The sequence below is a fragment of the Melanotaenia boesemani genome, chromosome 3 (assembly GCF_017639745.1).
Source record: "Melanotaenia boesemani isolate fMelBoe1 chromosome 3, fMelBoe1.pri, whole genome shotgun sequence".
NCBI lineage: Eukaryota > Metazoa > Chordata > Actinopteri > Atheriniformes > Melanotaeniidae > Melanotaenia > Melanotaenia boesemani.
The window spans coordinates 38,911,128-39,197,532 of record NC_055684.1 but is presented as its reverse complement, the minus strand read 5'-3'; the positions used below and the strand labels follow the sequence as shown (position 1 = coordinate 39,197,532).

General features: G+C 41.3%; 13 protein-coding genes and 1 pseudogene across 22 annotated transcripts; 4 read left to right on the top strand and 10 right to left on the bottom strand.

Moving 5' to 3' along the window:
• Positions 1–30,631: 30,631 nt before the first annotated feature.
• LOC121635507 lies at positions 30,632–32,523 on the top strand. Its single transcript, XM_041978713.1, has 3 exons — positions 30,632–30,853; positions 31,015–31,297; positions 31,416–32,523. The coding sequence occupies exons 1-3, from the start codon at positions 30,723–30,725 to the stop codon at positions 31,680–31,682; spliced, it is 681 nt and encodes a 226-aa protein (XP_041834647.1). The 5' UTR covers positions 30,632–30,722; the 3' UTR covers positions 31,683–32,523.
• A 70,645-nt stretch (positions 32,524–103,168) lies between these two features.
• On the bottom strand, positions 103,169–134,731 carry mst1rb (macrophage stimulating 1 receptor b). The gene is made up of 21 exons (XM_041981594.1): positions 134,551–134,731; positions 128,858–130,164; positions 120,301–120,477; positions 120,097–120,219; positions 119,676–119,846; positions 119,416–119,576; positions 117,643–117,778; positions 116,507–116,643; positions 116,025–116,204; positions 115,546–115,645; positions 115,198–115,416; positions 114,956–115,102; positions 109,586–109,739; positions 109,342–109,431; positions 109,030–109,251; positions 108,868–108,933; positions 108,592–108,773; positions 108,380–108,489; positions 108,100–108,265; positions 107,857–107,993; positions 103,169–105,363 (listed from the first exon to the last, which is right to left on the bottom strand). Exons 2-21 carry the CDS (start codon positions 130,061–130,063, stop codon positions 105,132–105,134), a joined length of 4,116 nt encoding a protein of 1,371 aa, XP_041837528.1. The 5' UTR covers positions 130,064–130,164; positions 134,551–134,731; the 3' UTR covers positions 103,169–105,131.
• Positions 134,732–139,923: 5,192 nt separating this feature from the next.
• Positions 139,924–148,960, bottom strand: mon1a (MON1 secretory trafficking family member A). Its single transcript, XM_041981287.1, has 6 exons — positions 148,826–148,960; positions 148,216–148,367; positions 144,833–145,213; positions 143,984–144,749; positions 143,740–143,887; positions 139,924–140,786 (listed from the first exon to the last, which is right to left on the bottom strand). Exons 2-6 carry the CDS (start codon positions 148,340–148,342, stop codon positions 140,646–140,648), a joined length of 1,563 nt encoding a protein of 520 aa, XP_041837221.1. The 5' UTR covers positions 148,343–148,367; positions 148,826–148,960; the 3' UTR covers positions 139,924–140,645.
• A 615-nt stretch (positions 148,961–149,575) lies between these two features.
• LOC121637360 (TRAF-interacting protein) lies at positions 149,576–157,619 on the top strand. Its single transcript, XM_041981475.1, has 16 exons — positions 149,576–149,748; positions 149,932–150,050; positions 150,164–150,221; positions 150,322–150,405; positions 150,538–150,577; positions 150,663–150,790; positions 150,886–150,980; positions 151,110–151,223; positions 155,626–155,713; positions 155,809–155,898; positions 155,976–156,064; positions 156,148–156,303; positions 156,469–156,514; positions 156,599–156,703; positions 156,786–156,836; positions 157,347–157,619. The coding sequence occupies exons 2-16, from the start codon at positions 149,953–149,955 to the stop codon at positions 157,452–157,454; spliced, it is 1,350 nt and encodes a 449-aa protein (XP_041837409.1). The 5' UTR covers positions 149,576–149,748; positions 149,932–149,952; the 3' UTR covers positions 157,455–157,619.
• Positions 157,620–157,652: 33 nt separating this feature from the next.
• On the bottom strand, positions 157,653–174,802 carry grm6b (glutamate receptor, metabotropic 6b). The gene is made up of 11 exons (XM_041981477.1): positions 174,502–174,802; positions 171,836–172,426; positions 168,092–168,308; positions 167,018–167,153; positions 166,741–166,895; positions 166,289–166,429; positions 165,960–166,160; positions 165,200–165,339; positions 163,279–163,902; positions 162,892–163,203; positions 157,653–159,249 (listed from the first exon to the last, which is right to left on the bottom strand). Exons 1-11 carry the CDS (start codon positions 174,514–174,516, stop codon positions 159,010–159,012), a joined length of 2,772 nt encoding a protein of 923 aa, XP_041837411.1. The 5' UTR covers positions 174,517–174,802; the 3' UTR covers positions 157,653–159,009.
• A 568-nt stretch (positions 174,803–175,370) lies between these two features.
• Positions 175,371–182,173, bottom strand: comtb (catechol-O-methyltransferase b). Of its 3 annotated transcripts, none has more exons than XM_041981137.1 (6): positions 182,025–182,173; positions 180,763–180,999; positions 176,271–176,388; positions 175,999–176,192; positions 175,788–175,919; positions 175,371–175,694 (listed from the first exon to the last, which is right to left on the bottom strand). In XM_041981137.1, the coding sequence occupies exons 2-6, from the start codon at positions 180,934–180,936 to the stop codon at positions 175,515–175,517; spliced, it is 798 nt and encodes a 265-aa protein (XP_041837071.1). In that variant the 5' UTR covers positions 180,937–180,999; positions 182,025–182,173; the 3' UTR covers positions 175,371–175,514. The 3 variants fall into 3 exon arrangements, with proteins under 3 accessions (XP_041837071.1, XP_041837073.1, XP_041837072.1); XM_041981139.1 differs by having other exon boundaries at positions 180,778–180,999; XM_041981138.1 differs by having other exon boundaries at positions 180,828–180,999.
• Positions 182,174–182,285: 112 nt separating this feature from the next.
• Positions 182,286–188,688, bottom strand: LOC121637496 (SRSF protein kinase 2-like). 2 transcript variants are annotated; one of them, XM_041981692.1, is made up of 15 exons: positions 188,533–188,688; positions 187,384–188,116; positions 187,200–187,308; positions 187,023–187,110; positions 186,813–186,900; positions 186,532–186,638; positions 186,282–186,444; positions 186,114–186,139; positions 185,960–186,016; positions 185,089–185,434; positions 184,830–184,927; positions 183,418–183,525; positions 183,241–183,310; positions 183,072–183,164; positions 182,286–182,987 (listed from the first exon to the last, which is right to left on the bottom strand). In XM_041981692.1, the coding sequence occupies exons 2-15, from the start codon at positions 187,607–187,609 to the stop codon at positions 182,767–182,769; spliced, it is 1,800 nt and encodes a 599-aa protein (XP_041837626.1). In that variant the 5' UTR covers positions 187,610–188,116; positions 188,533–188,688; the 3' UTR covers positions 182,286–182,766. The 2 variants fall into 2 exon arrangements, with proteins under 2 accessions (XP_041837626.1, XP_041837625.1); XM_041981691.1 differs by having other exon boundaries at positions 187,384–187,672.
• A 5,557-nt stretch (positions 188,689–194,245) lies between these two features.
• LOC121636201 lies at positions 194,246–207,122 on the top strand (annotated as a pseudogene).
• A 3,052-nt stretch (positions 207,123–210,174) lies between these two features.
• ccdc120b (coiled-coil domain containing 120b) lies at positions 210,175–225,494 on the bottom strand. 3 transcript variants are annotated; one of them, XM_041979472.1, is made up of 12 exons: positions 225,213–225,494; positions 219,210–219,359; positions 219,023–219,122; positions 218,621–218,751; positions 218,054–218,155; positions 217,837–217,957; positions 217,519–217,578; positions 217,167–217,320; positions 216,921–217,022; positions 215,583–216,620; positions 211,435–211,540; positions 210,175–211,362 (listed from the first exon to the last, which is right to left on the bottom strand). In XM_041979472.1, exons 3-11 carry the CDS (start codon positions 219,069–219,071, stop codon positions 211,444–211,446), a joined length of 1,854 nt encoding a protein of 617 aa, XP_041835406.1. In that variant the 5' UTR covers positions 219,072–219,122; positions 219,210–219,359; positions 225,213–225,494; the 3' UTR covers positions 210,175–211,362; positions 211,435–211,443. The 3 variants fall into 3 exon arrangements, with proteins under 3 accessions (XP_041835406.1, XP_041835407.1, XP_041835405.1); XM_041979473.1 differs by lacking the exon at positions 225,213–225,494 and adding an exon at positions 221,651–222,213 and having other exon boundaries at positions 210,175–211,339; positions 211,412–211,540; XM_041979471.1 differs by lacking the exon at positions 210,175–211,362 and having other exon boundaries at positions 211,400–211,540.
• Positions 225,495–226,899: 1,405 nt separating this feature from the next.
• Positions 226,900–245,245, bottom strand: LOC121636198. 4 transcript variants are annotated; one of them, XM_041979468.1, is made up of 17 exons: positions 245,167–245,245; positions 244,016–244,298; positions 243,732–243,985; positions 243,391–243,531; positions 242,938–243,079; positions 242,565–242,851; positions 242,348–242,430; positions 242,218–242,261; positions 240,419–240,559; positions 240,249–240,329; positions 240,140–240,160; positions 239,949–240,038; positions 235,035–235,196; positions 234,767–234,943; positions 234,456–234,530; positions 228,849–228,953; positions 226,900–228,764 (listed from the first exon to the last, which is right to left on the bottom strand). In XM_041979468.1, the coding sequence occupies exons 2-17, from the start codon at positions 244,100–244,102 to the stop codon at positions 228,291–228,293; spliced, it is 2,364 nt and encodes a 787-aa protein (XP_041835402.1). In that variant the 5' UTR covers positions 244,103–244,298; positions 245,167–245,245; the 3' UTR covers positions 226,900–228,290. The 4 variants fall into 4 exon arrangements, with proteins under 4 accessions (XP_041835402.1, XP_041835403.1, XP_041835404.1 ...); XM_041979469.1 differs by having other exon boundaries at positions 245,182–245,202; XM_041979470.1 differs by lacking the exon at positions 245,167–245,245 and adding an exon at positions 244,743–244,931 and having other exon boundaries at positions 242,218–242,258.
• A 328-nt stretch (positions 245,246–245,573) lies between these two features.
• On the bottom strand, positions 245,574–250,379 carry cxxc1b (CXXC finger protein 1b). The gene is made up of 14 exons (XM_041979475.1): positions 250,215–250,379; positions 249,629–249,744; positions 249,452–249,552; positions 249,219–249,355; positions 248,896–249,051; positions 248,582–248,725; positions 248,392–248,499; positions 248,103–248,278; positions 247,715–247,922; positions 247,510–247,620; positions 247,360–247,409; positions 247,180–247,276; positions 246,881–247,033; positions 245,574–246,784 (listed from the first exon to the last, which is right to left on the bottom strand). The coding sequence occupies exons 1-14, from the start codon at positions 250,215–250,217 to the stop codon at positions 246,638–246,640; spliced, it is 1,707 nt and encodes a 568-aa protein (XP_041835409.1). The 5' UTR covers positions 250,218–250,379; the 3' UTR covers positions 245,574–246,637.
• A 313-nt stretch (positions 250,380–250,692) lies between these two features.
• On the top strand, positions 250,693–253,312 carry LOC121636656 (myoD family inhibitor domain-containing protein 2-like). Its single transcript, XM_041980361.1, has 5 exons — positions 250,693–250,757; positions 251,492–251,646; positions 251,716–251,817; positions 251,902–252,114; positions 252,190–253,312. The coding sequence occupies exons 2-5, from the start codon at positions 251,526–251,528 to the stop codon at positions 252,486–252,488; spliced, it is 735 nt and encodes a 244-aa protein (XP_041836295.1). The 5' UTR covers positions 250,693–250,757; positions 251,492–251,525; the 3' UTR covers positions 252,489–253,312.
• On the bottom strand, positions 252,511–262,608 carry tfe3b (transcription factor binding to IGHM enhancer 3b). Of its 2 annotated transcripts, none has more exons than XM_041980359.1 (9): positions 262,447–262,608; positions 260,432–260,654; positions 259,368–259,592; positions 258,846–258,941; positions 258,035–258,146; positions 257,864–257,920; positions 257,578–257,653; positions 257,284–257,449; positions 252,511–254,615 (listed from the first exon to the last, which is right to left on the bottom strand). In XM_041980359.1, exons 2-9 carry the CDS (start codon positions 260,621–260,623, stop codon positions 254,157–254,159), a joined length of 1,383 nt encoding a protein of 460 aa, XP_041836293.1. In that variant the 5' UTR covers positions 260,624–260,654; positions 262,447–262,608; the 3' UTR covers positions 252,511–254,156. The 2 variants fall into 2 exon arrangements, with proteins under 2 accessions (XP_041836293.1, XP_041836294.1); XM_041980360.1 differs by having other exon boundaries at positions 257,284–257,431.
• A 314-nt stretch (positions 262,609–262,922) lies between these two features.
• Positions 262,923–274,849, bottom strand: gnl3l (guanine nucleotide binding protein-like 3 (nucleolar)-like). Its single transcript, XM_041981016.1, has 15 exons — positions 274,753–274,849; positions 274,627–274,670; positions 270,431–270,541; positions 270,212–270,328; positions 270,043–270,126; positions 269,829–269,964; positions 269,649–269,752; positions 269,385–269,529; positions 268,916–269,003; positions 267,979–268,156; positions 267,751–267,893; positions 267,544–267,680; positions 263,441–263,604; positions 263,174–263,345; positions 262,923–263,033 (listed from the first exon to the last, which is right to left on the bottom strand). The coding sequence occupies exons 1-15, from the start codon at positions 274,763–274,765 to the stop codon at positions 262,981–262,983; spliced, it is 1,689 nt and encodes a 562-aa protein (XP_041836950.1). The 5' UTR covers positions 274,766–274,849; the 3' UTR covers positions 262,923–262,980.
• Between the last annotated feature and the right edge of the window lie 11,556 nt (positions 274,850–286,405).

Here is a 286,405-nt window from a genome sequence, read left to right as displayed (position 1 = left end):
TAAACCGGCAGCAGAGTTCAGTTGGTGTTTTGGTGAGTTAGACAGCATGGAGGATGCAGCTGCATTTGTCTCAAACCCGTTCCTGCCTGTTAATATAAAGGAGGTAGCAGCCAGGTTCCAGCAGGTATTTGCTTTGCCATGTGGAACTGACATGGAGACAGATGATTTGCAGAATGATGTGGAGCTAAAAGCCGGATTAACAGGGACTTTTGGGAACTTGTCAGCAGAGAAGTTTTCTCCCCTCAGCGCATGTGCATTAAAAGTGAGAGCCTACTTTGGATCCACTCACTTCTATGAAATGCCATTTTCACAGATGAAAATAATCTAATCAAAGTCCAGGAGCTGACCTTCTGACAGAAACCTCCCAGATTGCCTCAGATCAGCTTTAGTTATGAGACAGACTACAAGGCCCTTACAGTGTTTGGTCATAACATCACACAGATTTAAGTAACAAGACTGCATCTGTTTTGCCTTGTGATGGATCAGCCACGATGCATGAAACACAGAACTGCACTGACCTGAAAGTTCAAACATAACATTAAATGGGCCGTGGGCATTTTGTGTGATCAGATGGGAAACAACTCACATGTTTCTGTTTTCTGTGACTGATAATAAGAGTTCAGGATATAAGTTGTGATGTGAAATTATAGACCAAACTGTGATGGCTGTACTATAACAGTGCTACAGTATGTTCTTGGTCACTATTTGAAAGCTGGACTAAAGTGTTTGATGTATATTAGTTAGAATTAGCCTGAATAAAAAGCCTGAACCTGTAAGCATGAGCTGGACATTCTGTTTCTCTCAACACTTCAGTAGGGTCAATCTTTTCTGTCACCCATGCTGCGGTAAGAGATCATGGGCTTAAAAAGGCTGGTGATCACTGGAATAGAAGAAGATTCAGATCACTTGGCTGCAAATCCTCACTCGAACAAACACTGAGGGCATGAAAAAAGAGGCTGCGATTCTTTATTGTGTTCCTGCAGAGGGACGAGGAATTGAATTTTTAAGGGAACCTGCATCTTTCATTTTGCCAGTATTCGTCTAACAATACCCACTCACAATGGATTTTCTATCTGTAAGAGCACATCTTCCAATAGAAATCAGGCATGTTGAGGTGAAGTGTCGCCGCTGCATCATTAAGCCTTTATTAGCCTGTTAATCCCCAGCACAAATGAACTTGGACTTTGCATTAAGAAGATTTACATCCCACACAGCTGGATGATGTTATAAATAGGGCAAACATCTGGTATTTAATATGACGGTAGAAAAAGTTGTAAATGCACTCCCACTGCAGATCTTCCCTTTATCGTCTGGTGGATACACTGTGAAGAGATAAAGCCCGTTCTTATTAGATTTAAGAGAAACCTGCCTCACCAGCTTCTCAGAGCTTGTTCAATCCTGCTGAACTCCAGTGTGTTTACCTGTCAGCAAACTGTAAACTGAAGCTGAAAACTCCCTCTAGCCAAAGCTCTCAGTGAGATTTCTGTATTCCTCTTGAATACAGAAAGCCTCGAGGGCAGAATCTGGCACAGATAAAGAATCTGAAGTTAAAAAACTGCAAACCAGAAGCATAATGTGTTCAGCAAGCTTATGCAGAGACTTTGCAGCAAAATACATTTTAGGAAATGGTAATGTGTCAAGGTTTTCAGGCTTTCCCTCTGAAATCAGTGTATTTTAGAGAAGCTGGGGAAAGCTGTCATAGAAAGGCACAATTGCAGGTGCTGCAGACCCTTTAAACAATCCAAAATCAAAAAGTTTATCAAGTTTATCACCATGGGAACCAAAGTAAACATCTGTTTTCTTGCTTTTATTATTATAAACTTTTCAGCTTTTTTTATTGTTTTATTTTGTTTTAACCCCTTAATGCCTAAATTTATTTATAATTATCTGAAAAATAAATGAATGAATCTGGAATCACATAAAAGAAAAAAAAAAGAACTGGTATACCATAAAATGAAATGTTAAAAAAATTGATCAAAATAAATAAATGACAGAAAAATACATGAGTAAAAGTAAATAAATGAAACTGAATAATTAGATGAAAAGAAAGTAAATGGAAAAAAAAAAACTAAAGCAGTTATTAGTGTAATTTCATGTTTTGTTTTGTTTTTTTACCCTGTTAAAAATAATAGACAAAAAATGCATGGGTTGCATGTCTACCTTGGATAAAGCAAGAAGGTCGCCTTGGCTGTGGGGAGGTTTGAATGGCTGTTCATCTCCAGCTCGGGCCCTCTACCAGCGTCCTGCGAGCTTCAGGGTCCTACGGAGTATCTTAGCTGATGGAGTGAAGTTAGCATCTTTAACCAGTAGGTATGGATCATGTCCGGGCCAGGTCCTGACCATAGCTCTTAACACATGGCTAAAAATGCTAAAGAACTAACTAATGTTTTTATATACTGATATAATAACAAATGCAGGTTTTTAGCATTTTTTCTATTTTTCTTGTCATTAGGATGGAAACTATGGGTACAGCATATAAAAGCTAAATAGCTAGCTAGGTAATAACTGGTTGTAACTAGATTAGTTAGCTTACTACTGAGGCAAAGATTTTTGTGTTTGTGGAATAGTGAGTCTTAACTTTAATCGAGGTGATTTTTCTCTACTCTGGGCCACTTTTTTCAAAAAATTTTTTTCCTTCAAAAACAACTTTAACAAATGTCTAGCTAATTGAAGCAGTGGCGAACTTAGCCATTTGAGGGCTCCGGGCAAACAGTAATTTGGGGGCCCCTGCATCATATCAAAAAATAAGAGGGACAATGCCAACTGTGGGGGTCAAACCCCCAGTAAAACAAAAAAATATAGGTCCAAACAAATGCACCTTGGCAAATGGATTCCCATTAAAGAAAAAAGAAAAGGTTATTTTATTTTACAATTGCATTTTTAAAAGACCACAGTGGATAAAAAAAAAATTAAAGCTGACAATTCCCAAAATAAACCTTTGCAGGGGTTCCGATACAGGCTGCAGCCCTGTAAACGAAATGTTAATACATTCAAAACAAGAATACAAAATAAGCAAATCAAAATAACGATCAACAAAACCAAAGAAACCAAATAATATAAGCAAAAACCTGGGCTGCATCCACAGTGTTCAATCAGTGTAATTTACCCCTCACCTAGGGTATAAGAATAAATTGTCAGTCACAAGTTTATTCCTCCACCTGCAGATGCACTGGAGGAGCGGGCGGGAATCCAAAAGACAAAAGAGCAGCCTTCTCCACGCACAGCAGTGTAGGGCATGCTACTTCCAGTGTCTAAAGAAAGAAAACACACCAATCAGCATGCAGAATTATAGTAGTCTTACCAATACAGCCCCAAAATGGGGAGGGAGAGAGGAGAATAGACCAGGAATACTGCAAAAGATCCTGATGAGCTGCCCTGGCACCAAACTCAGTCCCGACCCAGAGTACACCGCAAAGGTGAAACCGCTCGTCATGCGGCTTTCCACACAGCTGCAACAACTGACACACCACAACACTGCAGAGAACCAACCAAGGACCGCCACATCCCCAGCAGAAAAGGAAAGATTATGGCACTTATGAATGCAGGGTAAAGCTGACACTCTGGCATGCTAGCCACCCGAACCGTCAGTGTACGGCACATACTAAAGGGACAAACACCTGCCTAGATATAACGGTGCTCTACTCCGCCCGCAATTACTGCCATACTACACCTTGCGCTTATCAGTAGGGAGAGAGGAGCTAAGGGAAAGCGTACTCTACCACACTTATATGTACATGCTATGGATTATGCAACTCTCATATTGTCTTAAAGCATGGATGCATGCAAATTAGGGCTGCCAAAATTATTAAAATTTTTATTCTGATTAATCACAGCCTACAAATTAATCACGATTAATCACAATTGAAATTGGTCATGATTAATCATCATTTGCGACTATGCCTAATATTTGCACTTTTTTTTATTTTTTTTATAATGGACAGTTTTTTTATTGAATTTTAGTTTAGGCAAGACAAAATGATCAAATTTACAATACTGTGATGTATGTTACACACAACAATCCCCACACCAACCACCCTCCAGTTTCCAACATATGCATACCTTATGTGACAGAATGCCAACTGGTAAAGGAAGACGAAACACAATCATATTGATGAGTTTATCTAATAGTCCATAAGTCACTTTCTCATAAGAGGCGAATTTGACCATCGTCGTCAACCACTCCTCGTACGGAGGTGGATGCTTTTGCCCCCAGTGTCTTAATAGAATCCGTTTAGCAGTGGTAAGAGTCAAAACTATCCTTCTTTTTTCATGGGGGGAAAAGTGAGAGTTCGGATGTTCTGTGGTCAAGCCAAGACACTTTGGGGGAAATATTAAATCGTCTCTCCAGAAATCTAAAAATGACCTCCATAATGTTTTTCCACCAGTCCTGAAGTGCTGGACAGCTCCACAGAATATGTAGAATTGAGGCACCCTGACCATTACATCTCCAGCAAGTGTCCATGGGTATCAAATTTCACTTGTTTAGTTGTTGTGGTGTTCGGTGCCATCTGTGAACTATCTTTAACTGAATAAACCTGCTGCCTATTTCTTTGTACATGGTATTAATATTATAAAGACATGATTCCCAGTCATCTGAAGATATGTCCTCCGCCAGGTCTTCAGCTCATTATCTTTTAGCTTTAGAAAGAGGATCAGCTAATTGCTCTTGCAGTAAGTGGTGAATCTTGGATGTAATACCTTTATTAGATGATGATCTAGAAAGCAGTACTTCCACAGGACTACCCATAGGGCAACTGAGGGTGCTTCCTAGCCATTTAGATAAAGAACTGCGCATTTGGACATATCTCCAGAATTGGTTACGTGGTAGATTATATTTACTAACAATCTGATCAAAGCTCAGAAATTGTTTGGTCTCGCGATCAAATAAGTGACATATATAAAGAATGCTGGTTTTACACCACTGTGCCCAATCAACTGGTGTCCCATCAATTACACCACATTGATTTTGCAGTTGCAATTATGGGATGATTAAGTTTGTGGCTGGGAACGAAACTTCAGCCAAGGAGAGATTCCGTTATTTACCTCTGTCTCTATTTGAAACCAAAAGGGTTTGTCTGGGGCACTAGGCAGCCATGCTCTTAGCTGTTTCACAGTCATTGCCCAGTGATACCAGTTGAAGTTAGGCAGGGAAAACTCCCCTCTCTTTACACACATTTGAAGCTTTCTAAGACTAAGGCAGTGTGGTGAATTTCCCCAAAGAAAATGTCGAATTAAAGCATCCAGTTCCTTAAAGTAAGAATCTTGAATGGGTAATGGGATATTAGATATCAGATAATAATGGTAGTTGGAAACAACTATAATATTATTAGATTACAGTTCTCGATATGATGCAATGTGTATGTGTTTATATGTATGTATATATGTACATATGGGTGTATATGTGTATGTATATGTGTGTATATATGAGTATGACTGACAGCTAATTATGCACTTTTAGGGTCCTTTTATTTATTTATTTATTTTTTGTATTGTGTATATAATGTATCTTTCATTTAACTGTTTTTATTTAATTCTTGTTTTATCTCTTTTTGAGCTGCTGTAACAGTGAACTTTCCCCACTGTGGGATCAATAAAGATTATCTTATCTTATCTTATATGTGCGTGTATGTGTATGTTTGTGTGTAGGTATATGTATATATATATATATATATATATATATATATATATGTGTGTGTGTGTGTGTGATTTGTCTGATTAAACATAAACATAAAAACCTTAAACCATTCACCTACCGAACCAGGGCACACGGCGCGAATCAGCAGGGACAAACACGCACGCGAGCCTACCGCTGTGGCGTTCTGGCTCTCTTTATACCAGCAATCAATCACTGAACCGGTGTGTGCGTGGGTCGCTAACCCGGAAGTGCACAGCTTGCTACTTCCAGTTACAACATGATGCTCATAATTACTGAGCAGACCTTGAATGCATCATAAAACAATTCCATGCAGCCACTGAGGGAATGCTAATGCTGCTTTAGCTCTGACTTTGTGCCGTTGTTGCAGGTTAGTTCAGTTTAACAGTAGACATTTGGATTCAGCATCTCTTTCTCCAGTTTTCAGTCCTCACCCGCGCCGTTAAATCTTCTATCTTCGTGTTTCAGTCGCACTGACTGAGAGACAGTGTGTGAACATAGTCCACTGTAGTTAGCCTCCAAACTAGTAACATAACATTCAGTTAGCTACAGTAGGAATCGTTGCTCTACAATGACCTGGCGACTTGTCCAGAGTGTACCCCGCCTCTCATCCAATGACAGTTAAAGGCAGATTTATACTCGCGCAGCGTCTGCGTGCGGTAGGTCACGGTTCCATCCTCTGCGGCCCATCAAAGCTTAGTGGTCACAGACGATGAGTGAATGACCAAGAAGTCGTTTTAGCCCTCTATAGTTTTACGCTCACCATTCTTGGAGAAGAAATGTCTAATATTCTGGGCCCCTGCTTTGCTGCTCCTACACCTGGCTTCCCCCCCAAATCTTTTGTGGTTTCCAGATTTGTGCTTTTTGGGAGGCATCATCTTACCCCCTAAACTGCGAGAATTTGCTCGTGCTCACACTTATTCCCATGAGGAAAAACGAACCCTGGATCAATCCACTTTTGTGAGGAGAGGTGGGTATTGAATTGCAAAATAAATGACCTTGTCATTGCGCTGCTGCTTCGTTAGCCTTCTTCTTCTTTTTGCTAAGTTGTCGGTAATAAAGACACAACACTGGTTTCTCCTTAGAATTAATACCTTTTTATGTTTTAATGATTCATGTCAGTGTTAAATGGTGGCACTAAGAGATATTATTCTAAAAATGAAACAGACTGAAAATTTAAAAAGGAAAAGCTAAAATCCAAATAAAAAAATCTGAAAGAACTTCAGAAATTCTGGAAAACTGTTGCTCAACCATTTTAAGAGATTGTTAGAAAGCATGTCTTCTTGGAAGCAAAATATAAAAAACTGGGACGTGGCCCAAGCCTTGTAATCAGCGCTGCAGTAAATATGATCACCTTTTGATGCTCAGACTGGGGCAAAAGACCAAATTCTTCCTTTTCTCTGGGCTTTTCATGTAATTTCTGCTTGTTCACATGAGCAACCCTGATGTAACAGAAGCATAATAATAATGCAGGTACTTGTTCCAGCATCTTTACATCCGCTCCATCCCTCCCTCTGTGTCTCTGCTCAGGTCTTTATTTCTGACACAAGCTGCACCCAACAGCCTCACACGTCAACTCGCCTGGCCTTGTGACTCCCTGCTATGATCTATATTAAGCTACAAAACAAATACAGCTTTTAAAGATCCACCATTGTTTTGCTGCTATTATGGCTCAGTTGAGTTCTTGTGTCTTTCAGGTCACAAAAAAAATATTTATCCCTCCGGCCGTCCAGCTGCTCAGAGACTTGTGTTGGTGGGAAAGTTGGCTACAGTCTCCAAACATATTCTTGGTTACATCATACCCTGTATGTTTATTCTGTTGACTCACCATTTGCCTGGCATTGCTCAACTTTGGAGAACATTTTTATTTTTTCTTCTACACTAGGATTGCAGTAGCAAATGGAAAATCAGAGCATGGACAGTGTGGGATGCTGTGTTTCTGTAATCGCTGTGTTTTAAAACTGTGTTAATGGAATAAATGCCAGCCCACACTTCAAAACATGCTTTAGTCGTGCATAAACATAAATCACCTGCGATGGAGACCAACCCATAAATGAGCATCTCGCCTCCTGTATCCTCCTCTCAGAAATAATAGGCTTAAAGCTGCTAGAGTGTGAACTGAAACCATTTATAATGAGCCAAAATATGTGACTCCAGAATTTAAGTAAAAAAAAAAGCCTCCTGCCTTCTTAATACCCTAAACTAATGAGCAAATTGTTTTTAAAAGAAGGTGCCAGACTTGTTGGCAGATGATAAGGATTTAAGTGTTTGTTTCCCTCCTGCAACAAACTTCCAGATCAAAAGGGAAAATATGGAGATTTGTTTGCTGGTAAAATAAATGAATATATCATGAAATATTAGACATAATATGAATATTAATGAGGCAGGTAGAGGCTGTATTCAATCTGACAAAAACAACAACAGAGAATATATCTGAGTCATAGGCTGCTGCAGTAACCTGGAGTATATGACTCAGATATATAATCATCCACTCTGCTTTGACCTCCCAATATAAGGTGTCATTTTAGGATTTTTTTTAATATAATGTTTTATTCTACTTGTCAAGCTGAAGGTAAACTGACCAGAGTTCAGACATTTCAGAATTGCCCCCTAAACAAAGTCTATAAAGACACAAATGGCAGCCACACAGGGTGCGTCCTCGGGGATGAGCATCCCAGTCCTCAACCGCTAAGGACGTTTCTGTGGTGGGAATTGGGAACAGAAATGCCAAAATACAGATCCCATCCAGACTCCTATTTTTGATAGAACTAGACCCCCCGCTACCTGCGTGAGCTCTAATGTGTGTCAGCCGTTAAATGTTAATGGATTTGAGTCATTTAAATCTCCATCAATATTCTGCTGGAACAAAAGCTGCAACTTTCTTATTGTCGTATTTCATATTGTTCATTTGTTAATTTTGAGTCTTAGTTTGGCTGCTCTCGTTTGTTTTTTGGATTGTTTTGCTTGTGTAGCTGGTAGTTTCTTCTTGCCCATTTTCTTTTCTTTTTACTGCTTTGCTTTTGTGGTGCATCTGATTATGTTTATAACATCTCTTTCCCATTTGCAATTTGCAAAGGAGATTTAGGAAGAAAGGCATCAAAGCAACAGGCATCTACTAAAATGAAATAAAATAAAAACAAAACTCAATTTAAATAAAGAAAAACTAAATTATCGAGCAGATCGACAGGCGGATCGGTGCAGCGTCTGCAGTGATACGGACTCTGCATCGGTCTGTCGTGGTGAAGAAGGAGCTGAGCCAAAAGGCAAAGCTCTCCATTTACCGGTCGATCTACGTTCCTACCCTCACCTATGGCCACGAGCTGTGGGTGACCGAAACGACGAGATCGCGAATACAAGGAGCCGATATGAGTTTTCGTCACAGGGTGGCCAAGTCATCCGGGAGGGACACAGAGTAGAGCCGCTGCTCCTCCACATCGAGAGGAGCCAGATGAGGTGGCTCTGGCATTTGGTCAGGATGCCTCCTGGACGCCTCCCTGGTGAGGTGTTCTGGGCACGTCCCACCAGGGGGAGACCTCGGGGAAGATCCAGGACACACTGAATGGACTACATCTCTTGCTGGGAACGCCTCGGGATCCCCCCGGATGAGCTGGTGAATGTGGCCGGGGAGAGGGAAGTCTGGGTTTCCCTGCTTAGGCAGGATGGATAGATGAATGAAAACTAAATTAAAATTAAAAGTAAAGTAAAATAAAATAAAAATAAAAACTCAAATCAACAGAAAAATTAAAAAAATAAATTAAATACAAACACTAAATAAATAAAACAAAGTCTAACAAAATAAAATCAAATAACTTATTAGATTAAATTGAATCAAACAGAACAAAACTAAAATTAATATAAAATTAAATTAAGTTAAATGAAACTAAATGAGTTCATCAAATCATTTACATATGAGAGGCAAAGCAGCATCCATTGTATGCTACTATATTGTATACTGTTAACACCTCATAATGGACAAAAACGCCTAAAAAAATATATGATGCATCCTCATTCAGGGCTACTTCAATAAGGCCCCTGGATCCTCGACGCTCTGCTCCAGGAGCCTTTAATGAATTTGGACAATTTTAGGGGCTAAAAGATCTGATCCTAGAATCTCTCCTTGTGAAGCCAAAAACATATAGCATCACAAAATCCTGTTCATCAGGACCCTTACTCCAGTTGTTGAGTCTCTTCTTTATTTGTGATCACTCCATAACATTTTCCTGGTTTTGTAAAATATTTCTGAGCTTCTTTTTCGTTATTTGGCATCTTTCTGTTGTTCTTCGGTGTTTGTGGTAACTGGAGACTTTTTATGATGTATTTGTTTTGTTTTGTTTTTACTTTGGGTTTAATTAACAAGTTGAGTTAACTGCAGGCGGAGCAGTTTCCCTGACCTCCTCTGTGGCCGGTTGGCCCGTTCAGCTGCAGGGATGCAGTCAAATCTTAGTGAAGCAAGTGCAGGGGATCACATTTGTTGGTCTCTTTAGGCAAAAAGCATGTTAAACTGCAGTAAAACATGACCACAGGGACTGACAAAAAGACAGAATAATCTCTACAACAACACAGTGGGTATTGTGGGATGCTCTCATGAACAGAGAGGCGAGAACAATCCACACAGCAGGGAGATGAGATTTATAGTAATATTGTGTGGAAGCTGCCTCTCGAGCTAATGCTGCTAACTGCACCCCACACAGTGTCTGCATTACAAGCAGCTGGTAGGTGGTGAGATGTAGTTGACGTTGGCTTGTGGGCAGATTGTCTGTAAGTTTTTTTTCAAGGAGATGAGAGGCTCTCCATTGACTGAGAAGATGGACTGCCTTCATACTGCCAGAAGTCACATGTGAACATCTGCTGTGAGAGAATAGAAAACATTTTTTTTACCCCTCGTTCCTTCCTTACACTACACCCAGACTCTCAACACTTTCAGCTGGTTGCCATAGTTATGGGAAGCAGTGGAAAAACACAGCTAAATGATTAAATTATTAATAAATGAGCACACAACAAGTCTCTAGCGTGCAGCTTGCCTGCTCACATGCACAGCAGACATGCTAATAACATCCTTCCTTAAAAACACAGACAATAGATGGTGGATCACAGGATGCATAAATATATTGTTGCTGTTTTGGCTGCAGTCCACTTATTTCATTAGTATATCATTATATTTTTGGCCACATGGATTTGCTGTAATCATGGAAATTTAAGAACTGTCCCTCATCTTGAAAGTTCTGGCAACATTTTCAGCTCCCTTAATCCCAAATCCACAATACAACAATCGACCTGGTCTTCTTCAGGGTGTCTAGCATTGAAGGTTTCTGTTTCAAACTGATTACCATGGCTCACTGGGAGCTCTGTGTGCCGCCACAAAAGAAAGTTATCTGCAGAATAAGGCAGTGAATACCTGCAAAGCTGAAGGTGATCATCAGAAATGCATTCCTGTGTTTTTACAAACTATCCATTCATTCACCCATTGATTTTCTATACCCGTTTTATCCGGTTCAAGGCCCCAGAGGGGAGCTGGAGCCTAGCTGCCTTTGGTTGAAAGGTGGGGCACAACCTGGAGAGGTGACTAGTCCATCACAGAGTACACACAGAAGCAAACCAGACAAACTCACTACAATCAATCTAGATTAAACCAGTGCTCTTTTTCCACAGACAAATCTGTGAAAGTGCCAAAGGCAAACATAAAGCAAGCGATTATGAATCATTTTCACAAGAAGATATGACGAAGCATATCTTCTCCTGGGCTCCACCAGTACAACAGTGAGTAATGAAGAAGCTTGTTTGTCTCAAAACATTCGTATCTGACAGTATGAAGCCCCTCCAAAGACGTCTCCTCCTGAACACAGAGTCTGTATATTACCTCCGAAATAAACGACTCAACACTCAAGAGGCCTTATTTCGAAAGCAGACGTATGTACAAAAACCAGCATACGCCAATCAAAGGGATTTATAAAAACCAGACTTGGTGGGAGAATGTTGCTTCCTCCACGGAAACTCTGACCCTGCTGTAAGCACAAAATCTGGAGAAACAGGAAACTGCGACACCAACGGCTCAGAATAAAACCAAAGAAATGATGAAAAATCAAATATTACCTTTCACACCATGTTATTTATTAAAGCTGTTTGCAAAAATTAATATAGAGGCTTGTTTGATATTGAAACGCCTGGTGGTGCATGTGCGCAAACACAAATAACAAACCTAAAAAACAAAAAATCAAGATTTCCTGTCATGATTCATCTAACTGGGCTCAGATTTCCCAGCTGTCCCCGAACGCATTCCCCTTTCACCTGCTCCACCTGCGCTGCGCTCTTTAAATACCTGTGTGTGACAACTTCTCTCTGCCAGATCGTCTTGGTTCGTCCCTGCACGTATCCAGCCTTTTCCCGCCTGCCTGCCGTCGACCTTGTATTTCTGGACCTGGATATTCGTCTCTGCCCGCTCCCTGACTGGTAACTCTGCCTTGTTTATTGACTGGATTTCCTGGATTACTGACCTCCGGATTGCTCTCAGGATTTGGATTCTTTATCACGGACTTGGCTTTTCTGCCCCGAGGGAGAAACACGAAAGCGCCCTCCGCTGCCTTCCACCACTCGGACTCCCTGATCTCCGCCAGTGACATCATCACTAACCTCTTCTCTATTCAGCAGTTGTCATCCCCACTCCAACGGGATCCTGCCAGGTTTCTCTGGTCCTGTGCCCGGTGCTCACTCACCACCTTATGCTGGACGCACAACGACACCTGAGGAGCTGACCAAGAGTGACTGGATTTCATGTCTTATCTTATTCACATTGTTCAACAAAGCTCCTTTACCTATCCCTGGTTTTCTGATATTTATTGAGTCCAATCTCCGGGTCTGTGACATTTCCAACAAAATCAGAAATGTATATTAAAAATTTGCTACAAGAGTATGTTCTGCCATTGTGAAACAAAACGTAGGTGTTATGAACTCCATTCACGCAGCTAAATAATAAGGCGAACAGTGTGCTGCCAAAATGTACCAGTCCTATATGAATAATTACAATTAAATTCTCATGCTCGTCAGTTAGGCTACAATCAGGGTATTTTCCCACTTGTAGCTATTCAGAAAATGAACTGATGGTTGGATTAAAAAAAAGGGATGCACCTAAATGCGTAAAGATGCACAATGACTTATGTGGCACTGCTGGAGGATGTGGTGTCATGGCCCATGCTCATTCCCACTCCCTGCTTCCTGCTGACCATATTTGGATCACCAATCATCACCGCTATTAGGACGGCGCAGCTGGAGGATATCAAGTCATCATTCTCATCCCCATATAAACCTCACCCGGACCTCCAGTCATCGCTGGATTATACTACTCATCGTGGTAACCAGTCGTGCACATGATCTTAATCGTATTGTATCTGAACCAACCTAACTTGTACCCTCTCTCTTCCAAGAACCATACCTGAACCTCGTCCACACCAAGGGGAATCCTGTCTGCCCGCTCCAGCCCGTCCTTCCAGCGAACCCTGCATACTGCACTGCACATTTCTAATAAAGTGTCTTTTGATCATTCTCCAAGCGCTCCTCTCCTTGGATCCATACACCCAATCCGTGACATGTGGTGCTTGGAAGACTCAGCAGTGAGAAAATTTTCAGAAACCAGCAAGACTTACTGGCTCACAATGACAAATGGCTAATGAGCCGGTTCTGACTGCCCTGTGCTGTGCTCTCGAACCTCTGCGATGCTCTCAGACCACTGCGATGTGATGTTCTGGAACTTCTGTGATGCTCTGGGACCTCTGTGATGTGATGCTCTCAGACCACTGCGATGCTCTTGGACCTCTGTAATGCGATGCTCTCGGACCACTGTGATGTGATGTTCTGGAACCTCTGCGATGCTCTGGGACCTCTGTGATGTGATGCTCTGGGACCTCTGCGGTGCTCTCGGATTTCTGTGATGGATGATGCTCTCGGACCTCTGTGATGCTCTGGGATCTCTGCAATGTTCTCGGACCTCTGTAATAGATGATGCTCTCAAACCTCTGTGATGGTCTTGGACCTCTTTGATGCTTTGGGCCTGGTGTTACAGAGATGCACGAGGAGCCATGCTAGTCCCTCTGCAGGTATTGATAACACTGGGCTTTCTGGAAACCGGCACCATCCAGAGGGAACTAGCTGACAGGTTGGGGATATTACAGTCAACCTTCAGCCAGAGGTGTTGGAGGGCATCATTGTTTTGTCGTCACAGTACATTAACTTTATTTAGACAGTGAATGAACAGTCAAAAAAACCATACAGTTTGCAGCAATGTCAGGTTTCCCCAATGTAATCACTGCTATTGATGCACTCATGTTGAGATAAGGACACCAAGTCAGAATGACCTGGCTTTCATCAACCAAAAGTTTTTTTCTTCTTTAAACATCCAAATCATATGTAATGGAAACATGCTGCTTACTAGTGTAGTCACTTGTCACTTGTCGGCCTGGCAGACAAGGCTGCAGCTGTGCAGGATGGCTGGCTTCTGGGTAAGGATTATTAATATAAAAATTGTGCTTTTACACACTTCTGCAGACCCTAACCCATTCTTCAACACTGCAAGTGACAGTGGATATCCCCTCAAATGGTGGCTGCTTACTCCATTCCCAAGCCCACTGAGCACAGTAGAATGGAACTACAATGTGCGCCACAGCCAGACATGCTGTGGTGGAGTGGCCCATCAAGCCGCTGAAGGCCAAGTGGCGATGCCACAAGAGGAAACTTATGTTACACGCCTGCAAAAGTGTGCAAGATAGTAAGGGGCATGTGCTGTGCAATGTAACATGGCACTAAAGGAGAACATGCCACTACCACCAGAGCCTGCTGTTGTTCATGACGTTGAACCCCATCTCCTCCTGTTGAGCCAAATGTTGCTACAGTACGACAGCATCAGGAAGTAATGCAGCACTTATGAAAACACACAAGAGGTAGGTAGATCATTTTCTTATCTATGTATACACAAGTTTTTTTTAGTGTCGTGCATATGTCGGTCAGGGATGCCTTCTCCCCCTCCTTTGCAAATCCTTGGCCACCTCGTTAATGGCACCGATCGTGTCCCTCTGCACTTGCACGACTTCCTCTGTGAGGACGCAGCTGCTGCGGTGCTGGGTGGAGTCTCTGGCCTCACCCTCTCCAACCACATCCACAGCACCACCCACCCAGCTGCAACCCCCAGGAACTAGAAAGAAATTAAGTTTAGTGATAATCTCAACTGTGTACATGTTTATTTTATAAATTAAAACAAAGAAATAAATTACCTGAAAGTCTCCAAAAAAAACCAGGAGAAACTCCTCCATACATCCATCTCCAGTAGGCTGGATTACTGTACTGGACTTTTAACAGGAAATCCTCAAAAGCACATGAAACATCTGCAGCTCATCCAGATGCTGCTGCTGGAGTTTTAACCAGGACTAAGACATCTGAACACATCACACCGGTTTTGACATCTTTGCACTGATTTCCAGTCAGTCACAGAATAGATTTTAAACCCTTCTGATGGTTTACATCCCAGAACGGTTTAACCCCAAAATACATCCATGTCCAGAGAATATGAACCTAGCAGAGCTTTCTGATCCAAAGACTCTGGTCAACTAGTCCAGACCAGAGTCCAGACTAAACATGGAGAAGCAGCATTAAGCTGTTTTGCTGCAAACAACAAACTGCCAGTGAAGATTAAACTTTCACCAAATGTAGACATTTTTAAATCCAGGTTAAAAACATTTCTTTTCTCATGCATCTACATGAATTCTGCACGTTAACATTTCATTTATCTTGCTTTCAACATTTTTATGATAATTACCATTTTTATGGTAATTTATGATTTTATTGTGATTCTTGCTATTTGTTGCTTTTACTATTTCTTAATATCTGTAATGCTTTTAATGTTTTATGTAAAGCACTTTGAATTGTCCTGTACATGAAATGTGCTGTACAAATAAACTACCACTTCGTTTTTATTTCTGGAACAGTCCCGCCATCTGATGCAACGGTGTTGACAACATCTGCCACCTGCTGCCACTAATCTGCTTTCTGACCCTGGTAATGCCCACTCTGTGCACACCAAACAAAACCCTTTTACGTTTTTCAACGTAGTCCATCAAAATATCTACCTCGAAATCCAAAAAAATCACACAATTTTCTTCTTTTCCCCTCCTGAGCCATCATAGAAATGATATGATAAATATTTATTATAGGCGTTCAACTGACCTTTTACAGCCACTGTGTGGGCGGAGCAAGGAACTCCCTCACATGCACCAACTTTCGAGTTGATTCTGATTTATAAACGGAAACAAGCGTGGGACGTGTGTGCGCACTCGTTTATAAACCTGGAAGTTTTTGTGCGCCACATTTCATGTTTTCCCTGCGTACGCCATCTTTAATCTGCTTTGCTACGCTCAGGTTTAGACATGAGGGCCCTGAACAGCAGAGTTGTTTAAAGCAGCATTCCTAGCCTCATATAGAGTTTCCCAGTCAAAAAAACACTAAGGTAGAATACTTATTACTTCCCTCTGCCGTTAACATGCCGTTCTGATAACTATGATGCTGGACAGGACAAGTTAGAAAAGATATGCATGGTCCCGAGGAAAAACATGCATGTTATTGGACCGCTGGAGGAAGCCAGAGTACCTGGAGAGAACCTACCTCAGGGGGAAGACATGAACTCCACACAGAAAGGGCCCCCAGTTGAGCTTTAAACCAGGAATGTTGTTGTTCTGAGACCAAAGTGTTAACCACCAAATTACCGTGCAGCTTATTTACTGTCCATTACCTTATTTATATGCTGCTGCAGATGCAATCGTCTCATAAATAAATGTTTTCATGCCGAGGTTGATCATTTATTTGGAACAACCATTCCAGTTCCTTTTAGAGCCTTCAGGACATTTCTAAGTTCCCTCTCCCACACCTGTAATGAAGGGCTCTAAAGCTTCTCCCAAGCATCAATTTTCTGTGATTATTTTCTCGGTTCACAAGAGGCTCTCAGATCAGCCTATATAACAAAGTGGCTACTCCAGAACAGCAGGAGATGAGTGTCTTTTTTGGCCCACACACAAAAAAAAGCAGAGACGATGACAGCGGTAATGATGATGACCATGAGGATGAAGAAAGCCTGGGATCAATAGATTCCCAAACAATAAATCTGAATTTATTATGAGCTGCCTGGGAAGCAGCTGATGTCAGCAGGGTCAAATGGAAAGAGCTGTTTTAGGGGGGAGTGAGCAAGTAGGTGGGTTGTGCCTTTGCTTGTAGGCAGACCAGTGGAGTGGAGGCAGAGATTGTGGTGGTAATGTTTGTTCTGGTGGGGCCAGGGTTGGTGTGAAGACTCTTGTGTTGGTTTAATGACTCCACTGCATGATTACTCAGGTTAGTCCACGCAATTACATAAAACCTCCTCCCTTGTCTGAAAGCTTAATTTAATCATCCTGTTACTTTGAAGTCCAGCCAGTTACACAGTGAAAATGATATTTTATGTTTTTATTATTATTTAAAAGGGTTGTGTAAAATGCTTATGCTAGCTCAGCGTGTGTATGCAAGAATAATTTAACCCCTAACTGCATTGATCAGAGTGTGTAGTCCAGCGTTGAGAGCGTCAAGCTAACATGTTTACGTGCATTATTACAAGTCTAAGTTAAGTTTATTCTAAATTTCATTTAAAGAAGGTTTAGTGGTTTGCAAATATGATAAACCAATATATTAATTACTCTAACACACAGAGAAGAGATATTTTTCAACTCATCTTTCAATGTTTTTAAATAAATGTTTTCAATGTGATCGTAGCGACATGACTCAGGATGACAGGAAAATGAAGCTGGAGGAGCATAGATAACCAGAGGTTCACCAATCTTCAACAGAACTAAAGCAATTTAACTCTTTAAGTGCCAGAGTTCATGCACACATATGAACCACATTTGTGAATCATCTGTGATACACATATAAAACACATCTGAAAAACATGTGAAACACATGTGAATGAAATGTTATTGACATGTGCATGAACATGTGGTCCATATGTGCTTCATATGTTCTTCAGATGTGGATCACATAAAAACGTTCCTAAACCACGTTTGCAAGTGTGGATCACGTGTTTGCACATGTGGTTTACATGTGCATGTACATATGTAGCACACATGTTTTTTCTGTAAGGGAAGTCCTGTCAACCATCCAGTGCTTTTTTCTTCATGCTTTCAAACATCAGTTACAAGCAAACCAGCACATCCTTGTGACCTGACGTTGCTTCTGCACCTCTCAGCTTGATTATTAAGAAGATTCCAGCAGATACTTTGATTTGCCATAAACACACACAATTTTGTTCAACAGCAAAAACTGTGATTTGTTTCTCTTTAAAGGCAACATAACTTATGATCTGCAGTTAGGGCTGTTAATGGGGTTTTTAACAGCTGCAACCTGGTTTAGAAGCATTGCTGACATATTTCCTGAGTAATGCTTCTTCCTATCAGTGAGGAGTAAAAACAGAAAAAAGCTGTTTTAGCTGTAGATCTGTACAGCTCAGTGCTTTGTCTTACAGATTCATCTCTGTTATGTTTCTCTGTGGCTTTCACAGACCAGTTCCTTCACATTCGTATTCTTTGCATTTCTGCAGATATAACATTTTTCTATGATGTGATTTATTAAAGAAAGAAAAATGGAACATGTCTTGGAAAACTGTCATTAAAATGCTGTAGAACTTTCTGAGCTAATACAACTGATTATAATCAAGCGTAGTATCCCTCCATGTGATTCTTACAGTTGTTTGAAAAATGAGAACATATCGGAATATTTTGTCATCCTCTGTGACTCGCAAAGGTCCTGAAGCTGAAATCTGATTAATTAAAGACTTCTGGGGCACAAGAGTTAGCAATTAGTGTTTCCTCAACTACTGTATGTCCCCAGGGAGGTGCCAGGAAGACCCTTCCCTCCCCACCCCCACTTACCCATTAATGTTTAAAATGTCCCAATTGAGCTGAATTATTCAGTGAATCAGTCGTCCTCTATGAAAAAGGTTCCTCCTCATGGCTTTGGTCCCCAGGCCAAACGTGCAGCTGCATCAGCTTTGGTTCAGGCTGCAGTCGCTGCATCATATGGCAAACCTGGGGAAAAAACTCTCAGGAATTGTATAAAATTCCCTATGCCAGAAAGTAGCTTTTCATTATACAGTAAATTGCTGGGAAACAGAAATACATGTATTTTGCTTGGTTCGTATTCAGGTATGAAGCATATTTACCTTTCCTTTAAAATACATGAACTTATTGTCTACATACCTGGTTTCCTGGCAAAAGAGCTGGTATCTTAGGCCAAACTACTGGATTTACTATCAAGCTGCTTGACATGTTAATGCAGGGGTGCCCCAGTCTGGTCCTCCAGATCTACTGTAAGTGGCGTGTTGGGTGTTAGAGTTAGTTGTGGAGTGCTGTGGTTAATTGTGGAATGTTGTGGTTAATTGTGGAATGTTGTGGTTAATTGTGGAGTGTTGTGGTTAATTATGGAGTGTTGTGGTTAATTATGGGTGTTGTGGTTAATTATGGAATGTTGTGGTTAATCGTGGAATGTTGTGGTTAATTGTGGAATGTTGTGGTTAATTGTGGAGTGTTGTGTTTAATCTTTAAATGTTGTGGTTAATTGTGGAATGTTGTGGTTAATTGTGGAGTGTTGTGGGCAAATATGGAGTGTTGTGGTTAATTGTGGAGTGTTGTGGTTAATTGTGGAATGTTGTGGTAAATTGTGGAGTGTTGTGGTTAATTATGCAGTGTTGTGGTTAATTGTGGAGTGTTGTGGTTAATTATGCAGTGTTGTGGTTAATTGTGGAGTGCTGTGGTTAATCGTGGAATGTTGTGGTTAATTGTGGAATGTTGTGGTTAATTGTGGAGTGTTGTGGTTAATCGTGGAATGTTGTGGTTAATTGTGGAGTGTTGTGGTTAATCGTGGAATGTTGTGGTTAATTGTGGAGTGTTGTGGTTAATCGTGGAATGTTGTGGTTAATTGTGGAATGTTGTGGTTAATTGTGGAGTGTTGTGGTTAATCGTGGAATGTTGTGGTTAATTGTGGAGTGTTGTGGTTAATTGTGGAGTGCTGTGGTTAAATATGGAGTGTTGTGGTTAATTGTGGAGTGTTGTGGTTATTTGTGGAATGTTGTGGTTAATTATGGAGTGTTGTGGTTAAATATGGAGTGTTGTGGTTAATCGTGGAGTGTTGTGCTTAATTGTGGAATGTTGTGGTTAATTATGGAGTGTTGTGGTTAAATATGGAGTGTTGTGGTTAATTGTGGAGTGTTGTGGTTAATCGTGGAATGTTGTGGTTAATTGTGGAGTGTTGTGGTTAATCGTGGAATGTTGTGGTTAATTGTGGAGTGTTGTGGTTAATCGTGGAATGTTGTGGTTAATTGTGGAATGTTGTGGTTAATTGTGGAGTGTTGTGGTTAATCGTGGAATGTTGTGGTTAATTGTGGAGTGTTGTGGTTAATTGTGGAGTGCTGTGGTTAAATATGGAGTGTTGTGGTTAATTGTGGAGTGTTGTGGTTATTTGTGGAATGTTGTGGTTAATTATGGAGTGTTGTGGTTAAATATGGAGTGTTGTGGTTAATCGTGGAGTGTTGTGCTTAATTGTGGAATGTTGTGGTTAATTATGGAGTGTTGTGGTTAAATATGGAGTGTTGTGGTTAATTGTGGAGTGTTGTGGTTAATTGTGGAATGTTGTGGTAAATTATGGAATGTTGTGGTTAATTGTGGAATGTTGTGGTTAATTATGGAGTGTTGTGGTTAATTATGGGTGTTGTGGTTAATTATGGAATGTTGTGGTTAATCGTGGAATGTTGTGGTTAATTGTGGAGTGTTGTGGTTAATCGTGGAGTGTTGTGGTTAATCGTGGAATGTTGTGGTTAATTGTGGAATGTTGTGGTTAATTGTGGAGTGTTGTGGTTAATCTTTGAATGTTGTGGTTAATTGTGGAGTGTTGTGGTTAATTGTGGAGTGCTGTGGTTATTTGTGGAATGTTGTGGTTAATTATGGAGTGTTGTGGTTAATCGTGGAATGTTGTGGTTAATTGTGGAGTGTTGTGGTTAATCGTGGAGTGTTGTGGTTAATCGTGGAATGTTGTGGTTAATTGTGGAATGTTGTGGTTAATTGTGGAGTGTTGTGGTTAATCTTTGAATGTTGTGGTTAATTGTGGAGTGTTGTGGTTAATTGTGGAGTGCTGTGGTTATTTGTGGAATGTTGTGGTTAATTGTGGAGTGTTGTGGTTAATCTTTGAATGTTGTGGTTAAATATGGAGTGTTGTGGTTAATTGTGGAGTGTTGTGGTTATTTGTGGAATGTTGTGGTTAATTATGGAGTGTTGTGGTTAAATATGGAGTGTTGTGGTTAATCGTGGAGTGTTGTGGTTAATTGTGGAATGTTGTGGTTAATTATGGAGTGTTGTGGTTAAATATGGAGTGTTGTGGTTAATCGTGGAGTGTTGTGGTTAATTGTGGAATGTTGTGGTTAATTGTGGAATGTTGTGGTTAATTGTGGAGTGTTGTGGTTAATCGTGGAATGTTGTGGTTAATTGTGGAATGTTGTGGTTAATTGTGGAGTGTTGTGGTTAATCGTGGAATGTTGTGGTTAATTGTGGAATGTTGTGGTTAATTGTGGAGTGTTGTGGTTAATCTTTGAATGTTGTGGTTAATTGTGGAGTGTTGTGGTTAATTGTGGAGTGCTGTGGTTAAATATGGAGTGTTGTGGTTAATTGTGGAGTGTTGTGGTTAATTGTGGAATGTTGTGGTAAATTGTGGAGTGTTGTGGTTAATCGTGGAGTGTTGTGGTTATTTGTGGAATGTTGTGGTTAATTATGGAGTGTTGTGGTTAAATATGGAGTGTTGTGGTTAATCGTGGAGTGTTGTGGTTAATTGTGGAATGTTGTGGTTAATTGTGGAGTGTTGTGGTTAATCGTGGAATGTTGTGGTTGATTGTGGAGTGTTGTGGTTAATTTTGCGGTGTTGTGGTTAATTGTGGAATGTTGTGGTAAATTGTGGAGTGTTGTGGTTAATCGTGGAGTGTTGTGGTTAATCGTGGAATGTTGTGGTTAATTATGGAGTGTTGTGGTTAAATATGGAGTGTTGTGGTTAATCGTGGAGTGTTGTGGTTAATTGTGGAATGTTGTGGTTAATTGTGGAGTGTTGTGGTTAAATATGGAGTGTTGTGGTTAATCGTGGAGTGTTGTGGTTAATTGTGGAGTGTTGTGGTTAATTGTGGAATGTTGTGGTTAATTGTGGAGTGTTGTGTTTAATCTTTGAATGTTGTGGTTAATTGTGGAATGTTGTGGTAAATTGTGGAATGTTGTGGTTAATTATGGAGTGTTGTGGTTAAATATGGAGTGTTGTGGTTAATCGTGGAATGTTGTGGTTAATTGTGGAATGTTGTGGTTAATTGTGGAGTGTTGTGTTTAATCTTTGAATGTTGTGGTTAATTGTGGAATGTTGTGGTAAATTGTGGAGTGTTGTGGTTAATCGTGGAGTGTTGTGGTTAATTGTGGAATGTTGTGGTTAATTATGGAGTGTTGTGGTTAAATATGGAGTGTTGTGGTTAATCGTGGAATGTTGTGGTTAATTGTGGAATGTTGTCGTTAATTGTGGAGTGTTGTGTTTAATCTTTGAATGTTGTGGTTAATTGTGGAATGTTGTGGTAAATTGTGGAGTGTTGTGGTTAGTTGTGGAGTGCTGTGGTTAATTGTGGAATGTTGTGGTTAATTGTGGAATGTTGTGGTTAATTGTGGAGTGTTGTGGTTAATTATGGAGTGTTGTGGTTAATTATGGGTGTTGTGGTTAATTATGGAATGTTGTGGTTAATCGTGGAATGTTGTGGTTAATTGTGGAATGTTGTGGTTAATTGTGGAGTGTTGTGTTTAATCTTTAAATGTTGTGGTTAATTGTGGAATGTTGTGGTTAATTGTGGAGTGTTGTGGGCAAATATGGAGTGTTGTGGTTAATTGTGGAGTGTTGTGGTTAATTGTGGAATGTTGTGGTAAATTGTGGAGTGTTGTGGTTAATTATGCAGTGTTGTGGTTAATTGTGGAGTGTTGTGGTTAATTATGCAGTGTTGTGGTTAATTGTGGAGTGCTGTGGTTAATCGTGGAATGTTGTGGTTAATTGTGGAATGTTGTGGTTAATTGTGGAGTGTTGTGGTTAATCGTGGAATGTTGTGGTTAATTGTGGAGTGTTGTGGTTAATCGTGGAATGTTGTGGTTAATTGTGGAATGTTGTGGTTAATTGTGGAGTGTTGTGGTTAATCGTGGAATGTTGTGGTTAATTGTGGAGTGTTGTGGTTAATTGTGGAGTGCTGTGGTTAAATATGGAGTGTTGTGGTTAATTGTGGAGTGTTGTGGTTATTTGTGGAATGTTGTGGTTAATTATGGAGTGTTGTGGTTAAATATGGAGTGTTGTGGTTAATCGTGGAGTGTTGTGGTTAATTGTGGAATGTTGTGGTTAATTATGGAGTGTTGTGGTTAAATATGGAGTGTTGTGGTTAATTGTGGAGTGTTGTGGTTAATTGTGGAATGTTGTGGTAAATTATGGAATGTTGTGGTTAATTGTGGAATGTTGTGGTTAATTATGGAGTGTTGTGGTTAATTATGGGTGTTGTGGTTAATTATGGAATGTTGTGGTTAATCGTGGAATGTTGTGGTTAATTGTGGAGTGTTGTGGTTAATCGTGGAGTGTTGTGGTTAATCGTGGAATGTTGTGGTTAATTGTGGAATGTTGTGGTTAATTGTGGAGTGTTGTGGTTAATCTTTGAATGTTGTGGTTAATTGTGGAGTGTTGTGGTTAATTGTGGAGTGCTGTGGTTATTTGTGGAATGTTGTGGTTAATTATGGAGTGTTGTGGTTAATCGTGGAATGTTGTGGTTAATTGTGGAGTGTTGTGGTTAATCGTGGAGTGTTGTGGTTAATCGTGGAATGTTGTGGTTAATTGTGGAATGTTGTGGTTAATTGTGGAGTGTTGTGGTTAATCTTTGAATGTTGTGGTTAATTGTGGAGTGTTGTGGTTAATTGTGGAGTGCTGTGGTTATTTGTGGAATGTTGTGGTTAATTGTGGAGTGTTGTGGTTAATCTTTGAATGTTGTGGTTAAATATGGAGTGTTGTGGTTAATTGTGGAGTGTTGTGGTTATTTGTGGAATGTTGTGGTTAATTATGGAGTGTTGTGGTTAAATATGGAGTGTTGTGGTTAATCGTGGAGTGTTGTGGTTAATTGTGGAATGTTGTGGTTAATTATGGAGTGTTGTGGTTAAATATGGAGTGTTGTGGTTAATCGTGGAGTGTTGTGGTTAATTGTGGAATGTTGTGGTTAATTGTGGAATGTTGTGGTTAATTGTGGAGTGTTGTGGTTAATCGTGGAATGTTGTGGTTAATTGTGGAATGTTGTGGTTAATTGTGGAGTGTTGTGGTTAATCGTGGAATGTTGTGGTTAATTGTGGAATGTTGTGGTTAATTGTGGAGTGTTGTGGTTAATCTTTGAATGTTGTGGTTAATTGTGGAGTGTTGTGGTTAATTGTGGAGTGCTGTGGTTAAATATGGAGTGTTGTGGTTAATTGTGGAGTGTTGTGGTTAATTGTGGAATGTTGTGGTAAATTGTGGAGTGTTGTGGTTAATCGTGGAGTGTTGTGGTTATTTGTGGAATGTTGTGGTTAATTATGGAGTGTTGTGGTTAAATATGGAGTGTTGTGGTTAATCGTGGAGTGTTGTGGTTAATTGTGGAATGTTGTGGTTAATTGTGGAGTGTTGTGGTTAATCGTGGAATGTTGTGGTTGATTGTGGAGTGTTGTGGTTAATTTTGCGGTGTTGTGGTTAATTGTGGAATGTTGTGGTAAATTGTGGAGTGTTGTGGTTAATCGTGGAGTGTTGTGGTTAATCGTGGAATGTTGTGGTTAATTATGGAGTGTTGTGGTTAAATATGGAGTGTTGTGGTTAATCGTGGAGTGTTGTGGTTAATTGTGGAATGTTGTGGTTAATTGTGGAGTGTTGTGGTTAAATATGGAGTGTTGTGGTTAATCGTGGAGTGTTGTGGTTAATTGTGGAGTGTTGTGGTTAATTGTGGAATGTTGTGGTTAATTGTGGAGTGTTGTGTTTAATCTTTGAATGTTGTGGTTAATTGTGGAATGTTGTGGTAAATTGTGGAATGTTGTGGTTAATTATGGAGTGTTGTGGTTAAATATGGAGTGTTGTGGTTAATCGTGGAATGTTGTGGTTAATTGTGGAATGTTGTGGTTAATTGTGGAGTGTTGTGTTTAATCTTTGAATGTTGTGGTTAATTGTGGAATGTTGTGGTAAATTGTGGAGTGTTGTGGTTAATTGTGGAGTGTTGTGGTTAATTGTGGAATGTTGTGGTTAATTATGGAGTGTTGTGGTTAAATATGGAGTGTTGTGGTTAATCGTGGAATGTTGTGGTTAATTGTGGAATGTTGTCGTTAATTGTGGAGTGTTGTGTTTAATCTTTGAATGTTGTGGTTAATTGTGGAATGTTGTGGTAAATTGTGGAGTGTTGTGGTTAATCGTGGAGTGTTGTGGTTAATTGTGGAATGTTGTGGTTAATTATGGAGTGTTGTGGTTAAATATGGAGTGTTGTGGTTAATCGTGGAGTGTTGTGGTTAATTGTGGAATGTTGTGGTTAATTGTAGAGTGTTGTGGTTAAATATGGAGTGTTGTGGTTAATTGTGGAGTGTTGTGGTTAATCGTGGAATGTTGTGGTTAATTGTGGAGTGTTGTGGTTAATTTTGCGGTGTTGTGGTTAATTGTGGAGTGTTGTGGTTAATTGTGGAGTGTTGTGGTTAATTGTGGAGTGTTGTGCTTAAATATGGAGTGTTGTGGTTAATTGTGGAGTGTTGTGGTTAATTGTGGAATGTTGTGGTAAATTGTGGAGTATTGTGGTTAATCGTGGAGTGTTGTGGTTAATTGTGGAATGTTGTGGTTAATTATGGAGTGTTGTGGTTAAATATGGAATGTTGTGGTTAATTGTGGAGTGTTGTGGTAAATTATGGAGTGTTGTGGTTAATTATGGAGTGTTGTGGTTAATTATGGGTGTTGTGGTTAATTATGGAGTCTTGTGGTTAATTGTGGAATGTTGTGGTTAATTATGGAATGTTGTGGTTAATTATGGAATGTTGTGGTTAATTATGGGTGTTGTGGTTAATTATGGAGTCTTGTGGTTAATTGTGGAATGTTGTGGTTAATTTTGGAATGTTGTGGTTAATTGTGGAGTTTCGTGGTAAATTGTGGGTGATGTGGTTAATTGTGAGTGTTGTGGTTAATTGTGGAATGTTGTGGTTAATTGTGGAATGTTGTGGTTAATTGTGGGTGTTGTGGTTAATTGTGGAGTGTTGTGGTAAATTGTGGGTGTTGTGGTTAATTGTGGAGTGTTGTGGTAAATTGTGGGTGTTGTGGTTAATTGTGGAGTGCTGTGGTTAAATATGGAGTGTTGTGGTTAATTGTGGAGTGTTGTGGTTAATTGTGGGTGTTGTGGTTAATTGTGGAGTGTTGTGGTAAATTGTGGGTGTTGTGGTTAATTGTGGAGTGTTGTGGTAAATTGTGGGTGTTGTGGTTAATTGTGGAGTGCTGTGGTTAAATATGGAGTGTTGTGGTTAATTGTGGAATGTTGTGGTTAATTGTGGAATGTTGTGGTTAATTATGGAATGTTGTGGTTAATTGTGGAGTGTTGTGGTTAATTGTGGAGTGTTGTGGTTAATTGTGGGTGTTGTGGTTAATTGTGGAATGTTGTGGTTAATTATGGAATGTTGTGGTTAATTGTGGAATGTTGTGGTTAATTGTGGAGTGTTGTGGTTAATTATGGAGTGTTGTGGTTAATTATGGGTGTTGTGGTTAATTATGGAATGTTGTGGTTAATCGTGGAATGTTGTGGTTAATTGTGGAGTGTTGTGGTTAATCGTGGAGTGTTGTGGTTAATCGTGGATTGTTGTGGTTAATTGTGGAATGTTGTGGTTAATTGTGGAGTGTTGTGGTTAATCTTTGAATGTTGTGGTTAATTGTGGAGTGTTGTGGTTAATTGTGGAGTGCTGTGGTTAAATATGGAGTGTTGTGGTTAATTGTGGAGTGTTGTGGTTATTTGTGGAATGTTGTGGTTAATTATGGAGTGTTGTGGTTAAATATGGAGTGTTGTGGTTAATCGTGGAGTGTTGTCGTTAATTGTGGAATGTTGTGGTTAATTGTGGAGTGTTGTGGTTAATTATGGAGTGTTGTGGTTAATCGTGGAGTGTTGTGGTTAATTGTGGAATGTTGTGGTTAATCGTGGAGTGTTGTGGTTAATCGTGGAATGTTGTGGTTAATTATGGAGTGTTGTGGTTAAATATGGAGTGTTGTGGTTAATCGTGGAGTGTTGTGGTCAATTCTGGAGTGTTGTGGTTAAATATGGAGTGTTGTGGTTAATTGTGGAGTGTTGTGGTTAATCGTGGAGTGTTGTGGTTAATTGTGGAATGTTGTGGTTAATTGTGGAGTGTTGTGTTTAATCTTTGAATGTTGTGGTTAATTGTGGAATGTTGTGGTAAATTGTGGAGTGTTGTGGTTAATCCTGGAGTGTTGTGGTTAATTGTGGAATGTTGTGGTTAATTATGGAGTGTTGTGGTTAAATATGGAGTGTTGTGGTTAATCGTGGAGTGTTGTGGTTAATTGTGGAATGTTGTGGTTAATTGTAGAGTGTTGTGGTTAAATATGGAGTGTTGTGGTTAATTGTGGAGTGTTGTGGTTAATCGTGGAATGTTGTGGTTAATTGTGGAGTGTTGTGGTTAATTTTGAGGTGTTGTGGTTAATTGTGGAGTGTTGTGGTTAATTGTGGAGTATTGTGGTTAATTGTGGAGTGTTGTGCTTAAATATGGAGTGTTGTGGTTAATTGTGGAGTGTTGTGGTTAATTGTGGAATGTTGTGGTAAATTGTGGAGTGTTGTGGTTAATCGTGGAGTGTTGTGGTTAATTGTGGAATGTTGTGGTTAATTATGGAGTGTTGTGGTTAATTGTGGAGTGTTGTGGTTAAATATGGAGTGTTGTGGTTAATTGTGGAGTGTTGTGGTTAATCGTGGAATGTTGTGGTTAATTGTGGAATGTTGTGGTTAATTGTGGAATGTTGTGGTTAATTGTGGAGTGTTGTGGTTAAATATGGAGTGTTGTGGTTAATTGTGGAGTGTTGTGGTTAATCGTGGAATGTTGTGGTTAATTGTGGAATGTTGTGGTTAATTGTGGAGTGTTGTGTTTAATCTTTAAATGTTGTGGTTAATTGTGGAATGTTGTGGTTAATTGTGGAGTGTTGTGGGCAAATATGGAGTGTTGTGGTTAATTGTGGAGTGTTGTGGTTAATTGTGGAATGTTGTGGTAAATTGTGGAGTGTTGTGGTTAATCGTGGAGTGTTGTGGTTAATTGTGAAATGTTGTGGTTAATTATGGAGTGTTGCGGTTAATTGTGGAGTCTTGTGGTTAATTGTGGGGTGTTGTGGTTAATTATAGAATGTTGTGGTTAATTATGGAATGTTGTGGTTAATTGTGGAGTGTTGTGGTTAATTGTGGAGTGTTGTGGTTAATTGTGGGTGTTGTGGTTAATTGTGGAATGTTGTGGTTAATTGTGGAATGTTGTGGTGAATTATGGAATGTTGTGGTTAATTGTGGAATGTTGTGGTTATTTGTGGGTGTTGTGGTTAATTATGGAATGTTGTGGTTAATTGTGGAGTGTTGTGGTAAATTATGGAGTGTTGTGGTTAATTATGCAGTGTTGTGGTTAATTGTTGGTGTTGTGGTTAATTGTGGAGTGCTGTGGTAAATTGTGGGTGTTGTGGTTAATTATGGAGTGTTGCGGTTAATTGTGGAATGTTGTGGTTAATTATGGAATGTTGTGGTTAATTGTGGAGTGTTGTGGTAAATTATGGAGTGTTGTGGTTAATTATGGAGTGTTGAGGTTAATTATGGGTGTTGTGGTTAATTATGGAGTCTTGTGGTTAATTGTGGAATGTTGTGGTTAATTATGGAATGTTGTGGTTAATTATGGAATGTTTTGGTTAATTATGGGTGTTGTGGTTAATTATGGAGTCTTCTGGTTAATTGTGGAATGTTGTGGTTAATTTTGGAATGTTGTGGTTAATTGTGGAGTTTCGTGGTAAATTGTGGGTGATGTGGTTAATTGTGAGTGTTGTGGTTAATTGTGGAATGTTGTGGTTAATTGTGGAATGTTGTGGTTAATTGTGGGTGTTGTGGTTAATTGTGGAGTGTTGTGGTAAATTGTGGGTGTTGTGGTTAATTGTGGAGTGTTGTGGTAAATTGTGGGTGTTGTGGTTAATTGTGGAGTGCTGTGGTTAAATATGGAGTGTTGTGGTTAATTGTGGAGTGTTGTGGTTAATTGTGGGTGTTGTGGTTAATTGTGGAGTGTTGTGGTAAATTGTGGGTGTTGTGGTTAATTGTGGAGTGTTGTGGTAAATTGTGGGTGTTGTGGTTAATTGTGGAGTGCTGTGGTTAAATATGGAGTGTTGTGGTTAATTGTGGAATGTTGTGGTTAATTGTGGAATGTTGTGGTTAATTGTGGAATGTTGTGGTTAATTGTGGAGTGTTGTGGTTAATTGTGGAGTGTTGTGGTTAATTGTGGGTGTTAGTGGTTAATTGTGGAATGTTGTGGTTAATTATGGAATGTTGTGGTTAATTGTGGAATGTTGTGGTAAATTGTGGAGTGTTGTGGTTAATTATGGAGTGTTGTGGTTAATTATGGAGTGTTGTGGCTAATTATGGGTGTTGTGGTTAATTATGGAATGTTGTGGTTAATCGTGGAATGTTGTGGTTAATTGTGGAGTGTTGTGGTTAATCGTGGAGTGTTGTGGTTAATCGTGGATTGTTGTGGTTAATTGTGGAATGTTGTGGTTAATTGTGGAGTGTTGTGGTTAATCTTTGAATGTTGTGGTTAATTGTGGAGTGTTGTGGTTAATTGTGGAGTGCTGTGGTTAAATATGGAGTGTTGTGGTTAATTGTGGAGTGTTGTGGTTATTTGTGGAATGTTGTGGTTAATTATGGAGTGTTGTGGTTAAATATGGAGTGTTGTGGTTAATCGTGGAGTGTTGTCGTTAATTGTGGAATGTTGTGGTTAATTGTGGAGTGTTGTGGTTAATTATGGAGTGTTGTGGTTAATCGTGGAGTGTTGTGGTTAATTGTGGAATGTTGTGGTTAATTGTGGAGTATTGTGGTTAAATATGGAGTGTTGTGGTTAATTGTGGAGTGTTGTGGTTAATCTTGGAATGTTGTGGTTAATTGTGGAATGTTGTGGTTAATTGTGGAGTGTTGTGTTTAATCTTTGAATGTTGTGGTTAATTTTGGAATGTTGTGGTTACAGTTTTTCTCTATTGCCAAAACACAAAACCCAGTACTCTAAACCAAATGACCAGTTGCCTAAACACATTTAGTAAAACTCCCCCCCTTTTGCCACAACCACAAACACAATTCACCTGTAGACACTGTTCACAAAACCCATCCCCTTTTTCTCAAAACTTCAAAACAAAAATTGCCGTGCTAAAACACATTTTGCATATAACTCTGCTCCAATATGCATTGTGAAGCTCATGTGATGCAAAATGCTACCCACAATCAGCAAAACTTGAACACAATGAACATACCTGGTGCCAATCAGTAAACACAACGACTCATAATTGAAAACACCTATTGCAAATGATGTGACCACACCTATATAAGTCAGTGCAGTTTGCTGAAAGTTCAAAAACAAAAATGGATGATGAAGACAGAAGAAGAGGAGTTTGTGTCAGAGGAGGGAGAGGAGTTTGTGTCAGAGGAGGCAGAGGAGCGGGCCGAGGAGGCAGAGGAGCAGGTCAAGGAGGCAGAGGAGCGGGCCGAGGAGGGAGAGGAGCGGGTCAAGGAGGGAGAGGAGCGGGCCGAGGAGGGAGAGGAGCGGGCCGAGGAGGGAGAGGAGCGGGCCGAGGAGGGAGAGGAGCGGGTCGAGGAGGGAGAGGAGCGGGCCGAGGAGTGGGCCAAGGAGGGCGAGAAGCAGTCCAAAGAGGAGCAGGCCAAGGAGCGAGAGGAGAAGGAGGGCAAGCAAGACAACGCATTTTCATTACAGATGAAATGAGAGCAACAGTCATTGACCACGTCATTGTCCACGGCATGACAATGACCGAAGCGGGACAACGAGTCCAACCAAACCTCAGCAGATTCTCAGTGGGCACCATTATTCGGGCCTTCAGAGAACACAACAGGTACTGTATGTAGTAGTTTTTTTAGTCACTACACTAGATATTCACAGTATACAGTAGTATAGTGGAGTGCACCTACATACAGACAAGTGCAATCATGGTTACAGTAAAAGTGTGTACTGCAAGGACCATTTCTGACCAAATGACTATGTTTGTTTCTCTAGAGTTGAAAGATTGCCATTTGCAGGTGGGAGGGCTTCCAGATTCACACCAGCCCAAGAGGTCCTCATTGTGGATATGGTTCGGGAGAACAATGTGATCAGACTACGGGAGATACGGGAGAGGATCATTGGTGACAATTTGAACTTTCCGACCATTGACAATGTCAGCCTGACAACCATAGACAGAGTCCTCAAGCGCCAGAGAGTAAGAATGAAGCAGGCCTATAGGGTACCCTTTGAGCGCAACTCTGGAAGAATAAAACACCTCCGTCACCAGTATGTGCAAGTAAGTACAGTACAATCCATGGCCTACAGTACTTTACATACAATACTATACTGTCGTACTGTAATGTGCTCTATTGACTGTCTTTCTGAACACCTGAAAACGCTATTTGTTTCCACAGAGGATGTTCCAGTTGGAGTCCATGGCCAGACCCCATGAATTTATATTTGTGGATGAGGCTGGCTTCAACCTCACAAAAAGGAGGAGGAGAGGCCGTAACATCATAGGACAGAGAGCTATCGTTGATGTGCCCGGCCAACGTGGAGGAAACATCACTCTCTGCGCTGCCATGAGTTCTAGAGGGCTTCTCCACCGGCATGCTGAACTTGGTGCCTACAACACTGAGCGTCTCCTCACCTTCCTAGGAGAGCTCAGATGTTTTGCATGACAATGACCACCTGAATGCTCGGCCAGCAGATCACCACGACCAGCAGATTCCTGGGCCAGCTGATCTTCCCATATACGTCATCCTCTGGGACAATGTTAGCTTCCATCGCAGCATCCAGGTCAGAGAGTGGTTTAACATCAATCAGCAATTCATTAATGTGTGTCTGCCACCCTACTCTCCGTTCCTAAACCCAATAGAGGAGTTCTTCTCAGCATGGCGGTGGAAGGTCTATGACCGCCAACCTTACACTAGAGAGAACCTTCTCAGGGCTATGGACCTGGCCTGTGATGTGGCTGTGGAGGCGTTCCAAGGCTGGGTGCGGCATGCCAGGGCATTCTTCCCACGTTGTTTGGCTATGGACAATATTGCCTGTGACGTTGATGAGGTCCTGTGGCCCGACCCAGCCCGACGACGTGATGCCTCTCCATGATTTCGGTGTCAACATACAACATACTGTCAATTTTCAACGTACTGTAATAAAAGAAATCGCACCCTGAACATTGTGTTCTCAATTGTTACTGTACAGTATCTATTGTGTGTAATGGATCCTCCATGGAGTTTAGTACTCATTTTTGCATTGAGTTGTGATATTACTGCATTTTCTGCATTATGTAACTATTCCCATGAAATGCACAAATCTATAGAAAATGCCCAAAACATATTTGAGAATAAATAAGGGTTGCTCAAATGCATCCTGGCAGTTGTGAAACTGTAAAAAGAACAGTCTCACACTGTGAAAATTGTGCTTTCAATTTTTTTGGTAATGTGGTTAATGATGCTCAGTAGTGTTTACATTTTTGCAGGCCTTGAGTGGTATTTTGGTGTCAGAGTTTGCTTTTGAGCATATGAGCAACTGTTTTGGTGTGATGGGTTTGCTTTTGAGCATATGAGCAACTGTTTTGGTGTGATGGGTTTGCTTTTGAGCATATGAGCAACTGTTTTGGTGTGATGGGTTGGTTTTGAAAAGAAACTGAGGTTTAGTGTACGTAGCTTTAGAAAAGTGTTTTGTGTTTAGAGTTTTGTGAAAAGTGAGGGCAGTATCGTGAAATGTGTTTAAGCAATAGAGAAAAACTGTAATTGTGGAGTTTTGTGGTAAATTGTGGGCGATGTGGTTAATTGTGAGTGTTGTGGTTAATTGTGGAATGTTGTGGTTAATTGTGGAATGTTGTGGTTAATTGTGGTTGTTGTGGTTAATTGTGTAGTGTTGTGGTAAATTGTGGGTGTTGTGGTTAATTATGGAGTGTTGCGGTTAATTGTGGGTGTTGTGGTTAATCGTGGAATGTTGTGGTTAATTGTGGAGTGTTGTGGTTAATCGTGGAGTGTTGTGGTTAATCGTGGAATGTTGTGGTTAATTGTGGAATGTTGTGGTTAATTGTGGAGTGTTGTGGTTAATCTTTGAATGTTGTGGTTAATTGTGGAGTGCTGTGGTTAAATATGGAGTGTTGTGGTTAATTGTGGAGTGTTGTGGTTAATTGTGGAATGTTGTCGTAAATTGTGGAGTGTTGTGGTTAGTCGTGGAGTGTTGTGGTTATTTGTGGAATGTTGTGGTTAATTATGGAGTGTTGTGGTTAAATATGGAGTGTTGTGGTTAATCGTGGAGTGTTGTGGTTAATTGTGGAATGTTGTGGTTAATTGTAGAGTGTTGTGGTTAAATATGGAGTGTTGTGGTTAATTGTGGAGTGTTGTGGTTAATCGTGGAATGTTGTGGTTAATTGTGGAGTGTTGTGGTTAATTTTGCGGTGTTGTGGTTAATTGTGGAATGTTGTGGTAAATTGTGGAGTGTTGTGGTTAATCGTGGAGTGTTGTGGTTAATCGTGGAATGTTGTGGTTAATTATGGAGTGTTGTGGTTAAATATGGAGTGTTGTGGTTAATCGTGGAGTGTTGTGGTCAATTGTGGAATGTTGTGGTTAATTGTGGAGTGTTGTGGTTAAATATGTAGTGTTGTGGTTAATTGTGGAGTGTTGTGGTTAATTGTGGAGTGTTGTGGTTAATCGTGGAGTGTTGTGGTTAATTGTGGAATGTTGTGGTTAATTGTGGAGTGTTGTGTTTAATCTTTGAATGTTGTGGTTAATTGTGGAATGTTGTGGTAAATTGTGGAGTGTTGTGGTTAATCCTGGAGTGTTGTGGTTAATTGTGGAATGTTGTGGTTAATTATGGAGTGTTGTGGTTAAATAAGGAGTGTTGTGGTTAATCGTGGAGTGTTGTGGTTAATTGTGGAATGTTGTGGTTAATTGTAGAGTGTTGTGGTTAAATATGGAGTGTTGTGGTTAATTGTGGAGTGTTGTGGTTAATCGTGGAATGTTGTGGTTAATTTTGCGGTGTTGTGGTTAATTGTGGAGTGTTGTGGTTAATTGTGGAGTGTTGTGGTTAATTGTGGAGTGTTGTGCTTAAATATGGAGTGTTGTGGTTATTTGTGGAGTGTTGTGGTTAAATATGGAGTGTTGTGGTTAATTGTGGAGTGTTGTGGTTAATTGTGGAATGTTGTGGTTAATTGTGGAATGTTGTGGTTAATTGTGGAATGTTGTGGTTAATTGTGGAATGTTGTGGTTAATTGTGGAGTGTTGTGGTTAAATATGGAGTGTTGTGGTTAATTGTGGAGTGTTGTGGTTAATCGTGGAATGTTGTGGTTAATTATGGGTGTTGTGGTTAATTATGGAGTCTTGTGGTTAATTGTGGAATGTTGTGGTTAATTATGGAATGTTTTGGTTAATTATGGAATGTTGTGGTTAATTATGGGTGTTGTGGTTAATTATGGAGTCTTGTGGTTAATTGTGGAATGTTGTGGTTAATTTTGGAATGTTGTGGTTAATTGTGGAGTTTCGTGGTAAATTGTGGGTGATGTGGTTAATTGTGAGTGTTGTGGTTAATTGTGGAATGTTGTGGTTAATTGTGGAATGTTGTGGTTAATTGTGGGTGTTGTGGTTAATTGTGGAGTGTTGTGGTAAATTGTGGGTGTTGTGGTTAATTGTGGAGTGTTGTGGTAAATTGTGGGTGTTGTGGTTAATTGTGGAGTGCTGTGGTTAAATATGGAGTGTTGTGGTTAATTGTGGAGTGTTGTGGTTAATTGTGGGTGTTGTGGTTAATTGTGGAGTGTTGTGGTAAATTGTGGGTGTTGTGGTTAATTGTGGAGTGTTGTGGTAAATTGTGGGTGTTGTGGTTAATTGTGGAGTGCTGTGGTTAAATATGGAGTGTTGTGGTTAATTGTGGAATGTTGTGGTTAATTGTGGAATGTTGTGGTTAATTATGGAATGTTGTGGTTAATTGTGGAGTGTTGTGGTTAATTGTGGAGTGTTGTGGTTAATTGTGGGTGTTGTGGTTAATTGTGGAATGTTGTGGTTAATTATGGAATGTTGTGGTTAATTGTGGAATGTTGTGGTAAATTGTGGAGTGTTGTGGTTAATTATGGAGTGTTGTGGTTAATTATGGAGTGTTGTGGTTAATTATGGGTGTTGTGGTTAATTATGGAATGTTGTGGTTAATCGTGGAATGTTGTGGTTAATTGTGGAGTGTTGTGGTTAATCGTGGAGTGTTGTGGTTAATCGTGGATTGTTGTGGTTAATTGTGGAATGTTGTGGTTAATTGTGGAGTGTTGTGGTTGATCTTTGAATGTTGTGGTTAATTGTGGAGTGTTGTGGTTAATTGTGGAGTGCTGTGGTTAAATATGGAGTGTTGTGGTTAATTGTGGAGTGTTGTGGTTATTTGTGGAATGTTGTGGTTAATTATGGAGTGTTGTGGTTAAATATGGAGTGTTGTGGTTAATCGTGGAGTGTTGTCGTTAATTGTGGAATGTTGTGGTTAATTGTGGAGTGTTGTGGTTAATTATGGAGTGTTGTGGTTAATCGTGGAGTGTTGTGGTTAATTGTGGAATGTTGTGGTTAATCGTGGAGTGTTGTGGTTAATCGTGGAATGTTGTGGTTAATTATGGAGTGTTGTGGTTAAATATGGAGTGTTGTGGTTAATCGTGGAGTGTTGTGGTCAATTGTGGAATGTTGTGGTTAATTGTGGAGTGTTGTGGTTAAATATGGAGTGTTTTGGTTAATTGTGGAGTGTTGTGGTTAATCGTGGAGTGTTGTGGTTAATTGTGGAATGTTGTGGTTAATTGTGGAGTGTTGTGTTTAATCTTTGAATGTTGTGGTTAATTGTGGAATGTTGTGGTAAATTGTGGAGTGTTGTGGTTAATCCTGGAGTGTTGTGGTTAATTGTGGAATGTTGTGGTTAATTATGGAGTGTTGTGGTTAAATATGGAGTGTTGTGGTTAATCGTGGAGTGTTGTGGTTAATTGTGGAATGTTGTGGTTAATTGTAGAGTGTTGTGGTTAAATATGGAGTGTTGTGGTTAATTGTGGAGTGTTGTGGTTAATCGTGGAATGTTGTGGTTAATTGTGGAGTGTTGTGGTTAATTTTGCGGTGTTGTGGTTAATTGTGGAGTGTTGTGGTTAATTGTGGAGTGTTGTGGTTAATTGTGGAGTGTTGTGCTTAAATATGGAGTGTTGTGGTTAATTGTGGAGTGTTGTGGTTAATTGTGGAGTGTTGTGGTTAAATATGGAGTGTTGTGGTTAATTGTGGAGTGTTGTGGTTAATCGTGGAATGTTGTGATTAATTGTGGAATGTTGTGGTTAATTGTGGAATGTTGTGGTTAATTGTGGAGTGTTGTGGTTAAATATGGAGTGTTGTGGTTAATTGTGGAGTGTTGTGGTTAATCGTGGAATGTTGTGGTTAATTGTGGAATGTTGTGGTTAATTGTGGAGTGTTGTGGTTAATTATGGAGTGTTGTGGTTAATCCTGGAGTGTTGTGGTTAATTGTGGAATGTTGTGGTTAATTATGGAGTGTTGTGGTTAAATAAGGAGTGTTGTGGTTAATCGTGGAGTGTTGTGGTTAATTGTGGAATGTTGTGGTTAATTGTAGAGTGTTGTGGTTAAATATGGAGTGTTGTGGTTAAATATGGAGTGTTGTGGTTAATTGTGGAGTGTTGTGGTTAATCGTGGAATGTTGTGGTTAATTTTGCGGTGTTGTGGTTAATTGTGGAGTGTTGTGGTTAATTGTGGAGTGTTGTGGTTAATTGTGGAGTGTTGTGCTTAAATATGGAGTGTTGTGGTTAATTGTGGAATGTTGTGGTAAATTGTGGAGTGTTGTGGTTAATTGTGGAGTGTTGTGGTTAATTGTGGAATGTTGTGGTTAATTATGGGGTGTTGTGGTTATTTGTGGAGTGTTGTGGTTAAATATGGAGTGTTGTGGTTAATTGTGGAGTGTTGTGGTTAATTGTGGAATGTTGTGGTTAATTGTGGAATGTTGTGGTTAATTGTGGAATGTTGTGGTTAATTGTGGAATGTTGTGGTTAATTGTGGAGTGTTGTGGTTAAATATGGAGTGTTGTGGTTAATTGTGGAGTGTTGTGGTTAATCGTGGAATGTTGTGGTTAATTATGGGTGTTGTGGTTAATTATGGAGTCTTGTGGTTAATTGTGGAATGTTGTGGTTAATTATGGAATGTTTTGGTTAATTATGGAATGTTGTGGTTAATTATGGGTGTTGTGGTTAATTATGGAGTCTTGTGGTTAATTGTGGAATGTTGTGGTTAATTTTGGAATGTTGTGGTTAATTGTGGAGTTTCGTGGTAAATTGTGGGTGATGTGGTTAATTGTGAGTGTTGTGGTTAATTGTGGAATGTTGTGGTTAATTGTGGAATGTTGTGGTTAATTGTGGGTGTTGTGGTTAATTGTGGAGTGTTGTGGTAAATTGTGGGTGTTGTGGTTAATTGTGGAGTGTTGTGGTAAATTGTGGGTGTTGTGGTTAATTGTGGAGTGCTGTGGTTAAATATGGAGTGTTGTGGTTAATTGTGGAGTGTTGTGGTTAATTGTGGGTGTTGTGGTTAATTGTGGAGTGTTGTGGTAAATTGTGGGTGTTGTGGTTAATTGTGGAGTGTTGTGGTAAATTGTGGGTGTTGTGGTTAATTGTGGAGTGTTGTGGTTAATTGTGGGTGTTGTGGTTAATTGTGGAGTGTTGTGGTAAATTGTGGGTGTTGTGGTTAATTGTGGAATGTTGTGGTTAATTGTGGGTGTTGTGGTTAATTGTGGAGTGCTGTGGTTAAATATGGAGTGTTGTGGTTAATTGTGGAATGTTGTGGTTAATTGTGGAGTGTTGTGGTTAATTGTGGGTGTTGTGGTTAATTGTGGAATGTTGTGGTTAATTATGGAATGTTGTGGTTAATTGTGGAATGTTGTGGTTAATTGTGGGTGTTGTGGTTAATTGTCATGGCTGTGTGTGTGTGTGAGTTTGCAGGTTGGGTTGAGCAGGTTGCCATGGGGACGGAGGGCGGAGGCTGGAGCCTCAATTGACACCACCTGCAGCTCATCAGCGGGCTCGTTAGCCGGGAGAAGAGCTGGCTATTTAGAGTCATGCAGGAGCTCCAGTCTTCGCCAGATTGTCATTCAATGAAGCGTGATAATCAGGCCTCTACCTATGATCTTTCCGTGCTTTGCTCCTGGATTATTGACCTTGTCATTTTTTCTACAGACTAAGACCTTGATCCCCTCAGTTAACCTCAGCACCCAGGATTTTGGACTACTCCTCACACCAAGCTACCTGCCTGCCTGCTCGCCCTGCCTGCAACCAAGCTCACAACACCATCCACAGATAACATCTCCTGGTTCAACCCTCCACAGTCAGTCTCACGCAGAAACAGTAAGCCGCTGTCAATGCTGACACAACCCAGCACCTTTCCCTGCAATAACCCTCTGCCCTTTCCACAGAAGAGTTGCCCGGACCTGGATCAAGCTACCAACACTTATCATTAATAAACATTGTCGCACCTTTCTCCCGGCTGTCTAAGTGTTCTGCTTTTGGGTCCGCTTCCTGGTACCGCGGCTGCAGGCCGTGTCAGTACAATCTGGCCAAAAACCATGGACCCAGCAGACTCTTTTCGAACGGCCCTAACAGACCAAGGGAAACTCCTCGCCGAGCACGAGAGAGCCCTGCACTTAATAGGAGAACAACAGAGTCATTGTAACCATCGCCTGGATGCAGTTTTCGAACAGATACGAAGTATTCACAGTCTATTATCTGTTTCATCCACAGCACCCACCGGACCTCCTCCCACAGCCGCCGTGCCCAGCCCTCCAGCTACTCCAGATCCCGTTTTCCGTGACGCCGCTTTCCCTACTCCTGAGCCGTTCTCCGGGGACATAAGCAGTTGTGGAGGTTTTGTATTGCAGTGCAAATTAGCCATTTCTCGCTCTCCCCGCTCCTTCCCCTCAGACTCCGCCAAGATTTCATTCATCATAGCCCTCCTCCGTGGGAAAGCGCTCGCATGGGCTCTGGCATATTTTCAGTCTCATCAGCTCGATTCAACCCTTTTTTCTTCGTTTCTAGACCTCAGCAGTACTTTTGATCACCCCTTAAGAGGAGCCGATGCAGTGAAACGACTGCTGAATATAAGACAGGGAAGTCGACCCGCAGCGGAATTCATCATAGACTTCCGGGTTCTGGCCGCAGAGACGGGTTGGCCGTCGGAGGTATTAAAGGGAATCCTGCTTAACTCCCTCAACGATCAACTCAAGGATCAGCTGGCTCTGAGGGAAGAAGCCGCCACTTTCGAGGAACTCGTCACCTCAGTGATCAAGGTGGATTCCAGGCTAGCCGAGAGGCGTAGAGAACGCGGAATCCGGAATTCCCAGCTCAGCGAACGAACGGCCGCCAGGCTGGAGATGCCGTCGGGCGGTGCTAGCTCCAACTTTCCGCCTCTACTCGAACCAACCGGAGAGGAGGAGCCAATGCAGGTGGGACGAACTGGTCTAACGGCAAAAGAACGCCAGCACCGCACCCGTAATCATCTGTGTTATTACTGTGGGTCAGCAACACACCTAGTTTCAGGCTGCCAGCTGCGGCCAAAAGACGGTGCCCGCCAGTAGGGGCAGGAGTACTGGTGGGCGGAGCTCAACAGCCGAATCCTCCACGTTGTGTGTTTACTGCAGTTCTCTCCATAGACGGTACAGATCATCAGTTACAAGCTTTAGTCGATTCTGGAGCCGAACAGAACCTGATGGATCCAGATACGGCACATTGTCTCGGTCTTTCCCCCGTCGCTCTGACAAACCCCATCTCAGTGACTGCTTTGGATGGTAGGATTCTCACTACCATCACCCATACTACTGGTCCTCTCTCATTACAAGTTTCCGGTAATCACACAGAGACCGTCAGATTCCTTCTGTTTCCTGTTGCTAACAGTCCTCTCATTCTGGGATATCCCTGGCTAGCATTGCACAACCCTCACATCAACTGGAGCCAGAACCGCGTAGAGAGTTGGAGTCTTTTTTGTCTGTCAAACTGCCTCAGATCCGCACGTCCCCCCACTAATTCTCCGGCCCATCCTCCTGAAAGTCCAGTGGATTTATCAGCCATCCATCCAGTCTACCACGACTTAGGTTCAGTTTTTAGTAAGGATAAAGCTATGTCCTTACCACCACACCGACCGTACGACTGCGCCATAGACCTGGTCCCTGGAGCCACATTTCCGAGCAGCAGGTTATATAATCTGTCCAAACCCGAACGTGAGGTGATGGAGAATTATATTCATGAGTCACTGGATGCAGGCCTCATCAGACCTTCATCTTCTCCCCTCGGTGCAGGGTTTTTCTTCGTCCAGAAAAAGGACAAAACCCTGCGGCCGTGTATTGATTATCAAGGACTGAATCACATAACCATCAAAAACAAATATCCATTACCTCTGATATCATCTGTTTTTGAACCCATCCAGGGGGCCAGGATTTTCACCAAGTTGGATCTACGAAATGCCTACCACTTAGTCCGGATATGAGAGGGAGACGAATGGAAAACAGCCTTCAATACTCCCCTCGGTCACTTTGAGTATCGGGTTATGCCTTTTGGGCTCACAAACGCTCCAGCCGTCTTCCAGGCCCTAATTAATGATGTCTTACGTGACTACCTGCATCACTTTGTTTTCGTGTACCTGGATGACATACTCATTTTCTCTCGATCCCTCACAGAGCACCAACAGCACGTGCGTCTGGTCCTGCAACGACTGTTGGAGAACCGCCTGTACGTCAAGGCTGAAAAGTGCGACTTCCACGTTTCCTCAATCTCCTTCTTAGGATACATCTTCCAGGGCGGGCAGGTGAAGACGGACCCCTCCAAAGTCAGGACAGTGGCTGAATGGCCCACACCAACCAGCAGGAAGGAACTGTAACGCTTTCTTGGGTTCGCAAATTTTTACCGACGTTTCATTAGGAACTACAGCATGGTGGCGGCTCCTCTCACAAGGTTGACCTCAGTTAAGCTCCCCTTCATCTGGACCCCGGAGGCAGGACAGGCCTTCAGCACCCTCAAAGACCGCTTCATCTCGGCTCCCATTCTGGTTCAACCAGACCCTGACCGACAGTTCGTCCTTGAGGTAGACGCCTCCGATTCCGGGGTGGGGGCGGTGTTGTCCCAGCGCTCAGGTAAGGGGGATAAATTACACCCTTGTGCTTTTTTTTTCTAGACGATTATCCTCTTCTGAGCAGAACTATGATGTGGGCGACAGGGAGCTGTTGGCTGTCAAGCTAGCCTTGGAGGAGTGGCGGCACTGGCTGGAGGGAGCTCAACATCCTTTTTTGGTTTGGACAGATCACAGAAACCTGGCGTATTTACGGAGCGCCAAGAGGTTGAATGCCCGTCAAGCACGCTGGTCACTGTTTTTCAACCGTTTTAACTTCTCCATTTCCTACCGCCCAGGATCCCAGAACACTAAGCCCGACGCCTTGTCCAGAATCCACGCCACGAATAGGGACTCCACTGAACCAGCACGCATTCTTCCTCCGTCAGTGGTCATTGGAGGGGTCACATGGCAGATTGAGGACAAGATACGCCAAGGCCTACGCATGGACCCGGACCCCGGGAACGGTCCTCCCAACCGCCAATATGTGCCCACATCCGCTCGTTCTGCCGTTCTGCACTGGGTACATACCGCCAAGTTTGCTTGTCATCCAGGCGTTCAAAGAACAATAAATCTGGTCAAAAGGCATTTCTGGTGGTCATCCTTGGCAGGGGACGCCAGGGATTACGTCTCAGCCTGTACAGTCTGCGCTCGGAGTAAATCCTCCAACCAACCACCATCAGGATTGCTCCAGCCACTGGAAGTCCCAGGACGCCCTTGGTCGCATATTTCACTTGATTTCGTCACTGGCTTGCCGCCATCCCAAGGTAAAACCACCATACTCACCATAGTGGACCGGTTTTCTAAAGCTGCACATTTCATTCCCCTAGACAAGCTGCCTACATCCACTGAAACTGCGGACCTTCTGGTGAACCACGTCTTCCGTCTCCATGGCATCCCCGCCGAAATCGTGTCCGACAGGGGTCCTCAGTTTGTGTCCAGAGTTTGGAAGACGTTCTGCACTGCCCTTGGGGCCAAAGTGTCATTAAGCTCTGGTCATCACCCCCAGTCTAATGGACAAACGGAACGGCTGAATCAGGAGCTGGAGGCCGCCCTGCGGTGTGTCGCGTCCGACAATCCCTCCACCTGGAGCCGTTATGTGGGCTGGGTGGAATACGCCCACAACTCCCTGTCGTCATCGGCCACTGGTTGTTCCCCATTCGAGGCATCCTTGGGCTACCAACCTCCTTTGTTCCCCACGGAGGAGCGGGAACTGGACGTGCCGTCCGTGCAGCATCACCTGCAACGGGCGCAGCGGGTCTGGACGCGGACTAGGGCGATCCTGCTGCGCACGGCGGAGCACACCAAACGCCATGCTGATCGTCGACCGGCTCCCGTCTACTCGCCTGGTCAGAAGGTGTGGCTGTCTGCCAGGGATGTCCCTCTGAAGGATGTGCCTCCTAAGCTAGCTCCTCGCTTCATTGGCCCCTACACTATCGACTCCCTGGTGGGTGCTTCTGCGGTCCGGCTCCGGCTCCCCTCTTCGCTGCGTGTCCACCCCACATTCCATGTGTCCCAGGTGAAGCCCGTCCTGTCCAGTCCTTTGTGCCCTCCGGCCAGGCCCCCTCCGCCCGCCCGGGTCGTGGGTGGCGCTCCGGCCTTCTCGGTCCGCCGCATTCTGGATGTTCGCCGCCGCGGCCGGGGGTTCCACTATCTGGTGGATTGGGTTGGTTATGGTCCGGAGGAGCGGTCTTGGGTTCCCCGGCGGTTCATCCTGGACCCTGCCTTGGTGGCTGCTTTCCGCCGCTCCCGGCGGCGTGCTGCTGTTGGGCCGCCTGGGGGCGTCCCTTGAGGGGGGGGTACTGTCATGGCTGTGTGTGTGTGTGAGTTTGCAGGTTGGGTTGAGCAGGTTGCCATGGGGACGGAGGGCGGAGGCTGGAGCCTCAATTGACACCACCTGCAGCTCATCAGCGGGCTCGTTAGCCGGGAGAAGAGCTGGCTATTTAGAGTCATGCAGGAGCTTCAGTCTTCGCCAGATTGTCATTCAATGAAGCGTGGTAATCAGGCCTCTACCTATGATCTTTCCGTGCTTTGCTCCTGGATTATTGACCTTGTCATTTTTTCTACAGACTAAGACCTTGATCCCCTCAGTTAACCTCAGCACCCAGGATTTTGGACTACTCCTCACACCAAGCTACCTGCCTGCCTGCTCGCCCTGCCTGCAACCAAGCTCACAACACCATCCACAGATAACATCTCCTGGTTCACCCCTCCACAGTCAGTCTCACGCAGAAACAGTAAGCCGCTGTCAATGCTGACACAACCCAGCACCTTTCCCTGCAATAACCCTCTGCCCTTTCCACAGAAGAGTTGCCCGGACCTGGATCAAGCTACCAACACTTATCATTAATAAACATTGTCGCACCTTTCTCCCGGCTGTCTAAGTGTTCTGCTTTTGGGTCCGCTTCCTGGTACCGCGGCTGCAGGCCGTGTCATTAATTGTGGAATGTTGTGGTTAATTATGGAATGTTGTGGTTAATTGTGGAATGTTGTGGTAAATTGTGGAGTTTCGTGGTAAATTGTGGGTGATGTGGTTAATTGTGAGTGTTGTGGTTAATTGTGGAGTGTTGTGGTTAATTGTGGAGTGTTGTGGTTAATTGTGGAGTGTTGTGGTTAATTGTGGAGTGTTGTGGTTAATTGTGGAGTGTTGTGGTTAATTGTGGAGTGTTGTGGTTAATTGTGGAGTGTTGTGGTTAATTGTGGAGTGTTGTGGTTAATTGTGGAGTGTTGTGGTTAATTGTGGAGTGTTGTGGTTAATTGTGGAGTGTTGTGGTTAATTGTGGAGTGTTGTGGTTAATTGTGGAGTGTTGTGGTTAAATGTGGAGTGTTGTGGTTAAATGTGGAGTGTTGTGGTTAAATGTGGAGTGTTGTGGTTAATTGTGGGTGTTGTGGTTAAATATGGAGTGTTGTGGTTAAATATGGAGTGTTGTGGTTAATTGTGGAGTGTTGTGGTTAATTGTGGGTGTTGTGGTTAAATATGGAGTGTTGTGGTTAATTGTTGGTGTTGTGGTTAATTGTGATGTCTTGCAGTTATTTGTGGGGTGTTGTGGTTTTTATATTCAGATAGTTGGACCTACTTAATGCCATTTACACACATGGACTGCTAAGTACTAAAGGTGTCATGTGTGTCCTGTTGTGTATTTTTGTCTCTGCTTGTGATCTGAGGCTGGAAGAGATGAAGCCTTCACTAAAATGAAAACAATAAAAAAATACTTGCACTCTAACGTGTCTAAGGAGAGGCTCAATGGTTTGGCAATGCATTCTATAGAGTGCCAGCGTGCCAAGAAACTAGGGCTGTGTATTGTCACTAATTTCCTGAAATGATTCAGTTCAATTCACAGCCTACTTCAATATGAGTCTGATTAAATCTGATTTGATATCGATTCATTTATGGCTAATTATGTAACAGCACCTATTTTTCTTAAATATTAAAGATGCTCTCAGATAACTTTATTTATAAAACACGGAGTGCATTTATTGACAATCTGTGAGTAATCAGATTACTGTAATCTGATCTGACACGTCTACATGCATTTCTGAAACACCAGAACACTCCACTGTTTCCCAGATTCCCAGCCAGAAACGCTGTGATGGAAACTTTCAGGACTTCTCAAATGTCCTGATGAAGTTTCATCCAGTGGAGTCGCTCTAAATGTTCCTAAAGTTCACATCTCAGATACGTGTGAATGCTAATAAAACCTACAAAGAATGCTGGATCCATTTAAAGCCGGAATACGACTCAGAAATTCCTTCAATGACATAGATTAAGTTTGATCAGCGGTTCATGTTGCTATGACGACTGTGATGCTATCGGCATAACACAGAGCAGGAGAAATCCTCCATCTGCTCCTCCCTGGAGCGAGATGATTCCATCTCCACCTGCTGAGAGAATCTAGAAAACTCTCATCTTTCTGTCTCATTTCCAGGTGGTTGACATGTTTTCCGACACGTGCACTCTGTCCTCTAACGGAAACCTTTGCGTGTGCGCACGTGCCTATGTGTGTGCTGACTGCTGTGGATACAGAGAGCAGTTATGACATGTCGTTATGGAAACCAGATAAATAGCATCAGGATGTTTCCTGTTTTATAAAAGGATGAAGTGGAAACCGGCTCTAGAGGAAATGTGATTTGTAACGACCATGTCGGATTTATTTTAAAGTATATATGTGCGTGGTGACATCACTTCCTGTTGTGGAACTGGCGGCACACATTAGCATCAGCTGCTAATATGAGAGCCCACAGTCTTAGCGTTAGCTGCTAATGCGAGCGGTAATACACCGCAAAAGACTTTATAGATTAATGTAATCCACACTGGTGAACGTAAACATCTGAATGTGACATCATCTCAGTAAGAGAAGCTGATTGGACGGAGGCGACAAAGGAAACCAGTTGTCTGTATATATGCTAAGATCTCGCCGCGCCTCTGTAAGTCACGCGAGAGTAGGGTCACGTTACCAAAATGACATTTTAAAAAATCGTTTTCTAAGTTTAATGAATTGTTACAAGAAACTGGACTTGAAGGAAATCACAGATTATTATGGCACAAGGAATGTTCAGCACATGGCATTTGGAATTTAAATCTAAACATGTCACAACATCAGCAGCTTAATATGCAACGGTAATTATTCATTTATTTCCTGATATATGAAGAGTGTATTTGGCACCAGCAGCTTATGTGTAGTTTGTTCATGAACCATTATTGTCAATGTCAAGACAATGGAGAGGAGAGGAAAGGAGAGGAAAAGGAGAGGAGAGGAGAGGAACAGGAGAGGAGAGGAGAGGAAAAGGAGAGGAAGAGGAGAGGAGAGGAAAAGGAGAGGAACAGGAGAGGAGAGGAGAGGAGAGGAACAGGAGAGGAGGAGAGGAGAGGAGAGGAGAGGAGAGAAGAGGAACAGGAGAGGAGAGGAGAGGAGAGGAAGAGCAAGGGAAAAGGAGAGATCCAGCTGGGGGGGCGCATCTAATATTATCTGGTCCTGGGCAAGACTATCATCTGGCCTGCCTGTAGGACTCCATGAGTAATGTTTAAACTGCTTGACCTAAAGTCACCTATCTGCACAATCTATAAATCAATAACAATCAATAACAATCAATAAACACAATCAATAAATACCAATATAAAGCAACTCCACTTATACCATATTGTTCCTTTTTTTTAGTAGGACGTTGTATTAAAAGCTTTTTTAAGTCAATGAACACTGCATCCTTCCTTCTATCAATAGAACAGCTCATTTCTTCTACCAGGTCTATACATACCGTTGCTGCTTACCTGCCTGTTTTAAAACCGACTGTCCATGAAACTGTCCATGAAACTGTCTAATCTGTCCACAAAGACTTGTTCAAGTAATTTGGAAAACTGGGAAAGCGGAGATATAGCTGGTGAACTGGCGTTTATCTCTTAAGGAATAACTGTTGTAATTTTCAAGTAAGTTTTCCCAGTTTGGACGACGAATTGATGAGATACTTTAATGGTTCAACAATACCATCAGTGACTGCTTTTACCTCATCTGTTTGCTCTGCTAGTTTAGGTCCTACATTAACAACACAAGGACTGAACCTGTCAACCACTCATTCATCTCATCCATCTTACCTTCATCTATAAAATGATCAGGATAACTAGTTGCTGAGCAATTTCTAATTATTCTAGTTAATATATTCTATATTTTATTGATATTTTTATTTTTTGTTGTAAAACTTTATCATAATAATCCGTTTTGCAAATCCTCATAATGCTCGTCAATTTATTTTTATAACTTTTGTATCTAATCTCTGCCTCCACTGTTCCCGCTTCCAATGTTCTGCATTGCATGTTTTTTTCTTTTTTTCTTACAAGCATTTAATGGTAAATGGACTTGTACTTACATAGCATTACAAGCATTTAACAGTCCTTTTTTTTACCCACGGCCTGTCTTGAGTCCGTTGGATTGAACATTCTTTTATTCAATAGTGATTTAAATATTTTTAGAAAAGAATCACAAACTATGTCAATGTCCTCATCTTCATAAACAGTTTTCCAAGTCTGTGTTAAGAATTCTCCTCTAAATGCGTTCAAGGACTCCACATCCTCACTCACCTCTCATTTGTCCTTTCTCACAGTCAAACAAAGTAAAAACAGGGAGATGCTCACTAATATCATTTAGCAGAAGCCCGCTTACTAGGTCTGTCTCTGTATTTTTAGTAAAAATCTGTCAGTGTGAACCTATGTGGTGTTGTTCTGCTCGTGGATAGAGGCTCATACGGTACCTGGATGCAACAAACTCATCAGTCATTGCGTGCTTGTTGGGATTCAATAAGTCTATGTTATAATCTCACATGAAGGTGATCTTCTGATGAGAATTTGCAAACATTTCTTCCATGATGTTTTTAAAAGTGTCAATATATATGCACAGCTATTATATATCTCCTATTTTCCGTGTAGATTTCTATAGTAAAACACTCCGATACACAATCAAAGTTGTCAAATTTTTCACTACCTTATATTTAATATTTTTATCTATGTAAAAAAAATCACACCACCTCCTTTTTCATTCTATTGTTATTGTTCATTTCATAACCATTTAGCTGAAAATCCATCCTCTTCTCTGGGCTGAGCCAAGTTTCTGAAAAAGCTATCACATTGAATGGTTTGGTGAACTGATTTAGATATTCATTAATCTACTAATCTAGATCAGGGGTGCCCAAGTCCGGTCCTCGAGATCTACGTTTAGATGCAACCTTCTCCGACATATAATGGCTCATTACCAGGCCTCTGCATAGCTGAATAACGTGGACAAGGGGATTCAGACATTGGATGCAGGTGTGTTGGAGAAGGAGTGCATCTAAAGGTAGCAGGACAGTAGATCTTGAGGACTGGACTTGGGCACCTCTGATCTAGATTATTGTATGCTGAGAGGGAATTCATGTCCCTGATGTGAGCAACCAGGGCCACGCCATGTTATTTGTGTAGACTGACAATAAAGTAAGAGATAAAGCACACCCCTGTGTTTAAAATGATGTTTTGGATTTAAAACCATTTAAAACCTGAAGGCGATTTGAGCTGGGCTGATCTCTGATCCTAGCAGGTGGATTCAGTTTAAGCTTCAGTTTTCTTTTCATTTTCTAATTTATTCTCAACATGTCGGAGAAAATACATTTCATGACTCAGTGGAGCTTATGTAACATTTCAGAAGAAATGCAATTTTGCCTGCAGTTCAGATCGTACCAGAGATGTTCACAAGTCCTTCTTTGCAAGCCAAAGTCGAGTCTCAAGTCACTTTCAGTTGTAATGAGTAATCTGCTATGCAATTATACAAGATGGATTATAGTATCCAAGGAATTTCAAATCCGTGCTCACCCTTTACCAGCACTTAGTAACAGCGCTGATCTGTAGCTTAAACTGACTGATGCTCTGTCATCTGGATGATTTATTTGCTTTAGTGAATTTCAAAAATCTGTGGATGAACATGGAAATTTATTAGTAAATTGTTTTCATTGGTTGCACGTGCGCTGCAGGCTCGCCTGTGTGAGGTTACGTCCATGTTGGGGAAATGACAGCAGACAGCAGATATCTGCATTGCACACAATATACGGTGTATCTCATCCTTATCCATTATTCACAACCTTCCTTCCTCTCCCAGAAGCCACGAGAATGGACTATTTTGATCTGTTTTAAGAAAGAAAAAAGCCACCGGACTCGGCTGCATGTCCTTAACTCGAGACGTTTGTAGCACATTTTTAAAAAAATCTGTAGCAGTGTGCAAATAAAGCCTGGGTTATCTATACTGAACTGAATGCTGGCATTGCTTCTGGCATCCTACATATTCGCATTGTGAAAACAGCAGTTGCCTTGACAACAAGCACACCACAATAAGGGCATCTTAGGAGACAAACAAACCGTGCTGTGCCGTGGAGGCTGAAGCTGTGTGATAGATTTATGTAATCAGGAATGTTTACTGTACAGCCGCGATCTTGAAAATCTCCATAGCAACACTTTGGTTGTTCTGTTTTACCAGTTAGCTTATAGGCATTTCACTGAACAGAACAGCAGGAATTCCCTGAAGACTTTCCACAGTTCAGCAAGTGAAAGAACAGATTGAGAGGACTGACCGGAACGTAGTGACAAACTTTCCTCTACAGTGTCACAGTGCATCAGCATCCTGCTCATGCATGCCTGGGGCAAGCTCGATGGGGTAAATGGATGAGTCTGTTCACTTGAGCCGGCAGGGACAACTGTTAGCTTTATTTAGCAAAAGGCTTAGATTGAAGCTGTTAACCAGAATATTGACACTTTTGAAGTGGACAGTCACATTACACTCACTGGCCACTTTATTAGGTACCTCTTGATGGTACTGGGTTGGACCCCCTTTTTAATCCTGGTGTGATAGATGAAGCAGGTGGTGGAAACCTTCCTCAGAGGTTTTCTCCATATTGACATGAAGCATCACACAGTTGCTGCAGGTTTGTCGGCTGCATCCATGATGAGAATCTCCCGTTCCACCACATCCCAAAGCTGCTCTACTGGACTGAGATCTGGTGGCTGTGGAGGCCGTTGGAGTCCAGTGAACTCATCGTCATGTTCTAGAAAGCAGGTGGAGATGATCTGAGCTTTGTGACATGGTGCATTATCCTGCTGGAAGTAGCATCAGAAGATGCTCCACTGTGGTCATAAAGGGATGGACATGGTCAGCAACAATACTCAGGTAGGCTGTTGTGGTTAAATGATGGTTCATTTACAGAAGCTGTTCACCATGCATGGAGGGTTCCAACCCAAATCCAGTGTCCAGAGGCTCCACACTAAGCACAAAAAGGGAGGCCTCGGACTAGTGAGCATCACGGCCACTATCCAAGATGAAACATCCAAGCTCCATGAACACATCAGGAATATGGTCCAAAAGGATGAAGCGCTGAGTGAATGCAATGGAACCTGGAGGAGAATGAAATGGAGGGACCATCATGGGAGGAAAAAACCCCTGCATGAGATTTATCACTGACAGATAGCAGATAGCTACACCACACAGGATCCCAGGTCTACTGCACCAGGCGGGATCCAAGGTCTACCGCACCAGGCACAATGCTGAAGGGGCGGGGTGGCCATGGCCAACCCAGCTAAACCCTGGCCACGTTATTGGCCACCCTAAGTACCTTGTCACAGCCATCACTACTTTTGTCCTTGTTCTTGTTTTCATGCAGAACCATTCCTGCGCTGCGACAGCGCTTTAGCTCTGAACACATCATCATGTGTTCATGCCAGTTGTTCAAACCTAATCGGATTTCGGTATCGGATAGGATCAAATCTTGAATGGGTTGTTCAAAAGGGAAAGCCAGATTCCAAAATCGGCTTAGATTACTAATCCAATCCTGGTTGTTATCTGAATAAAGCCCTCAGTTTAGGTTGTTCAAAACTTCTGAGTAGGATCCGGATAACTTTGATCCAAAAAAACAGGATAATCCTGAGCCTAACAGAGGGTAGGATTACAAGGCGGATTTCAGGAAGAAACTGCGGTACAACCTAACAACTGATCAAATAATAGAACTTTGTATTCGGTGCGTATGCTTATATTTCTATGTTGCACCTGACTTATTTAACCATCCCCACCAATGGAAATATAAGGAAAAAGGAACATGAGACCCTGGAGAAATACCAAGGACTCAAGGAAGAGCTGGAGAAAGCCTGGACGGTGAAGGCAACAGTAGTACCAGTGGTCATAGGAGCACCGTGCCCCCCACACTGGAGAAATGGCTCAACAAGAACCATCAAATATTTCCATCCAGAAGAGAGCAGTCCTAGGAACAGCTGAGATACTGGAGGGCCCTCAAGCTCCCAGGACTCTGGTAGAGGACCCGAGCTGGAGTTGAACAGCCACCCAGCCTACCCAGGGGAGATGGGAGGGTGGGTGAGGGGAAATAGCCCAGAAATTTCCAGTCTATGAAATGGAATGAGTCCAGTAAGTCAGTACTTCTGTGTATTGGCTGGTTTGCAAAGTTTATTTTGGCGTACTCGCTAATGCAACCAAACTTTATTCATCTTTACGTCCCATTTCAGTAAAGCAATTTTTAGTTCTACATACTGTTTTCTCGGGTAAGTGGAATGTCTACAGGAAACTTACTGCAGTGTTTTTCCACTGGAAATGTGAAGCAACTGAAAATCCAACACTATCCCTCTGTGTTGCTGCAGTCTCTGGAAGAATAAAAATCAGCATTATATACACTGATGTGGCCATGTTTCAGTTTTATTTTTCCCCCACTGTAATATATTCTTACCAACAGTGTCCTACAAAATCAAATTCAACACACCGTTACCCTTAAACATCACATTTATAGCTGGAACACAAACCATCTAGTCCACACAGTAAATGTAGGTCCAGTTACTTTAAGATATGGGAGTGAATATGAAAGTGACTGTTTGCAATAAAATCTCAGTTTTAACTGGTTGAGTTTGAGAACAAAAACTGATCACAAGCCGGCTGGGTATGTGCATCATGTTTATTACCTAAACTGAAAGTCTTCATCTGTCCAAGCTGCTGAAAATAACGTCTTTGTTGGTAATTTTGTGGCATTTGCTGTGAAATGTGATGGAAAAGGTATAATTTAACAAACAATATTATTCTCTGTTTTCTTTACCAACAGTTGCACATTATGAGGTTTTCTCTGTTTCATTCATGAGTCCCTTTTGCAGACTGTGCATTGCCAACAGCAAGAAAGGAATGAATGTAGCTCAGATAAACAAACACTAAAGAGACTAAATGGTCACCTGAGCAGCTGAAATTACAGTAACAACAGAAAAGCTTTTTGCATTTGGCTCTGCCAAGCAGCGAGCATCTACAAGACCACATTTCCTCTGCTCCATGAATATTTATAGTAAGCAATAAATCTGGAAACACACACAGACTGCAAGCTGCACTGCAAGCAACAGACTGGTTCTGCAAATAGAACTAAGATTTGGACGGCATGTTTTCACTTCTTCAGCATTGTCTTTTATTAATAGTATAATTATGATTAGACTGAATGTAGAGACATGAAAAAGTTTTTTTTATGTTTTCCTTTTTTATTTCAATGAAAGATTAACTTAGATGTTAGATAATAATAAACCAAAACAGTCATTCAAAAGAAAATTCATCCTGTCTAGTATCACTCTAAAAAACATTTTAAAATAATTTTCTGGTCTGTAAAGAAGCTGAATTTAAGAAAATAGTATGGTGCAAAAGTCTTTAGTCGCCTCTCATTTCTTTACATTTTGCTTCCAAGGACCCAGATCTTTTAACGTGGTTTGGACCAGTTCTCCACCGATTCTGTGGACATGTGAAATTTAACTATTTCATTCATTTAACTGAAAAAAGCAAAGATCCAATTATAATTATTTTCTGTGGATTTTCTGTCTCTTCCAGCAACCTGGAAAAAAAGATATAAAATTTCTTTAGTCCATGTACGAAAAGTTTAACTCGAGTTCATTTCTGTATTGTAGGATATGTGTATTCTATATCTAGTCTAAATCCACTGGTTTTATAGAATCTAAATGACTGCTGATGTTTGTCATATATCAATGAAATTACAATAATTTAGGTTTAGGGAAAAATTCATTAAACACTCGACATACAGGAGTTTAAAATGACAGAATTAGTCGACTATTTTTCATACGAAGACTTCCAGGCCTAGATTTTGAAATTAATAAAAACATAAAAGAAAACCACTGACACATGACCACTATGAATCATATAACATTAAAATACACATTTAAATCAATACAAATAGCAAAATACACATCAATAGTGTGAACATGTAAAATTCACTGATCTGGTTCATTTTCTGGTTCAGAGCAATAAACAACCAACTTCCTGGAAATATTCAGGAATGTTTTTTAGCAGAGAAAAGGATTATAATTTGATCGAGGGATTAAATTTTAATGTTTGTACCACATTAAAATCTTCCTGTCTCCATATGTGGCCGGTGAGCCTGGAACTGACCATCTGTGGAGCTCAAGCGACGTCCAATGAAAAACGAGTTCAAAAACATGGTTTTCAGCAGGTAAGTGGTCTGTATTTATATAACGCTTTACTTTACCTGGAATGATACCCAACACACTTTACATCATACATCACATTCACCCATTCACACACACATTCTCACACTGATGGCGGAAGCTGCCATGCAAGGCGCCCAACCACAGACACCTCCACATGAGCAGCCCAAGGATCGAACCGGCAACCCTCAGGCTACAAGACGACCGCTCTACCCACTGAACCACACCACCCCCAGAAGTAGAATCTGACACAGGTGCTTTCACCCTCTATTATTTGTTTATTTACATTATTCACTTATTTATTTGTTTTCTATTTGTCTTTATTTTCAAACATGTAAATACTGATGGGAATGGATGTATAAGTATGAGTACTTGAATACTTTTTCCTGCTCCTTTTTGGATGCTGTAGACTAAACTATTGCTTCTCTTGTTTTTTTGAACATGCTGCTTTTCTCATTTGTAAAATGCTATCAGCCAAACGCCTGAGATGTGTCAGCGGAGCATGCAGGGTGTCCTTGAAAGATTTTTCTAAACCAGAGAAAAGAAGAAGCATCAGGCTTCTGAACTATTCTGAACTATCTATAAAGTATATAAAGTGATGTCCTGAAGAAACAGGGAGACAAATCCATTAAAGACTTGACACAGAACCTCAGAGATGCATCTGGACCTTCAGTTGATCCATCTGCTGTTCACTGAGGCCTCATCAGAAATGGTTTCCATGGAAACGTGGCTGACAAGAAGCCGTTCTTAAGGAAGGGAAACGAGTAGAAAAGGCTGAGGTATGTCACTTGACACAAGAACTGGACTGAAGATCACTGGAAACAGGTCTTATTGAATCATGAATCCTGCTCAGAACCTAAACCACAACATTACTGAAGCATTGCAGGATCATCCTGGAAGAGAAAGAAACGAAAGGCAAAAACAGAAGAACTTTGGAAAGTCCTTCTAGGATCGTGGAAAAATGAAGACTAGTAACAGGAGGACTAGAACGCTTCTTTAAGAGAGTTTAAACTCTGCCAAAGAAAAGAGGTCCTCACACTAAATGCTGACTTCCAAGCTAATTAGAATGAAACAAACTGTTTAGCCTTTTACTCTGTATTTCCATCCATGCTTCCACATGTTTCAGTAATAGTAACAACAATAATCTCTGCACCTATTTCCTCTTTTCTTGGCAATATGTAAACAAAAAGAGGGGTGTCAACAGACTAAATTATCAAATTAAAATTAAAATTTTATTTATAAAGCCCTTTTCATACAAAAAGCCGCACAAACTGCTTCACATGGAAACAGTTTTGGCACATTCAAAACACACACAAGTATGTCCAGATAGCAAAAGATATTTTCCCCAAATGTGTCAGCTGTCTGAGATATGACCTAACACACACCTGATCATAATCCCCTCCACATCCCTCCTCCACCACCATCTCCCACATGTCTGGTGGGCGAAACCTCGCCGTCAAACTAAAAGCCTGGTACCAGAAGTCCTCAGGGTCCATGAGGGCTTATAATTTAAAAGCAGGTCAGATAAATATCACCCTAACTGATGATCAGTACTTCATCATTCTGACTCTATTATTCTAGAAAGGAAGGAGAGATTGAAAAGAAAAGACAGAGATCAACGACAGCATTATACAGACTATGTGTTCCAGAAGAGCCCTCAGGTTGCTGAAAGGCCCAAAAGTCCAAAGTTGTTCAGGAACTTTCCTCCACAGATTATTTCTGCAGTGACAGGAGACAGCTGACCCCCTCCCACAGTCGGATCTGTCACTCCATGCTGGATATGACAAACCTCGAGAAGAACTCCCCAGAGTTTTCAGCAGAGAGCATTTCGATTGAATTCATCTTAAAGAAATAACAAATGAAAATAGAAATACCATTTCACGATGAGAATCATTTGCTTTTTTTCTGACAGCTTCCATAAATGAAGTCTCTTTTACATTTGTACTTAATGAAGCAGATTTCCAAGCGTTAATCAGCACTAAGCAGCCACATGTTCAGTCATCTAAGCAGAATATAGAACACTTCACTGTGGTGCAGTGGCCCTGCACACTTGTGCAAAGATAAGTACGATTCAGAGTGCTGTAATAACACCAGCTGAAAACATCAGCTATGAACAGGCAATGGAACAAGGCATCAGAAAGAGCTTGCAAACACAAGCCTTTCTAACCAAGAAGCTTTCAGACATTTATAGAAATGCTGCACAGATGAAGCTCCAGTTTTCCAGCCTGGTGCTTGATTTATTCCTGTAAGCCTAATTATGCAAGTCAAACTCAGTTTCTCTGTTAGAATCCCTGAGAGATGAGCAGCATGTCTCCAAGGTAAAACATGCACGATAATTTAGAGACTGCTTTTCTCTCCGGTCCAGGAGTATCTTCAGTTCTTCTCTGTTTCCATTTGTTAAGAAACTTTCCATAATTTTCATGGAAAAATGAAAAGACTAAACTGTTTGTTTTTCTGTTTTGTTTTGGGGTACGCTGTGTATGAAAATGTTTAAGCAGCACAACAAACTGAACAAAGTCAGTATTTTATGTTTGTGTACTGCTCTGGAAACAAGTGTCACAGAACACAAAAAGTCAAATCAAGTGTAAAAACTTTGCTGGACCAAGTAACCACATGATAACGTGCTTCCACACAGAGCCTTAACACGGCCACAGAGTTCGCACAGCTGAGAAGATGCAGAGAACAATACAGACAGCTTTTTGAAGGCAATCCCTGTTTTCAAGATCTTTGATTCTCCGTCGCCGGAAGCAGAATCCTCAGACCTCAGAGAAGAAAACAGCTGCTGTACTGCAGCAGAATGACAGGTACACACATTTTCAGAGATGCAGCTGACTCATGGCCAACAAAGTTCATCTTCTCAGAGATAATCACAAAACTTAGGTTGAAAATTTACAAAAAAAAGCACACACAGTGACTTCCCTCTGCTTCAGTATGACCGCTGCCTCATGAATTATGTCTGCGTTAAAGCCGAGTTGTCATGCACTTCTGCTGCCACATCCCGGAGCTGATAAGCCTCTGTGGAAGTACGGCTGTATTACATGCCGGTCCTTCTCCCCAAATGCTGAGACTGAGGCGCTTATGTGACGGATCCAAGATGGTCAAATGAATTAAGTAGGTAGGTGCAGACAACCCTGTGAAGTCTAGTTTTACTTTCTTTGTTTCTTGGGCAGAGTGTGAGCGAGTTGAACTTCCACTGTTCCACGTAAAATAAGAACTGTTGAATTTACAATCTTCCAAAGCATCTTTGAATTAACAAGAGCAGCTCGTAGTAACTGAAGAGGAAGAACAGTGCTAATCACTTGAGCAAGCTGCAGACCGGGTGGCCATGGAACGCATGGCGACGGGACTTACTGCAGCGCTGTTGTTTTAAGCTGCCTTGGTTGTTTGTAGGTGCAACTCATAAACTAGGGAGGAAATGTGCAACTGTCTGAATTAGATGTGTTGCTGAGAAGGAGACTAATGCATAGTTAATGAAAGAGTAACCACTTGAGTGAGAAGCAAGCCTATTACCACACTATTTCATCACTTCCTCATACTTTAGCTTCTCAGAAAGCCTGACCAGTGCTCAAATCTGCAGAAAATGTTGAAGCTCAAGCTACAGACTTTTATTATCTAAAGACAGATTAAACAAAATGTACTGTAACAACAAAGAAAAGGAAAAAGAAATCTTCTAAGAAATTCTCTAGCAGATAAACTTTTTTCCATCACGTCTTATGACCCACAAAGCATGGAGTGGCTTTCTGCTTATTGTCCCTTTTCTTCTTATTCTTCTGTGTTTATGTCTTTATTGACTTCAACTTGTGCATGTAGGTGTTGCCTAATGAGAACACACAGGTGTGCAAACCGCATAAAAAAAGAAAAAGCGTTGATCCGTTAAAACTTCTGTCTCCTCCTTCCATCCTGCTCTTTGTCTGGCTGAGCCTAAGCACACGGACAAGCTTCACTGACATAACTGGGACTTCAACTTCAAAATCCAATGACGTGGCGTGTCACTGAAAGCTGCACACTGCGATTTTAATGAAGGTTTAACAGACGGTTATGGAGCAGAAGAACTGCTGACTAAGTGTTACTCTGGCGTCGCTGTCCTGGTACTTCTTGCTCATTGCAGCTAAGCTCTACTTGTCCCATATCAAATGTGATTTCCATCTCTCGGGTTCTAAATGCCCACTTTTTATCAAAGCTACATGATTTTGTTTTTAAGAAAAGGTAAGATAAGTTGGTAAATTGATAAAATGTAAGGCAACTGAGGTAAGTTATTAATCAAAGTACATATTTAGAGCAACTAATTATTTACAAGCACCATCATGATAGCAAACATTTCACACCTTCACAACATGGAGATTAAAGAACAGGGTTTGTGCATTTAGAGGCTTCTTCAGCTGCATTGTTGCAGGGACTGGTACAAGTCATTCCCACAACAATAACCTTATATAATAACCTTTATTAATCAATATTTCATGTACACTGCCTGGCCAAACAACAAGGTCACCCACTCTAACATCTGGTTGGACCTCCTTTATCTCTGATTCCAGCAGCTTCTCTGTGGCATCGTCTCTAGAAGCTTCTGCAATGTCACCACATTTATTTCCATCCAGTGTTGCATCAATTTTTCTCCAAGATCTTGTATTGATGATGGAGAGTCCGACCACTGCACAAAGCCTGCTCCAGCACATCCCAGAGATCCTCCATGGGGTTCAAGTCTGGACTCTGTGGTGGCCAATCCATGTGTGAACATAATGGCTCCAGTTCCCTGAACCACTCTTTCACAATCTGAGCCCCATGAATTCTGGAACTTTGCCATCAGGGAAGATGGAATAACCTGCTTATTCAGTATATTCATGTATCAGCTGACTTCATTCTTTGACACATAATGTTGCTGAAACTAGACCTGAACCTAGACCTTCTCCCATGGCTCCAGAGTCCAGTCTTTATGCTCCCTAGCAACCTGAAGCCTTTTTCTCCGGTTAGCTTCACTGGTTAGTGGTTTTCTTCTGACTCAACAGCTGTTCAGTCCCTTGAGTTCCTTCACATTGTTCACGTTGAAATGTTCTAACTTTCACTATTAAACATGGTCCTGAGTTCTACTGCTGTTTTCCTTCCATCTGGTTCCACCAAACATTTAAGTAATAACCGATCGCCATCATTCAGGATGTTTTTCTGACCACATTTCTTCCTGGAAAACGATGGTTCCCACCATCCTTCCCGTTTTTATTAATGCGTTGGACACTTCTGAACCCAGTTTCTTAGTTTCTGCTTCTTCTGAGATGTTTTCACTCCTTGATGCCAACGATCTGACCCTTCTGGAACAGACCAACATCTTCTCCACGACCACGGATGTGTTTTTCCTCATGGTTGTTTAAGACACAAGAAGCTGCTCGTTGCATCAGTTGGGGTTAAATAACTAGTTGCAGCTTGAATATCATCACCATGCAGGAATGATCCGATAGGAGGCTCCAACCTGTTAGCTTAGTTAAATCCAGGTGGTGTTTTTGTTTGTTTGTTTGTTTGTTTGTTTGTTTTGGGGGGGGTTGTCAGGCAGTGTATAATGACATTTTTTTTATTTATATTATTATTAACTTATTATTCATTGCAATTTCCTTTTGAGAAATAAAAAATAATAATTTAATAATTACAGGTGTAGGTAAACCAACTAAGAAAGCAGCTATTGTCTATTAGCTTAGATCTGGTACAAAAGACAGATTTTTTGAGCAATTGTTCCCATCTGCTCCTGATGATTGACAGGAGGTTTTTTAGTGGGAGGTAAGAGACGAGAATGTGTGAAGGAAGGTGTCAGTGGAGCTGGAACATTGAGTCCAAGGGAACAAACAGAGGCGACACAGCACCCGAAAGAAAAGGCAGCTGGAGTGTGTCTGTCCTGCTGTGCAGTCATATCGGTGATGTTCACCACCGTTTACTGTGACACCAGCTGGTGTCGTCTGCAGGTTTAAGTTCAGCTGACTCAGACTGCAAGATGAAGTGTTTAGTTCTCATGGTCTATATGTGAAGGATCATTGTTCATTAAAGGTGTATAAAGAAATGTATATTATAAAACATTGGAGAATCTGCCATATTCATCTGTGCAGTTGCCTTGAGTCGTAGCTTCAGACTCACAAACACTATAAAGCCCCTGACAGCTGATGTTAAAGGTTACTTTTTTCATCCTGTCAAGTTTCATTGTATGGACAGGCAGGAAGATGTGGGCTGGAATTTATGTCATTTACATTTTGGCTTCAATATGACAGTAAAATGCACCACAATGCAGAGCTTAGATGTCTCCATCATTCAACAGCAAATGTTCAAATGAAATGGTTCTTCAGCTACTTGTTGTTACACAAGCCTCTTTATGACCCATTTATTTGAATCGTGTGTTGCAGCAGGGAAACATCTAAAACCTGCACAATAATGCCCGTTAAGGTCCAGAAGTTGGCAATCCCTGGCCTGAGATTACGGCAGCATAACTAAGGGAATGGCTAAGGGTCACCCAAGTCAGCCCTAACTATAAGCTTTAAAAGATCAGGTTTGACGTCTTTTCTTAAAGGTAAAGTGTTTGTCTGCTCCCTGAACCCAAACCGGGACTGGTTCCATCAGGAGCCTGATAACTGAAGGCTCTGCCTCCGGATGGAAGTATGTGCTGTTAAAATGACGTTCTGTTTGCACAAGTTTTTCTTTCTCATAAATGCTAACCAGCATTAGAAGAAGAATTTCAAGTTTTAGATTCTAAAACATGTGAAATTCTTTTTTGTAAACTCTTTTTTGCTTTAGTGCTTCTAAAGTTTAGAACTGTAGATTTTGCTATATGCTAGCAGACTATAACAGTTCATGGTGTTAGGGCTGCGCGATCCAGTAGCAAGTAAATCCAGGGCAAGTATCGCTAGTACTGATACTTTTTGCTTGTAATTTCAGTCATTTAATGTTTTTGCCTTTAATTATTGATCATTATTACTGAACTATGGAGCTACAACCACAATCACAGTACAAAGATTTTTTTTAAATAATTGATTAACAAACTGAAAGGCAGAACTAAGAAATTTAAGCTTTTTTGTTTGTATAAACTAACAATGTATCAAAAACAATAAAATACCTCTGTTATGCCCTTTAATCAAACATAATTGTTTTTTTTTATTTAAGTAAAAACAGCTAAACAAAAGTCAAGTCTACTATTAATTGGATCTCATTCACATTCTTTGTTATCCCCCAAAAGCCCTCTGCAATTAAATGATTCAAACTATTAAACTATCTCACCACGCTGGTGTCAAATGATACTGATACTAGACTTGGTATCGACAGTATTGATATTTGTATTGATCCGCCCAGCTCTTCATGTTATAGTTGTCAACAACACGTCATCAAACCAGGGAGATACTGCAACAACTATTTCACATGTTTTTAGAGAAAAGCTGTTCAACAGGTACAACAGACAAAATATAGAAGCCTGACTGTTTGGAGGAAGCCACAGCTATTTTTATGGTGCATCTTCAGCTGGCAGGGGTTTGTTTTGCTGTCCTCCCCCACTGTCTCTTCCAAGTTGTAATTATTATACTCACTGCCATTGCAGAGACTGAGGAGGTTTTCATTTTGGCGATGAGTACTAATTTCAAGGGGAGAAAGTCTTCTATAACTCATCTTGTGTGTAGACAGATTGTAAGCGACTTTTTTAAACACTGTTGTGGGCATTAAACACAGCCTCTAAGTGCCAGTTTCTGAGATATTTACTTGTCTTTAAGCTTGGATGATGCAGCAGGCTGTTGTGAGGTCAGAGGATAAAGCAGTTTTGTGAACGGACATGATTCATGTTAATAAGATTATGTCAATATTTTTCATGTACAACCAAAAAGGCTGGAATGCTGCTTGAGATGAAAATAAAGTCAGAAAGCAATGATTTACAAATATAAACACAATATTTTAAAATTAGTATGATGTACTGGTATTATACGGGAGTAATTCATGCTGCTTAACAGATCCAGAATGTAACATCCTAAATAAGCAAGATGCTGTCTGGATGTGAGTTATGCTGCTCTAAAACCTGTATATACTTTTCATATATAAGATAAGATAAAATAAGATAAGATAAGATAAGATCAGATCAGATAAGATAAGATAAGATAAGATCAGATCAGATAAGATAAGATAAGATAAGATAAGATAAGATAAGATAAGATAAGATAAGATAAGATAAGATCAGATAAGATCAGATCAGATCAGATCAGATCAGATCAGATAAGATCAGATCAGATCAGATAAAATAAGATAAGATAAGATAAGATAAGATAAGATAAGATAAGATAAGATAAGATCAGATCAGATCAGATCAGATAAGATAAGATAAGATCAGATCAGATCAGATCAGATCAGATCAGATAAGATCAGATCAGATCAGATCAGATAAAATAAGATAAGATAAGATAAGATAAGATAAGATAAGATAAGATAAGATAAGATAGCCTTTGTTGTCATTGCATTGTGGAGGCACAACAAAATTGAGGGTGCTCACATGGAGCCACTGTGCACCAAAAAATAAAAAAATGGATATTTGCTTAAATTAGAGATAAAAGATCAATATTACAATTTAATATAAATAGAAAATAAATATAATTAAAAACTAGGATGCATGAGTTAAAATTTAAAGGTGCTGAAAACTGGAGGACATGGGCTGTGGTTAACTGTCCTTCAGGGCTTGTTTAAGTGGGTTGGGCGGTGATGGGGAGTTATAGCAGACTGACTGTGAGTGCATGGGTGTTGGCAGTTTGTGTTGCCCAGGGGAAACAGCTGTTCGTCAGCCTGCTGGTGCGAGACTTGATTGACCTGTGGCGCCTTCCAGAGGGCAACAGATCAAACAGGGGCTGGTCAGGGTGAGTGGGGTCTCCTGTGATGGCCTTGATTTTCCTGAGACAGCAGGATGTGGACGTGTGTTCCAGGGTGGGCAGAGGGCAGCCGATGATCTTTTGGGCGGTGTTTATGGTCATCGCACCGTGTTCCTGTCCTCAGCTGTGGCGTCTGTGTACCACACATTCTCACTGAGGAGTGATAGAAGCCAGCAGCAGTTTCTTGTCCAGATTGTTCTTCCTGAGGATCTGCAGGAAGTGTAGCCGCTGCTGAGCCTTCTTCACCAGGGTGCTGATGTTAAAAATCCAGGAGTGGTCAGCTGAGAAGTAGGTGCCCAGAAACTTGAAGGTGGAGAGGGTTTGAACCCGTTCTCCATTTATGAGGAGGGGAGTGTGGGCCCGTCTGTGCTTTCTGAAGTCCATGATGAGCTTTTGTCTTTTGGGCATTCAGCCTCAGGTTGTTGTCTGAGCACCAGAGTGACAGCTTCTCTACTGTATGCTGTCTCTTCCCCATCGTGGATGAGTCCAACCACGGTGGTGCCGTCTGTACATCTTATAATACAGTTGGTTGTGTGGGTCGAAGAGCAGTCGTGAGTGTACAGGGAGTACAGTGGAGGGCTCAGAACACAGCCTTGGGGGAAACCAGTACTAAGTGTGAGTATGGAGGAGTGGTAGGGGCCGAGTCTAACAGACGCTGGGCAAATAGAAAAAAAAGTGTTTAATCAAGATGCAGGTGTGCAGGGGGATCTGTAGCTGAAGCAGTTTATTGTAGAGATTGTCCGGAATGATTGTGTTAAATGCTGAGCTGTAGTTCACAAAAAGCATCCTCACATAGCTCCAAATGGTATCCCTACCAGGGCCAGCTGGTAGGGGTCGAAAGAGGGAGGGAGGCAGTCTCTGATGTGCTGGAAGACTGACAGCTCCAAGCACTTCATGACACGGATGTCAGAGCGATGGGTCTGTAATCACTGAGGCTGTGTATGGCGGGTGTTTTGGGAAAAGGGACGATGACAGAGGCCTTCAGGCAAGTGGGAACGGTGGCATGAGTCAGAGAGAGGTTGAAAAGCTTGGTGAGATGCTGGTGTGCACATGTTTTAATCACACTCCGGGGATACTGTCAGGACAAGCAGCCGTTCTGGGTTTCATTGCTCTCGGGTTCTTCCTTACCTCATGCTCCTGGAGGGAAAGAGGTGGAATGCTGGAATAAAGTGAAGGCAGTGACTGCAGGTGTGTGATGCTGGTCTCAAACTGGACAAGGAAGCTGTTTAGCTCCTCTGCCTGGGCACTGCTGCTGTTAGAGGACGTGTGGGTTGGGGTGGCCTTTGTAGTTGGCAGTAGATGGCAGCGGAGGCCTGTGTGGCTGTTTCCTTAGCTTGGTCAGCAGGCCCGCTCGACATCCACATTTCTACTCCCTTTCCCTTTGTAGTGTCTAATTATTAGTAGTATGTAGGTAGTATAATTATACTTGGATGTACTCAGCAAATTTAGGTATAAAGGTCTGTTTCTCTAAGTTCATGAGGACACAGCAAACTCTGCGACCTTTAGAGCAGGCCATACCACATAAACCTGGTAAACTTGTTAGCTTAGGAATGTTCTTTGTCTGTGACCAAATATAAGGAGGGGGTTTTCTACAACTGGCTTCAGAGCTGCAGATCTGTTTAAGATGTCACTTTTTGTAATTAAACCTTCTTTTTTATGACACATCAAGTTGGCATCTGGAAACCTTTTTACCTCGAAGTACTTTTTGTCACTTTACCTGCTTTAAGTAATTCACATAAAAATTGCATCACGATCCAGAGAAGAAGGTCACAACACAATGGAGCCACCTCATAGCAGAGAGGGGATTTATGGCTCTTTGACGGGAGCCAGATCTTGAGGAGCCGTTCCTTTCAAAGAGCCATTCAAAAGACTGGCTCGTTCTCACAATATCTTACAAAATTTCACAATATATAAGAATGACAAACAATCAAAATATGTACCTATATAAAATCTACAGGATTAAATAATTATAGGAAAAATATAGATAAAAAAGGATAAACCTGAGCAGTCTGTGCAAATTCCAGTAAATGTTTTGGATAGAACTCACAGTATTTGTTTCCTAAAAACTCTCTGTCCATAGAAGCTTCACATGAACGCAGCGTGTTGGACGTCAGACCTCTATGACGTCACACGTGTTATTTATTTTATTTTCATTTTACTCAACTGTGCTACTTCTTATTTACTTATTTGTTCATTTATTTATTCATTCAGTCTTTAGCTGGAAAGGGGGTGGGGGTGTGGATTGGGCTTGGTGTGTGTGTGTGTATGTGTGTGTGTGTGTGTGTGTGTGTGTGTGTGTGTGTGTGTGTGTGTGTGTGTGTGTGTGTGTGTGTGTGTGTGTGTGTGACGGTGTGAAAGATTTCATTGAGTGTTTTTAATCATGTAAAGAACTTTGTGTTGCATATGGCATGAAAGGCACTTTATAAATAAAGTTTTATTTGATTTGGTTTGATGAAGGCAGTGTCAAAAATTTGCTTCCTGCTTTGCTGCCGTGCGGACGCTTCCTGCTCTGCTCTCCTTTCTGCTTGCATTTTTCTTCTTTTTTTCTTCTTTTTTCTTATCTTTACCGGCAAGAAATTTAGGAACAAGGACTCCTGGTCACTTATAAATCACTGGAACGAATATATTTTTTGATAAATTTAGTTGATTTCCATCGGAGAACTAGTAGAACGATGTCTCCTAACCCTGCAGTATCAGTGAGCAACTTTCTTTGAGGATAACACAGCTGGAGAAGAGGATTGAAACACTGCAAGACATTCGTGTGAATGAAGAATTTATTGACTCTGTAGTAGCTTCTGTACATGCTACTGAGTTGTCAAATGGATTGAGTCACATCTTCATACGCGAAGGCATGTCGAATGTGGAGCCTCCCGCTACAGCCCTGGCTGATACACTTCCCTGGATGTGTTCAAATGACATTGGAATAGCTGAGGAAAATCCCAAACCGGACCATCAGACGGATCTCTCCTTCTGGAACACTGTTGGTGCCAGACCAAAGTCATCAACCCCGGCAAGAACCTGGTCTGACGTTGTTCGTCGCAGAGGTAAATCCAGCAGGAAATTTAAAGCTCCAGCACTCACTCCACCACCTGAAGTCTCACTGCATAATAAATATGATGTGTTGAGTCATATTAAAATGAATGATGATGAATGTAATGCAAGGATTTATCAAAATTCAAGAAATAGCCCTAAAACTCAGCCCAGGGCTAACCAGACCAGGAGGAGAGGCCAAAATCCCACAAACAGGAGGACTAGAGAAGCTATCGGCACCTCCACACAAAAACAAATAGACACAATTCTGATTGGGGACTCTATAACACAGCATGTCAGGATGGCAAAGACGGAAAATCTAACACTTTTTGATACATCAGTCAGGGAACTGACAGAGATGTTGCCGACCATTCTGTCTTCACATCCAGATGGTATGAAGATTATTGTCCACACAGGGTCTTTTGATATTCTGAGGAGGAAAATTGGCTCTGAGATCCTTAAAAAAGACTTTTCTCTGCTGTTGGAGAGACTGTGTCAGTTGGGAGCACCATGTTTACATTTCAGGACCCATTCCTACAGCGGGTAAAGGAATTGAACTTTTCAGTAGACTTCTTGGCCTGAACACATGGTTATCAAACGCATGTATCACCCATGGGATAAAGTTCATTGATAACTTCAATATCTTTTGGAACTGTAAGGAGCGATTCAGACCTGATGGTGTGCATCCAAATCTAACTGGATGCAGATTACTTGGTGCACACTTGCGTCATGCTGTTGGGACGGCAAACCCAAACATGAGTGTACAGATAAGAGCGAAGGACACAGCAGAGAAGCGATCAACTCCCAGCTCTCCCCCCTCACCAGACCCTCTTCTCCACATCACCCAAGGTCTTAAAAGGATGTCTCTATCCAGGTCTGAACCCCAGCGACCACCATCTACCAAGAAATACAGGGCTCCCCCCCCTCCCCCTCCTCATCCTCCTATTAGATCATCTGTCCTGACAGAGCAGGACACGGGAGGAGGTTCCCAGAGCAGCAGAATTCACAACAAAGATAACATGCCATGATGCGTTCAGGGTCCTTGCTGTAGTTTTGCTACTACTGACAGCTGTTCTGAGATCAAGCCTGGACCCAGTAGGATTCCTGTGTTAGTTAGTAAAATAAGGAATCGAACACGGTCAGCTTGTGGGGTGAATCGATCTAATCTGTTAACTGTACCTTGTATAACTCAGAATACAACAGAGACCAGTGTAAACTTCATAAAGCTAGCTGTACTAAATGTTAGATCTCTGTCCAACAATCACTGTTAGTTAATGACTTCATCATTTCTCACAGTTTAGATTTTCTTTTTCTGACAGAAACATGGTTAACAGAAGACACAAGTGCTACAGTTCTTAATGAAACAGCACCCCCTCATTTTAGTTTCATGAATAAATGTCGAAACGGGAGGAAAGGGGGAGGAGAAGCTGCCTTATTTAAAGATTCATTCCAGTGTAAAGAAATTTCATTTGCTGATTTTACTTCTTTTGAATATCTTAGTTTTATTTTAAGGGGCATTCCTAAAATCCTATTTCTAATCATCTACAGACGTCCAGGACACTGTGTAAATTTTATTGATGAATTTTCTGAATTATTGTCGGTTATCTCTACTGATTTTAACCATTTCATCTTAACTGGGGATTTTAACATTCACATAGATAACATGACGGATGGTAATGTCAAGTAATTTTGTTCCATATTGGACATGTTTGGTTTGTGGCAACATGTTAAACAACTGACCCACATTCGAGGTCACATTCTGGATCTGGTTATTTCAAAGGGTGTTGATATTTCTTCTGTTGCGGTCACTGACTCGGCCTTGTCTGACCATTTTTGTATTTTGTTTGATTTACTGATCACTCAGAATGTCCAACCAACCTGCTTCTCCGTTAGGAAGAGGTACATTAATGAAAGAACAAGTGCTAAGTTTGTGGAGGCCATAGCGATGTTACCAACAACCAGTGCAGAGTCAGTTGATAGACTCCTGGATCATTTCAATCTGAAAATCTTGAATGTAATGGATGCTGTTGCACCGATAAGAATCAAGAGCAACTTGAGCAAACAGAAAACACCATGGAGAAACACCACTGTGGTTACCAGCCTAAAAAGAGAATGCAGAAAAACTGAGCGGAAATGGCGGAAAAATAAACTTCAAATTTACTATGAGCTGTACAAACAAAGCCTGCGTAACTATAACAATGAGTTGTGCAAGGCCAGAGAGCTGCATTTATCTGAAATGATTAACAGGAATGTCAACAATTCTCGCACTCTGTTTGCTATGATTGAAAAACTTACAAATCCTCCTAAACAGATAAGCCCAGAGCTCCTTTCCACTGAGAAATGCAACCCATTTGCAAACTTTTTTAGCCAAAAAATTAAAACAATTAGGCAAAATATTAATTCCACACAGTCAAACAAGAAAATTAGTCTGTGTCTAAAACCCGGAAATAATTCTGATGTCATGTCACAATTTAAAATGGTGAATTTAAAAGTCCTACAAGAAACAGTTTGGCATTTGAAATCAACAACATGCACTCTGGACATGATACCATCCGACTTTTTAAAAACAGTTTTTACCTCAGTAGAAAGTGATCTCCTACTGATAGTTAACAGCTCGCTGGCATCAGGCATTTTTCCCAAGTCACTAAAGATAGCTGCTATTAAGCCACTCCTAAAGAAAAGGACTCTAGACGCCTCTATAATGAACAACTATAGACCGTCTCTAACCTCTTTTATTTCCAAGATTATTGAAAAAGTTGTATTTCACCAGCTTCATGACTTTTTAAATGAAAGTGGAAATCTTGATAAATTTCAGTCCGGCTTCCGACCTCATCACAGCACTGAAACAGCTCTGGTCAAAGTGTTAAATGACATTAGGTTGAATACCGATTCTGGTCAAGTATCAGTCCTGGTTCTGTTGGATCTCAGTGCTGCGTTTGATACTGTAGATCACAGAATCCTGTTGCACAGGCTGGAAAACTGGGTTGGACTTTCTGGAGCGGTCCTTAACTGGTTCAGGTCCTATTTAGAAGGCCGGAGTTATTTTGTTACGATCGGCAGCTATGAATCCGAGCGAGTGGCCATGACTTGTGGAGTCCCCCAGGGGTCAGTCCTTGGACCTCTTCTGTTCAACTTGTATATGCTCCCTTTGGGTAAAATATTACAAAACTACAGCATTCATCTCCAGTAGACTGGATTACTGTAATGGTCTTTTAACAGGACTTCCTAAAAAGAGCATTAAACATCTGCAGCTCATCCAGAACGCTGCTGCTAGAGTTTTAACCAGGACTAAGAGATCTGAACATATCACACCAGTTTTAAAATCTTTACACTGGCTTCCAGTCAGTCACAGAATAGATTTTAAAACCCTTCTGATCATTTACAAATCCCAGAATGGTTTAGGCCCAGAATACATCTGTGATATGTTCAGAGAATATAAACCTAGCAGAGCTCTTAGATCCAAAGACTCTGGTCAACTAGTCCAGGCCAGAGTCCAGACTAAACATGGAGAAGCAGCATTTAGCTGTTATGCTGCAAACAAATGGAACAAACTGCCAGTGGAGATTAAACTTTCCCCAAATGTAGACATTTTTAAATCCAGGTTAAAAACTTTTCTTTTCTCATGCGCCTATGCATGAAATCTGCACGGTAACTTTTTTTTTTAACTTATCTTGCTTTTAATCATTTTAATGTAATTTATTATTTTATTGTGATTATGTGTTGATTATGTGTTGATGCCTTTTACTATTCTAAATATCTGTAATGTCTTTGTTTTATGTAAAGCACTTTGAATTGTCCTGTACATGAAATGTGCTATACAAATAAACTGCCTTGCCTTGCCTATATAAAAAGAACGGCTCACAGCTGTGAATCAGTTCCCATCATTTAGTTAAAAGAGTCGTTTAAAAGACTCGATTTGTTCATGAATGTCACATCTCTAATTGCAACTACACCTTCACCGCCTCCACCTCCTGCTGTGCCCAACCACAATCCACGTAGCGCTCGGCAGTCTTGCTATCTCTGGTGGGATGTTGAGAGTCTGTGAAAAGGCGCTTGTAATTTCCATTTTTGCTTGGAATCCAGTTCCTATCACTTCCTGATGGTTGTAGATGGGATTTCTGTGGCATGGATGTGTCAGAAAAAGACAGAAAAGACATAAAAACCACACAAAGGTGCAAAGTAGTGAGGAGCTACAAGTCACTGCTTGTACACACGCCATTAAGTAAAAAATAAATAAATAAAAAGATGTGCAAGTTACCAGGTCCATAGGCTTTAATACACCCTCACACCAGCCTGATCCAGTCCTGGCACAGAACAGTTTTCCACTTTGTCCCACTCCATTTTAAATGAGGTTTGGCCCAGAGAGGAAGGCAGCATTTCAGGACAAGCTTGTAAAGCTTGTAGTTATGGCTAGCTTGTGTGACTTTTAACCAGCCCCTTAGAGATGGAACTATAGATTTTGGCCATGATGCACTGAGCACTTCCCTACACTTTTACTCTGTTCTCTATCTATAAATGAATACATGGAGAATACTCTCATGTTGTTTCTTCATAACAAGGCAAGGCAAGGCAAGGCAGTTTATTTGTATAGCACATTTCATGTACAGGACAATTCAAAGTGCTTTACATAAAACAAAGACATTACAGATATTTAGAATAGTAAAAGGCATCAACACATAATCAACACATAATCACAATAAAATAATAAATTACATTAAAATGATTAAAAGCAAGATAAGTTAAAAAAAAAAAGTTACCGTGCAGATTTCATGCATAGGCGCATGAGAAAAGAAAAGTTTTTAACCTGGATTTAAAAATGTCTACATTTGGGGAAAGTTTAATCTCCACTGGCAGTTTGTTCCATTTGTTTGCAGCATAACAGCTAAATGCTGCTTCTCCATGTTTAGTCTGGACTCTGGCCTGGACTAGTTGACCAGAGTCTTTGGATCTAAGAGCTCTGCTAGGTTTATATTCTCTGAACATATCACAGATGTATTCTGGGCCTAAACCATTCTGGGATTTGTAAATGATCAGAAGGGTTTTAAAATCTATTCTGTGACTGACTGGAAGCCAGTGTAAAGATTTTAAAACTGGTGTGATATGTTCAGATCTCTTAGTCCTGGTTAAAACTCTAGCAGCAGCGTTCTGGATGAGCTGCAGATGTTTAATGCTCTTTTTAGGAAGTCCTGTTAAAAGACCATTACAGTAATCCAGTCTACTGGAGATGAATGCATGGATGAGTTTCTCTTGGTCTTTCTGGGAGACTAAACTTTTAATTCTGTTGATGTTTCTGAGCTGGTAAAAAGCTTCTTAGTGACAGCTTTGATATGGCTGCTGAAAGTCAGATCTGAGTCTATCAACACTCCCAGGTTACGAACTTGGTTGGTAATTTTAAGAGCCCGAGTCTCCAGGTGTTTGCCAATGCTGACCCTCTTCTCTTTGCTACCAAACAGAATAATCTCAGTTTTGTCTTCATTTAATTGTAGGAAATTCTCCTTCATCCAGGTGTTTATTTGCTCCAGACACTGACACATTAAGTCTATTGGACTGCAGTCATCTGGTGACAGAGACACATAAAGTTGTGTATCATCTGCATAACTTTGATAACTAATGCTATAGTTTTGTAATATTTTACCCAAAGGGAGCATATACAAGTTGAACAGAAGAGGTCCAAGGACTGACCCCTGGGGGACTCCACAAGTCATGGCCACTCGCTCGGATTCATAGCTGCCGATCGTAACAAAATAACTCCGGCCTTCTAAATAGGACCTGAACCAGTTAAGGACCGCTCCAGAAAGTCCAACCCAGTTTTCCAGCCTGTGCAACAGGATTCTGTGATCTACAGTATCAAACGCAGCACTGAGATCCAACAGAACCAGGACTGATACTTGACCAGAATCGGTATTCAACCTAATGTCATTTAACACTTTGACCAGAGCTGTTTCAGTGCTGTGATGAGGTCGGAAGCCGGACTGAAATTTATCAAGATTTCCACTTTCATTTAAAAAGTCATGAAGCTGGTGAAATACAACTTTTTCAATAATCTTGGAAATAAAAGAGAGGTTAGAGACAGGTCTATAGTTGTTCATTATAGAGGCGTCTAGAGTCCTTTTCTTTAGGAGTGGCTTAATAGCAGCTATCTTTAGTGACTTGGGAAAAATGCCTGATGCCAGTGAGCTGTTAACTATCAGTAGGAGATCACTTTCTACTGAGGTAAAAACTGTTTTTAAAAAGTCGGATGGTATCATGTCCAGAGTGCATGTTGTTGATTTCAAATGCCAAACTGTTTCTTGTAGGACTTTTAAATTCACCATTTTAAATTGTGACATGACATCAGAATTATTTCCGGGTTTTAGACACAGACTAATTTTCTTGTTTGACTGTGTGGAATTAATATTTTGCCTAATTGTTTTAATTTTTTGGCTAAAAAAGTTTGCAAATGGGTTGCATTTCTCAGTGGAAAGGAGCTCTGGGCTTATCTGTTTAGGAGGATTTGTAAGTTTTTCAATCATAGCAAACAGAGTGCGAGAATTGTTGACATTCCTGTTAATCATTTCAGATAAATGCAGCTCTCTGGCCTTGCACAACTCATTGTTATAGTTACGCAGGCTTTGTTTGTACAGCTCATAGTAAATTTGAAGTTTATTTTTCCGCCATTTCCGCTCAGTTTTTCTGCATTCTCTTTTTAGGCTGGTAACCACAGTGGTGTTTCTCCATGGTGTTTTCTGTTTGCTCAAGTTGCTCTTGATTCTTATCGGTGCAACAGCATCCATTACATTCAAGATTTTCAGATTGAAATGATCCAGGAGTCTATCAACTGACTCTGCACTGGTTGTTGGTAACATCGCTATGGCCTCCACAAACTTAGCACTTGTTCTTTCATTAATGTACCTCTTCCTAACGGAGAAGCAGGTTGGTTGGACATTCTGAGTGATCAGTAAATCAAACAAAATACAAAAATGGTCAGACAAGGCCGAGTCAGTGACCGCAACAGAAGAAATATCAACACCCTTTGAAATAACCAGATCCAGAATGTGACCTCGAATGTGGGTCGGTTGTTTAACATGTTGCCACAAACCAAACATGTCCAATATGGAACAAAATTCCTTGACATTACCATCCGTCATGTTATCTATGTGAATGTTAAAATCCCCAGTTAAGATGAAATGGTTAAAATCAGTAGAGATAACCGACAATAATTCAGAAAATTCATCAATAAAATTTACACAGTGTCCTGGACGTCTGTAGATGATTAGAAATAGGATTTTAGGAATGCCCCTTAAAATAAAACTAAGATATTCAAAAGAAGTAAAATCACCAAATGACATTTCTTTACACTGGAATGAATCTTTAAATAAGGCAGCTTCTCCTCCCCCTTTCCTCCAGTTTCGACATTTATTCATGAAACTAAAATGAGGGGGTGCTGTTTCATTAAGAACTGTAGCACTTGTGTCTTCTGTTAACCATGTTTCTGTCAGAAAAAGAAAATCTAAACTGTGAGAAATGATGAAGTCATTAACTAACAGTGACTTGTTGGACAGAGATCTAACATTTAGTACAGCTAGCTTTATGAAGTTTACACTGGTCTCTGTTGTATTCTGAGTTATACAAGGTACAGTTAACAGATTAGATCGATTCACCCCACAAGCTGACCGTGTTCGATTCCTTATTTTACTAACTAACACAGGAATCCTACTGGGTCCAGGCTTGATCTCAGAACAGCTGTCAGTAGTAGCAAAACTACAGCAAGGACCCTGAACGCATCATGGCATGTTATCTTTGTTGTGAATTCTGCTGCTCTGGGAACCTCCTCCCATGCCCTGCTCGGTCAGGACAGATGATCTAATAGGAGGATGAGGAGGGGGAGGGGGGGGAGCCCTGTATTTCTTGGTAGATGGTGGTCGCTGGGGTTCAGACCTGGATAGAGACATCCTTTTAAGACCTTGGGTGATGTGGAGAAGAGGGTCTGGTGAGGGGGGAGAGCTGGGAGTTGATCGCTTCTCTGCTGTGTCCTTCGCTCTTATCTGTACACTCATGTTTGGGTTTGCCGTCCCAACAGCATGACGCAAGTGTGCACCAAGTAATCTGCATCCAGTTAGATTTGGATGCACACCATCAGGTCTGAATCGCTCCTTACAGTTCCAAAAGATATTGAAGTTATCAATGAACTTTATCCCATGGGTGATACATGCGTTTGATAACCATGTGTTCAGGCCAAGACGCCTACTGAAAAGTTCAATTCCTTTACCCGCTGTAGGAATGGGTCCTGAAATGTAAACATGGTGCTCCCAACTGACACAGTCTCTCCAACAGCAGAGAAAAGTCTTTTTTCAGGATCTCAGAGCCAATTTTCCTCCTCAGAATATCAAAAGACCCTGTGTGGACAATAATCTTCATACCATCTGGATGTGAAGACAGAATGGTCGGCAACACAGTAAAGCAACAACAGAGTGAGTTCAGTGTGAGGCTTCGTCAAGTCCAGTGCAAGACAGAAAGGTAGTAGAGCTCATTCCTGTCAGCAGCCATCACCCTCTGGAAGACATTTATTCTTCCATTTGATTATTATTGTTTTTAGTTACCAAAGAAAATTGCAGCTTCCCTCATTTCATTCGTTTAATTTAATTCATTTCACCGGACAGTTTGTTTTAATCATATTTTTTTATTTTCCTTCTCAGCAGGTCTCCCTGTCTTAGAGTTATGGTGCTTGTTGAACCTGTTTTCTGGTCCTCCTCGCCCCGAACCAGCCGAGGCCGATGGCCGTCCTGAGACTGGTTCTGCTGGAGGTTTGCCTTCCTGTTAAAGGGAGGTTTTCCTCAGCTGTCAGTCCTGCCTCGTGCATACTCAGGATATAATGGAAGAGAAGATCTGTTGATTCTAGCCAGGCATATGAGGCTGAGTTATTATAAAATGGACTAATGTGGACCAATAATGTGGATGGTAATAAACTGGATAAAACTGGACTGCATCTCTAAAAGTGCACTGGGAATACTTTTTGATGACCTGCATGATAGAACTTTGAACTAAAGCTCTAATATTTCAACTATGCAGTGATTTCCATGGTAGAATCATGTGTGCTTATAATGCCCTTATTTAGTTTCAGCTTGTACCACGTGATGTCTCCAGATTCTCTGAATCTTCTGACTATATTATGTATTGTAAATAGTACTTTATTTTACATTTTGGAAGATTATTCTGAAGTAGCTAAAGGACTTATAGGAAGTCAGTTTTTTTTCAGATTGCTGAACATCTGACAGACTCTACCTCACGTAGGTGCTCTTTTAATACCACATCTTGTCAGTGACCTGTTGCCAGTTAACCCAATGACCAGCAACATGTTCCTTCAGTTTTTACTTTACACTTACTTTTCCAGCCATTTCTCGCCCCCATCCCAGCTTTTCTGCTATAAAACGGTTAACTGATACTTTCATTTCATGAAATAGTTTCAGCATTTCTGCTTTTATTTATGCTCTATTGAGGATACCATGTTTGCTTATGAGATTTGTTTGTCATTTCATTCTATTCTATTTTTTAAGAATTCTGGTTGTAAATGCTGAAGTTTTCTTTAACTGGAGGTTGTGAGAGAGCAAGCACGCTGGGCCTTTAGAAAGGACATCATCTTTATCTCCCTGCTGTCGCTGCCCCTCTTCATCCATCAGGTGTTGCCATGACTCCCACTGGCTGGCACTTATGCTTGAAAGACACTCTTTTTAATTGCACTCTGTTTTGTGAGTATCTTCTCTCCCAGATGACTTGTTGGAAAACTACCAGTGACAGAGCTACAGGCGAATGTGTTTAAAGCAATACTTAATGTGTCTAAGTATCTGTTGATGCAAACAGTGAAGCAGATTACACACTGATTTGACTCTTTTAGTCCTTAATGTGTAGGTAAAAATAACTGAAGCAGTAAGTTGTTTCTTTCGTGCTCCTATCACTAATAATTGTGGTAGTGTCCTTTTAATGCCACAAGTACACCATGTTGAGGGTGATAGACAATGATTTTTTCCAAGTATAGGGGATTACTTAAAAAAGTAAGAATGGAAACTTATAAATAACTTAAATATGATAATTTTGCATTTTTGTGAAATAACAATAAGTTAACAGACAAGGGCCAAAATTTATCGTCAGATATGCTCCAGTTTCTCTGGTGCAGCATCACAACAGCAGTTTGCATCATGGCAGTATCATTAAGCAGATGATGAGGGAGTGATGTTTGCTCTGCATCTTGCTCCTGGTTGTGGAAAATGGCCTCATATTCGCTGGCTGAAATGCAACTGTGCACAGTAATTATCAGTCAGAATGACTCACTAGATGGTTTCCAGCATCATTACAGATACATTGCCATGCTTAACAGTTGGCAACAGACATTGTGGGCTGGTGAAATCACCCCAAGTGTCAGCTTTCTGGATCTGGGAACATGCACAAATACATGCACAGATAAATAACTGACATTCAAGGTAATGATGGTCCTGCAATGACATATCTCGTTCTACTACAGGGTTAGGGTAATTTGGTGTCACTTAAACACTCTAAATAAGCACCATCTCATAAACACATAATGTGTTGAGCAGCTTTGAAACAGCAGAAGCAAGAATTCTAATGTCAGGATACCTTCACAGCAGGTATTTCTTTCTAAATGCATTTCCTTCTTCTGACTTATATGAAAATGTCTTGATGCGGGAAGACCAACCTTGCCAGAGAAAATACAATGCTCTGTTTTTGTGCTATGTGATCAATGTGGATGTCAAACTTTCAGCATTTTACTAAAAGCATCAGTGCAGTCTCCACTGCCTTGTACAGAACTAACTACAAAACACTTTCAGCTCTGGGAGAAGAGGTGGAGGTGATGGAGTACTACAGAATTAGATAGCAGGAGTTTCACATAGAAAATACAACTATAAATAGGCTGTCAACAAAAATGGACATAATTTTTACATACATATTTTTTATTAGAAGAAGAAGAAGAAAAAGCTTAGTTTGCATAACAGTGGTGCAGTTTTCTTTGTAGTCGTCTGTTTCATACCAGCAATTAGTATCTTTTTCCATGCAACACTGAGTGAACCCGTCGAAGTAGGCTGCTGGAGCTTCGCAGGGCTTTCATTGCACCGGGTTCTGGAAGTCTTAGAAATCAATGGGCAGCAGAGACGATTGGCCACCAAGAACCACTTAGTAGCAACTGAAAAGGCTCAGGAATAAAAGGGGAGACCAGTAGCGCAGTTAGCTACCTGGACAGAGGTTGGGGACTGATCTCCCCCCAGTCGGGTCACCTGGAAGAGGGTGTCTGAAGACAAGACCCGAAACAGCTGATGAGGCCAGGTCCTTTACTGATGATGTGTCCAGGTCGCACCGTGAGGCGTCTGAAATGACATAAAAGCTTATAGATCTAGATGTACCCACAATTTCTTTTCATTTTACTGTCTCTACCTACTGTAAACAAACAAACAAACTGCAACTATAATGATATTCAAAATATTAATAATAAATCAATATATTACCAACTAAATTAATTAAATACATGAACATATCATTTGACTAATATATTGGTAAACAATCATTTTTACAGCCTTGTTGGACCACTACAGCTAATTTCTAACATGATTATTGTTTTGGACAAAACAAATTTATGAAAGTTGCAAACATGAGAGTTAGCGAGTGCTAGAAGCTCAGACCGCTCTTAGACTCAGAAATACACAACTGATGACTTCAGCTCAATGCGACTGTGGTATTTAGAGTAAAAAACTGACAGAAGCCTGATTCCACATGAAGATCTAATGTCTGTGCTGAGATGCTCACTGTCATCATCAACATGAATATTAAAACCACCATAAGTGTGCTTTTCCCAACATGAGTCGGGAGTACATGTAGTATCCGATACAAGGGTTACATTATGCTTCAATTTGTGGGCAAAAGAATAACTCCTGCAAAGTGAGTTTAAGTCAAGCGCAGCTCTGAAACATGGCCAAGTCCACTGGACTGACGTTACAACAGCTCCACCAAAACAACAGCTAAAATTCAGCTTGGTTAAAAGGAAATGCAACGGACTGCGCCAATTACGTTTCTCAGTAATCATCCTGTTAGGAAACAATTTTAAGTATGTAGAATAAAATAGAATAGAATACAAAAGAAAAGAATAGAATAGAATACAAAAGAAAAGAATAGAATACAAAAGAAAAGAATAGAATAGAATACAAAAGAAAAGAAAATAATAGAATAGAATAGAATAGAATACAAAAGAAAAGAATAGAATACAAAAGAATAGAATACAAAAGAAAAGAATAGAATAGAATAGAATAGAATAAAATAGAATAGAATAGAATAGAATAGAATAGAATACAAAAGAAAAGAATAGAATACAAAAGAATAGAATAGAATACAAAAAAAAAGAATAGAATACAAAAGAAAAGAATAGAATAGAATACAAAAGAAAAGAAAAGAATAGAATAGAATAAAATAGAATAGAATAGAATAAAATACAAAAGAAAAGAATAGAATAGAATACAAAAGAAAAGAATAGAATAGAATACAAAAGAAAAGAATAGAATAGAATAGAATACAAAAGAATAGAATAAAATAGAATAGAATAGAATACAAAAGAAAAGAATAGAATAGAATACAAAAGAAAAGAATAGAATAGAATACAAAAGAATAGAATAAAATAGAATAGAATAGAATAAAATACAAAAGAAAAGAATAGAATACAAAAGAAAAGAATAGAATAGAATAGAATAGAATACAAAAGAAAAGAATAGAATAGAATACAAAAGAAAAGAAAAGAAAAGAAAAGAATAGAATAGAATAGAATACAAAAGAAAAGAATAGAATACAAAAGAATAGAATAGAATACAAAAGAAAAGAATAGAATAGAATAGAATAGAATAGAATAAAATAGAATAGAATAGAATAGAATAGAATAGAATAGAATACAAAAGAAAAGAATAGAATACAAAAGAATAGAATAGAATACAAAAGAAAAGAATAGAATACAAAAGAATAGAATAGAATACAAAAGAAAAGAATAGAATAGAATAGAATAAAATAAAATAGAATAGAATAGAATAGAATAGAATAGAATAAAATACAAAAGAAAAGAATAGAATAGAATACAAAAGAAAAGAATAGAATAGAATAGAATACAAAAGAATAGAATAAAATAGAATAGAATACAATACAAAAGAATAGAATAGAATACAAAAGAAAAGAATAGAATAGAATACAAAAGAATAGAATAAAATAGAATAGAATAGAATAAAATACAAAAGAAAAGAATAGAATACAAAAGAAAAGAAAAGAATAGAATAGAATAGAATACAAAACAAAAGAATAGAATACAAAAGAAAAGAATAGAATAGAATAGAATAGAATACAAAAGAAAAGAATAGAATAGAATAGAATACGAAAGAAAAGAATAGAATACAAAAGAAAAGAATAGAATAGAATACAAAAGAAAAGTATAGAATAGAATAAAATAGAATACAATACAAAAGAAAAGAATAGAATACAAAAGAAAAGAATAGAATAGAATAGAATAGAATAGAATAGAATACAATACAAAAGAATAGAATAGAATAGAATAGAATAGAATAGAATACAAAAGAATAGAATAGAATACAAAAGAAAAGAATAGAATAGAATGGAATAGAATAGAATACAAAAGAAAAGAATAGAATAGAATAGAATAGAATAGAATAGAATAGAATAGAATAGAACTTTGTCATTGCAACAGAAAGTGCAACGAAATTACTTTATTTTCAGTGTTATTATGTATTATTATGTAACTGCTTTCTTCTCAGTGGTAATCCTGTAATTGTTGTTTAAAAGAAGCATAACCCACAAACTGATCAAAACATTTTTAACTTGAGATCATGGATTTCATCATGTTTTGCACTTACCATGAGTCCAGATCTTGAAAGGAATCCAGAGATCCTGGATCATTGTCTATTCGCTGTAAAGAATTTATCAGAACCACTAACTAACACAAAAATACATGAGATCTGTTTAATGCCAATGTGGGAAGTGTAATTGAGTTGAATTTGATCCTACTGGAAACACTTCCTTGCTCAAGAAATCAACCAAACATCATTTGAGATGGAAGTCAGAAGCTGAATAAGAAAGCACAGATTAAGACTTGAGACAGAAATCCAAATAACATGAAGGTCCTGTTCGCATAAAGCGGGAATGAGAAGGCCCGTTGTGATTGTGTTTCCTTATGTAATTGTCACCCAGAGCTGCCACTCCACAGATGGTCCAGGAGAGGTAGGCAGTTGTACCAGCACATCTATTTCCACAGAGCAGCAGTAAGAGCTCTTATCCCTCTCTGCAAGCCCACACTCTGACAGCAGGCTGAGGCACTTGACGAGCAGCAGTAAGGCCAGATAGCATGATTAAAAATGGATGCTGATGCGAGAGATAGAGAGTGTCAGCATCAAGCTGCCATAACACACCCATATAAAAATTCAGTCAGTCTCTGGATGAAGCGCTCATTGGCTGGTTATTGATTATGGTGAGTGAGCAGAGTGTGTTAAGAAACAAGCCAGTAGCTGGGCATTTGCATGGCTGATGCATTCTTTACGAGGCTCCCATCTTGTGGATCAACTTGTCAGTTCAGCAGAAAAAAGGACACATGCTGTACCTGATGAAAGGCAACTTGTTGAGATGCAATGAAATATTGAATACCTGTGGACCTGTACACAGTATATGGCAGCATGAATTGGAAATAGTCCCTCATGAAATGTTTCTAAGTGTAAGGTTTGAGAGGACAGTTTTAGTTTCCTTGCACTGGAAATGCAGCTAGCTGGCTTTGCCTTGATGTGCACGCAGCTAAAACGCTCGTTTCCTTCGTTTTTCTGGAAAGACAGGAAATGTGACCCGATGCTGACTCAGATTATTATTAGATGTAATAACTGCATATATGCAGCAAACTTTCATCACAACAAAGTCAAACATGACTCTGCTGCATAAATGCTGTAACTGTACTGATTGATTTACCACTACAGTCCAATGACACTGTGTACTAAGTTAACTTACACTACCAGTCAAAAGTTTAGACACACTTTTCCATTAAATCTAATGGTGAAAGTGTGTCCAAACTTTTGACTCGTAGTGTAAGTTTCTGGCCTTCAAAGCAAAACAGCAAAAATTGAACATAATGTCACTGCGCGAGTGACCAAGACCAAGAAAGAGGACCACATCAGTCCAGCTCTGAGGTCTTTACACTGGCTGCCGGTCCGTCAGAGGATAGACTTTAAAGTTCTGCTGCTGGTCTAGAAAGATCTGAATGGTTTAAGACCAACATACATCAGAGACCTCTTGACCCAGTATGAACCTACCAGAACCCTCAGGTCATCTGGATCCAGTTTCTTACCAGTTCCAGAATCAGAACCAGACATGGAGAAGCTGCATTCAGCTTCTATGCTCCACATGTCTGGAACAAACTCCCAGAAAGCCTCAGATCAGCTGAAACACTCAGTTTATTTAGATCCAGGTTAAAGACCCACCTGTTCTCTGCTGCATGGACTAGTTTTTATTTAGAGACCAGATCTAGATCTGGTTCTGTTAAGCTGGAATTTTTAAACTTGATCATGTTTTAATTCTGTTTGTTTCTAATGTTCTTTTTTTTCCTTTCTTTTTTGTTTTTAATGTTAAGGTAAGGCAAGTTTATTTGTATGGTGCATTTCATGTACAAGACAATTCAGAACAGCCGGTTAGACAAAGTGTTTTACATAAAACATTAAAAGAGTTACGGTGGGGTGCAGGAACAAGTGCATTAAAAACAAACTTTAAAAGAAATTAAATAAAAACAGAAAGAAAAAAGATTAAATAAAACAGATACAGTCCAGAAATAAAGATCCAGTGTGGGGAATTAACAGCTGTTCTGATGAAAGGCAGCAAATAGAAAAGTTTTAACCCTGATGTAAAACTGCTGCTCATCCAGGTTTTTAGGACTGACTGGAGAAACGTGAGTCCTGGTGTTCATGTCTCTGAGTGGACACAGGGACACATGTCCTCCCCCTGGCATGGAAGCACTGACTGACTGCCTGGTTTTCTGGATGTAGTCAGTAAAGAAAGAAGTAAACTCCTTCCAGGCCTGGTTGGATAGAAGTTCTGGGTTGACCCAGGAGGATCAGTTAGCCTGTCAACAGTAACGAACAAGGCTCGAGCTTTATTGCTGTTCTTAGCAATGATGTCAGAAAGAAAGATGGTCTGAATTTCTCAGCTCTAGATTAGAAATCCTCAGTCTCTCTTTATAGATCTCATAGTGAAACTGCAGCTTTGTTTTTCGCCACCTGCATTCAGCTTTTCCACATTCTGGTTTTTCAGCTCTTACCAGCGTGGCATTTTTCCATGGAGCTCTCTTTTTGGCAGCGATCACTTCCACTATGGTGGGAGCAAAGACATCAATGATCCTGTAATTTTACTATTGAAATGATCCACCAGCTCATCAGCTGAAGGCCAGGGGAAGGGGGTGACGGAGAGAAAGCTGGTAGAAACATTTCAGTGGTATTTTCACCAATGTACAATTTGGGCTTTTTTGGACAAAACAACCACTTCTCCACCTTTCTGATGTGATCTAGCTTCACCCACAGAGCTGAAGTTTGGAGGGGTCACTTCTATAAGAACAAGCCAATCATTTTCTCTGTCTAATCAGCTTTCTGGTAAAAACTAGCCATTAACTTTGTAATAAAGTCAATAAATGTAATAAAATGTAATTAATTAAAAATGTTTTTCCAGCCAAAGATCTGACATTTAGCAAAGCTAGCTTCAGTGTGCTAAAACATTACCTGTCCAAGTGTTGTTCTGGGCAGGCTGAGGCAGATGAGGAAAGAACACAAGACGTGATAAATTTATAGAATTTATTGGGTGAATCTTGCTTTTCTGAACATTTATCAGTCGTTTTTGTTGCTTATTTAAACAGGGATAAAGGAAACTACTTGCGTGTCGGGCCCGGCTTATCCTGGAGAACCATGAGTACCCACATAGCTGCAGCCTGGACCAGCACAGATCCATCAGACGCTGGGCTGTTATCAGGCTGGAGACAGACGAGGAGTTTGGTTCCATCCTGGAGGGAGGGGAGGTGGACGCTGGGGCTGGGACGACTGGGTCAGAGCTTGCTGGGGAACTGATGGGGGAGGATGAAATGGGATGTTTTGGGGTGAAAAGATGGGACTGGAGCATGAGGTCAGTTTGGTCGCCATAGTGACCAACTCCTTCATCTGGGAGGTGAAGTCCAGGAGGGGTGGGGAGGATGGGGAGAGGGAGGGTGACCTGGATGGAGTATGATGAGATGAAGGGGGTGGGTCCTCGCTGGGAGCTTTGGGGATTTCTTCAGGAGGGGGCTGAGGTGGTTTTTCTCCAGGTTTCCTCTAGACTCTGTCTCATCACGTTGTTTTGGTCTCTCTTTTCTGTTTTCCTTATCCGAAGGAACAGAGTCTGTTTTAGAAAATAAAACCGGTTGGTGGCGAACAGCCTCACTCCTGACCTGTTCAGCCAGAATCCATCTGCCTTAAAAAAGTACCTGTGGTCCCAGAAGAAGCTGAAATTGTCTATAAACGAACTGGATGTGTGGTACATGCAGCCGACAGCCATGTATTCAGAATAAACAGACGGCTGGATCTTTCCTCTCCTCCTCTGATCGGAGGGAGAGGCCACTGATAAATATCCGGGCATCCAGACAGCTGATCGTATCCAGCAGTTCAATAAAATCCCGTTTCAGCTCCTCAGATTGTTGCTTCACAGCATCGTTCCTCCCTACATGCAGGATAAGGTATAACGATAAAGTATACTTTTTATTTTCTGATGTTCCTGTAAAGCACTTTGAATCATCCTGTCACTGAATTGTGAAATACAAATAAACTTGCTTTGCCACTGTTTCAGAAAGATTTTTAAGGTCGAAAGTTACGTAATGCATCTTTAAGTTTAAACACCAAAGTAAAGGCAGAAACTCCAAGACTGCATAAATTTATGTTCGCTCCATTGTTACTTGTGATAAACAAGCTGTTTCCAGCCCTAGGAATCCTTGAGCCAGGTTTTCTTCTTCTTTCTACTTTTTTCTTCTTGGTCACCGGCTGTTACCTAGTGACCAGGTTTTCTAACTGTGTGACGTTGTCCAGCATCATGATGTGCAGAGTGGTTGCAGAACCGGGTTCTAACTACTGGCGCTGAGCCACAGCTCACAAAACACACAAGAGAAAACACAACTATATTTAATATTTTTGGGGGAAGGTTGGAACCCCAGATGTTGCCTGTGATTGGACAGATAAGTCAGCTGTAAAAGTTTAGATCATTTTCTCTGTCTGGTGTGTACTGCTGTCAAGAGTCTCCTCAAACCAAATGTAGCCTACTTGAAATTTAATCAATATACTTCAAAATTATTAAATAAATGATTAAACAAAAATGATTAAATTAGCAATATGTGAAATACAGAAAGGGAGAATAAGTTTTCAAGAGTTTGTTTCTGTTGTCCACATGTGAACTATTTTACAAATAATTTATTTATTTTAATGTTTTTAAGATGAGCATTTAAAATCTTGACTTGAATGTGTCAAACAGAAAAAAAATTAGAACAAGTATTTCAAATCTTTACGAGGGATTTTCTGACTAAATTAATCTTGACCAAACATACATTCATCGGACTGTGGTAGATATTTATTCTTCAGCCAGTCAGTGTTTGCAAAAGTCATTAACAAGAGGTGGAATTCATCTGAGCTCTAACTGACCTGAAAGCTTCACCCACCACCTGGATTAAATTGAATTTTCTGAGAAAACTGAGCACTTTTAAAAATAAAGGATGGAAACTGTAGGTGAAGATTTCTAAAAGCGAACTTCCATCACCAGGAATGACAGATGAGCCGAATATGTGCTGTCTCGCTTGCTATTGTGTCCCAGTGTTATCACCCTGTACACCCCTAATCACAAATTAGCGTAACAGATGTCATGAAAAGGCAAGTTTATCATTCATTTTGCAACACAGTTGAAAAATACAATGCGTAACTGAAAGAATAGGACTCACACAAAGGCGACCATAATTGAGCCGCGCCTCCGGTTACTGGTACCAGCCGATTGTCCCACTGGACGCTATTCTGGGTGACTCATTTCTATACAAAGGCCATCCCAGCTGAATAAGGTAGAGAAAAAATACTGGTGGGGTGATGAATGCCAGAATCTTGTGGAATATTTCGGGGTGTTGTGCAGACTGAAACTCTGCAGAAGAGAAGCAAAGATGTCATGCAAACAATACTGATGGAGGTTTATTTTTGAGGAAGGAAAAGTATTATATTGTATAGTTGAGACAAAAGAGCATTCAGTGGTTGAAATAATGAAAAGAATAGGCTTTAAGCACTTTTACGGGTTAAACTTTCATGACCTGGAAAATTGATGTAATGAGGTACACAGTGAGAACAGTGGAGGACATGTGGAATTATAGATTTAAATCCTCTAAAAGTTTATGAGTTCATTACCATGTGAGTCTGAACCTATTATTCATGTATTCTGCTTTTTTTTGTATTCACAGTGCCGCTTCAAGGATAAGACATTCAAGTAAGATGAAAGATTGCAGAGCCAAATTTCAGGTCAACATTGAACTGCTCATCGAGCAGCAGCTGATGTCGACCTTCCAGAAGACGACAGTACTTTCATTTTAACTCAGGACAAGAACTTACAGCAAACGCTGTAGCCGTGACCACAGTTCAATGTACTTCACCTGGCCTGTGCTGAGTAGAAGCTACTTCTGCCTTTAGATAACTCTAAATAATTGAAATGTTGGACTCAGCGAGATGCTAGGAACCCACCAAAGGGATGTTCAGTCCACTCAGACAGGATGGACTTACAGCTTCCAAGTGCTACAAACTTCCAGTTGGGTCCAGATTCTGGGGCTATGAGTTCCTCCATCTATATATGAATACACAAATAACTGTTTTCCTTTCCATGGACAGCTGTAAAGCCTTTTTAAATATTACATGAAGCATCTAATGGACAGAGGGAGACACTTCTCGGGCTCAGAATCAATACATGTTTTGTTTAGGGCATTTAATTATTTATGTAATATACAATTTCCAGTAACAACCTGTTCAATTTTCAGTCTTGCAGTAAGTTTATAGAGTTCAGATTTACATACATTTTTACATATAGCCTTTCATTTAGCATTTTTATATACAACATTAGGCCTATGTGTGGTTAAAAAAAGAAAAAGATGGTGCTGGTCTGGCTGAAGCCACCGGATCCTACCGGTCTCTGGTTGATCAGATTTCTAACAGAACTTTTAGTGAATTCTTCCCCCGTCCAGACCCGCCTATAGTCCCACATGCATGTATGTTTTGGTTGTGTTTACTCACGATGTTGTGCACTGAATCCACAGTGCACTTTGCTTTATAGTCTGCTTCCTGTATTTTGTCCACTTGTAGTGGACCGAGTCCATTTCTTTGATCCAAAACAGAGTTTGTGAAGTGTTCACAGTCCAGGAGAGGTCAGACCAGATCACCTCCAGCAGCCTTTGCTACAGGCCAAACGGAGTGCGGTTTGTAAGGTGGATTCGGAGGCGCCTTCCAAATGGGACAACGCTTGGTTCCACTGTGATGTTTGTAGCCGACAAACCTCCACTTAGAAGTGCGTAGACCCTGAATTGGGACACAGCTTACATGTCATAGTTGTTGAGGGTCCTACAGGTTTTAAATGTTTCACTGCTTCAACAAGCTTGATTCAAATTAATTTGACAAGCTGTTTTTTAAATCAGGTGTGTTGGAGCAGGAAAACATCCAAAACCTGCAGGACAATGATCTTTGAGGACTGAAAGTGGGCAACCCTGCCCAAGTAGACCCTGCGAGATTTTACATCTCCAATATAAAGTGGTATCTTAAATTAGTGGCAGAACTGTCCTGGTCAGCGTGGCTGTAACGATCATTTCCTTCATCCAGGAGGACCTCTGACTTCTTAAATGCACAGTTCACACTTGCATGATTTAATGCACTGAACACCCTCACGCAGAGGTGTAAATGCACCTAAAGGATTCTCTTCTTTAGTTCCCAGTTTATAATTTACTTCTGTCTTAGGACATCCAAGGCTCCTGCTGCAGCTTGATAAAGATTAATGATAGCAGGAAGTCATTAGTTCGATCCACCGTTTTCAGTCTGAACATAGCTTCAAGTCTCTGACCCAATGCCTTGGATTTAGGAAGCAGAGGGTGATTCATTCTTATTTTTAATTATTGCTTTGGAATGAAAAAAAAGAAAAGGAGATGCTCTGAAATTTGCTAAGTTAGCATGTTACAAGAAGTATAACATGTTTTAAAGCATTGTAATTTAATAAGAACATGGACATTTTTATATGCAAGGTCCCAGATACAAACATTGGCAGGACAGTATATATAGGCCTCATATTTGACCTCCTGGGTAAAATAATTCAGGCATGATAGTATGAAATCAATAGCTTTTACCATCACTTCAAGCTCTGCTGCCAGACAAGCAGAAATCACTTCTGCCGTTAACACAGGGAGAAACATCTTTTCTAATTAAATGAGAAGAAAGGAAACTTGTGAGAATCATCGATGGCTTGCATGAAGTTGGGGACTATACTTCTCAGGGGAGTCAAGTTTTTTTTTTTTCATCAACACATCCATTTCCATTCTCCTCATCTGCAGCGTCATTCAGCTCAGCATGGTGTCACCGCTCGGAGATAGAGGCAACATAACAAGTTCAAGACTCTTGCATAGTGTTGCTCGGTTACACAAACAAAATAAAAACTACCAGCTGGAGAAGTTTGGTTTAATGCAGGTTATCCATGCTTTTATTATATCGCGCTGGGATAACTGTAACGCCCCGTACATCGACATTGGCCTTTCAGATCTCAGCCATCTGCAGCTTGTCCAGAGTGCAGCAGCTCGTCTCCTCGCAAGGACAAAGAAACACGAGCACATAACTTCACTGGCTTCTGGTTAGATACAGGATTGGTTTTCAGATTCTTTCATTTGTTTAAAGTCTCTGAATGGACTGGCCCCAGAATATTTATCAGACCTTGTTAAAGGAGTCATCACCTGGAAATTGCACTTTTTCAAGTTAAAACAGGTATTGGTGTTGGACTGAAGTGTTAACTTCCCTGAAAGCCTTTCTTTTGAAGTTTTTCCATCTGGGCTCAGCAGAACCGCCAACAAGGGTAAAGTCTCGCAAACGCGTGATTTTAATTTGCTATCAGAGGCTATTTGAATAAGCCAGCCCCTCCTTCACACCTTAAATCACCTGCTCAGCCTGCCCCTGTAGCAGCGGACCAAACTACCAGGGACAAATGGATTAAATTCATTTTTGGTAATATTTGGCAATCCTGCTGTTGGAAAGAGGGGCAATTCCAACTTTGAGTGTCTCACCATCAATGCAGTTGGTAAGTGTCTGAGACTCAAGCCAATGCTAATGCTAATGCTAATGCTAATGCTAATGCTACGGGAGGAGCCTAAAAGTCTAACCCCCTGCAATGTACAAATGAGCCCCATGTTTTCTTTTTTATAAGTGGGTTGACGTTCTCTGCCACATATATTTTTGTAAATGACTTATTTCTTATTTTTCATGCCTGCTACCACACAGCACTACAGTATCCATGACTGGTGGTTTGTCATGATGGATGTGGGGTCACAGTTGTAGCTTTGCTAGTCTCCCTACCACGACATGGCAGTTGTTATGTGATCATTTAATCTAACAAGGTGACCATCATGTAGTCTGATACTGGCAAATATAAAAAGTGACGTTTTACTACCTCTTCATTTCCTATACCGTCAGATTTTATAAGCAAACCAGAACATAAGCTTTTAATTTCTCTGGCATTTTCACGTAATGTATATAAAGTCAGAGTGACTAAAGAGTCCCGAAGGATGTAATCTCTACGGCCAGATTTGACTGGTAACTGGGCAGAAATGAGCCTCCTGGAAGAGGCTAAAACTGGTGAACTGGCAGTATTACAGAGGCTGTAGTGTAGAGGCGGTATCTTCACTCTCAGGTTCAGAGTCTGGTTCAAACATAAACGGCTGAATTCTGTCAGCTGCTGCTCGGTCAGGTTTGCGCGGCATCACTAAAGCTGGATTTATACTCGCGTGGCGTCTGTTTATGGCGTAGCTGACACTGGTGAGTTTGCTCTCCACTCGAGCGTAAAGCGCACCGCGTCATTTTGGTGTTGTGTTGCAGTTTCTACTCCTAATCTGAAGGTGGCAGCAGGGTTGGTATCAGTCGGTAAACTCACCAGGTGGGAGTTCTGGATGATTCATTTCAGTTCGGTAGGTGTTTCCAGTTTTAAAACAACAATGGCATCCAGTACGGTTCAGTATCTTTATTAGCTTGTGGAAGAAAATGAAGAAATAATTCGAACAACCTCTCATCAACTTGATCCACTGGTTATTGTTTTTAAAAACGGTGGTTACCACACAAATTCAGCAAGAAGATCCAGATATCCGGCAACACATGATCCCAAACTGACCAATCACAAGGGAGTTCCTCTGCGTAGCCGTCTGCGTAAAGTATAAATCCACTTTAAGCTGTTGATGTTTTGGAGTCTGACGCACTGTGCATGCACTGGGCCAGCCCCCCTTCCGACTCTGGCCTCCCTGCAGCCAATCAGCTCCACCTTATTAACATTATTTAAATTAGTCAAAAGCTTGCATGAACTCTGACGAGACAAAGTTGTGGTATGAACAAAGGGTCAGAACAAGCTCTATGTTTGATTTTTTGTTTGTTTGCATGTTTGTTTTTGTTTAATAAGTTTTTATTTAAAGACACTTAGAGGATAGTGGATACATGAAAAGACCAGGTGATCACACCTTTAAGCCCTGCAGAGCCCTTAGGCCAGCTGACCAGATGGTCCTGGATGTTCCTGGATCCCTCATGAAAACCAGAGGAGATCGAACCTTTGGAACACATTGCCCCTCTCTGTGCGGCCTGCGAATAGCCTCTTTATTTTTAAAAGGTGTCCTAAGACCCACTCATTCACCCTGGCCTTTGGCTGAGCGGAGTCACCACCCCTACCTCTTTTATCTGTTTTTATTTCACTGTTTTTTTCTTTTTATTTTCTTGGTTTTGCTTTTGTTTCTTATTGTCGATGACATAAAGATAACACTGACAAAGCTGATATGTTTACTATGACATATATTTTTTTTTATTTTACATTTAATAAATGTAAATAAATTTTTGTTTAATTTACTCAATATATTTTATTACGGTCAGTATATTTTATTGTATTATTTCTTACAAGTATTGCTGCTCTGGAGTTGTAATTATATTGCCCTTGCAAAAAAAAAATAATACAAGTGTACAAATGTGAATTTTCTTTAAAGGGCAAGCAGCATTGATATCGATGAAAAAGTTCCATGAATTGATGGTATTGACAGGAAACATTTTGGTATCCCTATTTTCCCATTTTTGGCTGGAGAAATGTCTCTATGAAACACCCGTCTGTACCTTTACATACCTCCGACTGGAACTGCAAGTCAGAATTGTTTCAAACTTGTCTTTATGTTTTCTATTAGTCTTGGAAGTTAGAACTTTGAGCTCAAATATCAATAAGTTGAAGGATTTGCTTATTTTTGTGTTCACTGAACAGGCTAACCATTGATAATTAAAGCGAACGCAAACACATTTGTCTTGCACTAGCGGAAACCAACAGATGTTGACTGAGAGCATGGACGATGCTCTGATTTAATAAAACACTGCAGCTAGCACAGTATTAATGCACAGGGCAGCCATGCTGGATTTTACGGTCACGGCTAATAAAGTTTCTCCAACTTCAGGCTGGAGATGAATCCACTTGCTTTTTGCAGGTGAGAACTCAACATGAGAATAAAGATGAAGTGGTTTCCAAAGATTTTTTCCATACAGTGTGTGATTCCAACTTCTCAGAGTTGGAAGGACAGGTAGTCGATGAAACAAACAAAAAAAAAAAAAAACTCAATGATCCGCTGGAGAGCAGCACAAACAGGAGAATAGCTGACAGGCTAGGAGGCATGGTTTTCAGAACATACAGGATTGCACCTTTAATAATCTTGACAAGCTTCCCGGGGGTTAGCATGAAAACACTCGTAGTGCCTGGTTGTTTGGTGCTGAGAGTTTTAAGTTATAAAATAAAAAAAAAATAAAAAAACTTTACAACATCTTAGACAAAGAGTAGTTTAAAGGAAAACTGTGCTTTAGTTAAACTTGGAATAAACTTTGCAGTAGCCAAGAATGTCACGGTCGGAGACCGTCGCACGGAAGGAGAACCCAAATGCAGAACACTCGGAGTCGAGGGAGGAAAAGAAAAGTGTTTATAATTAATGTGAGAAGCTTGGTCCAGGTCCAGGAAGCTCTTCCCATGAGAGGACAGAGGGTTAGTGTGGATCTAATGAGAGGTGTAGGAAATGACAGCAAACCAGCGGCTTACTAGGATTCAGTGGTGGTATGACGGTGGAGGGGTAAAGCCAGGGAAGTATCTCCAGTTGCGGTGAGAGAGTTAGGTGGCTTGCAGGGCGAGCAGGCAGGCACAAACTTTAGGTAGTGAGCTGGTGGAAAGAGAAGTCCTGCTAGTCAGTTCCAATGTGTGAATAACAAGGTGTTGAGGAGTAGAGAAACAAGGTCAAGTTTAAATGCAAAGCAGTATGAGAAAAATCACCAAGACTGGCCTGATTACCACACAGTAATGAGACAATCTGGAGAAGACTGGAGCTCCGGCTTGTCCCTAAATAGCAGGGAGTTGAGCAGGATAACAAGCCGGATGATGAGCTGCAGGTGGTGTCAATTGAAGCTCCAGACTCCGCCCCGAGTCCCCATGGCAACCTGCTCCACCCTACCTGCAAACTCAGACACACAGAGCACAACCATGACACAGAAAATCTTTATTTTACTTTATCACCAGTGGCATTTTTAATGGAAAATGGAATCAGGATAACTTACGATGTAAGTACAACCAAAAATACATATTTAATCATTTGGGAAGATTCCAAAGTATATAAAACACTTATTACACCTTAATTAAAAATCTTTTATATATATATATATATATATATATATATATATATATATATATATATATGTATATATTTTAGCCACGTATTTAGAGGCATTGTGGAAGGTCCAGAGAGCCACTTGCAGCTCCAGAGTCTGTTTGTCAAAACTCATACAGATGGACAGGACATTGTGTTTTTGAGTGGGAAACTGCTCCCAAAAGACAATGAGAAACTTTTTATTTATTATAATTTTGTTTAATAAATGAGGTTTTAATTTATGCCAGACAGCAAAGGTAAGACATGTTTTCTGATTTTTACAAGCGTGCAGCATAAATCGGGTCTTCTTCTGCCTCTGGTTCGGTGAATCTTGGTCATATTAAGATGAAACTTCCAGCTGTGGAATCTGTGAGATGTGAGCTTTCAGTAGAGGAGCCGTTTGTTCGTGTTCATGGGGAAACATCATCTGTGTTTACATGTTTTTCAGACTTTGTGTAGCTGGTCTTTTAATTATTGTTGTCTTAACTGTGTTTGTTGGTGATAGAAATGGTTTTACTGAGCTGGTAGCTGAGATTCTGGACTTTCTGTGGATACCACACATGTTTATAGTTACATCTACAGACCTGACGCTACACCCGGAAACCAGATGTTAACCCTTAACTCCCGGTAGCGGAGGCTGCAGGTGCAGAGGTGAAGCTAAACAGTCAAGCTAAGAATGAAAGTTTAGAGAATTTATATCCAGAAATGTGGATAATGAAGCAGTGAAGGTGCATGGATGGAAGTTATTGTGCATATTGTGAATATTTCTCTCTCCTCACCATCTAGAAGCTGTGAGATTCTCATCCTGCTTTCTGTCTGTTCACCTGATGCTGATATTCATCACATATTGTTCCTTCTGTGTTTAGAAGGAAGCAGCTTCACAGCTTTAAATCCATCCTGCTGACTTTTTACCTTTTAGTTAGTAAATCCTGAACATTTCATCCTTCTTTCTCATAAATATGTGGTTTTATATATGAAGAAATATTTTAACTGTTGCTGTTTAAAGAGAAAACTGCTGCTAAACCTGTTTATGTGTTTAGTGCAGGGGTCTGCAGCCTTTCCAATCTAAAGAGCCATTTTTCCCTCAGCCAGCTAAATAAAACTCCTTTAGAGACGCAGATGTTACCAGACTTTTCAAAAAGGAAACTTAATATATATTTTTAATGAAGATCCACTATAGCATATTTGTTATTCTTGAAGAAAATTTTATTCCATTTTTAGGTTTTAAAATAAAAAAAAACATAAAATCTTTATTTAAAAAAAGAGGATAGACAGACTTTCTTCTAAAGGATGTAGATATTTGTGGAAAATGATGTAAAAGAAAAAAAGTAAATGGTTTTCAACCTAATGGCAAGAAAAATGGATTTAAAAAAAATATTTTAGCCACATATTTAAAGGCATTGTAAAGTCCAGAGAACCACTAGCAGCTCCAGATCTGCAGGTTGGAGACCCCTGATGTAGTGTTTGTAAACCAAAATTTACTGCATTTTCTTTATATAGCTGTAGGCCTTTTTTTAAAGGAAAGAGACGTTTTGTGCTGATCACCTCATCAATGGCCTTCAGCCTTATGAAAGTTTTCGTAGCTCTGGGAGTTCTAGTGTTAACCAACATTTAATGAGTGCTAGTAAATGTTTAGTAAGATATTTATATTAAAATAATTTGGGAGGGGGGGGACACTCTGAGCAACAATGTGTTCAGGGACATGCCAGTTAGCATCATTACAGAAAATTTCTCTCTTTTTACCCTTCCAGAAATATCAAATGAAACATTTTCTGACTGAAATTGAAACAGTTTCTTTCACCAAAAACAGATCTACTGTAATGTTTGCAGTCTAGTGAATAAATATATTTAACTTCTTTCATCTTAAGAGAATTTTCCAATATTGGAATTTTACTAATTTTACAATAAAAAAAGGACCTTAAAACTGTAAATAATGGTCTTCAGGCCATCTTCATGCCAGCTTTCAATCATGCATCAAATATTTATGGAGGAGGGGCTTCATTGGGCCCTAAATTCCTTGTGGAACTCCTGATTCCTAGAACACATTAAGCTTTATTGCCTGCAAATGCCCAATGTCCCTAAAAGTATTCCCATTAGCTCATTACTTGCCATTACTTTCTCCTCCTTGGCTTCATTCATTCCGTAGGATTTTGCATAGGACTTCCTTCTATGCCAGATCATGTTGGAAGAGAATCCAGTTCCCAGTTCCACTTGTGAGTCTACCATTATCACAAACCCATAGAAATAATTAGCATATCTATTTAAAAACAAAGCTTGCTCACATGGCCGGCTGCACAGATTTCTATTTCCTCTTTCAGGACTTGACATTCAAGCAGGAGTTATTTATGCTCTCTCTGATCAGGCTGCAATCTTGCACAATGGCACACAGGATGAAGACATGACTCATGCAATCCTGTTTCCAAAGAAAAGTTGGAACACACTCAAGTGTAAATAAAAAACAGAGATGTGGGGTGTGCACATAGATTCAAGACTATGACACAAATACAACATGATTATAAGAATAACCTTTCTAAATGTGAAATGGATCTGAGAATTTCATCATCTACAGTCCGTCGGCTCCTCTGGGTCCGAACTCATTGAAGATGAACTAAAACAAATTTGGAAAACTATTGGATGGTTTGACAAATGAAAATGTGACATTCTGTTTAGAAAAAACATGGCTGCTGTGTCCTTTCAGAGTTTTTGTGGTCGGACAGACGGTTTCATCGTCTCTGAACTCTGAACTCAGCCCTGCCCACTAGTGGAGGAATGACTTGACAACCATGGTAACGTAAAAGACGCATGGAAGTGTGACAACGGCGACATATGACAACGTTTGAAACCAATATCCCTGTTTCTGTATGTAAAGGAGCATAAATGGGCCTTCAGAGTAGACTCATCTGGAAAAGCCAGCATCCATTTCAAAGAGAGTATCATACCACATGGTGCATGTTACGCCCGGCTTGACAGCGCTAACCGCCACAGTGCAGGGCCACAGGACCCAAGTTGACGCACTCTTCTTATTATCAGTGTATGTAATAAAAATAGAGCCTCATAAAGTCCCAAACAAGTTAGTTAGATGAACATGAGTTAGAACTTTTAAGAAAAACATTCTTCAAGCACTGATATATTAATGGTTAACTTTTTATAAACATATTTTCTCAGAATCAGCATTTGATTAGCCGTCAATTTGATACATAATTTGAATAATCATAATCTCTTATTACTGGCATTATACGCAGCACACCAGTTCTTGGAGGCATTGTGCACACATGCTCCTTTATTATCAATCAGCACCAACAGTCTCATTTTATGGTTGATAAAATTTTCTTTTTAAGTTATCAGAAGAAACTGGAGTCCAACTATGAATGCTAACATGTAAAATAAACATCAAAAAGGCTTTTTTTGTGTGGAAACTAATGGTGAATTCATTTCAGAGGGAAAGATATGAGGCTTGAGATGGTCACAAGCAGCAGCTATTTAACAGGTTCTTTGCTTTTTATAGCTCAGATAATATAGAGGGAACAAGTGAGGATCATGACTATCTTGATTTTTCTTACTGTGGATCATGTGGGCTCTGCCCTGCAAAATGGGGAATCTCTCTCTCTGACACACACACACACACACACACACACACACACACACATTTAGACTATCTAAGCTGGGCTCATCAATGCAGGGACCAACTTTTGTTCTGGTAACATGAAAAAAGAAGAAACTTTATGTGTATTTCCCTCTGGTTTTATTTGATTGGGGTTTTGTGAGTTGCCTGTTGTGTCGGTTTTAAGCATGGGGAGCTGCTTCTGCATGTTGGAGAGACATGTGTTTGGTTTATTTGTGAGTCTGACAGATGGTTTCACTATGATGGTTGTTTTATTCAGAACATTTAATTGATGCAGTCTTTTGCTCCTGCCAAATGTCTGAATGCAAAACAAAAAGAGGGAGGAAGTAAATGCCAGTGTTCCTGTATGTGCTTAATATTGTATGTAGCATCTTGTGGGTTTAATGGCTGGGTTGCAGGGATGGGACGGAAGACCTGGATCAGTCATGTTGCAATGCTGCTGTGAAAATAATGAACACACCACACATAATGACTCCTGCATCTATTCTCCAGAAAGGAACAGGGCAAAGGGTACTTTTAATGTAATACTGGCCTCTAGTGGAGAACTGTAAAAAGCACAACATGAGCTAAGAACAGCAATACAAGGCATTCAGAAGGTAAATAAAATGTGCAAATGAGTTTGTCTAAATTCTCAAATTTACTTGAATTTCACAACATGACAGGAAATCTATGAACAAATAAATATTTAAATACACCATCTTAAAGATGTTTAGTCAGAAATATGAGCAACAGGCTTTCAGAGCATTGTGGTCAACAGAAGTTTGCTCCATATACAGAACAGTCAATACACTGAATGGTGAAAAGCAGATGTTATGAGTGAGATGCCATCAACAAATGTACATGTGCTTCACTGCTCTTGTAGTAAGGCAGGGCTGCGGTCCTCAAGGGCCACAGTTCTGCAGGATTTTCATGTTTTCCTGTCAGTCACTGTGCAGAACTTCATTGCCTGTTGGATCCATCTAACTTGAGTCAGGTGTGTTGGAGCAGGGAAATCTGTAGGACAGCGGCCCTTGAGGACTGACTTTAGGTATGTGCCACTTTATCTGGAAGAATTTACATTTCCTTTGTTCTGTAATACATAGTCTAAGAAGTGGGCAAGTAAATTATCAAGACATTTAAAGATTTATTCACTGTAGAGTGTGTGAACCTATAGTTGCATATTTAGCTCTAGCCTGTTTTGGTTAATCTCCACATAGTAAGCCTACATTTAGCTAACTAACTAACTAAACTGCAGGCTGATTTGACAAGCCAGTGTAATATTAAATATCACAAAACAGATTGTTTCTGTAAATGTTTTTCTCTCTCTGTCCCCTCATTCCAGCTGCTTTACAATGGCCACTTTCCTCCCTACAGAAGTGCTAGCTCTAAGGGAATTGTTGGGTCTTTTAATATAAAGTAGCTTGGGATTACTTTTAGTTGAGTACAAACATTAAAATAAAACTAAACTAATATTGAACTGATTTAACTGGTTTAATTAACTGGATTAAAACAAGTCTAGCTAACTAGCTAGTACTATCCATCCATCCATTGGCTATAGATAAATTTGGTCAAACACCAGAAAGAGAACATCTACTGTCACTGAGGTGGCATTTAGAGCAGAAGAGATGACAATCTCTATTTTCGTTAAAATGTCAAAGAAATCTGGAGGGACTTGTACAGTTCTTGACTGATCAAACAGCAGTGGAAAAGTTCACTTCTTGAAGGTTGCTGCTGTGTGACACTAAAGGTCCATTTATGCTCCACGCAGAAGACGGATACGCGGACGGACAGTTTCAGCCGTCTTCAGTGTCGGTTACTTGCGTAATTTGGTCTGTTTTCAGGGAGTTTAGCTATCAGTTACCTGATGCAGAACACAGGGAAATACCAGTGGAAATCGCGGGGGCAGTGCTGAGCAGACTAGCTGGCATGCAACCAGCAAAAGATAGAAACTAGAGAAGAAGAAGAGGATCAGGAAGGGAACAAAAAGCAGAAGAATGAAGACAAGCACAAGTATAGAAATTGCACAAGCTTTGGAAGACAGACTATATGCAAATGTCTAGGGCATGTTGGGTGGTTGGAAAAACTTTATAGCGATGCATTACCGCTGCTAAACGGTGTCTGAAACTAACATTGGCTCCCAGGAATAAACTCTAAACTTAAGTTAGCACTGCCCGCTAGTGGAAGAATTGACTTAACAACCATGGCAATGTTAAACACGCATAGAAGTATGAAGACGGTGAAGCATGACAACATTTGAAATGGACGCCGCTATTTATGTATGTAAGCGAGCGTAAATGGATTTAAGGGGGTGGTGGCCCTGAAGTGTCACAACAATATAAAAGCCCCAACCAAGTAGCACTGTTAACCACAACATGAATACAAAAGCTGTAACAGGAGTTCTGACACTTTTTTTTCCTGTCTGAATTTACACGCACAAAGCAACAGCGAAAGTTACGCCACAAAAAGTAAAGTTACCGGGTCCACTCCTTTACCCTCAGCCAGGCGATGATCCAGCAAGAGGTAATGACAAGAAGCGGATGAAGAGTTTGCTGTTTAAATGAAGAGGAAAGCGTTTGCCGTTGGAAAGAGACTTTACTAAAACAAAAGAGGCATGGATTTTCACGGCAAAATTGATCATAGAAATAGTAAAAAGTTCATTATAAAGCCATAATTTTGTACACATTTCTTTCAGGTTGTAGTCTGCAAAGTGAAACAGTGTCCATTGGTGGTCTCTTAACAAATAAGCACAATTACTTGGACCGGAACAGAACTTCGCCGCCTAGATGATGTACAGTCACACTTCAAATTTAGCCACAACACGACACAATTAGCCACAACACTTCATATTTAGCCACAACACAACACAATTAGCCACAACACTTTATATTTAGCCACAACACGACAAAGATCTATCTATCTATCTATCTATCTATCTATCTATCTATCTATCTATCTATCTATCTAACTATCTAACTATCTATCTATCTATCTATCTATCTATCTATCTATCTCCTCCACCCAACAGCCTGCAAAAGTGACTGTTTGGATCAACACATGCTGGCATCGGTTGCTGTTGGTGAGTTAGTTAAGTTTGATATGTAACCTATGTTCTTGTCCATAAGAACAAATAGTAGAGCAATATGGACATCTGAGTGGCTTCAACTGTGCTCCACATGAGGGGGTTCTTTTCATGGCAGGGGTGCCTCTTTCAGCACAACACTTGGCGATAAATGGTGTGGACCCATTACTTATAACAGGCAATAACTCTTTATTTACACATCACAGTTAACATTTATAATATCACATTTTTACTCGCTTCTTGACCTTTTTTTTCAAAGAAATCTCGCTTTCCTCTATTACATACGGTGCAAGTTCCTTAAAAAAGAAAAAAGTCATAACTTCCACTGCAGCTTTTATGTTTTGTTGTGGCTAATTGTGTCGTGTTGTGGCTAAATATGAAGTGTTGTAGCTAATTGTGTCGTGTTGTGGCTAATTGTGTCGTGTTGTGGCTAAATATGAAGTGTTGTGGCTAATTGTGTTGTGTTGTGGCTAATTGTGTCGTGTTGTGGCTAAATATGAAGTGTTGTGGCTAATTGTGTCGTGTTGTGGCTAAATATAAAGTGGTGTGGCTAATTGTGGAGTGTTGTGGCTAAATATGAAGTGTTGTGGCTAATTGTGTCGTGTTGTGGCTAAATAAAAAGTGGTGTGGCTAATTGTGTCGTGTTGTGGCTAAATATAAAGTGGTGTGGCTGATTGTGGAGTGTTGTGGCTAATTGTGTTGTGTTGTGGCTAAATATGAAGTGGTGTGGCTAATTGTGTCGTGTTGTGGCTAAATATAAAGTGGTGCTGCTAATTGTGTCGTGTTGTGGCTAAATATAAAGTGTTGTGGCTAATTGTGTTGTGTTGTGGCTAATTGTGTTGTGTTGTGGCTAAATGTGAAGTGTTGCTGCAAATTGTGTCGTGTTGTGGCTAAATATAAAGTGGTGCTGCTAATTGTGTCGTGTTGTGGCTAAATATAAAGTGTTGTGGCTAATTGTGTTGTGTTGTGGCTAATTGTGTTGTGTTGTGGCTAAATATAAAGTGTTGTGGCTAATTGTGTCGTGTTGTGGCTAAATATAAAGTGGTGCTGCTAATTGTGTCGTGTTGTGGCTAAATATAAAGTGTTGTGGCTAATTGTGTTGTGTTGTGGCTAATTGTGTTGTGTTGTGGCTAAATGTGAAGTGTTGCTGCAAATTGTGTCGTGTTGTGGCTAAATATAAAGTGTTGTGGCTAATTGTGTTGTGTTGTGGCTAATTGTGTTGTGTTGTGGCTAAATATGAAGTGTTGTGGCTAATTGTGTCGTGTTGTGGCTAAATATGAAGTGTTGTGGCTAATTGTGTCGTGTTGTGGCTAAATATGAAATGTTTTGGCTAATTGTGTCGTGTTGTGGCTAAATATGAAGTGTTGTGGCTAATTGTGTCGTGTTGTGGCTAAATATGAAGTGTTGTGGCTAATTGTGTCGTGTTGTGGCTAAATATAAAGTGTTGTGGCTAATTGTGTTGTGTTGTGGCTAAATTTGAAGTGTTGTGGCTAATTGTGTCGTGTTGTGGCTAAATATGAAGTGTTTTGGCTAATTGTGTCGTGTTGTGGCTAAATATAAAGTGTTGTGGCTAATTGTGTTGTGTTGTGGCTAAATTTGAAGTGTTACTGCTAATTGTGTCGTGTTGTGGCTAAATATGAAGTGTTGTGGCTAATTGTGTCGTGTTGTGGCTAAATATAAAGTGTTGTGGCTAATTGTGTTGTGTTGTGGCTAAATATGAAGTGTTGTGGCTAATTGTGTCGTGTTGTGGCTAAATATGAAGTGTTTTGACTAATTGTGTTGTGTTGTGGCTAATTGTGTCGTGTTGTGGCTAAATATAAAGTGTTGTGGCTAATTGTGTTGTGTTGTGGCTAATTGTGTTGTGTTGTGGCTAAATGTGAAGTGTTGCTGCAAATTGTGTCGTGTTGTGGCTAAATATAAAGTGTTGCTGCTAATTGTGTCGTGTTGTGGCTAAATATAAAGTGTTGCTGCTAATTGTGTCGTGTTGTTGCTAAATATAAAGTGTTGCTGCTAATTGTGTCGTGTTGTGGCTAAATGTGAAGTGTTGTGGCTAAATATGAAGTGTTGCTGCAAATTGTGTCATGTTGTGGCTAAATATGAAGTGTTGTTGCAAATTGTGTCGTGTTGTGGCTAAATATGAAGTGTTGCTGCAAATTGTGTCGTGTTGTGGCTAAATATGAAGTGTTCCTGCAAATTGTGTCGTGTTGTGGCTAAATATAAAGTGTTGCTGCAAATTGTGTCGTGTTGTGGCTAAATATGAAGTGTTCCTGCAAATTGTGTTGTGTTGTGGCTAAATATGAAGTGTTGCTGCAAATTGTGTCATGTTGTGGCTAAATATGAAGTGTTGTGGCTAACTGTGTCGTGTTGTGGCTAAATATGAAGTGTTGCTGCTAATTGTGTCGTGTTGTGGCTAAATATGAAGTGTTGCTGCAAATTGTGTTGTATTGTGGCTAAATATGAAGTGTTGCTGCAAATTGTGTCATGTTGTGGCTAAATATGAAGTGTTGTGGCTAATTTTGTCGTGTTGTGGCTAAATATGAAGTGTTGTGGCTAAATATAAAGTGTTGTGGCTAACTGTGTCGTGTTGTGGCTAAATATGAAGTGTTGTGGCTAACTGTGTCGTGTTGTGGCTAAATATGAAGTGTTGTGGCTAAATATGAAGTGTTGTGGCTAACTGTGTCGTGTTGTGGCTAAATATGAAGTGTTGTGGCTAACTGTGTCGTGTTGTGGCTAAATATGAAGCGTTGTGGCTAAATATGAAGTGTTGTGGCTAACTGTGTCGTGTTGTGGCTAAATATGAAGTGTTGTGGCTAACTGTGTCGTGTTGTGGCTAAGTATGAAGTGTTGTGGCTAATTTTGTCGTGTTGTGGCTAAATATGAAGTGTTGTGGCTAAATATAAAGTGTTGTGGCTAATTGTGTCGTGTTGTGGCTAAATATAAAGTGTTGTGGCTAATTGTGTGTGTTGTGGCTAAATATAAAGTGGTGTGGCTAATTGTGTTGTGTTGTGGCTAAATATGAAGTGTTGTGGCTAATTGTGTTGTGTTGTGGCTAAATATGAAGTGTTGTGGCTAATTGTGTCGTGTTGTGGCTAATTGTGTTGTGTTGTGGCTAAATATGAAGTGTTGTGGCTAATTGTGTCGTGTTGTGGCTAAATATAAAGTGGTGTGGCTAATTGTGGAGTGTTGTGGCTAAATATGAAGTGTTGTGGCTAATTGTGTCGTGTTGTGGCTAAATATAAAGTGGTGTGGCTAATTGTGTTGTGTTGTGGCTAAATATAAAGTGGTGTGGCTGATTGTGGAGTGTTGTGGCTAATTGTGTCGTGTTGTGGCTAAATATGAAGTGGTGTGGCTAATTGTGTCGTGTTGTGGCTAAATATAAAGTGGTGCTGCTAATTGTGTCGTGTTGTGGCTAAATGTGAAGTGTTGCTGCAAATTGTGTCGTGTTGTGGCTAAATATAAAGTGTTGTGGCTAATTGTGTTGTGTTGTGGCTAATTGTGTTGTGTTGTGGCTAAATATGAAGTGTTGTGGCTAATTGTGTCGTGTTGTGGCTAAATATGAAGTGTTGTGGCTAATTGTGTCGTGTTGTGGCTAAATATGAAGTGTTGTGGCTAATTGTGTCGTGTTGTGGCTAAATATAAAGTGTTGTGGCTAATTGTGTTGTGTTGTGGCTAAATTTGAAGTGTTACTGCTAATTGTGTCGTGTTGTTACTAAATATGAAGTGTTGTGGCTAATTGTGTCGTGTTGTGGCTAAATTTGAAGTGTTGTGGCTAATTGTGTCGTGTTGTGGCTAAATATGAAGTGTTGTGGCTAATTGTGTCGTGTTGTGGCTAAATATGAAGTGTTGTGGCTAATTGTGTCGTGTTGTGGCTAAATATGAAGTTTTGTGGCTAATTGTGTCGTGTTGTGGCTAAATATAAAGTGTTGTGGCTAATTGTGTTGTGTTGTGGCTAATTGTGTCGTGTTGTGGCTAAATATAAAGTGTTGTGACTAATTGTGTCGTGTTGTGGCTAAATATGAAGTGTTGTGGCTAATTGTGTCGTGTTGTGGCTAAATATAAAGTGTTGTGGCTAATTGTGTTGTGTTGTGGCTAAATTTGAAGTGTTACTGCTAATTGTGTCGTGTTGTGGCTAAATATGAAGTGTTGTGGCTAATTGTGTCGTGTTGTGGCTAAATATAAAGTGTTGTGGCTAATTGTGTTGTGTTGTGGCTAAATATGAAGTGTTGTGGCTAATTGTGTCGTGTTGTGGCTAAATATGAAGTGTTTTGACTAATTGTGTTGTGTTGTGGCTAATTGTGTCGTGTTGTGGCTAAATATAAAGTGTTGTGGCTAATTGTGTTGTGTTGTGGCTAATTGTGTCGTGTTGTTGCTAAATATAAAGTGTTGTGGCTAATTGTGTCGTGTTGTGGCTAAATATAAAGTGTTGTGGCTAATTGTGTCGTGTTGTGGCTAAATATAAAGTGTTGTGGCTAATTGTGTTGTGTTGTGGCTAAATATGAAGTGTTGTGGCTAATTGTGTTGTGTTGTGGCTAATTGTGTTGTGTTGTGGCTAAATATGAAGTGTTGTGGCTAATTGTGAAGTGTTGTTGCTAAATATAAAGTGTTGTGGCTAAATATGAAGTGTTGTGGCTAATTGTGTTGTGTTGTGGCTAAATATAAAGTGTTGTGGCTAATTGTGTTGTGTTGTGGCTAAATATGAAGTGTTGTGGCTAATTGTGTCGTGTTGTGGCTAAATATAAAGTGTTGTGGCTAATTGTGTCGTGTTGTGGCTAAATATGAAGTGTTGTGGCTAATTGTGTCGTGTTGTGGCTAAATATGAAGTGTTGTGGCTAATTGTGTTGTGTTGTGGCTCAATATGAAGTGTTGTGGCTAATTGTGTTGTGTTGTGGCTAAATATGAAGTGTTGTGGCTAATTGTGAAGTGTTGTGGCTAATTGTGTCGTGTTGTGGCTAATTGTGTCGTGTTGTGGCTAAATATAAAGTGTTGTGGCTAATTGTGTTGTGTTGTGGCTCAATATGAAGTGTTGTGGCTAATTGTGTTGTGTTGTGGCTAAATATGAAGTGTTGTGGCTAATTGTGAAGTGTTGTGGCTAATTGTGTCGTGTTGTGGCTAATTGTGTCGTGTTGTGGCTAAATATGAAGTGTTGTGGCTAATTGTGTTGTGTTGTGTTGTGGCTAAATATGAAGTGTTGTGGCTAAATATAAAGTGTTGTGGCTAATTGTGTTGTGTTGTGGCTAAATATGAAGTGTTGTGGCTAATTGTGAAGTGTTGTGGCTAATTGTGTTGTGTTGTGGCTAAATATGAAGTATTGCGGCTAATTCTGTCGTGTTGTGGCTAAATATAAAGTGTTGTGGCTAATTGTGAAGTGTTGTGGCTAAATATAAAGTGTTGTGTCTAACTGTAGAGTGTTGTGGCTAATTGTGAAGTGTTGTGGCTAATTGTGTTGTGTTGTGGCTAATTGTGAAGTGTTGTGGCTAATTGTGTTGTGTTGTGGCTAAATATGAAGTGTTGGGGCTAATTGTGTTGTGTTGTGGCTAATTGTGTTGTGGCTAATTGTGAAGTGTTGTGGCTAATTGTGGAGTGTTGTGCTTTTTGTATTCATCTTGTGGCTTTTGTATTGTTGTGACAATTCAGGGTAAAAGGGGGTGGTGCTTGATGCTGTCCGGGCAGAATGCCGTTAAAACATGATAGAGGAAACACAGGGTTTTAATCCCAACAACTGCACGATAAATTTTGGTGAAAAGTTTTTAATCCGGCACTGAAATTCTTCATATCCATGTTGCAGATGACACAACAGGTAACTTTTGTGATGCTAGTTAATGCTAACAGACCTAGGACATCCTTGTAAAAGAGATTTTTAATCTCAATGGATCATTTCCTGGTTAAATAAAGATTATAAAAAAAAAGGGCAAGATGCTGCTCTGTTGATGAGAGTCAGAGTACATTCAGACTGCACGTCTTCATGCTCAGCTCTGATTTCTTTTATGTTTTTCTTTTTTTTCTTCTTCTTCTTCTTCTTTCTTTCTTTCTTTCTTTTTTCTTTTTTTTGCCAGTAACTGGACCAAATATCTAATCTGGGAGATAATGCAAAATGTATAGTTATTTGCTATTTTCAGGGCAACTTTGTGACCAGAAAATAAAAATAATTCAGTAACACAAACAGATCACATACTCGGTGTCCTGCAGCCTAAACTAGTTATAACTAAACTATGTTAAATATCTGACTAAATAGAAAATTAACAGCTTATACAAAAGTTCTAAACTATTTCTTTACCGACATTTGATAACTTGTTATAACCAGATTAGTGTTTCATACTCCAGTAAGGACAGTTGGTTATTAAAATCCGTTTCTGTAGATGAATCATATTAATGCTCTGATATCTAATGTTAAAAGAGAATAAGTTTGAGATCTCCAGATAAGATGCCCTCATCAGTAACTGTGGACCACTGTCTAATGTTGACAGTCCAGATGTCCCTGCTGCTGTCCATGTTGCCAGGTGGTAGCAGATATGAGGTAATCAGCACTCGCCACCGCAGTACTAGCTGCTAGATTTATACCTGCGTATTCCAATGCAGGGTGTTGGAGACTATCCCAGCTAGCTAGTACTAGAAAAGTGATTCCATGTTATTTTCTGTTAGCAGTAAAAAACAAAATCAAATGTCTATTAAATAAGTTGCTTTTCACACGGATTAATATTGGGGGTGAAATGCTGAATATAGAGCAGGTATCAGCAAATCCTGATGTTTTTTAAATGTTTCAACACACCTGATTCAGATTAAAAGGTTATTAACAGACTTGACAACAAGGTGTTGGAGAACCATTTCATTTGATTTAGGTGTGTTGGAGCAGGGAAACATCTGATCCCCACGATAGATAGATAAATAAGTGGACATTATGTCACTTCTGGTTTGTCAAATATAGTTTTGAAACCTCATGTTTGGTATTTTGGCTGTTGCCATGTTGGCTTTTTAGACTGTACTTAGAGAAGAAGTGTGTGGTGGATTTGACTGAGATGTCAAATAAACTATGCAACTAACTAAGTATTAAAACATAATCTGCTTAATACTGTATTACTGAGAATGTTTATTAAGGTAATAAGTATTATGTCTTGGTGACACCTGACTGATGGGCAGTACATGTACAATAACATTAAAGCATCTTGCTACAGAAGGAGTGGTGTACTAAAGAAAAACCTAGACTATGCAAGTGTCTAAAAATTATGCAAAATTCCTCCAAGGCAATATTTTGTAAGCATTAACAGCTTCTGAGGTTAATTTCTTATGTTTTTTAAGAACAATTTAAGATATTTTTATGTTGTGCAGGTAAACCACCTTTTTGGATAAACTTTATTTCATCCTTAATGTACTCATGTAGCAGGAAATAACTTTGTGTTTTTTATCCTTTGAGGTAAAAGAACCAGGTGTTTGCATTGTACACACTCTTTAAAACCAGTTTAAAGTCAGTAGATTAAGAGGAGAGCATCAGGAGGAGACTGAGCCTGAGTCTTCAGCATCTGTTGAGTCATACTCATCAGCAGACTCTGTGAGAGCGGGGTAGGGCCGTGGCTGGTCCAGGTTGACGTAAGTGACATTCAGACTGATGTAGTGTTCTCCCTCAAGGTCTGAAAGGATGGTGGAGACAGCCATCACCAGTGTAGCAAAGCTGGGCCTCAGGTCTGGATCCGGGTCCCAACACTGCAGCATGATGCGATACCTGGAAAAACAAGCAGAGTCTGGATAAATGAAGATGGAATGGCCATCATAGTCCACTGCATTACGTCTTCTCAATACCCCCCAAATCATAATCCTGATGCCCAACAAAACATATTTACAGCCATCTGAACTATGAGTTGATAGGAACTATTACATTTTAAATCATTTTGTTTACCATAAAATAACTACAACTCAAAATAAACATACAGAAACAGGGCAATTTTTTTTTAAATTTAAATTAAAACTTGATGACATTTTGTCATTTTTATGTAAGAGATTTTAAAAATTTTAGGAAAATGACATAGTAAAGTTTACTAAAGTGATTCAACTTTAAGATCCTGGCATTATTGCCCCTTTAGCAGATTATTGGCAAAAACTGAATGTAATAAAAAAGATAATTAAACCTTTACAATAATATTTGCACAATAAACTTTATCAAGGACCGATCATGATTAGTGAGACGGATTAACCTGTTTTATCTGTTCTTGGCGTGACGGATGACAAACTCTCAGATCCTCTACTTGTTAACCAGCCCTGTATTTACTTTTCACTGCAGTTAAAGCAGAAAGCGACAGCTCAGAGAGGTGAGTGACGTGTTGCGTGGCCTCAGCAGTGAGCTGAGGACACTTGTGAGAGACGGAGGACCAGAGGTTTTCATGGTTAGCCTGCTGAAATCAGTCTTTGAATGTCCTGTCGCCTGAAAAGTCCAACAGTTTCTCTTCTGCCTGACCTGTGAGAAGATTTGCCGTCACTTACTGAAGTGGACAGATTTGAGGAAATACTCATCTCCACCCGCAGATCTGCGCGTGGAACTGTGCAGTACCTGCTTGCCGTGCAGATAAGTTAAAGGTTTGTGTGAATTCTTTTCATCATATCACTTTTTAATTGGTCCAAAGCTGATATAAGGGGAGGATGCTGGTTAGATATCTTTGTTTAATTTCCGCACTGGTCAATGTGTAATTATTCACTTATTCAGAGATAAGCCAAAGCTTTGTTTTCCGCAGACCCCAAGCTTTGGCTTGCGGACCACCAAGGGTCCAGGGACCCCACTTTGAGAATAACGGCCTTATGTTATTGACTAACATTAAAGCAATCTACAGTAACAACCACATTTATTTCCATCAGTTTCTAATTATTTCAGTCTTGATGAGCTTCAACTTCCATCCATCCATTATCTTGACCGCTTGTTCCATTACGGGTCGCGGGTGAGCTGGAGCCTATCCCAGCATTTTAACAGGTACACCTGGACAGGTCACCAGTCTGTCGCAGGGCCAACACAGATAGACAAACAACCATTCACACACACACTCTCTCCTAGGGAGAATTTAGAATAACTAATTAACCTATCCTATCATGCATGTCTTTGGACGGTGGGAGGAAGCCAGAGAACCCGGAGAGAACCCACGCATAGACGGGGAGAACATGCAGACTCCACACAGAAAGGCCACGCCCCCCCAGGTTTAAACCTCCCCAGCCAAGATTCGAACCGGCGACCTTCTTGCTGTGAGGCTGCGGTGTTTAATTTCCACAACGTATCTAATCTATTTACATATTCTTCAGCATATGCAAGGAAACGGCACAAAACAGAGGACATGATGCACGACCCACTCCACAGCTGTTTGCTGTCAACAGAAAATTTCAGTCCCAAACTTACCCCACCCTCCAAGACAGGTGATGTGCACACCATGGAACACGCACCCAAAGGGACACACCCATCAGCCAAGTGTTAATCAAGTGTGCACATAATAGCAAACACATTAACATAAAATGGCTCCACCACAGCTTGGCGCTGATCCACACTAACTGCATCCGCTTCGGGAAAAGCTTTATTTACAGCATTTTCCCCTCAGACCAGCTGGATTGGAGGCCTGATCCAGGATTAGGAGCGCTAGAGACCTCAGGAAGTTTCCGGACAAGAAAAAGTTTTACACATAACCTCTGCAAAAACTGTTGTTTCCCTTCACATGTAGAGCCTAAATACAACCACAGTTACATGAATGCTGGTTAGAGTATTTACACTAACCTACTGATTATTCCCATTGACTGGTTTGATCCCGACATGTCAGTGGTATCAATCCTGTCATTAACCTTCATGAAAGTAAATATAATAGTATGTCTCAAAAGAAAAGTGGACACATTTTTTTCTTTACTGTCCTAAAATGTGCTGCAGCGTGACTCTCATTCATGAGCTTTCAATCCACATTGGCTGCACTGGGTGTGGGTTGGTGTGTAAAAGAAGCAGGACTCTCCAAAGTGCCCTGCAGGCATATACATTAACTCCTAAACTACACAGAATAACCATGTTGGCTACAGGTAGTGGACAATTTACAAGTTTCACTCTACTGACTCACCATTGGTACATCTTGTTACCGTTTGGACTTTGTGCCATGATATTTTGCCTTGCAGCTGTAGTAGTGTTTTTAAAGTATAACAATAACTTCTTAGTGTTAATTAACAATGGTGGTAATATAAAAGTATAATTTCTGCAACTTACAATGGGTCAGGGCAGTACTGTGGCTGGGGAAGCCTCCTGCCCTTCATTAAATAATGTGTTATGTCATAAGGGTCCACTTCTGGGTAGGGACTTGCTCCTCTGGTCAGCATCTCCCACATCAGTACACCGAAGGACCACTGTGTCAGGAGAAGCAAATGTTTAACAGCTACACATCTGCAATTAATTGGGTAGCTTTAAATTGTCAGTATTCTGTGGTAAGCTGTGGTTTATTTTCATACACACCACATCTGATTTGGAGGTAAATTTCTGGGTTTGCAGGCTCTCGATGGCCATCCACTTCACAGGCAGTTTGGCTTTCCTGTGATCCTGAACGCTGTAATATTCCTTATCAAAAACATCTCTGGCCATGCCAAAATCTGCCACTTTCACAGTATACGACTCATCCAGCCTACAAACAGGAAAACAGTCAGATATCAGTCACATTCCATGAAATCTGTCCCTAAATTCAGATCTAATGGCAGCGAATGAGTTGCACATTTCTCTGCATTTACTGGCAGCTCACATGCAGTTACGCGCAGCAAGATCTCTGTGCACAAACTTTTTATGAGCCAAATATTCCATCCCCTTGGCAACCTGCAGTCCAAAACCGATGAGGTCCTTAACCGTGGGGTTCTACAAAAAATCCAACAAACATATGACTAAATAGGTGCCTGATTTATCAGGTAGTTAGCAGATGCTTGTCCCTAAATGAAATGTTTATTGTGGAAATCACACCCTCTTCTCGCAGCGTATGAAGTGCCGCAGGTCTCCATGTTTCATATATGGCAGCACCACTAGAGGAAGCCCTTCCTGTGGCAGGAAGATGCCCAGCAGAGAGAGCACGTTGCTGTGGTGGAAACCCTTCATTATGATGCCTTCCTTCAGAAACTGCTCCACCTCCTCAACATCTGTTATTCCTGATGACACACACATAAACATGATGTCAAATGGAGGAGAGACTTTCCAGTGCTAAGTCATAAAAACACACTCAGGAAGCAGACTTTACTTAACTATTTAAAGACTTGACAGCACAGTGGATTTCTGTGAAGTAGCCATGATAGACTGTTCCAAAATGGCCTGCAGTAAAAAAAAAACAAAACAAAAAAACAACGATATACAAGCTGAGGTCTCACAGCAAGCTTTTAAGCATCAGACACACATGTGGGTTCCTACCCTTTCCTATGATGCGATGGTGCTGCACTACTAGCATCTCAGCAGGGATAAGAACATCTTTCACTTCTTCCAGCAGCTCTGGCCTAAAGTTGCAGATGGAGATCTTTTCTGTTGGCATGAGGGGAGTCCATGAGTCTGTTGGATCCAAGTTGCCTGCAGCATAAGCCAGGCTGGGAAACACCACCGCTCCCACTAAGGGGGTGGGAGGATTCATGGATATCACTAAGTTCAGAAGGAGAGAGAGTTTAAGAGGGGTTCCCAATCTCAGCACATCTATGAAAGGATGTTATCTGAGCTGAACCAGACAGTCACCTCTTCTGTAGTCTCCGATGGGTGACATCCCAGCAACGTTTGCACCAGAGCGGGTAGCTCTGTGGGACAAACTCGCCTCCACCATTAAAGCTGAAAAACATTTCACAACTTCTAATTTAATCATCAACTCCAAAAAAAACAACAACATCCGGAAGGAAACTTGAGATGTTCTAGTTGAAAGACTTGTGTGATTTCAGTTGTGTAAACAGGCTTGATCAAGGTCCACACAAGAAGGGGTGCTCACCTTTCTTCTTCATTCTCAAATGTTTCATTACAACAAAAGCCAGCACTGCCCCGGCCACTAGAGCCGCCAGGATCCCCAGAGCGATTCCCATCATGTAGTGGTTGCTGACCCTCACCACTGTGCCAACGTTGTGAACCTGCCCGTTGATGGAAATCTGAAGTAAACAGAGCAGTTAAAGTATTATTTATAAACTTCCATTCTTCTAAATATGTGGCCACTGTTTCTCTACAATTATACCAGGATGGGCCCGCCCCTCAGCGAGCCCCAACTCCCCCAATAAGTTCCCCATAATTTATTTTGATCTGGTTTTCTAGACCAAGTCACCTTTCCTCAAGAACTGGTTTATCCAGTTCCTTTATTAAAAAACTAAACATCTGATGTTATTGATCTGGTTTACATGACATCATGTCAAAGCTGCTCTGTGTCCACAGCAGAGTTCCACACTGAGCCAAACACACACATGCACACACACACAGATGATCTGACAATGGACAGAGAAACACGCCAAAAACACGTCAACCAGCTGGAAATCAGACACATGGTTTTTAAACTCTACTAGAAAGGTGAAGATGGAAACAGTCGCTCTCCAGCGAGGAGCAGACCCAGAATTTACCCTGAGAACATAATGTCCATCACAGAGACATCATGTCCATCACGGAGACATCATGTCCATCACCAAGTCGTCATGTCCATCACAGAGACATCATATCCATCACAGAGACGTACGGTCCATCACGGAGACATCATGTCCATCACCAAGTCGTCATGTCCATCACAGAGACATCATGTCCATCACAGAGACGTACGGTCCATCAAGGAGACATTGTGTCTATCACGGAGACATCATGTCTATCACTTAGACAGCATGTCCATCATGGAGACATTATGTCCATCACGGAGACAGCATGTCCATCACCAAGTCGTCATGTCCATCACAGAGACAGCATGTCCATCACCAAGTCTTCATGTCCATCACAGAGACATCATGTCCATCACAGAGACGTATGGTCCATCACAGAGACATCATGTCCATCACAGAGACGTACGGTCCATCACTGAGACATCATGTCCATCACAGAGACGTATGGTCCATCACGGAGACATTATGTCCATCACAGAGACATCATGTCCATAAACAAGTCATCATGTCCATCACGGAGAAGTCAGGTCCATCACCAAGTCATCCTGTCCATCACAGAGATGTACAGTTCATCACGGAGACACATGTCCTTCACTAAGTTGGCGTGTCCATCACGGAGACATCATGTCCATCACAGAGACGTCATGTCCATCAAGGAGACAGCAAGTCCATCATGGAGACATCATGTCCATCACGGAGACAGCTTGTCCATCACAGAGACGTACGGTCCATCAAGGAGACATTGTGTCTATCACGGAGACATCATGTCTATCACTTAGACAGCATGTCCATCATGGAGACATTATGTCCATCACGGAGACAGCATGTCCATCACCAAGTCGTCATGTCCATCACAGGGACAGCATGTCCATCACCAAGTCGTCATGTCCATCACAGAGACAGCATGTCCATCATGGAGACATTATGTCCATCATGGAGACATTATGTCCATCACGGAGACAGCATGTCCATCACCAAGTCGTCATGTCCATCACAGGGACAGCATGTCCATCACCAAGTCGTCATGTCCATCACAGAGACAGCATGTCCATCATGGAGACATTATGTCCATCATGGAGACATCATGTCCATCACGGAGACAGCATGTCCATCACGGAGACAGCAAGTCCATCATGGAGACATCATGTCCATCACAGAGACGTCATGTCCATCAAGGAGACAGCAAGTCCATCATGGAGACATCATGTCCATCACAGAGACAGCATGTCCACCACCAAGTCGTCATGTCCATCACAGAGACAGCATGTCCATCACAGAGACATCATGTCACAGAGACGTAAGGTCCATCATGGAGACATCATGTCCATCACAGAGATGTCATGTCCATCAAGGAGACGTCAGGTCCATCACGGAGACGTCATGTCCATCACAGAGATGTCATGTCCATCACGGAGACATTATGTCCATCAAGGAGACGTATGGTCCATCACGGAGACATTATGTCCATCACAGAGACATCATGTCCATAAACAAGTCATCATGTCCATCACGGAGACGTCATGTCCATCACAGAGATGTCATGTCCATCACAGAGACATTATGTCCATCACAGAGACATCATGTCCATCACCAAGTCATCCTGTCCATCACAGAGATGTACAGTTCATCACGGAGACACATGTCCATCACTAAGTTGGCGTGTCCATCACCAAGTCGTCATGTCCATCACAGAGACAGCATGTCCATCATGGAGACATTATGTCCATCACGGAGACATCATGTACATCACGGAGACAGCATGTCCAACACGGAAATGTCATGTCCATCACGGAGACAGCATGTCCATCACGGAGACGTCAGGTCCATCAAGGAGACATCATGTCCATCAAGGAGACATCATGTCCATCACGGAGACATCATGTCCATCACGTAGACAGCATGTCTATCACGGAGACATCATGTCCATCACGGAGACGTCAGGTCCATCACGGAGACAGCAAGTCCATCATGGAGACATCATGTCCATCACAGAGACATACGGGCCATCAAGGAGACATCGTGTCTATCACGGAGACATCGTGTCTATCACTTAGACAGCATGTCCATCATGGAGACATTATGTCCATCACAGAGACAGCATGTCCATCACCAAGTCGTCATGTCCATCACAGAGACAGCATGTCTATCACAGAGACATCATGTCACAGAGACGTAAGGTCCATCACGGAGACAGCATGTCCATCACGGAGTCGTCGTGTCCATCATGGAGACATCATGTCCATCACAGAGATGTCATGTCCATCAAGGAGACAGCGAGTCCATCATGGAGACATCATGTCCATCACGGAGACAGCATGTCCATCACGGAGACGTCATGTCCATCACGGAGACACCATGTCCATCACAAAGACATCATGTCAATCACGGAGACAGCATGACCATCACGGAGACATCATGTCCATCACGGAGACAGCATGTCCATCACGGAGACATCATGTACATCACGTAGACAGCATGTCCATCACGGAGACATCATGTCCATCACGTAGACAGCATGTCTATCACGGAGACATCATGTCCATCACGGAGACGTCAGGTCCATCACGGAGACAGCAAGTCCATCATGGAGACATCATGTCCATCACAGAGACGTCATGTCCATCATGGAGACATCATGTCCATCACGGAGACAGCTTGTCCATCACAGAGACATACGGTCCATCAAGGAGACATCGTGTCTATCACGGAGACATCATGTCTATCACTTAGACAGTATGTCCATCATGGAGACATTATGTCCATCACAGAGACAGCATGTCCATCACCAAGTCGTCATGTCCATCACAGAGACAGCATGTCCATCACCAAGTCGTCATGTCCATCACAGAGACAGCATGTCCATCACAGAGACATCATGTCACAGAGACGTAAGGTCCATCATGGAGACATCATGTCCACCACAGAGATGTCATGTCCATCAAGGAGACGTCAGGTCCATCACGGAGACGTCATGTCCATCACGGAGACATCATGTCCATCACGTAGACAGCATGTCCAACACGGAAATGTCATGTCCATCACGGAGACAGCATGTCCATCACGGAGACGTCAGGTCCATCAAGGAGACATCATGTCCATCAAGGAGACATCATGTCCATCACGGAGACATCATGTCCATCACGGAAACGTCAGGTCCACCACAGACACGTCGTGCCCATTGCGGAGACATCATGTCCATCATGGAGAAGTCTGGTCTATCACAAGGACGTCTGGTCCATCACAGAGACGTCATGTCCATTATGGACCACTCAAAGAAACAATCTTATCAGGTCCAGATCTTGGACTCACCCAGATCTTGGACAGATCTGGATCTGAGATCTGAACTTTAAGAAGATTTAGAGAGACTCTGCTCAATGAAACATCAGGACATTTAGAAGCTTTTTTCTGTCCTGAGGGGTTTGTCTGATGAAAAACTGGCCATGATGAGGTCTGGAAGTCCAGCGTGACTTCAGGACGTGATGTTTGGGTTGTTTACTCGTACAGAGCTGATTGACAGCTTGCTGAGATGTGAGCCTGTGTGGAAGTTACACTTACTGATGCTACAGCTAACACTCGTCCCAAGTTCAAACCAACCAATGAGCCAGTTTACATGAAAGGAAACAGCACTGCCACGAAGCAGTTCTACAAGTTTCTGACCTGAACGTCTTTTATTTTTTTATTGTTGGTTTTTTGTTTTGTTTTTTGTAATGTTTTAATTATTGTATTGCATTACTGTCTGTATTTTATTCATTTTAGTTTTATTTTTATTTGTAAAATACTTTGGGAAACATAAGTTGTTGGAAATATGCTATAATAATATGTTAAGACCTGCTATTGTTCAGAATTGCTGCTTTAAAGTGAACAATTTTAAATAGAAAATAACAAAATGATCATATTTTTATTTTATAAAAATAAATATTTGGCTGTCTGAAATGAAACAACAACAAACAGAACAGAGTCACTTTGTTTTGGGACTAAAAGTAAGTCATTCAATCAGTTTTGGCTTTGCAGGATGCAATTACATCATAAAATCTGCTTAGAATAGAACTTATATATATGTGTGTGTGTGTGTGTGTGTGTGTGTGTGTGTGTGTGTGTGTGTGTGTGTGTGTGTGTGTGTGTATAATCCATCTCTCCACTGCATTGTTCACCCTCTGATCAAAAAAAAGAAAAAAGAATTCAAATTAAATGTGCTTTATAAATGAAGCGGTATCATACTGCTTCGTTTATAGCTGGGCTAGCCTAGTTTAGCATGTAGAACAGAAACAATGAAGGTTTGCTGTTCTGGCCACAGATAAGAGGATCTGCATAAAACCATCACTAAACCTTTTTAAACCATATATCAAGTTCATTTAATCAACACAGAAATGAAAATTAGCTTAGCTCTGGCTTAGCCAGGGCATTATCTTCCACTCTTTGTGCTAAGCTTAGCTTAGTTTGTCAAGTTAAATTAAAACTACTTTATTAATCCCCAAAGAGAAATTATCACTTACATTTAATGTTTAATAAGTATGATAAAGTTACATCATTTTTTCTTGCTAAAGGTAAGAAAATATTTCTTACAGTAAACTTACAGTAAATGAAAATAAAATTGAACAATTAGTTTCCAATTTCATGCTGCAGGCTTCGCGACAGTTTAACTACTGTTTCCAGTGAACAGGAAAGGTTAGCAAACACTTTCCAGACATGAAAGACAGCACCCAGTCATTTAAACACCCAGAAACACCAACCTTCACTGGCAGCCCCTCACTGGGAATGGTCATGTTTTTGGGGATCCTGCAGGTTATCTCATTATCCAGGACTTTAGCATCACAATCAACACCGGCCACCGTCATAATTATGGTCATACAGGAGCTCACCAGGTTCAGTTTTTGATGCTTGAAAAGAAAGGTTCAAATCAAGATTTGAAACATTTAAAAGAAATTATTTATGCTTCTTTCAAATCCACATCAATTATAATTATATAACTTACATGTAGTGACACTTCATCAAAACCAGGGTACAAATTTAGCACATGACCCTCTGTTTCAAAAGGTATAGGCTCGCCATAGGGGTGGTAGGAGAACTTTTTATTCCACAGGCCCAGTGCACCGTCCATGTCAAAAGACAGCTCTCCTTCCTCAGTCTCATCCCTGTGGAACACAGGCGTGATGCACACCATCCTCTTCGGCAGCGACTTGCCTACACAGTCCTGCAAGGAAACAGCACCATGCAGGAACGAGCATTTAGGCACAGTACACCATCCAGAGGGGAAATAAATGCACATGTAGAAAAATTTACATTTGAATAAATCTACTATGATGTATGATGAGCACAGTACCCTGGTCACAGGTTTCAGGTGGTTCTCATTGGGTTTAAAGTGGATGATGGTGCGGTACACAGAATCCAGGTTCTCCCCTTCAATCACAATCTTTGAGCCTCTACATTCAGACACAAAAGAAAGAAAGAGTCGTTTGATTAATCACGGCCCACTTCACCAGTAAGCCGCCATCAGCATAAATCAAGATAACATGGCGACATAAAAAGCCAAAAAACAAAATAACACCTGATTTTCTAAGAAGGTGCAGGTGTGAGGGGGATAGAGGGATTATTTACAGATTAAGAAACAAGAGTTATAATGAGGTGGTAAAGAAAAGCACTGATAAATAAAAGAGATTGAATTGAGAGAATGTGTTAGTCAAACACTGGCTGATCTTACCCAGTCATCCCTGAGGAGGCCGTCTTCTGACGTATTTGGAAATGATTTGCTGTTAATCAAGGTAAAAACTGTGGAATTCACCTGTATGGGCTGATGGTTACCTGTCAAAGCTGCAGTCGGGCAGCACGGCTGAAATCTTTGGGTTTTCTTTGTAATAAAAAACCTTTGTGGTGCGAACGGGAGACTTGTCGATGAAAACACTCAGCGGGACGTCCCTCACCTCTGAGATGGGCTGTGACAGACAGATGATGGATGAAACGTTCCCGCTGGGCTTTGTGACCCTGCAGAAAGAGGGAGGGGTGAATTAAATGACCTGCCGTAGCAAATAAAGGCTTTATGCCTTTTAATTTACTGGATTTTGTATCTTCTGTATGATGTACAGTGGAGAATAGTTCAGAGCTGAGTCAGTCCTCCGCCTCCTGACCCAGTTTCCAAAACAGCAATTCAAACAAGTGTGAACATGTTTGCTCGTGAATTCGTAGCCATAAAACTGTGGAAACAGAACCTGATGAAAACAGGAGGCCAACAACACGATTTTAGATAAACAGGAATGTGGAAACAGAAAGAAAGAGGATCCCATCACCTTTTTATAGGGCAGGGAACATCGTTAAGAGTGACTTTTCTGGTCTTCCCAGCATCCAGATGAGGCCCAGTCACTGTGATGAGAGTACCCCCAACGCGAGGCCCGTAGTTGGGCTGGATTTCTGTGATGTTGGGTATCTACAACAAGAGTCGATCTCAGCATTTAGCAAAAGAGTGAAAAACATCACATGAAAAATTTATTCTAATGGTGGATTTTTTTTGTTTTATAACTTAATATTTAGCTTTTATTTTACAATTAATATTGATTTAAAATGTTATATTTCAGCCTGGAGGTGGTTGCCCCAGGGGGCCGCGATCCAGGCTGGCTGCGCTGATGGGGGGGCTACTGGCCCTGGGGGGTGCGGCAACTCCGCTGCATCTGGGTGGGTGTGGGGATTGGGGGGTGGACGGGTGGACGGGTGGATGGAGGAGGGAGGGTGGGGAGAGGATGTGTTAGTTGGGAGGGAGGAGGAAAGGGGGAGGGCTTGTTACAACAACAACCAAAATTGTTGCTGTAACACATGTAATACGTGTTTGTTTGTTTTTGTTTGTTTTTTGTTGTTGTTTCATTTATTTATTTATTTATTTATTTATTTTAGGAACTCCTGATGATATTCTGCTTAGTTTAGTGTAGCAGCTGGTTGTCTGGTGTAAGGTTGGATTGAAGCTCGTTGCTTCTATCTGCTGGATTTTTGTCTCTACTTCCTTATTCTACTTTCATCTTTAATTCTGTTCACTATTCTCCATTTTTCTGTCCTCTCCAGTCATGTCCAACAAGATTATGTAAATTCCATAAATCAAAATAAATAAGATAAAAAAATGATTACATATCTATCTATCTTAGATAGATAGATAGATAGATAGATAGATAGATAGATAGATAGATAGATAGATAGATAGATAGATAGATAGATAGATAGATAGATAGATAGATAGATAGATAGATAGATTCCTATTTATGAAAGATGTCTAAATTTAAAAAACATTACTGGTCAGTACTACTAATTAACTACTACTTAATTTTAGCATTTCTCTTAAGGGTTTAATAAAAGTGTTTTTATTATGAATACTAATAAGAGGAAACAATCCTATTTTCAGGTCATGGTGCTTAACAAGCATGATTTTTTAAAAGACTACCACAAACGTGAACCCTGGCATTTCTGCTTTCCCGTGGATGAAGTAGCGGCCCTCTGCTTTGCCTTCATACACTTCCACTGTGATGTTGACTGGTTTGGACAGCTCCGTGGCCCCAGAGCGAATCTTACACACTAAGCTGAAGAAAAAATAAAAATGAAAACACATTAGCATGTATGCAGCTAACGCAGGTCCAGAAATATCAGCCGCAAATGAATTTCATACTAATTTACAGAGCTGAAAAACAACAGAGAGCAAAACTCCATTTGTTTTAGTCTTTTATCTTTATCATTACTTTACTTTACTTGTTTATTTGACAGGGACAAAGCGTATTAAAAAAAGAAACACTTCTAAATATGCCAGTTTTCATCTGTTGTCCCTGGCCAGGTCCTACAAAGGCTCCCTGGAATCACAGAAACAATTATCCATCAGTCTAAAGATATTAATCAGTAAACTAAAATTTATCAAAATGTGGTAAAAACACAGACAACAAGTGATAACATTGTTAAAATATACACACCTTAGAGACAAAAAACACAAACTCACAGAGCAAAACAGCAACATAGCAAACAAACAAAAATCACAAACATCCATCGATCTAAAAATATTCATCAATAAACTAAACCTGATCAAAAGGTGATAAAGCAAGACTGATAATAAGAAACTACAAACCACTGAGACGGAGCCACAAAATCACAGAGCAAAACAACCTCACAAAATCAAATAAAATAAAATAAAACAAAATAAAATAAAATAAAATAAAATAAAATAAAATAAAATAAAATAAAATAAAATAAAACAAAACAAAATAAAATAAAATAAAACAAAATAAAAAAATAAAATAAAAACAAAATAATATAAAATAAAATAAAATAAAACAAAATAAAATAAAATAAAATAAAATAAAATAAAATAAAACAAAATAAAATAAAAAAATAAAATAAAATAAAACAAAATAAAAAAATAAAATAAAAACAAAATAAAATAAAATAAAATAAAATAAAACAAAATAAAAAAATAAAATAAAATAAAACAAAACAAAATAAAAAAATAAAATAAAAATAAAATAAAATAAAATAAAACAAAATAAAATAAAATAAAATAAAACAAAATAAAATAAAATAAAATAAAATAAAACAAAATAAAATAAAATAAAATCAAAATAAAATAAAATTTAATTAAATTTAATTAAATTTAATTCAGTTTAATTCAATTTAATTTAAAAAATCATACATTGCTTTTGAAATGTGACGTCAAGCTTTTTTTATTGTTAGTTTTTGTTTTTTTTTTGTTCCATTTTGTAATTAGCAAACATTAGCATGCTAACATGCTAACCGTGTTGACATGGTTAAAATACGTGTTACACATCAGCTTGTTGACATGATCCCTGATAATAATGTCAAAGAACAGCAGTAATTTGTCAGAGTTGTGAATTTTTTAGCAGAATGTTTTCTGCCAGTAACTCTGCTTTTGATTGGCTGCTGTCCACGAACGATCATGCATGTGGAAGTGACACTGCGGTGTAATTCCAGCCCTCAGTGCTTTAGATATTAAACGAATGCTTATAGTTTTGGTGTTTTGCAAAGATTTTTTTATCTCTTCAGAAAGTTGCATAAATGATGCCAAATCTGCAGCAAATATATTCTTTCTTGTTTTCTTACTTTCTCTGGATATTTGCGGAAAGAAATTATGTTTTTGTCTTATTTTTAAAGCAAATGGCAGATTTTCCACAGAATGTAGCACGAGCAGAGGCAGCAGATCCAGACGTTTACTCACTGCGTGTGGTTGCTTTTAAGTGGAATCACAGTGCAGGGGGTCTGTCCTACTCGAACCTGGTGGGTTTTAGAGGTGATAGGTGGTCTTAAGGGTGACTGGAACTCCCATCCACACAGCGTTAGCTCTGTTTGACCATCAGGGGGCGCAGTCCGTGGAGAGAACTGCATCAGTATAACAGAATAAATACCCTCACCTACACTCAGTGAATGTTTTATAAGTTAAAAGGCCATTTGTTTCCCGGATGAAAGATTATTCCTCACCCCTGTGATCCCAGGTGGGCAGGATTCGTTTCTCCAGCGACTTTGACACTCACTCTGCCATGAACACACCCCGGAGCACCAGCCACAGCCCATGAATTTCGGGGCCATCAGGCATATGGCGCAGGTCATGAAGTGCTGGCAGCCTGGCCCTCTCTGAGGCACCTGGATCATCTAAACAGTGAAATTATGACTTTTTTTCTCTCACAAAATCACATCCAAATGCAATTTTGCTCCATGATGGTGTAAATGAGACAGGGGAGAGACTGGAACCCACTGCAGGCATGTTTTTATGATTTGAGCTGACTGACATGTCAGTAAACAGCAGGAGGAAAGTTCAGCCATCAAGCGACGATCATATCACCTGAACATGCTTACAGATGATTATAGCTGAAAATACACTGTTACAGGAACGTAACTTTACCTTGTCTCCAACTACAAAAAGCAGATACTCTGATGAGTAGACAGCAGCAATAGAGGACACCCTCTGATTCTCTGCCAGGGAGTAATTGGCAAAGATAACCGGGCTGGATCTGGTCAATACAAGCTGCCAACACACACACAACACAGCTGTAGAAGTGATAATAATCATACAGAAAGAACAGTTCTGATGGAAAAGGCAGCAAACCTGAAGCAGACGTCCGGTGGAGGTTCCAATGTGGGCAACAGTCTTGCTCTCTATGGTTGTGACCAGGAGAGAGGTGAGCAGGACGTCTGTCATCTGCCTGTTGAAGAGGTCCACTCTGTAGTAAGGTTTGGACACCATGGTCGGATGATCCCGACACGTGGCGTTGTTCTCCATGCTCTAGTGGCAAGGCCACAGGCAGAAAGGGAGCAGTGAAGGAAAGTCAGAAAGAAAACGCAGTTACCATCCAAACTTTCTTTTATGTTTTTAAGAGGAAAAGCATCTGCTTTCAGAGGACTGTAAATGAACTTAAAGGTGTGAATGACTCAGCATGGAACAAATCCAACTTCTTGTCGACTAAGCAAAAAAACGGCATCTGCTGCTTAATGTAGCGGGATGATGGTAGTAAGTTTTGTGTTTATGGTCAGATGGGCTTCAGACTATAAAAACGCGGATTAACCATTACTAATAAACAATCCATGTTCTAAAACAATACTGTTAATATTAAAGCAGATTTATCGCCAATCCTCACTTTCCTTCCTGCAGCTTGAAGGCCAAACAATAAGCTCTTCTGTCGTTCCCAAGGTTTTTATTTCCACTTTAAAAGTTATTACTTTACAGCTCAGAGTTCCTTTTATAGATCATAAAAACATCATTTTAATTTAGGAAATTTACAGATGCATCAGGACAGAGCCAACAGTTTTCCTGTGATGGATGAGAGGAGGGAAGCAGGTCACCACGACGACGATGAGGAAAGACCAGATACACAAAGGGAATCTGTTTCATCCTTTAAGAGGCTAAATGACTATATGACGCATTACTGACAGGGTTGTTGCCTTGTATGTAGACACACAGCAGGGTGGATCGCTGTTTCATCTTCTTGCAAATATATAACCAGGAGATACAGGAAGTTTTACGACGTCAATAAATGGAAAAATCTGATACACTTTCACAGACCCGACCAAGTCCTGCTTTTCTTCAAGATGGGAACAGAGCCTGTTGGTCTACTGAGGTTATGAGGTAACAAATCGTTATAATATGAAAATGAACCATATTATAATCATCTATAATAATAGCAGCAGGTGTAAAACTGTCATTTCTAGGAAGATTTTTTTATTTTATTTGCTTTATTTGTTTCTACTTCTGTAGCCATGTCAAACGAGAGGCGTTGGGAAGATGAGTGTTTATTTCTTCTTTTTCTGTCAGAACCAATTTCCTTCCAGCTCTTGGTTGGCAAACTGGAATTAAATAAATTTCTAACACTGCTGAATGCAATATATTTCTTTTTGCACTACACTTACCCAATATTTCCTTTAGGATCAATAAACTATTTATTTTAATCAATCTAACCATGAAAATGTAGCCAAAAAAGAGGCCAACTTAAAACCAAAGAACATATCCCGCCACTCTAAATATAAACAGACATACAGTCCTGTGCAAAAGTTTTAGGCAGGTGTGAAAAAATGCTGTAAACTATGAATGCTTTCAAAAATATAAATCATGCTTATTTATTGTTATAGAAAATTCTAAATCACATCAATATTTTATGTTACGTCCTTTCGCTTTCAAACCAGCATCAATTCTTACAGGTACACTTGCAAAACATGTAGTCAGTGGTCAGTCAAGACAAGCTGCATCAGTCGATGAAAAACACATCAAGCTTATTTCCCTCTAAATCAGATGTCCAGCAGTGCCATCAGCTCAGAACTGGTAGAACCAGTCAACATTTCCTTAAAAAAAAAGGTCCGCATGGCGGAGGTTATGAATTAACGGTCAATAAATTTTATATGTGAACATTTTAAATTCAGACTTTACAAACTACAGTAGAATATCGCAGCTACAAATGCAAACTTAGCCCTGTTAATTCTCAGAAGTGCTCAAACTAGCAACTTTTTACATTTAGAACACAGAGAACAGGAAGTCTCGCCACAGGCCGTCCGTTGCCAATGTCAGCAAACTAAAATGAAAATCTTAGGAGAAACATGCATGGGATCATGGGTATAGAGAGTCATTCTGGTTGTTTTCCCATGAGACAAGATACTATAAACTACCACATTTTAAGACATATGACCTGAAAAGGGTGGAATACAATCACACTGAGAGGGAACGGGGAGCGAACGAGGCTGTTTTCTTACAGAAACCAGTTTCCTGTCTATCCTGGGATGTTCATTCAACAGATGAACAAGTAACTCACATTTGGCTTCCGGTATTCCCATTCCAAAAGTTCCTCCTGAATAAAGATGAGCCTGTAGTTAAGTTTTTTTCTATATTTATTTTCCATCCCAAACAACAATTTATGTCCCAGTCTTCCTAAATTCCTCTCTCATCTGGGAACCAAATAACCAAAATTTTAAAATTTCCCAAGAAGTTTACTTTGTAAAGTAAAAGTTAGGCCAGATATGAGTTGCTGAAACACTTCAGCATGATGAAGAGCTCACCTTTAGGAACATTGTGCCCAGTGGGCATTCAAGATTCAAGATCTTTATTGTCATTATGCAGCATAACAAAATTTTGAAGATACTCTCAGCTTAGTACACATAGTTGAGTAAAAAATGAAGACATAAAAGACATAAGAACACTTATACAATTCCTAAACAATTCACAACAGACAGTAGCAGGCGAGGCAGGTACACCTGGACAGGTGGCCAGTCCATCGCAAGAATCTTCATTCATTGACATTTTATACTGAATTTATATTCTTTACATCAATGGTTCCCAACTATTTTCCTCAAAGACTCCTTCATGCATCTACCAAAGAGCCATGGAGCCCCCTGCCCTGCCCCATGCTGAGCTTTATTTTTTGGCCGAGTCCTGTAAAAAGCAAATAAAACCAAAGTAAAGGTTGTTCTCAACAAATTATCTTCAGACATGTTTCATTAATGAAGCCTTGCAGGAAAAATCCAGGTTCCCAGGATAGACATGAACTAGTCACTACTGTAGCTCCAGCAGCTCCCCGACCTCCTAGACCACAGGACCTGGACCAGAACCACCCTCACTGACTCACAGGACCTGGACCAGAACCACCTTCACTGACTCACAGGACCTGGACTAGAACCACCTTCACTGACCCACAGGACCTGCACCAGAACCACCTTCACTGACCCACAGGACCTGCACCAGAACCACCTTCACTGACTCACAGGACCTGGACTAGAACCACCCTCACTGACTCACAGGACCTGCACCAGAACCACCTTCACTGACCCACAGGACCTGCACCAGAACCACCCTCACTGACCCACAGGACCTGGACCAGAACCACCCTCACTGACTCACAGGACCTAGACCAGAACCACCTTCACTGACTCACAGGACCTGGACCAGAACCACCCTCACTGACCCACAGGACCTGCACCAGAACCACCCTCACTGACTCACAGGACCTGGACCAGAACCACCTTCACTGACTCACAGGACCTGGACCAGAACCACCCTCACTGACCCACAGGACCTGGACCAGAACCACCCTCACTGACCCACACGACCTGCACCAGAACCACCTTCACTGACTCACAGGACCTGGACCAGAACCACCCTCACTGACTCACAGGACCTGCACCAGAACCACCTTCACTGACCCACAGGACCTGCACCAGAACCACCTTCACTGACTCACAGGACCTGGACCAGAACCACCCTCACTGACCCACAGGACCTGCACCAGAACCACCCTCACTGACTCACAGGACCTGGACCAGAACCACCCTCACTGACCCACAGGACCTGCACCAGAACCACCCTCACTGACCCACAGGACCTGCACCAGAACCACCCTCACTGACTCACAGGACCTGGACCAGAACCACCTTCACTGACCCACAGGACCTGCACCAGAACCACCCTCACTGACTCACAGGACCTGGACCAGAACCACCCTCACTGACCCACAGGACCTGCACCAGAACCACCCTCACTGACTCACAGGACCTGGACCAGAACCACCCTCACTGACCCACAGGACCTGCACCAGAACCACCCTCACTGACTCACAGGACCTGGACCAGAACCACCCTCACTGACCCACAGGACCTGCACCAGAACCACCTTCACTGACTCACAGGACCTGGACCAGAACCACCCTCACTGACCCACAGGACCTGGACCAGAACCACCCTCACTGACCCACAGGACCTGGACCAGAACCACCTTCACTGACCCACAGGACCTGGACCTGAACTGAATGGTTAACTAGGTTTGGCCTAATAAGTTTATTTTCTATCATAATTTTTTAATAATGTATATTTTAGAATATTATATAACATATTTTAATGACCCCCATTAATTCACTTTGGGGTTTTGGATGAAATGTCCAAATGATTAAAAAAAATTATAAGTCTTGGGTATTTGGGGACCCTCTTGGGGCATCAGGAACCCCAGGTTGGGAACCACTGCGCTACATAAAACAACAACTTTTTTGCTGTCTTGTATTTGGCCAAAGACTTTGGCATTCATTCCATGTTCAGTCTGGTGAAGATAAATGTGTCTTTCTGTTCAGTGTTTGTCCCTTTATAGAGCAATAACACAACAAATATATATAAACACATACAAACACAGAAAAAAGATCAACAGAAACCTGTCTTCATGCAGAACTGATGTGAGCTTGCAGCTCCCTGCTTTGCATCTTGTGCCCTGAGCTTCGTCTAATTAAGGTGTTAAACTGTGGAGAAAGTCTGGGGATTGAACCCTCTCACCGGGAAAAGTTTGAGACTATATGAGGAGGCAGAGTCGCGCTAAAGATGTGATGTTCATGAACGAATCGATTCTTTTGAACGCCTCTTTTAAATAAACTGAATGATGAGAACTGAGATGTTCTTCTTTTATCTACAAATTGTTCACGCTGCCTTCATGTGACACGTGTGGCATCATGTGTGTGATGTCCACCATGCTCACGTGATGCATCTATGGGTAGAAAGTACTGATCAAAAAACAAAATGTTTAGTAAAACGTGCTCTGATATCACTCAGGGTTATTCTATTCTGATTTATATTTTCTTGTATTTTGTTTTTAATCTTGGATAGTAGATATTTACATATTTTTTATTATTAATTATTCTTATATGTATATTGTGATTTTTTTTTTTTTTTTTTTTTTTTTGCTTTACTTAACTGTTAATGATGCAGCCATCATGTCTAGCGCTACTGTACAAGCCTGTGGGGGCAGTCTATGATCTGGAGTTGCTGCAGTTGGTCAGGTCCAGGTTCAGGTCTAGGTTCAGCAACATAATGTGTCCAAAGAATGAAGTCAGCTGATACCTGAATATCCTGAATGAGAAGGTTATTCCATCTTCCCTGACAGCACAGTGCCAGGATTCATGGGGCTCAGATTGTGAAAGAGTGTTTCAGGGAACAGGAGACATCATGTTCACACATGGACTGGCCACCACAGAGTCCAGACCTGAACCCCATGGAGGACCTCTGGGATGTGCTGGAGCAGGCTTTGTGCAGTGGTCGGACTCTCCATCATCAATACAAGATCTTGGAGAAAAATTGATGCAACACTGGATGGAAATAAATGTGGTGACATTGCAGAAGCTTCTAGAGACGATGCCACAGAGAAGCTGCTGGAATCAGAGATAAAGGAGGTTCAACCAGATGTTAGAGTGGATGACCTTGTTTATTCGTGGCATTTTTTTTTTTTTCTTTTTTTTTGGGGGGGGGGGGGGGGGGGGGGGGGGCAGGGATTGTATTTAAGGCTGAGATAGAGCAAAATCCCAGACATTTTTTTAGCTCTCAGAAAGAGAACACGTCCAGGTAAAAGAGGGCGCCTGGTCCCTGATAATGAAAATATTAATGAAAGTTTAGAAAATGGCACATTTCGGCATCTCATCAGCAGCTCATCTTCTCATAAAACTGCCTCCAGAATGACACAATTTAACACATTTTGGCCAAAGTCGTCCTCCTAAAACTTAAATTTATCAGCTTCTGAATAAAACTAGAAATGTGAAATATTAACTATCTGAAGGGTTTTTTATTTGAAAGTTATTGACTTATCTTATTTTCATCAAAAGATGTAAAGGTGAATAAGGGTAAAAGCAAACATGGCTCCAGTCCTGATGTGCATGTGGCGTGATAATGATTTTTTATTTTTGAGCTGTTGCAGGTCCTAACTGCTGTGTTTGGCTTATTTGGAGCACCTGGAGCCTGAGGGCCTTAAGATATAAAAGCTGCAGCATTCCACGAGGCTCTCTCTGCTCTTTCCTCAGGGCAAGGTTTCCTTTTGGTTTGCTTTGCTTTAGCTGAGCTGACAACACTTGAACTCACCATGTCCACTCTTATCTTTACAATAATGGTCTGACCATCCACACTCTATAAAATGTTTGGTTTCATATTATTTTAGTTTAAAAAATTCATTTAATTTGGCTTTTGGTGTTTGTTCCAGTTGTTTGTTAACCCATGAACCGGGTTGTGACAACAGGGAGATACACAAATATGCAGCCTTCATTTTAACGGGTTAAAGTGACAGTTTGAATTTCTAGGAAATAGGCTTTTTCTTTTATTTCCAAGTTTCCTTTCAAGAAGACTAAGCAATGGCACACATTCCACATTCTTTGTTAAACCTGTTCGCACAGGTTTCAGAGCATTCACATGAATGGAGTCTCAGCCTTCAGTCTGGAAATTAATTTACCCATTGTCATGGTCCCTGAAAGAAAAAAGGCTCAAAATAAAGAAAACATATAATATGAGACCATTACCAAGCAGAAACTTTGAAAAGAACCTTAATAAATAATGATAAGGGAGAAGTGTGTCCTGGCCAAAAAACAAAAAACTGGAGCAGACTGGCTGTAGGATCTGGGCTGCAAAGGCTAATCTAAGAAACCAAAACCAAAGAAACAGGACTGCCGGCGACTCTTAACTCAACTCATAAGCAGCTAAACAAAGTGAAGTTGCAGCAGTGCCGTACTGGCATTAATACGCTGCAGCTGTCCCAGCAATGCTTCAGCATGGAGCAACATGCCGACAGAGGCGCATGTTAACCCCCATGAAAATTTTAAAAGTTGCTTTTTATTTACAAAAACATGAAAGCATGAAAGGTAGTTATTGTGCTGCTTCAGTTCCCTTCTGATGCAGTCTCTTGTTAAGCTCGGTATCAAAGACTAAGTTTATACTGATGAAAGTTATGTTTTCTAAACATGAAAACCACCCAACTTTATCCAGCAGTTAGAAGATACCTCTAGACTCACCTCAGGTGTAGTTAAAAACGTATGAAAAACGTGTGTAAAACTTTTGTTTAATCAATATTTCCTAGTTAATGTCAAGCCAAAAACACAGAGAGCTTGAGTGTAATCATGTGACATGTCAGAGGAGACGCCCAACAGGAGGCTAATCGGGGTTATGTCTTGAAAGCATTTAAACAAGCTACAAGCTGCACAACTGGCAGACAACCAAGTACCAGTTTCCTTTTATACGCCTACATTTAAATACAGTCCTACATTTGGCTAGATATTAGTTCATATTAGCAGGTGAAGGATTACATTTAGCAAGAATAAAAAGAAAAAAATCCATCATGAAACATAAAGTTTCCTTTACCCCAGAAAAATATTAACCCTTTACGTGCTGGAGTTTTTAAAAGAAAATGTTATGTAATTTTAAATCATGCAGTACATGAGAAAATAGAATGAATATGCACCAGAGTTTATAATGGAAATAAAACCATCAAGTTCATCTAAGGTTGGCAGCCCAGTGTTATATATACATACACACACGTGTATGTACACACAGATATACAGAGAAAAATGCAAAGTAGAAAATAAGTGTAATTTTCCATCTTCACATCACACAATAAAATGCTGACAGATTTATAATGAAGTTTACTAAGTCGTGCAGCCAGAGCTTTGATTGTTGATTGATTTAATGTGCATTGTTAAAATAGTTTAATATTTCTGTGTTTTCTCCTGCATCATCAGCCTGGCTTCATCTTTATCAAACTGAAAAACAAACAACACTGTAATCACTTCTAGGTCCTTATCTGTTAATTTGCTATAATTACTTCATCCTGTTCGGGAACCAGGGCTTAGCTGGAGTCACCCCAGACGTCATAAAGCAGCATAAAACATTATATTATTATGAAACGTTCCATTAAAGGCCTGTCCTAGTTATTTATTAAAAATATCCACCCATCCATCATCTTGACCGCTTGTTCCATTACGGGTCGCGGGTGAGCTGGAGCCTATCCCAGCATTTTAACAGGTGAGAGGCAGGTACACCTGGACAGGTCACCAGTCTGTCGCAGGGCCAACACAGATAGACAAACAACCATTCACACACACACTCTCTCCTAGGGAGAATTTAGAATAACCAGTTAACCTATCATGCATGTCTTTGGACGGTGGGAGGAAGCCGGAGAACCCGGAGGGAACCCAGGCATACACGGGGAGAACATGCAAACTCCACACAGAAAGGCCACGCCCCCCAGGTTCAAACCTCCCCCAGCCAAGATTCAGCTGTGAGGCTGCGGTGCTAACCACCACACCACCATGCAGCCCTAAAATTAAAAATATCTAAGGATAAATCCTATGACTACTACGAAATACTGAAACCCTTTTTTGGACTGATGGGCTCACCTCATGTGGACAGCTTTCACAGGGCTGAAAATGGCAAAGCCCCCTGGAGAGCTGCTCTGGTCCAGATTCGCAGCAGTCATCCACCCCATCAGTAATTGCTTTATTCACATTGTCCATGGGGAAGGCGCACAGGGCCGAGTCCTTCTCTGTGACTCCGTTGTCATTGGTGACAGCGAACACCCCATACAGGATGTCAGCCTCCTCCTCTGCCCCCAGCTCCTCTGCCAGCTCCCTGCCTGCCTTCCCAAAATAGGCTGCCTGGACTACATTGTACACAACATCCTTATAGGGCTCACTGAGTATGTTCCTCCTCCTACGTTTCGGCTCAAAGCGACACTCCAAGATCAACTCGCGATACCTCTTCATCTCCCATTCACTTCGTGGAAGACGTCCCAGACGAGTCTGAAATGGGGAGGAGTCCAGATCTGGGCTCTCTCTTTGTACTGAAAGGAAGTAGACATACTCCTGATTGTAAAAACTGTAGACATAATCAATGTGATATGTCCTCCTCAGGTTGGGCAGTACAGTCAGGCCTCGCACATCGCTGTAGAAACCGTCCTCAGTGGCCAGAGGTCTTCGAACTGATATCGATTTCCTTCCGTAACGCTGGGTCACACTGTCATTGACAGAAGCTGCAACAAAGAAGTATACAGTCTGACCCTCCTCCACCATGGAGACTTTAGTACCCAGAGGGCTAGCCACACAGTCTGGACAGTAAGCAGCAGAGTTGGAGTCCTTTCTAAACAAACACTTAGAATAAGAAGGCGGCTCCCCATTAGAGTACAGCTGGTGGAAGTAGCATACACCATACTGAGAACTTCCACAAGAATACAAATACATGAAGAAAGTATCGAACAGCAAGACTTGATTGTTTGTGTTCTCTGGAAAGTTGTAATCCTTATCGATGTCACACAGATCACATATCTGACACTCTGGACTTCCAGCTGGCCCAGTGCGGAGCTCCCAGGCCTTCTCCAAACTCCTGTTGACAGCTTCGATCACATTCTGAGAAGCCACATACACTTCCTGGTACAACGAGTTATTTACTATGTTCTGGATGGGTCCCTGTGCTTGGAAGAAGGGCATGGTGTACACAACAGAAAAGTTGACGGGGCTGGGGGGCAGTGAGGGACAATTGGCCAGGGCAAAGGCTAGCAGAGGCTGGAGCCAAATGCATGTCCCCCACTGTGTGGTCCAGTAGACCATCTCCACTCCAGGGTGCAAAGGAAAGCAGCAGCACAGGCGATGAGGGTTACCTGCAGGTCTGAAGTTGCAACAAAAACATCCTGAACACCTGCCGATGATACCTGTGTAAAAGGGACGAAGTCAAATAAATAATTAGATCATTCATGAGTTATCATCTGCATTAGAAATGTTATTTAAATTTCATTTTGGACAAAGACAATGTTGTAAAATATGCTTACATACACAGCTGAATCAATCAAACTTAATTTTTAAAGCACTTTTTCAAACAAATTACATTAAAAACAGCATCTTAACCCATCAAGTCCCCCAGACCACAAACCAACGAGTCGCACATACACACATACATGACATATACCTGCGAATACATATAACAACACACACATAGATGATATGTACCTACACACACATACAACCTAATATGTGCAGACATTGTCTTGGTACATTTTCATGTGATCTAGATGTGAAGAACACATGAAACACATGTAGATCACAGTTTTGGGGACCTTTTGTGAACTACATGTTCATCCACATGTGAAGCACGTGTGGTCCACATAAGAATAAGAAACCTTTATCAGTCCCTCAGTGGGGAAACTGCTTTGTTGCAACAGTACAGGTGCAGTAAGCAGAAGCACACAGGTGATATCAAACAAGAACACACAAACACACGTAAGTAATAACATGTCAAGTATCTGGTCTGTAGGGTGAGTATGTACAGGATATAGACATAGACATGTACACAAACATGTACATAAACATGTAAAGACAGTTTCACGTGTTCAGTGTAAAGCCTGACAGCAGCAGGAGGAGAGACCTGTGGTGTCTCTCCTTCACACAGAGAGGACGGATCAGTCTGTCCCTGAAGCTGCTCTCCAGACCAGACAGGGGTCCTGCAGGGGTGGGACTCATGGTCCAGCATGGGGGTCACCTACCTCATGCACTGAGTCCAGAGACCAGCCCAGGACAGAGCTGGACGTCCTGATGACTTAGTCCAGCTTCTTCCTCTCCCTCTCTGCGATGCTGCTGCTCCAGCAGACCACACCGTACAGGATGGCTGATCCACCACAGAGTCAGAGAAGGTCCTCAGGAGTCCCCCTTTCCTCCAAAAGACTGCCTCTGTCTCCTCAGAAGATAGACCTGCTCTGACCCTTCCTGTACAGCATGTCTATGTTGTGAGTCCAGTCTAGTTTATTGTTTGGTGAACACCCAGGTATCTATAAGAGTCCTCTCTCTCAGTGTCCGTTCCCTGGATGTTCAGCGGTGAGGGGACAGCAGACCGGTGTCTGTGAAAGTCCACCACCATCTCCTTGGTTTTCCCTGCATTGATCAGGAGGTGGTTTTGCTGACACCAGTCAACAAAGTTCTGTGTCAGTCCTCTGTAGTCCACATAGTCGTCCTCAGGGATCAGTCCGACAATCGCAGAGTCATCTGAGAGGTTCTGCAGAACACAGCTGTCCATGTTGTGTCTGAAGTCTGGAGCGTAGAGGGTGAAGAGAAACGGGTCCAAACACCGTCCCCTGGGGGACACCTACGCTGCAGGTCAGCAGGTCATAGTGCAAAATTCACTCTGCCAGATAAAGATCTACCCCAGCCCTCTCCAGTTTGGCTTTCAGGAGCACCGGCTGGATGGTGCTGAAGGCAATGGAGAAATCCACATGGTTTTTGTGTGCTTCACATGTGGTCCTCGTGTGAAGAACATGTGAAGCACATGTGTTTTTCTGTAAGGCCTGCAACTGGTCTTGCAGTAGTACAACAAAGCTATTTAACTGGACTACTGTGAGTTGGTGACTTGATTTGTTGACTCTGCTACTTTAGGTAGCAAAATGCCACATTTGAGCTCAGCTTGCTGGCGTCGTGCTTTTTTGAGTTGGCCGATGACACCAGAAACAAAAACTACTAGCAAGCGATTTAGCTAGCACAAAACTAGCACCGAGTCCAGCAGTGAACTAGACAGGGTTGCAGCTCTGTACATTTCGTTCAAGTGCTGCACAAATTAGATGCACACAATCTCATGTGGTTATTCTGCTGTTATCAGCTCCATCGTCTATTGCTGCAATGTCAAAGCTAGCGAAACGAGCTATTTAGCATACACAAAGACCAGCTTTAATCTAACTGAATGTGTATGTGCAGGAGCCATTCAACTTCTGGTCTCATTGTCTTTGTGTCTTAGTCCGACTTTGACTCTGACTTTTGATGGTTTAATTCAATAATTTAAAGAATTTCTGACCTAATGTAAAGATATTCACTAACATGTATTTGCTCATTCACAGCTAGATGACAGCATATCTGTTTATGAAGCCTGAGCCAGGAGAGTTTGGCAATAAGACTTGAAACAGAATGGAAAAACCAGCTGCCTAGCTTGGGCTTTTCCCAATTTAAGAAAATCTACCCTTCAGCTCCTGAGCCAATAACTTTTAAGAACCCGTGCCATCACTGTGAGGATCCCAGGAAGCTAGCATAAAATCCAAGAAGCTGCTGCTTCAGGCCAAAAAATACACCTGGGATTTAACCCTGTGTTAAACTACAGGATATATTTATACTACAGTTTCTGTACAGATAACAAAAAAAGCAACTTAATTTTGAATTTTCAGAAAATGGTACTTGTCTTTAGCCAAGTTTAATGTTTCAGTCGGCTACTTCTCTTTTAATATTGAGCTAAACCATCATATGAACAGACAGCAGTCAGTCCCAAGAGCATCCTCTTTAATGATATTCTGGACTGATTCCAAATCAATCTGAGGAAAACATCAACATCATGGTCGAGACTGATGATAAAAGCATGTGTCATAATAAAGATAAACATTTCCTTCTGATGACTCACCACAAAACACCCAGAAAGAAGCTTTTGTGTAGTCAATCCGGCAGCTGCAGTAGATCGTAGATGTGGATAAAAGCGTTTCTTCCTGTGACTACCTGCACAGGCCATTAATATCTGTCTGGTCATGCTTGTTCTGGTTATCCAAAAGAAGAGGTCTTGAATTGAGTAGTGTTCCTTTATCCATGAGAACTGCTAACAATAAGTTAATTACCACTGGCTCAACTTGTACCAAATTTAGTGAGTCAAAATGTTTCCATGGCTCATCCTAATCCATCTTTGTGCAAAAACCAAAAGAAAAAAGGAGAAAAAAAAACTGAAGCCTTCTCTTCCTCCTGAACAGACATCGTTGGGCGGATCATTAACTAGACACATTACAGTAAGGCTGCGTTCAAGAACCCCGGCCTCTGCTTTGCATTCCTGTCACAACCACTACGTGCCTTTCAGGGGGAAAAAATGTGCACGGACTGATGGGCATAAGACAACATGTACCCTGTTTCACACTTTCCTGCTCATGTCAAACAATTTAACCAGCTCTGATTATTTGGCTTTAAAGTTGTGAAGTTTCATTCAGAGCAAACGTAGCATATTTCAGAAAAACTTACAGGAACATCATTTGGAAAATCTTAAGTAAAAAAATCTGACATTTCCACATTAATTATTCATAGGATGCCACTGATGTGCTGTTACATTTTAACATTTTCAGCTCCATGTGAAACTGAGGTTAAGGTCTGAGGACATGAGTGTACATAGTAATGGCACTGATTGACTTTCTTCATCTTCATGGTTAATAAAGCAAATGGTTGAAAAAAAAAGTTTCCATTCATTGTTCAGGCTAGCAAGTAGATTTTAGCTAAAGGTTGCATCAGTTTATTTCCTCTCTCAACAGATTCCCTAATAACACCAACCTGTGGTACGCAAGATCTTAATATACCACAGTTTTATTAGATCAGTGTCTTGCTCAGTAGTACGTCAGTGGGAGTAAATTAGAGTAGAAGAAGGGTAGAAGGAAGCACATTTATCAATACAGAGATTTCCAGAGGAATTTGCAAAGAGAAGCTGTTGTGCAACAGTCAATATGCAAAACATATTGTACCCAGAGGAGACATTGATTTGGTGGTAGGAAACCAGTACAGCAACACAAGTAATGAAAAACATTACATGTGCATTTACTTTATTCGTGAGGATCTTAATTGTAGTATATTTCATTTTATTGTTCTAAACAATTTGGGATTAATCCAGGTGGTTGGGACAACATGGTTAGACACAACTTCCATTCAATCACCCCCCTTCAAGATGTTCAGAAGCTCTGTGCATGTCTGTTTTTCTCCTTCATTTTCACGCTGCTCTTATATAAGTGCAGTGAAACCGAGCCAACACAAACTGGCTATGGTACACCAATAAGATGCATGCAAGTGAACAAACCTGAAAGGCTGGCCAGGAACAACACTTTCCTTTGGGAGCTTAAAATCAGGCAATGATGTGTATTAAACATGTTGCATAGTTCACCTTACGTGAACTATGCAACATGGAAAAGAAAGTCTACACGTTAAAACCTTTTGTACAGTTTAAACACCATAACTTGTAAAGGTTCAGTCATTTCTCCTATCTACTTTTTACTGTACTGACACTTCCAGGTAAATAATGGCTGCGTGTTTGCCGTATTAAAACTTACCTGTGCAGGCTGGTTTCTGTCTTACAAGTTGTAGTTTCTCCCCTGTCTGACATAAACAGCACAAGGATGATTACTGCGATGGATCTGACGCGTGTTTAGTTTGACGGTGATACGGTGACGTTATTATCATCTGCTAAACGCTGAAGCCTGGAAATCCTCCTGTGAAGTGAAGGTTTGGATGTGAATCAGCTCTGTGCGCGTCCGCTGCGCTCCTGGTCGCTCCTCCCCGCCCACCAACCATGAAGCCAACCTCCATCCTTCTTATAAACACACGTAGAAAGTCTCTTCATTTTGGTTTGTTTTCTTTCTAGCAGCACCTCTCAAGCTGTGTTTTAGAGCAGCGTTTCCCAAAGTGGGGGCCCCGACCCCTACGGGGTCCCAAGATAATTTTAGGGGGTCGCCAGATCGCTGAAAAAAGATAAAGAACTAAAGAGAGAAAGAAAATGCACTGACATCATCAGTTGTCACAGAGTTGAGGGAGGAATTACCATTTTGCTGCCTTTTGCATCACTTTAGCAGTGACTCGCCTCTTTTAAATCTCCGTCTTATTCAGAATTTCTACAGAGCCCGCTAAGGGACACAGGTAAGTTTCTTTTTCTTTTGCGGTACCTCACAATTCACTTTATTTGTATAGCACTAATTCACAACATCATCCCAGGTCACTTTACATTCAATTTGAGCCAGTCGATTGTCATCCAATCAGTATTTGTGCCAATTCATAAGAAATAATAGTCTAGTTAAGGAAACCAACAGATTGTGTCAAAACTAAACTTGTATTCAGTCCCTGATCCTGAGCTGCACAGGGTGGCAGTGGAAAGGAAAAAAGTCCCTTTTCACAGGAAGTGAAAGTCTCCCGCAGAACCCAGCTTAGGGAGGGCGGCCATCTGCCTCGACCAGTTAGGGTGGAGAGGAAGGAAAGAAAGGCCAACAGACACTGCAACTTGGCCTGCTGAGAGAGGAGAAATACATTAATGATGCCACTACTGCCATACGTTCATTCATGGAAGATAATAAGCAGAGAGATGAAAAAGGGGAGGAAGTGCTCAGTGCATCATGGGACATCCCATCAGCAGTCTAAAGGCCAATTTATGCTCCCTCACAAACGAAAAAAGGGACGTCCGTTTCAAACTTTATTATGCGTCGCCGTCCTCATACTTCCATGTGTCTGTTACGTTGCCATGGTTGTTAAGTCAGTTCCTCCACTAGTGGGCAGTGCTGAGTTCAGAGTTCAGTCCCACGTTCTGACATTGTTTCAGGCTCCGTTTGCTACGGTGGCCAGGAAGTCCAAACAACATTACATCCAGTGAAACCATGTTTACATACAAAAAGTACAATGCTGAAGCACTTTTACCCAAACAACTTTACATTCAGAAAAAACAGCTGAAGAAAATGTCTTTTACAATCCTTGATGCACTTTTTACAAAGTTCAGAATACACTGCTGAAACACTTTTACCAACAACAAAGCAGCTTTCCACTGACGCATTTCTTTGTGTTTCCACATGCAAGAACTGGGATGGGTAATCTAATATCTGCCATGACCTGTCCAGCTGTTTTGGGACCCTTACATCGGAGTACCAATCTAACCAATCTGACCCAAAATGCTGAGCTTGACCCACTGCGATCCATTGATTGGTTGAAAAAAGTCACTTCCCATGCGACGGGCCAGGCTGCCTTCTTCCTTCGGGCAGGGGAGGTTTCATTCATTGGTAAGACATCTAGCCCATAATGTGTTTTAAATATGAAATATATATATATATGTTTGTAGACACGTGGGCTGGCTGGGTGCTGTGAGCCGGATTTTGCTCCAGCGTTTCTGGATGCTCTGCTGTCTTGTCCAGGTCCTTTTTTTTAAGCACCCCCTGCTTATTGGAGACATCTTCTCTGTTGGGTTCTACCTCGTCTGGACCAAGCACCTGGCTGGGCTCCTGTCAAGTCATCTGGACTACAACCTGTTTTTATGGACTTGCACGGTTTGGTTTGGTTGTGTTGGACTTTTTTTTGTTAGCATGTTTCTTTTGTTAACAGGTTGTTTAGTTTTTAATGACATGCAGGACACCCGGCCTATGGTGACCAGAGGGGACTATTAGTGGCTCTTTTATGTTTCCATTTTAAGTCATGTATAAACTGGAGTTTTTAGGCAATCCAGTCTGTTGTCCTTGTGCATAAGAGCCCGTGGTTCCTTTTTGTTTTATATATATTTACTGGGGTACCCTGCCTCTCTCCTACTAATTACTGGGTTCGGATCAAGCGGCAACCTCCGGCGGTAAAATGTGAAGTCTATGCAGAAGTGCAAAAAAACTGCAGTTCCCCCCTCATCCACTAGGGGCTCCAAAACAGAGCAAATCCCCATAGACTCCCATGTTAAAAAGACCAACTTCACAGCAGAAATAAACATGTTTAAATCCTGGTACAAAAATCCATTTTAGGATTAATTGGTCAAGTTTACCTTCATGACAACTGTGAGGGGGGTGAATTTTTTTCTAACTCATCCGTGTGGATGTTATTTAATCTTAAATTCGGCATAATTAGGGGTGTGTCCCTTTGATTGACAGGTATCCACTATCTAAGTCAAAATTTTGAGGCTTTTTATTCAATTTTAAAAAGTATCACACAGTTATTTCAAACCATTAAAAAAAATAAGATTCTTTCTGAACTAGTGGACTGTGGACCTGTGGAGCCACTGTGTAAAGTGTAGATTACTGACCCGCTTCTACGTTCAAACACAGCAGGAGACACAGTCAGCACAGCAGGATCCGGTCAGCAAAATGAGGGTGAGCATGACAGCACTCTCCTTCTCAATAAAAAAGTTTAAAAATCTTTCACACAGTACAACAGATGGAGTCAGAGGAGACGAATCATACGGATTTAAAAGAATTAAAAAGAATTCGAGGCTTACTGATATTCATAGACACTAAGTTCGAAATAAACTGGGTCTTTGGAATTTTTTACAGCAGCCTGATATTCAGTTAAAGCATTTTTAACATCTCCAAAGACACATGAAGCCTGTCCTTCTTCCATTTCCTCTCAGCACTCTGAGTAATGCGCCTGAGCGCACGGGTGTGTTCATTGAGCTGAGTCTAAAACAAATACATGCCTACACAGGTATGCAAATGAGTCTGGAGTTAAAAGAGTGTTTGCAGAGTTTAAGGAGCTGTTGTACTTCACTGACAGAAAACCTACAACAAATGAGCTGACAGCACCCAGATAGCAAAAAAAAAAAAAGTTTAGCCCAAATATTGTCCAAATGTGCATTTTTGTTTGGCCCAAATGTGGCCTTGACTTAACAGCGTTGACTAAATGTGAGTTAAGCTGCCAGAACTCAGTCACGTGGCCCTCAAGGAAACTTCAATAAGCAAGGCTTCCTGTATTAGGACCACATCTGGCCCACAAAATACTGACTGACTGAGCCACAGGTGCGAAAAGAAGCTTGGATACAGCCCAAACATGTATGTTATCTGGGTGGAAACTAAGGTTTGGACTATCAATGTCCAAAAAGAGTGTTGCAAACGATGTTGGCTGTTACCAGTCAGCAGTGTCTAAAATTTAGAATCGGTACAAACAAAATGGGAAGTTGTCACTGAGAAACATACAGGTCCACCAAGGCAGAAAATCCAGTTCAACGTGACTTATCTCCTTAATGTCCTGCTCTACTGTTTATTTGTTTTTAGTGACTATAATTAATTTTATAAAATAATTTGTGGGAAAAAGAACCTGTCTTTGACACTTGGTTTGAGTGTTTTCTGTTCAAGTTTTGACCATTTTGTTGTTATATTATCAATGGCCATCTAATTTTTGTTAAACACAATTATTATTATTGTCCAAAGGAAAGGGGAAAACGCAAAGAAATATTTTCTTTTGCTTTTTCTTAGTGGGAATTAGAAAAAAAGAAATGAGCAACATTGAGCCGGGAGTCAATGGTTGTGACCAAACTGTGAGAAATAATCTGAAGGAAATGAGATCACATCCAGAAAAGTCCTCACAAAATGTAAAAAAACTAAAGAAATGAGCTCATAGACTGTAGGTGATTCAGTAAAAACAATGTTCAGTTATAAATCATAAATCAGTTTTTATCAAGGAAACGATGCTGGAATGTTGGTTGGTGCATGTCCAGCATAAACTAACTGTTGGGCTGATTTCAGAAAACAGGCTGCCAGTATCTCTACAGCTAGATATGAACATTTTGGCCATTTTTCTCATCCCAGCAATTGAAACAGTTCAGATCTTGTTTCTTGTTGTTTGTTAATTATTTCACCCTGATGTGTTCTTGGGTAATGAAGCTGCAGATTGTGAACAAGTTCAAATATCTTAAATATGAGTTATTTTAGATCCAATATGGTCTAATAATAAACATATCAAGGTTATAGAAACTGTTAAATGTAATATTTATATCTTCAAACATGTTAGAACATCCTTGACTGAAGGTCCCTCCATGATACTTTTCCACAGACTACTGAAAAACAAGTTGGTCCTTTACAAGTTCAACAATATAAAAACCTCTAGAAAGCTCTAAAAATGCCAGATAAGAAACCTCAGTCTCATCATCAAATGGTTTAAGTAGAATTTATCTCCACCAGCACTGAGCCAGCATGTTAAACAAAGAACTGCTGGTAGTTACACGACTCGGGAGCAGAAAATACATCTTTAGGAAAATTACTGTCAGGGACAGCTTGTTATGGAAAAGTTTACCACCTCCAGCCAGAGAAAGTTCCAGTCTGTCTGGATTTAAGAGAAACCTGAAAACCTTTCTTAGGTCCAGTCAGGTGTAATCTGTACCTGTATCAGCAACAACAGAATTTGTACTTTAGATTTTTTATTTATCGACTGGTGTGATGCATTTTATAATGCTGAACGTGCAATAATAGGGATGAAATGTACATTATTCCCTCCGCCAAGGCAGCGCTCGTGTATCCGGCTGTGTTGTCTGTCTGTCAGCAACATAACTCAAAGTTATAGTCGGATGTTGAGGAAATTTTCAGGAAATCTCAATAAATGCAATAAAGAACAAGTGACTACAATTTGGGGGCGATCTGGGGGACAACAGATGGAAATTAGCCAATGACTAAAATCTGACTTTCAGTAATGTGTACTGTCCTGATTTTTATAAATAAAAAGTTAAATATTTATTTTCTCTTACTTGATCTGAGAAAAATCTGCAGAAAATGTCTGTTTTATCAATTATTCTATGAAGTTAAATGGTTATGTTTATATGTTTCATTTAATTACATTAATTACATTAAAAACGTTTAATAAAACCTCCCGGGACTGTTGGTCCTATACATTTTGCCAGGCTTGCAGTTCGCTGGCTGTTTATGATGCTGGTGTGTCCTGTGCACATCTTCATGGTTACAACTAAAGGATGACACAGAAACTGGTCGCTTCACTACTCCTTTATTTCACTGCAGTAACTCTGCCGCTGTGCTGCTGCAGTCAGTCATCTCACAGCTTTTCACTAGAACTGCTGGAGGAGGCAGGATCAGTGGAGGCAGGCGAGGCAACAAGTTCTCATGAAACACAGTGGACCTCCATGATTACACGTTTCACTCCATGGTTAATGAAGAAGAAAACAAACAGCCGTAAGAGAGCAGGGATTACATTTGGATTCATTTACAGTTAGAATAACACGCTGACACGAGCAACTGACGACAGCTTCCAGTTGCCTTCACGGAGTGGCTTTTCATAAAGAGGTAAAGTGGAAATGTTTCTTGGAATCATAAAAACACAACAGGAATGTGGTGAACATGTTTTGCCAGCATATTTTACAGCAGAATTAATTCCAGTTTCTCAAATCTGATTTTATTTTACATTTCTAAGAACGGAGAGCATCGTGTTAAAATACCGCACAGCTGGTTTATAACAGTAAGAGACATGACAGCTGTCACAGTAAAACTGCTTTTTGTGACATTGATGGTGCTGCTTCCATCTTTAACTATTTAAATTAAAATGATAAAAATCTATCCAGCTAAAATACTGCATTAGTTCACCTTCACTACACAGCTTGTTAAATCAGATCCCAGAATGAAGAAATGCATAGCTCTGACAATCACTGGTCTAGTCTGAGATGGTTGCTGTGATCCAAGCAGTCAGCAGCGACGGCTCAGTATGTGAGAGGACTCAGGATGAAAAGGCGATCTTCCTCCTTCCTGATCCACTTCAGCAGTTTGTTGACAGCAGAGACAGCCGAGGCCTTGGTCGCCAGCGGGCTGAAGCAGAGGTAGAGCTCGAAGCCGCTTGTCACCTGTGAAAGCAGAGCAGGAAGGAGGCGTGAACGGACCACGTGAACGGACCACGTGAAGCAGGTTCGCCCACTTTCAGCACATAGACTGGATCAGGTCTGACCGATAAACACATGATGCTCAGTTCTCCAAACACAGCTGCACCTGTAAACGGCAGAAGTCTCAGTGATGCAGTGTCCTCTTCCCAGCATCACTCATCTAACATTAATGCTTTTTATGCTGCAACACGGGCGAGTTGTTTGGCCAGCAGTCACAACCTGGGAACACACCGAGTGTTTTTAAAAGACTGTAAAGTATTTCAGGAGAATACAGTTTAATCCTGTATTTAAAGGAGCTTCAAGCAACAAAATCAAAGCCCACTGACAGAAAAATGTAATCTATCATTAAAAACTGTGTTTCTTTTGGTATGTAATCACGTCACTAGAAAAACTTGTGCTTTTATTCTCTCAGAATGAGCCACGTATCTTTACTTGCTGTGAGTCCACATACATGGCAGCTGTCAGATGTGCGGCACCATTTTTATTACGGTGTCTCTGAATGTACAAACAGCTCTGAATTTAAAGTGAGAATCCTGAGATTTAAAACTGCAGGTGCTACAGCATCGTTTGGGACAAGCAACGCCTTAAGCTCCATTTATGTTCTATGTTTATGGAGCCTTTCATCTGTCTTAAGAGTACCAAAATGGTGCTAGAGCACCGTTTGGGACAGTGTTTCTCAATCACGGACCACACGAATCACTGCCCTGCATGCTTTAGAGGTTTCCATACTTTAACACACCCGACTGAAATGAATGGCTCATTAGCAGGCTTGCAAAGAACTTGACAAGGACTTATATTAATCTGCATCAGGTGTGCTGGAGCTGGAAAGAACTAAAACATGCAAGACAGACCAGGTCTAAGACACACTCCTAAGCTAAAGACGAATACAGAGCCTTTCATCCAGTCTTCTGCATCCGTTACTTACGGATGCATAGCCTGACGTACCAAATGGAGCAGTACCGCCAAAAACCATGGGAGCAGTGATGTGCTGTATGCCTGATGCTCAGCCAGCAAGGAAACGAACAAATAAGAAGAAGCTGTGAAGTATTTAATGGCTGCACAGACCACCATCTACTGCGCTGCCTCTTTGTGTCTGAGAATGTGCATCATCATGATCTCCTCCACTGTCGATGTTTCCTGTTGTCTCAAACTGAGGTCGGAACTAGGAAGTGAACTCTGCACTGCCCCCTGGTGGATGTACTGCCATACAACAACCAACCTCTGGAACAGACTTACCCATTTATGTACAAAAAGAGAATGTAAATGAGCCTTTAAAAGTACAATAGAAGAGGACAGTACACATGTACACAATGCTGAAGTAGTTACCTGTAGTGCAGTCAACACTCACCAGAGGTCACTGGGTCCACTCACATGAAAACATCTTTTTGTCTGGAAGAATTTTGGCCACTGATGGCCACCGTCACAACTGTGCTAGGTATTTGAAGTTGCTGCTATTTCCATCTTTACCACTAGATGTCAGTGTTTCTCACACTGTTCGTAAGAGTACCTTCAGAAATCTAAGCTTACAAGTGAATGAAACATTTTTGGTGTCTGGATGCATTTACAGACTTGATTCACATTTATTATTTCGGCATTAACTGCAAATTTGAAGTTTTGTATAATGTTGAGAAACGTTCACTGAAAACTAGTAACCAACAGCTAGATGTTAGTGTTTACGAGCATTTTCTGAAAGAACAATTACAAGTATATATTCTGAAAACAAACTACTATTCCTACCCGACTTATAATTGATATTTTCTATGAAAACATTGACAAAGAAATATTATAATTTCCCTTTTATTTTGGTCTAAAAAAAAAAAAACTTCTTAAAAAGAAGTTAATTATTTTGACTCTGTTTGTCCAGGATCTGTGCAGGATTGCTCACCAGGAAACAACTATGAATACAGCTTTTAGAATCATTTTACGTGTTCACACCCCTTGAACTTTTCCATATTTTGTCACTTTACAGCCACAAGCATAAAAATTTTATTGAAATTTTATGTGAGGAACCAACACAAAGTGGCATACAATTGTGAAGTACAAAGAAAATTCTACATAATTAAAATTGTTTTACAAATAAAAAAAAGTGCGGTGTGCAGTATTCAGCCTCCCTGAGTCCAGACTTTGTGGAACCAGCCTTTGCTTTTGGGTTTGACCAGCTTTGCACATCTGGAGATTGAAATTTTTTCCCATTCCTCTTTGCAAAACAGCTCAAGCTCAGTCAGGTTAGATGGAGGGCGTCTGTAAACAGCAGCTTTCAGATTTTGCCACAATGTTTTTATTAAGTTTAGGTCTGGACTCATTACACACAGGTAGACGTCTTTTATTTGTAAAAAAGTTTAAAACTATGTAGAATTTTCTTTGTACTTCAAAACTGTGTGCCACTTTGTGTTGGTCTTTCACATAAATTTTAACTAAATATATTTGTGTTTGTGGTTTTAATGTGACAAAATGTAAAGGTTCAAGGTATGAATATTTTGCAAATGTTCAAACAGGTTTAAGTTATATTTGGTTATTTGGGATGCAATGTGTAAAGCAAGTCAGACATATTTCCATCCAGTCTGGTCCAACATGTGCTGCTAAGCTATAAGACACTCCAATTAAAGCCGTTTTGCAGACTGCATCATGCAGACGCAGATGCATGCATCCAGTCGCATCCTGCCCTTTTCCATGTGGCCCACACACTCTACCGTTATGGTTACGCTGGCACTGAAAAACACTTTTGAATCCCCTTTTAAATCTGAGAGATTCTGCAATTTTTTTTCTTCTAATTTTAAACCAGACCTGGAAAACACTAAGGTCAAAAATCTCTGTTTTTTCATGTTTAGCTGAGTAACCGTATCTACGCAGCACGTCACATTTTGTGTCATGAAGTTTTTAAGAACCAGATCTTCTCATTTAACTAGAAACAGCTTACCCAAGCCAGCAGGTTTTCAGTTTCACTGCAGCGGTAGAATGAGCGGAGAGGTCTAGTTGGATGGTGTAAACAGCTGTGAAGGTCCTGGTACAGTCCCATCAGTCGCTCCTGTTCCTCATCAGACTGGTACACCGATGGAAACTCTGGACTAAAGGGAGGAATTTTGCAAACAAGGATTTAAACTCATAAAAAGAAATGTGACTTGACCCGCTTAAATTGCTTGAGTTTAAAACCATTCGCTCACCTGGTGTACAACCCCGAGCTCTTTGATTTGTAGAGGAAGTGCCTGAGCTCTGGGATGCCAACCTGTGCCACTGAGTAGTTGGGACATTTAGGCGCCTCCTTCAGGGCCTGGTAGGCACTGCGCTTACTCAACCTCTCCATGAAACGCTGCTTGCAGTCAGACATGTTAAAAAAGTCCTCTCTGTCGGTTGAGACCAGGATGAGGCAGAGCTCGGATGCAGGCTCCAGGTAAGAAATGTGAGCGTGGAAAAATCCAGCAGTGTTGAACTTTGGCAGACAGATCGGCGTCCAGCCCTCACCCTCTCGGAAGGACGAGGACGAGCCAACGAGGTTGAAGACCAGGTGCAAGTCTATGTGGTGCAGGAACTGGTCCTTTTTCCTGACCAGAGTGACCAGGCGGTCACCGGCCAGCAGGATGGAGAACACCAGGTTTTTGGCTTTGGCGGCCTGCAGGCTGGACGAGACGACGTCGCGGGCCGAGCTGGCCAGAGGCAGGCAGGTGACGGCACTGAGCAGCAGGCCGGGGTCTCGCTCCAGGCGGTGCAGCAGGTTGTCTGTGAGGTACTCGGAACCAGCTAGCAAGCGGCGCAGGTCGTAGTTCTGCTTGTGCTTAAAGATGTGGTTGAGCTGGGTGAGGGTGAGCAGACTGACAATCTGGTAGTAGATGTACTGCAGCTCCCTCAGGAGCTCTTTGTCTGATTGACAGGTCCGAGACACGCCCACAAGGACCAGAGGACTCTTGGTGAGAAAAACCACTTTACAGCCATCTGAAGCAGACAGGTTATCAGAGGTTTTACTAATTAACATATTAAATAATCACAAACATAAACATAATAACGTAGATGCTGACCTGCATGGATGGAGCGGATAATGTTCTTCTCAGCCTCCACAAAAGATACCAGGGCCATCATCACCCCCATGGTGCTAGACAGAGCCTCCTCAGTGCCATACCGGGTATAGATGGGCTTTCCAGCCTCGCTCAACACAAACACATGTTTTCTATGGCTGCGCCACGCCTCGCTACATATGTCTTCCTCTTTAGTCCTACTCTCTGATGAAAACTCATTGCTTTGCTGCTTCTCTGTGGTTTTCTCCCCAACAAGCACCTTATACTCCTCTTCGTTATCTCCTCCTGATTTCTCCAAGTCAGCCTGAGTCTCTCCTGCAGCCTCCGCAGTCAGATCTTCAAAGGACTGTGCATGAACAAACATAGCACTTTTCTGACCAGCACCTGCAGTCATTTTGGGAAAAATGTGGCAAGTCAGTTTCATTTGCAGCCCCACAACAATGCAGAGAAATTTGGAGAGTCTTCAGTTTGGAAGGGCAAATCCAAACCACAGTACACAATGTCTTGTGTCAGAGGTGGATACGAATACAACAAAAAATTGTTAGTGCCTAAAGAAATGTTAAAGGGCAGTTTAACAATGCCGCAAACAGTTAAATAACAGGTAAAATAAATAAATTAAATTACATATATAAAATGTACACATGGTGCAGTCATTTAGTATATATTCATACAATAAGCATGTGATTTCATTAGGTGTTGTCAGTCCAGGGCAGAGACTCCAGTCAGTTACTGGTAAACTACAGCCAGTGGTTGTAAGGAGTGATGGATGTGACAACTCAGGGACTGAAGGTGTTTTTTCGCCGTCTGTATCTTCTCCCAAAGCATGGAGCAGAGGACAAAGGGTGTGTGTGGTCTACAGAGATACTTTATTTCTCAGGTTGCTCTGAATAAATATCTTTGAGTGAAGGAAGTTAATCCTTCTGGTTCATTCTGCGCAGCTGGAGAACCCCAGAGTGAAGCAAAGAGAGTCAAGTCTCTGTTGGGCCCTCCTCACCTGGCATGAGAGCAAATGAGAGCAAATGCTGCCTGGCATCACACAATGTTAGGATTAGCTAGTAAATAAAATAAACTCTCATACAGCACTTGTACTGCCTGGAATTTTCCCAACATGTTCCCGAGGCCCAACATGCGACGATGTTAACGCTTCCAGCATTTAATCTGGACTTTCTGCAGACTTTAACTCAAGATGCAACCAGTTATTAACTGGAAAACGGCCACGTGAGGCCATGAGGGAATACAGGAATGGATCCTCCTGAGAATTTTTGGTGAGAAATCGTGTGTGCGCTTTACAACTGAACTTTCATACTCTTTAATGCTTGTCTGCATCAGATTTCAGACCATTTTATTAATCCCTTTGGGAGATTCCCTCAGGGAAATTGAAGGTACACCCAGCACAGTTATACTATCAAGAAAATAAAAGAATGGTGTGAAAATGTTTAAAATATATATTACAAACAAATAGAACAAATCTACAAATAGTATAAATAAAAATAAAATATAACTAAAAGGACTAATTAACAAGTATATATACATACACATACATAAACATGTATACATGCATATACATCTACATACACATACAATATGCATGCATACACGCGTGTATCTAACTGTGTTGCTTTCCACTCACTTGTGGCTACTGCAGACAAGATATCTGTCAAAAGTAATACTGCTTTCCCCAGCATACCTCAATCATGCCTTGCTTCTAGTGTGTCTACCCAGGAATCAACCCAGAGTATTTTCAGCTGTGAGAACACATCTCATGCCTAAAATCTCCTGCTGTGAGATACAGTTCATGCTCCATCCTGGCAGAATTTCTCTTTTTTTTTGGGGGGGGGGGGGGGGGGGGGGGGGTATTTTTCAGAGAATATGAACGATGGTACAAAAGCCTTTCCTTTCTTTTAACTATGGTTAGTGATTGGGTGAAGCCATTTTAATCAAACAATATCGGATGACAGCAGTCTTGTTTGCTGTCATCCAAATGACACTAACCAAATGACCAGGATCAAAAGTTTACATACCCTTGTTCATAATACACACATGGCCTCCTTTAACATTAAAAACAGCTTGAAGTGTTTTCTGGTAGTTGAGGATGAGGTTTTTTTCTTCACATTGTAAACCTGTCCAGTCTTCTCTGCCAAAAGCCCCCAGTTCCTGTAAATTATTGGGCTGTCTTGCATGAGCAGCACATTTGAGACGTTCCTAAAGCGTCTTATAGCCAGAAGACAGAGAGGGCCTCTCCAAAACCTTCCTGTTTTTCTGCTTTAGCTAACAACAGGTCAACCTTGTGTTTTGCATCATTGTCACATTAGAACATCCAAGTTCGCCTCATGTGCAGCTTCCGGGCTGATGACAGCAAATTTTCCTCTTATGATTTCTGATAACATGCTGCATTCATCAGTTTTGACCAAGTTCCGTGTCTTTGTAGCTCACACATCCCCCAAACATCAGTGACCCACCTCTGTGCTTTACAGAAGGAACAGGGAACTTTTCATCACCAGCCTTGTTGACTCCTCTCCAGACGCATCAGTCCAGGTAACTTTGTGACAGAAGGTTTGAGGCTCGTCCCTCTGCTGTTTGGCATATTGTAAGCCGGCTGCTTTGTGGCACTGACATAGCAATGTCTTTATTCTGATGACTCGACCACACAGTCCATTATTTGAGTGCCTCCTTATCATGCATCTTCAAACAACCACAGTACTGTTTTTCAGAGTGCTATAGTTATTTGTGGGGTTTCACTGCACCCTGAACGATTTTTCTGGCTTGTTTTCCCAAATTTTTCATTTCTTAATTAGAGTCTGAACCGTGCTGAGTGGCGTTCTCAATTCCTTGAATATCTTTTATATCCTTTTCCTGTTTTATAAAGTTTACCCAACCTTTCCCACAGATCATTTTATAGATGTTTTGCCTTCCCCATGGCTCAGTATCCAGCAACGTCAGCTCAGCATTGGATGAAACATGCAGGAGTCTGTCAGGAGCCGACAAACTTATGCAAGCAAAAACAGGTGAGGATGGTCAGCTTTAAATTCATGTGTACCAGCTTATTTGTACCATATCAGGTCAAAACGTCCAGGATATGTGAACTTTTAATCTGGGTCATTTCTGTTGTCATTATGATTTCTAAATAACAAATAATAATAAGATTCAACAAATGGTCAAAAGAAATGATAATAAATCATACATTTTGCCTGCAATAAAAGCCCTAACCAAGGCCTCTGCACATTCTGTAAAAATGGAAAATGTTCAGCTATTTTTTAAAAACATACACTCAGTGTACATACTATATTATGCTGTTTCTCAGCCATGCAGTGCTCAGTAATCCTCATCAAAATGCCGCACAAACTCAGCTGGTTTAGCGTGGACTTGGTGCTAAAACGCAGGCTCACCTGGTTCAGTTCCCTCCACCAGACCTGGTGTCGGGCTGTCAGCTCTCTCTGAGCGGAGGCGATCTGCAGGAGCAAGTGTCCCATTTTCCCCGGACACAGTCGCCCTGTGGGCTTCTCCATCCATCATGGCTACTTATGGCACTGACACACACCTGGAAGGATAAACACGGTTGATAGGCTGGACCAAAGGTCGGGTGCTCGTGACTGAGGCTAGAACAGCTGATAAGCTGTTAATGGTGTACAAATTTAATTAAACTGCTACGTTGGTAAGAATGTTATGGTCTGATGTTAAGACTTCTTATTTCTAAAGGGATATCAGAGCTAAAGTAATAAAAAAATGTCTTATGTAAAACTAAACTAGATAAGAAGAAAAATTGGTCTTGTGAGAGTATTCACTTATCTTTTATTCAAGCAAATGCTCTTTTTCTTGTTTGCCACCCGTCAATCTCAGAGAAGCGTACGATTAGCTAAAGCTGAACTTCAAAGGCTACTTTGATTTCTAACTTGAGCAAATAATTAACTACATCTAAAGCTAGCTACATCTGGCTGCATTGGCTTCTCTTAGTCGAAAAACTCTCGTGACAAGCTAAACTGTTTCCAAAACTGTTACCTTTCATTTCCACATTTGTCTGCATTTGATAAGCGTACTCCACAACTCGTTTGTGACAGCTGCTGCAGCTAGCTTAACCAAACAGATGTTCTTCTTCTTCTTCTGCTGCTGCTTCTTCTTCTTCTTCTTCTTCTTCTGACTTGCCTTGCTAGATGGCGGAAGTAGGGGGATAGTGGGATATGAAGTTTTTCCCCAGAAGAAAATGATTAAAAAAAAGTATTTTAAAAAAAATCTTTTAGAAAAATGTAGTAAGTCCACAGTCTGGTAACTCAATATTAAAGTTTTATCATGGTATTTAGAAACTGTAATATCTTTGAATATTCCTGGTGCATTCACTGAACTTCCTCAAATTCATTCATCAAATTAGTATGCGCATTTAATGTAATGATCATAGAGACGGCACGTCTCAGTTTCTAGATAGTAAACATTTTTAGACTTGATAAATATTAATGTACTTTTTGTTAAACACAATGTAAATATATTTTAGACGTTTATGGAGTAGAACATAGATGAAAGAAGAAAACTAAAAAGAACTAAAGAATGGTATCAATTATGACATTGAGATTTGACCACTGCCAAACATCTCCCTCGAATAACTTCCCCGAGGGAATAGTTTATTCGTTTTTACTCTGATAGTTTAACCAAATTAATTAAAATTCCACACGAGTTAATGAAAGAAAAAGAAGGGGGTCCCATTAAAGTGGGATGTAGGATGAACAGTGGCCTTGAACGCACCATGTAGGGGCGGGACTTGCATTTGAACGTCCAGCGCGGAAACAACACATAGCATCGTGTTTGTATTAGCAAGTCAATCTCTCGCTAACTGCTTCACATTAACGAGGTTATAATAAAACGTTGCAGATGAGATTAGGGATGCTTAATGATATTACAAAGGACGGGCACTGACTTAACGTCCTCGTTTAGTAAGTATGGACATTGATGATTTTGCTAACAGCTAGCTTAAGATCGTTTCTGCTAGGAGAGTAGCTGTTTTAGCTATTCATTGTTATGAAACAAATTACAGCATGTAGTGTTGGAAACATGTAATGTTGATACGAGAACAGACATTTAAAGCTACGTTTTTACTTTCCCCCATTTAATAACAGGGTTAGCCTTGTGACAGAAAGATGCCTATCCGAGCGTTTTGCACAATTTGCTCGGATTTCTTTGATCACGCCAGAGATGTTGCTGCCATTCACTGCGGACACACTTTTCACTACGAATGGTAACTTAACATAGTAAATAATATCTTAAACAATAATTTATCTAGTGTTTATAACACCGTTTCCTGTATGATTGTTTTTTCTGTCTTTCTTCTTGCTCCCCCTCGTAATTCAGTCTTCTTCAGTGGTTCCAGACAGCCCCCACAAAAACCTGCCCACAGTGTAGGAAACAGGTAGTCTGACTTTCACCTTCCAAACAACAACCCACCGAGACTGAGTCACCTTTTTAAACAGGAAGTATTAAAGCTGAGTGACCTTTCCTCTTGTGTGTAGGTCAGCACCAGGCACATTATCAACAAGCTCTTCTTTGATGTTGAGGGAGAAAAGCCAGCTGCAGTCGACCCAGAGAGCTTGCAGGTACCAAACCCGCACAACCAAACCAGAGTTTGAGAGACATGCCATTTTAGTAATCATATATAAAGCATCAGATTTGGTATTTGTTTTTTGTTTTTTTCTTCTTCTTCTTCTTCTTCTTCTTCTTTCCCTCAGAATGAGCTCAATCGAATGAAAGTACTTATGAGCACCAAAGGTAATAAACTAAATCACATGGTTTTGTTGATGTGAAGATAATGAATCGACTGTGCCAGTTGATCATCTGTCCTATCAACTTGTAGAGCGAGACTGGCGGGACAAACAGAAGACGATGGATAGTTTGAAGGACACTGTGGACAAGCAGAGGAGAGAGCTGGATAGTGCGCGAAAAGAAGTGCTGGATAAGGAGATGTTATGTTCTGCTTACAGGGTAAGCTTTCTCCTCATTGTTGTTTTAACCTGTAATCTCTACAGACTCCAATTGTAGCTTTTATTACACTGACAAAATTATCTGACTTCTCACAGAAACAGATGACATATTTCGAGACACAACAGAATGAAATTCAGGCTGCAAAAGAGGAGGTTCGGAGACTGAAGACCAAAATGAAAACTTTTGAAAGGTATCGGCCGGCAAATGAGGAGGCCTGTACTGGAGGCTAAATTTACACTTTTCAGTAGATCTGTTTTTTATGCTAATAAAACGTCATTGACATACTGTGCTATGATTTATGCTCCTGTTTGTCTCCCAGCCTGGACGTGTTGTTACAGGGCCAGCGAACCGAGGTGGAGTCCATGATCACGGATATGGGAGTCAGCCACGCAGCGGTCGAGCAGCTCTCCATCTACTGCATCTCTCTAAAAAAGTAAGAGCTCACTGGTCATGTTAGATCACATCCGTTCTTATCTGCTTTCACGGTTTTAGATTCACTAGTATCATATGCATGTAGGGTTGCAAAGGGGAGGAAAATTTCCAGGAACTTTCCATGGGAAGTTAAGTTTGGGAATTATGGAAATATTTGAATTTGGAAACTTTTCACTGGAATTATGGGAGTTATTGAGATTTCATGGGAATTAACTTGAATTTGGGGGCAATTTCAACAAACTATCATATCTAAACATAAATATCAAGATTTTATTTTGTCATAAGTAGACATCCATGCAAAATAAAACAATTAAAAACGTGGCACTTCAACAGATTTACTGCAGAGTAGAACTTCAAAACTTTCATTCTTGTACTGAACAATCGATTCTGTTATTGAACAACAAAAACATGAATGTTGAGTAAAGTATTACTCATCCGAATGGCCACCAGTTTTTCCACTCTCACGTTTGTGAGCCTGTTGCGAACCTTTGTGTGTGTGTGTTACCGAACAGTGACCGGTTGCACTCAGAGGCAGCTGATGATGGTGGGATTTGGAGGATGATGGAGGCTACAGCTGCAAGGGCCTCAGATCCACAAAGTCCCTTCCACCAGGTGGATGCAGATATGTGCTGGCATGACTGACAGATTCCATCCCCTTCCCAAAGGCCATGCTTGGTTCGGTACTTTGCCAAACTGCCCAGAACTTTGCCTCAATAGCATAGATATTCAAGTGTGCTTGCTATAAATCAGGTTTTTTAGCCAAGATTATGCAACAATATATTTTCCTCAACTATATTTAAGTTCTCTGTTAAATGAATAAACCTTAAATTTAGTAAATTTCCCTTTAATTCCCATGAAAAGTTTCCAACTTTGAACATTCCTGGAATTTTGCAACTTTATATGCATGGTGAAATGGATATGTGACGTGCAGCTCAGCTTTGCCTGATGTTTGTAGCGCAGAGACGGCTTGTGATAAGACTGCTGCTGTCAGGAGTTTGGCTGATACTGGGAGCAGTATCAGCTGATAGCCATCACTGGTTACAGGGTCTTTGCATTTTTATTTGCTTAAGTGGTGAAATGACGGTAGCCCAGTTGCTGTGGTTCATTGTATGGCCCCTTCTATGAGACCCAAAACCTTAACGTGTTGCAACAACTAGCAGTGATATCAGGTGTTGGACTTGGCCTAACGATCAGTTACTGTTAATGATTTTGATCTCTGATTTTTGTTAAATTTTTTCTGCATTCGTCTTCTATGGCACCAGAATGGAAGCTGTAATCCTTGGTGGCAGTGAACTCTTTCAGCAGGATAACACACCTGCCACACTTAAAAACGTTTCAAGAATATTTTAAGGTGCACAACGGCTTGCTTGAGGTATTGTCTTGGCTTCAGACTTTCCAGATCTCATTTCTGTCAAACATCTGTGAGATGTCCGATCCAGGAAGGCCCCACCTCACAATTTAAAGGACGTTGAGTTGCTATGGGGACTTTGCTGAAAATTTGGTGACAGATAACTCAGCGTATGTTTAATGGAGTCCATGTTTTGATGGGTCTGGTCTGTTTTGCAGCAAAAAGGGGATTTAAGTCAATATTAGGCAGGTGGTCAAAACCTCATGGCTGCTCTCAACATACCTTCCTGAACATGCTGCCAAAATTGACACAGCTGCTTAACATCTTCTTAATGAGAGCCTCCTGTACAGGGTCTAGCACAGAGACTTGAAATGACTGTAAGACTGCTGTGAACGGTGCAGTCAGAGCTCTGGGAGTGGTTTGTATAGACCCTGTCCAAAGTGTGCTAGCACAAAGTAGTCCAAAGTCGGTCCTCGAGGGCCACTGTCCTGCAGGTTTTCAATGTTTCCTGCTTCAACACACCTGACTCAAATTAAATGGATCCAACAGCCTATTAGGTTTTGCACAATGACTCATTCATTTGAGTCAGGTGGTTTTTAGAGCAGGGACACATCGAAAACCTGCAGGATTGTGGCCTGGAGCTGGACACCCCTGGTCTAAGATCCATGCAGTCCACTCCAGAAGATGTTTGCAGCGACCAGGAAGCGGCAATGCTAACATTTAGCATAGCAACATGACTAGCAGGAAGCAGCAGAGCTAACATGTAGCATAGCAACATGACTAGCAGGAAGCAGCAGTGCTAACATGTAGCATAGCAACATGATTAGCAGGAAGCAGCAGTGCTAACATGTAGCATAGCAACATGACTAGCAGGAAGCAGCAGAGCTAACATGTAGCATAGCAACATGACTAGCAGGAAGCAGCAGTGCTAACATGTAGCATAGCAACATGACTAGCAGGAAGCAGCAGTGCTAACATGTAGCATAGCAACATGACTAGCAGGAAGCAGCAGAGCTAACATGTAGCATAGCAACATGACTAGCAGGAAGCAGCAGAGCTAACATGTAGCATAGCAACATGACTAGCAGGAAGCAGCAACGCTAACATGTAGCATAGCAACATGACTAGCAGGAAGCAGCAGTGTTAACATGTAGCATAGCAACATGACTAGCAGGAAGCAGCAGAGCTAACATGTAGCATAGCAACATGACTAGCAGGAAGCAGCAGAGCTAACATGTAGCATAGCAACATGACTAGCAGGAAGCAGCAGAGCTAACATGTAGCATAGCAACATGACTAGCAGGAAGCAGCAGAGCTAACATGTAGCATAGCAACATGACTAGCAGGAAGCAGCAGAGCTAACATGTAGCATAGCAACATGACTAGCAGGAAGCAGCAGTGCTAACATGTAGCATAGCAACATGACTAGCAGGAAGCAGCAGAGCTAACATGTAGCATAGCAACATGACTAGCAGGAAGCAGCAGTGCTAACATGTAGCATAGCAACATGACTAGCAGGAAGCAGCAGAGCTAACATGTAGCATAGCAACATGACTAGCAGGAAGCAGCAGTGCTAACATGTAGCATAGCAACATGACTAGCAGGAAGCAGCAGAGCTAACATGTAGCATAGCAACATGACTAGCAGGAAGCAGCAACGCTAACATGTAGCATAGCAACATGACTAGCAGGAAGCAGCAGAGCTAACATGTAGCATAGCAACATGACTAGCAGGAAGCAGCAACGCTAACATGTAGCATAGCAACATGACTAGCAGGAAGCAGCAACGCTAACATGTAGCATAGCAACATGACTAGCAGGAAGCAGCAGAGCTAACATGTAGCATAGCAACATGACTAGCAGGAAGCAGCAACGCTAACATGTAGCATAGCAACATGACTAGCAGGAAGCAGCAACGCTAACATGTAGCATAGCAACATGACTAGCAGGAAGCAGCAACGCTAACATGTAGCATAGCAACATGTCGGGGAGAAACTCAGCTAAAATACTCCACCAAGCATCGGCATCCAAACCAAACAGTTCAAACCCCAGCAGCTATATGGGAATGTAAGAAAACCACGAGAACAGCTTCCACTTTAGAGCTTCTGCTAATTTCTCCACACAAACGAGTCACATGAAAGCAGAGACTCTGCTGGTTACAAAGACGTCTGTCTCATCACTGTGGGACAGAAACTCTGGAGCTAGCAGCCAGAATCAGAAACCAGGTCTTACTGTTGCTGTTTGTGGTGAAAAGTTTGATTCCAGCTCTAAACTCTAATGTGTCTCCTATGACTCTGCCTTTGTTTGAAATGAACCATGAAGGTCCTGCTGGTTTCCATGGAGATGAAGGAGGTTTATAGTGAAGGTTTCACTCTTCCTATTATAGACTATCTTGGGCTTCACTTCTTTCTGGACCCTCATGGTGGTTCTCAGGTGAATGTGGGGAAATCCATGGATCCTCCTGACTTTGACTATTGATAGAGGCATCCATCATAATCATCGGCCGATGGCCTTCTGAGATATTTACCTGCGTAACACCTCTATTAAACACCTGGAAACCTGATCAGGTTTACTTTTACCTTCTACTGTAGCACAGTTCCTCATCAGATATTACTTTACTTCTTCCAAGATGAGCTGGGCTGCTTTTCTCTGGTTTCCACTGAAAATAATGTTATTTTCTTTTAGGAGGAGATCATTTACATTTTCTACTGTGTTCCAGGTGAATTTAATCTGACACAGTAACACATCTCTTGATTCTGAAACATCTGTAGTAATCTCACCTGTCTCAGCTTTCTGTAGAGACCAGGATTCTACCCGCAACCCTTGTAGTTGAGGAGATGTACAGCATTTGTTTTGGATATGTCATTCATACAGGAGGCAGAAAATAGGCCTCATCAAAAAGAGGTGAAGATGCTAGATGCCTAGAATGGTGCTCAGATATGTTGCAGAGTAAAACACGTAGAAACCTGCACAATGATGTTAAATATTTTTCTTTATTTTGTTTTTCCTCCCAGAGTTTTGTCATCACATATTTTTTGCTCCTTGTCTTTTTGCAGAGAGTATGATAATCTAAAAGGGAGCCTCAAGTCTTCAAATGACATGTGTGAGAAGCTGAAAAGGGAAGTGCTCTCCTCAAACAACAAGGTAGCCTGGTTTTACAAAGTCGCCACATCCATGAAATTAGTTCATGAACAACAGATCTTTCCAGGCAGGGTGTGAATGTTTTTGTGTCATTTTAGTTGCAGATAGCTGCGATGGAGGTGAATCAGACCAAAGAGGACATGAAGTCTCTGCAGCAAGATCTGGCCAACGCAGACAAAGAGATCTCTGTAAGGCAGAACACACCACAAGCTTTTTCTGCCCGTCCTCGGGCTTGCACTGATCTCTGAACATGCCTTGCCCACAGAGTCTAAAGAAGAAGGTGGAGTTTCTCCAGAAGACTCTGAGCACGCCAACACGGACAAATGAAGCCCTCAGCAGGCTTGTCTTTGAAAGGTGTGTCCCGTCCTGCTGCTCTGGCTGTAAACGCAACTGCCATGAAAACAGCTGCCGTTTTACTTTTTTCTGCCCCTTTTCAGCCCCGCTCCGATGGAACTGAAGCAGCCTCGCCTCCACCAGCCTGCAGAAAGCGAGGACATCGATCTTAATATCACCTATGACATCAGGACCCCCGACGACGTGGCCACCAGACCAGCACAGATCCCGTCAAAGAAGATGCGTCTTGACCCACCTGTGTGAGTTGCATGTTGTGTTGAAGACGTGGTAACTCAGAGCTTTTCGACATGTTTACTTATCAAAGCTTCTGTTGACTTTGAGTACTTTAAAACAATAAGTGCAAATAGTTTTTCATTCCTGTTATTGTATTTGTGATATTTTACATTTTAGTTGATCTTTTCCAGAACACCTGTGTGTAAACAGAGTGAAAAATCTTCATTTTCGAGCAAGGTAGGCTTCTCATAACTTGTCCGTGAGTTATATTTCTATTTTTAGTGAATATTTTCACTTATTTGTTCATTTTTGGGACTTCAGGCTCAGGATGAAGATCCAGTCATGAATCCTTTTCTGAGGAACTCCCTCCTCTTTAGGAAGAAGACTTTTGGTAGCATGTTGGACCCTCAGAGGAAGCCTGGAGTTGTAATTACACATCCTTTACATTTGTGGATTTTTACATGCTTTTTGTTTAAAGTTCTTTATTGAAAGAAATGTTTTGTTTCAGGTCCGAAGTGGTTATGACGGATTAGGAGGACGAACTAAGTTCATCCAACCTGTATCCTTTCCTTCTGCTTTCATCGTCGCTACTCTTGGATATCTGTGAATCCATACTGATCCATGTTCAGAGGTAGATGTTTCTAGTTTTTCAATTTTGCTCCTTAAAGTAGAACAATTGAAAAGTGGAGTATTTTCAAATAGGATTGGAAATATTTTAATAAATTTAACTTGGTCATTAAAACTTTTCTAGAAAAAAAGTCAACCAACCATGTAAGCAGAAGGAACCTGGCATTCAGTTAAATGTATCTTAAAATACCATTTTTTCATTTATAACTCAGGTTGTTGTTGCAGACTTGCAGGATTTCTGTCTCATGTTTAGTTTAAAGTCAGCTACCAGTTACAGGAACTTTGCAAATCAAAACATTGAGCTAAAAAAACAAAATGCGTCATTTACCATTTCTGTGTCTGAGAGTTCAGCAGCAAAATGTTCATTTAATCAATTATTCAAGACGGAAACCTTCGGTGCTAAATGGATTGCATCATTCCTTAACCACACGCCTCCCTCCAGTCTCCTTTGTCAGAGATTCGGCCACTAATGAAAGCTAAAAGGAAAAAAGTGAGCCGTCCTCCCTCCAAGATTTCCCCCTGCCTGACCCTGGACGGCTTCCTGGAGTAAATTTTCCAGTGCGTGAAGCAGCACGTTGGTGCTGAACTGGCCAGTTCAGCCACTCGCCAACAAACACGACTTTCAGACTTTAAGAACCATATCTGGGTTTTTTTAGTGATGTTGGCGAACTGATGTACATTTATTTTTGTGTTGATGTGAACGTGTTTGTACAGACTTTCCTGATCGGCTCCTAATCTGGAGCTTTCTCGTCATTTATTTACCAATTTTCAGCAGATTTCCTCCATATTATGTAATGATTTGTCACAGATCCCCTTATCAACCTACATAGGGATATACAGTAGGTAGGTATTTTTAGTTTGTCTGCCTTGCCAGATGTGAGCTAACTGAAATAAAAAAACTATTTTACTAAGGTTTGTGTGGCGTTCTGCAAGCAATTCCTTCTTTTCTATTTACAAGCTGGTCAGTGAGCTGGACTGTCCAGCAGAGGGCAGTAAAAGCATTTTGTCGTGAGGACGTATGTCTGGCAGACTAAACATCTCCTGAATCCATTTATAATGAAAACGCTGCATCGGTACAGGAGGAAATCCTCAAAAATCCAGTCAAAACTATTCGAGATGGGTAACAAAGCGCAGCATTACTAAAACACTGACGGAGGACACCGTTACAGATTCAGTCACGTCTTCAGCGTCACGTCGACGATTTTTAATGTTTTCTTAAACAATTTATTTATTATCTTTTCTTGTTATGGCACAAATCAGATGCAGCCTACGACCTAAACCTCAGGTTCCTGTGCAAGAGGATAAAAGCTTTATTCCTGGCATTTTCCCATTAAATCTGACCTTTACGCAGACAAACAATATGGGGAAATGCCAAACATTGTTTTCCACCAAGGAGAAAAGTACCAGGTAGGGAATAAACATCCTGTTCGCAATCACACGTATCCTGTTTGCATCCATTAAATTCAGATTTCAACAATTAAATCCAGCTTATGTCACAACACTGATTAAAACTAAATATTGTGCTGCGTCAGTGATGGATCATTGACCGATTATAGATCTGTAATATTAACCTCCCATGGCTCTTACACGGTGCATTTAAAAAGCTACTTCCTGTCAGTGCAATGAGAAACTGTCGCAACACCTTTAAAAACAATATTTCATAACATTCGTGTACACATTTAACACACAATCCATGCAGTGCACGTGGAGCCAGTAAATGGTTCTGCTTTATCAGCCCCAAAGGATTCCACATACATGAACATTTTCCTCCAGGGCAAGGGTTTCCGTTTGAGTTTAACAGGTTTTATAAGGAGAGTTAACACTAACAATACCTTTTTTGTCAATTGGGGTGTTTATGTGGATGTTACAAAAAGAAAAAAGCTCAGTTTGAAGTCAACATGGCTCGTTATCCTCATAGTTCATGTGTGTATGTGCGCTACAAAGTTCTCATTCCTTTGTGCTTCATTCCGGGCTGAGTAGAATTATCTAAAGTGTGAGAAGAAACCTCATCGTTGCTGGTGTTTCAGTCCATAATTAAAGTTTAGAAGCAAACAGTCCAGTAAGAAACGACCTAAGTGCCGATTTCTGGCTCGTTTTGCTTCGTGTCACTGGGACCTGTCGGGCTCCATCTTGGACTCCCCGTTCTGTTTGTCGTTGGATTTCTGGGACAGGTGCGTGGACACGGTGGCCGCCTGCGCCACGGCTTTGAAGCTGCGCTTCCTCTTCTGGACGTTCTGCTCCGGGTGGAAGATGATGACATAAACCTTGGGGATGTAGAGCATGCCCAAGGATACGGTGGCGCTCAGGCTCATGGACACCGTCAGAGTGGTGGTTTGGATGAACATCTGCAACAGACACAGAAGGTCAGAAAGAAATCCCTGCTCTGAATCAGCAGTTAATCCCTGCACATTCCCATCATCCACACGTAGGTGCAGATCAATGATGAAGGTGGAGGAAAACAGGCTGTCACACTTTTCATGTGAAAGCGCAGAAGGCAGTGTTTTTCCCCCGATGAATGATTTATACCCTGGTTTATGTAGTCAGGAAAGAAGCTTCTATTTATGGGTTTTGACCACATCTCCTGCTCACTGCTCTTTCTTTTATTGCAAAATCCAATAATAATCTGACTAAATCTCTTCAAAAATCCACCTCCAATAAACTGTGACCACATTGTTTAACTGTATAGAACATATAAACATACCATGTACCATAAATAGATAAGATTTATGCTATAAATACGTCACGAAGCTGTATGCACGACTATCCGCAGTCTTTTAACAAGCTTTTCTCATTTCTGAATGAAGCCATAATGCTTTGGGGGTGAAGTGGACTGTATGTGAGCACGCAGAAAGATGAAGCTGCTTCCTTATGCAGTAATTCTGGGCGGACAGGTAGACCACCTCTTCCCACACATGGCTCTGCACATGATGGGAGGAAAACAGCCACCATGTCCACGAGTCACACAAAAGTTCCCGTCTATTTTTAGCTGAATTCCTAAGTGATGATTAATTGAATGGGATAGTCAAAATGGTCTGCGAGGGGCTCCTTTCGCCCCTCAGCTCATCTGACCTCATTCTTTTCCCTCCCTGCCTTTTCTTAATTCACTTCATTTCCATTCAGAGGTTAAAAGACTTTAAAAGCACCTCAGGCTTTAATTGTTTCAGCCTGACTGAGTCATAATGCAACTCTCTATTAGTCAAAGCCTATCTGTATTTTCCAGATATCCCCCAACCCACCCCAGCAGTCTCGTACTTTGTGACAGCTGAAAGTAGCCCACGAGCTACATGAACGTCTCAGTACAGTGGAAACAGGATGTCAGGCGAGTGCAGCAGGAGCAAAAATGATATGACAGATCTCACTTTTACCATCTGCGGGGTTCCTTTTTCTGTCTCTCTGTTAGCGCTTTTTATTGTCTGTTGCATCATTTGATTCGTCTCGCTTTTTAATTCTCTCCTGCAAACTGGACAGGGATACATAAATGTCCCTGGATCATTTATCATTAAAGAAATGATAGAAATCTTGATGCATTTTCAGATTTCTTTATGAATATGTTTCACTTCAGCTGAAAAATACTGATTCGTCTCTGATTTGTGAAGTTTTTATTATGAGACAGAAGATGGAGCATCTCTCCTTTTTGTAATATTTTCACATTTTTCTTTATAATCTGCAAAGTAGATAATAAAAATAGAAATTCATGAACATATCTTGCACATACCTTCTTTTTTAGTGGTTTTATTTGTGTTGTTTTTACTGTCTTAGATGTTTTATTGTTATTTATTGTTCTTATTTTGCAGCAGTATCCTTTACAAAAATGTGTTTTAAAATGTGTATAACTGATTTAACGTTAAATCAGTGTTCTACTCTGTGAAATTCAAGGTAATCTATTGTAATAAAGTCTGTGGAATCCTATGAAAAGCCATTTGAACAAGGAATTTAACATAAAACTGTTTTACTATAGTAACTCAAAATGGAAACTTTATTTACTTTTAGCCTTTAGCTTTTTTCAAGCAGCTGTAAAGAGTGATGAGAAGTTCAGCTCTTTCAAAGATTCATCTCTTTTGATTCGCTTCCTTTAGAAAAGTCGTCAACTTTTAATTAATTTCTTTTTTTCAAAAGCCTTTCCACCAGGCGCGTATGCGTCGCGTTCCGACGGTGCTGCGGTTTCGTTCTGACCTCCGTGGCGGGTCAATCCACACTGGGAGCATGTCGGGTGCAAAACACCCGAGAGTGCAGCTGGATCCACGAGATCACAAAATCATAGGAGAATTGGAGAATCTTGCAATTCTCCACCTCCCAGAATAACGTCTCGTTGTCCACAATAGAAAACAAAAACCACACTAGACACCCTGACCAATTGTAATGTTTACGTAGTTCAGCAGCGCACATCTGCACAGAGGCTTTTATTTTGAAAATTACCAAAAGCTTTTACACAGCTCCAGTGTCTGATTTCATGTGTGGCCCTATCTGAACTGCTGAGCTTGACGCGTTCTGGATGCGCGTTCCGTCAAAAATAGACACGGCACTCATGTTTAGTGGAGAGTCACGACAAGCTGCTCCGGGACGCTTTTAACACGCACTGCGGCGTCTACGGTGGCAACCAAACCACTGATTAAAACAGCCTCAGCGCAGCCGTAACACGGCGCTTACACATCAATTGGCCTTTATTCTTGTGCATTTTTTCTTTACAAAATGTAGTTGTTTAATATTTAAATCAAACCTTTAAAGAAATAACTGAACACAGATCACACCAAGCAAATAAAGTAAATAAAGGCCGAAGTCTGAACATTATGAGACTTTCAATTCACTAATTTCTCCACTTTCTTTCTGACACACTTGTAATTTAAATCTGGCTTGCAGCTCTCTCTGTGGACCTGGTCTGAACCACTACCCTTCCTTCTTTACATAGTGCTATGATCCTTGTCTTTCCTCAGATGGCACTGACCGCATGGTGCACCCACTGAAATAAAGTACCGCCCCTTCTAAAGATTTGGCTCACTTAGACAGGAATCAGTTCTTCTGATTCACTAGAAAGAATCGGCTCTTAGAGCTGGCTTGTTCATAAATGACACATCACTACTGAACTGTGTGACAGCGAAGCAGTGAAAGGAAAAAACTGGGACCCGACTCTTCTGATTCACTATATAGCATCGACTCTCGGAGCTGCATCTTGTGTGCATGACACATCGCAAGTTGTCAAGCTTTAGAGAGAAGATCAACGGGTCGACCCAAGTTCACATGTCAAAGTGAATGTGTGGTGGTCACGTGTTCATGTGTGCACACAGAGCTGCTGCTTGAGTATGTGCATCTGCATGAATGTGGCTTTTGCTGTAAATGTTTTTACCGTTCAATAAAACCAGTAAAAAATAGTAGTTTTAGACGCCATTACATTATTTACATAAAATGTTTTACACATCTGTAAAAAGCTACCAACAGCTGCTGTTGGTTTAAATGTCTTGCAAAACCAAATCAAAACATGGCGCCTGCCGTGGCGAACGTGTCTGCTCGTGTCTGCTCGTGTCGCTCTCGAATGCCGACTGTTTCATCTTTGTGTGTGTGTTTTTTGTGTGTGTGTGCGTATACTGCACTGCACAGGTGTCGTGCAGTGTTTATCTTGTCTTATAAAGTTTTTTTTGTTGTTTTTTAATTTTCATTTTATAATCTTTTATGGCATTCAGTGTGGACTCAAAGTAAGAATTTCATTGTTCAGGGAAACTTGTTTCCATACTGTGCAAATGACAATAAACACTTTGAATCTTGAATTAATTTGACCTGTATATCGAAACAGGCCAAAAAAGCAGATAATCTTCCACCAGAGAGGCTCGAAATGAGCAAATATGTCTTCTAACAACAAAATGAATATTGAGAATAAAAGTTTATTTAAATAATGAGTATTTAAATTGGCCCAATCTGTTGACTGCCTTGGTCCCAAAGTGGCTAGGGCCGGCTCTGGTGACCAGTAAAGCTTGTGCAACTGTTTGATTTCCCACCTTCTCCGTAGACTGCGCCGTGCCAAAGAAGATGGGCACAAAGGCCAGCCAGATGATACAGGTGGTGTACATGGTGAAGCCGATTGGCTTGGCCTCGTTGAAGGTCTCGGGAACTCCTCTGCTCTTGATTGCATACACCGTACATGTGATCATCAACACGATACTGTAGCTCAGACACAATATTAGGGACAGGTCGGACATGTCACACTTGAGGATTCCTCTGGCGAACTCAGGATTTGGAGGCTTCTGCTCCTCGTAGTCGATGTTGGTGTGAGGGGGCTCCACAGCAAACCAGATGAACACCCCAAGTACCTGAAGAGGAGGGAGCTTTAGGCCTCTACAAAAGATGAACTGATGTCTTTATATGTGATTTATTCACAGGCTTACCTGCACCGAGATGAGTATGAAGGTGATGATCAGCTGTGAGGTGGGGCTGATAAACTTGGGAGGTGTGACTGACTTCTTGCCCTGTTCAAAGATGCGGTAGATCCGGTTAGTCTTGGTGAGCATGGCAGCATAGCTGATGCACATGCCCAGCCCCAGCAGCAGCCTGCGGAAGGCGCACACAGCCACACTGGGCTCTGCAATCATGAGGAAGGTGATGAGGTAGATGAGGAAGATGCCTGTCAACAAGACATAGCTGAGCTCTCTGCCAGAAGCCCGAACAATGGGTGTGTCGTTGAATCGGATGAATGTGGCAATGACTCCGGTGGTGGCCAGGATGCCCAGGATTGCCAGGAAGACAGGGATGATTGCCCAAGGAGAGCTCCATTCCAGCTTGATGATGGGTGTGGGCCGACAGCCCGTTCGGTTCTTGAAGGGTCTCATGTCGAAAGGACACATATCACAGGTGAATTCATCCAGCTGGTACTGGTAGCCATCACAAAGCTCACAGTGCCAGCAGCAGGGAACGCCTTTCACCATCTTTTTCCTTTCACCAGGCTCACAGGGGAAACTGCACACTGACTCTGGGATCTTATTGTCACCTCCTGACCACTGCATCTCCTCGACCTGGAACAGGTGTTCAAACACCCATTAGCTTACCATTCAATCACAAGTTAACAAAACCACTCTGATAAAAGAAAGAAAATGGCACAATAGTAAATTTATAAGGAATAATGCAACATTTCTGTAAGATACAAATGGAAAGAATTATGCTGCTATCAACTTTACTAAAACGATTGGTTAGCTTAGCACAAAGACTGGAGGGGAGAAAAGATCTTAAGCAAAACCTGCAAACTCTTGAACGTTACACCTGTACAAGTAATAGCCTCAGAAGAGACCCACCATAAAAAAATCACAATATTTTTACATTTTTGAGATATAGCATGTTAATGATCTACAGTAGCTAAGTTAGTTGTTTACTCCTTTCAGCCTCAAGGCCCATTTATGCTCGATGCAGAAGACGGATACGCAGACGGACAGACAGTTTTGTCCGTCTTCTGCCTCGGTTGTGCGCATAATTTGGTCTGTTTTCAGGGAGCTCAGCTATCTGTCATTTGACACAGAAGACGGAGAAATACCACCGGAAATCGCGGGGGCAGTGCTGAGCAGAATAGCTGACATGCTACTAGGAAAAAGAACAAACCAGAGAAGAAGAAGAGGACCAGGAAGAGCACAAAAAAGCAGAAGAAGAATGAAGACAAGGACAACTGTAGAAATTGCATGAGCTTTTGAATAAAGACTATATTTGAAGGTTTAGGTTGTGTTGGATGTTTGGAAACAACTTTATAGCAACACATTACCGCTGCTAAACGGTGTCGCGAGAGGGAACTCTGAACTCAGCACTGCCCCCTAGTGGAGGAATTGATTTAACAACCATGGCAACACAAAAAGCGCAGGAATGTATGAGGATGATGTTTGAAACTACTCCACTATTTACGCATGTAATTGAGCAGAAATGGGTCTTCAGCGGAAGGGTAAGTTAGCTGGATGCTAACAAATAACTTGCAATAAAAGGGAAACCTTAGCAGAAAGACTGGAGATGGAGCTTGTACAGATTTTGTAGAGGAAAATTTATAGAGAACATGATTCACCAGCAGCAACTTTAAACTCTGCGTCAAAGGTAGAGATAATTTTATTAAGTGAACTGGTTCTAGTTTTTCTAGACTCTAAATGTGTCAGCACTATTTTGTCAGTTGTCTAACTAATGAGGATTAAGTGAACTACTGGAAAGGCCTTAAGAGGATGTATTATCTACACAGATTAAGAGGAGCTTTCTCCCAAGAAAAACGTGCCCAAGGAGAGAAATATGTGATTTTTATATTGATAGTCATTTTCATCACGTTTAAGTTGTGCAGATATTTACATTAAGTCGCAGGTGGTTTGTCCATTGACCAATGACCCTGTAGCCGGGGTTGCTGACATTGGACATTTGGTACTGGAAGATGTCGTACCGGCCAGGAGCATCTCCATTCTCGTTAAACATCACTCCAGTTCCTGCGCTTCCTGTTTAATGGAGACAGTATTTGAACAGCTTACACCCAACGAAAAGTGAGACAGAGAAGATGGGGATTCAGTCATCTTAGCTGGTGAGAGAACACCCTACACTGTTGACTGCAACTTGTATTGCTTACTTCACTCTTGTGCAATCATGTGAAAGCTGAGTGCAGGATGCTCTTTAGTGAAGGCTCTCCTACAGTGTTTCAGTGCACTCTGCTCTGCTGCCCTAACGTGATTGAATGTGCCTCTCAGGTCCCTGCAGGCGCTCAATCAGAAAATCTTCCATACAAGCCAAGGTCATCCAGCAAGAGGAGAGCAGTAAATAGGATGCTTTCATAAAACACGTTTTTTTTCTTTTTCCAAACGGTGCCTTTTTATGAAAGACGAGGTTGAAAAGCAGGAACTTTCTTTATAGAGAAGAACGAGGAAGCAGCCCTAGGGAGACAATGTGCTGTTTTCTCTAGTTTGGTACATTACCAGGAAGATCTTAAATCTTACTTCTTTAAGCTGCCCTCCCTACATCTGTACCGACAAGAAAACACTCTAAAAGTCCCCTCTTTTATCTACATCATCATGCTTTACATGAGAAAGGTGACGGAAAGCAAGATTGCCAGTTTAAATCTCACCATTGAAGTTTACAGAGTGAATGTACTTGAGGAGCATCCGACCTTCCACAGGGTCCATTTTCTCACAGACTCCCATGGAACCGGGACAGAGGTCTATGTGCATGCTGTGCAAGGCATGGGCCATGGCGTACACAGCATCAATCACAAACTGCACCTTGCCCTCCTGCTCATACTGAGAGTCTCGACTGATTCTCTCATCACCTGGCAAACAGGAAAAATGTCACACAAGCCGATGAGGATGAACAAACTCAGAAAACACCACAGAGAAAGGAAATTTTAAATTTGGATGTTGAATGACTTCCCTGCAGGCTACAGTGAAGCTCCCTCACCTGTACATTTTCTTCTACCAGGTTCATATTTAATGCCAGGCCGAGTCAGTTTGCACTTGAAGTCATCCTCCCAAAACTCTGCAAACCACATATTTCTTCTGTTGTTTTCTAGAGACCTCGAAGTGAAGTACTGGTCGAACCCTAAATAAACATTTAACATTAATTTTATGCTAAAAATATGATAAAATGATGATGCTTATCTGTTAAAACACCAGTGTTTGACATCTTGGAGTAGCAATGTGCTCAAATTGGAAGAAAAAAAATGACAGAAGAAAATATGATGATCACTTAGTTTATTTGATCAGAGGTTTATCAGAAATACTAATCATTCCTTTATAACTGGGTTGTTATTGGACTTGTCTATCACTGTCAGATGCAACATGCTTTTAAAGGCATTAATTTTGCATCCAGCATACCTAGATGTAATAATCAGATTTAATATACTGTCTTACCATCAATAGAGGCTCTTTTGGGGAGGATGGTGACAGCACCTTCAGCTACGTCTTCCTGGTCTTCAATGGGGGAGTTTTTGGCCCCCCAACTGTCAGATCCAACAAATAGGAAGTGCCCTGTCAGGTTGGCCTTTTTTGCAGCCTGCAACACCCGTCTGAAACGAGACACATAAACTGATCACGGTCCGTCTACAAGACTATGAAATATAAAACAGATTCCTTGTTTCGTCATCATGCTATTTTTTAATAACATGTCATGCAGCAGAGTTTGACTCACTTTATATCGTCCTCGTTGGCAAAGATGATGACTCCACGAGCATTAGAAGTCTCCATCAGTCTCTTGATTACTTTGTCAAACTCTCCAGGTCTGGGCTCTCTGGGGATCCTTATGGACTGTGCAATACACAGTCCTCCTGTGTGAAACATATCATATACTGGTAGTAATATACATCTCAATTATCATCCACCACTGCATAAGAATACTGAAAAAAACTGTTTAAAACAAGGACAAAATCCTTCTCTATTACATTATTATATATATTGATAGTAGAAGCATGTTCCTCTTTAGGATAATCAGCTTAATTAACTAAATTTCAGAATGCTAATTAGCTAGCTGTGATAATGTAGGTGGTAAACTTTCACTGTAGCTGCACGTCATCAGTATTTTATGTAATGTGCCCATCTGCAGTCTCAGAGTGAAAAGCATGGCTGTTAAACTGGGCATAACAAGATTTTAGACTGTGAAATGTGAATTAAAAATTCAAGACAAAGAGAAAATAGTCACAGGAGGAGCTTTGAGACTCATGCTAACATGCTCACAATGGCAATGCTAACATGCTATTGTTCTGTAAGTACAATGTTTTAGTTCTTAATTTGGCCCAACATGAGCAGATTTAAACACAGTACTGCTGAGGCAGCTTTTTTTTTAACCATAAACCCCTTTTAATTATAACTATTTACAAATGTAAACCTCACGGTGACTTTCCAGTGAAAAGTCCTTGGATTGATTAACTTGAGATGATAAATGTTTGCACAGAATTTATTATCATCTAAAAGATGGTGAGCTGTTTCAATCTGAAAGTAGAGGACTGGCTATGATGGTATAATGCTCGTGTCACAATGTTCTGTCCAGCATTGTCAACCATTGATGAGGTTTGATAATATTAAATCTAAATTCTAGTCAGTGTTTGTGCTTTTAAACCTATATGATGGCTTGCCTCATTAGTCTTTGAGTATTAAAGGATTGCTCTTTGCTATTTTAGTCTTTTAATGAGCGAGAACAGTACAGCTTGATGAGTAATCCCTCATTGTCGCAACAACAAATTTACATTCATACAGCCAGAGATCCAACCTGCTTCTCTGGATATCTGTAGGAAGGCATCCACACCACTCTCTCCATAGTTGCCCTCAGAGGCCAGCGTGGAGACGTAGTTCCAACCCATGGCTTTGACTATGTCCACCATGGCCTGGGCCTGGTAGGAGTCAGGAGGCACCACGCGGGAGAAGAACTCGTAGCGGCTCTTGTCGCTCAGCTCTGGGGCAGTGGAGGCATAGCTGATCTGGGGGATCTGAGACATGCGGATGGGTCAGTGGTGACGAAAGGGTCGGGTCAAGTGGAAAACATGAGCAGCTCTGATTATTAAGCCAATATGAAAATCAAAAGGTAAAAGGGATGACAGGAGGAGGCAATGAACCATGTCAGAGGATGATGCACTACTTACTCAGACAAACCATTAACAGTCTAAATGGAGACTTTCTGCATTTATGCTGTCTTGTGCATTAAACTCTCAAACTTGGATTGTGTTCAACTCTTGAACTGAAACAGTGCCGAGGATACATCCAACGGCACAGTGAAATGAAAAATGGAGCAATCTCCATCTGTAAAAGCATTTGTTTAGGGGGTAAAAATGCAGAGGAGATTAATTTACGAGTGTGCTACTTCTTTAATGACACAGTGTCAACCCTGAACCTGCTAATGCTGGTGCCCCAGCGTGGCTTAGCATCGGGCTCTCTGGTGGGGACGAAGAGAGAAAGGTAGACACAAGGGGTAGTGAAGGGAGAAGGAGAGAGGAGCGAGAACCATTTCACAGATTATCTGGATGGATTATAGGGGTTTTAGGCAAATTATGTTAAGCACAGCGGCAGAGACAGATCAAGAGACTAGAAAAAGGTTAGCATTTCTCAGCTGTAAGCCATACAATATATTTAATTCTGATTGCGACACACAGCTTTAAATTGCTGCTCTGTTTTAACCCCGTCATCCTGAATTTTCCTGCACAGCCTCCATATTCCAGACCACATCCTCGGATAGATTTCCGCCAAACTGGAAGTCTTCTCCCATCGTGTGAGAGTGGTCAGTCCATGAAGTGACACAAGCGTCTATAGGAGTCTTTCTCGCAGTCGGAGTGGGTTCAGATGTTTGCACACAAATTTGTAATGAACAAGACAACACATAATCCTCTGCAAATTAATCCCACGGAGGCATCTGTTCCCATTCACTTGCTAAAATCAATTGGCTGTGTCTGTAACATAAACATGCTTTTGTAATCTAGACTTTAACAATCTGACTTAAAGCCAAAAAACCTCTGCTTTCAGAAGATAAAGAGCCTGCAGCAGACATGGTTGCATGTGTTAAAATCCACAGTGACTGACTGGAGGAATAGAAGGTTCTAGTAGGCTTGTTAAATATTAAATAATGGATTATTCTTTGACTCATTACGCTACACCAATCTTGAGTTGTTAAGGGAAAAGATTTTCTGTAATTAGATACAGTAGACTGGTGTTACTGGGGAATGGGTCACACCTGCTGATTATTTTCAGCCTCAGTTCATCCACTTAGTGCTTTTTTTACTATTTAAAAGCCTATTCATTTCATCTAAACCAGAATAGAATGTCGGATGTAGTTTCCAAGACCCAAAGGGGATTTTCGATTTGTTTTTTGTATTTACTGAGTGAGCCCAGCTCTCCATGATATTGCGGCTACGCTGACGAGGGACAAAAAGCAAAGCCAAATATTTCATTGATCTGTCAGTCATGACCTTAAATCATCAAATAATTCCACAAGTATTTGGAGGCTTTCTGAGAGCTTTATGCAAACAAAAAAAGATGCATGTGTTTTTTAGGATTAGTTCAATTGTGGGATTAGATTTAGGATTAGAATAGAAAGTGTCTAAAATGACTTTTACCTGGGTTTACAGTGCTTACCTATAAATAAAATAACAGATATATTTAGCCTCTTTATAATAACAACACCACTCCCTCTGGTTAAGAGCTGATGTTCAATCTATAGCAATGATCAGTCTAGAAGCATCCACAGTTCAGAGAGCGGCACATATGGATGCTGGGAGGAAACACACTATTTAGCTAAATCTGCCCTGCCCAGGTCACAAGTTTCTGTTATCCCAGAAGCAGCGTCATCCTGCTACCCTGATGCTCTATTTTCAGCCCAGGGTCCAGAGCTGCTGAGAGGGGCTTAGTGGAGGTTGGGATCTATAATTCTGTAGTTAACATCTGCCTTGTATACAAGCTGCCTCTCCTTGGCTTTGGGATCAGGAATGCTGCAACAAGTAGCAGCATGAAAATAAAAATGGTTTCTGGTTTCACTTCAGGACTTAAACATTTCTAGGTGTGTGGGATGTGCACAGATTCAGTGACTCATTATTACTTGATAGCGTGTGTGTAATCAGTGTAATATCAAATCCATTTTAAAGGTTGGCCATCTGAAAAAAAAACTAAAAATTAAACACAGAACACATAACATGGATTAGCCCACAGAGGACACTGATGACAGTTAATCCAGAGCTTCGTAAAATAGTTCAGCCAGCAATACACAATCAGATTACACACCTTGTTACACTGTTATCGTGTCAGGCTGAATTTGGTAATTGTGCACCATAAAGAGATTTTTAAACTTCCCTGTGCCCATTTTTCTGTGCAAAAATAGACAAATGTGAGAGATGAATGGTATTAATGTGCAAGGTAATGCTCAAATAAAAAAAGAGCTAAATATGCACGTGTTTTTGAACCAGAAGTGAGGTGAAAAAACAGGCGTGGGCACATCTTCAGCTACCCAGAGCAATTAATCAACTTTTAGAGTGAGCCCTGCTTATCAAGAAATCCTGGTCTCTGCTTCAATAAAAATGTATTATACAGCTAGTACCTTAAAAGACTTTGTTTACCCTTGAGGCCCCTTTAAAAAAATGACACTTTTTACCATTAAGCACCAAAATGCACCTCTCATAAAAATGTTGTAACATGATGTTATAATGTAAAATGTCTTTTTACCTCTTTACACATCAGTTCTTTTCAAAAACTTCAGACCTAATCAAAGATGTAAGAATCTAATATAAATATTTAGTTTTAAATATAGTTTTAAAAAAATTATATTTTAGGTGACTTTTAATTTTTTGTAATGAGAAAAACACAAAATATGTATTATAATTCATGCGGATAATAGTGTATCAGAAATATTTGCGTTTCTGATGGAAGTCAATGGGACCAAACTGGTCCTGAGGTAAAGAGTGTCTGCATTATGTTTGTATCCTATTTTACACAAAATTCAATAAAGGGGATCATGGAATTTTAAACATAATAAGAAAAGAAAAGTTCTGATAAAGTTTCCTAAAATTAGCCTTTAAACTGAAGCAGATATTGAGAAAGTACACATCTGGCCCTTGAAGGTGCCTCGAGGATTAAAAGCATCGCTTCTCAGCCTGTCACACAAAACGAAGCAATGTTTTAACCCAACATATTTTTAATGAAAGATTTTCTTTACTTTGCGTTTGCTGGTAGAGAAAGGTAAACCGGAGAGACGGGTCTAAACCACTAACTTACTGGAACACTTGTAATTATGTTGAGGAAAAAGAGTTTGGTCAAAACATTCATTTGGAGTGACAAATGTTTGTAACCCGCCACACTAATCCTGGGACCAGCCCTCAAACTGAACCAGTGCTGTGGCTCAGGAGCATCTCTATTCCCTTGTGTGCGGACAGTTGATTTCTTCCACCAGCATCAGTTCACTTTCTGAGAAGAGAATCAGTCCAGATATTCTGTCCTTTCCCTGGTTACCCAAGAGATGTAGCAAAAGAAAACTTACTGCAAAGAGTCTGAGCACGTTGGCCACCATGATGGACACCGAGCTCCCAGACGCCCCGATCACCCCAACCACCCTCTCTGGTTTGGGAATTATGGGGGGCTCTCCATTTGAGCAGCGCACATCTGAGTTGTCCTTCTGTATGAGGGCCTGGACAAAGGTGAGCGACTGCTCCAGGGCATAGGTGTCTCTGGAGCAGGTGTCCAGGATCCGAGCTCCGAGAGTGATGTTCGGCAGCAGGTCGGGGTCACTGTTGATCTGGTCTAAGGCGTACAGCATGGCTTCCAGTCGGTGGATCCCCTTTTCTCTCTTGATCTCACCACAGGGGACCCCAACTGGGCCTCGAGAATGTACAGGAAAGAGCCCTCCCAGGGTGATGTCCCCCTCGATTTTGATGGACTGAGGCTGGGTTCCCTGCTGGGCTTGTGAGACCGGACTGATACCCGCCAGCAGAACCCAAATCAGGTGAAGCCATGTCTGGTAACTTAATAATATATTGATGAAGCAGAACGGATGTGATGAACAGGCTTCTGATGTCATGATGTTGACCAGCAGCGGTACTGACAGCACCAGGCCTCCCTCTACCTTTGACACCTGAGAACAATCAGAAAATAGCTTTTAAGTTCAGCATATTACTGCATTTTAGTTAGTTTGCAGGACTTGGTCTTAGTGAGAGGAGTAAGGCTGAAAGTGTTTCAGAGCCACTCTTCAGGTTGTTAGATTAGTTTCCAATATTCTCATTAAAAGAGTTTTAAGGCTTAAATAAAGCAGCTCTGTGTTAAATTCCTCACTTCAATTTGATGTTTTCTGCGAATCTTCCACATGCACAAAACTGTGTCCTTAAATATTAAATATTTAAATACAGCATGAATCTTTGATGATTACAGTGCACACAAAAAGTTTTAAAACACTTTCAAACGTTCCACAATCTGTAAAGTTTCAGATTTGTCCTAAAATGATGATGCAAAGGTTTTGCACTGTTTGGTAAAACTGAAAAATATCTCATTTACATCCCTGTCTGTGGTGTACGCAGGCTCCTCGGTGCTAAATTGGACTCATTCTCTGTAAGTTTGTGGTCTGTGTTTAAATAAAAACTAAGCCAAACCAAATCCAGACCTACAAGATGGGATCATGTCAAGGCGGAGATCCGGTGGTGGATACACAAGAATTCAGCAACACATAAACGTAATAGACAGGAATGTCTATAATTCTCAAATAGAAGAAGCTTGAATTCACCAACAGCTCTTGAAGGCTTGATTAAGGCCCTGGGTCAGAAAGGAAATCAGCGGACATATACGTATAAGGCCCAGAGTTTCTCTGAGGAAGACCATCAGGACTCAACTATCTGGCTTTTACAGCTGATCAGCTTTAAAAAGCAAACGTTTGATGAAAGATGCACAATGGCCTCATTGAATTGGAAAAAAAAGACCCTTGAATGACTCTTAAACCATAAGAAGCTGAATCCACCAATCTAATGAAACACTAAATAAACTATTTGGCCTAAAACTGACACAGCTCAGTAATCAATGATACCATCCCTACTATCAAACACGGTGGCAGCAGCATCATCATGTGGGGATGTTTTCCTCTTACTAATCGGAATAGAAAAATAAAGAACCCAGTAGAGCACCTTTGGAGAGACTTGGAGATAATTCCCAAGACAATCTGAGTCTGTGGTGATGCTTAAAACAAGCCCTAAGGGAAGACTCCCAACACTGACGAGCAAGGTTTCAGTGTTTCATGTATTTGATAAATCAGCAAAACTGTCGAATGTGCTCTGTTCATGAAATGTGGAAAACTTGAACTAGTGATGACATCAAATCAAAAATTGTGCACATCTTGGAAACAGATTATTCTATGAATATTTCTCTAAAATTCATACATATTTAAATGTTCTGGTTGCACAACAAAACATCGCAAGAAGAAGCACAGAGCTGCCAAGTGGCCCATGAAACTGATGCTGCTCCCGCTAACTTACCTGCTCTGGTCACAAACAGCATCTACCATCTAACATCTGTTCTGTGCTCTAAATCTGAAGTGAGAAAATGAAGGAAAAGGTGCTAAATACCGGCCGACATACACACATATACACACACCAAAAGAAAAAAGCTGAGGTTGAAGAGATGTTAGACAGCCTGCAGGATGGTACAGGGCGAATGCTGGAAGCTTTTATCACCAGGAGCTGAGAGCCGATGATGGAAACCACCATAAATTTTGCAAAACAAAGAACATCACGTAAACTGTCACAGCATCTCATGCTCCGGAGCTGGAGCAGGTTAATTATATCTGCAGGAGGATCACCAGGGAGATCCACAGCAACATATCAAGCTTGTCCCTGTTTTTAATCACTTTTCTTAAATCTGTAAGATGCTCAGTATTTTTCCAGACACAATTCTTTTACTGTAAAATAGATTTTTTTTTTTTTTTTTTTAAGAAATATCAAGTCTGTATGATCAAATATTTTAAGATTATCAACATGGACATTCTTACTCAAACTGACATTAATATTTTTTTAAACTTTGCCAGTTTAAAAAAATGGAATTTGTTGAAAAGACTTGAAATCAATAAGAGTTAAAATGTGGACTACATATCTCGTACAACTGTTGCAGACTTTTTCCCTTTGAGAAAACCACCACATGCAGCCTGGGAGAAGTATATACTCATCTTACCTGCCCATTCTTCATGGACCAATCTTGATTTCACCCATCACATGAACCCCTGCAGACAGGCCTCCAACCATGGTCCAAAATATTATGATTTATCTACAGTCAATAAATCCTCTTTCATCTCAGGATGTCTTCTGTGCACCATCAAAAATAATCAAAACACCCCAGAACAACAAAGCTCTGGAAAAGAAACTGCTGTGACTTCTAAAGACAAAATGAAGGAAAAGACTTTCGAGGCTTTGGAGGATGGTTTCCAGCCAGAAGCAGAGAGAAGTGCAACATTACAGCAGTGAGATTCTACAAATCGCTGCTAAATCCTTTAAAAGCTCTCCCTCTCTCTCATTCTTTTCCATATGTGTGCGTCTCTGTCCAAGCACTCCCTCCCTCCCTCCGTCTCTCTCTCTCTCTCTAGTGAACCCCCTGCTCGGTGCACTAATGGCCTCAGATTGGGATTATCATGCAGGCGTCTGCGAAGAAAGCACTAGGTGGACTAGTCCGCATGCAAAACCCTCCCCCCTGAGCATGATGGAACTCCGTCACTTTCAGAGATTAGATGAGCAGCAATTTGATTCATACTCTGCCTCTCTCACTCACACACTCACTCACTTTCACGAGCCGTCAACACAGACACAATGCTAGAGAATATCACAGCACAAAGTAGGTTTCTGCACCAGAGAATGCAGCTGGATTAGATTAACTATTGATTTGAGTTGATGCCCAGATCAGTTTGCAGCTCATCTGTCAATTAGATGCTTGAATGAAGAAACTTTCCTGCCTTCTACTGGACCAATAGAGACATCTCAAAGAGTTCAGCAGGTATCCAGGCTTCCATCATGTGGTTTTTAAAATTTAAAGCTCACAACACCTTTTTCTTTCATGTTATTTTTTATTTCAAGTAAACACAATCAATTAGAAAAACAGATTTAACTTCGGGTTTTAAGTCTGCGCAGTTATTCAAAACAGTGGTGGTCTGAAGTTTGCTAGTACCTGTGTAAAACATGACACTGTGTGGAAAGCTACCCTAGGAAGACTGATTTCTCCAGGCCATCCTCCACTTTGGTGTACTCCAGGTGAGATTTGAAGTACTGGCTCTTATAGCGAGGGCTGTTACGAATGTACTCAAGGTACTCAGGGGTTCCAGGGCAGATGACGTTATCTGCCAACAGGATGCTGCCTTTCCTGAGGAGGCCACATTCCTGATGGGTTTTTAAAACAAAAGAAAGCAAAGTGGGCGTCAGAGCAGAGAAAAAGTCAGTTTGATCTGCATAAAATCAGCAAAGCAAAGTCACCTCCATCAGCTTTGTGTCGGGAAGGTAGCGATCTTTCCAGTGATCCAAGAAAACCAAATCAAATGTTTTCACTCCAAACTGCTCCTTCATCTTGGGTATCCAGTCACCAGATGCTCCTTCAACCAACTGGACCTGAAAGAGGAAACAGTATTATCCAAACTGTACGCATCACTCTTCATCCTTCTAGCTTCCTCCAGACATCAGACTTTACCTTCTCCTCCAGCCCTGCCCACGCGATGACCTGGCGAGCTATGGCAGCATTGTCCGGGTTGAATTCAAGAGTGATGAGCTTGGCATGAGGGGGCAGCAGGCTGGCGATCCGCACCGTGGAGTAGGCACAGTAGGTTCCCAGCTCCAGCACAGTGGATGGGTTCACCTCAGACACCACAGAGTCAAGAATACAGCCTGTGCCCCCAAATACACAGAAAATATCAACTTTTATTTCTCACAGATACACAGTGTAATATAACTTAAAGGTCCTACCTTTCTCATCCCCCACATTCATGGCCCACTCCTTCTGTCTGCAGAACTGGTCAATGGCTCTGACCACGCTGCGAGGGTCCCCTCTAGTGGCATTCTTCTGTACTGCAGCCAGGAGTCGCTGGAGAGGGGAAAAGACAGTAATCCCCTTTTTTAAAAAAGGTAACCCAGTCGAATAAATGTATAAAACAATATTCAGATAGGTCAGGATTTGTTTGGTTGATGTTTTCTCCTGTTGGGGATTTTGCGTGGACGTCTTCGTTAAATCTGTGTGGCTCTAGTGTGTGGACGAGGTGTATGAAGGTATACACAGCTGTCTGGAAAATAACACACACACACACACACACACATCCTTAAAAGCAGGTTTTAGGAAACACATACTGTCCAGAGCACATGCTGGTCACCAGATCCATAACTTGCCTGCACAGCTGTTTCAGTTTATCATGTTAACACTGCACCTTCTGGAGTGATTATCAACGCTGCCTCACAGTTTCTCTTTGCTTAACACAAAATAGGCTTTGGGACAACTGTTAGAGCAGAATTACAGACAAAATGTCTGCATAAATTCTATGTTTAACAAAAGTACAACATGGAGCTTCAAACTTGATCTATAATCCACTTTTTTAGCATTAAAACTGTAAGCAGACCAATCTGCTACGAGTTAAAGTAAAACAAATTACAAATAAAGAGTTGATCAGTGCACACATTGTGAGACAAAAAGTGTTTAGTTTTGTTGTGGAAATTTCATATTATTCCCTTTACTATATTGTGTCTACTGATCCCTCTCAGGGTAAACAGCTTGTTTAAGTTCTTGGGAATTGAGTTTAATCCTGAGTAGCCTGTTGCTATCATGCATTCTTTAGAACAGTTCGCTCTGACCTGTGTGACTTATCTGATACCAGCCAGGCGCCTCAGGATGACCCAGCCGGGCACTGGGGTTGTTTACGTGCTCAATAAACTGAAAAAGCTCATTAGGTTTGCTGAAGTGTCTAATCCTGTGTGAGGAACAGACAATCTCTTTGTTTGTATTTCATGATGTGCTGTGACGTGATCATTCTGCTTAAAAGATGCTGCCTGTGTGTTTCTTATCAGATTCTGTTCAGATCTCTGTGCTGTCAGACCTCTGAGCAGTCTCTCAGGAATTACAATTCTATTCTTTCTATTCTTCCTATTCATTCTATTCCTTGTATTTTAATCCTGTGTTCAATAAACTTGTAATCATTTTTCACTTCAGCACCAGACTCCTGATTCCTTGACAGAGTAACTTTTTTTTGCCTCAACAGTTTACATTTGATCCTTATTGTACTTTCACCCATTAAACACTGTAGTTTAATGAAGGACCTCTGTAGTTAACTCCTACTTGCTGTCTAGAAACTCATGCTGTTCAGACTGAGACACGTTGAAAGAAGTGTCTTTAATCTATGTCAACGTACAGATGCTGCACTGTATGTCCACATGGGACCAGTTTTATCCCTAAAACACTGGCCCTCAGCATGAGCGCAGGTTTAAACTGAAAACATTCAGGGAGCCGGCTCGGACCAGCAAACCCAGACAGAACACTGTCAAAAGTATGCAAAGTATCTGTGATACATGCAGGTCTATTGCTTCATGAAAAATGACGTCGAGAGTTGCAGATGAATTAGTTTTCATTCAAGCCAGATGGGCCAGAGAAAGTTCTCCACCGAGACCTGCAGTGAAGCAAGAGATCAGGAATTCCTCAGTAAAGTGAGATTATTACTTTGGCCCCTAATGTGCTAAAAACAAAACAATCAACCGTTGGGTTGGGCAGTGCACACACACACACACACACACACACACACACACACCATCTCCAGAGGCTGACCATTTGGGGATCACCTGACCTTTCCTCTACAACTGTGCTCCAAGTTTATGTCTTAAGCAGTCTTGACAACTGAATGGATTTCCATAAAACCTGGTTCCTGGGTAGCAGGAATCTCTGAGAGCCGTCTGAGTTTTCCTTCTACAGCCCAATTAAAACAAACAAGCAAAAACTTAAAAATGAAACAGAACAAGGACAACGTGTAAATAACTGAAACTGAAATGTTCTTGTGTGTGTGTTGAAGGTCTGTAACAGGTTGGGAATAAAAGTGTTTGGACAAATAGCTTAATAATGTAGGAATTGGGCTGCTTAATGAAAAATTACAACGAATTTGGGGATTTTGTCGCCCGCAGTTTTTTTTTTTTAAAATTCAGAGTTTGCAAGACAAGAAGATAAAACATAATATTTTAGATGGGCCCAGTTTAGATGGAAATTATTGCCTGCCTTCTGGAAAATGTCAGAAAATTATTACTAAGGTTCAACAGATTGTTGATAATTAAGATTATTGCAAAAGAGGGTAGTAGGTATTTTACATAAAGTTGGTTTTCTGGAACATACAAACCTGGGATCTGGTTTTTCATCACACAAACGAATGTTAAAGCTAGCAGCATTAGCATGATTATTATTACTATAAAGCTCCATGACAAACACGGATTATTGTTTGCAGCTATTGTTTGATTTTAAGATGATGTAATGACTGGTGGTTATTATCAGTAATGACTGTGATTATAGTTTAATGACTGAACATTTTTGTAATTTGCTGGGGTGGAAGTCCCTTGTTGCTGTTAACGCTGAATGAAATCTGTAGCAGACATTTTCAGATGTTTTCAGGAAAATCAGACCAGTAGGAGTCTGTTACAAACAGCAGCTGGAATCATATATTAAACACGAATACAGAGGGAAAAATCCACTTTTTAAACTAGAAGAACTTGTCTCATCAGTTTCCACATCTGTCTCGAGCTTCGAGCCTCTATTACACATTTTGTCTTCTGCCCCCTGGTGGACAACTTTAGCACTACAATAATTTTGACCACAGTGATTAACGGTAAATTTACAAAACATTTTTTACATTTAGTTAAAGGGCCAAATAAAGACTTCAGATAAAAAAAATAAATAAATAAATTGTTGGGCTTTAGAGGGTTAAAAATATAAATGAACAAAGAATATTATTTTGTTTTAACATTTTAAACATTGTTTATGTTCTAATAGTGTTTCGATGATTTGTGAAGCATTTTCTTATGTATGCATTTACATTTTTGAGTCCCAGCACCGTAAAATCATTCAAAATGATTCTTCAGTGTTTAGGTTTGTAATCAAATATTTTAAAAACCATTTTAAATGGTCATCACTCTTTTAGTGCTTTATAATGTTTCTCATTCACACATTTTCTTGACAACTGGAGGGACTGGGGATGGTATGGAAAACCCCGTCATGTGATCAGGGTCTGCTACTTGTGCAGGAGACCGGTTAAAATCCAAAGGTAACAGAGCTTTTGCAGAGTTGGCTGGAACTCCTTCCTCTGGACCTGACATGTTGTGGACTCAGTGACATCTTTCAAACGGCAGCTAAAAACTTTTTAAACTTGCTTTTGTCTAAACTTTTGTTGTTACGCTTTTATTTTACCATGAAGCACTTTGGGATTTAATATTGAACGGTGTTTTAGAAATATAGGTTTACTTACATGGCACCTCAGCCATGGCTGTGAGTCTTTGTGCTTTCTAATCAGCAAACACTAACATGTAAAATCAGGAGTGTGAACACGGTTAATGTTCCACCTGCTACACATCAGCATGGCAGCGCTGTCATTCTACACATGCTGGTGTTCTTGCCAGATAGTTGTGAGAATTATTTTTACACAAGAAAGTTGTTTATTCATTATATCACTTGTACCACTGATAGAATTTGTTAGAAAAATGTTTTTGAGAGGCGTGCATGAGTTTCTGATGGCTGGAAGTGCTGCAGTTTGATAAAACAGGTCTGGCACAAAGTTCAGGGTAGCAGAGAATTAGATTTTGCATGAACATGCATATCTGCTGGTTACAGATGATGCATAAAAAGGTTGTGAATGTACTTTGACCACTTGACAGGCACTTTATTAGGAATAGGTTACTAACTGTGGGTTGGACCTACCTTTGATCTCAAAACAGCCTTAATTTATAGTGTCATGAATTTCACACACTGTTCAAACATTGTTTGGAGATTTTTCTCTTGCATACATGGTTGCATTGAATTTCTGCGAACTAGTCAGCAGTACAAACATCTGATTGTCTATGGATTTATCCACGCTGTTGAGGTATGAGCCTACTATTTGCAGCCTTAGAGCTAAATCAAAATTCACCAGAACAGCCCTCTGACTGTGCAGGTTTAGTAACTTGTGCCAAACACAGCTGCAGATCTCAGGTCTTGGCTGAAGAGCGGCGACTTGGCTCTCTGTTGGTGCAGCCGATCCAACTCAAGGTTGTTTGTTTTTGTTTATTTTTCTGAGATACTGTTTTCAATTCCCACAGTTGGAAAGGTTATCCAATTCATGGTACTTTTTCCTGTTTTTCTAGGGTTAAACCGGTGCAAAGACACTGTTTTGGAAAAAAAAAATCTGTAATTTTAAAAACACTCAGATTATTTTTATGTTTTAAATTCAAATTCTCCCATACTTACAGTACTACATCCCACCTGGTTAGCTATTAATGTGTTAGCTGATCTTGAGAGAGGTGAAAGCACACCTGTGGACGAGTGGACCGGGTCAGTGTGTCCAGCATTCGTTCCACAATCGTGTCGTGCCAAATAAGCGCCAATCCTGCATGATACTGCACGACGGTGGGGATCACCCATCTGTACAGAGCATACAGAAGTGCAGCTCCACCAGTGCAACTGTAAAGAAGAGTCAGCCACATCCTGCAAACCAAGACAGAACAGCGAACAGTAAGATGTGACCACAGTGTGTAGTGCTGCATTAAAAGGAGAGTGGCTCTAATAAATGAAACACAGATGCAGTGCAAGCGTCTGTATGAGAGAGATCACAAAGCTCTCATCCTCACCCTACCTCTTCTTTTGTATTGAGCTAATGGGATGGGTGTTTACTATGCAGAGTACAATACTGTAGCTGCTCCTGTTTTCCAGCTGCTGCTGCCTCCATGTCTCACGCATGACTCCATATGATGATATCACTGTGAGAAATCATTTAATAGCAACTGCAATAAACACTGCCTAACTCCCAGCACTGGGCTTTGTGCACCTGCTTTCCCTCTCAGGAGCAATTTGACTGTTAAGACATCTTAGAGAAAATAAAAAGGGGATGAAATGAGCAAAGGCAGAGGAAAAAAGCACATCTTGAATCCTAAATAAGAGCTCCTGCTGTGGGAAAGCAGTGAAGAGCACGGCTGGAAAAGACCCTATTTTGCACTAATAATGCAACTGTGAAAGACCAGAGGAAGTTGAGGTAATCCCTTTTGATTTGGAGTTTGAGTTGCATGGCAACTGGCTGCGGGTTAAGAGCTGTGTCACCAAAGCCAGAGCGCTGAGACTTTAACCTTTACTTTGGCTTCCTCTGAGCATACAAGAGATCCACAAACCTTAAATGCATGCGTGTCTTAGCATGCCTGCAGAAATCCACACACACACCTTTAAATCATTGCAAAGCAACAGAAAAACAAGTCACAGGTTTTGCATGTGACCATTTACCTGGATTCCCTTTATAAAGAAGTGAATCCAAGACTGTTTATCTGAAAATTAAAGGTTATACTATGAAATTCTTAATCTTTGTTTCCCCCAAATGCACGAAACAACATGTGAATACGTTCACATCCCAACCAAAATGAACTCACTGAGCTCTTTCCAGTCAAAGTCCTCAGAGGATAACAAACAACTTGTGGTTCACTAAAAGGGTCTCTGCTTAAAATGTAACAGGAAACAAGACTTACGTGAGTGGGCAGGTGGTTTTCCCGGTCCTCTTCTCACCTCCCGTCGCTTCTAGAGGAAAATGTGAGTTTTCCAGCAGCCGGACATATGCCTGCGTTTACACGTGACTAACTCCTCCCTCCTCTTCCTTCCATCCCCCTACTCGGGGCTGTGCTGAATGCGAGCATGCATGGAATGTGAACAGACCTAATCTCAACAGTCGATGCAGCCACTCACACCCACTCGTCTACAGCGAAAAGGAGAAAATCATTTCTGCTTAGATGGTAGTGGTTTATTAGGTAGATAGTGCTCTTTTTAAGGCATGTTATTATGACTCATTTCATTATCTAAACACTCCATTTCCATGTTGGTGTCATTCTCTCCTTTTCTCCAAAAATGAAGTTGTTTTCATACTCTGTTATTTGTTTCTGATGGAACAACAGAGTAATCAGAGTAATCCTTCGAGCCTCAACTGGAGCTGTTTGAGTAAATCCATAAATGCCTCAGACTGTTTTATCTCAACCTTTTCAGGAGAGATCTTCATTAGACTTGCCATCGATAAAACCAATCTATGTCAGCTCATTATAGGTCAGGAGTCTGTCTAACACACTTCTCCCTTCTCTTTGGTCATTGCTGTGCCTGAAATAGGCAGCCATTCAAATAATACAGGACAAAACAACCAATGTAGGAAAACTCCTCATCAGGATGTGGTAATATTAATAGAGTTGTTCTTCATGATGCCAGCACCAAGCTACACGTCCCATGTCACAGAGACAGTCCGCTGGCCTCTGGACCACATGAGTCGGAGGCGATCCAGGGGTGTTTCAGACACTGAGCAGCTGTGGATCTTCTCTGGGGCAGCAGCTCCAACATGGTGGAGAGAAAGGAGCTGAACTGGACGGCTTCCTCTCGCGGCCACTCGTACTTCTCCAGCAGGATCTCCAGCAGGCTCCACGGTTTCAGCTTCGAGATGTGTCGCAATTGTCCTGAAAATGGAAAAAATCACTACTAGCAATACAAAAGATTTACATATGTTAATGTTTTATTAAATATTAAAAACACAGCTTCACCTTTACGGTTGAAATATCGTTTGGATTTTCTCCCAGAGAGGGCAAACTGGGATGGAAGAGGTCCCAGTAGCTCGATGATGTGGGCAATGTGATCTGAAAGGACATGGATATGTTCGTTACAGTATTTCTTTCAACCAAGGATAAAAAAGAGGATGTAGACACCACACACCTTCCTCGCGGGAGAATGCGGCTCCTGACTGAGGGTCGAACAAATAGTCTCCTGTGGCCAGCTCAAAAGCCTGCAGGACACACGACCCAACCAGAACAACAGGCAGAAATGATGGAAGGAAAGAAAAGACAAGATTTTTCCCCAAAATATCCTGATGTGTTCAGGTAGCCATCTCACCATGCAGGCGGTGCTCCAGATGTCAGCTGGTGTGTCGTAGTCGGCACCAATCAGGACCTCCACAGAACGATACTGACATGTCTGAATGTCCTCAGTGAAGTGTTTGTGCTGAGAGGAAAACGTCAAGAAAAATGGAAACATTACAGAAACTCCACATTATGTCTTCATGAATGTAATCTGGAATGACGTTAGGAACACTGGAGACAAGGTGAGATCTAAACTCAGCAACCTGGAGGACTTCCAGGAGGAGGACTGGACCGAAACACAGCAGGAAGCTTCCTACCCTCGCTGAGTGGAAACTAAAGCTTATCCATAAAAACAGAGGATCAAATTCTCTTCCTTTATTAACTCTTCCAGCAGAGGAAACACTGCACCATCCTTTATGAAAGAAAACAGGACAATACTCGTAACTGTGTGTGTTCACACCATCAGTTCTATACTGTTATGTAGGGGCGGCGTGACTCTGGCGGGGAGAGCGGTCGTCCTGTAGCCCAAGGGTTGCTAGTTGGATCCCGGCTCAGAGAGCATATGTCGAGGTGTCCATGAGCAAGACACCGTACCCAAAATTGCTCCCGATGGGTCGTGGTTGAGCGCCTTGCATGGCAGCTTCTGCCATCAGTGTGTGAATGTGTGCGCAAGTAATTAGATTAATGTTTGAGGACTAACACATGACAAACATGTATTTCATTTTTGTATACATAGAAATGTTTATAAGCAGTTTCAAGGTTGTCAGGTATTTCACTTTTGGCCCACTTTTCAAATTCGGGGGGGGGGGGGGGTGGAGTCACGCAGAATGTAGGGGTGGAGCTTCACTTTCATGAACCCGTTCATAGAACTGAAAGTTCTGGATTTCTGCCGGATGAACGTTATTGTGAGCGCGCTCATTCTGCTGTTTGTGAACGGCTTTCTCTCACAGTTAAACTTTGTTCCAGAGAGGGCCAGATTTCCATGGAGCCTTCCAGGTAAGATTCCTGTCTAAAACACATCGTAAACAGGCCTTAATATAGAGGTGAAAAACACCAAATCTTTCAACACCAGCCTCCACAGAGCCGCACCGCACATGTGTCATCAAATTGTGAAACATGGAGGCAAAATCCAATGAAAGCAGCAGCACCTCTGTCTCAATGATCACCACAGGAACAGCAGTGGCTCAGGCGGCGGAGCGGGTCGTCCATTGGACATGGTGAGGAGAGGCTGTTTCCGTCAGTCTGTCCCAGGCAGCTGTGGCTACACAAGTAGCTTACCATCACCAGGTATGAGTGAGGAGTGAATGAGTAATGGACACAATGTAAAGCGCTTTGAGTGCCTTGAAAAAGCGCTGTATAAATCTAATCAATTAGTATTATTACAGCACGTACAGCACTAGTTTATTATCACTTTTCTGTTAATCTGCTTGTTGGTTAATTGCTCACCACCCAGCAGGCATTGCCCAGGTCAGCAATCTTGATGAGGATTTTGTCGGCATTCTGAGGCTTCAGTAGGTCCAGAAGTCCATCTGGGTCACTGATACCTAAAATATGTAGAAAGATTTATAGATTAGAAGGTCAGACTGGGATAAACCTGAGGTGATGATCAAGGTAACATATCAGCTCGTTTGAAAACACTGATCAATTTACAGATTTGTTTAAAGCTGCAAGTTTTCACACAGAGAGGAAGAAACTCCTGACTGACCGCCAGCTGAGGAAGATGAAGGTGGAGTCTGATGTAACAACACTGATCTGGAGCCCGAGACAGAAGCATCTGTACTGAGGTTTGGCAATGAGATGGTGACGTCTCTGAGGTTTCCTGCAGCAGAGTCCAGTCTGTCTTCAAACAGCAAACTTTGCCTCCTTATCTTGAGCTCAGGACCTGAGAGCTTTGAGCCACAAGTGGAGCTACGTGTGCTTGAAGGAGCTGCAGCATCAGAGAAGGACACATGGCGTCCGTCTTCTTTGTGCTCAGACGGACTCTTCTGTCCTCCCCGGCTCCTGTCTCTCCCCGCCAGACGCTTGATGGGACTCACGGAGACCTTGCTGGACTGCAGGGTGCAGTCAGTTGAGGGAAACGATCAGATGTGAAAGTAGACCAGTGAATATTCAGCCTCATGCATGTTTTGAAGAGACACTCGTGCAAATTCAAGCAATGATGAGCTGTGTTTGAAAACGTCTGACTGGGTTGTTTTTTAATTATTCCTCTACTCAACACTGACGTGGGCAGAACTCCAGCTCTGGATCTGTGCAGTGGCTCTTTAGGGTTTACACTTAGTCTGCAGGCTGTGCAGGAGTAGGTTGCTAACAACACACTGCACTGAAACCACAACAGCAGCTGATGGAAGAGCAAAATGTTCTGTTGTCTCCTCTGACACAAACCAGTTACAGGAGTCTGCTTCAAACGTACTAAATAGTTCTAGATCTTCATTTGCTTCTACTTCACTGCAGAGCAAAGCTCCAAACATCTGCATTTATCTCACAAACTCTACAATACATACATGGGTTGTTGCTGTCTACAGGATGTGGTACAACAAATCTACTAATAAAAAAGCTGAATTCAAGATCCATCTTACCCATTCTCCAAGACTGTGGAAAGCTCCCGTCAGCCTCCCCAACAAGTTGAACCAGCTCTTAGAAAATCAAGATAGAAATGCTAAAATTATAATGCAGCTCCAAAAACACACCGTACTGGTGAAATAACAGAGGAATATGTTTCAGGTTGCACACCTGTTTTCCTCCAGAGCCTCTGTTCACTGGAAGAAAGAGAAAGAAGAAAACAGGAAAAGAGGCAGTGAGGAAGGAAACGCCTCTGTCAGCCCTGCGTCCAGTACCAACAGCTTGCTGTGGATGTAACTGACACATACAGCTAAATAATTCTGACATAGTTTCACTAACCTGGGCTGCTGAGAGCAGGAGACGCAGGAAGCTCCCACAGCCTGGTGTTGGCTGCAAGCTTCTCAATATAAGCATCATCCACACTCAGGAGGATGTTTTCTGGCTTTATGTCTGTGTGGATAATCTTGCATTTAGTGTGCAAGTAATCCAAACCCTGCAGAACCTGTGATAAGGAACGGATACTGGCTTTCATACAGAGAACCCAGTCAGGGGATGATTTAATAAGATGGAATAAGTGGTTGCACAACACCTGTCTGAGGATGCTTTTCACACAGCGGAGGGGGAGGCCGGTGTAGCTGGATTTAACGATCCACCTCAGCAGCTGATGGCCCAGAACCTCCAGAACCATACACACATCTGGGGAGAAGTCAAGGATCTGCTTTTATAGAGGAGGTAATTAAGGCTTTCTTGGGTTTTTGGTAAAGATGACAATAAATTTATAAGATGTGAACATTAAACAGGACTTTTCATAAAAGTCAGATCTGAACTTGGAGTTGCAAAGTCATGGAGGAGCATCTTTGTAAAGGATACGCTCTCCTGTGGCTCCAGAGATCCTGAAGTCATCCATGAGCTTCACAACTCGCTCACGTTTAGGATCTTTGGGGTCGGTGTCCCTTACCTGGCGGATTTAAAATCAAAGACATTACATCAGCAAAAAGGTTAAATATGAAAAATAAAAACATCTCATCAGAAAACGATAATAGTTTAAAATGTAGTGACGATAAGATCAACCCCACTGACACATTTCAGAAGCTTGATCTCATCCAGTGCCGTCTCTGTGAAGGTTGGAGCGCTCTTCACCACCTTCAGAGCCACAAAACGCTTCGTCCTGCATGAAAACAAACATGTCAGACTGTTACCGTCTCCTCATGGAGAAACATGCTCAATTCTAACTCATAAGCTCAAATTCTTACTTACACCATGTCCCAGCAAAGCCAGACAGTGGAGAAATGACCCCATCCTAACTTCTTAACAACTTGGTAACGGTCAACAAAAACGTCTCCGATCTCTACGGGATAGTAACCACCTGTAAGACAGTCCATGTCAAACCATTAAAGATCTCAACCAGTGTGTTGGGTTTTCTTACTGGAGTCTTGCTTACCTATGTCGTAGTCTGCAGGATTCTCCTGCTGCTCATCGTAAGATCCCAGCTCCGGTGCATGAGGGAGATTCTGTGGAGCTGGAGGGCGGCGGAGGTCCTTGCTGGGTTTTGAACTCTCTATTTTTTCTATGGAGCGTTTGGGGCTGGGCTTGATGGGTTTGATGGGTGGATTAGAATAGTTGGTTGAAATAAGTGCTGATATAGCAGCTGCATAAGATGATGACATGTTTAACTGGCGTCCAACTGTGTCTCAGTTCAGCTGAAGTTGGATCAAGATGACAGAAGCACCCTGGGAGAAAGCTCATAAAAAAAAGCCAAATGTATATTTATTGCAATGAGAGAAAGATTTTTTTCCTGGCAGGAATTTGTTTAATTAGCTTGTGGAGATTTTGGTACAACAATGATTCTATGCTGATTGCAACAGGTTGTTTGCAATGACATTTTAAAAGGGCCAGTGGATGTGTATGTTTATTTTTAGCTGAATGAATGGCATGTCAACATAAATAGCTCCTGACACTGGCCCGGGTGCAACTAGACTCTTCCTGAGCTCGCATGGACCACGGCAATGTGGACCTGCTGTTGTTAACATGAATAAATAACAGCTTACACTGGTTACTGAGTGTTTTTCTGACGTAAATCAAGACAAAAAAAATCTAATCTAAAAGTTTAAATAACTAATATGTTTCTGGAGCTTTCGTATCCATTCACATATTTGTAGAATATTCAGCTTGATCTGTAAAGAAAATAAATAAATATATAAAAGTCTCAAAGCCTGTCCCAGAATAAATCACAATGAGTTGAAAATCTGACCAGCTTTCATGCTTTAACATGGCTTAGAAAAGTGGGCTCACAAAAAACAGACATTCCCACAGACCAGTTGCAGTGGAAAGTTAGTCGCTCATATCAGAGATAAACACCGAAGCAGTTATCTAGTATTCTGTCATCAGTTTCTTCTTTGCACTTAACATATTTCAGCAGATGGGTATTGTTAAAATAGTTGATAGCAGCATTTTCACATCAACATAAACACTGAATAAATAAACTGTAATAATAATAATAATAATAATAATAATAATAATAATAATAATAATAATAATAATAATAATAATAATAATAATAATAATAATAATAATAATAATTTGGTCTTACCTGACAGTTTGCTGCCCTCAGCCGTCTGAAGAAAGAGTTCTGCTTACAGAAAACAATAAATAATAATAATTAATGTGTGTAAGGCGGGAAATTACAAAAGCCCAACACCGTGGACACGAGGACCGCTTGGGTCGGTCCACATGCGCTTCTCTCATCCCTTCGTGTGACTGGGCGGTCTGGGAATAGCAGAGCCCCACGATGTGGTGACATTTATCACCGACACCAGTGTTTAGGATGGGAGGAGAGGAGGGGTTTCCCTTCACACTGCCTAGAAATATATTCCAATGTTGAAGCTCAGTCGGATTATATTATATTATATTATATTATATTATATTATATTATATTATATTATATTATATTATATTATATTATATTATATTATATTATATTATAACTTTTACTCTGAACTTGCCAAATGAGTAAAGTTGTCCTGGTGTGTGGTTTTCTTGAAGTGGAGAAATTAGCAGAAGCTCTAAAGTGGACAGAGCTGTTCGCATTTTTTTCTTACATTTCCATTTAACTGAACTGTGTTTGGTTTGGATGTCGATGCTTGATTGGAAATATGAATATTAAGGCAACTTTAACTTACAATGTCAAGGGGCTGGGCGGTCAACTTTAAAAAAAATCAATAAAAACACTACATTTTAACAGCAGTGCTTTTCTTGTCAGAAAAAGGACGAATATTAAAGAGAGCATAGAGCAGATTTACTACTCAATAAATCTGTCAACTTTTATCACAAAGAGGAAAAAAAATCAAGTTAAGGAGTGTAGATGTTTTACTATTAGAGGTAATAAAATACAATCATGAACTTTTTTTTTCAGTTAAACAAAGACAAAACTGAAATAATTATATTGCACCAGAAAAATGCATGTCTAGGAGAAAGGAGACACTTGGACCTCCTGGTTCACGGACCCCCCGAAGCTCCTGTGAACCAGGGCCTGCTGCTGGGGCCCCATTTAAGTTAAAAACCACAGGAGAGGTTTTTCATTCTACTCTAATCCACATAACTCCTATTCTCGAAATGATTATTTTTTTCTTGCACCAGAGTCCGTTGGACAAATAAATAAATGCAACCAAGGGTCTATAAGCGACCATGCCCCGGTTTATTTAGACATTAACATAAGTGAAGAGACCTTTAAAACGATGATGTGGCGGTTTCCTTCATATATCCTCAGTGATAAAGATTTTTTAAAAAGATGGAAGAGGAGATAAAATTATTTTTTGATAAGAGTGATAATAGTGAAACAAATCCAGAGTTTTTGTGGGAGGCTGCCAAGGCTTATATTCAAGGATCCCCCCTTTTCATATATGTCATATAAAAAGAAAAAGCTTTTGATGAAACAGAATAAACTGGAAAAAGACTTGAAGAAGGTGGAGTTGGCTCATAAATCTAAGGCCAATTTAATTAAAATACAAGCAGTCAGGGCTGCTTTGATTACAGTTCTCAACGAGAAAGCATCTAAATCATCGATTTATCAAAAGCAGCAATTGTATGAATACAACATGCAACATGTCCAGCAAGTATTTGGCACGATTACTAAACCAGAGAGAAACTAACAATACTATTGGAGCTATTGGAGACCATAAAGGCACAAGACATTTTGACAGAAACAAACTTAGTGCTGTGTTTGTTTCCGTCTATAAATCCCTAAACAAGTCTGAAAATATCAGTTCCAAGGATGACTTGACAAATTCTTTTCCCAGATAAAGCTACCGGCTGTAACAGAGGAACAACAAGAGGTTTTAGGCAGACCCATTGAAGAAGAGGAAATTTTGATCTCACTGATGCATAGTGGAAAACCACCAGGCCCAGACAGATTACATGTAGAACAGGGGTGCCCAAAGTAGGGCCCACGGGCCAAATTTGGCCCGCCAGCTCATTACATCTGGCCCACCATCTACAGTAGATATCAAAACTATTTGAGTATCTCAGACTTGGAAGATTGGCTCGACATTCTCACCTTGTCAGACACCTCTCTAATGTCAGCAATTTGATTTGGGAACATGCAGTGTTTTTCTTTTGTTTTCTTTTGCACTATATTTGCTTACAATTTAGTGTCTGCAATTTTTGTTTGTTGTGCTTCATGAGAATCCTGATACATTTCTGGACCTCTGGCAGCTGGTCTTGGATCACTTTGGACTGGACTCGATTCCCTTTTGTATGCAAAAGATAAAAATCAGTGTTATACTGTATGACTGCAAATGTAACATTATAGCTTGTGGTGATGATTTTTATTTATTTATTGTAGAAAAGGCTGCCTAAAGGACTGACATTCTGGCCCTTTAAGGGGCGGGGCCTAGACTAATGATGAACAGCTTGTCAGGTCAGAGGGGAGAGAAAAGAGGCGAAAACAAGAGGAGTTTCTTGCAGTCCAAAGTTTAGTGAGGCAGTTTAATTCTTCGTTTGCAGGTTTTTGTAACCCCACTTGGATGTTTGTGCATGAAGTCCAAGTAAAAGATGTTTAATGTTAGTAATACTGTTTATTTAGTAAATATACCTGTTCTCTCACTTAATTGATGCCATGCGTTGTTCACCTGAGCAGTTCATGTTTGCTACAGATGCACCTGTGTGTTCATGTAGGAAACCCTGTGTATTTGTGCCTTTATGCTGCAGTTGCACCTGTATGTTTGTATGATTAGTTAGGTGCTGATATTATGCTATTTCTGTTTTAGAACCACACCCCATGACCTCCAGTGTCCATAAGGGACAAACTGTAAAGTGGCTTAATAAACCTGCTCAAGTACCAGCGACTCGTTCTTTGATTTGAACACTCCAACCAGCACAGAACCGTCACTTTCATTTGTTTTATTTCCATTGCCTGATCAGATTTGTTTTTTTTTTGTTTTTTTTTGTTTGTTTGTTTTTTTGATGTGTTGTTGTGAAAAAAAACTAAACATGTCAAGTTGTATCAACATAGGCGACCATTTGATTTTACTAAAACCCAATAGGTCACTTAACTCGATTTCTTTATTGTCTTTCCTAATTGTTTAAACTAACTCTTAAATCAGATTGATTAGTTCTCAAATGAAGACTAAATCACACTCAGTCAACTTCAAAGACTCCACTGGTTCCAAATTAAAAGTCTGATTAATCTAAAAGTCACTTTAGAATCACATTTAACTTTGTCATACTCCTTCTAAAGATACTGAATTATTGGTGCGTCTTTAAACAGATTGGGGATCCAGAACTGCAATCTGCAGAACCGACTATGTGTCAGTAACCATCACCATTTTAACCCTAAAGCAACATGTGAAGGGTGTGCTGGTGCTGGGTTTCTTTTCCTGTACTGCATCTCACTGGTACCAACTTTAAAATCCAAACAGGGCAGAACTTTCCAGCATTGTCTAATTGTAAACGTAACACAGGAAGTAAAGCACAGAACTGCTTATAGCACAGCAACCACAAACGGTTCAATTTCAGCAAGAATCTGCTTCTCCCACAAGCCTTTGTGGTCTAGATATGTTGAGTTTTGAAAGTAGCCCCGCTTCCTCTGACAGCAACAAGTGTCCAGTTATCTTCATTAATCATTATTATCACACTACACAAGTCCTCGAGGGCCAGTGTCCTTCAGGTTTTCATTGTTTCCCTGATCCAACACACCTGACTGAAATTAATGGGTTATTGTGGAGAAGTTGACAAGAAGCTGTTGGATCCATTTGATTTTATTCAGGTGTGTTAAATCAGGGAAACAATGAAAACGTGTACTAGCTTGTACTTTGATTACTAAGGTGTACTCTCATTACTTTGATTACTGTGGTGTAGTTTGATTACTAAGGTGTACTCTCATTACTTTGATTACTGTGGTGTAGTTTGATTACTGAGATGTACTCTGATTACTTTTGACACCCCTCGTCTATGACATACTGACATACTGTGTGCAGATGTGCTCCTCAAGAAAAAGCACGTCCTCCGACCCGATCATCCTCCGTACAGTGTGCAGGACCGCCAGCCGTCTGATGGCTGATTGGCTGAAACCTGCTGATGCTCCGATGAGCCTCACTGCCCCTACTGATGGAGAACACAACTGCTGCACGTTTAAGTCATTTTCAAAGACAAAAGTTGCAATTTCAACATGTTCAAGTATCCAGAATTATTGCAACGTTAATAAATTTAGTAAGAAACCAAACCGTAAAGCTTCTAGCCTTTACTGTAGATATGTAGAAGTGGAATCACACCTTTTCACGTTAACGAATCAGGAGCTAACTTCAGCGTCGTCCATGGATTAGTAAATGAAGCTAAACCAGTGCAAGAGTCTGAGGATACATCAGGGGTCTGCAACCTTGGCAATCCAAAGAGCCATTTTTGCCTCAGCCAGCTAAATAAAACACATTTAGAGCCGCAAATGTTATGAGACCTTTTGAAAAAAAGACAACTTACAAATTTTGGTAAATATCTGCTAAAGGAAATTTGTTGTCATTTTTGAAGAACCACATTTTTCCCGGTTTTAAATTAGACACGAAGCCGCCCGTTTAGACCATGAGGAATCCCGTCAAAAGTGGCATTGAGCCGCCGCAGAGAGAAAGCAGCTTGGCCGTCTGTCCTGGTCCTGACCTGCGGTCCTATCAGCTGGTGGCTGGTTGCTAGACAACCGCCAATTAAAGAGGCGGATGAGAGGAAGAAGAAGATGCAGCAGAAAAAGAAGAGCAAGAAGATTTGTGGCGGTACAAGTAGTTAGTGGAGAGGGAACGCAGAGGAAAAACATGAAAAGAAAATCACACTGTTTTTAGTGTGTCAGCGAGCTGCTGCTTCTGGTGCTGATTCTACTGTTCGGGGGGCGCGCGCCTGATGACCGCAAAGAGGAGCTTCTGACGGGCGGGGGGAGGAGAGCCTGGCGCTGTGGTCCAACCTGGGCCCCGTTTCACAGACCCCGGTGAGTGGAATCCGTGTGTTAAACAGGCATGTGTGTGCATGCTCGTAGAAGAGACTTGGACCTGGCCGGTCTTGTGGACTGAGAGTCAGGAAGGGGAATTAAAAAAACAGGCATCCTTGGTTAGAGTGGAGAAACGGAAAGTTAGGTAAATGTTGGACATTTAAAGCTGGTAGAAACTATTTAAATATACAAAGTTAACACTATTAGCATGTTATTATAGTTAAATAAAAATGAAGACAATTCATAGTCATCTTAAATATCCATTAATAAGGAACCTTGTACACCATCAAATAAATAACTTACGTTGTTGTGTGTAGTTGTCTCATTATTCAAGCTATTCCAAGAGTGGAATGTTTGCCTCTATATTTTTTCATGAATTTTATTTATTGAAAATGGATTTGTCTTGTTCTGTCAGTGGCTGTTCGGTGGTTAATTAAAGTGCAGCTGTTAATCAATTCACATCAAACTTTATTTATAAAGCGCTTTTCTTGCTTGAAACTGCTGTGAGGAAACAATATCTTGGGGATCCGATCACACCAAGAGCCAGCCCACCCATTTCCACAGAGGCCAGCACAGCAACCACCCAGATCAGAGACCAGAGTCCACATCACAGCTGTGGGACTGCAGTGCAGGACCCCCAGCCACTGGAACAAGGCCCATCACCATGGCAACAACCCCCAGTCCAAGCAGGCAAAGCTCGTCCCCATGAGGAAAGGAATTACTGTTATACATCTTGTGTTTACATTTAGATAACACAGAACCAGTCTTTCATGATCTCAGTTATTTGTGGATGCAAACTTTATTAATTACCATGGTGCTCATTAACAAAGTCTACATTTAGGAGCAGTTGCTGCTCTGGGAAGGCTGCTGCGGGACAGATGTTACACCAGGACATGAAGTATGAGGGTGGGAGGGGGGATCAGAGTACACCCACTAGAATAAACTAGACTACACCACTGAGTACACCAGAGAGAACGATGTGCAACCGTACGTGAGTTTTGCAGTTGTAGTGCTCCATAAACATCTGTAGCGAGCTGGCAGAGGCAGTCAATGTCCACAGTCATGGAAAGAAAGAAAGAAAGAAACAAACAAACAAATAAACAAACACTTGCATGAAGAAGCCCTTTAAGTACGAATCGGAAACCAACTTCAGCGCCGTGGGTCTTGGTCCTTCCCTCGTTTCCGCTCCACTGTCTTTGTGCAGGAGGACAGATCAACGTCTCTCCATCTTTTTTGAACGCCCAGTTTTCGAATTAAATGGAGTAAATGAAGGACTATCGGGTAAGTTTTCGGATCAGAGCTTCAGCTGCGTAATGTTTGGCTCATCCTGCATTTATGCCGTTTTTCTTCAAAGCTCTGAGAAATATTTCTGCTCCAAATTGTGTTTTTTTTTTTTTTTTAATTAATTAGAAAAAAAACTCAATCTTTAGGTTGCTGCCAACTTCTGTTAGTTGTAATGAAGAAAAGGTTTTATTGAGGCAATAATAATCCCGGGTTGTAAACCATCCTGACAATATTTACAGGAGCAGGCTGCAAACATAAATGCAGTTTCTGTGAAAGTCAATAATCATACTTGTATCCTCGGTGTATAACTTTTATCTGTTAAACACGTTTACAGTAATGTTTTTAATACAGAAGAAAATACGTTTTGCGGGTGTTTGGTGGATTTTAACAAACAGCTGTGGAGAAACGGCGGCTGAAAGAGGAATAGTTAGGATTGATAGAAACAGCATAAGAAACCACAAGTAAAAACTAGATGATACCAGCTGGTATGGGAGGGATTGTCCTGATTTGTGAACCTACTTTCCGGACTACACTGAAGCATAAAAGCTTTTTATTTCAAATAAATAAAAAAATAAATAAAAAAAGAAGAAGAAGAAGAAGCCTAATTAAAAAGAAGGAAATGAGAAACCAATAATCAATTTAAACTGGTATGAAATCATGTTAGTTGCTGCTTTATGCAGGCAGAGTCCAGTTGCAGCTGGTTCAGGAGCCATTTATAACATTATCACAGGTCCTGTAAAAATGTGATGTGAATACCTGCTGATCCTAAAATAACTGAGCTACAGAGCCTTGGAAAGAGGAAAACAATCCACCAGTCTAAAAATATCAAAACTAATCAAAAAGTGATTTAAAAAAACAGAAACAGAGACAACAGCTGATGACATTGTTAAAATCTACACACCAGAGAGACAAAGCAAAACAACATAAAAAAATAGAATTTAAACCCAATCAGTCTAAAATGTATTAATAAGCTTCTTCTGGCCATAAAGCAGCTCTGTGGAGTGGATTCCTGAGGACACATTCTCCAGCCTCTGCTGGTTAATGCCCTCCTTGCCCAGGCCGGGAGTTTTTGGGAAGCCTTTTCTTGAGAGGTTTGTTCTTTCATTTATGTGGATCAGCAACATCTTGGGTTTATGGTGGTGTTTGATACGCTGCTGCAGTTTGCTTAAGAAGTTGTTTAAGTTATTAAGGTAAAGATTTCATGCATGTTTCAGATTATTTAATGTATGTGTGTTGTTTAGTTTTTTTTATTTTTCGTCCTCTGGAGAACTAGTGTAACATCTTTTGCTGAAATTTTAAAGTAAATGTTCGACTGAATCCACATGGATAACAGAGAGGGGTTAAAGCGTCAAGGCTTTAAAGGACGACACATTTTAGTAAAAACAATTTGCTCTTCAAAGAGTAATGGAACGTGAAATGGCCTGATAACAGATGAATAAACGATCAATTGAAAGCTGTGACAGTTTGTTACCTGACGGACGTTTACTGACGTCATACCGAGGCAATGCTGACGTGTGTGAGTAAATAAAGGAGGATCGTTTTTCTGTGGAAGGACGAAGCGGAACACGTGTGCAGTGTTAACCTGCTTGGTGCTTTCACATTTTTGCTAAGAAAAAGTGGAAGATTTTGCTTGTCATGGATGAACAAGACAAAGAAAAAGTAAAAATGACTGAGAAGGCTTTAGAAAAATGCACAACTTAACAAATCCAAGCACGAAGGTACAAACCATCACAGGTAACTAGCTTGATGAAAAACGTGGAGTAATTAATGGAAAAGGTTGAAAACGTTGGCACTTCGTGTGACTTCCATGGTTTGCTTCGGGAATTTACGTAAATTCAGGCTTGGAAAAATGAATGGATGAGGAGGAATTTGTGGCTGGTGAAAAGAGCTGGTTTGATCTGAAGAATAAGTTATTAAATGACTTCTTCTGGAAAGGTGAAAAATGCTCCACCTTGCTGAGGGAAAACACGGGCTGCTGGCATTTGTTGATTAATGAAGCTTTGTTTACACTCTATTTTATGCTTATATAACTTAAATTAGTGTGTGAAACTAGCATTGCCTAGCATAGCAACTTAAGGTGTGTGAATCATCATTGCTCGTCATCATGTTTGCTGGTGTATCGTTCTCCATCCTCCAAAGACTGTATATAAAAGAGCCGTCCTCTCACAAACCTACGCGAAACTCTCTTGGGGGGGATTTCTGTGTTTTTTCTCTCTCAACTGCAGTTCTGACTGGAAAATGTGGATCTCAAGTCTTTGGAGTTGACAGATGCATCAAGTCAAAGCAGTTTGGTGCCCTAATCTAGCTCACCTTCATCACTTTGCTGACGTGAGTGAAGATGCTTATGGAACAACGAGCTACCTGCTGCTGTGCTCTTCAGCTGGTGACTCTATCAACCTTGGACCAGAAATTTCCAACCATTCCATGAATGGAGCTGACTGCAGCTACGGTTGCTGTAAAATGGACAAACTACTGAGGAAAGAGCCTGAGAAAGAGCTTTTCAAATCAGTGTTTTGGACAGAAAGCACTGCTGTGTTAAAGTGTTTGAATAGTGAGAGCACCAGATTCAAGACGTTTGTAGCTAAAAGGGTCTCAACAGTCCTGGAGCACTCTCAGACATCCCAGTGGAGGTACATCAGCACTGCTCTGAATCCTACTGATCACGTCTCAAGAGGACAGACTGTCGGAGCATTTTTGAGAAACAAGAGCTTGTCATGGTTTCTGGGTTTTGGTGTGTGTTTGATCATGGTTTAGGATTTTGGTTTTTGTCATGTTTAGTTCGGTCTTGCTCTTGGTTTATAGTTCTTGGGTTTTATCATGTTCAGTTTCTGTTATGTTCATGCTTTAGGTTTTCAGTTTTGTCATGTTTGGTTTTCCCTCTTGTGTTCCTGTGGTTCCTGTTTCTGGCTCATTAGTTCACCTGGTCTAATTACTCATTCACTTCACCTGTTCCTTGTTACTCCTCCTGTGCATATATACCCCATGGTTTTCAGTTTGCTGCTGTCAGATCCTTACATGTAGTTCATTCCCCTGTCGTGTGTGGTTCCCTGTCCTGTGTTTCGAGAATAAAACCTTGTCACCAGCACAGTTCTGCCTCCTGCCTTGACTGCCTGCATTTGGGTCCTCACCTCCGCCCGCTACACGTGACAGAAGGATCTGACCAGAACCGGACCCAGCGGGCAGAATGAGCTGGCCATATAAGGAACTCTCAGAGCTCGACCATTTGGTGGACTGTTTATTCCTGGCCAAGGACTCCTACGCCAGAGATCCAGTCTGCCCGTCCGCCAGAGATCCAGTCTGCCCGTCCGCCAGAGATCCAGTCTGCCCGTCCGCCACCGCCAGAGATCCAGTCTGCCCGTCCACCAGAGATCCAGTCTGCCCATCCGCCACCGCCAGAGATCCAGTCTGCCCGTCCCCCAGAGCGCCGGTCCAAGCCTACCCGTCTGCCTGAGAACCTCCTGTCTGCGCGTCCTCCTGGTCGTCCTCCAGAGGTTCTTCCCCGGTCCGGCCGGCCTCCTGACCTGATCCTGCTGTCTGCTCATCCTCCGGATCGTCCGCCGGAGGTCCTGCCCCGGTCCGTCCGGCCCCCCGGCCGGCCTCCTGACCTGATCCTGCTGTCTGCTCAGCCTCCAGGTGGCCCCCCCTGAACTTTGTCCGGGGGCCTGTCTTGTTTTGGTCTGGACCCAGTTTCTTGCTTGACTCACAATACCAGTGGCCCAAAAGTCCAGATCCTGGAATGCTGGATACCGATGCCCCAGAGATCAAGACAGTGACTCAAGTTTATGTCATTCAGGCACAAGAGCCCAAAGATTCCCTGGATTATTGGATGGACGGCTACTCTTCCTGGACAAAGTTAAAGCGTGCTGTTGCCTCGTTTCTGAAACTGAAAGATTTGCTGAAAGAGGTGACGGCAAAGAGAAATTAACTAAAGACATTAGGAGAAGAAAACAGGATGAGTGAGTTCAAGAAAGCTTACAAAATAAAGAATCTGACATGTCAAAACCTGACAGAAGCAGAAACAGAAATTGTGAAGTACTGTCAAAAGCAAAGTTTCAAGGAAGATTTGACTATCCTCAAGAAATGTCTGAAGGTAAAGAAAAGTAGCTCACTCTATAAGCTGAGTCCAGTGCTCCTAGATGGAGTCATGAGAGTTGCTGGAAGGTTTAGCCATGCCTGACGATTCCAAACAGCCAGCCATCTTGCCCAAAGACTCGCATGTCACTAACCTTGTGCTGAGACACGTTCACAACACTACTGTTCACGCTGGAAGGAATCACATGTTGACGCAGCTTCATCAAAGATTCAGGATCCCTGGAGCCAGTGGAGTCATCAGAAGGTTCCTGTCAATGTGTTTCATGTGCAAAAGACAACATGGAACTGCTGGCAAGCAACTTATAGCAGATCCCCCAAAGTGCAGGGACCTGCCCGACGATCCTCCATTCACAAGAGTTAGGATTGATTATTTTGGCCTGTTCCACGTTAAAGGAGGAAGAGGACAAGTAAAGAGATATGGCGTCTTTTTATGTCTTGCCGTACAAGCTGTGCCTTTAGAAGTTGCATCCTCACTTGACAGTGAACAGTAAAGGAGCATCTTTTGGATGAAGGTCTCCACACCTTACTTTGTGAAGCAGAGGGGGTCATAAACAGTAGGCCCATCACAAAGGCTTCATCCGACCGCCATGATCTAGTGGCCTTAATGCCAAAATACCTCGCAGACATTTTCTGGAAACACTGGTGCAAGGAATATGTCACACAGCTTCAAGAACGTCAGCGATGGTTTACATCTGGAAGAAACTTGTGTTGGTGATGTGGCACTAATTATGGATAATACATCACCCAGAAATTCATGGCCCCTAAAAAGAATTGTGGAGACGTTTCCTGACCAACATGGTCTTTACTTTCACCTGACGAACAAAGCCAAGACCAGCGAGCTTTGCCGCCCTGTAACAAAGCTCGTTATGGCCATTCTGAAGATTGAAAAACAAGAATAAAATGACTTTATAAAGTACTTGTAATATTATTTAGGCTCCTTTGATTTAAGTTTAAACTTTTTTGGTTAATTGTTTCAAGGGTGTCAATAACAACTGGGGCCGGTAATGTAGGAGCCTAAATTCAAGATTTGGTTAAGAAATGATTTAAGTTATTAAGGTAAATTTAATGCAAATTTTCAGATTATTTAATATATATTTATTGTTTAATCTGAGTTTTAAAAAAAAAAAGAAGAAAACTTTAAAAGGTTTTATTTAATTATATGCTAGCATATTTTTGTAACTTTGGAGAGGATATTGTGGCTCAGTTCATTGCACACAGGTGGTCTTCATTTCACTAATTATGTGACTTCTGAAGCTAACTGGTTGCAGGAGCTTTCATAGCAAAGGACTGGAAATATATGCACATGGCAGTTTTCAGATCTTTATTTTAAACTTTCTTTCTTATTAAACATTTTTCATTTCACTGCAAAACTTGGACTATTTTGTGCAGATCCATAAAAAAAATGAATAAATAAAGGTTGGAATTTAAAAGTCGAAGGGGGGGGAGATTCTTTTGCAAGGCGATATAAATAATAGCAAATTATTGACAAACGTCCTTCTGTTTTGTGCATTTTCCTCTTTGTTGTAGCTTTCTCCCAGAGTGCTACTGTCATCTTGATCCAACCTCTGCTGGACTTGAGACTCTGTTGGGCTCCAGTTAAAAATGTCTTCGTCATATGTAGCAGTTACAGCAGCAATGATTTCAACTAGCAATTCTTACACCCTCTTCAAACCCATCAAACGCAGTCCCAAACGCTTCCCAGTAAAAGAAAAGAGACCAAAACCCAGCAAGGACCTCCGCCGCCCTCCAGCTCCACAGAATCTCCCTCATGCACCGGAGCTGGGATCTTACGATGAGCAGCAGGAGAATCCTGCAGACTACGACATAGGTAAGCAAGACTCCAGTAAGAAAACCCAACACACTGGTTGAGATCTTTAATGGTTTGACATGGACTGTCTTACAGGTGGTTACTATCCCGTAGAGATCGGAGACGTTTTTGTTGACCGTTACCAAGTTGTTAAGAAGTTAGGATGGGGTCATTTCTCCACTGTCTGGCTTTGCTGGGACATGGTGTAAGTAAGAATTTGAGCTTATGAGTTAGAATTGAGCATGTTTCTCCATGAGGAGACGGTAACAGTCTGACATGTTTGTTTTCATGCAGGACGAAGCGTTTTGTGGCTCTGAAGGTGGTGAAGAGCGCTCCAACCTTCACAGAGACGGCACTGGATGAGATCAAGCTTCTGAAATGTGTCAGTGGGGTTGATCTTATCGTCACTACATTTTAAACTATTATCGTTTTCTGATGAGATGTTTTTATTTTTCATATTTAACCTTTTTGCTGATGTAATGTCTTTGATTTTAAATCCGCCAGGTAAGGGACACCGACCCCAAAGATCCTAAACGTGAGCGAGTTGTGAAGCTCATGGATGACTTCAGGATCTCTGGAGCCACAGGAGAGCGTATCCTTTACAAAGATGCTCCTCCATGACTTTGCAACTCCAAGTTCAGATCTGACTTTTATGAAAAGTCCTGTTTAATGTTCACATCTTATAAATTTATTGTCATCTTTACCAAAAACCCAAGAAAGCCTTAATTACCTCCTCTATAAAAGCAGATCCTTGACTTCTCCCCAGATGTGTGTATGGTTCTGGAGGTTCTGGGCCATCAGCTGCTGAGGTGGATCGTTAAATCCAGCTACACCGGCCTCCCCCTCCGCTGTGTGAAAAGCATCCTCAGACAGGTGTTGTGCAACCACTTATTCCATCTTATTAAATCATCCCCTGACTGGGTTCTCTGTATGAAAGCCAGTATCCGTTCCTTATCACAGGTTCTGCAGGGTTTGGATTACTTGCACACTAAATGCAAGATTATCCACACAGACATAAAGCCAGAAAACATCCTCCTGAGTGTGGATGATGCTTATATTGAGAAGCTTGCAGCCAACACCAGGCTGTGGGAGCTTCCTGCGTCTCCTGCTCTCAGCAGCCCAGGTTAGTGAAACTATGTCAGAATTATTTAGCTGTATGTGTCAGTTACATCCACAGCAAGCTGTTGGTACTGGACGCAGGGCTGACAGAGGCGTTTCCTTCCTCACTGCCTCTTTTCCTGTTTTCTTCTTTCTCTTTCTTCCAGTGAACAGAGGCTCTGGAGGAAAACAGGTGTGCAACCTGAAACATATTCCTCTGTTATTTCACCAGTACGGTGTGTTTTTGGAGCTGCATTATAATTTTAGCATTTCTATCTTGATTTTCTAAGAGCTGGTTCAACTTGTTGGGGAGGCTGACGGGAGCTTTCCACAGTCTTGGAGAATGGGTAAGATGGATCTTGAATTCAGCTTTTTTATTAGTAGATTTGTTGTACCACATCCTGTAGACAGCAACAACCCATGTATGTATTGTAGAGTTTGTGAGATAAATGCAGATGTTTGGAGCTTTGCTCTGCAGTGAAGTAGAAGCAAATGAAGATCTAGAACTATTTAGTACGTTTGAAGCAGACTCCTGTAACTGGTTTGTGTCAGAGGAGACAACAGAACATTTTGCTCTTCCATCAGCTGCTGTTGTGGTTTCAGTGCAGTGTGTTGTTAGCAACCTACTCCTGCACAGCCTGCAGACTAAGTGTAAACCCTAAAGAGCCACTGCACAGATCCAGAGCTGGAGTTCTGCCCACGTCAGTGTCGAGTAGAGGAATAATTAAAAAACAACCCAGTCAGACGTTTTCAAACACAGCTCATCATTGCTTGAATTTGCACGAGTGTCTCTTCAAAACATGCATGAGGCTGAATATTCACTGGTCTACTTTCACAACTGATCGTTTCCCTCAACTGACTGCACCCTGCAGTCCAGCAAGGTCTCCGTGAGTCCCATCAAGCGTCTGGCGGGGAGAGACAGGAGCCGGGGAGGACAGAAGAGTCCGTCTGAGCACAAAGAAGACGGACGCCATGTGTCCTTCTCTGATGCTGCAGCTCCTTCAAGCACACGTAGCTCCACTTGTGGCTCAAAGCTCTCAGGTCCTGAGCTCAAGATAAGGAGGCAAAGTTTGCTGTTTGAAGACAGACTGGACTCTGCTGCAGGAAAACCTCAGAGACGTCACCATCTCATTGCCAAACCTCAGTACAGATGCTTCTGTCTCGGGCTCCAGATCAGTGTTGTTACATCAGACTCCACCTTCATCTTCCTCAGCTGGCGGTCAGTCAGGAGTTTCTTCCTCTCTGTGTGAAAACTTGCAGCTTTAAACAAATCTGTAAATTGATCAGTGTTTTCAAACGAGCTGATATGTTACCTTGATCATCACCTCAGGTTTATCCCAGTCTGACCTTCTAATCTATAAATCTTTCTACATATTTTAGGTATCAGTGACCCAGATGGACTTCTGGACCTACTGAAGCCTCAGAATGCCGACAAAATCCTCATCAAGATTGCTGACCTGGGCAATGCCTGCTGGGTGGTGAGCAATTAACCAACAAGCAGATTAACAGAAAAGTGATAATAAACTAGAGAAATCTGACTGGAAATCAAAGTGTCCTCATCTACTGCGGTTCCTCCGTTTCCCAGCCGCTCGTTTTAAGCGAACTCTGTGCAGGCAGCAGGCAGTGTTGGGAAAGTTCATTTTCAACATGAACTTGTTCAAAGTTCGGTTCACACATTTAAAAATGAACTAGTTCAGTTCATAGTTCATAATTCAAATCTTTGAACTAAGCTCACAGTTCTGAAAATGAACTAGTTCTTTTTTCCCAGTATGTTGCTGCGAGCTATTATCGTCAGATTTCCTGTTGTTGCCACCCATTCAGCATCTTTCACTCCTACAGGATAAAAACACGAGGAAAAACTTGCTTGAATGGTCTTTTTTAATTAGGAATTATTAAACTATCTGAAGTAGGAACCAGGCTGAGGTAGGAAACAAAGGATGGACCTCAAAGTGCAAAACATTTAAACATTATTTATTTATTTTTGTGAATGTTTTTTTCTGACTTGTTTGTCTAAAGAAAAGTTCTAGAACTTGGGTCATAAAAGTGCAACATTCAGCCCAAATAAAGAAGTAAAAAGCAAAACATGCAGACCATATGTCTGCATTAGTCAAGTTTCTGAAACCTGAGGGTTCCTCTTTCCTCAAAGGCTGCAGGTCTCCGACAACATCATGAGGAAGGTTTTCCATCTGCGGCTGGATGCCGGTATTTAGTTCTGGCTGCTAGAGGATCTGCTTTAGCCGCCGTTGCCACGTCTTTACATTGTTTTTAGTGACATTTAGTTCATGTACCATGGAAGGCGAGTCGGTTGCTTTATTTCAAACTGTCGTTTCAGATTTCATGTTCATGTTGTTGGTACAAATATGCTGTAGAGATCATTGAGGCAGAGGTGGTGATGCTTTCTGTGATATACTGAGAATTGATGTCAATGTTGTAAGTTGGAGTAACCCCTAGAGGGCAAACTTCCTCTGTTTGTTATTGTACTGCTTCCGCAGAAGAAGAGCTGTCTGTCGGCGCAAGCTGTCAGCATGTCATTGAGAAAATGTGTGACAAGAGCTGCAAGTAAACGGTTTACAGTTCACAGCGGTGTGCATCATTTTTTGGTCGCTATAAAACACTTTCATTGGACTTTCCTCCATTTTTCGCAATTTGATGACGCATGCGCGTGGCTGACTTTGCAAGATTTGGTGTTTTTCACCTCTATATTAAGGCCTGTTTGCGGTGTGTTTTAGCCGGGATTTTGCCTGGAAGGCTCCATGGAAATCTGGAAATACTCTTGAACAAAGTTAAACTGTGAGAGAACAGCGTTCACAAGCGGCAGAATGAGCTCGCTCATCAGGCAGAAATGCAGAACATTTAGTTCACGTTCACCCAGAATATGAACCAGTTCATGAAAGTGTAGCGCCACCTCCTACTTTCTGCGTAACTCCACCCACTGCTGAATTTTAAAAAAAGCCTAAAACTGCAGGGTTGGGGTGTGAGGTGTGGGGTGATCAGGGGGCGGAGAGTGGGCGGGGCAGGATACACAGGTAGAAATGATTGACACACAGCAGCTCAGCTCACTGGCAAGATGCAAAGCGAGATTCACAAAGCAGCTACGCCACAGAGCGTCTTTGAGGTGGAAGACTTTCCCTCCTGAATCTCCTCAGCTACACATGAACCAGGTGGTCCTGAACGTATCAGTGTTAGCCGTTAGCTGTTAGCTGTTACCTGCCTGTCAGCAGCTCTGGAAAGCTGTGGAGACTCACGGCAGGTTGTAGCAGCTGCAGGAAGTTGCTGCTGCTACGATTTGAGCTGCTGTCTGTCGACAAATGAGGATCAGCAGGTAAAGAATAAAGTCCGGTTTTACTTTTACACCCTCAGAAGCACAAATCCGTCCCATCATAGGAAGGTTTCATCAGAAATTCTGTGGAAGAACAGAAGTCTGAAACTAGTTATATCTAGTTAGTGTCATTTTTTCTGTTAATGTTGTTGAGCCATTTTCCAGGTAAAAGACAAGCTGTTGGACAGAAGGATGGAGATAAAGACAGTGGTACTGCTGTAATCATCTTGTATTCTAATAATTATTCTCTGAATATGATCAAGAGTAATGGGTAAATGACTTAACTGCAGAGGTTTTTTTAAACCAGTTGAAAAAAAAGGAAACCACAAAAATAAAATATGTTTGTCATGTGCTCGTCCTCATATATGAATCTATCTACATAACAGTATAGAACTGATGGTGTGAACACACACAGTTACGAGTATTGTCCTGTTTTCTTTCATAAAGGATGGTGCAGTGTTTCCTCTGCTGGAAGAGTTAATAAAGGAAGAGAATTTGATCCTCTGTTTTTATGGATAAGCTTTAGTTTCCACTCAGCGAGGGTAGGAAGCTTCCTGCTGTGTTTCGGTCCAGTCCTCCTCCTGGAAGTCCTCCAGGTTGCTGAGTTTAGATCTCACCTTGTCTCCAGTGTTCCTAACGTCATTCCAGATTACATTCATGAAGACATAATGTGGAGTTTCTGTAATGTTTCCATTTTTCTTGACGTTTTCCTCTCAGCACAAACACTTCACTGAGGACATTCAGACATGTCAGTATCGTTCTGTGGAGGTCCTGATTGGTGCCGACTACGACACACCAGCTGACATCTGGAGCACCGCCTGCATGGTGAGATGGCTACCTGAACACATCAGGATATTTTGGGGAAAAATCTTGTCTTTTCTTTCCTTCCATCATTTCTGCCTGTTGTTCTGGTTGGGTCGTGTGTCCTGCAGGCTTTTGAGCTGGCCACAGGAGACTATTTGTTCGACCCTCAGTCAGGAGCCGCATTCTCCCGCGAGGAAGGTGTGTGGTGTTTACATCCTCTTTTTTTATCCTTGGTTGAAAGAAATACTGTAACGAACATATCCATGTCCTTTCAGATCACATTGCCCACATCATCGAGCTACTGGGACCTCTTCCATCCCAGTTTGCCCTCTCTGGGAGAAAATCCAAACGATATTTCAACCGTAAAGGTGAAGCTGTGTGTTTAATATTCATTAAAACATTAATGTATTATTATGACATGGCAATAAAAAGTCAGTCTTGTAACCTGCTTGTAACCAGGGGAATTTCGACACATCTCGAAGCTGAAACCGTGGAGCCTGCTGGAGATCCTGCTGGAGAAGTACGAGTGGCCGCGAGAGGAAGCCGACCAGTTCAGCTCCTTTCTCTCCACCATGTTGGAGCTGCTGCCCCAGAGAAGATCCACAGCTGCTCAGTGTCTGAAACACCCCTGGATCGCCTCCGACTCATGTGGTCCAGAGGCCAGCGGACTGTCTCTGTGACATGGGACGTCCAGGCTACTCGCTTCCAACCTGCAGCTCTGCTTTCTTCTGCCGTCTGATGTGTTCATGCCTTTTCAGTTTCAGCTTCCAGCCCTTGGGGGGGGGGGGTGTTTTTATATAATCTGCCGTGTAAGTTTAAAAATTTATATGTAGCTCTAAAGGAAAATGTGTTTGAACTATTACTCCAGTAAATAAAGTGTCATGTTGAAATCTACACAGAATGTGTTTGTTAATTCCAGCTCATGGAGGTTTTCTAATTAACTCTAATAATAAGTGTGTCTAATCGTAGTGTTGCATGATCTCAGTAGATAAATACATTCAAGGATCCAGTCTGCAGCATCACAAAGAAAGCTGGACCGCAAGGCGCTGTCCAGGGTGGTGGTCCTTCCAGCCTTACCTGGCGCTGCAGAGACCTCAGAGACCTGGACCATGCACTGTTCTCAGTGCTGAGGTCGGCTAAAAGTTAACGGAGCCTGAAAACCAACCCCTACACGGAGCTTCTTCCTCCAGGCTGTACGGGCGCTAAACAAGAATGTTCCCCCACGTATCGGCTAGAACACACACTACCTCCAGACTGCATCACATGTTCATATGTGCGCCTGCTTCTGTCGTGCTCCACATCCATCCTCTGACCATCAGCATTACTTTACTGCACCTCATCTGCCCAAAATACTACCCTGTACTTATATTATTACTACAGCTGCCCTTTTGTACCATTTTTTTCTAATTTTCATTTAAAATCTGCTGCTGTTATCCACACACACATTGTTTTTTGTTTTTTTTAATGAAAAGTTGTCCACAGCCATTGTCTTGACATTATAACAAATAAACTTTGGAACTTGAACTCGCCATCAGGTCAGGAACAATGTACAGCTGACTATCCAGCAGGAAAAAAGTCATTACACTCATATGGAGATCACAGCGGGCCGCAGTGGCTCAGCGCGGAGCGTCCAATAATCGGGAGGTTGACGGTCCGATTCCCACTGGGTGAAGTGTCTTCTCTCCTTGCCTCCAGTGTCTGCACCGCTGGTGTATTAGTGTTTGGTGGTCAGATTGGCTGCCCGAGGGCAGCTGTGGCTACACATGAAGCTTCCCTCACCAAGTATGAATTATGGACACAGTGCTGTGAAGCACTTTGGGTGCCTTGAAAAGAGCTTTATAAATCAAATCTGTATTATTACAACAGTAAACCTGCACAGTGCGTTTTGAGTGTTCAATTCAGTTTTATTTGTACAGGTCCAAGCGAAGCATGAAATAACCTCAGTTTAAGGATCTTTTTTTTTTCTTTCCAGCTGCTGTGGTTAAAGTTAGGAACGATACACCACATAAGACCTTCTAATCCATCCCTCGTCCTTGATGTCAGCCAGTAATGGCTCAGACTTGTTTTACTTTCACATGAGTTGCATATGTGTTCTGTCACGTGTTTGTTTAGCAATTAATTCCAAAAAGGAGAGAGTTTGTGTTGACAACCAGTAAATCAGGTTCTGGGCCTGTTGTGCTGATTAGTTGCCTTTAAACACAACTTTTTGTGTTATGATCTGAGTTTGTTTTCAGCGATGCCACCACAGAGGAGTTGATAAAAAACGGTAATAATTCTTCAGAGTTTCATTATTTTCTCTGCCTGATGTTTGGTTGAGGTACATTTGTGAAAACACTGCCCCCTGGTGGTGAAAATGTTGCTCCTTTCAGAGCAGCTGTAGTCCTGTTAGTCCTGCTTTTAGCACAGCATGACATGTTCATCTGATTTTATTTGATTTAAATTATTTTTATTTTATGCAACAATCTAAACATTTTTAATCAACTGTATATGTTATTTGCTTTCATTGCTTATATTTTAAATACATGAGTAATTAGCAGACTTGTGCAGAGCTTCACATCAAGCAGTCAGGTGTGTAGCAGCAGGCAAACATCTAAAACCTGCAGGACACCGACCCCTGAGGACCAGAACTTAGGATCCCCTGCTGTAGATACTACATGCAGTTCAGATTCTGTCTGGGTGGAAGTGATAAATGTTTAAATCCAATCCGGTGAGGTTGCTTTTGCAAGTTTTCTGATGCCCTGAGGAAAATCAAACAATTGTTTTCAGACACAAATTAACTTCCAAATATGATGAAACTGAAAATATGTGTAAAATTACAAATAGAAACAATACTTAGACGGATTTTGCTAACATATATTATTACCATTATTACATGTTTCTATTAAGAACTACCGAGTATCGTAGCATTAATATAAATGCCAGATTATAGTAATGTCTAAGATATAAAACAGCTAACAAAACTAGGAGCATCAGTTTCTGCTGAATGAAAGCTAAAGAAGCAGAAGTCTCGTTCAAAGAAACTGAAGACTTGATGCTGAAGCTTTGGGCTGGGATACTAGCTGTATGTCCCAGCTTTTACCCATCCAACAAAATTCTGAAGTCCACAGACATTTGGATTAGTTTTCAGCACCATGTAACCGGTGAGAAGTCATCTGCTGTCTCCTTTTAACTTTTCAAATAATTAGATTTGGCCTACAAACAGAAAATAAAATAACAGAATTTGTAAATAATCATTTGGCCATACTGGCTAGATTTTCATTCCCAGGTGTCTATTTTATCTCTGGTCTTCTCAAAGGGAAAGATCTCAGACTCGCCCGTTGGAGTTGATAAAAAGTGGAGCAAGTGAGAGGAGACAGAATTTTCTCATTTTTGGGCCTCATACACAGCCTATAAGGACACACATGACTGTCAGAAAACCTTTAGAAAGTCAATTTTCATAATATGGGACCTTTAAATAAAAAAATATTAATACATTTTTTCCAAAATGAATAAGAACATTTGTCTTTACGATTAGATTTGGTACAAAGCTTGCATGATGACCAGATATCTTAGAACCAAAAAACAGCTTTTGTAGAGTTCAACATGACACTTTATTTAGTAGAATAAATGCACAATCTCATACATACAGCAGAGAGCCGGCCTATTTAGTCTAATTTCTCAGGCCTTATTATAAGGAGACAAAACAGCTGCACTTAAATATCTTTAGAAAAGAGTTAAATCAAATATCAACACATCACACGGCAGAATGAAATGTTTTAAACACACACTGGCAATTCACACTGATGATAAAGAGCTACAGTAGATGGCTACAAAATGTTATAGGTTCATAAATAGAATATAGTTTGAATACATTTTGCTGTAGAGCTAAATTTATATCCTTTATTTTGAACTTACAGAGTAGATAATATGAAAATACCTTTCTGACCCCCAGTGCACAGCAGTTTGGTCTTTGATTTCAGATTTTAATGATCTGGAAGGAGCTGAAACTGAAACGATGCAAACGCATCAGACAGCAGAAGAAAACATGTCTGCAGAAACACATAAATAATTACATTCAACTTACCGCCACCATGGCCAAGAATCAAGAACAGAAAATAATGAGTAATAAACACCAGTTATCAGGATGTTCTACTAAGACTGATTATAGGAACGGTTTCATGGTGCAATGTGGTAAGAAAAAAATAAAATTAAGAGAATTTCTTAATTCTCTCGCTCTGTAAAAACAAACAAAAATAAAAACTGCATTCATTCATTCTTCTAATTAAATGTCGTGATGTGAGACCTGCTCACACCGTCATTTAATACTGCGGCAGTCTTATTCTGTTCTCACCATCGACCAATCAAATCGCACTCACATGGGGGTGGAAGGAGGTTATTTTTGAATAAATACAGTATCACACGGTTAGTTTAAAATTGACATTGTTAGCATAGAAATGAAATGTTAGCGTGAAATTGATCAGTACAATCCCCACTATGTACAAACTAACACTCAGATCGACTGTCAGCAGATGTAGAAACATGCACTCTCTTTACATTTGCCCCATTATGAACCCTGTTGACCCTTCAAACCGCCTGTCATCTCGCTTAGCTACGATTTTTATAGGGAATTAAGGCTTAAGATGTTCATAAAGTGCTCTGCATCACACTCATATTCTCCACAAATAAATGCATCTTAGTGGTTTTTGTAGTCATGTGCTACTTCCATATAACAGGTCACACTGCAGCCCTATGTCACAGCTGATCATTTATTTTCCTGTAGTCTGCACAGAGGAAGCTACATTTATCATCCAGCACTAAGATAAACATAGAAAACAAAGACAGAAGAGAAAGAAAATCACAATGACATCATTAAAAGATTCAGTTTTTGATTAGACTAAGCTTTCAGAAGCTCAATGCTCACATTTTCTACTCAAGATTATTTCTTTATATCACTATGCTACCATCCATGGCCTCTCCTGTTTTATCATATGTTAAAAAAAAAATAAAAAAAGAGCACTGAGGCTTTTTTTTTTTTGCAAATTAGTTTAAAAACACACATTCAATGACACGTTTTTCAAATGAAATGAGATTATAATAAATGAGCAATAAATTATACTACTTCTTTAATATAATTTCTTTATATCTCAGTAGATACAAAATAGCCTTGAATATATTCTGTAAAAAATTATATTTTGGGACTTTTCAGGATGTTTAGGAGGGATCTCACTGCTCGTGTTGGACCAGAGGTTTTTAGATATGAAGCACAGAATGATCATTTACTGGTGTAAGATGTTCTGGAAGCCAGCACCAGTGCACATCCACATGACAACACTGGGTTTGAACTTCATCCAGGTGGAATCGGAAGCAGCACAGGGAGTTCTGTACAGTCAGTCTGTTGTTTTCTGGTCTCCATCAGCTGAGGTTGTCATGTTTTGCTTCGTATTTGAGGTCACATCGTATCAACTTGTATAACTGTGTCAGGAATGCAAGTCTACATGAGGCTACAGTGTTTTTGCTCATATAATGCAGTGTGTGTGTGTGTGTGTGTGTGTGAGAGAGAGAGAGAGAGAGAGAGAGAGAGAGAGAGAGAGAGAGAGAGAGAGAGAGAGAGAGAGAGAGAGAGAGAGAGAGAGAGAGAGAGAGAGAGTCTGCTGCTTCAGACCAGGGTTCCCGGATCTGCACTGGGCTCCTTTGGGGTCACCTCTTGCATTTGTGGATCTGGGGTCTCCTGGTAGAGAGAAAACTCCATCGATCTGTCAAAAAGGCAAAAGAAAAAGTCAATACTGAAGTTATGCAGTTAAAACTAAAGACGCTACCGGTAACCATGGTAACAATACAGCAAAACTTGGAGAGCCTGTAACCATGAAAGCTTGGAAAAGGATGCATGATTGCACCTTTACATTTTATAAGCTGAATTATCCCCGTTTGCAGGAGTAAACTTGACTTGACTGGTGATCAGACGCTTGCTGGTGTCTGACTGACTGACAAAAGCATGGATGTTAGCACGTTAGCAGCAAGAGGCAGAAGATTGGGCTGATCGAGCTAAATAAAAAACAAATAAGTAAACTGTTTACAAAAAGAGGATGATGGATGGATTTGTTGCAGACAGGGTGAGTAATGGTGACATCATCTGTTGGAAGCCTAAAGGACAGTTTAACAAAGCAGTGGTACAAACAGTTCAGGGAAACTCACCGGTTACTTTGTTAGGTACACCTGTTCAATAGCGTAACACAAATATCTAACCAGCCAATCACACGGCAGCATGTAGACACGTAGACGTGGTGAAGACGACTTGCTGGAGTTCAAGCTGAGCATCAGAATGAGGAAGAAAGAGGATTTAAGAGACTTTGAACGTGGTTGTTGGTCTGAGTATTTTCTGGGATTTCCACCCACAACCATCTCCAGGGTTTCCAGAGATGGTCTGAAGAAGAGAAAACATCCAGAGCAGCAGTTGTCTGGACCAGGATGCAGCAGAAGACACACCGGGTGCCTCCTGCCAGCTAAGAACAGGAAACTGAGGCTACAATTCACACACACTCACCAACACTGGACAATAGAAGATGGAGAAACGTTGCTGGTCTGATGAGTCTCCATTTCAGCTCCACATTCAGATGCTCGGCTCAGAATCTGCTGGAAACATCATGAAAACATGGATCCATCCTGCCTTGGATCAACGCTTCAGGCTGCTGCTGGTGTGATGGTGGGGGGAGATTTTCTTGGTCCACTTTGGGCCCCTTAGTACCAACGTGTCCTGGTTTAACCAGCACAGCCTACCTGAGTATTGTTGCTGACCATGTCCATCCCTTTATGACCACAGTGGAGCATCTTCTGATGCTACTTCCAGCAGGATAATGCACCATGTCACAAAGCTCAGATCATCTCCACCTGCTTTCTAGAACATGACGATGAGTTCACTGGACTCCAACGGCCTCCACAGCCACCAGATCTCAGTCCAGTAGAGCAGCTTTGGGATGTGGTGGAACGGGAGATTCTCATCATGGATGCAGCCGACAAACCTGCAGCAACTGTGTGATGCTGTCATGTTAATATGGAGAAAACCTCTGAGGAAGGTTTCCACCACCTGCTTCATCTATCACACCAGGATTAAAAAGGTCCGACCCGGTACTAGAAGGTGGACCTGATGAAGAGGACGACCCGGTACTAGAAGGTGAACCCGATGAAGAGGACGACCCGGTACTAGAAAGTGGACCTGACGAAGAGGACGACCCGGTACTAGAAGGTGGACCTGACGAAGAGGACGACCCGGTACTAGAAGGCGGTCCTGATAAAGAGGACGACATGGTACTAGAAGGTGGACCTGATGAAGAGGACGACCCGGTACTAGAAGGTGGACCTGATGAAGAGGACGAGCCGGTACTAGAAGGCGGTCCTGATAAAGAGGACGACCCGGTACTAGAAGGTGGACCTGATGAAGAGGACGAGCCGGTACTAGAAGGTGGACCTGATGAAGAGGACGAGCCGGTACTAGAAGGTGGACCTGATGAAGAGGACGACCCGGTACTAGAAGGTGGACCTGATGAAGTAACCGGGGAGTTTAAGTATACATGTACCTAGTCCTTAAAAGCATAAACAATGCAAGTATCATTAAGTAGGACCTGATTATATGAAAAGCAGAAGAAAAAGAAAAACAGGGACCAGTTTCCAAGTCAATTTTCTAACCAGTTGAGATTCTGTCACCATGTTTAGCACCTTTAATTTAAGACTTAACAAACCTAATAAAGCTGTGTGATGTTTCACCGTCCAGGTAAATGAAAGAAATAATGTTACAGCTTGATGATAAGATGCTCATTAGCAGGTACAGATTCCCCTTTGCCACCATCCTGCAGAAACCTGCTGTTTGTTCTATTTCTGACTATTGAATAAAATGCTATTCAGCCCAGCGTGATGAAAAAACAGTGTTGGTTGCTAGGTAACAGATCTACAAAGTAGGGTGAAATAAAATTATGTAGAATTTCTATTAGAGAGATGCTGATTTGCTCTGTAGTACCGAATGAGGAACAAATCCACTCACATAGCTCTCCGATCTTCTGGGCTTTTTGCAGTGGGGTTAAATATTTATCAGTAAATCAGAGTCTCACCTGCAGCAGTTCGGACAAGTTTGGCAGAAAGCTCACGGCTAAAAGCTACTCAGATCAGGGCCAAGTGAATCTAAAACAACTCAAATTTTTAAAATGTATTATTTTGAGTAAATGTAGAATTTGTGTTGTTATTCAGTTAAATACGTATTCACAACCACTTTTAACTGAAGAACATCTGTGTTGCTTTGCATCATTGAACAGATGTTGTGTAACTTGTCCTGCTGCTGATTAGCTAAAACTAACCATTCATTCATTGTTAATTATTATTATTAACATATTAATATATAACTATTATTATGGATGGTTATTATATTCATTACTTAAATTAATTAAGTTCCCCCTTCATAGCCATATGTTTTCCTCATTGTTTATTAGCATTATTAGTACTACTATTATTAGATTATTAGATGCTACATATATATATACAGTATATATATATATATATATATATATATATACAGTATATATATATATATATATATATATATATATACATATATATATATATATATATATATATATATATATATATATATATACATACATATATATATATACAGTATATATATATATATATATATATATATATATATATATATATATATATATATATATATATATATATATATATATATATACATACATATACACATATATATATATATATATATATATATATATATATATATATATATATATATATAAGAAAACCGAAGAACTATGTGCATGAGAGCAGCTTCACTGGGAATTCAGCTTTATTAAAATACACCTATGCTTTACTGTTTGATGTAAAACTTTGGAGTTTTAAAGCGAAACAAAGATCACGTGAATCAGAGTATAAGCATGCAGGGGTTAGTCAACGTCCAGCTGCATTATCTGGTTATCTGAGAATGAAAATCAAGTTTAGAGAGCTTCGATTTTAGATGACTGAGGTCCGACTGATGGGGTTAGATGTTGTGGTTTGGTAACACAATGATCTATTGTTGTTAATGTGCTGGGTGACCGTAAGTGATTACAAAATCAACAATGACAAAAATAAGACAGACACACTAAACAGCACAATAAACAGGAAGAACTATTGGTAACGACACAATTAGCAGCAACAGATGTTCATCATGTGATAAAATATAACGATAAAATAAATAAATGATGATGTAGCGTAGCAAATACAGTAAACTGTATATTTTCATGTTTGCTGAAACTGCTGCATTTTTTGGTTTAGGTTTAATTTGGTAACAGTTTGCTCTTTTGGTGTCCTCGTTCTGAGTACGTGTCAGCTTAGCTTAACTTAGCTTAGCGTCTCAGTTTTCTCCAAACTGACTATCACGTGTTTTTGCAATATGGTGTCAAGAAGGTTATGGTGCTGCAATAAATATATCTTTTGTTGCACAATTATGGCATTAACATAGTAGTAATTACTCAAATAAATATCAGGGTTTATTTGTTGCTGTTAGCACATTAGCCTATAGATTAGCATCGCTGTCAGACCTTGTTGCTGGCTCTCCTAAAAGGCTCAACAGTCAGCTGTAGAAGAGCTTTTCAGGGTAAAATTACTTACTGGGGCTTTGGTAGAAATGTAGTTATAAAGAAATGGTGATGATATATATGTAGTACTGTTTTATGGGTTTTTTCATGTATGAATTCTAGCTTATGACACTATTCCAACTGTATAAATAACAGGTGTAAAAGTACTGACCGTCCGTGTAGTGGGTGACCATGGAAGCTGGCTGACTGGGGTATTTGAGGCCTTTGGAGGTTGGCTGGTTCACCTTGAAGAGACTGAGCCTGATGTACCAGGGGGTGGGGGTATGATAGACGGGAGATCCCTGCCTCGTGGCCCTTTGAGGCTGCTGGATGGTAGCCGAGAGCATTCCTCAGGTACCAGTCCCTCAGTCCCTCCAGAGCCAGAGCTTTATGCAGGCTTCTTGTTGAATCTTCTGGAGTCGGGAGAGAAAACTGTGGTGGTCTGCGGCTGAAGGAAGGACCAGACAACTCAGTCTGATAAGGGTGCAGGTTGGGGATGGAGGATGTGGTGGTACCAGTGGCAGGAAGTGGAGACTCGTATGCTGATAACAAGATACCGTCTTGGGGATGCTGCTGCAAAGGGATAAAGGGCCCGCAAGATTTTGTTCTGGTGACTTTGACCCTGCGTAGCTCTGCTTGGGAGCCTCTGAGGACCATGGGGCTGTAAGGAGGTGCAGCGCTGGGAAGGTGCACCTGGGAATGGGAAAATCCATTGGCATGAGGAGGCACCGCTGCAGTGGAGGCGCGAGGAGAGGACATGTCTTGCCAAATTCTGCCTGTGGACTGGTATAGAGGATGCTGTACTTGCATCCTCTGCTGTTTGCCCCAGATATAATCCATCAGTAGCTCATTGTAGCCTCCGCCGGCTCCCCTGCCACCCATTGATAGACGCATCTTTACCTGCTCTACAGAGCTGTCCACATGTCTCTCAGGGCTGCCCAGATGAATGTGTCGTAGCTTGCCATCAGTCAATGTCTCTGAGCTCTTGTAGGGCCCTCCTCTCTGCGGCATACCGTTTCTAGGTGCAGGATCGTCTGGGAGGCTTGATCTATCCAGCAGGGCCTCAGAGCTGTTGCTGCGCCTCGCTCGGGAGCTGTACGGGCAGCTTCGGCGATCAGAAGAGGAGCTCTCTTGGGCCAGTGGAATCATATATGGGACATCCAGGCTGCCAGACCACTGCTTCAACCCATTCCCACCTGATGCATCCGACCTGTGGCGGAAGCAAGCAGAACAACATCTCACATTAGAAGAGGACTCAGAGCTGCTTTGGGTAAAGATGGGTTCATGACAGCAGTTTCCTTTAGAAATGTGTGGCTGCTTTTCACAGAAAATCATAATTAAAACCCTTACTGTTAGCTAAATTTGATGCTAATCGTTAGAACCCAGACTGCAGGTCTGCATTCAGCTAAGTCATTAAGCCCTTTCCAAATGCACAGTTATCACAGTGGGAAAGAGCTGTGGCTGTGCTGCATGACTGCATCCAACACAAGCGGCTAGTGTCACACATTACCTCACGTGAACACTTATTGGAGCAGTTCGGGCCAACAGAGGAGTTGCTGGAACGCTTCTACCTTCAATGTTAGAAGCACTTCTAGGTAAAGAGTGAGTTGGGCTGTGGAAAGCAACAAAAGACGTTTACAGCCTTTATTAATCCAGACTGTTTCTGTCTAATCAGGTGACACAGTTTTACTCTTAGCCCGACCAGCCAGGCAGCACTCCCCACACTGTAGTGTGGCGGTGTCTTCAAGATAAGTACCTAACAGAGCTTGTGACAGAGTTGCGACGTGTCCTCATCTCATAGTAAATCTCAACTGGGGACAACTTCCTGCTGATTCTGTGGTCGGGGCTGCCCACAGTAAGCCGGGGCTGAGACAGAGAGCGCTGGTCAGCAGCCACGCTGGGCGAGGACTCTGACGGGAGAGGAAACACAAGGAAGCCATCTTTAATTATAGCTGACAACTAAAACGTTTGCTACTCTAGAGGCATGCGGTGAGTCTCCCATCCTCCAAGTCTGAGAGATGTGTTTAAATAACTTCTAGTAATTGTTCTTTTTTGTAAAACTCATTGTAAATATGGAATATCCAAAGCATCGTTAACAGCTGACTCACCGTTATCATGAGATGTAGAATCCGACATGGAGCTGGTGCTTTCTGACATCACCGCGTCCTCTGAAAAACAACACACTATTCATATCAGTGACTTCTGGTACCTTGGAGGGGTGTAAATAATAATAATAATAATTATTATTATTATTATTATTTAAAAAACAAAATACAAATAGAAAATAAAATAATAAAAAAGAATTTTATCCCCATATTTTCTTGAGTAGGTAGCCACCCACAGCTCGAATACCATCATTAAATTTGCTGACGATACGATCGTCATTAATGTGTCTGTGGTGTCATTAATCTGCAGTGTGCCTGTACCGGTGTGACACCCCCGATGGACCGTCCTCTTGCTGTTTGGGCCGTTTCGGTCTGATTCGGAGTGTCTGTACAGAGCGCCGGTGAAGATGGCTTTCATCTGCTTTCTCTGGGCAGAGTCATCCTGCAGCCAGGGTACACTCAGACACGTTAGACCACAAGTACACAGAGCGACACAGCTGCAGCGTAAACAGAGTCCATATTCAAGGTGCTGACTTACCTCCACCTTGGTGCTGGGCGCCAGGCCAGCTCTGCGCTGCACCAGTGGGGCTTTCTCTCCGATCTCCAGAGGGAATGCACGTGGCAGCTTCCCAGTCAGCTCCTGTAGAGGACATTCAGTAATTACAAGCTGTCTCACTGGCCTGTTAGGGACTAAATTTTATGTCAAATGTCTCTATATTGTCATTCTCTTAATGGTCTACTGCACTTAAGTCGTGATGGACAAAATGGTGCGTAATTTAGACATAAACAGAGGTAATAGTTCTGGAGAAGACTTCAACAACTTTGAATCCTAACAGGCACAGAGAGAAAGAGTGAGTCACTACGGATCCAGCTAAAAACACAGGGATGTGCTGAACAGCCGGTAAATAAGGCTGAGGGAGCTGAGGTTCATTAACACTTGCTGACAGGCTCTCAGGAGCCATCCAGCAAAGCCTTTGTTGTGTCTGAGAATAAATATCAACAAGTTGCTTGCTGCATCTGAGCTCAGAGGTTTTAGAGGACAAAACAATGAATTAAAGCAAAGACACACAGACCTGCATCCATTTCAGAGGTGAAGGCTACTTACTGCCTCCTGCAGACAGACTTGTTTGAGCTCTCCTACTCTGGCGTCGAGGAGAGCCTCCAGAGCCTGCTTCCTCTCCTGCAGAGCTGCCATCCTCTCAGCCTGCAGCTTGCCATCCTGGCAGCCTTGAACATCTACAAACACGTGAGTCAACATCATCTGCACATTTTACACACAAATCACACAAATTAACACATGAAAGAGTCTCCTTAACATTACAAATGCATTTGCATCTGTTTAACAATGGCTGACAAAGCATCTTCTCTCAGCAGGCGTTCACACATGCAGCTGTTTTCACAGCCAACTCTTCTCTGAGAAAAACAAAAAAACCAAGCTGAGATATTCGTCAGGCCCTTTGCGTCTGGGCAGAAGAGTGTTTGTCGTTACATGAGAAGAATTACTCACCGGGAGCCCCCAAACCCATGGATGTGATCAGCTGTCCTTTCACCTCCATGTGATGTAACTCTGGGGATTTCACGGCTCACGCTCCCAGCCACACCCTCACCTGATGAAGACAAGCACAAGTTTAATTAGAAGTTAAAAAATAAATCCACAAAATGTATTCAGACTTGGTTGTTTTCCTGTCTCTAACCTTGCACCCGTGTGACATCTTGAGGGATAGAGGGAGATGCATTTCTGGCAAGTTGGTTCTAGATAAGCATGGGTGGGTCTTAGATCAGTGGACGTACGGGACCATCAGATGTGGCCAAGGTACCTCTGCTCAGATGTCTAGAAGTGAATCCTTAAAAAAAACATTAAACAAATTAATCAATGTCAGAAAATAATATATTTCTTTAATCATCTTAAGTCTCAAGAGATTCAGCAAGGTGAGATTTAATCTGTCAAACTGTACATGTATACTTTCAGGATTACAATTTCAACACTGTAATCCCAGACATGGATGCACGGCCATCATGAAAAGTGCATCTTTACAGAAAATTAGTTCAACATAAGAAAGAATGGAGCATCTTTTATGAAAGGAAAGCAGATCGTTCTGTTCCCCGATTCTCTGCAGCCGTAACATTCAACATGATGCTGGATTATATCTGAGACATGAGGACAGAAGGGAGACCATGAACGCTCATCATCCTCTTCATCAGGACCACCATCAGGACCGCCTTCTAGTACCGGGTCGTCCTCTTCATCGGGACCACCTTCTAGTACCGGGTCGTCCTCTTCATCGGGACCATCTTCTAGTACCGGGTCGTCCTCTTCATCGGGTCCACCTTCTAGTACCGGGTCGTCCTCTTCATCGGGACCGTCTTCTAGTACCGGGTCGTCCTCTTCATCGGGACCGCCTTCTAGTACCGGGTCGTCCTCTTCATCGGGTCCATCTTCTAGTACCGGGTCGTCCTCTTCATCGGGACCATCTTCTAGTACCGGGTCGTCCTCTTCATCGGGTCCGCCTTCTAGTACCGGGTCGTCCTCTTCATCGGGTCCGCCTTCTAGTACCGGGTCGTCCTCTTCATCGGGTCCGCCTTCTAGTACCGGGTCGTCCTCTTCATCGGGACCAGCTTCTAGTACCGGGTCGTCCTCTTCATCAGGACCATCTTCTAGTACCGGGTCGTCCTCTTCATCGGGTCCGCCTTCTAGTACCGGGTCGTCCTCTTCATCGGGTCCACCTTCTAGTACCGGGTCGTCCTCTTCATCGGGTCCGCCTTCTAGTACCGGGTCGTCCTCTTCATCGGGTCCACCTTCTAGTACCGGGTCGTCCTCTTCATCGGGTCCGCCTTGTAGTACCCCAGTAAATCCCTGTAAATACTCAGACCAGCAACCATGCCACATTCAAAGTCTCTTAAATCCTCTTTCTTCCTCCTTCTGATGCTCAGTTTGAACTTCAGCAGGTCGTCTTCACCACGTCTACATGCTGCCGTGTGATTGGCTGATTGGATATTTGTGTTAAGCTGTTGAACAGGTGTACATAAAGTAGTCAGTGAGAAGTATTTCACCTTTTGGCTTTTTCTCCTGCATTTTATTTTATTTCCATCCATCATATTATATATCATACAGATCATATAAAGTATATAAAATAGCCTCCATAACATAATGTGATAAAACTCATCACATGATCTACTTAATGTATTTGTGAAACATTTTTAACTGCTGTAGTTTCATGACTGCAGAGCCACATTACTCCTTATAATCCTCCTCATAGAGCAGTCGTCTTTCCCAAAGTTATTAAGCTTTTCTTTAAAAACTTTATTTAACCCAGTGATGTTTTCCAAAGATGAAACAAAATTTGTTGGGAAAAGATGCCAAATTCAGCAGCACAGTGACTAAAATTAGCAGTTGAATCCAATTAGCAACCACTTAATTTGCACAGAGAAGGAGAAACGAGACAGGATAAGTAATATTAATAATGTATAGACAGATCCAGAGAGCGGGGACTTAATCCCTGTGTGCTTCATGTCTCATAGCTCAATAGCTTCCACCATTTAAAAAAAAAAGAAAAAGATAGAAAGAGCTGGAAGAACAGAGCCAGAAGCAAAGTAGCGTGATGAATATCAAAGGCAGGAATAAAAGCAGATTTCTCTTTGCTCCCGTCAGAAATATCAAATCCTCTCTATTAGCTTTGTCTCTTTGAATAAAGAAAAGCCTTAAAACCTTTTACAAGTGCAGCAAGTGAGCAATGCCCCATGCTTAGTTTCCCTCCAGAACAAACAAAGCCAGTCCACAAACACCCAACAGAGACTTTACACCCAAAAATAGTACAAGCATCTTCTGCCAGAAGCTTCCTGCTCATCGTTGATCACAAATCACTGACATGAACCAGCATCCTGCTGTATCCTCTGCCAGCCGACAAAAATCATAAAACAAGTCAATTCAGCCCACAAATCTAGAAGGAAGGCCTCCAGGGCTGGATGAGAATTACCCTTCCAAAGAGAGCTTCTGCCAGAAGGAAACATTTATCTATCAGTTAGTCAGAGCAACTGCACTCAAAGCTCTGCTTGTCTCGGGCTAATAGCTCTCAATGTTCTGTTTTCCTGACTCAAACACCGTAAAGAATCCAGCTTTCTTTCCGTCAGAACATACCTGAAATGCTCCCACTTCCACATTGGCCCCTGTCCTGGAACTGGACCAGTAACTGCTGGTTTGCTCCCCCCAGCATGCCTAACCTCCCATTGACAGACAATTGGGAGCCGTTTACAGAAAAAACAAAACATGTGGCAGAGTTACGATCATGCCTCAACAAAAGCTCGTCTCATGAATCCTGTTAGACTAAACAGACCGCATGATGATCAGATTTTAAGCTAATCTAATCAACTAGGACGGATTTTCACCTGAGAACAAACGAGACAGTGTCACGTCTGCTCTCAGCAGTAAACCCACGGAGGGAAGCTGTCGAGAAAAGACGGACAGAGACATTTGGTATTCATCTCGGTCGTTGCTGGGTAGCTGAACACTGAAGCCAAAAGGTTGCCATGCCTCTTAAGAGTGGCTCCGTTTCCCAGCGTTTGCTGGAAAACTAAAATCCTGCTGTTATCTTCCAGTAAAACCAAATCTTTCCCCCTGGATACCATGCAGAATTTTCTCATCCTTTAACATGCTACAACATAAGAAGCAACACATTCTCCCTCCTCACTAATGAAAGTTAAATCCTCTATTATAATACAGTTTTCACAGCTTTATCAGACCAGTTTTACCGAGCATTAGTGAGTAGATAATGTTACATAACTCACATTACTGAGTCAGTTTCCTAACTTAGTAACTTGCTCTTCATGCTGCTTGTTAGGTCAACACATTGTGCACCACCAGCATTTAAATGTGACCCCACAGTTATATTTCACACGACTGGAGCTCATCAGCTCCAGAAAAGAAGCAGTTTTATTATATTTATCATATAAATATAATAAAATATTTATATTTATTATATATATCAAGACGACCAGCATCCTTTAATCAATACCACATCTAATAAACAACCACCCGACATACCAGTGGTTGCACTCAGGTGCTACCTTCTCAAACATCTGGAGTGCACGTCTGTGCAGGTACACGGACATCGTGCAGCAGAGACAAGCCCGCGGGACGATGAGAACCAGATAGAGAGACAGAGATCTTCATCAAAGAGAGGATCAGATCTGAAGATCGCACCATCATCAAACACATGTAGGCTGTGCATGTGTAGGGGGCCCCGGGTGGGGTTGTAGATAGCACTGAGGAGGATACTGTATGTTGATTATACATGAGCTGTGCTCCTCCTGTGCAGCTTGCATCACACAAATGCAAATGAGGGAGGAGTTTAATATTCAAGTCCAAAGGGTTGAACACTGAAGTCTGAACGTAAACTGATCCCAGAGAGTCCTCAGGGAGGGATGCACTGCTCTCTTCAGCTTAGAAGTAATACACATTAGATGGTAGCATTTATTGAAAGAGCCAAATTCCTACAGGCTACAGCTTTATATGCTTGTATTTAATCCCTTGATAAACATGATGCCTCGCAGCTCTTAAAGAGATTCACTCTCCCTGCTGTCAGCTCTTTATCTGGCCCCAAAGTCCCAGGAAAAGGAAAACTGTTGTCAAGAGCAGCCATAAAACAGATTTATTCATGACTTATAACAGTGAGCCTTAATGTGTTGCTGTAGATGTTTCTGTAACAAGCTGTTTGTTGGTCCCAGGCTGTATGGAGCAGCTGAAACACCACCCCCACCCCGCTATGGACAGGTGAAGCCAGCGCCCTCATGTTGACACAGCTGCTGCTGCTGCTGTCAGCTAACACATGGTAACCAGATTAAGATTGCACATACACCAGCATAAGGGTCTCACACCACTTCCAGAGGAGGTGAAGCTCAACAAACAGTGCTGCGAAGTGTGTAGAAATATCCAGGGGAGCTGTGGTGTTTGATCCTTCTACCTACGTCCTCTCACTGTTCGGTCACGGTCACAAAAGAAGGTTTAACACCGCTACCCCCCACCTGAGCAACCCCAACCACAGCGCTGTGCAGGGCTCCTGGAAGGTCAGGTGACCCCATCCCTCACAACCCCATCTCTAATGTAATCTCCTCCTGTGCTCTCCATAGCCATGAAATACTGATTTATAACAGGCTTATCAGCCCACAGCAAGACTGACCAATCAGGTGGCTCCATATTTCCTCCTGGCCTTGACGCTCACCTTTGCACGTGAGCAAACCTGGTGATTGTCATCCACCTGGAATCCGCTAAGCTGGTGTGTGTGTGTGTGTGTGTGGTGGGGGGGTAATAAAGAGAGGAATGTGGCTCTGATGTCCAGGAGGATTCTTTCTGTACATTTCCCCTCTGTTCTGTAACACCTGGAGGGATTCCTGCATGTGTTCCAGCAGCTGTAATCCACTTTCTGGAACCAGCTCAGGCTCGGCGGCTACATGCATTACTACACCGCCATGCACGCAGCGTGGATCCGAGTCTTTAGTGCTTTGAAGAAAAGTGGGTGATTTCTGTCTCTGACATGACTGCCACTAGATAAGGTCTGGGACTTGATTCCCTTAGCTTGTTTTCATTTTAAATGAGTGCAAATGTTCGGAGGTTTGCAGGGGGAGGGGGTTTTAAAGGCCCGGGTACAGATCAAGGGGTGAGTGAATGACTTTCCACTCTGTTAGTCACTTACTACTGAAGCAGATGCTTGCATTGTGTCAGTGCAAGTGTTTAGGGCACCATAAAAGATGAAGCAAAGTGAGAAAAAGGTACGACTGTGATCTCATGAAATCTGGGTCAAGCTCCAGTTGCCTGGTGTTTGACTGCTTTTAAACACTCAAAACAGCTTGAAAATCCAAGTGGAGAGAAATGCAACAGCAAACTGAGGGGTTCAAAACAAACACCAACATGAGTCAGATCAGAAATGAAACCTGATGTTCTCAGAAAAACCGGAAAAGGGCAGGAATCCACGCTTAGCCTGAAGAAAGGAATCTTGTGAAAACAGAGAGGTGTTTCCCAGAAACACCAAAAGGTGGGGGGCAGTAAATCACCCTGAAGGCACTAAGTGACCCACACAAAACATTATGGATTTTTCTCTGATCCTGACAGACATCCTTGCTCAGGAATCTGTTAATAATGGGGCTTAGCGCCCTGCGTGAGAACAAGCTGTATTTCTAGGTGGGAACCGTGAACGCGGCAGCAGGATGCTCCAGCCTGCTGAGCTCCACAACAATGCAGCAACAGGGACAAGTTGTATTCTCGGAAAGCCTGGCAGATTTTTCTTTCTTTCTTTCTTTTAATGGATCTGCCACATGAACAATGCTTTTCTCTGTTTGCAGAGTACAGCGCGTCCACATCTGAAAACAGCCCGTCGGCCTCGTGTCACGTCGTCTCTGCCTGTTTCAGGTGCAGACGCGTTCGTTAGCAGCCACCCCGCATCTCTGCATGCTGGCTGCAGACACCAGCATCGGCTTAAAACACTGGACTAATTCATGGGAAGCTATAATAACATATCGCAGGTGTGCCGCTTACTGCCGCACGCGCCAGCTACATGCACGCCCACATATGCGTTTTCTTGTTCACCGTCTTGTACGTCGAGCTAATACTTTCAGACTATTTGAGCTATCTTAACAGAAAAACATTTATACGCCCAGTTAGGATGAGAAGGACATCTTGGAGCTGAGCACGCGCACCTCCTTCTTACCAGAGAGCATGACGGACGCTTTCGGGGGTCTCCGTGGTCCTCTTCATCCAAGCAAACACGAGAAAAATCATTCCTGCGCCAACCAACAAAACCAAGAACGCCTCAATTAACAAAATACCGTGAAATCCGTAAGATGCGAGAAAAGAACCCGCCGTGCATGTTTTGCTCCGCGTGCAGCCTCGCGACCTCCGCTGCGTCGGAGTCCTGCGCACCTCAGCAGACCTGCTTTCTGAGGAGAAGAAGAAAGCTCTTCCTTCTGCACCGACTCCACACTGTCACAGCCGCGCGACGCCCCTCCCAGATGTTACATGCTTCCAGCCTCCCAAACAGTGGTCGCGTGGGCACGCGCACGGAGAACTAGCGCGTCATACACGAGCGTGAAATAAATGCGTTTTTTTTTTATTGCAGATGCAGAATATTCTTATAGCACAAAAACATAATTATTACAGGGTTTAAACACGCGTCACAAAAATACGCGGTTCTAGGAATCATCATAAATAAGGAATAAAAGAAAGAGGAAAATAATTTTGTTTTAAAATATTCTTAATACAAAATATATATTAAAATATATAAAAAAAATACGATGAAACGTCAAATATAGATTTAAAGCATTTTCTTCTTTCTCAACTTTTATTTAATGACTATATACTCCCAAAAAGAGATGTTCCACTTTTTCTGTGATGTCAGAATGAATCCAAAATCTACTATAAACTTTAAAGGTGAACTTAATTTGGCTTCCTCTGAACTTCTGAATGCACGTGCTGGAAATTTTATTTAGAAGTTCAGATGCCTACATGAAAAACAGCTTGTAAGAAGCTCCGCATGTTCAAAGAGAAGTGTGTGCACAGACAACTTTATGAGTGCAGCAAAAGCAAATCTGACTTCTGCACCAGGGAAACTTTCTGCTGGCAAAGTTACCGAAATGTTCAGACAACACCTGCTTTGCACAAAGATAAGACGACCTCGTGCACAGGTGCTTCCCCACCTGGAGCTTCTTCCCTTCTCCCTGTAAAAGTTCCAGACATCTTCCATGTGGTCACAGCTCGTTCGGAAGTCTCTGAGTCTGTGTGATGGCACTCCTTAGGCATTCAATTTTTAATAAAACTCAAGTGTAATATTCTAATCGAGACTCCTGGAAAATTATTTTCCTCCACAATTTACAACTTTTCAATGTTTATTTTGAAACATACTGTTCACCAACAAGATGATTAACCACAAAAAAACAAGATCCGAACCATGAATGGGGCCCTAAATGTTCTGGTTCAAGGACGGCTTGCATCTCAGCGCTCCTCTTCATCCTCCTCTTCACATGCACACATCAGACCAGGACCAGACCTGGCACAGGACCAGTTATTTAGCTTGTGGTTTACCCATCACTTAATCTGTTTCACAACTTTCAACAAGTCGTTGTTTACATTTTCTGTAAATTTCATCCCAAAAGTTGAATATTGCTAACTTTTTGTGAGAGAATAAGTATTTAAAAAATCTGAAAAAAGCCTTCAGAACGATGTGATCACTTTTTGATTTAAAAAGAAATCTTTAGAATATTATTTTCTCTGTATTTTCCAAAAGCGTCAACATAGTCCTAAAGCTGAACTCTGTTAAATTATATGGTTCAAAGGAACCGTAAAAGGAAATGAAATAAAACAGTTAAACACACAGAAAAACCAAAGCAAAAACCCTGAGAAACCTTCAAATATGCTTTAATTAAAAGACCAGCTGACAATAGTAATTTAACAAATAATATCTGCACAATCACTTAAAGAAAACAACAAAAATACTTTTATATGTTGAAAATGCATAAAGTTTCACATTGTCAAAAGTCACTGAGTTATCCCACAAACATCCCAAAGGAGAGGGGAAGGATGGGAGGAATTTAATTACAACACAATTTAAAGAAAACATCTAAAAGGTTTAAAGACCTCTTAAATAACACTAGTCAGGAACAGAGCTGGGCAGGCAGTCTAAAGAGGTTTCACACACACACTTCTATAAACTAAGACGGCACCATCTTCGGACTACAACACCATGATCATTTGACAACATCGTCCGGGAAATAATATTCTACTCTCACACACTAAGGAAATGGCTAAATATGGACATCTGCCCATCGTAACTCGGTTGTCTTGCCACGTCCCAGACCGGAGAAAAAACAACATGTTTTAATCTCTTTCTCAGGTTCTGTCGTCACGACTGGACAAGGAGTGTTTGAGAAGCCCCGTTAAAGACAAACGCTTCACTTCTTTTTAACAGAACAGCCCGACCGCTCTATTTACAGTGCTTTATGTTTCTTTCTCATTTCACATGGCAGCAGCTCCTGCCGAGTCATCCTATAAAGAGGTAGTGTTTCGTTCTTTTTGTTTGTTTTGTAAGAGCTACTAATTCACCACAAAACTGCCACCACTCAAGCTAATTTTTATTTGGGGATTTTTTCAGTACTGCTGTGTTGACTTGGTTCATTATCTCCATTTCATGCTGGAAAGCACAATAATTTAGAGGGTTAAACATATTAGTAAGTCAGTACAGCATTGAAAGGACAAACATAAAACGGAGATCTCAGACTGCTGCCAAAACCAACAGAACGAGTGCATAAAAATAAAAATGCTACATGTTTGGACGACACTAAGTGCAACAGAAATTGTAATCGTGTAAGTTGCTATAAAAATGTAAAAACTGGCCAGGATGCAAACAGATTTGTTTTTCCTTCCTGAAATAACCCAGCTGCTGGTTGAATGTGGTACACAGCCAGCCTGGCTGATTAACTGAAAAGAAGGGGAACTGTTGTGAGGGGGAATGTCAGGACATTAGAGCAGCCAGCAGCGCTCCTACCACACCGCGGGAGAATCCATCACACTGCCCCAAACAGGCGCGTAGAAAAGTCCAACACCAGCATAACAAAATAAAACGTGAGATTTAATCATACTGCTCCTGGAATGCCTTTGGTGAATCTGCAGATAATCAGTATTTCTGTCCAGAGGTAAATCTGTAAAATGTCATATAAGGAAAAGAAGAGAAAATGGAACGAGGACGCACCCGTTAGATGGTGGTCTTTCTGTTCAAACCCGGTTCTGCGTGGACTTAAAGCCGTTGCAGCGCTCTGCAGTTGGCACACACACTCTCGCTCTTCTTGACCAAAAAATCACATGTTGACGCCCGCTCCAGTATGATCGGGCCCTGATGAAGTAACGCTTCTTTAGGGGGAATTCCATGACACATGACGTACTTCTCCAGACCCAGCAGCAGATTAACCACTTCAGTGACGGAGGTTAGGCGTGTCGGGTAGCTGTCGTACAGCGGGTGGGTGGGCAGCAACGGCTGCTTTTGGACGGTGACCTGGTAGCAGAAACCGGGGTCGATCAGAACCATGGTGTCAGCCATGTTGGACTGCTTCGAACATTGGATGAGCTGCAGCTGTGGTCCCTCCACCACGATGGCGTACCATAGGATTGGTAGTACAGAGGAGCGTAAGGCGTGAAGTAATTTCATGAGCTGGTTTTCTACATCTGCGCCGCTCCCAGACAGGTTTTCAGCCAAACTGAAGATCTGTGTAATCTGAAGACAACATGAGAATGAAAACACACCAGTTACATGCTTACCTGGAAAACCAAGACAACAAATATTCAGTAAGACCCTCACCATGGGAAAATCCTCCTCTTCATCATCGTCGTCATCATCTTCCATTTGTCTGGAACAGTCTCTGGCTATATGTGATCCATCTGGGTCCCACTGGCTTTGCTGGTCCTAAATGAACAAAAAGGAATGAATTAATTCAAATATTGTCTTTAAAGGGGTAGTGCACCCAAAAATGTGTTTATGAGCTGTAAACACAGAATTAATTAGTTGTGATGGAAACCACGTATACTGTTGATAAAGTTAGTTTTTGTTTTTTTGTTTTTTTAAATAAAAAAAAAAAAACAGGATTTGTGGGTAAAAAATGGCTCATCGAGACAGAGAGGTTATCTATGTCGCGAGAAAATTTTTAAAACCCCACAGCCCCTCCCTCCAGATGCAGGTAGGCGGGTCCTCGTCCTGCAGGCATAGAAAACCACGCCCACCAACGCATATGAAGGGATGTGAACTTCTCTGGTGTAGATCTGCTAGTTTCAGACTTCTGTTCTTCTACAGAGTTTCTGATGAAATCTTCCTGCACTGGGACGGATTTGTGTTTCTGAGGGTGTAAAAGTAAAACCGGACTTTATTCTTTACCTGCTGATCCTCATTTGTCGACAGACAGCAGCTCAAATCGTAGCAGCAGCAACTTCCTGCAGCTGCTACAACCTGCCGCGAGTCTCCACAGTTTTCCAGAGCTGCTGGAGCTGCTGACAGGCAGCTAACAGCTAACGGCTAACACTGATACGTTCAGGACCACCTGGTTCATGTGTAGCTGAGGAGATTCTGGAGGGAAAGTCTTCCACCTCAAAGACGCTCTGTGGCGTAGCTGCTTTGTGAATCTCGCTTTGCATCTTGCCAGTGAGCTGAGCTGCTGTCTGTCAATCATTTCTACCTGTGTATCCCACCCCGCCCACTCTCCGCCCCCTGATCACCCCACACCTCCCACCCATACCCTTCCAGTTTTAGGCTTTTTTCAAATTCAGCAGTGGGTGGAGTTACGCAGAAAGTAGGGGGTGGAGCTACACTTTAACATATCAGCCTTTGGCTGTGTCCACATGTCCACCCTACTCCCTAACCCCTCGTTCACTGCATAGGGCTGCACTACATAACACACTACATAGTGACTCATTCTCTCGGCGATCCGGACACGAAGCTGCCTATTTTTCCTCGCCGCAGACCATGTGACTACCAGCCGTCACCATGGCAACCACAACACGCATTAAGATGTCATTCCAAATCCAATCCAAAGTTTTCTATTTCAATTTATTAACATCACTCAAATATTGAATATGATTAATAAAATACTTATAGGTCATTTCGCGCTGCTCGATTTTTTCGCTTTCTTGCGCCATGTTGAGCTTCTGCCCGCAATGCATTGTGGTCTACACTTACCCATCAAGATGCATTGTGGGTAATTTTGAGTGCACTACTTTTTTTCTCTCTGGACATTCGGACACCCCTTCAAAATGGCGTGACCCCTATATAACTTGTTTTTGTTTATCAATTTGCTTGAAATAAAAGTCAATCTATGAAAAAGTTTCCAAATGAACTCATGTGTTTATGTTTATATCTCTATATAAAAGTTAAGATCAACTAATTCGGTCTCACCATTTCCCTTCATAGACAGGTTCAGGTTCATATCTAAATGATGTGTTCTGGAGGATCATATATTGCCATGTGATCACTTCACTGGTAAAAAACCAGTAACCAGGACAGCTTGAAGGAAGCCAGAGAGAGGGGGGATGACATGTCGAGAGCACATACAGCAAACATTTCCATGGGATCAAATTTATTTGCTGCTACATGCTCAAGGTACCAAAGAATTCCAGCTCTGCAGCTCAAATCAGTCCACTGAGAAACATGTCATCCCTGGTTTTCTACAAACATGCTGTTACACTGGCATGTCCACAGCTAAGGATCAATAAATGTCTTCATGGTCTTGGGTCTTTTGGGTCCCCTGGTACAAGCCTTTTAACTGATCTTAAAGTCAGGACTAAAACTTACGTCAAGACCTCGTTCCGCCTCTATGGTTGTCATCCGTGGATCATCCTGCCGGTTTTAAAAGGGCGCTAGAATTACTTCCATCTAACGCTGGAATCGTGTATCATTCTACCGTACAGCACATTCTAGCGTCTCACTTTCTCAATCACGTACTGTAACATCGGTAGCCGGCGTATCCCAAAATACTTCCACAGCACCGATGAAAGCATGTCATCCGATAGTTAGAGAGTTCCCTCTGTTACACACAAAGAACTCACTTCTGACGTTTAACGTTAACTTTATTCACCACCGCCACATTCACAACAACACAGTTTAAATTCTTCTGTTTACTTCACTATACCAGCAACTGGACATCCTTCACAATACCAGTATACATATGTGGCCACCAGGAAACGCAGAAGTATTAACCAGTAACACAGTTACTGTGTTTCAAACTTAACACTCAGGTGAAGAAGTTCCCTCTGCATCATAACTAGTCAGGACGAAAACATCTGGTGGACAGAAGATATGGTTCCTCTGTGTTTAGAAGGCAGAACGGTTCTCACAGGAGGAACGGATCTGGACGGGGAAACCGGCCTCAATCGTAAAACCAGCTCATAAAGTCCTCCCACCGGCTTTCTGTCCCAGTAAAACCAGCTCATAAAGTCCTCCCTCCGGCTTTCTGTCCCAGTAAAACCAGCTCATAAAGTCCTCCCACCGGCTTTCTGTCCCAGTAAAACCAGCTCATAAAGTCCTCCCTCCGGCTTTCTGTCCCAGTAAAACCAGCTCATAAAGTCCTCCCTCCGGCTTTCTGTCCCAGTAAAACCAGCTCATAAAGTCCTCCCACCGGCTTTCTGTCCCAGTAAAACCAGCTCATAAAGTCCTCCCACCGGCTTTCTGTCCCAGTAAAACCAGCTCATAACGTCCTCCCACCGGCTTTCTGTCCCAGTAAAACCAGCTCATAAAGTCCTCCCACCGGCTTTCTGTCCCAGTAAAACCAGCTCATAAAGTCCTCCCACCGGCTTTCTGTCCCAGTAAAACCAGCTCATAAAGTCCTCCCTCCGGCTTTCTGTCCCAGTAAAACCAGCTCATAAAGTCCTCCCACCGGCTTTCTGTCCCAGTAAAAACCAGCTCATAAAGTCCTCCCACCGGCTTTCTGTCCCAGTAAAACCAGCTCATAAAGTCCTCCCACCGGCTTTCTGTCCCTGTAAAACCAGCTCATAAAGTCCTCCCACCGGCTTTCTGTCCCAGTAAAACCAGCTCATAAAGTCCTCCCACCGGCTTTCTGTCCCAGTAAAACCAGCTCATAAAGTCCTCCCACCGGCTTTCCGTCCCAGTAAAACCAGCTCATAAAGTCCTCCCACCGGCTTTCTGTCCCAGTAAAACCAGCTCATAAAGTCCTCCCACCGGCTTTCTGTCCCAGTAAAACCAGCTCATAAAGTCCTCCCACCGGCTTTCTGTCCCAGTAAAACCAGCTCATAAAGTCCTCCCACCGGCTTTCCGTCCCAGTAAAACCAGCTCATAAAGTCCTCCCACCGGCTTTCCGTCCCTGTAAAAACCAGCTCATAAAGTCCTCCCACCGGCTTTCTGTCCCAGTAAAACCAGCTCATAAAGTCCTCCCACCGGCTTTCTGTCCCAGTAAAACCAGCTCATAAAGTCCTCCCACCGGCTTTCTGTCCCAGTAAAACCAGCTCATAAAGTCCTCCCACCAGCTTTTAGTCCAGCTTTACCGTGACTATGAAAGCTGCTAAAACCATGTAAATACACACTTCTGTACCAACAAGGTTGGTGTATTTTACCAGAAACTACTGTTATCCTGCCCATGGTAACCATGGTAACAAGCAACACTGTCTAACAAACATCTTTGCGATGGTGAAACGGCACCTTGGGAGTCGTTTCCCTATCGCCAAGATGCCGTTTCACCATCGCCAAGGTGCAAGGCGCCCTGGCGATGGTGAAACGGCTCCCATGCTGCTGTTGCCTGGTCCTGCATTTATGTGAATAAGAATTGAACAGAATTTCCAGCCTGCCGGGGAAGGAAGCCTTTTGTTTATCTTCTCCTCCTGCGTCTCACTGTGCGCTGGCTCGCAGGGAAAACGCGTAGTTGGTGCTATTTGTCCCTTTCCGACGGCTGTAGTTTTAAGGCGGCAGACCGTCATGGCGCTGCCCTACTGGCTTACCCGTCATATGTATGAACAAATCTAAAATTCTTCGCTTACCAGAATGTGTCAGATCATTAGTGGAGGTCGTAACAAACCACTGATAACACATGTATACATACAGACATGGATTCTTGCCAGTAAACAGAAAATGTTACACAAAGTCCTTTAAACAGAGACTCAAAACCTTTTTATCTTGGCTTATAATTGAACTGTTATTTTACTTTTATAATAATTTTTATTTAATTGTTTATGTACTTATTTACTGTAAACATACCTATTTAAGTAGCCTTTTCCTTTTCTGGTTTTTTATTTTGTTTTATAAACTCTTATATTTTATACTTGTCGCTCTTATTTTAATCTATTTTTACTTTTTTGTCAAATGCAAACACTGCATTGACGCATTTTGTGCTGCTCTTGTACAAAAAAGTGTTTTATAAATAAAATGACTTGATTTAATAAGGTGAATAAAGAACATCCAACTTAAAAAAAAACGCAGAAAAATCTCAACAAGGTCAACTTCTGCACAAAGATGAATAAAACCCTAAAGAAAGCCGGGATATACTTGCTGTCAGCAACGCATCCGTGTACGTATCATGGCTGCCAGCGTTCGCTTGGCGAGTAGGCTGCTCGCGTTGATGCGCAGTAACGTGTGCGCAAGTTGCAATTTTGACTTGAACGCTAGAGACGCTCATGCGAACAAGAGCACGAGATCAGAGGTAAACACGCGGATAGCTTTGAAGACCGTCTCTCGGACCTCGTCCACATCTACCGGCATCTGAATGAATTTTCCTCCCTGTTGCACAGTGAGACACACTCACACCTTAACAGTTTGCAACAATTTGGAAGCGTTTTGTGGGTTGATGCCCCAAAAATACAACGTGACCAGTAGATAGACCTTTTCACTTTTTCTGAGTCTAAGTGCTGTGTACTCCCCCTAGTGGTGACCTTCAGTATTGAGTGTTTTTGCCGCGTCCTGGTTCCGTCGTTTGCAGTAAATATTTACACAAACGTAGCAGAACGCTGACGTGTACGCTTACGTTCACATCAAGTATTTCCAGCCCTTAAGGTACAGATGGCAGTACTGCACACTGGTTAAAGGAAAACATGCTGAGCAGCAGGATCCAGGCCTGGATTCAGACCTCAGAGCTGCAGGCCAAAGAACAGCACGGTAAGATATACAAGGAAATGTACAAAGTGCCAGAATCCTTGAGGGGAGGTGTAAGCAAGAGCCAAGATGGCTCTTCATCAGTCCAAATTTGTGCTGTCATTAGGCATGAGGCAGCAATTGTTTTACACAATCAGCCAGAAAAATCCAACAACCTATAATTAATAACTACCTTTAATCTGTTCAGCATTTAAAGCAAAAGCCTCCTGAATTAAAAATAAAATGAATAAATTATAAAAAAAAAAGGCCAACTATTGCAGATTAATAAATTTGCCACATTTAAGTCTGATGTGGAGTAAATAGGTTGGAAGAATGTAAACTTACTGATTGATTATTGTTGCTGATGTGAGGGACTCGGTCTGGATGTCCATTCCTCATCCCAAAATCCGAGTGATTCAACTGCCAAAGACACATTTTACTGATATTTTGTTTAATTTGGAGATGAGCTTTAGTAATCTAAAAAAACATTCCTATCTAAGGAATGTTTGGTTCTAGTTTATCTACAACATCAAAACACCAGCAAGGAAAAAAGAATAAATCTCCCCTGAATTACGTGAGGTCTGACTCTACAAAAAACACAAGCAGCAAAAGAAGATGGATAGTTTGAGAAAAAGAAAAAGTCACTGGTCACTTACTGGTTGTAAATTACTATCATCGTCTTCGTCAGTAAAGTCCAAGCCACTCTGCCCCCCTTTGATTTTCTTAAAGCCCGGCTTTCGACTGTACGTGTAGTGCGGTCTGGGCCTGCCTGGGAGACCTGGAGTATCTGGCCCAAATTCACTTTGTCCCATCTGGAAGGGCAGCAAATGTCTCTGCCAAATACAAGCAGAGGCACGTTTACATGCAAAACTTTGACATAAACAACACAGAGACCAGTCACTTCAATAAACAGACAGCGTTTACCATCGCCTGCCGCTGACACTGCCGTAAACGACACTTCTGCCTCTTCTTGTTGCTGCCTCCGAACTTGGGTTTGTCTATGCAGAAATCACAGGTGCCGCAGTCTTTCCTGCAGAGACAGGCCTTGCACTCTCCACAGGAACGCCGCTTCCGCTTCTTGTGCCACTAAAAACAAGAAAAAAACGGGACAGAAAGGAAAAAGCAAAATGGCTAAAAAGCTTAGCAGTTAACAGGTTTCTGCATGAGGGTTCAGTCTGCAGGACCCAATGCAGATGTTGGCCACAACACAAGTTTTACAAGAAGGTTGAGATGGTTGGAGAACATTTCTGAGGATACATTAAGTTATCTTCTGTATCGCTCAGTTAGCATCTTGGCGTTTAAAACCCAGAAAACCAGTTTCTCCGGTAGAAACAACCTCTTCAAAACAAAGAGTACACGACACAACCTGGAGAGAGTAATATATGCTTTGATAATGTTCCATCTTGATTACTGTAATGGGCATCCTTATGGGCAAGTGTTTCAGCTGATTTGAGGCTTTCTGGGAGTTTGTTCCAGACATGTGGAGCATAGAAGCTGAATGCAGCTTCTCCATGTCTGGTTTTGACTCTGGGGACTGATAAGAAACTGGATCCAGATGACCTGAGGGTTCTGGTAGGTTCATACTGGGTCAAGAGTCTCTGATGTATTTTGGTCCTAAACCATTCAGAGCTTTATAGACCAGCAGCAGAACTTTAAAGTCTATCCTCTGACGAACAGGCAGCCAGTGTAACTGGACTGATGTGGTCCTAAGACTCTCTTAGTCTTAGTGAGGACTCGAGCACCAGAGTTCTGAATAAGCTGCAGGTGTCTAATTGATTTTTTAGGTAGAACCTGTAAAAACACTGTTACAATAATCAAGCAGACTAAAGATGAACGCATGGACTAGTTTTTCCAGGTCCTGCTGAGACATCAGGTCTTTTACCCTTGATATGTTCTTAAGGTGATGGTAGGCTGACTTTGTAATTCCCTTAATGTGTTTCTCAAAGTTAAGGTCTGAGTCCATCACTACACCCAGATTTCTGGCCTGATTGGTGGTTTTTAGGTGTATAGACTGAAGCTCTGTGGTGACACTTCATCGTTTCTCTTTGGCTCCAAAAACCATCACTTCAGTTTTGTTTTTGTTTAACTGGAGAAAGTTCAGACACATCCAGTCATTAATCTCCTCAATGCATTTCCCAAGAGCCTGTACAGGGCCTCAATCTCCTGGTGACATTGTAATATATATCTGTGTGTCATCTGCATAGCTATGGTAACTAATTTTGTTTTTCTTTATAATCTGTGCCAGTGGGAGCATGTAGATGTTAAACAGAAGAGGCCCCAGGATGGAACCTTGGGGAACTCCACATGTAATTCTTGTCTGTTCAGATGTAAAATTTCCTATTGACACAAAGTATTTTCTATTCTCTAAATAAGATTTAAACCAGAGTATTGCAGTACACAAGCTGAGCTTCCCTTCATTGCTTTTACAGTTCATTTTAAAATGATTTTATTTGTTTTTAAGTCTGTAAAAGGGTCCTGTCCAGCTTTATTTATAAGGTTCAGCCCTATCTGGCCCCCCTGATTTTTACTCTTTGACTTTCAACACTATGTGAGATTTTGACCTATTACTTCCTTTTATGTATGTATTTTATTTCTGTTAGATTATTAGGCTTTATTTAACTGTGTGCAGCACTTTGGTCAGAAATATGAACAAGGAACATGAAAAAGGTGCAGTAAAAATCCTAAGTCAAATCAAAATGGAAATACAGTATACAAGGCAAACGTGTGTGTAGCTTGAAAGTTACATTCTTCAACACTAACCCCCTCTTAGACAAGCTCTCGAGTAATTTCTTTAAGTGGTCTTCAAGAATACTTCTCCAGGCTTCTTGAGGACAAGCAAGTAGCTGTTTGGGAATCAACTTTGTGATGCAAATATAAGATTTTATGTTCTAAAATCTATCTTGTCTATTTTGGCATCGTTGGCATCACGCAGAGAAAACATCTCACGAGAAGCAGAAACTACTAGAACTGGGTTCAGAACTGTCCACCACATTATTAAAAACTGGAAGGATGGTGGGAACCATCGTCTTCCAGGAAGAAATGTGGTCATAAAAACATCCTGAATGATGGGGATTGGTGATCACTTAAAGGTTTGGTGGAACCAGATGGAAGAAAAACAGCAGTAGAACTCAGGACCATGTTTAATAGTGAAAGTTAGAACATTTCAACGTGAACAATGTGAAGGAACTCAAGGGACTGAACAGCTGTTGAGTCAGAAGAAAACCACTAACCAGTGAAGCTAACCGGAGAAAAAGGCTTCAGGTTGCTAGGGAGCATAAAGACTGGACTCTGGAGCCATGGAAGAAGGTCATATGGTCTGATGAGTCCAGATCTACTCCGGTCCAGAGTGGTGGAGCATCAGGGTAAGAAGACAGGAGGATGAAGGGATGCAGCATCATGCCTAGCGCTACTGTACAAGCCTGTGGGGGCAGTCTATGATCTGGAGTTGCTGCAGTTGCTCAGGTTCAGGTTCAGGTCTAGGTTCAGGTCCAGGTTCAGGTCTAGTTTCAGCAACATTATGAGTCCAAGAATGCGGTCAGCTGATACCTGAATATCCTGAATGAGCAGGTTATTCCATCTTCCCTGATGGCACAGTGCCAGGATTCATGGGGCTCAGATTGTGAAAGAGTGGTTCAGGGAACAGGAGACATCATGTTCACACATGGATTGACCACCAGAGTCCAGACCTGAACTCCATGGAGGATCTCTGGGATGTGCTGGAGAAGGCTTTGTGCAGTGGTCAGACTCTCCATCATCAATACAAGATCTTGGAGAAAAATTAATGCAACACTGGATGGAAATACATGTGGTGACGTTGCAGAAGCTTCTAGAGACGATGCCACAGAGAAGCTGCTGGAATCAGAGATAAAGGAGGTCCTACCAGATGTTAGAGTTTGCCTGTTTTTTTTTTTGCGGGGGGCAGTATATAAAAAAAAGAAATCTATCTCAAGATGTTGTCCACTACTGTACATTTGAAAGACAAATATTCCTCAGTGGTGTTAAAGCAATTAGTCTCTTATTCCCACATAAAACTAGCAACTTAAGCAACTGAGATAGCAGTGTTAACATGCACATTGATTTCCACTCACTACTACTGTGGATATATTCATGCACTACTGAAACACAATGAAGAGTAGAGCTGGACAATATAGGGAAAAAAGCACATTGATTTAATAAGTAAGTCAGTAAGTAAATAAGTAAATAAATAAATAAAACCATATTGCTCAATAGATAATTATCGATAATTATGAAGACATTTTAAAAATATATTTTAAGTGCAGCTCTGGCCATTTTATGCTATTGCTGACCTACTTTTAATAAAGAAAAGTGGAAACACTGAATTCATATTCAATTCTTCATTCAACCACCTTTTTAACCACAACTTAAAGATTTTAAAAAAGAAATCAACTTAAGAGAATGAGTGATGTACTAACAAAGAATAAAGTGACCAGAAATCCTATAAATAAATATTTAAAAAGCCTTTTGGGTAAAATAAACAAAAACCAATTAATAAACAGCATAGCTTCTTTTGGTGGGAATGGCACACTACCAGTTTAACGGACGATTTCCAGCGGGAGTCGTGGTTTTGTTCAGCCCATCACGAACGCATCAAGCTCTGCAGTTCAGATCAGGCCAGACAGGAAATCAGACATGGAGCAGTGTAAGCATCTGGTAAATTTCAAAATAAAAGCCCTGTGCAGCGTTGCGATCGCTGAACATCACTAACGGTCAGCGAGTTTAAGTGGTTTTTCTCCATCATGGAGAATCACAAGATTCTCCTGTGATTTTGTGATCAGGTGGCTTCAGCTACGTGGGCTGCGTTTGTCGGCGCTCCGTGTAATAAACGCTCCCAGTGTGAGTTGCCATGGCACAGAAGTCAGAATGAAACTGCGCCGCAGCCGGAACGCAGCGCACACGGCCCCGGTGGAAATAAGCCGTTAGGTAGTCCCTGAAACTGGTGGAGCTAGGCTACCATGTAAACAAACACCAGTCAACAAGAACAAAAACTGTAGGCACCCCCGACCTCTTTTCCTGACAATTTCCACCGCCTCTCCTTGCTGCAACATCTTCTGCAATACACGTGCTCTCTGTTGTGGTTTGAGAGGGGCGGAGCTTGGTGACAGAGCGTGCCTGGGTCTGCGTTTGTGATTGGCTGGGAGGAAGTAATGACTGTAGCACTAAGCTACATCAGTGTTTCTCAGTCCGGGTCCTCAGGACCCAAAGTCCCGCATGTCTTAGAAGTGATCCCACGGCAACACACCTGATTTAGATTAATGAACTTCCTCATCAAATTCTTTGCAGCCTGTTAACAAGCCATTCGTTTCATTCAGGTGTGTTACTGTAGAGTTACTTCTAAAAGATGCAGGGCAGGGGGCCCCGAGGACCAGGACTGAGAGACACTGCGCTACATGATAAGCTATGATGAAAACGGGAAACTTTTTATTGACCCCTTTTTTTTCTTTTGATTGATATATATTGTTATTGAATCACCGTCCAACCCTAATGAAAAGTCTTATCTGCTGTTTTAAGCCTGTTGTAACAAAATCACATCAATTTCAGCATCACGTCCAGCCTCATGTGCACTCTAGACAGATGTAGTCCTCCCTCACACTTCCAGCTGTGAGACCACATCTGTAGAAAGTTTCCTGTTGTGAAGCACATGTGGGAACATCAGCTGCAGAACAAACTGTCTGCACACTGTCCTGATCTCAAGCTTTCATGGGTGAACTCTGCATCAGATTATTAGATTAGATTAGACTTTATTATCTCACAGTGGAGAAATTCACTTGTTCACAAATTAAAACCAACATAAGAAAGGTTGGGAAAAAAAACACTCACATCATCGTCATCGTCAGTGGACATTTCATCCTCGTCGAGGTCCACGTTGACCGAGAAGTTTTCAGTGTCGCTGCTTTTGAGACTTGGGTGCTGTGTGAGGTGAAAAAAAAAACATTTCATTTTCTTTAAATTTTCAAAATTAGCAAAACAAACTTTTTGTCCAGAAAATAAGGTGAAATTACAAGTTTTACCTGCGAATCTGCGACTTCACTCTGTAAAATGTTGACAAGAAGGATTAGATAACTGAAGAAGCGGTTCCAGTAAAACAGTCGGCATAGATGAGAGCACAGGTTTTATTACCTGGAAACTCGAGTTGTCTTCAAATGTCTCAGGAACGTCAACGCAAGGCCGGTGGTGCACGAAGTTTCCACTTCCAGGACTCTGGTGGGATAAAAAGGAAGAGCAACTAGTTAAAAGTAAGAAAAATAAATAATACAAATCTAAATAAGCAGTGTGCAGCCAGCAGCTACCTTGCGAATAGGACATATACATCTGCGTTTCCGACATATGCGCCTCCTTGTCTCGGGACTTTGGAGTCCATGTTTGCAGTTAGCGCACTGCCCACAGTTGATGGTGTTGTGGCATCCCACACACTGACCGCAGGGAATCCACTACATTGGCACAAACAAGAACAGAAAGGCTGTTTATCCAATATCAGCTATAAACCATTTATATTTATGATGCACTGAAACTATTGGTATTTTTTTTTTTATTAAAAAATAAATAAATTACAGAATAGTTACAAAAATAAGTTACTACAGTTTATTCCTGCCTCGCTTTCTAAACATGCTTTACTCTTCCATGCAGTTATCACACTAATAAAAATAAACACAGTATATATGTATGTGTATATATATATATATATATATATATATATATATATATATATATATATATATATATATATATATAAAATATACACGTGATATACACAGACACACACACACATATACATACATATAAAGAAATAGAGCCTAAACAAATACATATATACCTCTTTATGTAGTTGTATACCTATCTACATTTTATACACACATAACTGCATATGCACAAATATACAGCACATACTTACCCATAAACATACACCTACATGTACATGTACATTTCTGTCTACTCATACACAACATACTCACACACACCTATATACACATATTCACAGGTCTGTCACAATAACAAATTTTGCTGTGCAATTAATTTTCTCAGAAATTATTGCGATAAACGATAATATTGCGATGAGTGATAATGTCATTTTGAGACCATTTTTAACTAATATGACAATGCCATAATAATGCAAGTATACCCTTTCAAAGATCAATGAACTTTCATTTCTAAAGAACATTTTACACTGGAGCTGGAAGAAATTTTAAATAAAACAAAAACCATAAATAGAATGGACTCTCAGCCTCATCAACAATGAATGAAAACCAAACAAACACAACCAAACACAATAAGTATGATGGATAATAAAGTCTGTTCTGTGAACAAAATTGTCTTTCAAAAATATTTAAAAAAAATATTAAACATGAGGCTCAGACAGGGAAAACCAGCAAAACTGCCAGTTAGTATCATTGTATAAAAAATAGTAATAAAAAAAGTATTATACACACACACACACATACATATATATATTATATATATATATATATATATATATATATATATATATATATATATATATATATATATATAATATACACACACACACACATATATATATATATACACACACACACACACACACACACACATATATATATGAATATGCGTATGTAAATATGTGTGTATGTATACAGCATAAAATGTCAACATGCTTACATGTGGGGAGCAGTGAACCAATAAATGAGGAAGTACTCGCAGCTTTTATTTCTCCATTCGACTGATTTACATTTTTCAGCATGAGAATCGGAGGTTTAGCACAAGAGCGTGAGAAGCCACTAAAATGCGCGAGTCTCACGGCCGATGCGTGTTGGCAGCCCTGCAAAACAAATGCGGCTACCGGCTCACACAGGTGCTTCACCGCGGTCTGGTGCTGCAACATGCTGCTGTCAAGTGTGACACTAGAGAGATCCCTCCGCAAGAAACCAGAGCATTCAGTTGAATTACTCCATAGTGAAACCTATTGTCATACACAGCCTATGGTAAAGTCACACATATAACTATATTACATATTTAAGTGTATGTAACTGTTTGGACTGTGTACAACTCTGTGACAGTTTAAAAGAAAAATTCACTGAATTATCTTTCAGCTTGCTGAGAGATAATGCTTTACCTTCCTGAAGCGAATCATGGGATGCTCTTTTGTCTTTGACGCTGCTGGGATTTAAAAGAGAGATGCACAGCTGTTATTACTAAAGGTTTCATTTATTTTTTAGATGCAGTTTTTCTGCATGCAGACATACCCCAGCAGCTGGGACAGCAGGGCCGCTTTCTTTGTTTGTCATACCATGTACCTGTAAAGGAAATACCACACTTGGCACAGACCCTGCAGAGAAATATGACGATCCTCAGTCCATATGTATTCATCAACAACTCTACTCTGAGTTAATTAAAGGGTCCTGCTAAATCCAGCTAGTTAGATAGCGATAGACACATAAACTGTGGTAATTATGGACTTACAAAATGCTGTCTTCAGAACCAATTTCTCCGTTTATAGAAGGAAGCGGTAGCGACCGGGATGATGAGGGGAGGGGGAGTTTAATTTTATCCTCTGCAGGTAGATCATCGGTGCGATGGCTTTGTCTCGGGATTCCTGTCGCGCTGTTAAAGGAGGCACTTGTCTGATTTTGATTGACATTTTTGAGCCCGGTGCTCGGTGTGAGTCTGTGGTAGGAGTCAGGAGTGTCTGCCCCCTCTCCTCTCTCCATGAAACTGGACTCTGAGGAGGAACGTTCCCGCACTTTTCTCTAAAGGATTAAAAAGTGACAGTATAACTGACTGCAAGACAAGCGCCAACAAGTTCATTTGCTTTCAGGGAAAGAAACGACCATACCTTCCCTCTTCCTCTAACTCGTATGGGCAGCGCTTCCCCTTCGTAGAACTTGCCCGTCTTATATTCAAAATGTGACACATCAAGATGTCCTTGGAGGACTGTGGCCAGCTCTACTCTGCTTCTAACTCGATCACCCCGCGGACTGTGAAGGAGAAGAACAATTATAACCATTAAAACAAACTAAGTAACTGCTTACATCACTGTTCATTACACTTTTTTTTTGATAAATCAATTCTTTAGTCCACATAAATGTGAAAAAACAGCAACTCAACTCCCCACATTTCCCTGCCTGATCTAACCAGCGGATCTTTCTCATACACTGATGATTTTAAAACAATTATTACAATTTTTGACAGAAATTTGATCATTTCAAGACTTTCTCTCAACAGTAAAAATGTAAATTCCATGCAGACATTTCCATCCACCTGAATTGTAAAGAAATGCAGAATTTACCTCAGATAATACACGTCCTTCTGACCAATGCTTGATCCTGAACGTCGTACAACCTCTTTGCGTTTCCAACCCTCTCCAAGTGCCGGCCAGTCGACCCAACCCTCATCAGGATGCGATCGCTTACGGCGAGGCATATGAAGCCTAAAATTAAAAGATGAGAGAAAACCAACAATCTTTCTGGCTTTTCAATATATAAAAGATAAAATTTGGTCATCGAAGGACTGATGTATAAATTGTTACTGATTTGTTGAACCACTGTGCTGAGGAAAGAAGCCTGTATCACAGGGTATTGCAGCATTATTTCATGACCACAGATGGAAGACAGACATTATTCCACCTACTGATAGAGCTTTTTTGAGGCCTTCTCACTGCCTGCAACACTCTCACTTCTCTCGCTTTCTCCTGCGAGGCTTTCCTCCTCTGGATCTTCATTATCATAATCATCATCTTCAAGTGGTTCAAACCAGTCCATTGGAGGCTCACCGCCAGCAGCCTTAGGTTCATCCTCTTCTTTGGCCTTTGTGGAATTGTTTTCCACGGGTTTTGAGGCTGGACCTCTGTTTTGGTCTTGGTCCGGGCCTGGGACGGGGTTGTCCTTTATGTCAGCTGAAGGAGCTCCTGCTTCTTCAGAAGTCTTTTTTGTATTTTGTCCCTCATTTTCCTCCACAGGCTCGCTGCCAGGGAGTTGACTCTCAGCTGCGTTCTCGTTCATTTGTGCAGAAGCTTATGCTACAACTAGTCCAAGGTGTTTTCCTGCAGACATAATATATATTTTACGGTCTGGCTTGCATTCCATTCAGACTGGTTTTCTTTCACGTCGCCTGTCGGTTCAACAACTTGACCTCTTCGTTTGAGGTGGGCGGCGATGGGGCGGTTGGACCGTCCGGATGGTGTCAGCTGTTCAGTTTCTGAAATAAGAGAGGATGTTACTTAAAAACAGAGATTATGTATACAGTATCCCTATTACAGTATATCCTGTCTGTTTAAACTGCGTTTGAAATGTTCAACTAATTGATCAACGTTTAATTAGCTAGCACAGGAATGTAGCTGTTGTTAGCCAGCGAACACAACTAAGCTATACCGGTTATCCTCAGTTACAGAAATATGTTACTGTTAAAAAAACGCTTTTTTTTTTTTAATTATAAATGTCAATTTGTGTCCCGCATTTTACAGATATGCTATACAATGCCACGACGTGTCAGATAGAGAAATATTGACTTAAATCAGGGATGACATTAGCCACCGTTAGCTTTGGTACCCTTTCGTGATAGACTCCTTTGCTACAGGTATTCCCGAATTAGGAGCTTTTGCCGTTTTTCCATAGCAAACATTTATGCCAAAAGAACACGCACCTTTTCTTTATTATTTCCCAGAATCGCGGTATTCAAATCACTACAAGAAGCTGCTTTTCACTTTACTGGGTAAAGCTAAGCTAGCTACCATGCATCTAAAGCCACCAACGGAAACCTGAACGGCCGAACAACCAAAGGCTGCACACCAGATATAAATCCGCCATGTCCACGTCTCTTCGTCTGGAGACAGCGCGCTAGGGACATAGAAAAGCCGGAACATGAATATTATTTTTCTTTAATAAATCACTATTTGGACGTTGACATTTAAACGCTTGTTTATTGAAACTATACTAACTTAAATACTCGACCTCAGTGTTTTAGAAATTATTTAAAGGTTGAAACGAGCATTTAATCAATCCACCATCGAATGACTTTTATTTCAAGAATTAATTTAAAAGAGGATAAAAAAGAAAAGTAGACTGACCACAAAAATAATTACGTTTGTTCAGAGTGGCATCGGGTTTTCTCGCGCAGCTGATACGAAGACGGAAGAAAGTGACCTGAACTATCTCGTCAGCGTCTTCTTTGGTCGTACTATTTACCTTTTCCTTTAATTGTGCTGCGTTCACGGAACCCTCCTTCTACCGTCAATTGTCCAAAGTGAGAGACGAACTGATGTTTGTCAGTTACTGAAAATAATTTTACCGATAGGTCTGAAAGGGTCAAATTAATAAAAGGCACAAATGCATCTCTGTAGGGGCCAAAGACAAACCTTTTACCAAAGCTGAGTTACACCTATTGCTGGTTCCCCAGACCCACAGGCAACCATCCATGTGGGAACTGCAACTTTTGTTATCACATTTTGAAAAGTAATACATTAAAAGACACGAATGGACCTAGAACATACCACATCCATCCATTTATTAACTGTAATACTACATGACATTTACAGGTTGGAGTGTGAGTGTGGTTGTTTTTATTTGGGGCGTACTGAACGCAGCCTGAGGGACAGGGTTTCTGAACATCTTTAGGCCATCAGGACTTCAAACGACAAGTATCCCGTGACTAAACATTACAGACAGGCTGGGCATGACAGCCCCAAACACTTCAGGTCATTGGGCATTGGAGTGGTCTCTACTTCTTGGAGGGGTGGAGACCATCTCAAGCGCCTTCTACAACGTGAAACGTTATCCAACTGAAGGCCATGATACATCCTGGCCTCAACTAGCAAAACAATTATTTTTTATAATTGTCCTGTGTTTGCTTGGCAGGAATCTCCACACCGTACACAGAGGTGTTGTCAGATATAATGCTGTATTGTATACTTTGATGTTAATTATGGTTTTGTTGGTTTTTTGTGTTTTTCCTTTTCCCTCTCATTTGGGTCACTTCCTGGTATTACCTATATGGGTTTCACCTGTGTCCTCATGACTAATTTGTCACCCTGATGAAGGCAGTGTGCCGCAAAGCTTCGGTGCATTTTTAATTTTTTCCATGTAATAGCCACTTTTAATAAAGGCTTTTTCATTTTCAACCTCCAGTGTGCCTTGGTCACCTTTCTTTGCCACATCATTACCCCTGTACCAGCGAGCACCTTGAAGGCTATTTCCCCCCCCATTCATCAACCAAAAAGAAGCACTCCTTTTTACTTTTTTAAACACCATTTTCAATAAAGTGTGATTTTAATTCATATCACTTTTGCAAGCGCGCACACACACACACCTAAACATGGTTATTCAGGGTGTTCACAGAAAAACAGCAGTTTATCCAAACAGCAGTGGCTTCTGTGCCACTACCAGAAAAATATATATTAACATACATTAAAATGATCTACTTAGAAAAAAAATCTGTTTTCAAAAAAAGTCTTTTAACAACATAGAAGTTTACATCCTTATTAAAATATGATGTTATGCACAGAGATCTGAAGATCCAAAAACAGAAGCAGACGATGTTGACTACCTATCCTTGTTGCTACGGAGATCAGTTGTCAAGGGGTCGTGCTGAATAGTTTGGTGCAACATCAGAGCGAGGAGACCAGCTCTGTTGGTCATAGCAGTCCTGACGTTTCGCTCCTGTTCAAAGAGCTCATCCAGCTTGTACCACTGTGTACAAAGAAAAAAGGTTAGTCTGATAGAAGTTAATGTTTTTAGGTTTTAAATAGAAAAAACCCCAAACAAAGACAGCTAAGTGTGGCGTACCACCCTGACTCGCTCCAGGTCCACCTCAGCTCTCCTCAGCTTTTCCCAGTTGTAATGTTTGTTGCACTTTCTTTTGGAGACTCTGCAATACTCTCCTGTCAGCTCAAACACATTCTTCACAAGCGGGCATCCGCACACCTCGTCTACCGGAACCTAGACGGCAAACAAACCAACCATGTAACAATCTACACACAAACACTTCACACCATTTAGCTGATTTGACACCAAGTGGGCAGTTTTTTTGGGGGGAACCGTGGAATGCTGTGGCAGGTTTCTATGGCTGAATATGCTCCACTCACCTTGGGATCTCTAGAATGTTCTGGACACAAAACCTGAAGCCTTTTGCAATATGTCTTGCTTTGGGGGTTGTAAACATCACAGAAGAGTCTGGTTGCACTGCAGGAAAAGAAATCATTAATACAGAACCTGAACCACAAAAAAAGTCTTAATCCACTTAACGAGCAGTTTGTTTCTCTCACCCCTCTATTCTTGTAGGGTACATGGAACCAAAGGAGGTCTGACTCTCATACTGTTGAGATATATATAAAGAAGTTAAGAGTTTGGGGACAAAACATGTTTTTTGTCGTTATCAAACACTACAGATGAACAGAAGTGAAAGAATGAATCACCTTTGCATAACATCTCTCCATATGTCTCAGTGCCACTTTGGGATTGACAGGATGGCTGCAGGAGACACAGAAAATCTGCAGGTCCGTGTCCTCGCTGTCACCTTCATTCACCTGAAATTTTAAAAATATTTCCTCGTCACTTTTCTGCAGCTTTCACTTTGCAAGCAGCCGACGAGGAAGCATCTTTGACCGATAAGCGTCTCACCTCCTCGTCTTGCTGCACCGCCTGCTGCTTGGCCTTGGCAATGATGCCCTCCAGCTCATGGAAGCGGCGCTCCATGTCGGTAAGGCGCAGCCGGGCATTCTGCTGTTCCCTGCGGATGCGCTCCAGCTGCTTCTTACCGTGCTCCTCGGCGATGCAAGGACTCTGCTGCCACTGCTGGATACGCTGTGGGAGGATCTCATAGATCCGGCTGTGATTCAACATGCACAAAGATTACTTACAACACATAACTGGTTTTCATCATGTCCTTTATATCAACTTGAGGTTTTAAAGAAAACTTAGCTTTTTTCCAGGAAATCATAAAAATGAAAAACTCTTAAGCAGCAAATTAAAAATAGGAGGTTACACTGAAGTGTATGAAAGGTCTTACTTGGCTGCTAACTTCATGCCACAGTCTTCAGAGCAGTATTTGGAGTTGGTTCTTGCTGCTTCCACACAGTTCGGCCCCAAACACTGACGACTTCCACTGTCCCGGAAATCCCCCCTCTCGCTGTGTCTGTTTCTGTCTTTATGTTTCTGCTTTTGCTTGTGGCGACGTGACTCTTTCTAAATTGTTTTTGGGGAAGAAAGAACACCTTTGACAGGCAGCACACTACCAAGGGTGTCACAAATGTTTGCTACATTAACACCGAGCAGCATTTTAAATCCCAATAACTCACTTTTTTGTCAAATTTCTTTTCTCGTCTCTTGACATGTTTCACCTTTATAGCTTTCTTACGCATAACGGGACTAAAAGCCGGTTCTTCGTCATCATCACTAGCCCATGCCTGCATGAACGGAGAGCAGTTAATCAGTCCTCATCTAGTCTTTAGATTCAGCCAGTTTGTTTCATCAATATGTCAAGTCTACCATGTCATCAAGTCTGGCCGCTTTGTACTGCTGGTAGAGATCCGCCTCACTGTCATAGTCCTCAGAGTACCGCCTCCGTCTGTGGTGGGAATTCTCCCTCCTTTCACGCAAAGAGAATTCCTCATCCTTCACACGCAGCATTTTCTGTAAAAAAATAAAAATTAAAACATTAAAAAATGGCACATTTTAATGAATGCAAAAACATCAGAGATCTGAAGTGTTGCCGATTCGATGCTAAAAAAAAAAAAAAAAAAACTATATTTATGGTTAAATGTGCAATACCATAACCTGATTTAAAACGTGAGATAATTTACCCTGGCTCGAACTTCACACTGCCTGAACCTGCACTTCTGTCTGATTTTGTTTGGGCCTCCAAACTTCTTCATGTCCTTGCAGAAGTCACACTGGGCACAGTCTTCAGTCCTCCTACAGGGCTCACACTCCCCACACATTCGGACAGACCGTTTCACCTAAAAATGGAAAACAAAACAAATAACAATAATAATAATTGGACAGTAGAGACTAAATTTACAATGTTTACTTCTAACAGTACAAGCTTGTATATTCAAAATCACTGCAGAACCCTCAGTTAATTTGGATCTATATGTTTGTAATCATTCTCAATAATGCAACCTACTTTAGATCCACGACGTCTTTCACTTTTATAGTCTGGAGTGCTTGGGGTGCTGTATTGTCTTTCGGCTCTGTCAGAATCAACGTCCTTCTCACGGTTTTTCTTTGATCTATATTTTACTTCCAAAGATGGGTTTTCATCTGGAAATAAGAATATAGACAAGCAAAATCAAATTACATTACCAGATAAAGTAAGTTTTAAATAAAGTAAGTTTTAAATGATTAATTCCTCCTCACCTTTGCATCTCATGCAGTACCACTCCTGGATTGCCTTTGCCATCTTCTCAGTTATATTAATGCAGTGTCCATGGAACCACTCGTTGCAGTTGTCACAGCCGCTGGAAGTGCCAGAAGCAAATGTAAAACTAACTGTAGGAGGCCTGATACGTGCATCTTGACTGGCTGCAAACTTACATCATGAAGCAGTTGATGTCTGGTTTCCGACAGACACAGTAAAGTGGTGCATTCTCTCCTTCCATACTGCTGGTTTCAGGTCCTGGTACAAGATCTATGTCCGACATTTCGCTGTCCTGCAATGCCCAGTAAGAAATCACATTACGTGGAGGCTAACATTTATTTACTATCAAATTAAATTCAGCACAGGCTTGTTGTTTAGAAGAAAACAGCTCCAGAGACAGCTCACAAAATATCACAGTAAAAGAAACATTCGGTGCAACTTAAACTGTGTTGTTTACAGACATACTGACATTGTACGTGCTAAAGTTAGCTACCACAGTAGTTAGCATTGGCTAAATAGACATGAACAGTTAAAGTTTATGTGCTAACTTTATTAATTTCTCAAAATAAAGGGGAGATTTTCAACTCAAGAATGAAATTCAACTATTCTGCAACAACAGACGTATTATTTATTACTGAATTTTATATGGTTACTGAAGCTATGCAGGGACACAGTGACGTAAATGTCTGTTTTCCCAGTTACTTTAGCTAACTTTTCACATCAGAAGTTTAACAGAAAAGAAATGTAAATTTAACTACTGACCATTTTGTGAAATCGCACGTTTTTGTTGCCCCAAAACAAAGCAATAACAAAGAAGTATCCAGTTTAACACGAAACAAAATTCCTGCGATTCGATAGTTTACGTTAAGCTAATGCTTAACACGGATATAACACAAATCGGCTGTTCTCTTTACTACTCTTAACTGTGATTGGTCAACATTCTTCTTTGTTGGTGGCGGATTAGCAACTATCTTTATTTGCACTGCCACCTCGTGGTTTAGTTACAAAATTGACAACATTCAAATAAAAAAGAGTGTATGAGAAAGTGTGCATGTGGAGGTGATGTAACTGCTTTTCTTTAGATGTTTTGTAAATAAAGCAGTGTCATTTTACACGTGTCTCAGCTATATTTTATTAACTGTTATGTGAGATATTTTGCTGCTAGAGAGAGAGAGAGAGAGAGAGAGAGAGAGAGAGAGAGAGAGAGAGAGAGAGAGCAGTTATACCTCCACTGACAGTTCACTGAATGATGCATCTGTGATTAAAGCTGCACCCTGGATTGTCTACACAGACAACACATGCAAGGTAAGTACAATGTATTTTCTACAAAAATCCTCAGACTTTAGAGTAGGATCAGGAATGAGCAGAGATAAAATACTTTTCTGGTTAATTTTTGGGTCACATCAAATGAATGTGACTCAGATGAGTGATAAGATACATTTTAATATAAAATGTATTTTAAATGTATGATTGGAAACATAATATTTAAGATAATTGTGGTTATTAATAATTAAATTAAAAGATTTAAAGTTCACTAATTCAGTTAGACTAATATTTCCTTCAATTCATATTTATACATCTTTTTTGCCTAATAAATGATAACTGCTTGAACATTTAGAAATGAAGCATATAATTCTAATAGAAGACATTAGATAAAAAAGAAAACATTCGACATGTCACATAAGGTAAATATTACTTAAAGACATGAATCATTAATGATAGTCAAATCAAGATATCCCTCTCATGTAGCTGTCAGGATGTCCGTGAGCTTCCTTTCATCTACATTATAAATGTAGCCAAAACGGAGATTAATAATAGATTAACTACTCTGCTATTTCCAAGATGTCCACTCATCACTATCAGCTGAGAAACCTCAGCCACCGATCTGGTTCTCACTGTGGTTTCTGCACAGATGATAAGGCTAATTATTTCTATTTGTCAGTTGTTTCAAAATCAGGAAAGATATGACTAGAAATGTCACTCAGGAACATTTCTTGTGGATTACTCAATATGTTTTTGTCTTTTCTTTTCTCTTAAAGAGATGTATGCCGTGCATGCCTGCTGGATACCGTGATGGAAGACAAACTGAATCCTGCAGATGTGAATGAAAAGAAAGATGACAAAAGTGACGGGAAATTGCAGTTTGACGACTCGCGAATCATTGCCCCAACCTGGTCTAATAAAGTGGACTCAGGTATGTTCACAATGGGTGGAGGAACTTTGGTTTTAATCAGTGCTGAACTGAATCCCTTTTGTTTTACAGGATCTTTGACTGGCGTCCACAGTTTGTCAGAACAGGCCTCCACTGAGGACACTGAATTATCTCCAGCTGACTCATCTGGGAAAGTATTCTCACATAAAACAAGTATGCTGACCATGAATTCTGTTTAACGCCTGGTGTTTACAAGCATTTTTCCTAAAGATCTCCTTATTGTAATGTTTTGCACAGAAACGGTCCCTGTACATGAGGTGCACAACTCCAGCGGTGCGTCAATCTGTAGCGCACGTTCTGTGGAGAAAGATCAGCCCAGGCCTCTTCAAGCTGCGCTTCCATCCTCCACTGAGGCCCGAACAGCTCCGGATGGAAGCCAGTCGTTCACATCCATCAGGAGTCAAGGAAGACAGAAAACCACCACTGTTCACACCGAGGCAGATGGAGGCGGTAAAGATGCTTAACCTTTTATTTTTATCACAGTTCTGCCGTTTCCCTGCTCACCATCTTTCTTCCCTGTCCTAGACCTTTGTGCTACAATCCTACTGGCCTGCCTTTTCTGCCATCCACTGGACTGTCTGCTGGCCACGATGAGGGGGTGCAACACATGTGTCGGTTCCCTGTGCGCCTCGCTGTGCTTGCCTCTTTGCGGTTGCGAGCCCACCGCCCTGCAGCCTCTCCTGGACGTCTCTGAAAACTGCGACACGTGCGGATGTCTGGGTGTCCGCTGCTTCCTGTGTGACTGCCCCATCTGCGACATCTGCCTCCAGGCTACCGAGTGCCTGGAACTCGCCATGGAAATCTCTCAAATGCTTTACCACTGAAAATCACACCCAGACATGAACCAACAGTTATCATTTATTTATTAAAATCCTCTGAAAGCAAACGTGTTGGGACAAGACATGTTTACGGTAAACAACGTCAGCACAATGTCAGGACAGGACGCCGTTAATATGGTGGAGAGCAGTTGTGTGTGTAAAAAAAACTGACCATGTACTTTGAGTATAGGACTGGAAACACAGTTTCCAACAATGCGCCAAGGAGCTGCTCTCACCTCAAACATAGCTCAAACATTTGCATGAACGGCTGAGGACACCTTAAAAAGCATCACAACCAGTCAATTTCACTCAAACAACCATCAGGTACAGATGTTTTTGGCTGCTTGTTGGAGAATAAAGCTACATCGGTGTTAAAAACAAAACAATAAGCAGGAATTTTATCAAACACATTAAAAAACTGTACATAAGGTTGTGTGAAGCATCTGACAAATTAAATACGATTCTAAATTTGGTGGCTATGCAATAAAACCGCATCTAGGTTTCACTCAGTCATACATTATTAAGAAGGTGAGACTAGTGGTTTTTAAAGAGTCAAAGCCTCTAAAAATTCATACTACATTGAGCATTAATTCATTATTAAATAATGATTTGATCATCCAGAAAATCTTAGTAGAACATGCTAACTGGTTAAAAACAAAAAAGTCACTCCGTGATCAAACGACAACACAGATATTATTCATGAAAAACCACTTAAACTATCAGGTATCAAAAAAGATGTAATGAACTACAGTACTGTGGTAAAAGAAAAAAAAATCATTTCTTATTCGGTCTTGCATTTCTATTTGTAGAGTACATATATGTAAAAATAAGATGCTGATTTGTAATCCGTAGCTACTCTGGAAGAAATCCTGCTTTGGCTCGCTAGCTGCAGCAGCGAGTGATTTCCACTGCTTCCAAGTTTATTACAAAGACATGCGACCTGGCCGGTAGCCGTCCACTGTGATAAAAACAGACAAAAAGCTCTCAGAAAATGCATAGACTGCCATAAAGTAAGGTGCAACAAAACTGCTAAAATAAAATACTCTTATATACAATATGCAGGAAATATTTCACATGTGCCATTTTACTTTACAAAGATCCCTTCTGTAGCTGCTGGTGAGACAATGCAACACAGATGAGTGTGTGACTGCTATTAACAAACCCTGATTCCAGTCAGTTGCAGAAATAAAACATATGCTAGCATCTCAGGAGTCTATGCCAATTTTCTTTTTTAAAAAAGGAAACTCAGCTCTACAAATAATAAGCATTAAATAAATTCAAGCAAAAAAAACAAACAAAAAAAAAAAAAAAACATATATATATATCCCTCTTAAATCTCTGAATAAATGAATTTAAAATCTATTGAAGAATGTATAATTTCTTAATGCTAGGTCCATGCCTCTATTATAAAATATTCAATTTTAATAAGATTGCATCTATAAACCACGATATAATCATTTGAACTGTCCCAAGCAGGAATAGTAATCAGGCCTGTAAGCCAAAAAAAAACAAAAAAGACTTCAAGAACGTACTCCTGACCTAATGTTTAAGTTAGTATTAGTTGGTTTTTTATAGCTCTTCTTACTTTTAAAGTTGAGATCTAAAGTCCTATAAATAGCCTTGTGTTATGAAGGACAGACAGCACTTCCTGACATTCTCTGACCACACAGCTCATCACAAATCCTCGTCCATATCAAGGCTGCTCCTGCGGCTGCTGGTTTTAGAGGCACCTGGTGACAAAGGAGAAAACAGCGGCTCGGCCACCCTCTCTGGAGACAGGGTACACCCGTCGTCCATGAGAATGTCTCCTAGTCCCACGTCGGGGTAGAGCGCCGAAGCCGAGGTGTCGTCCAGCTCAGCAAAGCTCAGGCTGCCGAGATCCAGCGGGCTGCTGATGGTGACTCCTGCCGGAGAGTCTGAGGAGGGCGGGGACAAGAAGGAAGCAGGCAAAGGCTGTCCGACGGCTCCCAGACTGAGGAGGTTCTGGGTGGAGGCTCCTGTGGTGTTTGGAGGCAAGGACTGGCTGCCTTGCGGAGCTCCCTGCTGCTGCAGCAGGGGGGGATCAGAGCTCAGACCAGATGAAATGTTGGTGGAGGCTGAGAGGCCGTGGAGCCGTGCCTGCATCTCCAGTTCCTGAAAGAAGAGCAGCATGTACTTATGTAGAAGCCACATCCCTGAAACGACTAACAATGATATTTGTGTATAACACTAGAGACTTATTCATTAAATGTTTATCACGCATTAACCTAAAAATTTATAATCACATTGAATTCTGGAGAGATACCCAAGGGCATGTCAAGAACCAAAGAAAACATGCGTACCTCTGAATCCCAGTTACACACCAGGATAAAACACAGGCGCAGTTTTACAGTAAGAACTTTCTGTAATAAAAACAGCAAATGTGGTTTGTTTCCATTTTCTCTCTTTCTAGGACCTAAAGTCGAACTACACAACTTTCAGACTTTAAAACTCTGCCTGGTTTATTCTGTCCTTTCCTCCAGCCGTCGTTGCCCTGCAGCGTCCTCAGGCTAAGAAACCACATTTCACAACTCGTTCCCCATCCGAGAGCATCACTTTTCAACTCAGCTCAACTTTATTCATACAGCATTTCAACACAACGTCAGCTGAACAAAGTGCTGAACACAGCATAGAAGCTAGCAACTGGATATCAACATACGGGGTGTTTGGAACACACCATGGAAGATTCAGCAAAGAAAGGCTAGAGGGCATCATTGGAGGATGCAAGATAAAAACGAGAGAAAGGGACAGAACAAGAGATGACACGAGTCGTGCATTTACACCAGATAGTCCGTATGATTGGGAATTCAGTTAAATTGGGGTTGCAACATTTTTCTGGTCTTCGGTCTTCCCGTCCCTGCCAGATGCGGTGCTACGTGAAAAATTACTGAAGACGACAAACAACAAACAAGGAAACTGGCATCTATTGGTTACTGCAGGACAACTTCCGTTTCTACCACATCAGCATAAAACATGGCGATGCATCCCATCCTAGCAGCCTGGGGTCGATCATGTTTCTAACAGAGGGTTTGCCGTGTTCCTCCACAGCTGACCACCAGCTATTTCTCTCCGTCATCTTTTACAAGTGCATAGGTTTTGGCTGCGTTTACCCATGATGCTCTGTGCTGTACCTGCAGTTCCATGCCTTGTAGTCTGCTTCCTGCATCTGGTCTACGTGAAGTAGACCGAGACTTTCGTTTTTAGGCAGACCAGAGTTTGCTTCTTTGGTTTTGCATTCACATCTGAACGGACTTTCTGAGCAAACGCACTAATATTCGAATCAGAAGGGCTGATGTGAATGCATCCCTAACTTTTACTGGCTGGAGAGAGCTCAGAGAAGAGACAGGATGCAAGACGGACGCTGAATTATCCGTCATTAGGAGGCGCCTCACTGGGAAAATCTGCCAAAAGCTCAGTAGTGGGGCTTTAAGTAGAAAACTAATCTATTTCTTTTTTTGTTGAAGACATTTCACCTCCTATCTGAGAGATGCCTTCAGCTCTAAGTGGCAGGAGGATTCAGGCTTGTTGGGTTCAGGTCACATGTGAGTTACTGGCCAAGGAAAAAGTCTGGTTGTCATCAGAATAACATCACCCAGAGGCTGCTGGTATCCTTCTACCGGTGCAACACGGAGAGCATCTTGGTGTACTGCATGCGTGTGCGGTACACCGGCTGCACGTGCGTGTGCACCGGCTGCACGTGCGTGTGCGGTACACCGGCTGCACGTGTGTGCGGTACACCGGCTGTACGGCAGCTCAGAGGACGTCACTGCAAAGGGTTATAAACTCGGCCCAGCAGATCCTGGCCGCCCTCTCCTCACACTGGAAGAACTGCAGCATTCCTGCTGCCTCAGGAACGCTGGCTAAATTATCCAGGACTCCTCCCACCCCGGTCACCACATGTTTGATCTGCTACCGTCAGGCAGGCGGTGCAGATCAATCACTGTAAGGACAAACCGGTTCAGTTTTACTCGACAACAGTAAGAGTCCTGAACAACTAGCTGAGTAGTTGATAATTCCACCTCGTGCCTTAATAAGCTACCTCGTCTTTATTTTGCACTTAACTCTGGCGCCTTAATTAAAATAAGTCATTGCAATAACTATATTATATATTCTGTATAGTTTTACTTTATTTTTACTTTATCTAATCTTATTTACCATAGGTTGTTTTTTGTCTAATTTATTATGACTGATGCAATTATTCTATTTTATTCTGTTTTGCACTTACTGGAGGGCTTTGTAATTTCGTTGCACTTGTTGCAATGACAATAAAGTTCTATTCTGTTACAAACAAGCATTGTTGGCCAGTGATCTGCTTCTTGTACTGTGCCATGGAATCCATCTATAGAAATGGAAACCTGATATATTTGCAGCAGCTCTGACGTTGATGCAGGAGTTGCTCGCACATCATCCAGTTTGAGCTCCCAGATGTGTGTTGAAAGTGTGTGTAAAAAGGCTGAAAAGTAAAGTAGATGCTAGCAGACTATATTTACTGCCTGGTAATATGAATAAAAACTGCCCAGGTGGGCCATGGCAGTTTAGTAACGACTCAGCATGGTTGACTGACCGTTGACTTATTATGATTGACTTTGAACTGAGCTTTAGCTGTTAGGAGATTAAATGCTCGCAACCTGAGCGGAAGCCTAATAAATACTGAGGTCTGCATAAAAACAGACTTTCTTTACCTCACCTGTGGTCTGCAGAAGAACCTGTGCATGAGGTGTGAATGTGCATTCATGCATATGGTTTTGTTTGTCAGCACAAACCCTCCAGCAATGCTACCAACCTGGATGCGTAACATCAGAACGTGATTTGTTTGCTCCAGTTTTCTCTGTCGCATTTCAACGTCTTTGGATCTCTGCTGCTCCTTCTGCAGCTTCCTGATGTAGTCGACAGACGCCTTCAGAATGGTGCCTTTATTCCAGCGCATTTCTCTGTCATTATTGTGAAATCGGTATAGAGAAGAGACAAAGTGCCAATTTTACAGCATCTGCAGGGATCTCATACTGACACTAAAACACTGTCACTGTTTACAAATGAAGCGATTGGGCAGAAGAAAATACATGACTTAGAAACTTACGGGTCATTTGACTTGGGTATCAGAGTACCCAGCTCCTTTATACGGTCATTGATGTTGAATCTTCGTCTCCTCTCAACTGCATTCATTGATCAAAGAGAGAAGTAACAGGAATGTTAGATTAACACGGACACAAACAAACAGAAAGGCCAAATAGATTGTCTAACCATAACAGACCAGCAGACCATGAGCACGCCTCTGAATCTGCATTCTGATGTTACTGCATTCGCATTAGATCAGGCCAAACTGCTCACAATGAAAGCTAAGGAACACATCAAAGCTGACTTACTGAGGTTATGGTTGTCTTTCTTCTGCCTTTCTTTCAATAGTGCTTTGGCATCTGCATCTGAGAGACAAATTCTCAGTTTAATACTCACACCAACAAAAAAAAAGGAGGATTTTCATTAATTCAGATTTTTACTCAAATTCAAGCACAATTTTATGCAAACAAAATCTGTACCAGTAATTTCCCTTTTAATTTTTGGAAGATCAGCTGGGCAGGAGTTGCTGACAGTAAGAGTAGGTGCTGCCATTCCAGGGCTATGGTAGACGTCCAGCAAATTTCCTGGGAGCTACGACAGCAAACACCCAGTTACAACATGTGCAACGAGAAGTCAGAGGCCACAAATCCTGTTTTAGATTAGAGCAACTACTTCCCCAAATTCAAATCTCTACCATCAGATAAACACCCCTGCAAAGCCAAACAAAAGGCATGACAGCAGCGTTCTAAAATAAACATTTAAATCAATGCTATTAAAGGCAGCACAAACTTTTTTAAGTAATATCAAATTAAAGATGCTGTGGATGTGTGAAGCCTGTTGCCACTCCAAAAAGTGTTTACCTCAATGTGTTTCTTCTTCTTGTCCTCCAAAAGCATCACCATAATCCTCATTTTCTTTTTGTTTTTCAGCAGAAACAATGTGACAAGCTGACTTTCCTACAAATTATTCCTCAACCTGCTAGCATTCTTTTTACAAGAATAACCCACTTTGTCTTGCTTTATCTTGTCTTGCATCCTCTGACAGTTTTACCCCGCCCAGAGAGCACTTCTGTGACAAATAGTAACTCAGTGCCAGAAATGTATATTTACTCCCACACTTTCAGCATTCCACACATAAAAGAGGCCACCCATTCATAGAAAAAACACTTGGAGTAGAGGTTAGCGCAACAGAACTGCCTGAAGTAGCATATTCTCAACCTGTGGGATGCCAGATGAAGCTGTAAACAGTAGAGGAAATGTTGAAAAGGAAGCACTTTGTCGTTTTTCATACCGTGCTAGGCAGCTGAAGACCTGAGTCAATCAACGTAATGATGTCGTCATTAAAACTGGATTCAAGGCTAATGATGTCATCGATCACATCGTCAATCTGGATAAAACAGAGGAGAGAACCCCCACCCCCTCAATACATATATATTGTGCTGTGCAGCATTACACAATCAACATGCCAGGATGAGGCATTTGACTCGAAGCAAGAGCTCTGAAGTGGCTTCATTTCAAAGTGTTGCATGCAGAAGAAGTGCTGGTACGGTTAAACTGCATGTGCAGTATTTAACACCTTATTGTGACAACAGGCCAACACGGGTGTGATGTCAAAAGGCATGCATCATTACAGTGAGAGCTTCAAGTCCAACAAACAAAGTAATTAAGCCAAGAAAAGAGGCAGGACTTCAAATTGAACTTCCTGACATGTACTGAAAGTTTGCAGAAAGGCAAGATTTCATAATCTGCTTTACAAGCAAAGGAAACACAGAAGAAATTAAATCGTTGGTAATGAAGTAAGAATTTCCCATACTTCCTCCTTGTTGGATCCAATGTTAAGTAGGGCCATGGGACTATTGGGGGCACTGCTGGCAGTAGGTGCGACTTCAGGGGCAGAACTGGACTGTGGGACAGGGGACACACCGAGGGTTTGAGAAACCGCCTTGTTCCCCAAGGTGGTGGAGAGATACTGCTTCACTTGTTGCCTCTGTGCCTGCTGGATGTGGTACTTGGTGGGGTTCTCCAAGTGGGTCTGCACCTGAACATTGAAAGAGTTAAGTTTATATCCTGACATAAACCCACTGTACTAAACAAAAAGGCTGGGATGCTGTGTAAAATGTGAAGAGAAATGCAAAGATTTTGAGCCCTAAATTTGGAACTTTTCAGCTGTATTTATTTGATGCAAGTAATGTGTTTCACAACAGCTGAAATGAGGGCAGGTCCTCTTGCAGGGCCTTGATTTCTGCAGCAGTTAAGACTGGAAACCAGCACCACTCCCAGTAAACCACAAACACACTCAATAAAATCAAATACAATTCATTAATGTACATGCTTAATTTTTTTGTTTTTATGGTTCTTATATTTTAACAACCAGTAGGTTTCTGGGGGAAACCTGTGCGGAGTTTGCATGTTCTCCACGTGTATGCATGGGCTCTCTCCCGGCTTCATGCACGTTAGACTGGTTTGAGTCTCTAAATTCTTGCTAGCCTGATTGAATGTTTGTCTCTCTGTGTTGGTTCTGTGGTGGAACCAGGAGCAGCTCCAGCCGCCCACCAACCCTCCATTTGAATAATCCATTATCTCAAAAAGTCTGTTTTCTTGAGACAATAAGATAAATTATCCTGTTATCACGAGAAAACAGTGTTAGAAAAAGCATGCAAGCATGACCTCTTTCGGCTTTCATATTTTATGAATTTTTTTTCATCAAATATAAAATTTGCATGATTTTCTAAAACCAGAAGGAAAAAAATCGTCAGGTTTTATATGTTTTCTAAATACTTTTATCAATTTGCTGCAGCGCTGAGCATAATTACAAATCACCGCATTATTTTCTCTTTTCTGTAACTTGGGGGGGTTTCACAAACTGGTTGTTCTTACTTTCAGCACCTCCACTGGCACCTGTGCTGGAGGCGGCCGGGCAGCATTTGGGAGCAGAGTGACGGAGATGGCTGGAGTTGAGTCGGAGGCTCGGAGCTGGGCGGCAGAGGCCTGCTGCTGGGCCTCGCGTCGCTCCTGCTCCTGGGCTTGCTCTCGCATCAGCTGCTGCCGCAGCAACACACGCGACGACATGGTGGAGAAAAGTCAGGATTCAGAGATGGACCTGGAAAACAGAATAAAGATAGGGAAACACACATTTTTATCTGATTTTTCCCCTCTGTGTGCCTTTTTGCTATTATTACGATATTTAAATATTTCAGACTTATATTTACTACAGTCAATCTAAGAACCTTTGAGAGAAATGTTTAACTCTTGTGAGTTTTTGGCTGAAAGATGTGCCACCAGCATTACAGTGTGTTATGCTCAGATATATAGTTTTCACTGACAAATATCTTCCTTTGGAATGCATGGGAACATGTAAATGATCCCAAACGCACCATCTGGCTCCAGCTCTTCTTCAGGAACGTGGCTATTAACAGGGTTGTTGATTGTAGGATTCATGACCGACCAGGAAGACTGATGGCTAATTCAGCTACCCTGTAGCATGTCCAGTAAACCTGGATCACGTGGTAACTCTCAAAGCTTTAATGCAATTATTTTGCTGTGAAAGCAGATTCATACAACCATATCTCCTTTCTTGCTCTCTTTTTCCCCCCAAAATAAATACACTGCTGCAATCGAGAAACCTTCTCATCATCATCGCCTACTACTTATACCTCACTAGAAACTGGGAGGAAGGAAACATGGAAAAAACAATGTCAGCAAAGGTTGGACACACCTATTCCTTCTAAATGAATAAACTAGGTGTGTCCAACTTTTTGACTAGCAAAAGCGTGTAAACCGTGGACATGAGTGGGAATTAATCCTGCAGGTAATTTGTTAATTATCATTAGACATGAGGTGTCATCTTTGTGATTGATTAAGCCAAGTGTGCAGCTTGATCTATTAGAAATCTTGATTTTAAAAGTGATGAAGAGAATTAAGTTTTAAAGGCTCGTATTAAACGGCAACTAATCATACCAGACTTAAAACGTGAAATTAAGAGCAGATATTCATCTAGAACAGACATCTTAGAGGCGGTAGCTTATATAACAGGTGGTCATGCTTCTTCAGCTCTTTTTTTGTTTGTTTTTCTATGAACTGGAAACTGAATCATCAGTTTCACTCGAATAAACCAAGAGAACATAATGATCTAAAGACGATCTTAGAGTCGCTACCTATTACACAAACTACCTGACAACGATACCAGGAATACATACGGTCAAAGTTGGATGTTTTTTCTTTTAATGAAAAACGATTCTTATCATTTCTGCGCGCATGCCAAGTTTCCGCTTTTCACGCGAAAACTTTCCGTGTTATTCCCCCTCAGAGAAGACTTCTGCCATGTGTTCACGAAGAGTTTCGAAACCAAATTCAACACGCGTTATATGATGTGAGCCCAAGACTGCATATCTATCAGCTTTACTTCCAGTGGGCTGATTATGTAAAAATATATTACAATGTCCGCTAAAATGTTCTTTGCCTACACAGACTCAAATATATGGATATTATTTAATCATATTACTGTCAAAACGACCGGCCTAGTAGATAAGTATGTCGAGTATTGGTTAGCTTACTTTAGTTGTTTTCGTAATCTCTATTTCAAGCGAACTCTGGTCTGGCGTCATGAGTTGGTCCGTTGTGACAGCTCAGTGCTGCTAACGGGCCCACTACAAAGCGCCGACAACAACACAACTAAACGCTGGTATTTACAGCATGAACATTTTTACAGTTTGTATTGGAAGCCAACTAGACAAGGGGATGTTATTTTAGGTAAGGACAGAATAACAAGCGACACAGCCAAATCAAAGTAAAAATAGGAAGTTGCAGCTTAGCTAAGCAGCTAGCTAGCGCCCTTCTGTTGCCCAATAGCTACTATTGTATAGCTTAAATTATTTTATGATAAAGATACATACCATGAAAAATAGCTCGTTTAATGTCATCAAAGCCACAGATTCCACGAGTTCTCAATTTTCTTTGCCATTTCTTTATGTTGGCGATTACAAACTCAATAGTCGCCAGCCTCAGGAATACGGTTGTTTACGTTGGGCCGACGGGCTGAGGTCATCAGGCACGCAAACGTTACCCGGAAGTTGTTGATGGCTGTCAAGTTGAGGTCAACATGTTTAGTCTATAGCTTTTAAATACAAACCAGTCTAGCAGAGTGAATAATAGCTTATGTCATGTATGATTTCTACAAAAGTCTAAAAATCGCGATGGTGGTAAAATAGTTGCTTAATGGAAATATGAAATACTTTGGGAAACCACCATAAATCTGCATCATTCTAACTGAAGACTCAAGTCCCAGAGGCTTAACTTTTATCAGGGAAAACTGTAACCTGTTTGTCTCAAACAAAATAGTAGTTACATCAAATAAAGACAGATCAGATAATTACTTTTGACTCTTTATTTTATTTTTGTTCATCTTATTTCAGTCAGACATCAGAAAATTAGAAGTCCATTGCAGATGTCAGCGTGTCTGAGAGTTTGGTGGCAATTTTGTCTGAAGAAAGAAAAACAAGAAAAACATGGCAATTTTAAAACTGTAAAATTCTTATGACAGTTTAACAAAAACAAATCCTTTGTGTTTCCTAACAACTGGGTGACCCTAAAATGGTATTAAAGACGAAGAGTTACACAAACCAGCTCTTTTCAGTTGTTTTTTCCTCTTCTTGCTGGCAGCCATGAGCGCCTGGCCCTGCTGTAAAGGATCTACATTCAAAATATCCTTTAAATCTGGAGCTTTGGGAGTGGCATTATTTGCAGAAGAGTCAGTCTTCTTCTGAGATTTTATTTCCACTGTCATTGGTCCAAACTATTAAGCAAGAAAGATAATCGGATGTAACAGGTAAGAGCAACAGTCTCACACGATGACAGTGGAGGTTATTAAAAAGGATGAATGTTTCTCACCTCTGCATCCTGATCATCTTCCATAGGCTCAGTTTCTTTGAATGATTTCTCATCCACTGACCCTCCCTCTGTCTCTGTGTCACAATCAAACTCATCCAGACCACCCTGTGTCATTCCAGTGGTTTCCATGCACAAACCCATTTGGATGTCGGGACAAGAGGACTCTGAAATGCAGCAAAAATATATAAAAAATCTTATAAAGTGTTGCCTTTTATATAGTCGGCATACAAGCTTTTTGAATCAGAAAAACAAAGCAATCTAAAGGATGTTAAAATTATGCAGGAAAAAAATTATGTGCACATAAAAATCAGATATATTGTTCTTACAGGAGCTAAAAAGTACAAGCAAAACCCACCGCAGACCCTGTAAGGCCCTTTCTGATCGAGTATATTTACGTTTTATTCTCTAATGTACATGTGATTTGATTGATTGATTGATGTGTTGCTCCCGCTGTTGCACAATAATGCCCCATTGGGGACAAATGAAGGAACTGACTGATTGAAACCTGCAGGTGCATCTATTTCAGCAAAGCCTAAACTATGACGACATTTACCCTCTGATTTCTGCTTCTAGGTGCTTCTTAATGTATTTCTCTTAATAATTCAAATTTCAACTTGTTTTTCTTGTGTGATAATGTGTAGTGAATTAGAAATGGCTCTTTTTGAATTTTTTAAGAAAAAAGAAAAAAAAAAAAAGAAAAAAAAAAGCAAACAACGAAGAAAAAAACTTTAGTTTAAAAAACTCCTGAAATTCAGGTAGGTGTTTTGAGTTTACAAGGTACACCTGAAAGCACCATTAAGTTTCACTTAATGTACTGCAACTTTATTTATAACGTACTTTAAAAACAACAAAGTTAGTTGAATGAAGTGCTACAATATGTCCAACTATTTTATTTAACTATAAAGTACAACGCACCCAGCTCCTTCTGAAGGGCCCGTCCTCCAGGCTCAGATCCAGGAGTGACGGAGCTTTTTCGGTTGCTGTGCCAAAGTTGTGAGACAGTTTGCCATTTCATATCAGAGCTGTCCAGTCTGGTTCTGGTTTTAAGTCCTTGCTCAAGACCCACTTCTTTGCACTGACTTTCGAACATAGTTGAGCTTGACATTTGCTTGCTTTTACATTTTATTCCATTCTTATGTCATTTTTACTGATTTGTAGTGTTAATTGTTTCACTGTGTAGTGTTTTATGTAAGTAAGTAAGTAAATGTTTATTTATATAGCACCTTTCAAGATAAAATCACAAAGTGCTTAACAACGAGATAAAACACCGAATAACAGTAATACAGAGATAATAAAAACAAATAAAACTAAGTAAAAGCAAGTTTAAAAAGATGTGTTTTTAGCTGCTTTTTAAAAGAGGTCATGGAGTCCACAAATCTCAGGCCTAGAGGAAGGGAGTTCCAGAGGACAGGGGCCACTGCTGCAAAGGCTCTGTCCCCCTTAGTTCTCAGCTGTGTTGGTTTAACAACCAGCAGATGTGGGTGACTCGATCTCAGGGACCTGCTGGGCACGTAGAGCTGTAGGAGATCCCTGATGTATTCAGGTGCCTGGTCATGTAGGGCTTGATAGGTAAACACCAGAATTTTAAAATGCACCCTGTAATAGATGGGCAGCCAGTGCAGCTGGATCAGTAGAGGAGTGACATGGGTGAATTTGGGGTATTTAGTTATCAGCCTTGCAGCAGCGTTCTGAACCAACTGGAGACGGTATTTTTTGTTTAAACATGTGAAGAGGGAATTACAGTAATCCAGTCTGGATGAGATGAAGGCATGAACGATCATCTCCATCTCAGATGGTGAAACAACTGGGCGCAGCTTAGCAATGATTTTGAGGTGATAGAAACAAGAGCGAGCAAGTAATTTTACATGTGCATCTAAGGACATTGCAGGGTCAAGGGTTACACCAAGGTTCCTGACCGAGGGCTTAATGCATGAGGCCAGTGGGCCGAGACTCTCAGCTATCTCAGGTAAAAATCTGTCAGGGGCACAAACAAGGACCTCGGTTTTTTCATCATTAAGTTGAAGAAAGTTATCATTCATCCAGCTCCTGACAGCATCCAAACACCCAAGCAATGTCTGAATCTTAAAAACATCCTGAGGTTTAAAAGAAATAAAAAGCTGAATATCATCAGCATAACAATGATAAGAAATATCTTTAAAAGAGCCGATAATGTGCTGCAGAGGCAGCAAATATAAAATAAACAATAAAGGACCCAGAACAGACCCCTGTGGAACACCAAAATCAAGAGCTGAAGAAGAGGATTTAAACTTTGCAGCAGCCACGGAGACTAACCTCCCAGAGAGGTAAGAGGAGAACCATTTAAAAGCAGATCCTGAAACCCCCACCCAGTGTTTCAGCCTGTCCAGCAGGATGCGATGATCTACAGCGTCAAAAGCTGAGGTCAAGTCTAGTAACAATAACACAGAACAATGACCTGCATCGCTCTGTATCAGGATGTCATTGGTGACTCTAAGCAGGGCTGTTTCAGTGGAGTGAGCCCTGCGAAAGCCAGACTGGAAATGATCCAGGATATGATGCGTCTCTAAAGCAGCTGTAAACTGCTTAGCAACAATTTTTTCTAAAATTTTAGAGATAAATGGCAAATGTGAAATAGGTCTATAGCTGCTAAAGAGGGAGGGATCGAGCTTGGGTTTTTTTAAGAGTGGATGAATGACAGCATTCTTGAAATAATCAGGAACTTGACCAAGCAGCAGAGAGGAGTTAATTATTGTGAGGACACAGGGACCAATAGCCAGGAAGACATCTTTAAAAAGGGATGTAGGTAGAACATCAAGAGAGCAGGAAGATGCCTTCATTGAGCCAACTAATGTCACCAGCTCGGATGAAGAAACAGGTGAAAATTTATCTATAATCACAGGCCGAGCTGGACTGGGAACTGACAGAAACACAGCTGACGGAGACAAAGAGCTTCTCACCGTTTTTACTTTATCAGAAAAAAAAGGCTAGGAATTTTTCATAATCCTCATTTGAAGCAATAGGGACAGCAAGAGCAGTAGGAGTAATTAATTTAGTAATGGTGTTAAATAACACTTTAGGATTACCACGACTTTTTGTGATTAGATCTGAGAAGTAGGCAGCCCTTGCATCTCTAACAGCATCATTAAAGGAAGCCAGGAGATCCTTCAAGTAAAGCAGGTGGACATGCAAACCAGTTTTCTTCCACAACCGCTCAGCTCTTCTACAGCAGCGTTTTAGACAGCGAGTGCTGTCGTTTAACCAAGGGGATAACTTAGCAACAGAAGCAAATCTGGTTTTAACAGGACAAACTTTATCTAAAATGGAAAGACTAAAATCATTAAGAAGATCAATGGAGAGATCAAGGTCGTCATCAGAGGATAAGACTAAATGAAAAGCATCAGAAAAAACACCAGCAGTAGAGGAGTCGATGATACGAGAGCTCACCTCTCTCCGAGCAGGAGAGATCGACACAGGAAAGGACAAATTAAATAAAATACAGAGGTGATCAGAAATAAAAATGTCCTCAGAAAAAAGACAATCAATATCCAACCCCAAAGTAAAAACAAGGTCTAATGTGTGGCCTTCGGCATGTGTGGGCACAGACACATGCTGGGTAAAATTAAAAGAATCCATGATACTGATGAAACCTCTGGCAAAGAGGTCAGAGTCATCATCAACATGTATGTTAAAATCACCAACTATAACCAGGCTGGACAGCTTCAAAGTGGAGGATAAAAAGTCACTAAATTCAACTAAAAACCGACTGTTTGGACCAGGTGGACGGTAGACAATAGCGCAGTAAAAGGGGGTTTTATCACCCACTTTAATCAGTTGCAGTTCAAACGAAGCAAAGTGTCCGACGTTCACGGATCGACATGCAAAACGGGTCCTAAAAACCGCAGCAACTCCGCCTCCACGGCCAGATGTCCAAGGCTGACCGATAAAGGAGTAACCAGCTGGGCAGAGTTCAATGAGAGATGAAAATGTTGTTTTATTGTTCAGAACTTTGGCCAACTGGGGTTGCAGTAAATGTGCGATATAAATAAACTTGAACTTACAATAGTACAAAATATGCTGCGCTGTTTTGTATTAATGCTAAAGATAAAAGATTCTCTTCCATTTACCTGCAAGAACTTCCTGATTTCCTTTTTCCAGCTCATCCCAGTCAAAGGCTTTACCCATCTCTGTAACAATCTCCGCACTGATGTGTGTGGGGAGGGTGTGAGTCTCTGGAGGGTGTGTGAAGTAGGTGATCCTTCCTCTGAGCAAAAAAAGTACAATAGTAAAATGCAGTGCTAAAATCACTTAAAATCGTTTGTCCTCAAACCAACCCTGTCCAGTCCATCAGAACGCCTTTAGCTGCTTTGTCGGTGTCGGGCAGGCCTCCCTTCCTTAGTTTGCCTTGCCGTCGAGCAAGCAATGCCAAGAACTCCAGAGCTGTCTGAAAGTCTGGAACGCCATAATGTTCCATAATCTGCATAAACATCAGAACTGATGTCAAGGTGTTGTTTAAAATACATAATAAATATACACCTGATCGAAGAGGCGACTTGTCTTACCTGTGCCTTGTTACAGCGTCGAAGGATGGCTTCAACAGGTGGAAGGGGATCTACAAGCTGCTCGATTTTCACACAGTTACGAAGAATCATTGCTGCGTCAGTTGTTGATGTTGCCATGACGATGCCAGGACAATCTAGGAGCTTTATGTGTTTGTCCAAATGGACTTCTTGAAGACACCTGAAATCCAAACAGCTCATCAGCAACCATTAATACGTTAAAACATTACCGTGGTCATTTCACAGATTGATCTCTTTGTGTTAATTAGTTGATGCTGACTCCCCCCAAAAAAAAGTCCCAAAGTCCCAAATTTATTTGATGAACAGGCCGGTTCTCTCTGCATTAAATAACCAACACCCTCTATACGAGTGGTCATGTCCTCATGTCATGCATAGTTTCATCTCTTCAGGCCTGGAATGCATCATTTCCAGTCCTATCTGTGTTTTCAGTCTGCATGGAGGCAGTTCTCACTCTGCTGTTGTGCAAAAATGTAAAAGAAAAAATTTGGGCTTTTGCATGGAAACGTTGCGTGAAGAGAGCCCCGAGACAGACACTGTAGTAAAAATGGTGGCCCAAATATGGCAGCTTCCATGTATGTGGACCCCAACAAGTAGATATAAATGGTTCTTTTCAAGAGAATAAAACATAAGTTATTTTAGTAAAATTATTAGATACCAATAGAAACACAGTTTTTAATGATAGATAAAATGACCTTTGATTTTATTACACTCTAAAATGTCTCAACTTGCCAGAAAAAGACCATAACTTCTCTTTTAAGAGAGAATTGAAAATGAATTCTCTTGGCTTGGATTAGGAACTAAAGATAAAAACCAACCATCTGTTTTGGGGCCCTGGGTAGTCATCTGCCTTGTCCAGTGTGTAAACCAGCGGCAGGGGAAAACAAGCACAACGATGACAGGAACAGCTTTGTAAACGTACTTTGTGACACCAGGAGTGGCTCCAACGCTACACGCCCGCGCCCGTTTCAGACTGTTGATCAAACTGCTCTTTCCCACATTAGGAAAACCTGCAAAACAGGAGCAAAACATTTCCATTTAGATCACGTTTAATATAAAAATGAACAGTTTAGAGCACGGCTGTTAAACTTCGCTATCCTGCAGGTTTTTGTTGTTTCCCTGCTCCAACAAACCTTGACAAGAAGCTGCTGGATTTATTTAATTTCAATCAGATGTTTGACACCCCAGAGCATAAATCATCTCTCTACCGAGGCTATGGATGAAGTCTCACTCAGAGCTTTTTTACACTCATCAGCTGTGAATTCTTTGGTTTAATGTGGTTTATTACCAGCACTGCCTGCAGAGACTCTGTGTGGACACAAACACAGAAGACCGTGGCAGCTCCTCGTGTGCGGCGGCACATTTAGGCATAACTGGATGCTGGTGCTTACCTACAACACCGACAGTGATGGCCGTCTTTAAATCCTGGTTGCGGCAGTAGTTGCCGAGCAGCTTCATGAGGCAGTCTGCTCCAACGCATGCGCTGCTGCTCAGGAGCTCTGAGGTGGCTTGTGTCACTGGCACGTTACTGCGTTTCTTTCCACCCAAAGAGACATCCAATTATGTTTTACAGTGATGTCAATTTTTATTTCATAAACTTTTATTACACAGCTTTTTTAAAATTAGTGATTCAAAAACATCTCTTCACTACTTACCAAGTTCTTTGTTTGCTGCTGAGTCGATGCTTTGAAAGCTACAGTGGGAAACTCATTACGAAGATACCTAATCCACTTTTCCACAATTTCCTTTGACACCAAATCTATAATCAAAAGCACAATTGTTAATATTTCACTAAGTAAGTTCTGCATCTTCTACTGTGCTGCTGTCTTTCTTACCGATCTTATTGAGGACTAAAACTATCTTTTTGTTGGTTCCACTTTGGATGACTGCCTGCTCCACCTGAGGACATCTGCAGCCCAGAGGGTCTCGTGCATCCAAAACCTCCAGAATGACATCTGAAGCCTCCACCACCTTAAGAAAAACATCTACATGTGAGTGTTATTCAACAGATGTGGACCGATGTGTGGCACTGATCACACAGCAACCTACCTTTTTAAATTCCCTGTAATACGCTTTTCTGGAATTCTCATTTTCAAAGTTGACATGTTTCTCTAAATTCTGCATCTCTGTCTCCTGCAATCACAACCAAAGAAAACAAATTACTGCAACAGACTGAACGAAATGCCTGACCTTCAGTCCACGGCGGGCTCCTGTTCACCTTCTGCTCAAACTCTCGTTGTCGCTGTAGGATGTCGTTTTGAAAGCTGTGCAAATTTCTTCTCTTCATCATCTCACGCTCTCTGGACTGTTTCTGCTTTTCCTGGAGTTCTTGAACCTGATTAGAAAATAAAATAAGTGAATTCAAGACCAGCTACTTAAAAACATTTTACCATCACTGTGGCTTTAAATCTAGGACAGGGAAGACTTAAATATCTACTCTTTGTCTCCTGATGTCCTCTGGTTTCCTAGCGTTCTTGACATGCTGGACAGCTGACAGGTCTGTAGTCTTGGGCAACCCTGAGGCGTCACCTTTCCGTCCATCTTTAGTCTGCAGAATTTAAATACAAAGTTTTTGGTATATTAAATTCATGTCTGTGCACCTAAAAAGCATAAAACTCTAATAATGGAAACTCGCGGTCCATTAGCCTCTTCCATCAGGAATCTTGGGGTGAATTTTACTTTCGATCACCAACTCCAGACCTCTTGAGCCAGTGTGTCCTGCAGGTTTTCAGTCTGTCCATGCTGCAGCACACCTGCTCTAATAATGGGAGGCGAAGATGCTGGTGCAGACCTTGACAACAAGCTGCTGCTGAACTATTTCGCTTGAACCAGATGCAGCAGGGACACATTAAAAACCTGCAGGATGCAGGCTCAGGTGATCCCCATGTTAGAGGATCATGTTCAGCCTCTGGTTGGCTCGTGTTTGTATCATTTACCAGATATTGCTAAGCTAAGTAGAATTATCTGGAACAGAGCTGGAAATGTTATTCATGCTTTTGTTTGTTAGAGACTCATTACTCGCCTGCCTAAACAAAGCATCATCGTTACGTCTGCAGATTGTACAGAACGCTGCTGCCAGGCTTCTGATGAAGTTGTCTCATGTCTCCGCTACTTGTCCGGCTCCATTGGCCCCCTATCTACTCCAGAGGACACTTCAGGGTCTTGGTCCTCACTTATAGGGCTCCGAATGATCAAGCCCCATCTGCATGTCCCTAGCAGGTCCCTAAGGTCATGTGACCAGGGCCTGCTGGTTGTGCCAGGTATGAGGCTGAAAACTAAAGGCGACAGAGCCTTTTCTGCCTTTTAGTTTGAGATCTGCAGACTGTGGAGCTTTATAAGTAAAATGCATCATTTTACAACTGCTTTCATCAAAATATTCTGTCGTACTGTATCTAATGTTTAAAGTTTTCTTCTGCACAGCACTTTCTGATCAGTATCTTTAAATGTGCTATATAAATAAAAGTTTTACTTACTTAAAAGGCATCAGAATAAAACCTGGAAAGCTACAGCTTCATTGTAATGTCACATAATATCTGTGATAGTTTGTAAGTTTAATAAGAAACCTGCAGGATTAAGTGAGGAAAAGCAAGTAAGAAATTTGTTTTACAGTTTAGGAATATTATTCTACAGTCTATACAACGTCTCAACAACAGACACTGTACATCTGTTTATGCCATCAATCAAGGTGGGAAAGGGACGCATTGAATGCTAAATAATGGCCATTTCACACTGAGTCTTAGTGGCATATTATGTGTCCGTTTTTTAGAGCAAACCACACTTTTGACGTTACACCATCCAGTCAAACAAAACATACACCAACAGCCAGAGATGGACTCAACATTACGTATACACAGTATTTTCCCAGTGAGCTGACACAGTTAATTTATTCATAGTTAGCTATATTATTTATATTTTTAACTCATAGATTGGTGGTCTAATTAATTAATTAATCAAGCAAGTGTCCACCTCCCTTCACTTTGCTCCCTATGCCAGCCTAATTCAGTAAAAGTACAGGTCTTGGATTTCCAGACCATTGGTTCTTTCCTTGGCTGATACGGGGCTGCCTCAGTCAGACCTATAAACCCCGCTTGGCTCTACGCGGGTGTATGCAGACATCCGTCAGAAATGAGTTGGAGAGAAAATGGAGGAGGGAAACGTGCAGGATGTAGAAGAAAAGAAAAACCCTGGCTCTAAACAAAACAGTGAAATTCAACCCGGACAAATAAGTTTACAGTCATTGACAACCATGCTGACTTCCCCATGTGCTTGATTTGTGCCAAGAAATTAGCATATATAAAAAATGTAGCATTGAAAGACGTTTTCAGAACAGCATTTGCTTAAAAGTACAACATTGAAAATGAGTGACAAAAAGCAATTTCAGAACTTGTGTGGAAAGTTGAGCAGTGCACGCTTTAAAGACTCAAACTCAACTGCTGCTGCAACCTGAGAGATGATAAGACAAATAGAGACTCCACCAAAGAACCATTCACTAAAACATCTGGGCATCTAAACAAATGTCGCATAGTTCAGAATATTTGACCTACAGTAAAGCCTCGTTTCCACCAACGGGTGCGGGGCGGGCGCATCCTTTTGTATTTCCACATGCAAAAACTGGGAAGGGTACTCATAGCCGACCAGACCTGTCCTACTCTGTTGGGACCCTTTCGATGGGGAACCAATTTAACCAACCAGAAAGTTTTCTACATGTTCAATAAGCCTGCAGGCTGCTCTGATCTGGCATGTCTGGGCGTCTGAGTTTCTGTTGCCGTGGTTACCAACTACTATTTATTCAGCGCAATAATTTACAGCAATAAGGCTATTTGACCAGAACTTCTTTCTAGGTGTCCATTATCACTTTTTAATGGACACCCTCCAGCCAGTCAGAATCGAGTATTCACCCAGACCATGTTATAGCATAAATTAATGGACTTTGCGGAGCCAACCGTCCTCCGCTTCGTCCATTAATTTATGATAATGGACACCTTGTCGGGCATTATCCCTTACATATACCTGTAGAAAACTGACCTTCAATGCAGTTCTTTGCATTTTTCTCTTGCTATGACAGGGCATTTGATTTTTCAAATGAGGAAATTATTTTTGGCTGTTATGTAGAAAACGTTTTCATTTGAAATTAATGCATATAGAGCCATAAGAAATTAATGCAACAGATTTGAAAAGACATATTTTCATTTACGTCCCTAGAGCTAGCTTTTGCAGCCAAGGATCAGACCGCCAGGGTCTCCGCCTCTGGCAGCCACCCAGCTCACAATGCACCCGACCCCTATGGCCCCTCCTGCAGGTGGTGAACCCAAGTGGAGGAGTTCACGTATCTCGGGGTCTTGTTCACGAGTGAGGGAAGGATGGAGCGGGAGATGGACAGGCGGATCGGTGCGGCGTCTGCAGTGATGCGGACTCTGCATCGGTCTGTCGTGGTGAAGAAGGAGCTGAGCCAAAAAGCAAAGCTCTCGATTTACCGGACGATCTACGTTCCTACCCTCACCTATGGCCACGAGCTGTGGGTAGTGACCGAAAGAACAAGATTGCGAATACAAGCGGCCGAAATGAGTTTTCTCCGCAGGGTGGCCGGGCTCTCCCTTAGAGATAGAGTGAGAAGCTTGGTGATCCGGGAGGTGCTCAGAGTAGAGCCGCTGCTCCTCCACATCGAGAGTACCCAGATGAGGTGGCTCGGGCATCTGGTTAGGATGCCTCCTGGACGCCTCCCTGGTGAGGTGTTCCGGGCACGTCCCACCGTAAAGAGGCACCGGGGCAGACCCAGGACACGCTGGATGGACTACATCTCTCGGCTGGCCTGGGAACGCCTCGGGATCCCTCCGGATGAGCTGGTGAATGTGGCCGGGGAGAGGGAAGTCTGGGTTTCCCTGCTTAGGCAGCAGCCCCCGCGACCCGACTCTGGATAAGCGGAAGAAAATGGATGAATGGATATTTTCATTTATTTAATGATTAATGTTTTGTAGGCAATAATACGTTTTTAACAAACACGGATCCAGTCTGGTCCTCAACTTGTTCCATTTTTTTGTTTTTTTATTTTGGCCCACTGTGTACTTGAGTTTGACCCCCCTGGTCTATAATATAAGAAGGAGCTGCGATGGCGTCATGCTTTTACGTAGCTGAGGTTTACGCTTTCCGACTGATGCTCCGCCTCTCAAGCAAGGTTACGGTTGGCTGTGGGAACGCAATGAGCTTACAGTTTACAAACCATATCCGCACCCGTTGGTGGAAACGAGGCTTATGTTTCTCTCTGCAAAAGCCATCAATGACAGGCACTGAATTCACGACATACATCACAACAAACGGATTCAGCTCCTGCAGACTGTACTGAGCTGAGCCACGCAGACACAGGGCGCTGTATGTAGACGTATGAACTCTGGTTCAGAATTTAAAGACAATGTTAACAGTTTCGTTTATTGTAAGTTACTTTTAAGAGTCACGTGGGTGCTGCGGCTCTAAACTGTATTAATTTAATGGGATATGTGGTAAATATGTCTCTTTATTCATAAACGTTGCAGATCTCAGGGCCAGACGGAGCCAAAAATCGCCCCTGCCAATGGTGACTAAAGAGAGACTCTAGCTGTAAAAGTTAGCCCCAGATAAGGTTAGCCGGGTAGCACTTACCTTAAATTTCCCGAAGACGCTCAGTCGTTTGGCGCGTTTTTGTTCTGTAAAGAAAATTAAAAACACAACAGAAATCCGTTAAACCCACTCACATGCTCACACTGAGCTAAAACATTAACTACTTACTGGCTTTAGTCATGACAACTGTCGTGTTCCTCTTCCACGGAGTTCACGTGCAGAGTAAGAGGGTTGACATGCGCGTACGTTGACGTCATTGTCAACATCCGGTTGACTATCAAAACAAAAGCCTTACAGTAACTCTTCAAGGTGTCACATGTACCATATGTTCCCTTTATATTAATACTTCCACTGAACACCTGCAGTTTCACATGGAAATGAACAAACAACGGAAAACTATGAACAAAACAGACTTGCTCAGTATCTTATTACTGTAAGTGAGGACGTCTAGATTAAAAACTGTAAATTTACTAGTACGGTAATGTTCTTTTAAATAGAAAATTTCCTACAATGTATTTATTCAAATTAATATATATTAAAGCAAAAAACTTTCAGTATCTATCTATCTATCTATCTATCTATCTATCTATCTATCTATCTATCTATCTATCACCGATGACAATAATAATAATAATAATAATAATAATAATAATAATAATAATAAACTAAATCACAGCATAACATGCAGATGTGTATAATTTATTTGTTGAGTAATTATTATATACTAAAGTTACATTTGTACATTTCATAGTTTTATACACACTTGCCTTGTTAAATGAAATAACATACTGTAAGAGTTGCAGATTTAAACCAAACTTGGTGTGAGTAACTAATCATGTCATAGATGCTAGAATATAAACTGTAGTATTTCTGCTTAATGTATCGTGTTAATGTTTTAAGTAAATGGCCGACCACATCGGATGATTCTTACAGTTTCTCCTTTTTTGATTGTGAATGCCCTCAAAAATGCACGTGACAGTTTTGTACATCCGTGATCACCAAACCAGATTAAAGGAACACCTCAGGTTATTCCATGAAATTAATAGGCCCATTTGGGCCTGGCACATTTGCTTTGTAATCCGTAAGCTCTCCAAATTGACAGTCTACTTGACAAAGCAGAGATTAACCAAAGCCTGTTTAATGGTTTAATTGGTGCAGCTCCGGTACCAACAGCAACACAGACAGTCTGCCTGATGACCTCAACACATTTTACACCCGCTTTCAGACCTCCATTCGCCACACAGAGCGGAGGCTCCTGGACAGCAACACCCCCCTCCCCCTCACCGGACGTCTCATCAGCCCAGGGGGGAAAAAAAGCACTGAGGAGGATCAACCCCCACAAAGCGGCAGGGCCAGACAACATCTCTGGACAAGCCTTCAGAGCATGTGCCATTGAGCTGACAGACATTCTCACCTCCATATTTAACCTCTCCCTCAACCAAAGAACTGTTCCATCTAGCTTTAAGACCACTACCATTGTTCCCCTCCCCAAAGAGAGCCCCCCTGACTGTCTGAATGACTACAGGGCAAGAGAGTTTATTTCTACAGCACATTTCATGTACAGGACAATTCAAAGTGCTTTACATAAAACAAAAGCATCACAGATATTAAGAAATAGTAAAAGGCATCAACACATAATCTACACATAACAAGAATCACAATAAAATAATAAATTACATTAAAATGATTAAAAGCAAAATAATTAAAAGGTTTCCGTGCAGATTTCATGCATAGGCACATAAGAAAAGAAATGTTTTTAACCTGGATTTAAAAATGTCTACATTTGGTGAAAGTTTAATCTCTCGGTCGTGGGCCCCTAGGCTAATTTTGGGAGTGCCACCCCCCATAAACCCAATAACCTTTCCATTATCAGGCTGCCCAGAAATTTCGTTATGTCCCCTGAGAGGCAGTCCTCTCTCTGCCAAAAACATCACCACTGCAACCACCCTCTTTGGGACCAGAGTACTGGCATTGATTGTCAAACAGTTTTTTCAGCTCTGAATCTATACACCCAGCATCAGCACAGCCCATAACATCAGTAACCAGCGCCTTACTGTGGCTCTCTGATCCTTCATGTTCACCAAGGCGTGTAGCTGCAGTTTTCCAGTCACTAAAGCCTGCAGAGAGTATGTCACGGGTGGCATGTGGCCCACTAAGGCCAACGTCACCGTGAGGGAGCAGAGTTAGAAGCCACACTAAAAAAGGTCCAGGTTTTAAAACAGTTTATTCTCATTCAGGTGAGCCATCTTCCAGTCTTGGTCCTTAAAATGTTCCTAAAGATGTCCACGCATGCAGCCTCTGGCAGCGCTCCAGGCGGGCACTTCCGACACTTCCTCTGGTGTCCATGCGCCCCCTCTCCGTCGTGGAGCCTAGCCCACCAACAACCTGTAGAGAAGAGGGAAACACGCATGCGGGAGTCTGCTGAGTAGTTGAGCCCATGGATTCAGACGCTCCTGATCTTTTTTATTTTTTATTATTATTACCAATATCAAAGTTTACAATATTTGTGGCAAAAGTAACAAGTGTTCCACAATTAAGAGTCATAAATCATAATAGATGATAAATAACTAAAAGTACACAGATAAAGTAAAACAAAAAACATTATTAAACAGATGTATTAGTTGTCCATAAGATTCAGAGCATCTGTCACATTTTCGAGTTTTACAGCAGTTTTCTTTTCTTTTCTGAAGCTTACAGATGAGAAATACAGGCACAGCTCTTTTTGGAAAGTGAAGAAGGATGTTTGTTTTTTAGGAATCTGGATGAAAAATTTACCCAAAATAAGAATTACATTTAAAACACATTCCATGTCTTTAAAAGAGTCCCAAAAATTATATCCTTGGTAGAATAATCTGTTAAATGTGGGATCCTGGGTGTGTACATCGTCCTAAACAGCTTTAGGGTACATACATTCAAAGAACAGGTGCTCAGTAGATTCAGTGTTTACATCACAGAACGAACAACAGTTTTCTTCAATCCCGACGCGCTGTCTCAGCCATCCCTTGGAGGGGTATATACCTGTGAAAACTTTGAAGTGGATTTGCTTAGCTTTAGGGGGTAGTTTTAAATAATTAGGTCTAATTTATCTTTTTTCAGGATTGGTAAAATACTTGGATATATCATTTGGGTTTGAGATGTAGGAAACGAGAGCATCATTGAAGTATTTTCTAATTTGATGGTTTGGGAGTTTGACAGTCGATATATTGTACCCGTTAATTAGAAGCTTGGGAATAGTAGGATGCCTGCAATTAGGGTTATTAAATAAGAAGGATGCTGCATGACATATTTTGAGGGATAGGCCCAGTAATTTTAATGAATTCTTTCTTATCTGTTTGTGTGTCAATTTGGCGGAGAATTCCTCAACAGACCCGAGCGTAGCATTGTCATTTAATAAATGCATTAACGACCAAATTCCCTTTTCAAACCATTTTTGAGTAAAAGGGGATTTGTCTCTAATAGTTATGAACTGGCAGTTCCACAGAGGAATATTATGTGGACTCTAACTGTGTTTATAAATTATTCTCCAATAAAGAAGAACTTGCTGATGAAAAGATGAGAGTTGAATGGGTAGTTTTTTAACACTGAAGTCACAGCTGAGTAAAAATTGGGTTCCTCCTGAGTTGGAAAAGATTTTATTAGGAATTATAAACCATATACCATTTGGATATTTAAAGAATGATTTAAGACATTTTATTTTTAAGGTGCCATTTAGGCTGTCAAATTCTGATGCTTGTATACCTCCATCTTTATATTTTTTAATTAATTACGTTTTTTAATAAAGTGTGTTTTTTTTCTTCCATGTAAAGTTAAAGTTTGTTTGGTTAATAGATATAATTGCTTGTTTGAGGACTCCTAAAGAATAGGCTGGATATATAAGCCTAGATATACTTTCAGTTTTAGTGACTAGAATTCTACCAAAAATGGACAAATCTCTTTCTGCCCAATTATTTAAGAAAGTGGTACAATTCTCCAGTTTGTCCCAAATATTCATTTTCTTCCAGGTTTTTTTTTTTTGTTTTGTTTTTTTTGTCCTTAGTTATTTGCGTGCCGAGATATTTAACAGTGGATTTAATGGGGATATTGCATGCATCACATAAAGTGCATGGTTTAAAAGGTAAAATCTCACATTTATTTAAGTTCAGTTTGAGGCCTGAGGCTTTAGAAAAGGTGTCAGTAATTTGAAGTATTTTGGGGATTTGTCTTTTAGGAAAATGGTTGTATCGTCAGCCAGTTGGCGTATAGAATTTTCATTATTTGCAATTAATAGCTTGCCAAAGTCAGCATTTGGGCATCTTTGTTTTATGCCTTTATTAATACTAAATCTCTGGGAGGTACCCTGAGGTAAACAAACAGAACTAATGGTATCATAATAAAATGTTTGGACTACATTAATAAGTTTACTTCCAAAACCAAATAACAGTGGTGCTTGAAACATAAAATTATGTTCAATCATATCAAAGGCCTTGTAGAAATCTAAAAATAGAATAAAACCTTCGGTATCAATGAGATATTCATAGTCAATTAGATCTAGAATGAGGCGTAGATTGTTATGAATAGCGACCTTTTATAAAACCAGATTGAGTTTCAGAGATGATTTGTGTTACACCTAATTTGAGTCTGTTTGCTAATATATGTGTTAGGAGTTTGTAATCATTGTTCAGAAGGGTTACGGGTCTTAAATTGTCAAGATATGTGGCGTCTTCACCCGGTTTGGAAATAAGTGTGAGCACTCCTTGTTTCATAGTATGTGTGAGAGACCCATTTTCTATTACTTCTTTAATCATTTCAAAAATCAAAACCTTAATATGCTCCCAGAAGATCTTGTAAAAGTTAGTCAGCCCATCACACCCTGGAGCTTCATCTTTGGACAGGCAACCTAATGTCTTTTCCAGTTCTTGCATAGCTACTTCTGTTTGGCAGATATTTTCAACATTATCATTGATTTTAGAAATTAAATTTTTAGTTGACTGGAAAAATGAGTCAGTTTCAGGTTTGGAATAAGACGAGACGTACAGCTTGTTATAAAAAGAAGATATTTCATTAGAGATCTTTTGAGGGTCAGTGCATAGTTGCCCATCAATATGAAGTTTTTTAATCACATTTCTCTCTTGTCTTTTCTTTTCCAAATTACAGTAATAAGCTGTACTTTTGTCACCAAGCTCTATCATTTTGCTCGTGATCTGAGAAAGGCTCCTTTTGTTTTTTTTAATGTAAAGATCATTAAGGAAACACTAGAATGCTTCGTTGTTGTTTATCATCATCAAAAAGAGATTTGGAGCAAATTCGGTTTAGTTAATTTATAATCTCAATTTCTTTTTGTTTATAGAGTTTGGCTATTAATTTGCTATGTTTGATGGCAATTTGTCATACTTTAAATTTAAAAAACTAGATTTTTAGAAAAGTCAGACAATCCAAGGATGGAGGGGCAGAACGATCGGACATTGTGTATGGAGGAGAAACGTAGTACCAGCTGGGTCCCTTGGCATGTCCCTGGCTCAGTTGCATTGGTGGAGGGGAGGAAGGACAGGAAACCAGCATGCTTGTCACAGGATCTTTTGGTCAACCCCAATCCGGATGCTCAACAGACAATGGAGTCAACAAACCTGCAAGTCCATGATCAGCACAACAAGCCGGATGAGGGCAGCCAGCTGGTTGGTCAGTCTGAGGAGGACAACCAGCAGGACAGTGACAACGAACAGGGCGAGGACAACCAGCAGGGTTCACAGCTACATCGTAAACAGTTTCCTCAAGAACAACGATCACAGCGACAAAGGCGACCACCAGTGTGGTCCAGTGACTATGTGCTATGACCTGGGGACGAGTCACATTTAAGGGAGGGAGGAGTGTAATGAGTGGCATTGAGGGAGAGAGGGTGGTGTGTGTGAAGTATGAGTGGGTATGGTGACTTGTCCTGATTAGCTGAGTGGGATCACCTGTGGCAGAGGTGAGTGATGAGAGGTATGAAAAGGAGCTGTGTGAGTGTGGCAATTTTGTTCTGGAGAGTGGAGCTTGGCGTATGTCAAAGGGCTGAAGCCCCTCCAGGCGAACCGTAAGCGTTCAGGAAAGCGGTCTCATCGGGAGGGAACCGATCGTAGCCAGGTAGGGCTGCTGGCAGTTTAGACAGCTAGAAGGGCTAGCAGGTTAGAATTGCCGATAGGCAGGCTAAGTGTGAGTTAGTTAGGGGGGGGGACTTGGGAGCGAGATCTTGCCACTCTCCAGTGTGAGGAAGGGCCCTCCTGCAGTCAGTGGAGGTGTCTCGCAGTGCTGGACCGGCATCCCCAGAACTGTCATCTCTGTTGGGTCGGACCAGCGCCAAGCTCAGACCCCGGTGGAGGGTCTCGAAACCCGGGCCAGTTAAGTTGTTGTTTATCTTTATTTAGTACTAGGTGTGTATGTGGGTGTATATGTGTGGGAGGGCGGGGTCTTACTGGTTTTAGATATAACAGCCGTTTAGCTCCCCGGTGTTGGAAGCAGTAGTAGAGGGGAGCGCGCTGGGCCAGATGTGCGCTAGTGATGCGAGGGCCGCCTCCTAACCCGCGGGTCCCGCGGGTTACCCGCGGTTCGGGTTGGGGCGGGTCAAAGAATTTTCGCTTCACTGCGGGGCGGGTTGGTGTGGTTTACTATTCTGAAATATCTAGTTCTATCTATTAATTTTATTTTTTGTCAAACTGAAAATAAAGACCTTAATCAGTGTCTACATTTTGTTACTATAATATGTAAGACAAAATATTTATCAGTTATTTAAACACTGGTCACGTTTTGTAACGTAATGTCCACGTAGGTGCGTAGTAGGCTACGCAGGCTACGTGCAGAAAGCGCCAAGCAGACAAGCAACAAAAGATGGAAGAAAAAGTGTTGAATAATATTCGTTCGGGAGTTTACGTCCTTGAAAAGAAGAAAGAGGGCCAAATGGCTAAATCACAGGTTTGGGACAGGTTCAGCGAGGTAATCAGTGCAGACAACAGCAGCAGCATTGGCTATGTGCTTTATAACACTTAAATGCTTTAAAACACTTTATTTATTTGCCTATTTATGTTTATAGGCTTAACGTTCATTTGAAAATACATTTTGTGTTGCCAGTTTCCAGTGCCAATTTAGGAGACCATATGCACCTTTCTCAGACTAAATAAAAGCATTCGTCAATATCATAACATGTGTTTTAATGGGGCGGGTCGGGTCGGGTTAAAAAAATAGAAGCGGAGGTGCGGGCGGTTTGGTGCGGTCCAATTTTTTTAAAAGAGCGGGACCCGCGGGTCGTAAAAAAACCCGACCCGCGCATCACTAATGTGCGCGTAGCTTGAGCTATTTCCCACAGGTGTGTTAGATTCTTCCAGTTCAGTGTAGAATCCTAAATGGCGGATTGATGTGTAACGGATGTGCAGTGCAGTACCTCGCTTCACAGGGGTGTGGTGTGACATTGAGTGGTTTGCAGTGTACCCTAAAGCAAGCTAGATGTGTGTTTGGAAGCAGCACGCCTCCTATCCTTAATACTGGGGACTCGCCGGGCAACCGCGAGCAGTTCTTATATATGCATTTAAATAATAAAGTGTTGTTATTCCTCTGACCTCATTGTGTTCTCTGCTCCTGGTGTAGTAGTCTTCAGAAGAGAATCCTGGAAATTACTGAGCATTACGATACATTTAAACAAAAACTTATCATATTGAACAGACAATTATTTTAATGCAGGACATCCGACAGAATGTACATGCATTTTCGTGATTTATAAGACTGATATTGCATCGACTTACCTCTGAAAACTAATGGAATGCATTGGCTATGAACGCAGTCTGAGCTGGTGTTTGAAACTATTGAACGTTTACAGTAACCTGGAAGTGCGCCGCCATGTTTCAGAGTCGCTCTCATTGGCTGTGTCCGAATTTTCACCCTACTCCCTACATAGTGCCCCATAGAGGGGTCACGCCATTTGTAGGGGTGTCCAAATGTCCAGAGAGAGAAAAGTAGGGCACTTAAAATTACCCACAATTCATCTTGAAAAGTAGCGAGCATTGATGGTCACTAGATGGGTCAATATAGACCACAATGCATTGTGGGCAGAAGCTAAACATGGCGCAAGGAGGCGAAAAAACACGTTTTATTGAATAGATATGCAACAAAGAATAAAATACAACATAAGGAATAAAAATAAAAATATTTCCACACAACTTTGGATTGGATTAGGAATGACATCTTGACAGCTAAAAGATGGGCTGAATTTAAACAAATTAAGTGACTAACAGAAAAAAACCCATAAATGTTGCAGTGGTTTGACTGTAAAGAACGAGGCCAGTTGCAAGAAATATAGGAGGAAGCACTGGCGGAGTCGAGAGTTTGTGCGGCGTTTAGGTAAACTCTGTACTTAATGGACTGGTAGGTTTAGGAACCTAACAAACACATTCGCTGCTAATCAAACAAGTCAATTTATTGCCTCACCGTGTAGTTTTATAAATTCTCACAACCTTACTGTAGTTTTAATAGAATTTTAAAAGGAAATTAATTTCTGTTACCCTCCATATTTTTACCTTATGATACTCATTAAACTCATTAATGTAGATTAATAAAACATCCGCCGGTCAGAGTGGGACCTGAAAGCCTCCGGATGTGTTCTGTTTGCCACTGAGCTCACAAGGAGAGACACAAGCCTTGATAGGTTAACATTTACTTTATTAGACAAAGAACAAAAAACTACAAGGCTGATAAGTTTTTATTCTGCTGTTTTGATTGTGATGATAGTTTAAAGAAAGACATTCTGGTGAGGGTGAAGTGTCACCAGACTCCGGCGAGGAGGAATTAACTGTTTCTAGTGTTTGTTAGCGCTTTGCTGTAGTTTGATCAAAGTTGTTTGTGGGATCACGTAAGAGAAAAGGAACTATTTAACTTTTGTAACTGCTCACTAGAAAATTCCCCTGTTCACAGTGTAATGAACAAGGTAATGAAATATGTAGTAACTGAGGCAGCTGGGAGTGGTTCTCAACCTGCAGGCTGATGGCTTCTTGATGGATTTGCTCTTTTCTGCTGGTTTAGTTAGCATTGTTAGCATTGGCTAATGATAATATGCTAATGTTTTTACTAGTTTATTACTATACAAATATATCTCATTTACTGTTTTGTTGGTACAATTGTGTTTTTATTAGATATTAATGTGACCGAGAGAGTTAACCACCATGAACATGTCGTGTTTTGGGAGCATTGCGGGTCTTGTTCTGATAAAAGGTTTTCTTGGCCGCCTTTAGGCTGGATGTGAAAGTTTCAGGTTTTTGCTGGTACTCAGACAAGTCAGTGTGCTCTTTTGATTTGTGCCACTTTCTTTCTGCAGCCCTGAGTCCGGCTCTGTGCTCCCTTAGAGCATCTGTGAGCCATGGACTGGGAGGGTTTTGTCTGGCTGGTTTTGACACCAGAGGACAGAGTTTGTCCAGAGAGGAGGCGAGAGAGGAGCACAGTGTTTCTGTAGCCTCATTAACAGACAGTAAGGAGAAGTCTGAGTGGGAAGGGAGGGTAGAGTAAACCTCATTAGACAGCTGTGTAGGTCTGAGGGATCTCAAGTTTCTGCAGTAGGACACCATTTTTGGAGCCGCTTGAGTGACATGAGGAAGGAAGACAGAGAATTTAACCAAGAAGTGGTCTGAGAGGTGCAACGGGGTGACGGACAGGTTGGCTGTATTACCAGCTTTGTGTGTTGGAGTCTGAACCAGTTTGAGATTGAAAGAGTAGATGAGAGCCAGAAAGTCGCTGTGAATGTTCATGTCTCCTGTGACCGTGCGAGCTCTGCAGCTCTTCTGCTAATGCTAATGCTATTTAAGGGGTCCAACCAGACCGGGAGAACAATGGCTCTCTCTCTCCCTCGTAGGCTAACTACCCTTTTTAGCTAGAGCACTTAAGTCACTGTAATGTGGAATCCTGTTTGAATAAAAGGACGGGCTGAGGCAACTGGTCCCCTCAGGATCACAAAGTTTATTACAACAAAAAGAAACACATAAAAAACAAGGTACAACCCTGATCCACAGCAGCGGGGGAGGAGGCGCCACTCCACTGGCTGCAGTAACAGTCAGGTAGGGCTATCAAAGTGGAGAGGGACTACTGCGCGGGCCCAAGCTGCTTCGTTAACAACACAACATGCAGTAAAACCAAATAAATTAAGCTTAAGAAAAACCACAGCAACCTATGTATAAATAAAAGATAAAACCAATACAAACGAAGCAGTGCTGGGCCGCCCCACACCACGCCCAATCCTGTCTGTTGGCGCCACTGTGGGGCCTCCACGCCAACCGCTGGTAGCAGCTAAAATCAGTATCCTGAGGGGAAAACAACAACGGATACGTATTAGTAAAAGGAAAGCTAATAAAAGAACCCACAGTTAATCCATAAAAGTAGCTTTAACAGGAATGATAACAAAAGACCCGGAACAAAACGGCAATGCGAGGATGTTGGCACCTACAGAACAAACAAAGTCAAACAATTAATAAAAGCTCCAGGTGCCACACCAAGCTTGCCACACACACACAGTTACCTTTTCAGCAAGAGACAGGAGGCAGGAATGACCCTAAACCCTCCTGTGATACACCCGTCTTTATAAAAGAGAAGTAACCATTATTCACAATAATAAAACACGATAAAACACACGGCTGAGACGCCATACCTTCTATCTTTGTAGGGCGTTCCACTCGTGTGGCAATGAGTCACCGGGACCCTGAAACGGTAACTACACCGGCAGGAGAGAAGGCAACTCAGCATGCTGTTTTGTAAACAAACTATAACAACCTTAACTCGTTTACCTACCGAGCCAGGGGTGCACGACGCAACCAGATGCGGATGACTATGCCCACAAACCTACTACCGTGGCGTCCTAGCTGTCTTTTATAGCCGCCGTCAATCACCAAGCCGGTGTGTGCGCCGTTCGCCAACCCGGAAGTACGCCGCCCGTTCCTTCCGGCTCCTTCCGGTTACGTTCGTTCCGCCCGGTTACACTCCCATGACAGTTAGTGGTGTGCCATCATCAGGAATGTCAGAGAGAATCATGTCCATTTCAGAGACAAACTCATCTATACTGCCACCCGGAGGCGGTAAATGACCAGAACGTATGCAGTGATGGGTGTAGAGACCTTTACTGGTGATACTCAAGTGATGAGCAGGTAGCCATAGGACGGAGAGGTAAAGTTCCACTTTTTAGAAATAAGAAAGCCCGTTCCACCTCCTCGTCCAGCTGAGCGAGGTGTTTGGGTAAATTCTGCACTGACAGAAAGGGCAGCTGGTGTAGCTGTGTTTTCTGGACACCAGGAGGATCAGACCCTACCTGACTGAGCACACGACCCAGCTCCTGGTCCAGGCTCTGGTCATTTCACGCATTGACTACTGCAACTCCTTACTGGCTGGCCTGCCTGAATGCTCAGTTAAACCTCTGCAGATGATCCAGAATGCAGCAGCACGTCTGGTCTTCAACCAGCCCAAAAGAGCTCATGTCACTCCGCTGCTAATCGCTCTCCACTGGCTTCCAGTTGCAGCGCATCAGATTCAAAGCTCTGCTTCTGGCTTGCAAAACAATAACCCAAACGGCTCCGGTCTACCTCCACTCCTTAATCCAGAGCTACACTCCCTCTCCACAGTTACGTTCTGCCAGTGAAAGACGCCTAGTGCTCCCACCACAAGGTGGCGCCACATCAGTAGCTAGACTCTTCTTCTCTGTTGTTCCCCGGTGGTGGAACCATCTACCAAACTCCGTCCGATCCGCAGAGTCCTCATCCACTTTTAAGACCAAGCTAAAGACTCAGTTGTTTAAGGAGCATTTCCACACTTAGCTTAACTCTTCTACTCAGAATGAGGTAGAAAG

Excerpts from the sequence above, each read along its gene's own strand:
- LOC121637496 (XM_041981692.1), bottom strand. The coding sequence starts at position 187,609 with ATGTCATCATCTTATGCAGCTGCTATATCAGCACTTATTTCAACCAAC. Across the intron at positions 187,111-187,199 it reads TGGCTTTGCTGGGACATGGT|GACGAAGCGTTTTGTGGCTC; the intron begins GTAAGTAAGAAT and ends GTTTTCATGCAG. Across the intron at positions 184,928-185,088 it reads TTCATCTTCCTCAGCTGGCG|GTATCAGTGACCCAGATGGA; the intron begins GTCAGTCAGGAG and ends TACATATTTTAG.
- comtb (XM_041981137.1), bottom strand. The coding sequence starts at position 180,936 with ATGGGTGATCCCCACCGTCGTGCAGTATCATGCAGGATTGGCGCTTAT. Across the intron at positions 176,389-180,762 it reads ACCAGGTGGGATGTAGTACT|CGACTCCTGGCTGCAGTACA; the intron begins GTAAGTATGGGA and ends TCCCCTCTCCAG. Across the intron at positions 175,695-175,787 it reads CCGACACAAAGCTGATGGAG|GAATGTGGCCTCCTCAGGAA; the intron begins GTGACTTTGCTT and ends AAAACCCATCAG.
- LOC121635507 (XM_041978713.1), top strand. The coding sequence starts at position 30,723 with ATGAGAGCAACAGTCATTGACCACGTCATTGTCCACGGCATGACAATG. Across the intron at positions 30,854-31,014 it reads GCCTTCAGAGAACACAACAG|AGTTGAAAGATTGCCATTTG; the intron begins GTACTGTATGTA and ends TTGTTTCTCTAG. Across the intron at positions 31,298-31,415 it reads TCCGTCACCAGTATGTGCAA|AGGATGTTCCAGTTGGAGTC; the intron begins GTAAGTACAGTA and ends TTGTTTCCACAG.
- LOC121636656 (XM_041980361.1), top strand. The coding sequence starts at position 251,526 with ATGGAAGACAAACTGAATCCTGCAGATGTGAATGAAAAGAAAGATGAC. Across the intron at positions 251,818-251,901 it reads AGTATTCTCACATAAAACAA|AAACGGTCCCTGTACATGAG; the intron begins GTATGCTGACCA and ends TGTTTTGCACAG. Across the intron at positions 252,115-252,189 it reads CACCGAGGCAGATGGAGGCG|ACCTTTGTGCTACAATCCTA; the intron begins GTAAAGATGCTT and ends TCCCTGTCCTAG.
- gnl3l (XM_041981016.1), bottom strand. Across the intron at positions 270,542-274,626 it reads GCGTCTTCGGGAAATTTAAG|ACTAAAGATGGACGGAAAGG; the intron begins GTAAGTGCTACC and ends TAAATTCTGCAG. Across the intron at positions 269,965-270,042 it reads ATTACAGGGAATTTAAAAAG|GTGGTGGAGGCTTCAGATGT; the intron begins GTAGGTTGCTGT and ends GTTTTTCTTAAG.
- cxxc1b (XM_041979475.1), bottom strand. Across the intron at positions 247,410-247,509 it reads TGGAGAGATGTTATGCAAAG|TATGAGAGTCAGACCTCCTT; the intron begins GTGATTCATTCT and ends ATATCTCAACAG. Across the intron at positions 247,277-247,359 it reads TACCCTACAAGAATAGAGGG|TGCAACCAGACTCTTCTGTG; the intron begins GTGAGAGAAACA and ends CTTTTCCTGCAG.
- grm6b (XM_041981477.1), bottom strand. Across the intron at positions 166,161-166,288 it reads TGGTAGAAGAAAATGTACAG|GTGATGAGAGAATCAGTCGA; the intron begins GTGAGGGAGCTT and ends CCTGTTTGCCAG. Across the intron at positions 163,903-165,199 it reads CAAACCACCTGCGACTTAAT|GTCGAGGAGATGCAGTGGTC; the intron begins GTAAATATCTGC and ends CACCTGTTCCAG.
- ccdc120b (XM_041979472.1), bottom strand. The coding sequence starts at position 219,071 with ATGGAGGTGAAAGGACAGCTGATCACATCCATGGGTTTGGGGGCTCCC. Across the intron at positions 217,579-217,836 it reads CCATCGGGGGTGTCACACCG|AGGACGCGGTGATGTCAGAA; the intron begins GTACAGGCACAC and ends GTTGTTTTTCAG. Across the intron at positions 211,541-215,582 it reads GGTCACCCACTACACGGACG|ATCGATGGAGTTTTCTCTCT; the intron begins GTCAGTACTTTT and ends CCTTTTTGACAG.
- tfe3b (XM_041980359.1), bottom strand. The coding sequence starts at position 260,623 with ATGTCGTCGCGTGTGTTGCTGCGGCAGCAGCTGATGCGAGAGCAAGCC. Across the intron at positions 257,921-258,034 it reads AATTAAAAGGGAAATTACTG|ATGCAGATGCCAAAGCACTA; the intron begins GTACAGATTTTG and ends TTTGTCTCTCAG. Across the intron at positions 257,450-257,577 it reads ATACCCAAGTCAAATGACCC|ATTTCACAATAATGACAGAG; the intron begins GTAAGTTTCTAA and ends TTCTCTATACCG.
- mst1rb (XM_041981594.1), bottom strand. The coding sequence starts at position 130,063 with ATGGTCTACTGGACCACACAGTGGGGGACATGCATTTGGCTCCAGCCT. Across the intron at positions 115,103-115,197 it reads TTGATGAAGTGTCACTACAT|CATCAAAAACTGAACCTGGT; the intron begins GTAAGTTATATA and ends TTTCTTTTCAAG. Across the intron at positions 108,490-108,591 it reads TCATACGCTGCGAGAAGAGG|AACCCCACGGTTAAGGACCT; the intron begins GTGTGATTTCCA and ends GATTTTTTGTAG.
- LOC121636198 (XM_041979468.1), bottom strand. The coding sequence starts at position 244,102 with ATGAACGAGAACGCAGCTGAGAGTCAACTCCCTGGCAGCGAGCCTGTG. Across the intron at positions 242,852-242,937 it reads GAGTTAGAGGAAGAGGGAAG|AGAAAAGTGCGGGAACGTTC; the intron begins GTATGGTCGTTT and ends TTAATCCTTTAG. Across the intron at positions 240,560-242,217 it reads CCATGATTCGCTTCAGGAAG|TGGATTCCCTGCGGTCAGTG; the intron begins GTAAAGCATTAT and ends GTGCCAATGTAG.
- mon1a (XM_041981287.1), bottom strand. The coding sequence starts at position 148,342 with ATGATGGATGGAGAAGCCCACAGGGCGACTGTGTCCGGGGAAAATGGG. Across the intron at positions 144,750-144,832 it reads TATCCGCTCCATCCATGCAG|ATGGCTGTAAAGTGGTTTTT; the intron begins GTCAGCATCTAC and ends TGTCTGCTTCAG. Across the intron at positions 143,888-143,983 it reads AGCTCGGGGTTGTACACCAG|TCCAGAGTTTCCATCGGTGT; the intron begins GTGAGCGAATGG and ends TCCTCCCTTTAG.
- LOC121637360 (XM_041981475.1), top strand. The coding sequence starts at position 149,953 with ATGCCTATCCGAGCGTTTTGCACAATTTGCTCGGATTTCTTTGATCAC. Across the intron at positions 150,222-150,321 it reads GCCCACAGTGTAGGAAACAG|GTCAGCACCAGGCACATTAT; the intron begins GTAGTCTGACTT and ends TCTTGTGTGTAG. Across the intron at positions 150,406-150,537 it reads TCGACCCAGAGAGCTTGCAG|AATGAGCTCAATCGAATGAA; the intron begins GTACCAAACCCG and ends TCTTTCCCTCAG.